This window comes from Pongo abelii, chromosome 1 (assembly GCF_028885655.2).
Source record: "Pongo abelii isolate AG06213 chromosome 1, NHGRI_mPonAbe1-v2.0_pri, whole genome shotgun sequence".
Classification (NCBI taxonomy): Eukaryota; Metazoa; Chordata; class Mammalia; order Primates; family Hominidae; genus Pongo; species Pongo abelii.
Genome location: NC_071985.2, coordinates 25,627,156 through 25,915,513, shown reverse-complemented (window position 1 = coordinate 25,915,513; position 288,358 = coordinate 25,627,156). Strand labels below are relative to the sequence as shown.

The following is a 288,358-nucleotide window of genomic DNA, read 5'->3' as shown; positions in this document are numbered from 1 at the left end:
AGAATAAATATTTACAATGTGCACACCTGGATCCCAAGACCCTGTCTACAGGATGTGTCCTCACCTGCCTTCCTGAGGGCTGTCCTCATCTCGTGGGCATCGATGGTGCCCGAGTGGTTATAATCAATTTCCTGATAGATCTCCTGAAGCAGGAAAGAAATCCCAAGTAGAAAACAACCATTCACGGCCCCTGCCAGAACCATCTCCCTCCACTGCACTACTTCCTCAAAAGGCCAGGGACACATTCAAAAAGAGACCCTATTGACTCCTCCCAAGAAGGTTTCAGAGCAAGCATAAGAGCTTGGCCAGTGCTGGCCCCTTTGCTGTCTGAACAGCAGGGCTTTCAGGGCAGTGGTTGGCATGAGAGTCTCTCATTGCCTTCTTGTTCCTTTGTGACCAATGTGCCCAGGTCTCAATAGTTTTGACCATGATTAAGGATGTGGTCAGACTACAATGGACCAGGAATGAGTGTAAGGGAGGATTAGAACAGAGGAGAGGATGCCCAGAAGGAAGAGAAGAGTTACCAGATACTTCTGAATCTTCAGCCAGAGCATCTTGAATTCCACCGCTCCCAAAGTGCCCATTCCATTGCTCTAGCCACGTTAAAGGCCAACATGATTGAGTCCAAATTCTACATGCCTTAGGGATTTCTTTCTCTTGTGAGCTTGCATGAGTGCCTTAAGGGTTTAGAGAACCTTCCATCTCTGTGGCAAGCAAAGCAGTGGGGGTGACAGTGTGTAACAGGTTCAAATAAAGATTAAAAAGTCAAACGTGCACCAAGACCCTCCTCTGAGGTCAGGCACAGAGCTAGGAACAAAGGGCAAGTCATGAGCTGGCCAATCTGCAATATCATGAATACCCTAATCATCCTGGTTTATTTACAGGGTGGAGCTATATGATCTGTAAATTCGCTTCTACATTTACATTTCTGTGATTGATCATTCAGCTAATTAGAGTTTGTTGGAATGTCAAAATGTTATGGGAAAAGACATCAGGAGCCAGGAACCATGGGACTGGGAGTCTAAGCCACAGGATCTGCTCGTAGGCCAATATACAACCAAACAGGAGGATATTATGAGGGATTTTCTGTGTCCAACTTACATTCACTCCACAACTTTTTTTTTTTTTTGAGATGGAGTCTTGCTCTGTCACCCAGGCTGGAGTACAGTGGTGTGATCTCAGCTCACTGCAACCACCGCCTCCGGGGTTCAAGTGATTCTCCACCTCAGCCTCCTGAGTAGCAGGGATTACAGGCACCTGCCACCACACCTGGCTTTTTTTTTTTTTTTTTTTTTTTTTGTATTTTTAGTAGAGACAGGGTTTCACCATGTTAGCCAGGCTGGTCTTGAACTCTTGACTTCAAATGATCTGCCCGCCTCAGCCTCCCAAAGTGCCACAACTATTTTTTTTTTTTTTAGCACTGTGCTAGTCAATAGGGATTTAGTTTTGAACCGTACTTATGCTCCTAAAGTTAAGTCTCTTAGAGACTCTACAATTTTCTCACCAATCACAACTAATCAATAAACAGTATGTATGTTACAGCACCAATGTTAAAATTTTGAAACAGCCCCAGCTACTCAGGAGGCTGAGGCAGGGGGATTGCTTGAGCCCAGGAGTTTGAGGCTGCAGTGAGCTCAGATCGTGCCTGTGAATAGCCACTGCACTCCAGCCTGGGCAACATAGCAAGACTCCATGTCTGAATAAATAATTAGAATTCTAAAACAGACTATCACTCTCACCTCCTTTAACTAGCCAAACAAACAGTCTTGTAAGCCTCATCCTTTAAGAAATTCTGTGTTCTTGGATCTATAATCCGCACTGAGTGTTGAATGCATCATAGCCTTCAAATCCTTACTAATAATTCAACCAACACATCTCAGAAGAGTAGTGTGCAAAGGAAGCTAACACTCGGGTCTAGGTACTGTACATGCTTGTATCTCATTTCATCCTAACGATAGCCACACAAGCTAGATATCATTATCCCATTTTCCAGGAGAAACTGAAGTTCAGAGCATTTAGTAACTTCCTCAAATTTATACACCTCAATAAGTGGTAGAGCCAGAATTTGGACCCCTGTCTGTTTCAAAACCTTTGTCCCAGAACACCAGTGGTCTTCAATTCCAGATAAAATTGCTTGCAGAGACCACATCTATGGAACCAGGATCTCCAGGAATCAGGGGGTTTTGTTTGGTTTGTTGTTGTTGTTGTTGTTGTTGTAGTTGTTTGAGACAGTCTCACTCTCTCACCCAGGTTGGAGTGCAGCAATGTGATCTTCACTTACTGCAACCTCTACCTCCCAGGCTCAAGCGATTCTCGTGCTTCAGCCTCCCCAGTAGCTGGGATTACAGACATGTGCCACCACACCTGGCTAATTTTTGTATTTTTAGTGGAGACAGGATTTCACTGTGTTCCAGGCTGGTCTCGAACTCCTGGCCTTAAGTGATCTGCCCGCCAATGCCACCCAAAGTGCTGGGATGACAGGCATCAGCCACTGCGCCCAGCCAATTTTTAAAAATTTTTTTCTAGCACTTTGTAGGACATGTGAAAGACTGTATTTTTAAACTGTATTTTTAACACCCCATGGGTGATAAAGTACTGATACATGCTATAGTACTTCGAACATCATGTTCAGTAAGAAAAGCCAATTACAAAGGACCACATATTGTATAATTTCATTATATGAAATGTCCACAATAGACAAATTTATAGAGACAGAAAGTAGATTAGTGGTTGCCTAGGGATGGGGATGGGGATTGGGGGAAGTGGAGAGTAACTGGTAATAGGAGTACAGGGTTTCTTTTTAGGGTGATGACAATGTTCTAAATTATGCGATGATGGTTGCACAATTCTGAATACACAAAAGCCATTGACTGATATACTTTAAATGAGTATGTTGTATGGTATGTAAATGATATCTCAATAGAGCTGTTATTTTTTTAAGGATTCCATGGGTATTTCTGCTGATTCAGAACCACTGCCCCACACCACCTAAACTGTGGAACAGAAACTCCTGAAGAGTGGCAGAGAGTCACACTCCTCTTGGAACCGTGACAGACACAAATACCATTGGGAATAACAAGTGGGTAGATTACAAGGCAACGCTCAAATCTAAACTGAAGTCAACAGACGGGGTTTGATGAGAATTATTCAGAAACCAAGGAACTATTTGCAGTAAAGTGAATCAACACTTAACAGTTCCCTGCGGTCCACGAATTAAATTGTCAAGCATGGAGAAAAGACACAAGGGCTAAAGAGCCCCAGCCTCGTGCAGAGAGTGGCCGACTGAAGCTCAGAGGCCAAAAGATAGCACTAGCCCTCCATGGCGGATCAGCCACGCAGAGGTGGGCACACACGCTCTGTCATCCGGGACCACTCTGCATGACAACCACACAAAGGAAAATCCTTCCTTCCGTCCCGCAGTTAATGAAAGAACCCACAGTAAAGACCATCACGGATGAACAGACAGAGCTCATTATGGATGAGGCCCCAAGGAACTGAGAAGAACCCTCCAAGGCTCCAATTTTTAAAGAAATCACCTTCACCATCAGCACTGTGATGAATGGCATCCTGGACCCGCTGTAGGCAAAGCTCTAAGGAAGTGATGTTACACAACTCACCCTCTGTGCCTTCACACCTAGAAGGTTCCTTCCACCTAGAATGCCCTAACCTTCTCTATTCCTCCCAAAAACTACTGCCCATTTGCTATAGACTGAGTATTTTTGCCCTCCAAAATTCATATGCTGAAACCCAATCCTCCTGTAAGGGTATTAGGAGATGGGCCTTTGGGAGGTAATTAGGTCATGAGAGTGGAACCCTCAGAAATGAAATTAGTGCCCTTACAAAAGGAACCCCAGGAAACTCCCTCTCCCCATCTACCATGTGAAGTTATAGCAAGAAGATGCCATCAATGGACTAGGAAACTGGCCCTCATCCACCACAAAATCTACCGGCACCTTGATCTTGGCCTTCTCAGCCTCCAGAACAGTAAGAAATAAATTTCTGTTGTTTATAAGCCACCCAGTTTATGGTCTCCTCTTATAGCAGCCAGAACAGCCTAACACACCATACTTCAATATCAAGTGAGGGTTAAATTAGATCAGGGAGAACAAATAGGTTTTATCTTGTGTGATAATTCTAAACTATCAGTAGTGGCTGTCCACAAGCCATGTTAAGATTCTGAAGCAAAGATCAGATAGTGATGGGGAGAGCTTGGGAAGCAGGGAGCAGTAGAGGGTGGGGGTGAGGATGGGTGGAAATGAAGGGGAAGAAGAAGACGAAGAGATGAACAGAGTGTGGAGGAAGGAGGTGCGCAAATGCCCCATGCTTGCTACCTCCAGATTACATGATTTTAAATAAGTCACCTAAACACTGCACACCTCGGTTTCTTTACCTGTGAAACAGAGATAATCCCAAGCTTTTTAAGGCACATCCATGATATGACACATTTTTCCTTTCAGGCTTCCAGTACAATCCCTGACATATGTTCCATGCCTGCTTGTTCTCCTTCTCATTTTTTACCCTTCCCTTCCTTCTAACTGGAAAAGGTGGAGGAGTCTTTAAAAACAGGATGAAAGTAAAAAAAAAATAATGCAATATTTAAAGGATACATCCAACAGACTGATCATTTCCCTGCAAGTGTTGATGTTGAATCCATCGAATTTTATGTCTGTTCCTAAAGATTTAAATAGAAAAGGGGAGTGGAAATCAGATCATTTGAAGGCGAGGGAAAGAACCTCCACTGTAGAAGACCTCCAAAGATACCATCCAAGAGTGTGGAGCTGGACTTGGTCTCTGCCAAAAGGGGAGAGCATCATGGCAGGCTTGTGGGCAGATATGCCTGAGCCTCCTGGTGCCCTGGGAGATAGGACAGACAAGCACCAGCATCCAAGTACAGCATCTGAACCTTGGCTTGGCTCCCCACAAGCCACAGCCTTCAGCAAATTAATATCTTTGAGCTTTAATTAATCTCCTCCATCAAATGGGAATAATCACGACAGTAACAATGACCATACTTGCCCCAAAGACTGGTTGGGTATTAACTGAGATAATAAAAGTGAAGTTTTAGCCCAGGCTTGATATATGGTAAGTTCTTAATAAAACAGCTAACTTTATATGGCTAGGTATTGTTATAAGCATTGCACACCTACTCTTCAAAATAACTCCGTGTGGTAGATGCTATCATTATACCCATTTTATAGATCAGGAAACTGAGTCCCAGAGAGGTTATATGATTTGCTCAAGGTCACAACCAGTAGGGGGCAAAGCTAGGAGTTAAATGCAGGCCAGCCAGCTCCACAGCCTGAGCTTTTAATCACAACACACAGCCACTCAATGACAGCTGTTATCCTTCCTTACTAAACTGCAGGCATGTCACTAGAGCTCCATCCCTGGCCTCCACCCTCACCTTCCATATACCTGGAAGCTAAGACAGGTGCCAAAGACCCTGCAACCCCCTCTCTTCCTCTCCACTCTTCAACAACTGCAGGAGCAAGAGTGGTGGGAGAGGAGATGGGCCTGTGCTCTGAGCCCTGGGGATCCATCTGCTTAGCCCTGGGTTCGTCCCTGGGAAGGGTATGACTTGGCTCCTGGGCCAAGCCCCTGCTTCCTGCATTCTCAAGCCCAGTCCTGCTGCAGTGAGTGAATGAGAGCCCATCACTCACTGGAAGACTTAACCTGGCCCATCTCTGGACCCGGAGAGAAACCAGCTCCCTGTGGCCTCGTATGGGCTGGGGCTCAGAGGGGAGATGCAAATCTTTCCTCCTGAGTGCAGTTTGACCCTCCGACAGCTCTGAGGCTTGCAAAAATCTGAAGATGGGGAACTGAGGACAGTCTAGAAGAGTCAGAATCATCCCTTCCTTCCTCCTTCCCTCAAGATGCGCTACAGAACTAGATCTTTCATCTGCAGAGGTTTCCACAGTATCCAAGTTATTAATTTTCTGAAAAAATTTCACTTAAGTCAATCCCAGCCCAGCTCTTTTTCTCCTGGGACTCAGCCTGCAATTTCATTTGACACTATGGAGCTTTGTTCCTGCAGGCGCTGGCTGGTTGCCAGCACCAACCCCGCCTTTACCTCCACCCTCGCCTCCCCGTGTCCTGCCACTCCTTTTTCCCCTCTTGTCTTGCTGGACTGAATCAGGACTCCTGGGGTCAGACACCAATGCCCTTTCTCCCACCTGTGGTGCTCCCAGCCCAATGCCTGCCTGCCCATCCCTCACCCTGCCCCAGCATCTCCTACAGACTTTCTGAAAGACCCCAGGAAGGAACTTACGCTTGGAAAACGCCTCATTCAAAAGCATCTTGAGTGCATTGGCAGTAATCTCAGAATCCTAGAAAGAGGAACCCAAATGCAAATCATGTCAGGCCCTGACAAGTTGTTTCAAGACAGTGAATTAATGCAGTGCTTCCTCACAGTCAGACACCAGGCCCACTGGCCCTGTGAGTTTTGTGTTTTGTTTTTGTTTTTGTTTTTGTTTTGAGACAGAGTCTTACTCTGTCACTCAAGCTGGAGTATAGTGCCGCAATCTCTGCTCACTGAAACCTCCATCTCCCAGGCTCAAGCAATTCTCCTGCCTCAGCCTCCTAAGTAGCTGGGACTACAGATGAGCACCACCATGCCTGGCTAATTTTTGTATTTTTAGTAGAGACGGGGTTTCACCATGTTGGCCAGGATGATCTGGAACTCCTGACATCGTGATCCACCCACCTTGGCCTACCAGAGTGCTGGGATTACAGGCATGAGCCACCGTACCCGGCTGGCCCTGTGATTTTAAAAGCAGGTGGCATCTTTAAAAACTCAAATTCTCCTCTTCTTTTGGGGATCCCAGCAGCCTGGCCAGAGGTGTGTTAGTGCCACGAGTGTGGTACGTACTGTGGCAGAAGGCTGCCACGCCAGGGTCCTGCCGCCTTTCACAGGGCTTGCTTGAACAGGGATAAAGTAACAGGAACAGCAGTGATAGGATTGAACCAGATGTGCCAGAGCCAGTGTGGAAGATCCTTAAATCCTCAGAACAATTCCACAGCCATTTTTGAGTTAAGGAAGTCGTGATTTTGTAAACTGCTGAACACCGTATACATACAACACCATTTGTCATTTTCATGTGATGTAATTGCTTGTGGTTTGTAGCTACCAAGAGGCAGAGCTGGACTTGGAAACCTAAGGTTGGTTCACCCCAAAGTGCCAGCTTTCCCCACCGCACCTACAGGAATTGGTATTTCACACAGGAGCCCATGTAAAACTAGGGACAGAGATTGAGAGAATAGGATATTCTGTGTGTATCTGGGATAAACACTGAGCCAGAGGGAAGAGTCATCCCTTAACTTTCAGATGGAGGACAGATCTCAGGCAGGATGACTGATGAAATGCAGAGAAGGGGTGCTGGGCTGATGATGTCTGGGTCCCAGTCTGAACTCAGCCCCTTATTCACTATGTGACTTTAGCCGAGTCACTTTCCATCTTCCCATCCTCCACCAGCCAGGCCCTGGCAATTCTACTGGAAATGAGAGAGGCAAGAGCTGCACAAAGCAGTGTCTCCTCTGAGGACAACTGGCCTCACCCCAGCACAGAGTGGTCAGTCCCAATAATAAGACCTGAGGACCTGGGCTGGGCATGGTGGCTCACACCTGTAATCCCAGCACTTTGGGAGGCCGAGGCGGGTGGATCACCTGAGGTCAGGAGTTCGAGACCAGCCTGGCCAACATGGTGAAACCCTGTCTCTACTAAAAATGCAAAAATTATCCAGGCGTGGTGGCTGGCATCTGCAGTCCCAGCTACTCGGGAGGCTGAGGCACAAGAATCGCTTGAACCTGGGAAGCAGAGGTTGTGGTGAGCCGAGATCACACCACTGTGCTCCAGCCTGGGTCACAGAGCAAGAGTCCATCTCAAAAAAAGACTTGAGGCCCCTTTAAAAAGGCTCTGGGGCTAGAAGACCACCCCCACTAGCCTGCCAGGAAAGAAATGGGATGTCAAGAGTCTACACTTGGACCTTGACCCCATCTCTCAAGAGGCCTTGTACCCTCAGCCAGCTCCTTAACTTCTCTGTGCAGGTCACTTTACAAGCAGAGCAAGGAGAGTGACCAGTACAGCCCCATGCAGCCAGAGAGAAAAGTAAGATAAACTGCATGAAGAACTATGCAAACATGAGCTTTTCCTTTCATCATTCTTGACGTTCTTAATAAAATATGGCCCCTTGGCAGCTAAGGAAACAAGGCTTTGTTAGCAAAAATACTGGCCTGTAAATCCATCTAAAACATAAATTGGCTCATCTTTGCAAGGGTTTTGTTCAATGGCTACGCAAAGGAACTGTTCCCAGGTTTTATTTCCTGCGAAGGATTCTGATGTCTTTTCTTCTATTTTATCCTTAAGTCTAGAAAGTCGCCCTGAGCTTCCCGGGGTGTTGGGGGGAGACCATTGGTTTTTTTCCTCTTCAAGGCCCTTTTCACACACTATTATCCTCCAAAGAGTAACACATTCGCTGTATTTATGGGGCCGGTTTTGACATTTCAAGTCCCGGTTATGCTTTGACTTATGGCCCCCACCGGGCTGCTACCAAAGTGAACGGAAGCCAGGGCAGGGGAGAAGGATCAGGGGGCGCTTCTTTCTCTGCTCCAAATGACCAAGTTGCATTCATGTCAGGCAAAGCTTGGATTCCTCAGGCTGCTGGTCTCCCAGAGGGCGGGCAGGGCTGCAGGACAGTGACAGGGAACAGGGCTAGTCCTGCACACTAATCCCAAGCCAGGTTAGCTGAGCTGCCTTCCACTTCGGCTGGGCAATCCCCACTCTGAAGGATATCGATTTGGAGAGGTTTTGCTGTCCCAGGTTTTTATTCAGAAGCCCCAATCTGACAGGGCCAATTTGCAAACAGAAAGGCTTTTGGCAGGACCTGGAGATCTGGCTTTTCTATTTTCTCAAGAGTCAGTCAACGCAGCAAGATAAGTAGCCTCAGGACCAATTCCCAAGCGATGCAGGAAGGGTCCTCGATCTTAAGACAGGATGGTGACGGGCACAGAAGCTGGGGGCCCCTGAGACCTGAGTCTCACCCTTTTTACACCTAGAGACCTCAGGGAGTAAAGACTGAAGTGACCTGAGCATTCCTGAATATTCTCCTGCCCACCTGGGAAGCCGTATTTGCCCTCCACTCACCTTCCCTGCCAGCTTCTCAAACAGGCTCTTGAACTGGCCATCTTCCTGATCCACCTCACTGGGATGTGGCTAAAAAGAAGGACATTTGCAAAGTTAAAATGGGAATCATCAAGGAGAATGAAAGACGAAGATTTAAAATTCATTCCTTCATCCGTTAGTATCTATGATGCACCTACTGTGTGCCAGGCTTTGGGCTAAGAGGGGGCGCATGGTGGTAAACCAAGAGACAGCCAAGGTCCTGGCTCCAGGGAGCTTACAGTCCAGCAGGGATGAGCACAGAGGCAGCGCTGGGGTCTAGCAGTTTTCTCTCTAAGTGATTTGGGGAAGTGAGCCCCACCAACCCTGAATTTCTGATTACAACCTGAACCACTTTCAGAAAATGACACCGACATCAGGAAATCTTGGTGTGAATCTGTGGACTCCTAAGGGAATCACTGATAATTTTCCAGGGAGTCTGAACTCCAGAAATTGTGTGAAAACATGGGGTCATATTTAAATGCATTTTTGGCTGGGCACGGTGGCTCACACCTGAAATCATAATACTTTGGGAGGCTGAGGCAGGCAGGTCACATGAGCCCAGGAGTTCGAGACTAGCCTGGGCAACACGGTGAAACCCCATTTCTACAAAAAATACAAAAATTAGCTGGGTGTAGTTGTGCACACCTGCAGTCCCATCTACTTGGGGGGCTGAGGCTGGAGGGTTGCTTGAGCCCAGGAGGCTGAGGCCGCGGTGAGTCAAGATTGTGCCACTGTACTCCAGCCTGGGTGATAGAGTGAGACCTTGTATCAGAAAAAAAACACTTTCTTAGCTTTCACCAGATTCACAAAGAGCAACATGATTTCAAAAGTGTTGAGAACACAACCTAGTAGAAAGAGTAGAACTAGAACCCAGTCTCCTGGGTTCTATATAGCAGATTGGCCCCTTATTGGACACTATCTCAGGGCTCTGAACATCCATGGCCTCCACTCTGATATTGATTTAACCAGACCATTTTCATGGGGCCATTTTAGGAATCAAATGAGAGCTAATGTGGGTCAAAGTCCTTTGGAAATTACAAACCATTATATGAATGCTTCTGTCCAGAGACTTTCTGATGTGACAATGGGCTCTGCCCAAAATAGAACAATGCCCAGCTGTCACCACAAGACAGAATGAAAAAGTGACAGCTTCCCAGATGACACGAAGTTTCTAGAAAGCTGGGTCAATTTCTTCCAAAACTATCACTAAGATGAGTACAAAAGGCCCAATATAGCTTGATGATGCTGTACTCATAAGGATAACCACTGTAGTAATAATACTTGTCTTTGTTGAGTACTTACTACCTGTCAGGTACTTTGCATGGATTATTTCATTTAATATTCACCACTGTCCTGTGAGGTTCGTCTCATTACTGTCCTCACTTCACCAATGGACAGACTGGAATTTTAAATGTTACTTCATTTTAAATGTTATGTAACAGGCCAAGATCACACAGCTAATAAACAGTGAAGCCAGGATTAAACTCCAGCCCATGCGCTTCTCCACCACCCTCTGGAATGATCATCAGAGAAGATGCTCCCTGCATCCAACTACTCTCAGCCTCTCTGGGGCTGTTTCCTCACCTGTAGAATGAGGATATTAACGCCTACCATGCTGTTTACATAGAAGATGTGCTAATCCAAAAATACGTCTAGATTTTCAGAAGAAAAAATGATAAACACATCATATCTCATCACACATCTATGATTTTAAAGTGGTTTTGTAGGAAAAAAAAAAAACATTATATCATTCATGTAATACAGTATACCAAAATCTTGGATGTCCATAAATTCCAGACATGGAGTAATATTCTATTATTCTAGGGGAAAAACATAAAATTGCATATAAAAAACTAACAACAAAACAGTATATGGATATGGACACACACAGGCGCATAGCAGGCACCCCATCACTAAGGGGTATCATTGGACACAAGGGAATTTTTGGACACTGGGAATGAGGAAAACGTGTGTACATGGTTGCAAGTGTGGTACTTTACAATTTGTTCATTCAAAGAAAAGATTTACTGAACACCTGGCACATGTTGGGAACTGTTCAGAACCTGCGTCTGAATGCAATGGTGAACAAGGCATAGTTTTTATTCTCAAGAAACTTATTATAGTGGAATTTTCTATTTCCCTGATACAATCTATATGAAAATGCTTTGCAAATAGTATGGCAACATGGCAAAAGCAAGGAATTATTTTCTTGTTATTCATTATATCACATGTTGGGAATGTCTTTACAACCCTGCTCAAAGTGAACATGGCTAAATTCCAAGAGTGTGTTTGTTCACCCTGTAATTTTTCCTTCCCTCATTCAGAGCAGGTGATTATGCTCTTTGAATGTCCAACTGTCCATGACTTGAAGATTTCTGCAGGGAATAAAACAGAAGTTCCTGAAGGCAATAGCCCTTCCTGTCTCCTGTAAAGTCCTGAGTCCCCTGAGGACATTATCTGTGTATTCTGGGGTGTGTGTGTGTGTGTGTGTGTGTGTGTGTGTGTGTGTCAGTCACAGCACAGTGGTGCCCTAAAGAGAAAAAGCAGGGTTTCCCTGAGACCAAGAAGATGTTGAAAGTTTACAGGATCTTGGGGATATGGGAACCCTTGAATGGCTCCATAGCCATGTCCTGGTACCTCAGAAGGGGAGGCTGGACCATTGGCCTGAGGACTCCCAGTTCACCAAAGACTCTAGGCCCCATGCTGAGCACAGAAGCCCAAGAGCTGTCAGTCATAAAGAAACCTGTGAGCTGACCACAGAAGTAACCAATGTGGACCCATGACCAGAAGAGACTTCCTGTTGCTTGGGGGCTTTAGAAAACCCCAATACCATGGGACATGGAGATGGGAAGCCCCAGTAATGACTAGGATTGAACTCCTGCCAACCTGGTGCAAGGGGGGCTTAGAATCAGTTTAAGTTGATTTAGCAGAACCCTGCCCTTCCCACCCAAAAAAGGAGAGAGCATAACTTTTAGCACCTGAATTCAGGCTCAGCCCCATACTCTACACTGGCAAACCGCAGCCTTTCTAATATGCCTGGGACCCATAGCAAGACATGCCACCTTGAGCGATAAGTCCTCCTGGGGGCACTGAGAAGGCTGAGCTGGCATCGGCAACTGAGGCAAGGGGAAAATTCTGCCCAGCTCAGATCACCAAGAGTCACAAGCACAGAAAAGGCCTCTGGCACCAGGTATTGCCACCAACTCGAGGCAGGGGGCGCTATTGACCACTGGCTGAATTACAGTGCATAGGGAAGCAGTCACACCAGTTCAGAAACTAACTAGAATAAGAAAAAACAGACATGTGGCATGCATTTTCTATCTGATAAACTCACAATACAAACCCCCAGGACAAGATGGATCCTTATTTGGCACCATCTCATGCATCGGCAGAAACACAAGCTTGTAAATTTGACACATGTCAAATCACAGAATATGTCTGCCCCCACCCCCATTCAGCTGAAGATGCCAAGCCCAGCAGCTGGGAGTACTCCGTGTGGCATCTGCAGCCAGAGATACGTCAGCGTTGGACGGAGGGGTAGAAGCTGGGCCTGTGCCCCCATGAAGGTGGTCCTGCCCCACCCCAGGCCAGTGCCCACTGGCCACAGACACAGCATGGCTCTCAGGGAGCAGCAGCACCCAACATACCCATCATCCGCCACACCCACCATCTGAGGACAAGGACAGTACATTGAGGACATAGTGAGGGATAAAGGAAGTGAGGTGGTAAACCCACACTTTAAACCCTACATATTTCTTCCTCCAAAGTCGGCTCAGAACTCACCTCCTCCATGGGGCCTTCCCAGACTAGGCACTCCCCAGCACCTCTCAGACTACACATACTCAAGTTTAGGTAGGTTTTCTGGTGTGTTCTTTTCTTCATCTTTCGCATATACTTTCATCATTTGTCCTCCAAAAGACTGGAGGTCAATCCAAGAGCAGGACACTGGATCTATTCTCCCAAGGACTTCTCTATCACACACAGAACAGCTTAGGCGCAGTGGGTGCTCTATCTGTGGGTCCTGCTTATCAAACGTGGAAGACAATGGCTAAGACCTCCCCCAGGGGATAGGGATATATTACAAAGCCTGGGTTCCAGGGCTACTTCTGTCTCATCTTCATCAGGAAGACACAGGGACTAGAAAATGTTGTGGCCCTAACTAATAAGAAGTTACCATCCTTAATACATAAAGATTCTGACGAATCAATAAGAAGCCTGGAATGACTGCTATGCAACAGTGTCAGAGTTTGGCATACAAAAAGATTGCATACCTCATATGGGTTTCCAGCTACCACATCCCCAATTTCTCTGAAATGCAAAGAAAGAAATAAACCAAACATGAGTAAGTAAAAAGTACAGCTAATGGCTGGGTCGTTTTAGGAAGATTCTGGCCCTCCTGAGAGATTGGCCTCGCACCCCAGACTTCATTTCCTACTAAAAACTGCATAAACAGAATCTTTAACCAGGATTCCTCTCCCTCGCCTCCTCAACCTCCACCCCACCCTGAGTTTTTCATCAGAGACAAGAGCTTCCCAGTGCCACTGGCCCTTCAAGGATTCTAGAATGTTCACCCTGATGGATCACTCCCAGGGACAAGAGTGGTAACTGGGGTAAGGTAGGGAGAGAATTCCCTAGAAGGGTGATCCCTGTAGAAATGTCCTCTAGGGGCTGAGCCAGCAAGCCCACAGCCCTTGCAAGTGTTCAGAGATGTGTGTGCTGTGGTGTGTGTGTGTGTCATATGTATGTGGTGTGTGTGAATGGTATGTATATAGTGTGTATGTGGTATGAGTGTGTGCTGTGTGATTGTGTGGAGTGTGTGCGGTATGTACGTGGTGTGTGTGAGTGGTGTACTGTGTGTGTACTGTATGATGTGTGATGTGTGCAGTGTGTACATATGGTGTGTGGTGTGTTTGGTGTGTATGGTATGTAATATGTGGTGTGCATGTGCTTGTAGTATGTGTGCTGTGTGTGTGGTATAAATGTGTGTGTGTGATATATATGTGTGGTGTGTATGTGTAGTGTGTATAGTGTGTGTAGTATGTGATGTGTGTGATATGCAATACATGATGTTCGTGTGTGTGGTGTGTGGTGTATATGTGTGCATGGTGTGTATGTGGTGTGTGTAAGTGGCATGTGTATAGTATATGTGTGGGGGACGTATGTGGTATATAGTGTGTCATGTATGACTGGTGTGTAGTGTGTGTATGTGTGTGTACATGGTGTATGTATATCATGGTATGTTGTATGTACATGGTATGTACATGTGGTGTATACCTGCTGTGTGTGTGTGTTGCGTATGTGTGGTGTGTGTGGTGTGTATGTGTGGTGTGTGTGCATGGTATGTGTGGTGTGTATGTGTTATGTGGGAGTGGAATATGTGTGTGGTATGTGGTATGTATATGTGTGTAGGTGGTACCTGTGATGTGTGTGGTATATACATGATGTGTGTGAGTGGAGCATGTGTGTGGTATATATGCATGTGTGTGGAGAGTATGTGTGTTGTGTATGTGTGTGTGGTGTCTATATGTGGCATGTGGTGTGTATGTATGTATTGCATGTGTGTGGTGTGTATATACATGGTGTGTGTGAGTGGAGTATGTGTGTGTTTTGTATGTGTGTGGTGTGTGGTGTCTGTGTGATGTATGTGTGTGGTTTGTGGTGCATGTTTGTGTGGCATGTGGTGTGTATGTGTGTGACGTGTGTGTATGTGTGTGGTATGTATGTGTGTGGTGTATGTGTGGGGTACATGGCATGTATGTGTGTGGCATGTGGTGTGTATGTGTGGTGCGTATATGGTGTGTGAGTGTGTGAGGGGAGGAGGGGTACTCTGGTCCAGGTCCCACTCTCGGGGCCTCACATGCTCCTCCTGCATGGGTGGGAGCCCCAGTCCAGGCCACTGCTGGTCTCCTGGTTCCCTTTATCTCCGTGACCTATAGAGCAAGGTGGAGAGGTAGGAGGGGGACACCCAGTGAAGGGTCCTTTGGCCTTGTAGTTTCTTAGAGGCTTCTTCTGGGAACATGTACTGGGAGCTGGGGTGGGTCCTACACCTGCATGGGGCCATTTCCCTTCATGGGCCAACAGACAACTGTTCCCCACCATGGAGGGAAGGAGACGCACAGGGCCTGGGCCTTCTTCTCTGAGAAGACTCTCAAGCAGAACTCGCCATCTTTGAAGGGCTCAAATGTGGATGGCACCACCAGGTACTCCCCAGGGGGCAGGCGGGCCCGGCCAGAGACCTCCCGCAGGTTGACATAGGTGCTGGTGCGGGCTGAGGGCTGGTAGGCCAGGAAGAAATCCCGGCCCAAGTGTGCGTCCGTGTGACTCTCCAGCTGCACAAAACAATAAGCAGAGTCAATTTCTTGTTAAATCCTGGAAGATGAGAGCCCGAGAGTTCAGCTTTATCATGCTGATTTAGGAATTATTGATTTCTACCATTGCACCAAGAATCAGGAGGCTGCAGATTCTGTTGTGAACTCACTGTATGTCAATCATCAAGTGTATTTTGAGTGCCTTCTGGGTGCAAGGCCCTGTTTGAGGCATTCATCTTGACTGTGTGACCGTGAGCTCTGGGCATCCCCAGTTAAACGAAGGTTGAGCGGCAGGGTCTCTAGTGTGCACTCAGCTTCTCTCTGGATATTTTTCCTCTCTGATCCAATAGGCTCTTTTATTCTGCAACTGTCTCTGGGAGTGTGGCACTGACCTTCCCAGTACAGGACCAAGGCTGGAGAAAAGAGCTTAAATCCTAGTCCTCAAGCAAAAGCTGCCACAAAAACTTGCTCACCTTTGACTATCTGTGAAAACTGCTCTGCAAAGAGACTAGGATGGTCAGTCTGGGAGCACAGGGAGGCAGCTCTAAAAGAGACAGGCAGAGGGGGTGGCCACAGCTAGGCCCAGTCTGGGGTCCCCCCAGACTCCCCAGGGCCTTGACTCTCCTCAACAGGCGACGATGCTCTCCAGGACCCATTTATTTGTTGTGGGGAGGTGGGAGGCTGTTGGTGCATGACACAGGCTAATTAGTGACTGCAGAGTGCTTCCAAAACACAGGTGCCAACGTTATTATTGCTGTAATTAAGCCTCTCCATAGCACTGTGTCTTTACGATCAACCTTCATCAAGATGCCTGTGACAGAGGCCAGGTGCTGATACATTCTAAGGGCTGTAACTTCTGTGTGACCCAGAGCTGAAATGTCCCCCCAGAGTGGACAGTGTTCACTCTTGGTCATCAGACCCTCTTTGGATTACAGATCTGCTAAGCAAAGAAGGAAGCAAGCCACCTGCCCACACTACCCTAGTCAGGACTCCACATACAGCCCCCAGGCAGTCCCCACTAACCTGGCCACTAGGGTGCCCACAGTCCTTGAGATTCTCCCTAAAAATGCTTACATTCTGGGCAGGAGAATGCTGGTGGTGTGGCCAGCGAGGACATGACCAAGGCCTACATGTCATGAGTGAAAGGTCATTCTTGCCATACCTGATGGTAGCAAAGGGAGGAGATGGGGCACTGGCAGGAGAAAGCACTCAGGAGAGTTGAAGTAAGGAAGCTACTCTAATTTGGCTTGGGTTGGGAAGGGGGCAAACTGAGTTCCAGCAAGAATCCAGGGGTGGAGCAGGTTAGAGAAGTCCTATTTCAGGGCCAGAGTGGGAATTGGAGGACACTGAGGCAAGATCTAGGTAAGACTCTGTCCTACTAGGGACCCCAAGTAAGCAGGTGCCACAAGGTCCCTGGCCCCCACATCTGCCCTTGACATAGCTCAGCTCAAAGTGACAGGATGGAGATTGGGCAGGTTTAACTAAGGGTGGTTCTCAGTGTGGGATCACGATCAGCAGGAGCACCCCAGGGTAACTTGTTAGAATGCAAATTCTCAGGCCCCACCCTAGACTGAAAGAACCAGAAACTCCAGGAGCAGGGCCCAAAAATCTGTGCTTCAGCAAGCCCTCTAGGGGATTCAGAAGCATATTCTAAGTTTGACAACTGTTGTCCTGAAGGCCCCCCGGCACTCGCAGAGCACAGGATCCAGGGTGACACATTGAGGGCACTGTGAGGTGCTGCTGGAGAAAGCTCCATTGTGTGTGCACATCACCTCTCTCTCATATAAATGGGGCATTTCTGATGGGAACCACCATCACCCAGACTTAAATCAGTTTTGGTTTTAATTATTTTCCAGTAGTAATGAGGTAGGAGGTAGGACTCAACTCCCAGCAGGACACTGGACCAAATGGAGCACTAGCTAAAACAGGGAAGAGGTGAAAGCACCTCTCCATGAGACATACCCACCAGTGTGCCCTATCAGTTTACTGTTGCCTTGGCAACATCCAGAAGTTACTGCCCCTTTCCATGGCAATAACCTGACAACCCAGATGTTAACATTCTTTTTCTAGAAATTTCTGCTTAATCTGCCCCTTAATTTGCATATAATTAAAAGTTGGTATAAATATGAGTGTGGAACTGCCTGTCAGCTGCTACTGTGGGCTCACTGACTAGGAGGTAGCCCTGCTCTGCAAGGACCTCTGCTGCTGCTCTACCCTGTCACTTCAATAAAAGTTGCTAACACCACTGGCTGGTCCTTGAATTTTTTGCTGGGTGAAGCCAAGAACCCTCCCAGGCTAAGCCGCAATTTGAGGGCTCACCTGCCCTGCATCAGTAAGAGGTATTTGCTCTAAACCATTCACTTCCTTGTCTGATCCCTCTGTAATCAATAACATGCACTTTGTGAGCCAAGGGCAGGTGGACCAGTAATCTGCAGCCTTGGACCAAGGCATACACTAGAGCTGATGAATTGAGCCTTGTTGGCACATGCTTCATGGCCAGCCAAGTTTGAAAACCCAGAAGAACTGGGATAAAGCTGCAGCAGGGTGGATACACCTCTACATAGTTAGTGCAACTGACTCCAGCTAGAGGAAGCCCAGATAGAACACTGGTTCTCAACCTTGACTGCCCATTGGAATCACCTTGTTCAGACCACCAGGGATATGGGGGAAAAGGTCACCACTGTTCCTTCCATGAGGGCCTGACAGATGGGACTTGCAATGGTCCTCACTCACTCTCAGAGGTAGCAGCCTACTCATATGGTTTGATTCATGACTGGATCATGTGAGAGCTGTGGAACAACCAGCTTCTATCACAGGAAACAGATGCTGCCGGCTGCCCATCCTGAAGGCAGCCAAGCTATTTCTCACCAAAGGAAGGAATCTCTGTCAGCACTCACATACCTCCTTGGGGACCTGTGGGGCAGAAGAAAAGAGCAGGTCACCTGAGAGCTCAAAGGTCCTCCTTCTGCTCCTTTTCTTCTCTCCCTATGTCTTGCAAACAGACTGTGCAATCCTGGGGCTACTGAGGAGACATTTGTGCTAAAGTGAGAAGCCAGTCAGCATTTCTGAAACTGGAACATTATTGATGAATTTCGAGGCCATCTATAAATAGGATCCTAGAAATCTGGTGGGGGCCCGCCAGATTTCTAGGTTCTACTTTCTTACTTTTCTAGTTGTAGAATCTACCAAGATCTCAAATTCTTCAGGAGTAATAGCCTTGGGGTTTCAATGAGAGCTAATCTCTTCTTCAGACCTACCGACCTGGTGTCCAAGATCAAGAGCTTGACCAGAGTGAAGGAATCTCACTCAACCTGAGCCATAGTTTATTCTGCCCTTGGCTATGGTGAAATGGTTCAAGAATAGGCACGTGACCCAAGTTGAGCCCATCAGAGACTTACTTCTCTGGGATTTCTGAATTGGAACTAACAGAAGGGGCTCCTTTCTTAATGCTAGTGATATTAGGGAATGAAGAAATCTAGACTAGCACAATGTCATCAGCACTAGAGAGGAGATGTGGAGAGAAAGAATCCTGGTAGTATCCAGGTCCTTTGTCCCAAGCCTCCATCTCCTTCCCTTGTTTTGGTTTCATGAGCTGGCACACTCCTAGCTCGAGTTAGGCTCTATTATCTGCAACTGGAAGTGTTGACTCCCACAAGACAGTAGCTCTCAGATCCAGAGTAGAAGCTTCCCCATGCCTGGGGTTCCTATGCCAGGCTAGAGAAGAGGATTCAAACCCCATAATTTGTCCCTTTCCATTCTTTGTCCCTGATACATAGGCCCTTTTGACCAGACGTCCAGCCAATATTTGTGGCTTAGATCTATGGTCAACTGCTTATAACTCTGAGAAATAACAATATTATGGAAAATGTGTATCAGCTGGCATGCTCACTTCTGGAGCCCCCATGGGTCATTGGCAGCAGAAGCAGAAGAGTCCAGGGTCACAGTCATTCCTCTAATTTTGAGTGTAAAACCAAAATCACCCATGCAGAGGCCTCACAAGTATCTTCCTCTCGGCTCCTGGCCTAATAGCCTTTACACACCCATGGCAGGGGCTTTCCCAACCACGTGGGCCATCTTTCTCCAAACAACTTGACCACCTCTGCTGCCATCAATATGCTCCAGATCCACCCTGCCAAGAATCACCCAGCAGAAACTGAGCCAGGCAGGTGGGGCCTCTTGGTGGCACAAATCCAGAGCAGCGAGGTAAGGGAGCAGGGCTTAGCCACTGCCCATGGGTGGATGGAAAGAAACAGTCATCTTTGAAATGCAGGATCCTGGATGCAAATGACAGGCTGGCCTGGCATCACTGCAGGAAGATAAAGGAGAGAGAGAGGAGGCCAGACAAGGAGGGCTCTTTAGCCTTTGGAGGCACCTGGCTGCTTCTCGGTCAGCAGCAGGTTTTCATCCTCAATCCAAACTCCAGTTAAAGCAAGAGGAGGGAGATACAGGAATAAGAATATGGCACCCACTCCCTGCAACCCCAGCTACTCCCTGTAATCCCAGCTACTCCTGATACCCTCTTAACCTGACTTTTAAACTGTTTTCACTTATGGATGTCATGCTCTAAATTATACGCCTGTGGCCAGATATAGAAGGACCACAGATCACATACACTGGAATATTTTATAAGCAGCTATAATTTGATAACTAAAAAACTGATATGCTTTATATATTATTTATGAGTGCAAATGTCATGCCACACAAAGCTATTTCAGTCCCTTTGAAAGAATGCTTTGCTGGTCTGGTTATACAAGTTAGGCCTGGCTGAGTGCAGTGGCTCACACCTGTAATCCCAGCACTTTGGGAGGCCAAAGCGGGTGGATCACCTGAGGTCAGGAATTTGAAACCAACCTGGCCAACATGAGTGAAACCCCATCTCTACTAAAAATACAAAAATTAGCCAGATGTGGTGGTGTGCACCTGTAATCCCAGCTACTCAAGAGGCTGAGGCAGGAGAATTGCTTGAACCTGGGAGATGGAGGTTGCAGTGAGCCGAGTTCACAACACTGCACTCCAGCCTGGGCGACATAGTGAGACTCCGTCTCAAAAAAAAAAAAACGTAGGCCTGATGGATGAAGAACTGAGTAGCCCACCCACCCTGCAGCCATGCCCACCTACTATCGACTCTCCAAAACCATCACTTAACTTTCAAGCTGCCAAGAAATGTCCTTCTGGCTGGAATGTTCTCCCTTGAAATCCAGCTCACCTTTCAAGGTTCTCATCAAAATCTCCTCCTCCACGAAGCTGGGGTGAACCCAGCCCATTGTGTCTGGTCCCCATCACAGCAGATCTGACCTGCTCTGTTGCCAGTGGAGTGTGCATCTCACTTTCCACTTCAGATTGTGAGCACCTTGAGGGCAGTAACTATGTGATATTCCTCCATGTCCTCAGCTTTCAGCACAGCACCCGGCACATAATAGATGCTCATTACAGTTTGTTGAATTGATGTGCATACACTAAGTGCCTAATCAGGTTTTTATCTCTTCAAACAGAGTCTGGCTTTGTGCTACTTACATTCTAGGTGGAGATGAAAGAGCCGCTGGAGTAGAATTGGAGCTTATTTATTTGCAATTCCTTTCTCCTGCCATCAATTAGCAATTACTTTCCAACTCCCATTCTTCAACTTAAAATATACTCGCATGCTCATGCGTGTGCACACATACACATATACACCCTAAACTCTAAAGCCCTAAATTCCAGAATATGAGAAATAAAGTGTGGGATGCAGATAGGATCTCAACAATTGCACTATTTCCTTACTGGTTTCTTATTACAATATTTTTTTCCATACATTAATTTATACTGAGATATTGGGCCTCCAGACAGCTCTTGGTCTTCCTGATTAGAATTGTATATTTCCCAAGAAATTCTTTTAACAAAATTGGTTTAAAAATGGCCACCATGAGCCCTGCTGGAATTTGCTATAAGGAGTCTTTGCCTGTATAAAAAAGTGGATTCCAATTTGTTTCTGGCTAGACTTGTCAAGACGCAAAGGTCTTGCTTTAACATATCTGTGAGGCTGTTACGTCTGTAGAGGGGTGGCTGCCAGGAAAACTGGCATATTAGTCAGGGACTTCAGCGTGAGCCCAAAGCCAGCTGTATTCCAGAGTTCAGAGACACCAGAACTGAAAATGGGCACGTGGTTTCCATCACCCCAGCTCATGCCCTGTGTGCTCCAAGTGTCTCAAGGACTCCCAGGGAATAGTTGTCTTTGGCTCCCATATCCAGCCTCCTTCCCTGATTCAGTGATGCCCCTCATCCTCCTTGTGCCACCTCAAGTGCCTTATGCCCCCATGTTCTTGGCTCTTGTCCCTGGGGAAGCCTGTACTTGGAAAAGAATCTAATGAACACATGTACACTGAGCCCTCAATAACAGGCAAAGGTTAACGTATCACACATCTCAATGTTAACAGCAGAGACTTAGCCATAGGAATGAATCTCTAATTGTGGAATTCAGGCCTCAGTAAGGCCACTGGGAGAGGTATATAGAGGAGCAAGGACACTTCTCGATTAGGAATACTCCAGCAATAGGAAAGATGTGCTACCATGACTGGCCAAGATATTCAGCCCCAAAACATCAAGTGTATAATGAAGGACAAACCCAGCACAGCAGTACCTCGTAGACGGCATAGCCGATGCTAAGCATGCCCTGTCCTATCCGCTTCCGTCGCCTGCGATTTTTCTGCATCAGGCCCAGCAGCACTGTACAGCAGGGTTCACCGACGCTCTCCTCCTGGTCCTCATCCACTTCATCCAAATGGATTTTGAACTGGGGATTGGTCCAGTAAGTGGCTGGAAGTCACCCAGGTGATGGTGGTTCCCCACATAGCGGGTGAGGAGATGAAGAAGAATAAAGTAAAAGGGAAGAAACTTGATCATCCTAATGAATGCACAGCTCCATCCAAACTGTGCCTAGTAAGCAGGCCTCAGAAAGTGTTCTTTACAAGGTGGTCAGGCATTTCCTCCTACCTTCCTACACATCCACACACACAGACATACCGCATTGCATTTGGAAATGTGTGCTTGTCCATTTGATCAACCAGGAGTCCAGAAGTGCTTGACTGGGAATACTCAGGATCCCATCATCTGAGAGCTACACTGGGCAGCACTGCCTCCAAGTCTTCCTGGGGAAAGACTTAACATCACCTTGCTCTCAGCACTTGACCTGTTAAGGCAAACCCACCTTCTGGAGGAAGGGAGATCTCTGGATAAAAAGCATGTCCCCGGGACGGTAGAGGAGAAAGTCCCTGAAGAGACTAGCTACCAAAAAGGTCTCTCCCTGACACTATTAAGACAACTGCTCTTGCCATCTGATTGACACCTATTCTCTCTCTGAGAGGGCCCCAGCTGCAGAGCACAGCCTGCGGCACCCCTGAGAACTAATCTGCTGTCCATCACCCCAGGAGCCTCACAGGATGGCTTCAGTGTTGCAGCCCACTGACGAGACACACTTTCTTCAAGAGAAAGTCATTTAATAATGCATGAGGAATCACAATTGGCAATTAAGAAGCAGTCCTGCCACACCACATATGGATATTGAAAAAGACTCCTTCATTTCAAAGATGACTTTTTAAAAATCTCTCAGAATAGTAAGTACACAAGCCAAGGCACGGAGAGGTTAAAAGGATCATCCAAGGATAGGCAGCAAGTCTATGACAGAGTCCAGTGGCAGAGCATAATTGCAGAAGACATGCCTGACAGGTGTCTCCACTCTAGGGCCTCAACAATTTCAATAATGATGTGCCCTGGAGGAAAAAAGAAGTGGAAGGGCATGGGATTTTTCCTTACATCCTTTAAAGAAGAGTCTAACTTGGAAAATAACAAGGCATTCACAGGTGACCAAGAGCCATTGATTATCACTTTTCTTTACAGTAGGATTACTTATTCAATTCCACCTTCCCAGAATCCCCACTTCCAGTTTTTAGGGGGTTTTTTGTTTGTTTTGTTTTGTTTTGTTTGTTGCTGTTTTTTGTTTGTTTGTTTGTTTGTTTTAGGGCTCAAGTTTATGGATTTTAAAGCCGGATATCTGTGGATCCCATAGAAGACAGAAAAAAAAATCTGTAGTCGCCTATACTTCCATCACTACCAAAGGGCAGTAACTATCCATGTCTTCCTGACAGCTAGTTGGCAACATGGATGGGATTGTGATTTGGTGCATGCAGATACCTTGGGCACCTGCTACAGTTCTGAGCTCCCAAAATGATCCATGCAAATTTCCTCCATATTTTCTAAGAGCTTGCTAATGGTGAGCGTATTTTAATTTCTCCCAAATGCAACATTACTGCAATCCATACATTTTTTGTTTACTCCTTAACAGTACTGGAGGAAGAGAATGGGCCATAAAAATAATACTCCCATTTATATAATGCTACACAGTTTACAAAGTACTTCCCTACACACTCTGTGTTCCAAGGCTCGCAGTCACCCAGTAAGGTTGGAAGGTCGAATCCCATCTGGAGGGCTAGGAAACTGAAGCTCAGAAAATGGAAATGCCCTTCCCAGGGTCTAAATCAAGCAACAAGGGCAGGATGTGGACCCCTTTCCTTCCTCTCTGTTCAGCAGTCTGGTCACAGCTGCCTGAACTGGGAGCTTTGGGTTGGATGGGCGATGAAAGAAGAGAGAACTTGTCAAGACCCAGCACTGCACCCAGGTGGGGTTTTATTCTAATGCTGCTTCCCTAGCACTGAGCACAGCCCTGCAGTGAGCTCTGTCATGAGAAGAAAGTGACTGGCCCTGCCCCATGTGCTTACAGTCTAAGTCAATCAACAGATCAACAGCAAACCAGGCAGGGAGCGTGGGGAGCAGAAGGTGAAAAGTAGAGAGAGCAGGATTTGCTTTTCTTCATTTCTCCTTAGAGATGTGGGGCTGTTTTCCTGAGTTTCTTCATCAGGTGCTGCCTCAGCTGATTCAACCTAGGAGGAGCCTACACAGGGACACATTAGTGATCTTCTGCTAGCCAGGAAAGCTTCCCACCTTTCACCAGGTGAGGACCCAGGGTTAGTGCGGACGCCATGCTTTGCACCACACTATCTCCACCAGGGACTGAGTCCCCATGACATGCATGCCCTGTGTGTGGCCATCACGGCCCACGCTGTCTTTGCCCCTCCACCTCCAACTCAGGCACAAACACACAGTGAAACAGCAGCTCTAATGGATGCAGTCTATTGAAACAGCAGATGCCGTACCCGTGTTCCCCTAGCGCACCATCAGCCACTCTGTCCCAGAGGTCAGCAGGATGACTGTTAGCCAGCTGGGTCGGGGGAGGGGAGTGGGGAGGAAGGGGCAATAGTCCAAGGGAAGAACAGGAGGCCTTAGCGTAAGGTGCCAAGAGCAGGGTTAGTGTGGAAAGCATGTCCTTTGGGGGCAGGGCAGGTGGGTGAAGCAGGGATGGTTTGAACACACGGTTCAGGCTGCAGCTGAGTGGCTGCAGAGCCACTGCCCACCCACACAAACCTGGCCTCCAAGCCCTAGGGAGAAGCAGGGCCTCCAGAGGATGCCCAGAAGTCAAAGAACAAAGTCCAAAGGCCTTATCCAAAGATTAACATATAGGGCTGGGCACGGTGGCTCACAACTGTAATCCCAGAACTTTGGGAGGCCGAGGTGGGTGGATCACTTGAGCCTAGGAGTTCGAGACCAGCCTGGGCAACATGGTGAGACCCTGTCTCTATAATAAAAGTTTTTAAAAATTAGCCAGGCATGGTGGTGCGTGCCTGTGGTCCAAGCTACTAAGAAGGCTGAGGTAAGAGGATCACTTGAGCCCGGGAGGCGGAGGTTGTGATGAGCAGAGATCGTGCCACTACACTCCAACCTGGGCAACAGAGCAAGGCCCTGTCTCAAAAAAACACACAAAATAGCAACAAAAAATTACATAAAGTGACCCAGCTCAGGGAGGATAAGCTGGAGGAGGTTGGGCCGAGGCAGCCCTTCACCTTACCTGGGTAGTTCTGGCAGCCCCCAGCTGTGGAGCCCCGGGTCCAGCGGCCGTTGAAGAGGACCAGGTTCCATTTGTGCACCTCCTCGCTACTCAGAGAGTCCGGGGACAGGTTGCAGATCTCCAATCGAGAGAATTGCCTCAAGAAATCTGAAAGTGACATCCTGGGGCAGAGGCACCAGAGGGCTCTCAGTGAAGAGGGATGGGTTGTGATTAAAGGCATGCATACCGGGCACGGGAAGGAGCCGTGGCACCAGCCCTAGAGACCGTGGGCTAGCTTGATCTTTCCTACAGCACACTGATACAAACACGCAGAGACAACAGTCCACATTCTTCACTAGCGGTAGCTTCTTGGCTCTTATAGGGAGCCCCCCACACATATCTTAACAACCAAGCAAACGATCTGAACTGTAAACTGCAAAAGACCCCAGGAGGTCATCTCAACAAAGCCTCTGCCTCTAGATTGGGTTAAGTCTAAGCTCACAAGAGTTTTCTTTTTGTTTAATTCTGAGTGATGCCCAGCTAAGCCGTACCATATTCAAGGAGTATCCTTATTATCTTCCTTAGCTCACTAGCAAAGGAAGTTCTCTCATATTGATGGTAGGTAAATCTTAGCTTAAAGAGATAGAAGCAGTGCTCTCAGTTCATTGGAAAGATAATAGAACTGAGAAAGACAGGCTGATAGCTAAGCCAGGTTGAGGGCCCAGATATCATGGTTTCAGTGCTTTAGACGTGCTGGTATAGAGGTGGAATTATACCAGGACAAAAGGAGGAGAAGAATGAATTCACCATGGTCAGGAACCATGTCGCCTTCCTGGAAGACCCAGAGACCTAGAGTTCACATCAGAACTGAAAATGGACCCATCACCAATGGGACAGTGCTTCAGCAGAAAACTCTCTCACCAGAATTCTCCATCCTCAACTTTCTTGTCCAGTTCTTCCTTCCGCCAGGGGTCTATGTGATTCCACTCTGGTGCACTGAGGGGAAAACAAGCAGAGGTGCTCACTCCTGAGAGGTTCTACACACAGGGCAAGCTGTTTACTGCAGCTAAGCTTCCCCCTAAGAGCCAGAAACAAAATACCAAAAGCACTGCAGGCAGACAGAAAGGCAGTGTGGACAGTGTGGGGCAAGCACACTGTCTGGGGAAGGGACACAGACCCAGGACACGGACTCCATGGGCACTAGCAGGGTGGCCTTGGACATGCAAGAAGAACATTATGGCTCAAACATTATGCTCTAATTTTTACTCTCTAGGGCAAATTTGACATTTCCAATTAAGACTCCCAGGCCCCTGTTCGCAGGAATGGGGAGGCCCAGGAGAGGACGTAGATGAGTTCTTGTCACTGGAAAGGCAGGCACTCCAGTACCCATTAGTCACTTATTACTCTGGCTTATCCAGCAGTCTGGAGTGAATATGCTGACAGAGTCTAACCAGCTCTGGGGACATGGACATGGTTCACTTCCTTACACCTGTGAGAATGATCATCCAGCCCAGTTTTACGGCAATTTCCCAGAAGTAACGTCACCCTGTGAGACCTCCTGCTGGTGGCCTTTCAAGGGCAGTATCTATGCACTTTGTTTGAATGCCATCTCCAGCTTCCTGACCTTTACAAAGTTAGGTTTTCCTGAAATATGTATGTGACATCTAAGTAACAGAGCAGTATCAAGATACATCTTAAAAAAAAAAAAAAATTCCTGCCTGAATACCTTCAGCAAAATCTAAGCACCTTCTCTCCCCAGCATAAGAGCTGGGGCACACTCCAGCCCAGCCTCTCCCTCCAAGCTAGGCTTTAAGACCCCGGGGGTCAGCACGACAGTTCCCAGGGCCTCTTCAATTCATTGAAACATTAATTTGATTAAAACCAAATCTCAGAATGTGCTTGCTATAAACAAAGATTAGGGCAGGAGTTGGAAAATTCTAGATCTGACCTACTGCTCCATTTTTTTTTTTTTTTTTTTACTTTTTTTTTAAGTAAAATCTCACTAATCCCCAGGCTGAGCTTAGTGATGTTGCCTTAGAGATTCGGCACCCTCCTTCTCCTACAGCTGATATACATAACTATCCCAGGTTGCATCTCCAGCTGGTAGGGCCTCCAGGACTTGAGAGTCACCACCTCCCACCTACCAGGGAGCGGGTGCTCAGGGAAAGGAGAGAAAGTCAAACAAGCCCTTTGGACAGCTCGGTAGTGGCTTTTGGTAACAATGGCCCAGAATCAGAGTTTCAATTTCACATGGCCCTGTCATCCTTTTAGGGAACTTGGCAGAACTTAGGTTTTGGGTTTTGCTCAATCTTAGGCAGTAGAATGAAAAATCCTTCCTACAGGAGGCTCATGCGTGGCCCTAGAGACACGTGTTTCTTCGTGACACAACCCTGAACGGAGTTACTGCCCCTCTGCGCGGTCATGAGCAGTCATGATGCTGTGATTAAATGTGGCGATGTCCCCTTCGAAAGCCCTGGTGGCATCACAGAGTACCAACAGCACTTGAGGATGAAGGATGTATTGGGAAGGGGCATTATTGTGACCATTTTCATTTCTGGTGGTCCTTTGTCCATGAGACTGGCTAATTTTTTTTTTTTAATAGAGTCTCGCTCTGTTGCCCAAGCTGGAATGCAGTGGCACAATCTTGGCTCACTGCAACCTCCACCTCCTGGGTTCAAGCGATTTCCAGCTAATTTTTGTACTTTTAGTAGAGACGGGGTTTCACCATGTTGGTCAGGCTGGTCTTGAACTCCTGAGCTCGAGTGATCCACCCGCCTAGGCCTCCCAAAGTGTTAGGATTACAGGCGTGAGCCACTGTACCCAGCTGAGACTGGCTAATTCTAATTCCTCCCCCACACTAACCTGCCTCCCCCAGGCCAGCTGTGCTCACTGGACAGAAACCATCCCATGCTTTCCACTCTCCTGCACCATGGGGACATGGATTCCAGGGCACAGCTGTCCTGGGACATCACCACCTCTGACCGACTTTCCCTCATCAGCAGAGAGGCCTGCCCAAGAGGAGTCTCTCCAGTCAGTGATCAAACATGCCTAGGGCAGGAGCAAGTGCCGCTGCCTCATTCATCACTGCTGCCGGGACCCGGGGCTCCTAGGGCCAAATTTCATTTTCTCAGCATCCTTGTTTCTTCTTGGTGCTGAGGGGTTTGGCCTTTGTCAGAGTGTCCAGTGTTTGTGGAGTGGAAAGAAACAGACTGTGAGTGATCGATTTGACCTTTGGACCAGCACGGTGTGTCAGGTAAAAAACACAAAAACCTTTCAGCGCAAAGCAAAAATTCCACAGAGCTGCCAAACTTTCAAATGCCAAAGCAGAAAGCCAGAATCGAAGACTACAGCCCAGTGGTTTTTATTTTGCTTTCCCAGCCTGGATCCATTTAATACTCTTTTCTGAACACACTGTGTGATCGGCAGACAGGATGTGCTGCTGAACTCACTGTGACATCGATCTCATTATTGTGTGTTTTACACGACACCCTTCCGCAGAGGGAGAGATGATTGGAGAAGTGGGGGGAAAAAACCTACTCATCGCTCCAGGCTCCTGACCACTCCACTTCACCCCATGGATTCCTGAGTCTGATCAGCTTCTCTGGATGGCCCTGGAAATTCACCTGCAAATTCCACACACAGAAAAGCGACTGAATTACTATGCTCCTGTTGCCTTGCAGACATGTCTGCACCTGAGAGGATCTGCATTAAATTTTTCAAATGTCCCTAAAGGACCACACTTTTATTTTCCTTTAATGCATCTTTTCAGGCTTGGGCCAAGTATTTTCATAATTTGTTTGAATAAATGAAGTATTTTTCATAATTTGTTTGAATAAATGAAGAGTGAGTCTAGCCCAAAAACAAGCTTATGTCTCTTTAGCTCAGATTTAGATTTTATAGTTGACTAAGATTGACTGAGCTCTTAATACATGAGGCCTCATGACAATAAACGCCCTCCAAACAAACACCAAAGCACGGCAGTTAACATTTATTGAGCAGGTATTATAGACGAGGTGTTGTGCTAAGCATTTTAGATGCTTTATTGCCTCATTTAACACTCACGACAATCCTGAGAAGATAAAGAATTATCTTCATTTCATAGCTCAAAAATCTGAGACTTAAAGAAGTTACATTATCCAAGATTATCTAGTTAGTAAGTGGTGAATGCAGGCCAGGAACCCAGGCAGTCTGTCTCCAAAGCCCATACTCCTAAATCCACATATACTGCTTTCCCCTATTTATTGAACACTCAAGCATAAGCCCCTTGGGCCCCTGCACACACACTGGCATTCACATATGCACACACCAACTGCGTAGGCTGTTAGGTCCTCATTGTCTTCATTTCCTGTGTATCCCCCAACTCACCTAGCCCAGTGTTTACTTGTATATGTTCAATTCCCATTTATGAGATTAACTTCATTAAAAAGCATATTTGGGCCGGGCGCGGTGGCTCATGCCTGTGATCCCAGCACTTTGGGAGGCCAAGGTGGGCAGATCATGAGGTCAGGAGATAGAGACCATCCTAGCCAACATGGTGAAACCCCATCTCTACTAAAAATACAAAAAATTAGCTGGGCGTGGTGGCACGTGCCTATAATCCCAGCTACTCGGGAGGCTGAGGCAGGAGAATCACTTGAACCAGGGAGTCGGAGGTTGCAGTGAGCCGAGATCGTGCCACTGCACTCCAGCCTGGCGATAGAGCAAGACTCCATCGAAAAAAAAAAAAAAAAAAAGAAAAGAAAAAAGAGAAGCATATTTATGAAACACAAACACATGTAAAGAACATCTATTTCATTTAACTCTATTTATTTATTTATTTTTGAGACAGGGCCTCTCTCTCCCACCTAGGCAGGAGTGAAGTGGTGCGATCACTGCAGGCTCAACTGCCCACCCGGGCTCAAGCGATCCTCCCACCTCAACCTCCCAAGTAGTTGGAACTACAGGCACACCCTACCATGCCTGGCCTATTTCACTTAAATAAATAACAAGAGGTGGGACATTCATTGCATTTCCCTTTCTGCCTCGGCCATTGGGAAGCCCAAAGCAAAATTAATCTCTCAATTATAGCACTGTATTCAGCCTGGATTGATGTATTTTACTGTAGTTGTGTGGTTTTATCATGTCTGTTCTTTTAATGGTAAACCACCAGCTGGGCATGGTGGCTCACACCTGTAATTTCAGCACTTTGGGAGGCCAAGGCCAGAGGATGGCTTGAACCCAGGAATTCAAGACCAGCCTGGGCAACATAGAGAGACTGTCTCTTGAAAATTTTTAAAAATTAATAATTAGCCAGGCATGATGGCACTTGCCTGTAGTCCCAGCTACTCGGGGGGCTGAAGCAGGAGGGTCACTTGAGCCCAGGAGGTCGAGGCTGCAGTGAGCCAAAATCATGCAACTGCAGTCCCACCTGGGCAATGGAGCAAGACCCTGTCTCTAAATAAATACATAAATAAATAAATAAAATCATTGTAAGCCACCTTAAATCCCTTTTGAAAGAAGACACAATGTAGGAAATAAAAATAATGAATAGCATAGCCCATGTTTTTTCCTCGGGTTGGAGAGTGAGGAATGCTTGCATGCCTTTCCATGACTCTACCCCACTCTAAACGCTGGGACTACTGCCCCTTTTCCCTTTTTAGGATTTTGTGAGTTCCCACTGTTTTGACCACACAAACATATTTTTTGGAAGGTCTGTAGAATCTAACTGACAATCTCTACAGCTTTCCTGGCCGCATCTAAGGAGAGGGCTTGCATTTAGTTAGAACCAATTGAGCAAAAGCTCAGAGAGGTTACGTTGTCCATCTTCAAGTGAGTAAGAGTCAGAAGAACGCTTCTTTTTGTGTGTGTGTTTTAGAACAAAAAATTTTAATTTTTTTGTAGCGATGAGGTCTTACTATGTTGCCCAGGAATGGTCTTGAACTCCTGGCCTCAAGTAATCTTCCCACTTCAGCCTCCCAAAGTGTTGGGATTACAGGTGTGAGCCACCGCACCTGGTCAGAAGAGCTGTTCTAATGAGCAAGAGCTAATGCTCATCTGTGGTGTCAGGGGTTCTGTGCAGGCGGAGTGCACCCCAACACGGCAGTGAAGCTCAAAAGCCAATTCCGAACCTTCCAGTAGTAATCACCTCTTTCCTCCTGTTGAGATGGCTTGGATTCATGGAAATATTATCACATGTTACCTTCCCCGCCTTCCACACAATTTTACCTCTTCGACTCCAGTGACAGAGTACGCATGACTCTTAACCAGCTTCTGGCTGGTGATGGCTTCGGCTTCAGCTGCACTGGAGACCTGCATAGAGAAGAAAGTCCACTCAGAGTGGCTGACCCTGACCTCTCAGGGGCCGGCCGTAGAATGCTTTCCAAGGACACACTACACAGCCACTGGGGGCTTCAGTGTGGGACTAGGGGTGCAGGCATGGCAATGAACCTCGGGTAAAGAGTCATCTCCATCCAGACTCCCTCTTTAATTAGGCCTGCAGTTCCGGGCCAGTGCAGGTGCCTGCCAAGCCTGGAAGACAATTTACCAGCCTTCAAAATGCCACCAAGAAACTGGGAAGTCATTTATTCTCTGAGAGTGACCCCCAGCTGCCTGAAGAGGGCTAATTCTCCATGCTGATGGCTCTGGACAGGTCCCAGTCCTCCAAGGTTCTCCCTGAGTGGACTCCTCATTACCCTTCCCATTTCCTCAGCACCCCCTCTCCCATGTCTCACACCACCCCTCCACCAGAAACCACATCTCCTGCTGGGGTTTGCAGAGAGGGGAAGTAGGGAGGATCTTCTCACTTTGTCGTTCACGTTTCTAAAATCACCAGGTAAGGACAAGAGAGGAAGACAGGGCAGCCAGAGGGCAGCTGGTCACAGGAGCCCGAGGTGGTGACAGGACCTCAGGGCTGGGGGCCTCCAGCCTCTGGTTTCCACAGCCACCTTGGAAATCCACACAGCTCAGCTTCCTGTCCAGCCACAACCTCTGGTTTCAGAACTTCTCTTTTCTTCAGGGATCTCAAGATCCATCAGGTATCATCAATCATCACATTTGTTTTCCAAAACCTCAAGATTATTTAGCAAAAAGGAGGTAGCAAATGGGGGCCTAGGATCCAGGGATCCTAGACTATGTTCTTAGGGCCATTCCAGCAGTACTGAAGGGGCTTTAACAACGAGAGGGAAACTGGGGTTCCTGCAGTGCAACTAACCCCAGTTCCTACCCACTAATTAGGTCTTCACCAGCCCCTATATGTGCAGGCCTGTGTGTCACTAGACTTGCCCACTAAGCTCCAGACTCTGCTCTGACCCAAAGCCTTCCTAGGCCTCTCTCCTGCTGTCTCATCCCTTCCCTAGCACACAAGGGGTGGCGGTGGGGGGAGGTGGGGCAGTACAGAAGCCATATGCCTCACATCAATGGAGCAGCCCAGCAGAGACCCCGCACGGAGGGCCTTCCGGATGATCTGATATAGATTGGCTGGTGGTTTCTTCAGGTCATAAAACTCAGAGATGCCACCTGTGAAATCCTCAAACCCCTCCACCGTGGAACCTCCAGCGAGAGCCTCATAACAACCATTAAGCCTATTGGAAAAGAAAGAACATATGCTCCATTAGCACCCTCAGCAAGGAGACCCGGGGATTGGGGACCAGGACAGTGCTAGGACATACTGTGGCCTGGAAGATAAAGAAGCGCTCTTTGCCAATTTTGCCTATGGGCCAGGAAGGTGCTTAGGCCAGTTTCGTGTGCCCAGCTCAGCACTTCACTAGGAACTGACCTCAGCCATCCTCTCTCCAGCCACCCCCTCCTTTACAAAGCCGAGGGCAACCCCTCCAGAGCTGGCCCCAGCTGCTTGGGTTTCTGGGGCTTGGGGCACAAATGGGGAGAAGGAGAACTTTCCCTCAAGGCTGAGAAGCATCTGCTGAGGCTTGCTGGGAAATAGGACTGGAAAGGAACTGGGGTTGCAGAAAAGGGTATCAGTAAACAAAAGTAATTTAAAGAACCCCAAAGAAGTTTCTGAACATCAAACGCTGGTGAGAAGAAGAACTCCTGAGGAAAGAGCAGACACTTTGTTGAGTTTGGTATCTAGTACATTTGTTTTATTATTCTTCATCATTCTTTTAAACATTTACGTTGCCCCAGGAACCTACCTTGGGATTTGAAAGAGGAAAAGCTCAGGCCCAGAGGGGCAGGGAGGCTGGCCCCACCACATACACATTCACCCGAGGCAGAGCTGAGATGTTAAACTCCCCGCCCAGATTTCTGTTTCTCTTAGTTACTGAAAAATGCTCTCTCTCCAGCTCATGGGGGTCTGGATGATGGGAAAGACTTGGCCATGACGCCCTGAGTTTGGGGTGGGGAGGCAGATATGGGAGGGACAGGTGAGAGCTTTCAGGGAGGCTCTGGTGTCTCCCAGCTCCTGGCTTCCCCCACTTACTTGGCATAGGCTTTCTCCAGCAGGGCACTCCAGAATTCATTGCCTTGTTCCGAGTGTAGGAAGAGCAGCTGTCCATTCTTGGTGGGCAGCCTGTCGTCAATGACCACCTCCACCCACTCTCCATACTGCCAGAACTGGGGAGGGGGGACACAGCGGCAGCTCACATGAATAAGCAGATGTGTAAAGGGAGTCCCTCCAGGGGACCTCACGTGGGGACTCTGTGCCATCAGTGTTCGCGTCTTGGCTCCGTAGGAGCAGGACATGTGTCTGCCTTATCTGTGCACATAGGAGATGCCAGATGAACCCGGGAACATCTAGTCCAGGGTCTGCGTTTGTGCATCAGAGAACTTGCCCAGCACCACCCAGTGGCAGCAGGAAGTGATTCAGACCCACACCTCCTGACCCTCAGTCCACAGTGCTTTCCTTAAGGCCATGTGGCCTGGGGGAGCTGGGAAGAGGATGGATGTGTGGGTATCTGGATGGATGCATTAAAGCAGAGGTTCTCAGACTGAAGTGTGCATCAGAGTCACCTAGAGGGATTATTAAGACATAGGTCACTGTGCCCCAAACCCAGAATTTCTGACGCAGTGGACCTGCAGTGAGCCCTAAGAGTACGGAAAGCAGCAACAAAGGGCCTGAGCAGAGCACAGTACCTGAAAGTGAAAGATTCCCGCATAGTTCTCCTGGAAGTCCTGGTCCCTAGGGACCACCCGGTAAAGCAGCTCTTCGTTCAGGGTCAGGGAGGCAATGGCGGCCAGAAGCCAGCAGTCACCTGCGCAGTGTCGCGGGGGACACAGATTGGTCAGGCCCAGCCTGCAGGGGCCCTGCTTTCTCTGACCCTGTCCCATTCAACCCAGAGTCCACGTCGCCACATTCCCTTCTAAGTCAGGTAGAGTTTCCTCCTCCGGTGCTGGAAATGCACCCGCAGCCATCACCTTCTCCTGCCTCCTTGGGATTTGTTTACTCGGGAGTCGATCTTCCGCTCCTCCCTGTGGCTGCCCCCTCCCCCACACGCTGATCATTTCCCCACTCCTACACACTCAGCCAGTGGAGTGGAAAAGAAAAGAGAAGAAAAGAAAAGAAGAGGAGAGGAGAGAAAAGAAAAGAAAATTAGTCCCTTTGGTCCCTTATTAGCAGCTCTGATTAAGTTGGTTGAGGGAAACACTGAAGCTGTTAATCCGATCTATGATGTGTACATGTAAGAGTGTGTGTGTGTGTGTGTGTGTGTGTGTGTGTGTATGTTCCTTGCCCCTCCTGACCTTGGATAATGGAGAGCTGGCTCTGCGTGGTCTGTTTACAGTATTGCCTTTTCTTGTTTCAGAGTTCACCAGGAGAGCCTTGATGCCTCATTGCTTAAAGCTCCCTTGAGATACTGCTTAGCATTAAATCATCATAATTTGAGGCAGAAGAAATAAAAGTCAAGAGAGGTTACAAATCCTGGGTTTTGGTATTGGTCACATTGGAGATTCAAGGAAATGCAGAAGAAAACAGAAAACCCCTTTCTGTGCAAGTTGGGACCCACCACACTGATGCCACTGAGTGGTGCTTCCCTGGGAGGCATCGTTGTCCCTTGCAGTGTCAACTTCAAAAGAAGCAGCATGGGCCCCAGGCACCGCTGCCTACCTTAGCATCCTATGGCGAATCTATCATCCTGGAAGCGACGTAACTTTGCTCACCTCTACTTATTTGCTTATTCCACACCAGCTGCTGAGGTCTCAGTGTCCTCAAGCGTGCTTTTCATCATGTGAAGGCTATTGCATCTTTCTGGCCCGGTACTGCTTCTTTCCACCTTCACTGTAGATCCCTAGCTCTAGGAGTCTAAGATTTGGTGAACAAGTCCCTGTTTCCCCTATTCATTCCATTCAAACAGCTCCAAAATCCTGCCTGTGCATCTTAGCCTTTATCTTTTCCATATAAAAGATCTGAGTCTTTTCAATGTGTGTTCAGATGGAAGGCCCTTCAACCTTTTAGAGACCATCTGTGGACCTTGTCTCACTCTAAGTTTTCTTTTAACACATGACCAGAGCTATATACATATTCTGGGTGTGAACACATTATGATTTTCTCAGAAAACCTGCTGCCTGAGCAAGCAGTAAGCCAGGAATCCACATCTGAGGAGCAATCATCACCATCATCACTCAGAATTGCTCCATCACCAGGTCATCCTAGAAAGCCCTGGCCTCTGTCTGCCTGGATCTTTCCCAACAAAGTCGTTCATGATCTGACCCCAAATTAATTAATTCCTCTCTCTCTCTCTCTCCCTCTCTGTCTCTCTCTCTCTCTCTCACTCGCTCGCTCGCTTTTGCTCTGTCTCTCTCTCTCACTCACTCACTCTCTCTCTCTCTCTGTCTCACACATACACATACTCATTTACTTTCTTTTTCTTTTAAGAGACAGGGTCTTGCTCTGTTACCCAGGCTGGAGTATAGTAGCACCATCATGGCTCGCTGCAGCCCCAACCTCCTAGTCTCAAGCAATTCTCCCACCTCAGCCTCCCGAGTCGCTAGAACTACAGGTGCATGCCATCACGCCCGGTTAATTTTTTTTTAATTTTTTCACAGAGACAGGATCCTACTATGTTGTCCAGGCTGGTCTTGAATTCCTGGACTCGAGTGATCCTCCCATCTTAGCCTCCCAAAATGCTGGGATTACAGGTGTAAGCCACCATGCCTGGCCATATTACTTTTCGAAGAGCTTTTCTGATCCGGGAGGCAACCTGCTTCCTGCCTCACTCTCTCACCAGGCTCTCCTTCACAGACAAACACTATCTTCCTAATGGCAACAGGACTCCTAGGTGAGACTAGACCTGGTAGTCGAGGAAAACAGAGTTGATGTGGATGGGCTGGCATGAGTTATGTTGCTTCTCACCAAAGAAGCCTCAAGCAGGGCAGTGTCTCATTAAAAGGTAACTTCCAAAGGTTGAGTAAAATAACACAGTTCCCTCCTCCCATCCAGCTCCTCTCAGCCCATTTTTCTTCTATGAACACCTGTGATCATGTCACTCCCCTGCTTGAAATCTTGCAATGGTCCTCCATTGCTCACCAATGAAATACAACCTAACAGGGCATCAACACCCTTCACAATATGACTCCAACCTACTTCTCCAGTCTTTTTCCTATTACACTCACCGCTATGAATCTAATCTCCCAGTCAAACTTGGATATGTACAAAACATACACTGGTCTTTTTCATTGATGTGATTTTTCTTGTTTGTTCCCTCTGCTTGCGAACTTCTTGCTGAATATTACCCTTTCTCCATGAAGCTTTCTCTGATCCCTCCTACCCTCCAGCCAGAAGTCACCTCTTTTTTGGTATGTGTCCTAAAGACCTTATTTATGCTTCTCTTGCAGAGTTATCACAAGCTGCCTCAGATCACGATTCGCACCCAGACTGGCCTCAAAACTCCATTTGTGCATCAACTCCTTGGCAGAGCTTTCCTTACCCCTACCCCTGGCCTGTCTTACCAGCACCAAGCCCTTCCTCCTCACACCTCCCCAGCAAGTTCTAAGGCCACTTGATTACATCTGTTTTTCTCTCTCCCCCATCCCTCTCTGACCTCTTCTTGCAAAGCAGCAATGTGGATTCACTCATCTTGGCATCCCCAGCAGGTGGCTGACACATAGAAGCAGCTCAACGGATGTTTGATGAATACAAACAAATAAGCAGATGACCACATGAATCAATGAATCATATTTTGTTCTTCTGCAAGTCTCCAACAGCATGTTACATATATTTGCACCTCAGCCTCCCAAGTCTGTGGGGAAGTGGCATTCAACAAGAATCTGCATCAAACCTGACAGATTTCACTTTCACCAGCATCAGGCAGCGGGAGATAAAAAACGTAAGGCAAGCACAAAGCCCAGTCCTCTGGGGAGTGAAGGGGCCGACTGCTCTGCAACACCTCTAAAGCAAGTGGCTTCTCAAAGAGATCAGAGCAGCCACATAGCCCTCATTACTGGGCGTGGTCCTGGTTCCCTTCCGATGTGAAGGTTCTGGCTCCCGGTCTAAGCTTCTTCTGACAGCCCACCCAGAGCACTCCCTAGATATAATTCAAGTCACGGCAACAAAATGTCCCTCCGTTGCTGACATCAAACGAGGCAGCCCAGCTGGAGGAGAGTTTAATTTTCTCATCATCTACCTCACTCCTGACATTTCACAGGGTCTACCCAGCTCTTGCAAGCAAGCACAGAGGCTCAAAGGGATGCCGTGGGTTTGTAGGCTTTTGGATCCTTGCCAGTTACTGCATAACGTGTGAATGGATTGTCATGACGAGAATGCGTTTTCAAAGCAATGTATCCAAATATGCTTCCCTTCAGAGTCCTCTGGAAGATGGACATTTACTCTGATGTTCACATTTAGAAACTTGTTTGGGGACCTGCCAGCAGAAAAACAGCTTTGATCTTGGAGCATAGGTTTTGTTTTGTTTGTTTTGTTTTGTTTTGTTTTGTTTTGAGACAAGGTCTCGCTCTGTTGCCCAGATGAATGCAGTAGTGCAACCATGGCTCACTGCAGCCTTGACCTCCTGGGCTCAAGCAGTCCTCCCACCTCGGCCTCCCAAATTGCTGGGACTACAGTCATGTGCCACCATGCCCAGCTATTTTTTTAAAATACAGAGATGGGGTCTCACTATGTTGCCCATGCTGATCCTGAACTCCTGGCCTCAAGCAGTCCTCCCACCTTCGCCTCTCTAAGTGCTGGGATTACAAGCATGAGCTACCGCACCTGACTAATTTTCAATTTTTTAATTTTCAAAAGCAGTCAGGAGGCTTTGACATACTAGTCAGGTGGTGAATAAGGCAGACAAAAACACTGGGAAATACCTTGATAGACAAGTCCCTCCTCCCGGCCACCTTCCAGCTAGGGCTGCTCAGGAGTTAGTGCTCACTCATGCGCTTTAAGCAGAGGTGCACTCCATGGGAATTTAGGGAAGGTTTCCATGTCCTGATGAAGTGGGGCAGGCTTGGCTGGCAGAGTCTTTTTTGCCCATTGCCCTTCCTCCTTCTTCCCATCTGGAAAGTCCACACTGTGCTTGGAGGTACAGAGCCAGCTTGCAAACCCAAGGCTGCAGGTGCAAGATGAAGGTCAGCACAGGAGAGTGCAGAGCAGAGCACAGTGTGAGTCTGGCTCTCCAAGGGCATTATTAAAGTTACACTAGCCCCGGGCTATCTGCCTCTAGTTTTCTTATTATAAAAGAAGAACTTGCCCCTTATTTATGCTTCTTGTAGCCAAAGGTTTTTCTAACTGATATTAGAAGCATGACTACAGAGTGATTTGGTATGCCCCATAAATTGGCTCTGAAAAAAGAATTCCACAAAAGGAATTCCAAAATAAAGTTGGGAATAGCCTTCAAATACACACATTGTCCCATGCACTGGGTTGAATCTATTCTAGGGAGACTGGAAGACCTGAATGGGAATGCCTGTGTCTGGTCCTGAAACGGAGACTATAACAAATGCTCTCTTTAAAAAAAAAAATGTATTTGAGAGGCCAAGGCAGGTGGATCACTTGAAGTCAGGAGTTCAAGACCAGCCTGGTCAACATGGTGAAACCCCGTCTCTACCAAAAATGCAAAAATTAGCCAGGCGTGGTGGCAGGCGCCTGTAGTACCAGCTACTCAGGAGGCTGAGGCAAGAGAATCACTTGAGCCCAGGAGGCGGAGGTTGCAGTGAGCCAAGATCACACCACTGCACTCCAGCCTGGGAGGCAGAGCAAGACGCCGCCTCAAAAAGAAAAAAATAAATAAAATAAAATCCACCAGGAGATAATAATCCTGAATCAGACATTGTTAAAAAAGAATCCTTTAATTCAAAAATTCCCTTTACACATTAAAATCAAAGCTTAAAGGTCTGGATGTCTAATGTTATTATAAACTGTAGGTAGCAAGAACTCGAGCTATAGCTTAATGGAATTTCTCAAACACCAAGGAAAGAAATGGAGATGCTTCTGGACTGCAGGTAGAAAGAAAGAGGAAGGAAAGAAGAAAGGTCAGACATCGGAAACCCTACAGTAGCCCCTATATTACCTTGAGGTTGAACAACGGCTGAAGTGGAAACAAGAGTAAAGCCTCAGGTAGTTTGAAGCAGAAGCCAAAGCAGGGAACGCGTGTGCCCTGCTGCCCATTCGGGAATCCAGGAGCAGAGTAAAGATGGCATCATGGAGCACTTACGCAGAAGATGAGAGACAATGGAAGTGCCCCCAGGTCTCCCTCGGGTATTATGTAAGATTGAGCTGAGGGCAGGGAGGAAAAAGTCAGCTCAATCCTATTGCAGAGGCTGTGGGGTGGGCCTCTGGGTCAGGCACTGGATGGAGGCTGTGATGTGTCATGTCTGCAGCAGTAAGGAGCACTCAGGTGGAGCTGAGTCAGCCAGAGAAGGTCCACTGGACCCTGGGGAAATCAGAAGAGACCACACAACATGCCAGTCACATCTCCAGGAGGCCAGCAAGGACCCAGAAGTCAGCACTAGGGTACATAAGGACTAGCGGGCTTCTGCCATTGGTGGGAGGACATTGTTTGGCCTTCCTTATATCCAGGTGCCATCCTAGGATGGTGGGGGAGGAACTGGACTTTACAAAGTGAGAAACCACCTGGTTTAGTCCATTCATGCTGCTATAACAAAATACCATACACTTGATGCCTTAGAAACAACAACACAACTCTGGAGGCTGAGAAGTCCAAGATCAAAGCACCAGCAGAGTTGATATGTGGCAAGAGCCCACTTCCTTGTTCATAAATGGCTGTTTTCCAGTTGTGTCCTCAAACGACAGAAGGGGTGAGGGAGCTCTCTAGGGCCTCTTTTATAAAGGCACGAATCCCATTGATGGGGGCTTCGTCCTCATGACCTAATCACCTCCCAAATGCCGTACCTCCTAATACCATCATATTGGATGTTAGGATTGCAACATATGAATGGCGGGAGGGGGGACAGACACCAACATTCAGTCTATAGCACCACTCAAATAGAGTAATTGAAAGCAATATTTATCCAAGAGAGGTAAGAATTTGAAACAGGCAGAGGCATAGTACCTTTAATCGGCTAGTTTATGTTTCCCTCCCACTCATGGTCCATGGAAACTGGGGCTCCTCAGCAAGCTGAGAATAGTTGAGCAAAATAATGAATGCTGTGCTGATTGCACATCTGAGTGTAATGTAAAGATTTTGACCCTGCTAATATATGCTTGTTTTTTAAAAATCTGTCTTCAATATTTTATCACAGCTGAGGCATCCTTAGCCTACTCTTCCACAGAAGGCTGCTCTAAATGTTTTTATACACAGGGAGCTATTTCAGCTCTGTACATTACCACGAAGCAGTCACAGAGCCTCCCTTCCCCCACTTGGTGAACACGCCTTTTGAAGCCCTTGGCATTTGATTCATGCCATTTTGACTGCCTTAAAACACGCACACACACAAACACACACATACACACACTGACTTTTTTTTTTAACCACTCCTTGTGGAGCAGGGCTAATTCATAGGCAGTGGGCCCAGAGTCGACCCACACATTGACTTTTGACTCTATTTGCTTTGTTGACAATTCCCATCTCTCTGGCTAGACTTGGAAGCTGCCTGGAGGCAGACAGTGGGCCTGGTGGTTCTCACAGACCCCAGCATAAAATGCTTACTGACTGAATTCACCTCAGTGTAATTGTATCAAAGTTATTTGAAAATTCAGACCTTAAGTAGCCTGTTACTAGTAAAGCTTTCTGGGACCCACTTTCAGCTTCCCCCACTTTTTCTCTCACTTCTGCCTTCTCTGGCTAAAAGCAAATTTTGGCATTCAAAGGAAGGTTCTGACTTGCTTCTCAAGGTTGTTCCCCATGCTTCAAGTAGAGCCTCATCTCCCCCACCTTCTGACATTCACCTCTCTGAAGACTCCGCGTATATCACGGTTAGACTCAGGTCTACCTGGATTTGAAAGACTGACTTTTTGACCTCCCGCAAGCCATATAATTATACCATTCTTCATTCCCTCCAAATGATAGATGCCAACCCATTGTGACCAGAGGTAACCTAGACTTTACTGAACCTGGCAGACACCAGCTTGACTGGGTCTCCAGTGCCCCCATCCTGCAGCCCTAGCACTATCTGTAGCCACACTCCACCTCTGCCCTTTCCCCCAGCCTAGCCCTGGAGCACAGATGCCTGCCAGCCCTGGTAACACCTGGCTGCAGCTCTGCCATGACCTCTTAGCATCCTCAGTACTCCTGTTTGCTCCTGTCACCTGCTCACCTGATTCCCATAACCATCCAGCAGCAGCACCTGGGCAGGCTGGACAGGTGGCACATGGGACTGGGGAGTGAATGAGTCAGCTATGTTCCTACTCCTGAGCATCCTCAGCAGGATCCTCTGTTTAAGTTCCCATCCTCAGAATCACTTAGTAAATCTCCCCCATCTTGCACCAGCCTCCAACTCTCCTGGAGTTCCTCTCCCTTCCGGCTTAAGGGGTAGCTCCTGTAAGCCATCATCACTCACCAGCGCTTACCAAGCATCACCGTGTGCGGGGCCATCTGCAGGACACTGGGACAAGAGAGACCTAAAGAACACTGTCTCTGCCCTTGAGAAGGCTACAAACTTAGAAGAGTAGAAATAGCACAGGTTTTGGACTCGGAAAGCCTGTGTTCAAAGCCCTGGACCCTTACTTTCCTGCTGAGTGACCGGCAGCAATCACTTGACTCCTAGGAGTCTCATTTTCTAATCAGTAAAATGAGTCTGGACCTCACAGTTTATTGTACAAGATCATCTGATACTGAGCAAAAAGGACTTACTTGTAACAAGCAAAATGTTTAGGGATTCCTGTATATATCTCCAGCTGGCCTTCTGTATCCATGGGTACCACATCCATGGGTTCAACCAACTGCAGGTTGAAAATATTTGAAAAAAATGGATGGCTTTGTCTGTACTGAACATGTACAGACTTTTTTCTTATCATGATTCCCTAAATGATACCATATAACAACTATTTACATAACATTTACACTGTATTAAGTATTATAAGTAATCCAGAGGTGATTTAAAGTATATGGGAGGATATGCATGGGCTATATGCAAATACTACATCATTCATATCAGGGACTTGAGCATCTGTGGATTTTGGTATTCACAGGGATCCTGGAACCAGTACCCCACAGATACCGAGGGAAGACTGTATGGTGTGTGTGTGTGTGTGGTCTCCAGTTGGCTAGAGAGGACATCAGGATATAAAAGATATAAAAGATACACATGAGTGTATATGTAACAGCAGGTATGATATTTTTAGAGTGCCTCTGGAGTATCTTGATTAATGTTCCCCCATGGGCAAGCCAGCTTCTCTCTCCCCAGCTGAGTACAATCTTTCCCAATAAGCAACTGCTTCTTTGCTGATAAGGAAAAATCCCTGGCCTTTCCATATTCAGGACAAAACAGGACCTTCAGTGCCTCCGGGAATCGTAGGCAGGGCCTTCTGCTGACACCCCAGGCTCTGTGGTCCCTACTCTCCCTCAAACAAACAACATAGAACCAAAGGAAATAACCTCAGGCAGAAGCTCACATGCACAATTAGAAACATGAGTCCCTGTGCTGGGGCCCTGCTCTGTCCTAATCCATTCACCCCGTTACCACCTGCCTGCTCTGAGTCAGGTTTAAAGCACTCGTTCTCTGCACCTTCTTTGAACCTGCAAATGTACTTCAGCCTAATGGATCTTGCACATCTGGAAGTTGCCCACAATAAATCCTGCTAATGTAGAATTAAAGTAGGTTAATCTGGCCAGGTGAGGTGGCTCACGCCTGTAATCCCAACACTTTGGGAGGCCAAGGAGGGTAGATCACCTGAGGTCAGGAGTTTGAGACCAGCCTGGCCAACATGGTGAAACGCTGTCTCTACTAAAAATACAAAAATTAGCTGGATGTGGTGGCCCACACCTGTAATCTCAGCTACTCGGGAGGCTGAGGCAGCAGAATTGCTTGAACCTGGGAGGCAGAGGTTGCAGTGAGCCAAGATAGTGCCCCTGCACTCCAGCCTGGGTCACAGAGCAAGACTCTGTCTCAAAAAATAATAAAATAAAGTAGATTAATAAGATGGCTTTCAGACAGGGTAAGTTCCTAGAAAATGCAGATGAGAAAAAAAATATACTATAGGCTCAGCCCTTCACCCTCCAAAAGTTGAAATCACATAAGCCACACCCTCATCAGTGTATTGCACAAGGAGAGTGCCTTCTGTTACAGTCATTTTAATTGGGAAGCCATTAGGCTAGGGAAGCTACACCACTTTAAGGTTTTACCTAAGCAAGCCAAAGCCCGATGCAAACAGTAAAATGAAACTAGAGACTTCACCAATCAGAAATCACCAACTAACCTCTAAAACCAGTCTTCCCACTGTAATCAATCAAATGTGTTTTATTTGTCTTACTTCCATATTCAGCCTCTAAAAGCCCACGCTGCTGCAGCAGAGCTCTCTGAACCTCTTCTGGTTTTGGGGGCTGCCCAAATCATGAATCCTTCTTTGCTCAAATATACTTTGTCACATTTATTTTGTCTAAAGTTTTTCCTTTAACACTTCCTGTATTTGAATCTGCCTGTGCTTTGCACAAGACAAAGTGGCTATTTAATGCCCATTTGCCAGACAAGTAAAGCTGAGGCCCTGAGCTCAATTGACCCCCAAGGCCAGGCAGTGTCAGAGCCAGGACTAGTTCTGGCAAGATGATGAGTTTTCTGCCTTCCTAAATCTTGCAGTGCCAGGTGGAAGCTGAAGTAAATACATTCACATCATTTGAAATAAATGCCCTAGATCTCTGTACAAGGGTAGCAAGAAATTTCAGGAACAGTCCCTCCTCCTGTCAACCTACACATAGCTTCTCATCAGCCCCTTTTCATCCTCACTTTCCAATTGCCACAAACCACCCTCTCTCCCCACCCCTTGCTAGCATTTGGTTCACCCTCTGACCTACCTCATAAAATAGCATCTCCTTACATTGCAATAACATAAAACAGCCTGACTTCTTAGAGTTCTTATAAAGATAAAAATGAGATAAGATACGCAAGGTGCCTAGCTTAGTGCCTGCCACGTAGAAAACCCTCAATAAACCTCCTTATTATTCACTGTTATCCCCCAACATACAATTAACCCAAACACCAGGGAACCCAAACAAGTGAATCAACAAATGTTTATTGAGCGTCTACTGCCTATAGGAAAACAAAAACTGAAATGATACCAGGAAGTTGCTGGTGTCCTTCCCTATCCAGCCCTATGATTTGTATAGGATGCAGGACTGCTATCTCACTCCCACCACCTGCCTTCCTGTCCAGGTTTCCCATCTCAGACATCAGAACCACTAGTTTGTCAGTTGCTGAAGCCCAGGAGCCATTCTGATTCCTTTTCCTCACTCCATTCATATCCAATTGCTTCCCAAGTGCTTTTGATTTTATTCCTAAATAGCTCTCAAATCCCATCCTCCTCCCTAACATTACTGCCATCGCCTCCACTCCCAGTAAGACTATAAGGGACCCTCTTTCTCCAAATAGTCATCATCCAGGAGCAGTAATTAGGAGGTTGCAAAAAGAAGCAAAATTGTCATGATGTGAAAATATTCATGAGTTTTCACCCAACCATCCCTCCCCACCTAACACTAGAAACACTAAAACCACCAACCATGCCAACCTCACATGCAGATACAATGCAAGGTGGTTGCAAAGTGACACTGAACATTTTGCTCAATTTGCTGGATTTCATGAAGTTGATGAAAGTAATACTGGAGATCTGCTTCAGTGCAACTGACCAAGAAGAAGTTGGCAGAGTTAAAGCAGTTGCAGCTGAGGAAGGAAAACTGCCGAGGTTCAAGGCAGGACTGGTCCTTGAAAACGGAATGGTTTGAGTGTCAAAGTATTGAAGGAGGGCCTTGGAGAAACTAATGAACTCTTTGAAAGTTTTCATGATTCTTCCTCAAAACTCAAGCAGGAAACAAAAAGAGTTGCATCCTGCTGTCTTGTCATCTGTTCAGCATGAGTTCTCCCCTCAAAAAGTCAACAACTGATTCATTCCTTGTTCTAAGAGCTAACGCAAAACTGCAACTGTTACATAAGTATCATGAAACACAAAGTCACATGAAAACTTTTTCATAATTTTTTTATATTATTTTTCAAAGTAAGATACTAATCAAGCCTTTTTTTAAAAAAACTGTTTACTAAGAAATGCGGACCTCCATTTTACTTTCAGTGGTCCCTTTCCAATACCAGTTATCTGCAAATAATGAGGGTTTCCTGTCTTGCAATTGTCTCTTCCTGGTGTCTGCACTCTCCACACTGCAGCAAATCTGGCTATAAACAGTCCTGCTTTAAAATCTTACATGATTCCCCATTGCCCTTAGGAATAAAGTCCAGAATTCTTCACACAGTGCCAGAGCGTGATCTGGCCACTGCCTCCCTCTCCACTCTCAGGCTTTGCACTAACTGCTCCATGTTTGCACCAGTCTTACCACTACTTTGCAAGTCCCCCGCCCCAGTGCTATGCACTTCCTAGCCGAAGGACCTTTATTCATCTGCTTCCTGCAACCTGGAACCCTCTTTCCCGGCTTCTTTCCCAGGAGAGGAAGGAGTGCCTATTTGTTCTCCGCTGTTTCCTGGCATGAAGAAGACACTTGATAAATATTTAAATGAGTAAAATAGGCTGTGAAAGTTCTTCCTGATTCTGACAAATGAGTATGTCAGATAAGCCACATGTTCCCTCACTCCTGTAAGTATCCACAACCAATGGTACTTCAATCCACCAACATTCCACACCGTGAGCCCACCTCCTACTGTACTTGTAAATTAAGAACCTGGCACACCTTACTAGAACATCGTCCTCCTTTTAGAATGGATGATAGCAAGCTACCAGTGTTCTGGATGCAAGATTATAGAGAACATCAATCCTGGGCATGACAGATACCCAGAAAACTCAAAAGGCCCCAGGCGCTGTGTTCTCAGCAGACGGTGGGGTATTGGGGTCACCCAAGGAAGAAAGTCACTAAGAGTTTCAAAGATTAGCACCAAGTCTGGTATTTTTCTGAAACAACGAGTTTCAAAGATTAGCCCCAAGCACTGGTGTTTTTCTGAACAATGGTAACGTGACTTATTTATGGCAACTATAATTTCTATAGCATCAAAATAACTCTCTGGAGTCATGCTACATATAATAAGGCACACTAATCCACTTCTGCTGCCCCCTGTAGGTTTCCCGGCACCTCCACTCCTGGTTCCCATGACGACCCAGAAGGGGCCTCTCAGACCTGATAGCAGCGTGGGGGCAGCTCCTCAGGGAGGAGCAGCTATCACACATCACTACATTTGGCCAAGGACAATTCTGGGCCAGGGGGGTCTTCGGCTTCCAGGAGCTACAGAGCACCCCAGAGAGTTAATGTACTTCAAAACAGAGGAAAGAACAGGAAAGGCTGGCGGGACATCTTCTAAGTTTTCAGTGGAGAGGAAAAGGAAAATGAAAAAGAAAAAAAAGGCAAGCAAACTCTTCACAGCTGAAGAAACTTGTTCAGATTATTTCAGAGTTCCTCCTAGTTGCTTATGAAGCCCACCAGGCCAATCCTCATCCATCTCGTTTCTGTGATTGTGAAAGGAATAAGACTCAATGGCATGAAACAGCTTCAGGACTTTCTGCCTCACCTCCAGCTTTAAATCAGACCTTTAATGCTACTTAGAGGGAAACATTTTTCTTAGTAAATTATAAAAGTGGAATTGATTCACCAGAGGGGGAAAAACCCACTGAGTAAATATATTTGAGGCTTATGTAAACACATCTCAGAGCGTGTTTCAAGGGAAAGCGGCTTGCTTACTGAGTTTAATTATAATGCTCTTTGGTTTCAAAAATAAGACAAAAATGCTAGAAGCCAGGTGTAACAGGGAAAGAAATGAAAAGATGAGCAATTTTTAGCTCCAGCCATGGCTGAAATACACGGGATGAGATACAAAAATGGCACATCGCCTTTATTGCTAGGGACAGCCCTGACACACTGTCAAATGTCTCCTCCGAAAATGATCCTAAATGGCCCGGCAGTTCCAACTCTAGGCTAGGTATCCTGAGGTTTCCAAATATACATAGATCTTCAAAGTGCATCGAATATTAAACAGAGGATAATGGCATCTCCTAGCAAGATGAGGGTGGTCTTCCAGGCTCAAATATACTGAGATGAGGTGAGCTGAACTCAAATGTTAAAATGCCAAGGAACCCAGTGGGATGTTGTGAGCAGAAAATGAGCTACTTTGAGGCCGGGAAAATATCCTGAGTACAATGCCCAAGAGCAAAAATATGTGAAAGGAGATAGAAAGGAAGCAAAACTCTTAAAGGGAGTAGTAGAGGGGACCTGGCCAGGCTGGTTGGCAGGGCAACTGCAGAGAAAGCCTTTCAATCAGAAGCCACTGACTACACAGAAGCCTGGAGCACATCTACAGAAGCACAGAGTTTCTCCAAACACCAAAGTGAGGACAGCTAGCAGTAGCTCAACGCACATCACAGGTGAAAGCCGACTGGAATGCAGAAAGTCCCCAGGGTCTGCACCATAATTCAGGCCCGGTGGGGGCTTGATGTAGACTGAAGACAGTAAACCCATCCTAACCTGCTTGCAGATCTAGTCTGTCCAGCACATACAATACTGGCCAGCGTAGTGATTTCTAGAAAATCTAGACTTCTGATTTCCTTTTTAAAAAAATTTTTTTAATACAAACAATCCCACAGTACTTATTGTCATCTTGTAATAACATAAGTGTAATCAAAACAATATGAATAAATGTTCATATTGGACAAAGGACACCTAAAAACAAACTATATCCTTCTCAACAATTTCTCACTTCATTGATCATTTCTAGTTGGAGACACTATGTACCCAAGTAATATTATCTCCTTTTAGCATGATCCAACCAAGTTGTTTTAACTTTGTTTTAGAATAAATCTCTTCTGCATCAACTAATACAAGGTTCATATACTCATCAAAACCAATGATACAGCCTTCTATCCACATATTCTCTGCTTATAGAGCCATACATGAATCTGGGATCTATTTTGTAAGAATCTGAAGATGAGGTTGATGGGCTCCATCATAGCCTTCTGCACTTTCTGGCCCTGACCACGGTACACCATGATGGAATTTCGTAGATTTCTGATTTCTTATAAAAACTGCAAAATCTGGCCAAAATTTCTCTCTCTACTTATTCTACAAATATTTACTGAGCATTCACTCTGTGCCAAGTATTCCAGGCCCTAAGGATACAACAGTGGGGAAAAATAAAATCCTTGATGTTATGGAGTATACATGCTAGTGAGAAAGACAAACAATAAATAAATGCATGTGACAGGTGGTGGTAAATCCTGTAAAGAAACCAGAGCAGGGTAGGGGAGTGAGAGTTTCTAGGGGAGCACTAGGAAACGCAAGGCAGTCTGGGAAGGTCTCCTGGCTCCTGCATAGCAACATCCAGCTCGAGCTAGGTGATGGCTTCCTCCTCACACAGGGCATACTCTCTGGTTTGCCACAGTCCCTGCTACTCTCTGTTGTTACCTCTTCCCGGCCTACTTTACTCATTTATGTGGCCTCTGTAGGCATCAGAGTTGTGGCCCCCAGAGTTAATCCTTCCCTAGATCCCTCTGTATTAGTCAGGGTTCTCTAGAGGGATAGGACTAATAGGATAGATGTATATATGAAAGGGAGTTTATTAAGGAGTATTGACTCACAAGGTCACAAGGTGAAATTCCACAATAAGCCGTCTGCAAGCTGAGGAGCAAGGAAGCCAGTCCGAGTCCCAAAACCCCAAAAGCAGGGAAGCCAACAGTGCAGCCTTCAGTCTGTGGCTGAAGGCCTGAGAGCCCCTGGCAAACCACTGGTGTAAGTCCAAGAGTCCAAAAGCTGAAGAACTTGGTGTCTGATGTTCAAGGGCAGGAAGCATCCAGCACAGGAGAAAGATGAAGGCCGGAAGACTTGGCAAGTCTAGTCCTTCCATATTCCTCAGCCTGCTTTTATCCTGGCCACACTGGCAGCTAATTAGATGGTGCCCACCCAGATTGAGGGTGGGTCTGCCTCTCCCAGCCCACTGACTCAAATGTTAATCTCCTTTGGCAACACCCACACAGACACACCCAGGAACAGTACTTTGTATCCTTCAATCCAATCAAGTTGACACTCAGTATTAACCATCACGCCCTCCAACTCTGGATACCCAGGATCCAGCAGAGAAAGGAGACACTGCTCCCAAGCAGACATGCAAAACAAGTCAGAGCAAATGGGATTTGAGGAAATACGAGCCTAAGCCAAGTCTGAAGGGGGCGGGGGGACCACTCCAGGCAATGCCCTGTTAAATGATGGAGAAACACAGTTTTTGAGTCCTGAACACGTGTACAGAAGGGGCTCCAGATGCAACTGGGGAAGGATCCCCAGATCTCTCTCCCACTATAGGGCACAAGGCTGGGGGTCGCAGGTGGCAGAGCATCAGGGACCAAGGTTGAGCAAGAATGCAGACCAAAGTAACCAAGTACTGGGTCATGAAGCCTGGGAACACATCCCAGGGCTGCTTAGCTACCCTATGGGGCCTGAGGGAGGCACAAAGAGGCCTCCTGGAGCAGAAGGGAGATGGTAAACCAAAGTGCAAAGGGAGAGGGTAAACCAAAGTGCTCCACTTTCAAGGAGCAGGTTTGGGGCAAGGTATGGAGTGGCCTCATTCCATTCCCTAAGCCAGCAAGAAATGCCATCTGTAACTTTACGAGGTGACTATAGGGGTACAGGGAGCACTGTGGGAAAAATAGACTGCACTCTGTACAAGGAAGGTCCAATCCACTTCTGCCAGCTGGTGAGGGATTGCCCAGCCGGAAGTCAGCAAGAACTGCTGAGACAACAAGAGGGAGGTGACACAGCAACCACAGGGCCAAGAGAAAGCACTAGAGAGAGAACAGTGTCTGCAAAGGACTTGTTAGATGGGACTTATTTCCATTCCTCAGGTTCACGGCCTCTTAGAAGAAGGGCATCACCTGTCCTTTCTCCCGTGAGCAGGTGGTGTGGATTTGCTTCCAGAAGGACCAGCCTTTTCTGGGAGTATCCTGCTCTATTCCTTGGATGGCAGGAGCCAGCCTACTGAAGAACTGAGGGTGTACGTCTCCCAGCCAGTCCCAGATGCTGCTGCCAGGGCTTCAAATAAATGCCCACAGCTGCCCCGAATGTGACAGAGGCCTTAACACAGCCTGTAACCTCACTCTTCCTGCTTCTGCGCCAGCTTGCCTCCACATTTTTCTCTTCAACCACATCCCCAAGAGAACATGCATAGGCTCCATTGAGCCTTGGGGACTGGGACATTGCATTACTGATGCTTGATCAACTGCATTGTCTTCAGATCTCTTTTAGTTATGCCGTTTAAGAACCATCCACATGTGCTGGAACTAATGGCTGAGGCGGGACAGCAGGGTACCCCTAGTAAGTCAGAGAGAGCTGAAGAAGCCCAAGACTCACGGCCAGTCTGTGATAGAGAAATTGTCCTTAGGCCCTGGGATGGTGTCTGCAAAACTGAAGCCACAGGCAGAGAGCAGAGCTGGTAGGTGTGAAGTCAAGTCCTAACACTGGGGTCTGTGAAAGGTGTTAAAATAATTACCCCCTAGAATGCAGAACAGATTCATTTTAACAAGCAACACTCTGAGTAGGAATCAACAACACTCTACGACTTGATCTTCAGACCCAAACCTCAGGCAGCTCAACCAAGCTGGAGCTCAGAGAGCACCCCCTGGCCTAGGACCACCTGCCACCTCTCATAAGGTTCAGGGAGTGTCTTCCTGGGGACTCAGGCTCACCGGCAATTTTGCACTTTTCTTACAAAGTGAGGAATAGTCAGGTCACCTTTGAGTAGGTGAAACCGGAGAACACTGACAAAATTCTGTTCTGGCAAAAAGAAGTCTCCCCTGGCAGAAGGAGCCCAGCATTCCCATAAGGCAGGACTCTTAACCTTTCCTGTGCATTGTGAAAGAAAAGTAGAATCTTGGGACCCCAAATTCATTATGCTAAAGGAAAAGTTAAGCTTGGGAATTGAGTCGCCCAAAAACTATCTTTCTTTTGTTCCCAAACAGATAGTTGTAATTTCACAGGCTTGCTTTATCCCATGTAAAATGCAGATTTACTAAGCACAAGAAAAATGCATAAATGATTTTTCCTCTACCCACTTCTTTTCACATGTAAAATGTAGATTCACTGAGCACTAATCAGAGCCTCACAAGAATGTAACCACTTGCCTTATTGTCTACCCTCTCCTTTTTTTCTTCCCTCCTGCTTGCTCTTTCCCCTTTAAATACTGAAGTTCCCAAAACCCTCTTTGGAAAAAGAACAGGTCACAGATTCCACTGTGACTTGTGTTTCCTTTTCCCAGATGTGTCCTCAACCCTAGCAAAATAAAACCTCGAATTGATCGAGACCTGCTGCGGTCATATTTTTGGTTTACAGGAAGGACCCCTTTGGCAAATGCTTCAGACAAAAAATAGGGCCATAAAAAAACAATTATACTGAAAGTTATCAAAATATGTTTTTCAAAAATTATAATAATGCTGTGCTTTTCTATTAATGTCTTGAACAAAAGATTTGGAGAGGGGCCTGGTAGACAACATAATTATGAAATGGCAGTGAGCAGACGTGGGTTTTTGGATATTTGTAGCAACTGTCATGTGATATGAAAATCACCCCTGATTTCCATGACTGTACTTCATCTCCTGCAATCATATGGAAAGGAGCTAAGTTAGTGAGGGTTTGTGGAACTCTCCACGCAAAGCAGAATTCTTTCGTGCTCCTGAAATAATGCACAATATGCAAATCTTCCTGTAATCCACGGCCTCAAACTCTCATTAAAGTGGAAGGGGTTGTCCTGGGGACCCTTTGTTCAGAGTAGAAAGGAGAGTGGTGTTAGTGGAACAAAACCAGAGGGCGATGAGCACCAGGACCCAAGATTGAGGGAAACGATGCGCTGATGCGCCGTGGAGAAGGGGAGCCACCACGGGTAGCAAAGTGAACTTCCCCCGAATCACAGTTAAGCCCCCTGGGCCACATGGAGCTGTCATCTGCAGTTTTTCCCACCTCGGAGGCCTGACCCTGTGCTCTCCAGAATCAATGAGTAGATTTGGCCCTTTACATTCCCTGAGGCTTCCCTGATTGCTCATTAAAAGTATCTGCTCAGTCCTAGTGAATTGATTTACTTTGCCACAGTCCTCGAAGGATGCTACAGATCAAAAGGTGTCCAGGAAAGTGATCTTAAAGATGCTGACACTACTCCCAGTTACTGACTAGCGGTGTGCACGCCAGGCCCCTGTTCCAGGAGTCCAGGCCTCGCTCCATGGGGGAGCGTGGACTCACAGAGGAAAATCAATGTGCAGTATGCAGAAGAGAAGGCAACTGGATTTAGGTTGTTGCTGTTGGTTCCTTGTTTGCCTTTAGAGACGTATGAAAAGGTCCAGTCATTCTCTTTACAAAACAGAAATACAGAATATAAAACTCAATAAATGCAACAAAAATGAAAAAGACATCCATTTATAGAGGTGAAGAGAAAAATCAGGTCAATAGAGAAAAGCAGTTAGAAGAGAAAAGCACACACAGGCACAAACACACGGAGTATAAGACAGAGTGAAAAATAGATGGGGAAGGCAGGAGACAGAGAAAGAAACCCCAGCACTTACCAAACCCTTAAGGCAAAGCTCATCTCACTCATGAATCCTGCTCCCAATGGAAAATAAGCTACCCACTAGATTCAAAGTTTGGATAAACCTAGTAGCATGTGTTATTCAAAAAGCACTCTAATTTCTTTCTACATTCTGGAAGTCTCTGGTCCTCATTTAGGAAAGAAGAAAGTCTCTTGCTCCCCATTCCTGAAAGCAGCAAGCATCAAATTTCATTTTTCAGAGACCAAGATCTTCTACTTTTATACAGTAGCATCGCTCATGCGGCCTCTGGGCCTGTTTACACATAGAGACGATTCAAGTCCTGTTGCATTTTCACAACCATAGGCACAAATGATACCACGCCTTAGTGTTTCCCTGCCTGTGGATGCACTCAGATAAGAACTGGATGGAGCTTGCATGGCAGGTAGAGTTAGGAGTTACTGCTGAGCCTGTGAGAGACAGGCCTACTCTGAGAGTCCTGCTGGGGTCCCCAGGATGCAGTGAGCACTGTGTTCCTTTATCCACAGCCACCAGCAGGGGCTGGGGACAGTCTCCTTCATGACCTGCTCCCAGGACATCCTTCCACTGTCAAGAATCAGCCAGCACCTCCAACCCCCTTAATGTACCCACCCAGCAGTGTCAGCAAGCTGGGGACAGACATGCAGACAAGCTGGTTTGCATGAAACTCTGAAATCTTTTGAAAATAAAGACACATAGGCAACCTCAGGATGGAATTTTTATTCTAAATGCCTGATCCATCCTAATTGCCAAAAGTGATACTGGAAAAGGAAAATGAAAAATACAAAAAGCCTTGGATTTAGGCTATCTGTGTTTTCAAATGATTTAATAATGATGACAGGCAGGGGTTTACACCAACAGATCAAAAGTACAACAAACATTTATGGAGCCCTGCTAGGCACCAGGCACCATGGATATATCGATGTGTAAGACAGTCTCATGGAGCACACAGTCAGGACTCCCAGAGTTATTAACATCCCCCTCCACCCATGGTAGCCCCCACTTCCTAGAGGACAAGGAACCAAGTGTCAACTCTCTATCCATCACAACCACCTGACCAGCTGGCTTTGATTATATCCCCACTTTACAGCTGTGAAAACTGAGGCGGAGAGGCCAGAGGTGCACCAAGAAGACTACCCGTGCATGCTGAATTAGGCACTGCTAGTGGTAGATCAAGAGAGAGAGAGGAGGGGCCCTTGGCAAAGGCATTTCCAGGAGCATTGCAGAGTGATGGATTTAGGAGAAGGGGAAAGATGCCAGGGCCATGGGGCTCAGAGGGCAGAGGTGGCCTTGGAGAGGGAGAGTGCAGGCTGGGCCAGACCTGGGATCCCCCTCCATTTACATGTTGGGGTGTACCTGCCTTATTCTTTCTGCCCAGAGCCATGGCCATGCCCCCTACTTTTGGATAGTTCTCCCTGTGGTTTTAGAGGAGGTTCCCAGTCACAAGAGGCTCCCAACAGCAAGAGTGGGCCCCTGATCCAGGCTGGGCCCACTGCTCTGGCTGCAGTAACTGGCTCAAGGAGTGGGAGAAGACCCAAACCATAACATCACAGTCCTTTTCTGAGATCTGTAAAACCAAAGCTGGTTTACAATTATACTGAGGGAAAGTCTGGAATCATTAGTGGTCCCGTTTGCTGCCAGATGGATCCTGTCTGCCATGGAAGAGAATGAAGCCAACCTGTAGATACCAACAGAGAAGAGAGATGGGCAGAGAGTGTGCCAGGAACATTTAGATCCCTGGAACCAGGCTCCGAGGCCAACAATGCCATTCCCCTTCCATGATCTAGTTGGATGAGCCAATAAATTCTCCTTTTCCTTAAGCTATTAATAGTTGGGTTGGACTTTGAAAGCCAGTGACCAAAGCAGTTCTGGTTGATATATGGGTATGACTTACTATAAGGGGGTGCACAAAGCCAGAAATGGGTACTATATTCATTGGACAAAGTCTATTTGAGTGGCCACAGAGACCTCAAGATGCTCTGAGATGTGCGTAGGCCAAAATGCAAGGGAGAGAGACTGTGCTGGAACGAGCAGTGGAGGAACTGGCTGGGTTCCTGCAGTTTCCTGAGTGACGTGCACCCTTGAGCGTCCACTGGAAAAAGCACCCACAGACATGACCCACAGAGGACCGCACATTATAGCTTATTCCATCACCACATGGGGCGACCCTGAGACTGCCTTCCACTCCAGTAGGACACTGAGTGTGGGTGGCCCTTGCTAGACCTGGTGAGAACGGGCTCCACTGAGAAGACAGAGCAAGGAAAGGCTATGATTGCCAGGAACAGCAACTTTGAAGAAGAACTCTCCTTCTCAGTGTGCCAGGAGGCCTGAGCGTCGTGGGAGGGCTTTCGTTTGAGGGCTGTTTCAACAAAGGATTTACTCATTTAATTACTTAAGTGGAGGTAAAATCATACTGTCCTCCTTCAGGGACTGAGCTGTCCAAAGAAAAGTCATATTCTACAGGAAAAATTACTTGAAACAATTGGATCCTTGGCATTCAGCTTCCTCAATCTTTATTTTCCTAAAATATGTCTTCAAGGAAAGCCAGCTCCTGGGCTCTAAGTAAGCATAAGCTCTGATGGTAGCCAAGAGACTCATATATTTAGGATGAAAATCCGGCTTAGCAAGGACAGTAGGGAGGAAGGGACAACACACAGCCCACCCTGACAGAAGCAGCCAGACTTTGGACCTGCTGGCAAATAGCCTCACACGCTCAATATGAAGTGCGAACAAAGAGATCCACTGCCATGTGTTTTATACGAGTGCAAGAGAGAAAATAACTCAAATGTCCATCCTTTGGAGGCAGGATAAATCCACCACAGTGCGTACAAATGACAGAGTGCAACACTTGGAATGGTTCACAGAGAACAAAGTTCTTTATAGACTGTTATGGAAAGATCTCTCAAATACTTTATTAAGTGAAATAACACCAAATAATGGCAAGGTGCCAAACAGTGTTGATAGTGTGCTGCCTTCAGTACAAGAAGGGATATTTAGAATATGTACTTAGATTTGCTTGAATTTGCACAAAGAAACACGGAGAGAATTTTTCGTATGGCTGCAAGGCAGTGAGCAATGGAGTCAGTGGAGTCAACTGGAGACAGTGGGAAACAGACTTCACCGGGTGCCTTTCAGTTGCTTTAATTTTTATACTGTGTGTATTCAAAATAATGATGAAATAATAACACAGAACTCTATGAAAAAGACATCATTTTCATTATACAAATCAACTGTTTTAAAAAAATCCCAGCCTGGACAACATGGCAAAACCCTGTCTCTACAAAAAATACAAAAAAATTAGCTGGGTGTGGTGGCGCACTCCTGCTGTCCCAGCTGCTCAAGAGGTTCAGGTGGGAGGATCACTTGAGCCCAGGAGAAGGAGGTTGCAGTGAGCTGAGATCGGGCCACTGCACTCCAGCCTGGGAGACAGAGCCAGGCCCTGTCTCAAAAGTATATATATATGAAAACATCTTTTTTAGAAACCCTTAGAGCAGATCACACTGTGCTGTGTTGTACTCTGAAAAGCCAACAGAACATTTAACAAACGTTAATCCATATCAGGCCCCAATTCAACAAGTGCTGTGTGCTGCTCCCTTGTTCTTTGGGAATACACACGGTATGTCGAGTGGGGAATCTCTCCTCTTAATCTCTCACAATTCACCCACTGTTCAGGACCAGCCCTGACTCAGATCCCTCAGGCCACAGAGGCTGTTGCAACTCAGCCCCTAGCTCCCTACCCTGACGCTCTGGGTTATAGCCTTGGCGCTGTGAATCTCCTCTTCTACTGGCAGAGGCTCAGTCTGCACCTGGCTCCTTTCAGGAGATTGGACTCCCCAGCCCCTTTCCGCTCTGTTCATTAAAAACCACCACCGCAGCGGCTGGCTCCCCGGGGCAGCCACCACAGAGGCTGCCGCATTTGTTCTGATGTGAGCTGGATTCGGAGAGCTGGTTGGGTTCATTTCCTGTGCTTCCAGCCTCCGTCTCCATTGGCAGCACGCACTCACCATGGTAACGCTCAGGCCGCTTTTTGGAAACCCTCACTTCTCCTTGCTTAAAACTATTCAAAGAAAAATCCATCCAAGCCCATCAAGGAAAAGGTACTTATTAAATACCTTTCCCAAAGTTAAAACATCTCCAACAAGGAGCTGTTTGAGTCGCCTTCCAAGTTGTGTGTCCCTGAGACACATGCATAATTAGGTTAAACATGGAGCTGGAAGTAAAAAGGCACCACACTTACCCAGAACAAGAAAAGGTCAGAACGCTACCCCTCTGTGAGCCCTCACACAAAAGCTCGGGAAATGGAGGCTGTGGTTTTCAGGGAACGGGGCACGCGCTTGTGTGCGGCACCCCGAATCGTTCCCGCTGGTTGATCGTCACGCTCTGTGAGCTCTTTCTAAGGTACATTTGCTATATTCATTAAAGGAGAGAACATTGGAAGCGTTTAAAATAAAATGTCTTGTGATTTTCAAAATCATGAACATTTCCAGCAGGCTGAAGAGAAAGGGCTTTCTTGGTTGCAATAAGAAAGAAAGAGAAAAAGAGAAAACCTCCTGAAAAAAAGGGGGGGAGTGGTGATGGGGTCCATGTGATGCTGAGGTTTGTGTTTGTTTTGCTGATTTTCAGTAAGCAGGATTTGTTTCTTTTTCGCCTTCATTTCCAGTTCTGTATTTTGCAGCTGTCACTGGATGGTGGTTTGGAAGCCCCTCAAATTCAATTCAGAGCCATGTTGTCCATGAAATGTAAGGGTTGCCCAATTCAACGCAGAAACTCCCATCTGTGAGGCCTTGGTATCAGGAGGGCTTATGAGAGCAATAAAGCTCATCTGCTACCACGGAGAACCTCAGTTTCTGACAATGGGGGCTAGAACTTACAAAACTAAATGAAATTATTTCTTAAACTCAACTGCCCCTAATTTAAAAGGAATATGATAAGTTCAGAAATGAAGGTTTTTGATTACAGGATCCCAGGCCTATGAAAGAATGCCTGGCTAGAAAAATAAGATTCCTGTTTTCTTACTAATTATAAAAGCACTTATTATGACAGCCCGTAATTACTTAGATATGGCCATTCCAAAGGACAAATTATGTCTACTTAAAGGTAACTACAACAAAAACACAGTATAGCACAGATATCTACTCTACACCTGTAATCCTGGCTCCTTGCTCTAGCATTAAAGTGGTTAAATGAACTGGCAAAATCTCTCATTAGGGGGAGCCAAGAGGTAGTTCCAGCATTTGGACCTACAGTGAAGTTCCAGCATTTGGACTCACAGTGAAGAATGCAGTCTCAAAAACACAAACCCAGACGGACACATCAGGTACCTAATTCACTCGGTGAAGTCTCACAGCTTAGTCTGATGTTTACTCATGACACATACACACCCGCCCTCTCCCAAAACAAATAAGACTCTCCCAGTTACTCACCTAGACCACCCTGACAAATGTCTGTGCGCGTGGCTCCACCAATGATAAACTGAGGGCTGGGACATAACTCCTGAAAGTAATTTGGAACAAAACACAAGTCACAAGGTGCTCAGTGACGGTGGCAATCTGGGGAAAGGAACATCAGAGTCCCAGGTTGCAGAGCTAGAAGAAACCCAGGATTGTCTACTGCCCATCACATGGTTTTATTGCTGAGGACTCTGAAGCCCAGAGAGGGGATGAGCCCTGCCCATAGTCACTCAGCCGCGGGTGAACAGAGCAGGAGCTGGAGTCCAGAACCCCTGCCAGGACTAGTGTTTTCATTTTTTATTTATTTTTTATTTTATTTTATTTTACTTTATTGAGACAGCATCTCGCTTTGTTGCCCAGCCTGGAGTGCAGTGGCATGATCTCGGCTCACTGCAACCTCCGCCTCCCGGATTCAAGTGATTCTCCTGCCTCAGCCTACCACATAGCTGGGATTACAGGCGCATGCCACCACACCCAGCTAATTTTTTTTTTTTTTTTTTTTTTTTTGTATTTTTAGTAGAGACGGGGTTTCACCATGTTGGCCAGGCTGATGTTGAACTCCTTACCTCAAGTGATCCATCTGCCTCGGCCTCCCAAAGTGCTGGGATTACAGGCATGAGCCACAGCGCCCAGACAGGACTAGTGTTTTAATACTATATGTGTGGTGTGGGTGTGTGGGTGTGAAAAGGTGGTGAGGAGCAGGGAGGTAGGAGAAAGGCAAAGGCTGAGATAATATGTGATGAAAAATGATCTCACCCATTCAGACAACACCCCTATTTACATAAAGAGAAGATTAGAAGAATATTTAGCAAAATGCTGTGCACCCTGTGGGCACTCATTAAAGTCTTGACTAAATGATAATGACCCCATGTGCTGATGGACACACCGAGGTGTCAGACGTACCATGTATCCTGAGACGAGAACTCATCTCCGATACATTCACATATCTGGCCTACACTTCCTCCACTCACCTATCTCAACTGGCATCTGCCTACAAGCAATCTCATGGCCCTGGCACTCTGTTGGGGCACAATGACACATGCTTTAGTCATCCTTTCTTTGTTTACCCAGCAAGGATTTTTTGAGTGCCCATTCTGTATCCAGTACCCTTTGAACCACGGCAGGCAGGGGAAAGAGGGAAACATGGTGAAATGAAGAAAGAAAAGAAAGAAACCACGTAGTTCTTGGCCTCAAGGTGCTTTTGGTGTATATAGCAAACCAAGATTGACATTGTGAAAAAGTCAGAGAAAAAAGGCTGGTGCATAATAATAGAATGCAGGCTATATCCACAAAGGGAGAAAAAACACAAAGAGAGAAAAATGAGAAGGGCCCAATAGGGATGATGGCTGCAAGACTTAGTGGATGGGAGATGATGCCTGTCCATTAGAAAGGTAGGATGCAGGAGCAGTCTACGTACTGGATCCTAAAGAAGAGATGGGTCTACCTGTTCACCAGGCAAACTGTGAGGGAAAAAGGGCAGGACCTCGAGGGACAAAACAGAAGTCAGCCTACATTTAATCGGAGGCATCCTGGGCTGCACTACATCAAAGACTGTCTGGCCACAGAGAGAGAGAATCATTTCGTTCTTACTTCATAGAGGTGAAGAAAGGGCAGATCAGAAAGGACCAGGAAGCAGGAGGGTGGGCTGAGGGCAGATGCATGGGGTCTGGATGAAGCTGGCAATGGGGATTCTGGGATTCTGTTGTGTGAGGTGGAGCCTTCCAGGTGGCAGCCCCATAGCCTCTATAAGGTGCTGGCTCCTGCTGAAATGGCAGAAACAGCTCCTCTGGGCTGACTTTTTTTCAAGTATTAAAAAAAATTATGCTGGGTGCAATGGCTCATGCCTGTAATCCCAGCACTTTGGGAGGCCAAGGTGGGCGGATCACCTGAGGTCAGGAGTTCGAAACCGTCCTAGCTAACATGGTGAAACCCCCTCTCTACTAAAAATACAAAAATTAGCCAAGCGTGGTGGTGCACCCCTGTAATCCCAGCTACTCGGGAGGCTGAGGCAGGAGAACCCAGGAGGCGGAGGTTGCAGTAAGCCAAGATCACGCCATTGCACTCCAGCTCGGGCAACAAGAGCGAAACTCCATCTCAAAAACAACAATAACAACAAAAATTTATTTACCTGTTTTTCATTGAAAAACTAATACATGAACATGAGAAAAAAAACCAACAGTAAATAATGGTGTAAAACACAAAATCCCTTCCGCCTCAGAGTCCGCACTGGTAACGTTTCTTAAGTGTCCCTCCAGAAACTGTCTTCTGATATGAAAGCATATTTATGTACATACACACTTTTTTTTTTTTTTTAGACACAGTCTCACTCTTTCGCCCAGGCCAGAATGCAGTGGCGCGATCTCGGCTCGCTGCAAGCTCTGCCTCCTGGGTTCACGCCATTCTCCTGCCTCAGCCTCCCGAGTAGCTGGGACCACAAGCACCTGCCACCACGCCCGGCTAATTTTTTGTATTTTTAGTAGAGACGGGGTTTCACCGTGTTAACCAGGATGGTCTCCATCTCCTGACCTCGTGATCTGCCCACCTCGGCCTCCCAAAGTGCTGGGATTACAGGCGTGAGCCACTGGGCCCAGCCACATACACACATTTTTATCACATATGTCTTGTATGTATGTCTCAGGACATAGAGAGCTTTGTAACTTCATTAAAAGTACCATAAGTTATTTAGCTCGCTTATTTTCTTGCCATTTATTTATTTGTAAATAAAGGTTCTCTAGTGATGGACCTTTAGTTTTTTGTTTATTCATTCGCTTTCAGTCTTTTGCAATCTCTGGCGGCGACTTAAAGAGAAAAGTGGCACCAGCCAATCTGGATGTTCTAACAGTGTGCAGCTGCAAATGTTCACCCCGGGTGCCCAAGAGCTCCCAGTCTCCAGGCAGTCATTTTTTGGCAAGTAAAAGGCAGAGAGATCTGATAGAGTAATAAGTAAAAAGAAAGAGAAAAAAAATTTAATTTAAATGTTGTTTAAAAAAAAAGAAGGAAAAGGTTGTATCGTTAAGAGGAAAGAAAAGACAGCACACTCAATAGGGGTTTGGAAGAATCTCTTTTCTTAAAAACTCTGTTAAAATAGGTTCTTGGCTGGGCATGGTGGCTCACACCTGTAATCCCAGCACTTTGAGAGGCCAAATTGGGTGGATCACCTGAGGTCAGGAGTTTGAGACCAGCCTGGCCAACAGGGCAAAACCCTATCTCTACTGAAAATATAAAAATTAGCCAGGCGTGGTGGTGGGTGCCTGTAGTCCCAGCTACTCAGGAGGCTGAAGCAAGAGAATCACTTGAACCCGGGAGGCAGAGGTTGCAGTGAGCTGAGATTGCACCACTGCACTTTAGACTGGGCAACAGAGTGAGACTCTGTCTCAAAAAATAAATAAATAGATGAACAGGTTCCTGTTCTTCATCCTCCATTCATCCATCAGTCTACTGAAATCTGACTTCTATACCCATAGCTTTATAAAACTCCTCTCACCCATTCACCAATAATAACTAACTTCTCTTTGCATTCGGTACCGTTGGCTATTCCCTCTCTGAAATTGACTTCCATACCCTTACTCACGCTTGATTTTCTCCTTGCTTCTCTGAGCATTTCTCCTCAGTCTCCTTCATGCATTCCTCTACTGTGCTTACCCCTAAGTATCAAGGAACCCCTGGCTCTTGGTCCTCAACCCTCTGAGATTATCCCATTTCATACAGCAGTAACACCCCTAAGTATTCTCTCTCAGTGACATCATTCAACCCCATGGCTTCAACTATTAACTGCAGAATATGCTGATGCTTCCAAAATAACTCCCTGAGCTGTATCTTCAGTTACCTGTGTCACATTGCTCATGAGACAGAATTTCATTCGATTCATATCTAATAGGCCTCCCAAGTTCTGCTAAAATGTTGAGTTTGGGTTGGAAGACAGAGTGATTGGCAAAGGCTACAGACAATTACAAGTAATATATACAGAATGGTGCTAAGTGGTTTGTAGGTAGATGGAATGTCCATTTTTCTACGTGGCACTCAGTATAATTCAAAAATGCCCCCACCCCAGAAAAACACATACACACACACCAAGAAATGTCATGACTAATATGTTGCATGAATCTTTCAGGAACCACAGAAAGTCCCCAGCTTTGGGCTGGGCATGGTGGCTCACATCTGTAATCCCAGCACTTTGGAAGGCCAAGGTGGGCTGATCACTTGAGGTCAGGAGTTTGAGACCAGCCCAGCCAACATGGTGAAATCCCATCTCTACAAATAAAAGTGCAAAAACTAGCTGGGCATGGTGATGTGCACCTGTAATCCCAGCTACCCAGGAGGCTGAGGCATAAGCATTGTTTGAAACCAGAAGGCGGAGGTTGCAGTGAGCCAAGATTGCGCCACCACACTCCAGCCTGGGTGACAGAGTGAAATTCTGTCTCAAAAAAGAAAAAGAAAAAGAAAGTCCCCAGCTTTGCAAGGAGATTCCATCTCACTACGATGCCCAAAGAACTTACCCCAAGTCTTCTCTCCATTACTAAGTTCCTGTTGAAGCACAGATCAGAGATACAAAGTAATTGGCAGTCAGAGAGGTTTTAAAGAGGCAGAATTCTGTGAAGAGGCAGCCTCCCACCTACCCACACTTGGAACCCTTTTTTTATCTTTCCTAATAACAATCGTGTCTTTTTAGTAACACTGTTTTCTATTACTCAAGCGAGGATCTCAAAACACTCCATAAATACAAATTACTCTAACCTAGGATTAGCCTCTGATGACCAGGCCTAAGGAAATACAGGTATCAGTCAAGAATCCAAGGCAGAAAGTGACTGAAACCTACACTGTCTCAGTGATGATGGCTACTTGGCCACACTGCTCTCCTAGAGCGTTAACCATGTCTGATAGCTTTGGTTTGCACTTTAGGAGCTCTGGTTTTTAGAACCCCCAGAGATGCTGCCGTCTTCATCATCATCATCTTCAAGTATAGCCATATTGCTTGACCCAGCACCTCTGTCCTTCTGTGATCTGGCCTCACTGGATGTTTCCAGCTTTGTCTGTCAGTTTCCCACAGTGAGTGATTATCACCCTCCTCCCATCACAATGGACTCCCACCTTCCTCTGAATACACTTGCTCCCGATGCACTGCCACAACCTAGTACCTCTGCCCACACCTGTGCCTTCTCTTCAGTCTCTCTCCCAATTCTCTTCCATTAACAATCCCAACTCAAATGTCTCCGGTAATTAACCTGCCCCAGTTTCGCTGTCAAATTTAACTGCTTCTTCCCCTGAACTCCCATACATTGTGTTCATATTTCTATTTATTTCACCCTCTGGATAGTCTGTCTTGTAATAATAGCTAGATTTCCTCATTCAAGCCTCCCAATAACCCAAGCCTCCCAAAAAACAGTGAAGTGGGTAATATTATTATCCCCATTTTATGGATGAGGAAACTGAGTCTTGGGGTGGTTAGTAACTTCTCCATGGTTCCCCAGCTAGCAAATGGCCAGAGGGGACCAGAAACCTGATCTCCCTGACGCACGAGCTCATGCTCTTAACCACTCTGTGGCCTGCCAGCTGTCCACTTGTCCGTATGTCTCTCCCTGATGAGCCAAAGCTCCACAAAGACTCCTCTCCAGCACCTGAACACAACCAGCGCGCAATAAATCATGGCTAAACTGAAAACTCCAGATTCACTCCAGATGTAGCAGCTGAAGAAAGAGTGGAAGCTCCAAGCTGAGGCCTGTCACCCTCATCCTTATCCTAACCTCCCAACAATTCATCCCCTTGACATTTCTCTTAAATTGGGTCCTTACTATGCAGCTGACATCACCTCATTGCTGTCTTGCTGTATTTCTCCTTAAGATCAATAAACCACTTAATTGCCAAAAAGTGGACACTTCAGGGAAGAATATCATTGACTGTGCTGTACCAGGGCCCACTCATGCTGGGCATTCCTCAAACCACAGGACCTGGGCTGGGCATTGACCAAGCTCAGAGGGGAAGCCAGAAAATAAGGAGGCAAAAATCTACCTGCTAAGAACAACCCCGATCTCGCATAGCCAACCATGCTGTTTGTGGTAAGATTGCTCTTGCCCAACCCTAAATTGTCTCAGGATTGTGAATAACCAAAAGTTCATCCTGAGAGCCCATGCTTGACCTTGAGCCCTTCCTCTGGCAAACTTGTCCTGAAACCCTTGGGACAAGAGCCCAAGCAAATCTTTGCTCAATTGCTTATGAATAGGCAGAAACACCCAGCAGGGGCAGGATGTCAAATGGCATGATTTCAGAAAACATCTAAGTACCAAGCTCTATTTTATTATTGAGAGGACAAAAACATGTATACATATATGTTCAGCCCATCTCATCTGCTTTCCCCCAAAGGCCGGTAGAAATTAACATCTGTGTGGGAACCAGGATCATATGAGTCACATTTAGGCAGTGGACTTAAAGCCCCCAACACTGAAGAAGTACAAAGTCACCCTCAAAAGCAGCAATGAAATAAAAAAGCAAACGACACAATTAAAAATGGGCAAAGGGGCTGGGCGCAGTAGCTCACACCTGTAATCCCAACATTTTGGGAGGCCAAGGCAGGTGAATCACTTGAGACCAGGAGTTTGAGACCAGCCTGGCCAACATGGCAAAACCCAATCTCTACTAAAAATACAACGTGGTGGCGGGAGCCTGTGGTCACAGCTACTTGGGAGGCTGGGACACGAGAATCACTTGAATCTGGGAGGCAGAGGTTGCAGTGAGCCAAGATCGCACCACTGCAGTCCAGCCTAGGCAACAGAGTGAGACCCTGTCTTAAAAATAAATAAATAAAAATAAAAATAAAAAAAGGCAAAGAACTTGGATAGATATTTCTCCAAAGATGATCTACAAATGGTCAATAAGCACATGAAAAGATGCTCACCATCACTGATCTTTGGGGAAACGCAAATCAAAACCACAATGAGATGTCACCTCACACCCATTAGAATGGCTACTATCAAGAAACAGAAAATGGCTGGGTGCAGTGGCTCACACCTGTAATCCTAGCACTTTGGGAGGTCAAGGTGGGCAGATCACCTGAGATCAGGAGTTCAAGACCAGCCTGGCCAACATGGCAAAACCCTGTCTCTACTAAAAATATAAAAATTCATTGGGCATCGTTACGAGTGCCAGTAATCCCAGCTACTCGGGAGTCTGAGGCAGGAGAATCACTTGAACCCGAGGGACAGAGGTTGCAGTGAGCCAAGATCACGCCATTGTACTCTGGCCTGGGTGACAAGAGTGAAACTCCATCTCAAAAAAAAAAAAAAAAAGAAAGAAAGAAAACAACAAACATTGGCAAGGATGTGGAGAAATAGGAACCCTGTGCACTGCTGGTGGAAATGCAAAATGGTGCAACCACTATATAACACAGTATAGCGGTTCCTCAAAGACTTGAACCACATGATCCAGCCATGGGTCATATCTTTTGGGTATATAACAAAAAGAACTGGAAGCAGGGTCTCAAAGAGAAGTTTGCATACACATGTTTGTAGCAGCATGATTCACAATAACCAAAATGTAGAAGCAACCCAAGACCAACAATGGACAAATGAATAAACAAAATGTGGTCTATACACACCACAGAATACTATTCAACCTTCGAAAGGAAGGAAATTCTGACATATGCCACAACATGGATGAATCTTGAGGATATTATGCTAAGTGAGTTATGCCAGTCACAAAAGGACAAATAACTGTGTAATTCCACTTATATGAGGTACACAGCATAGTCAAATTCAAAGAGACAGAAAGTAGAACAGTGGTTGTCAGAAACTGGGGGAAAGGGCCAGGTGCAGTGGCTCACACCTGTAATCCCAGCACTTCGGGAGGTCGAGGTGGGTGGATCACTTGAGGTCAGGAGTTCCAGACCATCCTGGCCAACATGGCAACACCCCATCTCTACTAAAAATACAAAAAATTAGCCGGGCTTGGTGGCAGGTGCCTGTAATCCCAGCTACTCAGGAGGCTGAGGCAGGAGAATCGTTTGAACTGGGGAGGCAGAGGTTGCAGGGAGCCGAGATCGCGCCACTGCACTCCAGCCTGGGCAACATTGAGAGACTCCATCTCAAAAAAAAAAAAAGAAAAAGAAAAAGAAAAAAGAAAAGAAAAGAAATTGGGGGAAGAATGAATGGGGAGTTTTTAAATGTGTATTTAGTTTCTGTTTTGCAAGATAAAAAAAATTCTGGTGATGGAGGGTGGTGATGGTTGCATAGCAATGGGAATGTACTTAATGCCACTGAACTGTACATTTAGAAGTGGTTAAGATGGTAAATTTTATGTTATGTGTATCAAACCACAATTTAAAAATAAATGAGTAAATGCAACAAATGAACTTACAATGCACCACATTTCTGGATACCCCGATCTCTTTGCAAACCCCTGAAAGGCCTCTTGGGAGGAAAAAATAATAATGAAGCATTTAGGAACAGGCTAATTTTCTGAGCATTCAATGCATGTTCCTCATAGAGATAGGATCAGAATCTTTACTGATTCAGGAGTCTATTCAATAACCTGTAAGATCTTAGAGGATAAGTCTGCATTCTCTAATGTACCCTTGTGGTATGTGAGCATGAGCCTGCCCAAAAGCAGCTGTGTGATAATTTTTCACTGATGATCAGGGACGGAGAAGTTAAATTTTGACACACATTTATTTACTCAACACGCACTTGAAAACTCCAAATAGGAGTCCTTCAATTGCACCTTCTGCATTACTCAGGTTCCACTGCCTCATGCTCTGAATTTTACTTCCTCCGTTGACAGCCACAAATCAGCACATCCAGTCTACAATTACCGCATTTCCACAGACCATGAGGACAGATGAAGACACGGTTTGGGGAAGAACAGGCTATGTGGTTAAGGAGATAAAATCTCTAAGGATTTCAAAGAAAGGAGAAAAACTAAGCAAAGGTTAACTGATACCTGACTTTGGTCTCTAAAGGAAAATTTTCTCTCCCTCCTTCCCCAACCCCAAGACCCTTGGGATCTGCAATGGTGCCCCTCCCTAAGGCTTTTCACCACCCAGTGGGGACAACCCAGGTTCCCATGGCCCATCATTTATGCCTCTGTACAGTTCTTACTTCATTCTGCCTTGGGCTTCAGTCCTTTATTCACACCTCTGTCTCCCCACACTTTCCATCAGAGCTGAGACCACAGCTCCTTCCTCAGTTTCTTCCTGACCACATTCCCAATCAGTGCAGAGCCCATGCCTGGCACAAAACAGAAGCTCAAAAAAACTGTCTGTTGAAATGAAATGTGGCTGTCTTGAAATTAGAATATAAAACCATTGCTCCCAATCTGGATTTTGTCAACATACCAGAGTAATCCCATAGGTTTCAGATGGGAATGGGAAGATGAATCACAGTGGGCAGGAGGGCAGCATGGCCTAGGAGTTATTCTCAGAGATGAAAACTGTTGGACAAAATCAGCAGGATCAAAGCAAAGAGGGTAGAGGTAGCTGGAGTTAAATAGTGATTTTGACCATTTTAGAAGTACTCTTCCTTTATGTTCTGTTTCAACCACTGCCAAGAAAATAGGAACCCTGACTTGATTTCCCTATCATGGTTTAGAAGACAAAAGGTGCCCAGGTCATTTCATAGCCCCTCTCCTGAGACGTTGTTATGAGCTCTGTTGAACAGAGCACTTTGTATGGATGAGCTCAATTCTCACAACCACTCTATATGGGGGAGGTTCTCATCCCTGAGGAATCACTTGACAGGGGTCACGTAGTCATAGGTCATGGGCCTAGGTTTTGGGAGGACTGTTCTTCATCCCTTGCCCTTGAGCTTTGGGTAGTATCAGTAACCGCATCCAGGAGCCCCTGCCTTCCGTCTGCATCCACAGAACCCCAGCTCCCACCTTTCCACTCACCAGCCCTGATGGAATAATGTCAATTCATGGCCTTGAGCAACCGTGCACCTTTCAGCAATGATGTTGTCACAATTTACCCACCGGCTGACTGCATCCAGCACTGAGTTGTTCCATTGTGCACTGGCCCAGGGACCGTATGCAGTAATGACAACTATGTATTCTGCATCTATTATGTTCTGGGCACTATGCTCTGAGATTTGTCTCTAATTCTCATACCAACTCTGAAAAATAAGGTGCCTGTAAATGCCATTTTACAGATGAGAAAACTAAGGCTCACAGAGTTTACCTGCCCAAAACAACACAGGCAGAGCTAGGATTCAAACCTAACTTACCTAGTTCCAAAGCTCATCCATGCTCTTCTCTCTATACCTCACAATCTCTGAACAAGAGTTCAGGCCGGGTGTAGTGGCTCACATCTGTAATCCTAACACTTTGGGTGGCTGAGGTGGGCAGATGGCTTAAGCCCAGGAGTCCAAGACCACCCTGGGCAACACAGCACAATCCTGTCTCTACAAAAATATATAAACATTAGCTGGGTGTGGTGGCACGTGCCTGTGATCCCAGCTACTTGGGAGGTTGAGTTAGGAAAATCACCTGAGCCCAGGAAGGTTGAGGCTGCAGTACACTGTGATCGCACCACTGCACTCCAGTCTGGGTGACAGAGTGAGACTCTGTCTCAAAAAAAAAGAGTTCAAAAGGTGGTGGGGGTCCAGGTGCAGTGGCTCATGCCTGCTATCCCAGCACTTTGGAAGGCCGAGGCAGGTGGATCACCTGAGGTTGGGAGTTCGAAACCAGCCTGACCAACATGGAGAAACCCCATCTCTACTAAAAATATAAAATTAGCCAGACATGGTGGCACATGCCTGTAATCCCAGCTACTCGGGAGGCTGAGGCAGGAGAATCACTCGAACCCAGGAGGTGGAGGTTGTGGTGAGCTGAGATCGTGCCATTGCACTCCAGCCTGGGTGACAGAGCAAGACTCCATCTCAAAAATAAAAAGTAAAAAAAGGTGGTGGTGGATGGGTCTGAAATATGAGATCCAGACACTTAGGATCCACAGCCTCAACTTCTCCCTCAGTTCCTCTTGATCAGATGTAAGGCCCCTCCACCTTGTATGTCACTCAACAGCAAGCCCGCTTCCTTACCGTGGGCCGCTTCCAGATGATGCCTTGAGTTTGCGGAGAGCCTGGTCCAAGATCCTTGTAGCCCAAAGCTGATGGACATGCTGGGAACTCGGGGTCCTTAAATAGGACCCCTGAGTCCAAGCACTGTTGCCTCAGGGTCTTGAAATCCTGGCCCAAGTATTTCAAAGCGTTTTGGTTGGAGCCAAGACCTTGAGTGGCTGCCCGCTGCCTAGATACACCAGCTGCCTGGGCTGCCATGGCCGTGGGCTCTGTAGGGTGGACAGAAGGGCAGGGCTGCACTGTACTCTCAGACACCCACTCCACTGGGAGGGGAGCTACAAGGCACTAAGGGAGGTGGAGCAGACAAACATTTCACCTGAGGCCCTGTTCCAGAAGGAAGTGAGTCATGGCCAGGGACAAATATGTACCCAAGGTCCAGGCCTATCTGCCCCACCTTCTTTTTCTGCCTTTTGCAAATAATTTGGGGTCTGGGAACCTTCCAGCGCCCATCCCAGGCCATTAGCCTAAGAAATCCATTAGGATCTTGACCCCACCCCGGCATTCCCTCCACACACCTCTTTGCAAGACCTGCTTGCCTTGCATAAAGCCCATTGACTGAGATGAGAAGGCTCATTGTGCAGCTTGAAGCAAATATTCATCAAGGAATTGGAGGCATGGCTCTGAGCAGGAAGAAGGCAAGTAGTTACAGGGGCCTCCTTTCCTGCCAGAAAAGTTTGGGTGCATATTTCCTAGGAAGGCAAAAAATATCAGAAGGTGGTGATTCACAGGCCAGATTTGGAATAAGCCTGACTGGAGGAGGTTCCACCTGTGAGTGAACACTTTGGCCTCTGACTGCCTCGGTTTCTATCCCAGCTTCCCCAGTAATTTGCTCTGTCATGTTGGGCAAGTTATTTAACCTCTTTTCTCCTCAGTTTTTTTTATCTATAAACTGGAAGATCATAGTAGAGCCTACCTCAAAGGGTTGTTCAGAAGAGTGATGAGATCTGCTTAGAACAGTATGGAAGTAACATTCAGTGAATGTCAGGTATCACTATTCCTTGAAGCCAGGATTCCCAGAAAGGCCTTGGAATCAAGAGCCTTGATTCCAGTCTCAGAAGTGAGTTACAAGCTGCATGACCTTGGATTAGTCACTTCTCTCTGGGCTCCAGTTTCCTACATCTGGTCTACCTGAAGGATGTTAACCACACCAATGCTTTCTGAATTTCAGTGTTTGTGGCACACTAGGAAATGGTCCCCCAAGGATACCAGGTCCTCATCTTGAGAACCTGTAAATAGTCCCTTATCTGGGAAAAGGGTTTTTGCTGTTATGACTAAGTTAAGGATCTCAAGATGAGAAGATTATCCTGACCCTAAATACACAAGTGTCTTCATAAGAGGAAGGTAGAGGAAGATTTGACAATAGACAAAAAGGAGAGGTGATGAGATGAGGAAGGCAGAGGTTAGCGAGATCCTGCCCCACTCCAGGGAACACCAGCAGCCACAGGACCTGGAAGGGGCAAGAAGGGATTCTCCCCTAGAGCCGCTGGAGGGGTGTGGGCCTGCCGACACCTCGACTTCACAGCCTTGGGACTTCTGGCCTCCAGAACGGTGAGAGAATACATGTATGTTGTTCTAAGCCACCACATTTGTGGTCATTTGTTACAGAAGAAGCAGGAAACAAATACAGTGTGCAGAAGAATCCCCCAGAGCACTCGCTCAAAATGCTGATTCCCTAATAGGTGCTACCACAAATCCTCCACCCCCATCCCTCCCAAAAGAGAGTTCTAACTCAGGAGGTCTGAAGTAAGACCCAGGAATCTGCAGTTTTTAAACCAGTACCCCAGAGATGATGCTAATACAAGGATCCAGGGATGCCCTCTGAGAAGCTCTGGACCAGCCGACCTCTGAGGTCTTCTAAGCCAACTCTGACGACCTTCTAAGCCAGTGACAGTCCGTGTGTTAAGCACTTAGCTAGGTGGGTAGGTCTGAGCAAGTAGAAAGAAGGGTTGCTCCCAGGTGTTCAGAAAAACATGTGGTTTCCCAGGTTTCATCAGAAACTCAAGGCCAGGCCAGGCATGGAGGCTCAGATCTGTAATCTCAGCATTTTGGGAGGCTGAGGCAGGAGGATCGCTTGAGCCCAGGAGTTCAAGACCAGCCTGGGCAACATAACAAGACCCAGTCTCTAAAAAAAATAATGAAAAAATTAGCTGGGCATGGTGGTGCGTGCCTGTAGTCCCAGCTACTCAAGAGGCTGAGGTAGGAGGATTGCTTGAGCCCAGGAGGTCAGGTCAAGGCTGCAGTGAGTCACCCACTCCAGCCTGGGTGACAGAGTGATGAAACTCTGTCTGAAAAAAAAAGAAAGAAATAAAGAAAAAGAAAGAAATTCAAGGTCAAAATGGCCTTCAGAGGCTAAAGCTAGCCCCAGAAAGACTATGGTCCATGCCCTCTTGGGGACCCCGTCTTCCTTCCCTCAACATCACTTTCCCCTTGATTCCACATCTGCCCACTATTAAGCTCATCTAGTGTTCACAGTTACGTTTTCACCAGCCCACACAGTTGACACTCTCTCACTTGGGTGGCCCCAACCACCCCTAAAACCAGAACCACAACTCCATTCAGTCAACACAGAATGGTCATTGCAAATCTTGGCCGTGTCACTGCCAAGCTTAAAACCCCCAGTGGCTGCCCACTGCTCCTGGGAGAAGAGTAAGGGGGGTTTCGCACAGCCCATTAGACCTTGAGCAGCTGACCCCGCCTACCTTTCCTCCTGCTCCATTCTCCCCTCCTGGCTTTCTTTCCATTCCTGGAATGTTGTGTTCTGTCCCGCTTCAGGGCTTGACACCTGCTGTGCCCTCCACCTGAAATGTTCTTCTCCCCACCCCAGCCCTGTTCATCCAGTAGACCTGGGTGCCCCAGGAAAGGTTTTCTGGACAATTCCACACTCATACTAAGTCATTTTCCCCTCTTATACGCTCTCATAGCAACCTGCAAGACCCTGCCCCGCACCGATTCCTGCAATCATTTAATTAATGCCTCTCCACCCAACAAGGCTCTGATCTCCACGAGGACAATTACCCCTGTTTGTTTTACTCATTGTTGTATTCCTGAACCCTAGAAAGCTCCTGGAACATAGTAGGGACTCAATAAATATTTGTTGCATGAATATACACCTACAGGTATGAGATGTGCTGTGGATAAATGTGCACCAGGTATAATGGACCTGACACCTTCCGGCAGGGTCATTAGTTCATTAACAAGGATCCTATGGGATTGTTTTTCTTGCCTCTTTCTCCCCTACACCTCCCAGAAACATTCCCCTTAGACTGACTAAAGTGAGCAAGCCCTTCCTCCATCCAATTGCAGAGTAAACACAGCTGGTAATTTTCCTTCTGCACAAGGGAACTCCTTTGAGGTTAGCAATCTCCTTCCTACCCCACCTGCCTGAATTACCTCACTCCCACATCCAGATGCGGTGCAAACAAACCCTTCCTCATCGAGGCTGGCAGGTCTGAGCCACTGAAAATAGAGCCTTTGTGTATCCAGGCACAAAAAGAACAACAAGTGGAATTGAGAAGTCTCTGCTCCCCAGTGCCTCATGAGCAGACAGCAAACGTCTACGTGTTCTCCAGCCAGGTACCCGGGAGCAAGCAGCCTGCACCCACTGTCTCTGTCCACCTGGACAGATGTCTCTCCAGCCTCACACTCCAGGCACCACAGGAGCCAGTGCCAGCTCCTTGCCAGGCAGCCTGAGGATCCACTAAGAGACTGATGAGGGTGTGCATACACTCCTGACACACGCCTGGCAGCACCTCCTTAATAAGAACACTTCTCGGCAAACAGCCCAGGTGAATACTGCCTCTTCTCTGTGCACACCAGCCAAGTGGGGACGCTGAGCTGTATCTACACATGGCTCCTCTCAGTCAAAAGGATCAAGGCTGTATTATCCTCTTAGAAAGGAAGATAAATCACCCTGGTTGCGCCCAGGGGTCCAAGCGTTCTTTTCAGATGATTAAAGTTTGCAAAGCTTGTTGTCTTGCATAACTATAACTTCAGGGAAAAGATGGGTGCAAGCTAACTGCAGAATTCTCTCTCCTGGGCCTGACAGTTTCAGAATGCTAAGGCAAGCCGGGGTTGAATCCAATGTCAAGAGGATTACAGAGTTCTCATACATTGCTGGTGGGAATGTAAAATGGTGCCGCTGTTTTGGAAAGCAGTCCAGCAGTCCCTCAAAATGCTAAACAAAGAATTACACAGTAACTCTGAGTGACATCTCACTTCAAGGATTGAAAGAGAATTGAAAATATATGTCTACACAAAAACGTGTACATAAATGCCCATAGGAGCATTATTCATAATAGCCAAAAAGTGGAAACAACCTAAATGCCCAGCAATGGACAAATGGATAAACAAAATGTGATGTATGCATATGATGGAATATTATTCAGCCATAAAAGGAGTCCATAAAAGGAGTGAAATACAGTTACATGCTACAGCATAGATGGACCTTAAAGACATGCAAAGTAAAAGAAGCTAACGGCAAAAGGCCATACATTGTATGATTCCAGTTTTATGAAACGCCTAGAATTGCAAAGCCACAGAAAAAGAAAGTAGAGTAGTGGTTGCCAGGGATTGGGAAGTGGGGCTGACTGCTAATAGTTACAAGGTTTCTTTTTTGGGGTGATGAAACTACTATGGAATGAGATGGTGGTGATGGTTGCACAACCAAAAGTCACACTGTAGGCCAGGCACAGTGGCTTACACCTGCAATCCCAGCACTTTGTCAAGCTGAGCTGGGAGCATCGCTTGAGCCCGGGAGGTTGAGGCTGCCATGAGTTATAATTGCACCACGGTACTCTCATCTGGATGAGCAAGCGAGACCTGTCTCAAATAAATAAATAAATATCACACTTTAAATGTACACTTTGGCGATGTTTATGTTACGTGAGTTATATCTCAATTTTAAAATTGAAAAGGAGAAAAAAGGCATTACAGAGGGGAAGGCTGGCTATGATACAAGCATTGGTAGGTGGTCTCTAAGGAAGAGATTGGCTTCCCATCTGCCCAGGATATCAAGTGCCCGGCACATGCAAACAGTTCTAGAGCTGTAAGAGCAAACCCTACCTAACCAGAAGGCTGGATGAGTTGAGATGTGTGGGCTCATTCTCTCTCCAGGTCTGCAGGATCGCTCATGGCATCTTAGGGGTCACACCTCAGGCCTTCATCCTGGCAGGAAAGGACTCAGTCAAGGCCAGTTGGGAGGCCAGCTGAGACTGCCCCCTAGAGGCCTACAGATCCTGTTGACCTGGTATGACTAAGTAATGCTGCAAAAACTCACATTTGAATAGAATGCAAGGTCTACATAGCACTTTCCTGCCATGGCTGCCTAGAGATTCACGCTAAGTCTGTAAGAAAGATCATATTGTCAGGCTACCCCAAGGTCACTCAAGTAGCAAACTTGAGCCCAAGTCTTCTGATTTTAATTCCCATGCTCTTTTTAAGGCACACTACCCACACATACCAACAGGGAGACCCGATCTGAGCAGTAGGCTGTGAGACGTGATGCCTAAAAGGAAGAAATCCAATGACTCACTCAGCCCTCCATCTGCAAACCGTCTCTGTGCCAACACTCCCCTGGGCAGGGGTCGATGCTGGTAGGAGGATAAAAGGACAAATACAGGCCAGATGCATTTTCTCAGGCCTGTAATCCCAGCACTTTGGGAGGACAAGGCAGGTAGACGACTTGAGCCCAGGAGTTCCAGACCAGCCTGAGCAAAGTGGTGAAACCCCATCTCTACAAAAAATTCAAAAAATTAGCCAGGCTTGGTGGCAGGCACCTGTGATACCAGCTACTCAAGAGGCTGAGGCAGGAGAATCGCTTGAACCCAGGAGGTGGAGGTTTCAGAGAGCTGAGATCACCCCACTACACTCCAGCCTAGGTAACAGAGCAAGACCTTGTCTCGAGAAAAATTAAAAAGAAAAGAAAAGAAAAAACCGAAAGACAAATAAACACCATGCCTGCCCACAAAGAACTTCCATGCAATGGAAAGACCAGGCAATGCTCAAAGAAAGAGTGGTTGGTTCTGAGGATGATGAGTGATAAGGAAGGCTTCATGGAGGAGGTGGCCTTCCAGTTAGATCAGTAGGATAAGGTGCTTGAAGGATGATGAGGATTTTGAAAGAAGGCAGTGTAAAAAGAGCATTGGCGGCAAGGGGAACTGCAAGAAAATGGTAAGAAGGAACAGCTCTGCACACAGTGCCAAGGGAATATTAATTATCTAGAATGAGATCATTCTAGATCACTCACTCCTGGAGTGAGGCAGGAGGCAAACAACAAAAGGAAAAGACACTGGGGGCCTTGAATGCCATCCTAAATGGGTGTGGACTTCTTCTCTATAGTTAGGGTGCAGTTGCTGTGAAACAAGCAAGAATCGATGATGGCTTAATTCAGGTAGTGGCACTGGGACTGGGCAGGTAGGGAGAGGAGTTCCCAAGTTTCCCTCCTCTGTGAGTCCCAGAGGCTGGGGAAGAGTGTGGAGGAAGGGAAGACACAGCCAGGATACCTCTTGTGATCTTGTGATATAATAAGAAATATGTATTTTGGTCTTTGTCCTCAGTTCCTGGCACAAAGCTTCTAAACTCTTGTAATTTCCTGGGTGATAAATGTGCTAGGAGCATCTTTTGTTGTAATATTTGGTCTTTGACTCTAGTCCCTGACATAGAGCTCCTAAATCCCTGGAATTTCCTGGGAATAGAAGAGTCTTTTGTTCTAATAAGGTGACTCTTGTGGGCTCCTGAATGGGGTCTAGTCATCAGAAAGACCAAGCCATGATTAGAAGCTTGGAAAAAGCCAAGCAAGATGCCTCACAACTGTAATCCCAGAACTTTGAGAGGACAAGGCAAAAGGATCACTTCAGCCCAGGAGTTCAGGGCCAGCCCGGGCAACATAGTGAGATGACATCTGTACTAAAAATAAAAAATAATAAACTAACTGGACATAGTGATACACACCTGTAGTCCCAGCTACTCAGGAAACCAAGGCAAGAGGATCGCTTGGGCCCGGGAGATTGAGGCTGTAATGGGCCATGTTCATGCCACTGTACTCGAGCCTAGGCAACAGAGAGAGACCCTGTCTCAGAAACAAGAAAGAAAGAGAAGGAAAAAAGAAACAAAGAAAGAAAGAAAGAAAGAAAGGAGGGAGGGAGGGAGGGAGGGAAGGAAGGAAGGAAGGAAGGAAGGAAAGAAGGAAGGGAGGGAGAGCTTGGAACTTTCAGCCCTGCTCCCCATCCTCCAGGCAGGGGAGAGGAGCTGGTGAGTAGGTTGATAATCCATCGTGCCTATGAGAGAAAGCCTCCATAAAAATTCCCGAGCTACAAAGAGCTAACAACAGAGCTATCATTTGATCCAGCAATCCCATTACTGGGTATATACCCAGAGGAATATAAATCATTCTGCAATAAAGATACACACATGCAAATGTTTCTTGCAGCACTATTCACAAGAGCAAAGACATGGAATCAACCAAAATGCCCATCAATGACAGATTGGATAAAGAAAACGTGGTGCATATACACCCTGAAATACTATGCAGACATAAAAAATAACAAGATTATGTCTTTTACTGAAACGTGGATGGAGCTAGAGGCTATTGTCCTTAGCAAACTAAGGCAAGAATACAAAATACCACATGTTCTCACTTGTAAGTGGGAGCTAAGTGATGAGAACTCATGAACACAAAGAAGGGAACAACAGACACTGGAGCCTACTTGCAGGTAGAGGGTGGGAAGAGGGAGAGGAACAAAAAAAAATAACTACTTGGTACTAGGCTAAGTACTTGGGTGATGAAATAATCTGTACAACAAATCCCCATGACAGGAGCTTAGCTATATAACAAACTTTCTGTATTAGTCCATTCTCACACTGCTATAAAGAAATACCTAAAACTGAGTCATTTATAAAGAAAAGTTGTTTAATTGGCTTATGGTTCTGCAGGCTATACAGGCTTCTGCTTTTAAGGAGGCCTCAGAAAACTTACAGTCATGGTGGAAGACAAAGGTGAAGCAAGCACATCTTACATGGTGGGAGCAGGAGGAAGCAGAGGGGAGGTGCTACACACTTTTAAGATAGCACTAGGGGGATGTTGCTAAACCATTAAACCACCCCCATGATCTGATCACCTCCCACCAGGCCCCTTCTCCAACACTGGGGATTACAAATTGACGTGAGATTTGGATGAAGACAAAAATCCAAACCATATTCTGTCCCTGGCCCATCCCAAATTTCGTGTCCTTCTCACATTGCAAAATACAATTATCCCATCTCAACAGTCCCCCAAGTTTTAACTATTTCAGCATTAACTCAAAAGTCCAGTCCAAAGTCTCATCTGAGACAAGGCAAGTCCCTTCCACCCATGAGCCTGTAAAATCAAAAACAAGTTAGTTACTTCCAAGATACAATGGGGATATAGGCATTGGATAATTACTCCCTTTCCAGAAGGGAGAAATTGGCCAAAACAAGGGAGCTATAGGCCCTATTCAGGTCCAAAACCCAGCAGGGCAGTCATTAAATCTTAAAGCTCTGAAATAATCTCCTTTGACTCTGTGTCTCATATCCAGGCCACACTGATGCAAGGGCTGGGCTCCCAAGGCTTTGGGCAGCTCTGTCCCTGTGGTTCTGCAGGGCTCAGCTCCTATGGCTGTTCTCAAGGGTGTTGAGTGCCTATGGCTTTTCCAGGTGCACAGTGCAAGCTGTTGGTGGATCTACCATTCTGGGGTCTGGAGGATGGTGGTCCTCATCTCACAGCTCCACTAGGCAGTGTCCCACTGGAAACTCTGCATGGGGGTTTCAACCCCACATTTCCCCTCTGCACTACCCTAGTAGAGGTTCTCCATGAGGGCTCTACTCCTGCAGCAGACTTCTGCCTAGACATCCAGTCATTTCCATACATCTTCTGAAATCTAGGCAGAGGCTCCCAAGCCTTAACTCTTGTCCTTTGCACACCTACAGGCTTAATGCCATGTGGTGGCCACCAACATTTACAGCTTGCACACTCTGGAGCAGCTGCCTGAGGCATATCTGGAGCTTGAGCCTCCAGGACACAGGGAGCACTGTCCCGAGCTTCTGCAGTGCAGTGGGGCTCTGGGTCCAGACCACAAAACCATTCTTCCATCCTAGGCCTCTGGGCCTGTGAAGGGAGAGGCTGCCATGAAGGTTGCTGAAATGCCTTCCAGGCATTTTCCCCATCGTCTCAGCTATTAACATTCAGTTCCTCTTTACTTATGCAAATTTCTGCAGCTGGCTTCAATTCCTCTTCTGAAAATGTTTTTTTCTCTACCACATGGCCAGGCTGCAAATTTTCCAAACTTTTATGCTCTGCTTCCCTTTTAAATAAAAGTTCTAGTTTTAGATCATTTATTTCCTTATGCATATGACTGTAGGTTTTTTCAAGCAGCCAAGTCACATCTTGAATGTTTTGCTGCTTAGAAATTTCTCCCACCAGATACCCTAAATCATCTCTCTCAAGTTCAAGTTCCACAGATGTCTAGAGCAGGAGCATAATGCTGCCAGTCTCTTTGCTAACACATAGCAAGAGTAACCTTACCCCAGTTTCCAAGAAGTTCCATCTGAGAGGTCTCTATCTGAGACCTCCTCAGCCTGACTTCATTGTCCATATCACTATCAGCATTTTGGTCACAACAATTCAACAAGTTTCCAGGAAGCTCCAAACTTTCCCTCATTTTCCCGTCTTCTTCTGAGCCCTCCAAACTCTTCCAACCTCTGCCAATTACCCAGTTTCAAAGTCACTTCCACATTTTCAAGTATCTTTATAGAAATGCCCCACTTCTCTGGTACCAATTTTTTTTATTAGTCCATTCTCACACTGCTATAAAGAAGTACCTGAAACTGGGCAATGTATAAAGAAAGGATGTTTCATTGGCTCACAGTTCTGCAGGCTGTATAGGCTTCTGCTTCTGTCAAGGCCTCAGGAAACTTACAATCACAGCAGAAGGCAAAGGGGAAACAAGCACATCTCACATAGTGGGAGCAAGAGGAAGTGGGGTGCTACACACTGTTAAAACAGCACTAGAGGGATAGTGCTAAACCATGAAACTGTTCCTATGATCCAGTCACCTCCCACCAGGCCCCTCCTCCAACACTGGCAATTCCAGTTCAACATGAGATTTGGGTGGGGACACAACTCCAAACCACAGCACTTGCACATGTACCCCTGAACCTAAAATAAAAGTTTAAAAAATAATAATAAAGAAAGAAATCTACACACACACACACACACACAGAGAGAGAGAGAGAGAGAGAGAGAGAGAGAGAGAAAGAGAGAGAAAGGCAAGGTCACAGCTAAAAAAAGAAAATCCCTGAGCTACAGAATTCAGAGAGCTTCCAGGTTGCTGAACTCATGGAGGTGCTGGGAGGGTGGTGTGCCCAGAGAAGGCATGGAAGTTCTGCACCCCTTTCCCCATACCTTGCCTGTATTTGTCTGTTCTCATGCTGCTGATAAAGGCATATCTGAGACTGCATAATTTGTAAAGGAAAGAGGTTTAATGGACTCATAGTTCTACATGGCTGGGGAGGCCTCACAATCATGGCAGAAGAGCAAGGAACATCTTACACGGTGGCAGGCAAGAATAGGACATGTGCAGGGGAACTCCTCATTATAAAACCATCAGATCTCATGAAACTTATTCACTATTAAGAGGATAGCATGGGAAAGACCCACCCTTATGATTCAATTACCTCCCACAATATGTGGGAATTGTGGGAGTCACAATTCAAGATGAGATTTGAGTGGGGACACAGCCAAGCCGTGTCATTGCCCTATGCATCTCTCCCATCTGGCTGTTCCTGAATTGCGTCATTTTATGATAAACCCATAACTTAGTAACTTTTCTTTTTGCTTTCTGTGAACTATTCTAGCAAATTAGTGAACATGAGGAGGAGGTCGTGGGAACCTCCAATTTGTAACCAAGTCAGACAGAAGTTGTGGGTGACCTGGGGACCCACCACTTATGATTGGACTCTGAAGTGGGGATGGTCTTGTAGGACTGAGCCATTAACTTGTTCTAACTCCAGGCAATTAGTGTCAGAACTGAGTTAAATTGTAGGACACCCAGCTGGTGTTGGAAAATTGTTCAGTGTGGGGGAAAAATCCACACATCTGGTGTCAGAAGCGAAATGTATTGTGAATAGAGGAAAACAGTGAGTGCTTCTTATATGCCTCTGAATGCTGGCATTTGACAGAGACCCTAACCTCACCTACCCCAGAAGCTGTAACAGTTCAGGACTCATATTTAGCATAAATAGGGAGATATTTTGATTTCCTCTGAAAGAAAACTACTGGCTAGAAAAGGGACAGGCTGGGTGCAGTGGCTCATGCCTATAATCCCAGCACTTTGGGAGGCCAAGGTGGGACGATAGCTTCAGCCCAGGAGTTCAAGACCAGCCATGGCAACATGGCAAAACTGCTGTCTCTACAAAAAATAAGAAATTCACTGGGTGTGGTGGTACACACCTGTAGTCCCAGCTACTTGGGAAGCTGAGTTGGGAGGACTGCTTGAGCCCAGGAGGTCAAGACTGTAGTGAGCTATGATCATGCCCATAAATAGGCACTGCATTCCAGCCTAGGTGACAGAGTGAGATCCTGTCTCAAATAAATACAATACAATACAATACAATACAATACAATGCAATGCAATGCAATGCAATGCAATGCAATGCAATGCAATACAATACAATACAATACAATACAATACAATACAATACAATACAATACAATACAAAACAATAGAAAAGAGAGGGCATAAAGGTGGAGAGTCCTCTGACCTAGTCTTAGAAAACAAGGCCATGAAGGTAGGAACTGTGTCTCTCTCAAGTTCATCGTGCAACCCTTCACAGAGCTCCACATGCAATATGGGGACTTACGAGTGTACTTTGAGGTTGTTCTTGCTGGGCATGTCACTATATCACATGCTTCCCTGACCTCAGTTCCTGCTGCCGAGTGGCCACAGATGCACCTGCATCAGTTTTCTCTGTCTCTACTGGATCACTTTCTTTCCCATACAAGTTTGCTATAGTTTCTCCTGCCTTAAAAAAAGAAAATGTTTAATCTCTCTTGACTCCATGCCCCTGTCCTGTTTCTTCTTTTCTTTCTTTTTTTTTTTTTTTTTTCTTGAGACAGAGTCTTGCTCTATCACCCAGGCTGGAGTGCAGTGGCACGATCTCGGCTCACTGCAGCCTCTGCCCCCCGGGTTCCAGCGATTCTCCCGCCTCAGCCTCTTGAGTAGCTGGGATTACAGGCCCACACCACCATGCCTGGCTAATTTTTGTATTTTTAGTAGAGATGGGGTTTTGCCATGTTGGCCAGGCTGGTCTCGAACTCCTGACCTCAGGTGATCCACCCGCCTTGGCCTCCTAAAGTCCTGGGATTACAGGTGTGAGCCACCACGCCGGGCCTCTTCCTTTCTTTTCACAACAAAATTTCATAAAAGTGGTGTGTATTCTCACTGTCCTTTCATTTCTGTCCTGCCTTTCTCTCTTACCATCCCTCTAGGCAGATGTTCAGAGTAAAACCATTGGCCAATATCCAGGTGGTCTTGATGTTGCTCAATCCAATGGTTAACTCTCAGTCCTCTTCTTAGTTGACCTGTAAGTAGCTGATTGGACTCAGGTTGATGCTCTTTCCATCTAGAAATAGAGAGGCGGATGAATTTCAGGAGGGGTGTTTTTGAGTGGCCAAGAGGAAATCAAATCTAAAGCCCAAGGGGAGAGGATGGCCTTAGGACACAGATATTTCATCCCTTCTCACAGGGGAGATGGCAGATACAGTGTGAGGATAGATGTCACAGTTGGACCTTGGGAAGTTCTGTTTTCAGCGCTTTGACCCTTCCCAAGGAAATAGGAGTGAAGGGCATTAGCTGAGAGTGAGAATGGGGCAGAGGTGTTGGAGATTTGAGAGAGAGAGAGGAGGTATAAAGTAAGTGATCTGGCCGGGCACGGTGGCTCATGCCTGTAATCCCAGGACTTTGGGAGGCCAAGGCAGGTGGATCACCTGAGGTCAAGAGTTTGAGACCAGCCTGACCAAGATGGTGAAACCCCATCTCTACTAAAAATACAAAATTAGCCAGGCATGATAGTGATGCCTGTAATCCCAGCTACTTGGAGGGCTGAGGCGGGAGAATCGCTTGAATCCGAGAGGTGGAGGTTGCAGTGAGCCAAGATCATACCATTGAACTCCAGCCTGGGCAACAAGAGCGAAACTCTGTCTCAAAAAGAATTTTAAATAAAATAAAATAAGTGATCTTGAAAATTGGATAAGAGACATGATGCTGCCAGGTGGCATTAAGGGCCAGTTGAGTTAGTGACTATCAATTTAATGTAAGACAGATCAACACATATATTATTTATTTTTTGCAGATGACAAATTTTCCCAAATTCAGTGGTCTAGAACATCAAATATTTATTATCTTACAATTTCGGTGCAAAGGCAATTTGGGAATTTAGCTGTATGGTTCTGACCTCTAAGACTTTCATGAGACACTGACTGCAGCTATAGTCAACTGATGGCTCAGCTGGTGGGAGGATCTCCTATCAGGATGGCTCACTCGCATGGCCATGGGCAGGAGGCCTCGGTTCTTCATTACGTAGGTCTCTTCTTAGGCTGTTCCAATGTTATCATGACATGGCAGCTGACTTCCTCCAGAACAAGTGATACAAAAATCAGAGAGGGAACTGCTTTTTACAATCTAGTCTCTGAAGTTGTCTACTCACTTCAGGTTTATTCTATTCATTAGAAGCAAATTGCTATGTCCAGCCCACTCTCAAAAGAGGAATTAACCTCCACCTCTTAAAGTAAGGAATACCAAATAATTTGTGAGCATTTTTTTAACTACCACACCTTGATTGTGTGCTTTACTCCAGTCACACTGAGCTGTACAGGCGCAGGTCAGGCATGGAGTAGATGGAAAGTTGGATTAAGTAAGGTTATGAATATGTGAGAGCAAGAAATCTAAGAACCAGAGCCTTGATGGTGCCAGGCCTCCCAAAATCAGCAGGTGAATTCTGCTGAATGTTGGCTGCACATGGCTCCAGCAGGCTCAGCACCGGAATGGTAGGTCCTTATGCTACTGCATCCCCATTAACAAGCTTCGGCTCTGGTCACCTGCCTAATTCAGTCCTGCTGTCCGCTGGCCTCGTTGGACCACTCATTGTTTTTTGTTTGTTTGTTTTGAATTGAAGTCTCACTCTGTCACCCAGGCTGGAGTGCAGTGGCATGATCTCAGCTCACTGCAACCTCCACCTCCAGGGTTCATGTGATTCTCCTGCCTCAGCCTCCCAAGTAGCTGGGATTATAGGCGCCCACCACCACGTCCAGCTAATTTTTCTATTTTTGGTAAAGACAAGGTTTCACAATGTTGGTCAGGCTGGTCTCGAAATCCTGACCTCAAGTGATCTGCCCACCTGGCTTCCAAAGTGCTGGGATTACAGGCATGAACCACCGCATCCAGCTGATTACTCATTGTTTTTGCTCCAGCACAACTTGGACTTCCCCATGGCCTATCATAGCCTCTCCAGCTCCAACTCTGTCTTATGACTTGCCTAATACAGCTCTCACAACTTACTAGCAAATAATCCCTTTGTGTTTCTCTGTCTAAATTGCCAAAAGAGAAAATCTAATTGGCCCTGGTACCTTCATAAGCCAGATCACACAGGTCCCATGTCACTGACCAAGCTAAGGGACTGGTTGCTGTGGCACATAACATCAACGCTCACACCCCTCGGAGCCCTGTATGTTTGCAAACTCACAAGCTCTGGTGTGCTTGCACCCCCAGCAGCCAGCCCCTGACTTCCTTGGCCAGAGGGCTGTACCTCTCTCAGCCTATCAGAGCCACCTTGCCAGAAGTGGCACTCTAACTGGGGACATATGCCCCCTGGGGTACTTGGTAATATGCTGGAGCATCAACATGACATGTTTTCTTGGACTATTCATTTTATTCAAAGTTTATTTTTTTTTTTTTGAAAGAGGAATTTTTAACTTTTTTTTTCTTTTTTCTTTTTTTTTTTTTTTGAGATGGAGTCTCACTCTGTCACCCAGGCTGGAGTGTAGTGGTGCGATCCTGGCTCACTGCATCCTCCACCTCCCAGGTTCAAGCGATTTTCCTGTCTCAGCCTCCAGAATAGCTGAGATTACAGGCACCCGCCACCTAATTTTTGTACTTTTAGTAGAGATTGGGGGGGTTCACCGTGTTGGTCAGGCTGATCTCGAACTCTTGACCTCAAGTGATCTGCTCGCCTCGGCCTCCAAAAGCGCTGGGATTATAGGTGTGAACCACTGCACTCAGCCAATTTTTAATATTTTTAATAAGAATTATATATAGGAAGCTGCCAGGCTCTATTTTCAAGGAGTACATATTAGCTCTTCTCCATGTAAAGGGTCTTTCTCTTTTCCCTGTTTAGTGGAGAAATTTTGAATGTGGAAAATATAACATATGCATACAAATATATGAAATAAAACTCATGAAAAGAAGAAAATATATACACAAAGATCAGAATAGTGGTCTCTTTCACCCTGAAGAGTGGGAAACGAAGTGAGGAAGGAGCATACAGAGAGATATAAGTTTCAGGTAATTTTTTAGTTCTCGGATGGGGTAGTGGATACATAGGAATTCATCACACTTTTTGTTTTGTTTTTGAGACAGTCTCACAGTGTTGCCTAGGCTGGAGTGCAGTGGTGTGATCGTGGCTCACTGCAGCCTTGACCTCTCGAGCTCAATTGATCCTCCCGTCTCAGCCTACCACGTAGCTGGGACCACAGGCACACACCGCCATGCCTGGCTAATTTTTTGTATTTTTTTTTACAGATGGGGCTCTCCCTATGTTGCCCAAGCTGATCTCAAACTCCTGGGCTCAAGTGACCCTCCCACCTTGGCCTCCCAGAGAGCTGGAACTACAGGCATGAGCTACTGCACCCAGTTCGTCATACTACTAATAATAACTTAAAGAAATTAAAGAAAGCCATGCTTTGGCTAGGCACGGTGGCTCACGCCTATAATCCCCATACTTTGGGAGGCCGAGGCGGGTGGATCATGAGGTCAAGAGATCGAGACCATCCTGGCTAACATGGTGAAAGCCCATCTCTACTAAAAATACAAAATTAGCCAGACGTGGTGGTGCGTGCCTGTAATCCCAGCTACTCGGGTGGCTGAGGCAGGAGAATTGCTTGAACCTGGGAGGCGGAAGTTGCAGTGAACTGAGATCGCACCACCGCACTCCAGCCTGGTGACAGAGTGAGGCTCTGTCTCAAAAAAAAAAAAAACAAAAAGAAAGAAAAGAAAAGTAAAGAAAGCCATGTGTTGACTAATAATAATGAGAGTATTATGAATCAAGGATTACAATTAATCCAATTTTGAACATGGACAGTAAAAAAAGAAATCCCCACAGCAGGTAGAGAGGGAGATATTTACGAGTTAAGAATCCTTCCCAAGGAGCCTCAAATCTAACAAGCCTGTTCCCACAGCAGGCCTGGCGGTGAAATCAGCTAGGAAGGTGGTATCCACAGCCCCTCAGTCAGTCTCCCTTGCAGTTACGGTCTAGGCTACACTTGGAAAGAGCCTCATTTCCCGTCCCCAGCTCCCCAATCACTAGTCCAAAGAGAACACTGAGTTCTCCACTGGGTTTTCAAAGGGAAGGCAAAGGAAGATAAAACGTTAACAGGTTCTTGTTAGTATAGGTTCTTGTTAGACTTTCAATTTACAAGGAATTTTAGAGAAATGCCTCAAGCTGAACCTGTAATAGCCAGGTGGGAACTCGGGCAGATGGTAGCAATTTCTCAAGGTTCGTTCCAAAACACTGCTGCAGATCCTTCCCATGGTCACTGTTTAAACACATGTCCTGTCCAATCTTTCTTGTAACCATCCCTTGAGTCATTTCTTTCCTCTCCATCCCCACAACCATGACTTAAGTACAATTCTTTAGTCCTTCTAGCCGGCAGCACAGCAATAGCCTTCCAAATTTCTCAAATCCCTCCCATCTCCACAGTCTGATCCTGTCACTTAAGGTACTTCAATGCTCCTCACCTTGCCTTAAAGATGATAGCCCAACTCCTTGGTACAGCACCATGACCCTCAGCGTCTGGCTGTCCCAGCCCTGTCACCATCACAGACCTGTCTGCCCATATCTCCTCCATGCAGAACTAACATTGGAAAAGTCCCCCAAACCCACAAGGCCTTTTCACACCTCTATACTCTTTCTGGCTGCAAGGACAGTCACTCTGGTCTCTCCCTGCTTAGGTATGACTCACCTTGCTGGGTTAAGTTCAAATATCACTCCTCCAGAACATCTCTCAAGGTAAAGGCTAGCCCGTGCATCTCACCTAATTGTAATCAGTGGTTGGCTTCTCCATTCCGTATCTTCTCCACTACTCCCATTAAAGTTGAAATTCCTTGCGTGCAGGGACTGTATTTTTCATCCTTATGTCTCTATTCCCTTTATCTCAAATTTCTTTTTTTTTTTTTTTTTTTTTTTTTTGAGATGCAGTCTCGCTCCATCTCCCAGGTTGGAGTGCAGTGGCATGGCACAATCTTGGCTCACTGCAACCTCCACCTCCCGGGTGTGAGCCATTCTCCTACCTCAGCCTCCCGCGTAGGGATTACAGGTGCACACCACCACACTCAGCTAATTTTCGTATTTTTAGTAGAAATGGGTTTTCACCATGTGGGCAAGGCTGGTCTCAAACTCCTGACCTCAGGTCATCCACCCGCCTCAGCCTCCCAAAGTGCTCGGATTATAGGCATGAGCCACAGCGCCCAGCCTATCTCAAATTTCTTTCTGTGACTTAGTAGCTGGCACATAATATGAGTTCAATACATGCTTGATGAATTAATAATTAGCTAAATATATAAGTCATATTCAAACTTTGTATTTCACACTCTTGGACTGGTAAGAGATAGAGTATAGTTAAGCCCGTGATTAGTATGATTGTATGAATTAAAGTACACATGTATACTGAGGGCTCATTTCATGTGTGAGTCCGAAAATGTTTGCGACTACAACTTAAACCAAGACAACCTAAGGATTTTGAGAAGCAATAAGAGTATCCAGAGAAAATAGTAACTTAGATGCAGCCAATACAAGCTCAAGACTGAGAGTCTGCAAATCTAGATTCCAGCCTCTGCTCTGCCACATTCTTGAGTGACCTGGAGAAGTCACTTTAACCCTGGGTCTTCCTGCGCTCATCTGACACAGAAGGCATGGGAGCCCGGAGCCCAGCCCTCCTGTGCACCATGTCTAGCTACACTTCTCTGGAGGCGAAAGGCTGCTGGGCATTGAACACAGCTATCAGCCTGGGAGCTGGGCCAGGCCTCACCAGGGAACAGTGAGGGGCTCCCTACTCCGACACCACACAAGTGCACACACACGCCTGCTCATCAGGTCCCCGGCTGACCCCTTTACACACACCGTCTCCAGCTTCTGCAACGATGCCGTGCAATAGCAACTATCACCAGCCGCATTCTACAGGTGAGAAAGCTGAGCTTCATCCACAGTTCCTCAGTAGCAGGAGTAGGATTGGAACCCAAGTGTGTTAGCTAAAAGCCCACACGTTTATCCAATATACCATATTGACACTGTTTAAAGTGACAAACGATCACTTTATGTAGAATGCACCCAGGGAGTTGAACTGATGGAGTCTGCATTCTTGTCACAGACAGAGTCCACTCTCCCCTCCACATCTCCCCCTTAGCCCCAACACAGGACTGCTGGGTTCCTCTGCTAGTCCCAGGTGAGATACTCCCTCACCTTCCAGCAGCAGGTAACAAGGACCAGGAGGCACCAGAGACAACCCCAGCTCCTCACTGCAGCCAGCAAGGGAATATGGCCTCTCAGAGCAGCTGGGATTCTAGCCAGCTGAAATTAAACTGCGCAGCGACAGCAGTCAGAGGTAACGCATGTTAAAGGTATCAATGATGGCTCCAGCAACTGGTGGTCTCTGCTGCCCCCTAGATGTCCGTTTCCTCCAATAGGCCTCAGATTAATTTAAAACCAAGGGCTTGGTGTAATGTTGCATAGTAACACTCCTTTCCTGCTTCATCAGTCATGCATTTATCCTACCTTTCCTGTGTGGACTGTAAGCAGTTGGCAAGGCAATGCTCTTCTTAAGAATTTCAGCGAATAGGAGAACAAGTGATAGAGGAGTCACTGTCTTGCAACCCTTAATGAAATAATGAGTCTAGGTAGCCATCACCAATGGATGCTAACACAATTAGATGAAAGACTAATAGAGAACTTTATAATACATGGATCTGACTGAAACACCTAAGCCCACTTATTAATCTGTGCATCTATGCATGGGACATTATTGCCTTCTCATATAATACGATGTACAATATAGGTTCATCTGTGAAGACCTCTGTCCTCCCCCCAAAAAATAAACTGAATCCAATCAAACCTCTAGATTTTACTGCCAGTTTAGAGAAAATAAGAGGTTAGTCAGGGTTTCTTAGCCTCTGCATTATTGACATTTTGGATAACCACCAAAAGGATAGTAAAAACCACTCTAATGGTGAAATGAAATAATAAAAAATAGTTAATCCAAAAGAAAGCAAAAAAAAAAAAAGGAGAGAAAGGAAAACATAGACGTGAAGGGACAAACAAAAAGCAAAAAGAAGAAAGTAGGTTTACATACAAATATATTAGTAATTCCATTAAATCTAAATGACTACATTAAAAAAAATTCTCAGCCTAGTTAAAAGCAACAAAGGGACATAGCTTAACTATAAAGATATAGAAAAGTTAAAAATAAAAGTACAGAAAGAAATGCATGCAAACACCAAAAGAAAGCTGATATAGCTATATAATATCAGAAAAAGAAGACCCTGAGGCAAGAAGCATTATTAGTGATAAAGAGAAACATTTCATAATCATGAAAGATCATTTCATTGGGAAGATGTAGTAAAACTGTATACTTATAACAACATAGCCACAAAATAAAGAGAAACATTTCATAATCAGGAAAAATCATCTCATTGGGAAGATGTAGTAAAACTGTATACTTATAACAACATAGCCACAAAATATGTACAATAAAAATTGGCAAGACAAAAAGGAAAATATGCAATCTTAATATGAGATTTTAATACAATACTCTTAGTAACAGATAGAACAAGCAGACAAAAATACCAATAAGGATATAGAAGATTTGAATAACACAATTAACAAACTTAGCCTCCTTAGTATATGTAGAATACTGCACCAAACAGCAGCAAAGTCCATGTTCTTTTCAAAACCACTTGGAGTATTTACCAAAACTGGCCACCACACACGCCACAGTCCTGGTGGCATGGGCACCTTTTGTGCATAGTTGATTGATATGGGAGACTGTACCTGACCCAACACGGGTCAATGAGTTTTTTCCCTAGATTTTTGGACTTGGATCTGATGGTTGAAGCTGTGAAAAATAAAGCTTGGGCACTTTTCCTCCCACCTTGAAAAGGGGATCCCAGTGTTATCTGAGTCTCTATTTAGGTTATTCCTGAGGCATGCGTATTCTACCTTGGTTTTACAATGACATTCCAGAATCTTTAGCATGCATTTACTCTGGACTTTTTTTACCATGATAAAATATATATAACACAAAATGTACTAGGTTTAGCATTTAAGTGTACAGTGCAGTGGCACTAAGTACCTTCACATTATTGTGCAACCATCACACCATCCATCTCCAAAACCGCAGGTTTCATCTTTTCATCTTCCAAGACTGCAGCTTTATCTCCATTGAACACCAACTCCACATTTCCCACTCCTTGTATCCTCCAGCAACCATCATTCTACTCCTAGACTATTTTGGGCCTCAGTTTTTCTGTCACTTAATGGAAGAGAGGCTCCATTGCTGACTGCAGGGATTGCTTCTGTATATACAGGCCTTCCTGCATCTATAGGATTAGGTTTACTGCAGGGAAAAACGGTAAGAGAAATATACATCATATGGGTTTTTGGAGGAAGAAAAGAGGCGACAGCACAAAATGGATGAGGTTTTTGCATTGGGTGTCCTACACACAGGACTCAGCAGCCCTGCCATGGATCTATCTGCCCAACTCTTTCCCATGGAGTTCATCTTATGGGCCACTTCCAAATTATAGATCCACAGGCAAGTTTCACAGCTCTGCTGCTGTCACCTGTGGCAAGCTTCTCATAGTGCCTCTGTGGCTTAATGTCATGAGCTCCTCCATTGTGAGCATTCTGTTTAGGGTCCTGCACCATCACAGCCTGGCAATGAGCTTCAGATGTTTTGCCATAACCTTAGATTTAAGTCATCAAGCAGCAGGACCAAGACCTATCATGCATTTACTTTTGTTTTTGGCTTAATTTGAGTTGGTTTTTTTCCTTGTACAAAAAGAATCTCTGTACACAGCCTCCTATTAATTTTTTTAATTAATAGTTTTATTTTTCAGAGCAGTTTTAGCTTTACAAAAAAATGAGAGGAAAGTAAGATGTTCACACACACACAGCTTCCCAATTATTAACGTCTCACACTAGTGAGGTACATTTGTTAAAATCAATGAACCTATGTTGACATGTCATTATCACTGTAGTTTACATCAGGGTTCCCTCTTAGTATGGTATATTTTATGGGTTTTGACAAACATATGATAATATGTATCCACCATTATAGTATCAGACAGAGTAATTTCACTGCCCTAAAAATCCTCTGTGCTTTGCCTGTTCATCTACCCCTCACCGAACACCAAGAAATCTTTTTTTTTTTTACTGTCTCCATTGTTCTGCCTTTTCCGGAATGTCATATATTTGGAATTATATGTTATGTAGCCTTTTCAGATGGACTAGTGATATGGTTTGGCTGTGTCCCCACCCAAATCTCATCTTGAATTGTAGCTCCCACAATTCCCACATGTTGTGGGAGGGACCCGGTGGGAGGTAATTGAATCATAGGGGAAAATGATTTGAGCCTATATCATCACAAACAACCCCATTCTATCTCTAATAATGATTTTTGCGGGTCTTTGCAGTGCTGTTCTCACGATAGTGAATCAGTCTCACAAGATCTAATGGTTTTAAAAACGGGAGTTTCCCTGCACAAGGTCTCTCTTTTCTGCCGCCATGTAAGACGTGCCTTTCACCTTCTGCAATGATTGTGAGGCCCCCCCAGCCATGTGAAACTGTCAGTCCATTAAACCTCTTTTTCTCTATAAATTACCCCATCTTGGACATGTCTTTTTCAGCAGCATGAAAACAGACTAATACAACTTATTTCACTTAGTAATATGCATTTAAGTTTCTTCAATGTCCTTTCATAACTTGATAGCTCCTTCCTTTCTTGCTTTCTTTTTTTTAATTTTAACTATACAATAAAGCACTAAGCTAAAGAAATTAAATTATGGAATATCTATCTGCTGGCTGGTGGGAGAAATGTGAGGAGCCTGGAGCTTCCTGGAAACACACAATTTCCTCCACAGTCTTCACTGCTCTTCCCTTGAGTCATCATCCCTCTTCCTTTTTAACATTCTTCATGATTTGAGCCTCTGTCATCACAAACAACCCCATTCTATCTCCAATAATGATTTTTGTCTTAAAGTATTATGTCTGATATTAATATAGTTATGCCAATTTCCTTCTCATCAATGTTCACATAGTATATCTTATTCCATCATTTTATTTTCAACCTTTCTATATCTGTATCTTTATGCATCATTCTGTTAATATATATCAATCCATTGGTGACTGATTCTCTGATTCCTTAATGTTAAAGCAATTTCCTTTTTTTTTTTTTTTGAGACAGGGTCTTGCTCTGTCACCCAGGCTGGAGTGCAGTGGCACGATCATGTCTCACTGCAGCCTGAACGTCCCAGGCTCAAGTGATCCTTCCACCTCAGCCTCCCAAGTAGCTGGGATTACAGGCACACATTACCATACCAGCCTAATTTTTTTCAATTTTTATATTAAAAATTAAAAAAAAACAGAGTCTCACTATATTAAAAAAAAACAGAGTCTCACTATGTTGCCCAGCTGGTCTCAAACTCCTGGCCTCAAGCGATCCTCCCACCTTCACCTCAAAGTGCTGGAATTACAGGCGTGAGTCACAACACATGGTCAATCTACTATTCTTGACCTCAGCTATTGGCTGTGATATATTATCATATATAGAGAGCCGGATTTGGTTTGCTACTATTTTCTTCAGAAGAGAAAGCAGGATGTTGCTCATCCTGGGAAGGCCATGCCCTCAGTTGAGTTAGCTCTCTGCAACTGAGACAAACTCTAAAGGATCTGAGACCTGGAAACTTTCTGTAATCCCACACCCCAAAGTTGGGGCAGTTCACCTCCAGTGACTGATAGAAGCAAGGTATAAAGACACAGACATTTTGGCTCAATATAGCACCTCTGATGGGCCATGTACGGTCTGGAACATCGCATAGGAATGTCCAAAGCTTTGTCACAATTGCATCACATTTTGACTTTTCCTCTGCCCAGGACTACGTCCTCCTCCTCTCATCCACAGAAGTTGATTCCTAACAAATACTCTGTACACCAAGCACAATCTACTCCTGGAAAACCAGCAACAAGGTCAGCAGAGCTAGCTAGCTTCATGGGCAGCAACCTATGCAGTCATAACGGCCCTGCTCCAAGAGGGGCCCCATGCTTAAGTTAATACTCTTGTCAACTAAAGAGTGGTGAGGTTCATAAATTTTGAAGTAAGAGCTTTATTTCTCATAAAGTGTTGCAATCTGCAAGGTGGCCATTCCTACAGGCTGGGAAGTGTAGCCTCTGACCGAAGTCAGAAACAGGTACTTCAAGGCAGGGATGGATAAAACAAGAATGTATAATGAATGGCTTGGCTAAGTATACATATTTAGTACATGATAGGAGGAGTCATGAATATTTATGAAAAGAGAAACATGCACATGTGCAATTGGGCTTCATGCCTCTTCATGTGTCACATGTTCAAAAAATGATGGTGCTTGCATGATCCGAGGGTGGTTTTTGGCCCTCTGACATCAAAAGGTGAAACAGAGAACACAAAAACCCTCAACGTGCATCTTCTGCAGACTGCTGAGAACCACTCTGTGGTCAGTGATCTCTTATCAGGAAGGAATGCTGGTTAGTTGCTGTGTTAAAACCACAAAAAGGCCAGGCACGGTGGCTCACACCTGTAATCCCAGCACTTTGGGAGGCTGAGGCAGGTGAATCACGAGGTCAGGAGATCTTCAAGACCATCCTGGCTAACACGGTGAAACCCCGTCTCTACTAAAAATACAAAAAATAGCCGGGCGTGGTGGCAGGCACCTGTAGTCCCAGCTACTCGGGAGGCTGAGGCAGGAGAATGGCGTGAACCCGGGAGATGGAGCTTGCAGTGAGCCGAGATCACGCCACTGCACTCCAGCCTGGGCAACAGAGCGAGACTCCGTCTCAAAAAAAAAAAAAAAAAAACACAAAAAGGAAGGGGGAGTCCAGTCACGGCCTCAGATGACTGGCTAAAGGCAATAAAGTAATGAGTCGTCTGTTTCTTGTTCCCCAGGGCTGATTTCTGTGTACTCCTTAGGAAAAATTTCTGGTTAAAGATGAATAAGGATAGGGCATATTGAGGTGTGTCTGACCTCCCATCCCCTATGGCTGGGAACTCAGTTTTTAAGGTTCCTCTGGGGTTCCCTTGGCTGAGAGGCACTCCATTCAGTCAGTTGGGAGGCTTAGGATTTTATTTTTATTTCTTACTCTACTGTCATCATCTTGAAAATATAAATTTTGGTGCTCACTTCAGCAGCACATATACTAAAATTGGAACAGTACAGAGAAGATTAGCATAGCCCCTCTTTTAAAAAAAACAGAAAATATAAATTTTGATGGCTTTAGAAATGATTTGAAGAGAAGTGAGTCAGAAAAATCTTATGACCAATCAAGATTTCACATTAATAAAGTATTATTTTCCATTGTATTATATAAATTGGTGGAACAAAAAATGGTACATTTTTGCAATTTGTAGGTTTATGTCATTACTCATATATCACTATTATCCCCATTACATTTTATAAATAAAGATTATTTTTTTAAAAAAAGCTTTATATTTTAGGGGTTTGTTCATTTGTTTGTTTTGAGACAAGAGTCTCACTCTGCTGCCCAGGATGGAGTGCAGTGGCACGATCTTGGCTCACTTCAATCCCCACCTCCCAGGTTCAAGCTTTTCTTGCCTCCCAAGTAGCTGAGATTAGAGGCGCCCCACCACCATGCCCAGCTAATTTTTGTCTTTTTAGTAGAGACAGGGTTTCACCATGTTGACCAGGCTGGTCTTGAACTCCTGACCTCAAGTGATCCGCCCACCTCAGCCTCCCAAAGTGCTGGGATTACAGGTGTGAGCCACTGCACAGGCTTTATATTTTAGTATTTTAATTACAGGTTTTTTCCTGGATTTTTAACAAGATAAGCACATTTTCATTTCGCACCCAGCCCTATAAATTATGCAAATTACATAGCCAGCAGGGAGGATAGGTTCCTGTGAAGCTGATTGTCCCTGGTTGTTCTGTAGGAGTCTAGGAGAGAAGAGTAACACTTTAAGCTATTATCTGTTTACAACTTCGTGTAACTGACTTTCAGATACTTTGATGAAAGAAGACTTTTAAATGTGTGAAAAAGATCTCCTTAGGGCACTGCATACAAGGAAAACAGGGAGACTAGCATCACGGTGGGAAAGGGTGATACAACAGGGCCAGGGGCCTGAAGATAAACTCCAGATTTCACCCAGAGTTAGGCTTTGTTAGAATCCTGTTTCTAACAGGACACAAATCACACAGCGAACTACTAAAAATCAGAGCAAAGCACACAGCACAACTATTAAAAACTAAAAATTAAGCTGTCATTTATATGAGTCATTAACAAAACTCCCTTATCACCAGAAGTATGCTAACACCACATATAAAACTGAACATGTGGGGACATCATTCAACCTCTTGTTTAAAACTGGCTTTGAATGGCCCAACTCTAGAGAATTAGAACTGCTTTTTATTATCTGGGGTCCTCTGGAGAGAGATCAACTTCTCAGAGTTCTAAATAGAGAAAAATATCTGGAGTTAATTAAAGTATGCCAATACTGTCATTTTCCATGTGGGGTGGAAAGAACTAATGTGTAGTTAGGATATCAGCAAAAGGCTAGTAGAAACACGAAGTCACTGGTAAATTGAATGCACAACTCCTGGGAAGTGATCAAAATGCAACTGTTTTGTATATTCTGCTACTTGTCCATTTGTTATTCTATTCTATGTCTAGGGCCACCTATGCAAAAAGTGAGGGCCTATTTTCATGGGAAAGGAATACCCACAGTTAAAAACACTCTAACTAACGGTAGTGGAGCAAACCAAGCCACTCCTGTTCTAAACAGATTTTAGATTCTTTTTTTTTTTTTTTTTTTTTTGTAGAGATAGGATCTAGCTATGTTGGCCAGGTTGGTCTTAAACTCCTGGCCTCAAGCAATCCTTCCTTGGGCTCCCCAAGTACTAGGATTATAGGCGTGAGCCACCACGTACCCAGCCAGATTCAAAAAGAATCGATTGACTAGGGGGGAAACTGACTAATTCAAGAGACTTTGTCTATAGCATTTTGACTATATCTTCTCAGTAAAGACAAAACAAACTATAAACAAATATTGAACCCTAGTTGGTAGTTGTAATTTTCATGGTAGTATGGGTTTGTGATTCTAAAACTACTTTCTGTGTATTCTTGAATTAAATATATTCAGAAGGATGAAAGCAATATTTCTCATTGTTGGAGAAGAGAATTACAAATATGGAAAGAGGGAAAGTTAAAATAAATCACATTGTGGTCATTTGGAATTGGAGGCCAATTTAAACTCAAGTGGCAGAGTATAATTTTTTTTTTTTTTTAGATAGTCTCACTCTGTCACCCAGGCTGGAGTGCAGTGGTGCAACCTCAGGTCACTGCAACCTCCACCTCCCAGGTTCAAGCAATTCTCCTGCCTCAGCCTTCTGAGTAGCTGGGACTACAGGCATGTGCCACCACGCCCAGCTAATTTTTTGTATTTTTAATAGAGACGGGGTTTCTCCATGTTGGCCAGGCTGGTCTCGAACTCCTGGCCTCAAATGATTCACCCACCTGGACCTCCCAAAGTGCTAGGATTACAAGTGTGAGCCACCACACCCAGCTGGGTATAATTTTTTTTTTTTTTTTTGAGACAGTTTTGCTCTTGCTGCCCAGGCTAGAGTGCAATGGCACGATCTTGGCTCACTGCAACCTCCACCTCCAGGGTTCAAGCAATTCTGCCTCAGCCTCCCAAGTAGGTGGGATTATAGGCGCCCGCCACCACACCTGGCTAATTTTTGTATTTTTAGTAGAGACAAGGTTTCACCATGCTGGTCAGGCTGGTCTCAAACTCCTGACCTCAGGTGGTCCACCCACCTTGGCCTCCCAAAGTGCTGGGATTACAGGCGTGAGCCTCTGCACCAGCGTGGGTATAATATTTTATGAGTTAAAATTGTATTTTATTTATTTACTTTTATAAAGAGAGCATTATGTTTAAGATTTATGTACCTGGTTTTTTAAAAACTCATTTACCTAATTAATGAGAGAATGAGTGGGATGGTAAAGCTGGTTTCAAGAGAACTTGAGAGATTAAGTATTATAGGCACTGAATAAAAGATGTTAAAATAGAATTTTGGGGTGGTATACAAAACTGGTTAATGTTATATAGGGTAAGAAGACTATAACCTTTGGGATTTAGGGTTTTTGTTTATTTGTTTGGTTTTTATTTTTTGTTTTAGTTTTTGTTGTTTTATTTTTTTTCCCTGAATGAAATTATTTGTAGCTATACTAGACAAAAATCTACATGTTAATATGTATTAACATTAATATGTATTATATTAATAATAAATTAATATAATATTATGTTAATATGTAACGTTGTGGTCTTGGCCCCATTCAATAGTGAATAACAAATCAAATCAAAGCACATTCTCCTGAAGAATAAGAAAATTCATCCTGGCATGGTAGCTCACACCTGTCATCTCAGCACTTTGGGAGGCCTAGGTGAGCAGATCACCTGAGGTCAGGAGTTCGAGACCTGACCTGGCCAACATGATGAAACTCCATCTCTACTAAATACAAAAATTACCTGGGCATGGTGGCAGGCACCTGTAATCCCAGCTACTTGGGAGGCTGAGGCAGGAGAATCGCTGGAACCTGGGAGGCAGAGGTTGCAGTAAGCCAAGATCGCGCCACAGCACTCCAGCCTGGAGACTCTGCCAAAAAAAAAAAAAAGAATAAGAAAATTCTTGGCTGGGCCTCTTAGCTAGAGAGTGGACAGTGTCCTCTAATATAGAGAACAGAGATCTGTCTGCCTTGAGGCACTAGAAGCAATTTCAGTGGCAATAAGCACCCAGATCTTGGTTTCTAAATACTATCCCCCACTAAAAAGATAAAGAAAAAAAAAAGGCTCCTTGAAGAAATGCTTAATTTCCCCCCACAAAAAAAGAAATGTTTAATTCCAGAACTAGGGCAGAAAAATTATAAGTGGAATCTGGAATAGCCTCATGTTCCAGGAAGTAAGGGGTTGCTCGAAGAATGATGAGGACACGTCAGAAGGGCACAGGAGCTGTCCTGAAGGGACTCTCCCTGGCAAAATCTGGGGCAATTTGAGCATCAAAATAAATAACAATAGTAATGCATTTAATCCATTGAGTAAAATAGGAATCCATCTGCCCTTATTTATGTAAATAACTTGGAGATAATGGAAAACTCTTCCTAGCAGTCTTATACCAGCCAATAAAGGAAGAGGAAATATTATAATTTTTTAAAACACTATTTTGTAATAATCATAGTAGTGGTTGGTTCAGGCAACGAATGCAAAACAATAGGTAAAAGTTTGTTGAGGAACAGAATATGTATATGGTCTCAAAGTAGTTCCCAAAAAATAATTGATTAATTTCAACGGTATTATAAAAATAGTAATTTTACAATGGAGAAAATGACAGGCACCACCTTCACTAAATGGTCGAAATTATCATCATCAGAAATGTGGCAAATCAATATCATGTGCCTCCTGATGTAATGTCCTGAGAAAGACATATCACTTTTATGATATTATTGCCAAAAATGCATAACTTCAATCTATTCATAAAGAAACATCAGACAAATCCAAATTGAGAGGCATTCTACAAACTAACTAGATTGTGTTCTTCAAAAATGTCAAGGTCACGAATGACAAAACAAGGCTGAGGAACTGCCCTAGATTAAAGAAGACTAAAGACACATAATGACTAAAGGCATTTCATGATCCTGTATTGGATCATTTACCTGAGAAAAAAATTATGAAGGTTATAAAAGATATTATTGGGACAATTGATGATATTTGAATATCAATTGGATTAAATAATAGCAATATGTCAGTGTTAAATATTCTGACTTCCATACACCCTGAAGTACTTAGGCGTAAATGGGCACAATGTCTGCAACTGATTCTCAAGTGGTTCAGAAAAAATATACATACACAGGCACACAGCACATATATGCATACGTAATGGGGATATAATGCTATGTATATGCATATAATGGTGTGTATGTAGATGGATGGATGGATGGATGGTAGAATAATAAAGCAAAAATGAAGCAAAAGGTAAATAATTGGTGAATCTGGGTAAAAAATATGCAGGAGGGGTTTGGACTAGTCTTGCAATTTTTCCACAATTTTTGATAAATCTGAAGTTTATTTTTAAAAAATCCTCCAAAAGACCCCCCAAAAGATTGGTGTCAACCTCCATCATATCAGTTCAGGGTGTGCAGTCTTAGGCAGACTGGTTTGGCCACACTTCCCAATCAACTAACAGGGAACAAGTGAGATGAGGCTCACACTTCCCAATCAACTAACAGGGAACAAGTGAGATGAGGCTAACCAGGCACCATCCTCCCCTTTGGATCATAGGCAGAAAGGACCAGAGTGGCAGGCGGCCCTCCAGCACATGAGGCTCATTTCTCAGTGGAATGGCCAGGGACAGCCCCAAGCCACAGCAGACTCACCTCCACATACACGCTAATACCTGTGGAGGAGAAGCCTGGTCTCCTCTGGCCCCTGGCACTCTCTATCCGGAGGCTCTGCTATCTAAGATGTGTTCTTAGCCACGGTGCTATGAACCTCGGACTTCTTGCAGGAGAACAGGGAGAAGAGGCCTCAGAACCTTAGTTTGCAGCTGCAGCTCCCTCTCCTGCATGTTTTCATGAAGGAAAATACCTTCAGACATTAAACACCCAACGTTCAAAATCTTAGACACAAAGTTGGGAGAAAAGGGAATTAGTACTCATCAGATTTTTTGCTGAAAAATGATAGAGATAGTTTTAGGGGCCAGGCCCAGTGGCTCACACATGTAATTCCAGCACTTTGGGAAGCCAAGGCAGGTGGATTTCTTGAGCTCAGGGGTTCAGTATCAATCTGGGCAACATGGCAAAACCTGGCCTCTACAAAAAAATACAAAAAAAAAAAAATTAGCTGGACATGGTGGTGTGTGCTTGTAGTCCCAGCTCCTCAGGAGTCTGAGGTGGAAGGTTCATTGAGCCTAGGAGGTCAAGGCTGCAGTGAGATATAATCAAGCTATGATTGTGCCACTGCACTCCAGCCTGGGTAACAGAGTAAGACCATGTCTCAAAAAGAGAGAGAGAGAGAAAGGGAGAGTTTTAGGCTAATTTAAACAGAAAAACATTTTTTGAAAGATTATTTTATTGTTACAAGATGGACTGTGATTGATGTAAAAATACCAATAGACACAGTAAAAAGATATAATTCCTCTAAATGTAACTAGAAGACACAAGAATTTAACAGCATGACCACAGCTGTACAATACAGGATGTTAGCCGTGTTGTCCCCAGTGGAGAGTCAAGTTCCTCCTGCCTTCGAGTGCCCAGGAAGCTGCCCTCCTGCCAACAGTACCCAGCCATAGGAATGAGAATCCTACTAGGTCCTCTGATAAGCTCATTTTGTCATTGTTGCCTTTAATTCCCCAAGTGGCAATCCCCATCCTAAACGCTCTAGAAGGCTGGTTTCCATCCTGGCTAAAATATCCTGATGGGCTGACATGATCCAACCAACTGCAAACTGAGAAATAATGTCTCCAACCTGCCCTGCGCACATTTTCTCCCTCCTCTCAGGAGCCAATGTGAGCCAGCCCCGCACATTCCAGAGCAAATAGTGTCCGGACTGAATCGATGGCTACTTGTAGGCCTCTCCAGGATCCAACCATCCCACGTAAGTCTTCTCGAAGTGCTGTCCACTCAGAGAAGATCTGGCTGAGGAAACAGACACAGAGAGGCCACGCAGCCAGAACCACAGACTAAATCAGCCCATAGGAACAAGGTGGGGAGACCACCACTACTTGCCCCCTGCTGGAAACTGGGCAAACTCCTTCGCGGAACTCACAAGCCCTGTGTGTCCCAGCACCTGCTCTCTTCTCTGGCCCAATCTCCCATCACCATCTTCATCTGACAGTCCACACTACAGCCACCGAAACTTCTCTCAGTTCCCAGCCAATTACTCAGTCATTTTGGAGCCCTCTCCCCTTCCTATCCTCTCTCCATCTATCCATCCACCCTTACACGAATTGAACTCAGCTCTCAGCCCCAGTTGATGACTTCCTCCCTTAGGGCCAGGCACGGTGGCTTACACCTGTAATCCCAGCACTTGGGGAGGCCAAGGCAGGTGGATCACTTAAGCTCAAGAGTTAAAGACCAGCCTGGGCAACATAGTGAAACCCCGTTTCTATGAAAAATACACAAAGTAGCCAGGTGTGGTGCTGCACACCTGTAGTCCCAGCTACTCAGGAGGCTGAGGTGGGAGGATCACTTGAGCCCAGGAGGTCGAGGCCACAGTAAGCCATGATCACACCACTGCACTCCAGCTTGGGTAACAGAGAGTGACCCTGTCTCAAAAAAAAGACTTCCTGGCCATGCGTGGTGGCTCGTGCCTGTAATCCCAGCACTTTGGGAGGCCGAGGCGGGTGGGTCACTTGAGGTCAGGAGTTTGAAACCACCCTGGCCAACATGGCGAAACCCCATCTCGACTAAAAATACAAAACAAAAAACAAAAAAAGTCGTCCGTGTTTGCATGCACCTGTAATCCCAGCTACTCAGGAGGCTGAGGCAGGAGAATTGCTTGAAACCGGGAGGTGGAGGTGGCGGTGAGCCAAGATTGCACCCTTGCACTCCAGCCTGGGCAACAAGAGTGAAACTCTATCTCAAAAAAAAAAAAAAAGAAAGAAAGGAAGGAAGGAAGGAAATCCTGTCACATGCTACAACATGGATGAAACTTGAGGATATTATGCTAAGTGAAATAACCCAAGACTCCCCAAATCTGGGTGAGGATCCTCAGTAATTTGTCTCCATAGTGCTTACCACAGTGAATTGCAATGGCCTGTTGCCCATTGTCTATGTCCTCTGTAAGGACAATACAGTATCCTGTTCACGGTTGAAGCCTCAGTACCCAGCATTATGCCTGGCACATATGTGGTCACAAATAATGATAGACAGATACATACATAAATAGATGGATCAGTTCATGAGGAACTCAGTATCAGACTCCAGAGGGCTTTGGGATCTGGAGTCATGACTGCCTGAGATCCAAAACAAGACATTTTGCCAGTTTTACTTGTTTATGCTGAAAAGCATCAAAGGCCTTTTGAGATAGAGGTTTCCTTTTCCATGGCTAAATTAGGGGTTTTCTTGCTTTGAAATAACAATACTGCATTTTGCCACGTGGTGGAGCCAATACAACATCAAAGGGGCCCTTGGCGGCGCCATTTTACTGTCATCACCTGCCTGGGCAGGGCCACCCGCTATAGCTCACAGTGAAGAGCATGATTGTGGCGTAATAATTTTATTACTACAGGCTTATTTTTGTTGTTCAGGAAATCTTGGTGACCTTTAAAACTTCCCAAGACACACAAATCATTCCAGTTGCACAAAAGGATGGAGTGGGTTATTTTCTCTCCAATGAGAGCCTGTCAGCCTGTTGGTGCAGAAATACATGTGCAGGCTGTGTTTAATTATGAGTGGGGGTCGGGCGCGGTGGCTAACACCTGTAATCCCAGCACTTTGGGAGGCCAAGGCAGGTGGATCACCTAAGGTCAAGAGTTTGAGACCAGCATCACCATTATGGTGAAACCCCGTCTCTACTAAAAATACAAAATTAGCCGGGCGTGATGGCAGGCATCTGTAGTCCCAACTACTCGAGAGGCTGAGACAGGAGAATTGCTTGAATCCAGGAGGCAGAGGTTGTAGTGAGCTGAGATCGCACCACTGCACTCCAGCCTGGGTGACAGAGCAAAACTCCTTCTCAAAAAACATAAAAAGTGAAAATAAAAATAAAAATTGTGAGTGGGAATAGACTGGGAGAAGCCCCCAAATTATTGTATCTTCATAAAGCCAAGCTCACACTTGGGAGGCTGAGGCAGGAGGATTATTGAGGCCAGGAGTTCCAGACTAGCCTGGGCAATATAACGAGACCCCAACTCTACACACACACACAAACACACACATATACACACACAAGTTAGCTTGGCATGGTGGTAAATGCCTGTAGTCCTAACTACTCAGGAGGCTGAGATGGGAGGATCACTTGAGCCCAGGAAACGGAGGCTGCAGTGAGCTATGATCATGCCTCTTACTCCAGCCTGGGTGACAGAGCAAGGTCTTGTCTCTTAAAAAAAATAAAAAATAAAAAGCCAAGTTCTTCTCTGTCAGGGCCTGCTTCTGAAGAGTGGGCAAGCAGGACCATGGGGCTGCAGTCCTGCTATCAGAAGAAGCTCTGATGGACCCTGGAACACCTGTGATGGGGCTCAGGAGCCTCTCCACCAGAGCTGCCCAGATCCCTACTCCTTCCCCACCAGCCTGACCACCACACTCACCTCTTTCACCCTCCAGTTCCAACCCCTCCAATTGCCCTTACAAGGTCCTATAGCAGCTAGTCCCTCCGCACCTCTCGGCCTCACCTCTGGCCTCCTCTGGCCCTTGACAAAGATTCTTTGCTTGACCAAACTTTAGTGAGCTTCCTGATCCTTTCCTAGACCCATCTGTGCATTTCCTTGAAAAATTCAGTTTTAATGAGGACCCTGCTAAGTCAGTTTAGCCAGAACCCCTCCACACCTTGCTATCTGATCATCCCCAATATCTAACTGTGCTCCTCATCCTCCACCATCTAGGTGATGTTCAATGACCCTGTCCTGTCTTCAGCAAGACTCGGTTAGGGGGTTTAGCCAGAATCCCCCTTATTCTTTATGTTTCCTCTTAGTAATTATCTGTCACTGACCCCAACTCTGCTCCTTAGCTATGCATTCCCACCTGGCCGTGCCATATTCAGAGTTGAGCCCAATCTCTATCCACCTCTGCAAAACCCCATTGCAGTGGCCCCTATGCCTATTGCAACGGTCCCGAATAAAACCTTCCTAATCATACCTAAACAAGTGCCATCAAATAATTTTTTCTTTTCTTTGACATCAATCTCACATTACCCCCACCACCCTCCCCCAGGACCCCACTCCCAGAACACACCCAACCACCCCCATCCCCACATAGAATGCTCAGGGGGCCAAGGGGGCGTCCAGGGACTCCGTGGTTTCTAGCACTTTGTAGTCCACCGAAATGCCCCCAGGAGTGGCAATGAAGTGGAGAGGCTGGGCTGTGTGTTGATGGCCAGTCTGGTCCCAGGTAGACCCCATAGAGATGTCCTGGGTCCTTCATCCCCTCTCCACACCAGCACCAGCACCCACAACTTAGGGATAGACCAGTCAGCCCCAGAGAGAGAGAAAGAGAAAGAGAGAGGGGGAGGAGGAAGCAAGAAGAAATGCTTGCACAGCTTTGTCCTGCAACATTCTTATCTTTCTCCTAGAGGAATTCAAGCATTAAACTCTGGGGGAGGAATCTTCTGGTTCTCCTGTAAAGGAGGGTACACTCCACCCCACCCTAAACTCAGACATTTGAAGCAATCCTAGTGGAGAGTAAATCTGGGCTCCTCAAAGCTCTCAATTCAGGGAATCCTTTAGCATGACACAGGGCCCAGGGAGCATTTCCCTCACCCTAAATCAATGATTCTGAATCAAAGATGTCAACAATTTTTTCCTGGGATCGTTTTGTGCCTATGACCCTTCGTTCAACAAACCTTTACTAAGCACCCACCAGGTGCCAGGCACTATGCCAGGATCACAAAGGTGAACAAGAAAGACATGGTATCTCTTTCGGAAATGGATGGGCTAGCGGGCAAATGGACACTAAATATCTGTAACACCAGGTGATACGCGCTCTCACAGAAGTTATATAAAACGTGCTAAGATGACAGCTCTAATTATTCACTATTGTGCTTTTCAGTTTATATTCAAGTCCACATTGCAGAATACATGTTAGAGAGCACTTATGTCTTGACATGACTTGCACTTTTGATCAGTCCATAGACTGCTTGAGTGGAAAGAAATTTCTCTAAGACACTCCCTTCTGAGTATGAGTCAGAAAGCTGAGGTCTCCCCAGCATAGCCGGGTCAGGGGCAGGGTGACAGGGCCTCCCGACAGACCAGCAGCGTCCAAGCAGACTGAGCAGAGCCTGCAGAGTGCACGGCAGGATGGGACCTCTCCCGAGAGTCTGGAAGCCCCAGCTGGCTCCGGCCCTCTCTAAGGCTGCGGGACCCTCCCTTCTCTGGCCTCAGCTTCTTAGCTGCCTGGGTTAGACTGGACAGGAAGAGACAGCTCTGCCCTCCTTTCCACCTCTGAGCTTATGCTCTTGTGAGTCTCATTCTTGCCATGAAGAATTGAAGAATCTTTGTGCTCTGAGTCAGAAGCTATGTGGCCGCTTTGCTAAAATGTGACTCAGACACAGACTCAGCCCTGAGGCCCCTTTCATTATATTCCCTTATTTGGTCCCAGGCAGCATTTCCATATTCTCTCTGGGGAGCTGGTGGGCAGAGCCTTTCTGTGGGCCAAGGAGGAGCTCAGGTGCCAGACACTCAGATTCTGATGGCTCTGTAGCTAACCGGCCCATCCTCAGAGACTAATGCAAAGGAATGAATTTCCAGGATGTTCAACTATGTGGAGAAAACAAAAGCAAAGAAAAAAATATTTTTAAAGAAAGAAGGCCAGGTGCAGTGGCTCATGCCTGTAATCCCAACACTTTGGGAGGCCGAGGCAGGCAGATCACCTGAGGTCAGGAGTTCAAGACCAGCCTGGCCAACATGGTGAGTCAATACTAAAAATACAAAAATTAGCCAGGTGTGGTGGTGCACACCTGTAATCCCAGCTACTCAGGAGGTAGAGACAGGAGAATCACTTGAACCCGGGAGGTGGAGGTTGCAGTGAGCTGAGATCGTGTCACTGCACTCCATTCTGGGCAACAGAATCCGTCTCAAAAAAAAAAAAAAAAAGAGAGAGGGAAGGAAGGGAGGGAGGGAGGAAGGAAGGAAGGAAAGAAGGAGGCTGGGCGCCGTGGCTCACGCCTGTAATCCCAGCACTTTGGGAGGCCGAGGTGGGTGGATCTTTTGAGGTCGGGAGTTCAAGACCAGCCTGGCCAACACGGTAAAACCCTGTCTCTACTAAAAATACAAAAATTAGCTGGGCCGTAATGGTGCACGCCTGTAATCCCAGCTACTAGGGAGGCTAAGGCAGGAGAATTGCTTGAGCCTGGGAGGTGGAGGTTGCAGTAAGCTGAGATCGCACCACTGTACTCCAGCCTGGGTGACAGAGTGAGACCCTGTCTCAAAAAAAAAAAAAAAAGAATAGGAAAGGAAAAGAAAGAAAAAGACAGGAAGAAAGAAAGGAAGGAAAATAAACTAAATTATATGGAAAATGACTTGGACACCATCAAACTTCCACTAGCTGTCCCTGAAAACCGAAATTAATATGCTAAAAAATTACTATCTCTAAGTCCATAGAAAAGTCTCCTTTGTATATATATCAAGAAGAGAGCAAAACAGGGAGGATAGGACATAACCCACCTCCCAGAGGGAGAAGCAGCCCGGCCAGTGGAAGTGTCCTGGTGATATTCCCCCAAGCACTGCTATATTTCCAAGTGGCCCCTGTGACTGGAAATTAGAAGCACAGGAGTTGTTGACCTAGGTAGGTTTTGAGGCAAAAAATCCACAAAGGTACAAGAAGACGAAGGAGAGGAAGGAGCTGGTGAAGGAGATTGAGAAAGAACAGCCAGGAAGGTGGAAGAAAAACCAGGAGAAGGAGATGTCCATGGAAGCAGAGGGAAGAAAGGGAATGGCAACAGTGTCAGTGGCAGCTGCTGGACACAGAGGGTAAGAACTGAGAAGGTTTCCCTGGATTTCGAATCAAGGAAGTCACTGGGGACTGTGACCACTGCACTTCGCAGGGTGCTGACAAGGCTCAGAATGTTCATTTTCTCCCCCGTTTGCTCTGCAAACCACATTGCCCTTGTCTAGGACAGAGGTTCCCAAAAGCAGTTTTGTATTCAAATGCCGACTCCACTACCCACTGACTGTATAACCCTGGGTGAGTCATTGAGTATCTTGGTGTCTCAGTTTTCTTACCTGTAAACATGGAAACAATGACAAGACCTATCGTATAGGGCTATTCTGAGGATTAAATGAGTAAATATGTGCAAAGCATTTGATTTTTTTTTTTTAGATGGGGTCTATGTTGTCCAGGCTGGTCTCAAACTCCTGGGCTCAAGTAGTCCTCTCACCTCTGCCTTCCAATGTGCTGTGCCTGGCTGTGTGCAAAGCACCTGAGATGAGGATGTGTTCTCTCCACACTGTTCCAGCCAATGACAACACAGTAGAGGTACTGGGCTGGCCATGTCTGCCCAATGCAGACTTCTACTGGCCCAGCTTTGCCCCAGAATCCCCACTGGGTTGGCCAAGGCTTTCTCAGAGTGGTCCTGCAGTCCATGGACCCTCCTACCACACCGCCTTTCCTTCTCCGTCTCTTTTCATAGGTGTAAGGCTTATGTTACGGTCTGAAGGCTTTTCCGGACTCCTCCTGTTCTCTCTCCCCTCCAGTTACACAGGACTTACCTCCAATAAGTCTCTTGCATGTCTAACTTCGTTTTGGCATTTGCTTCCCAGAGGACTCAAGTTGACACACTCGGTTAAACAGAATTCTCTGCTACAGGACTTGTCGGAGCCTTTGATATTAAAATATACACATTATAACTCATCAAGAGGGAAAAGTATAAAGCATTTCCCAAATTCATTTGATCACTAAAAACCACACACTCACATCCACACACACCACAGACCCTCTCATTAACATCTCATGAAACATGTTTTGCTGAGTAAAGTTTGTTAAACGTTGAACTAGGCCAGCCGTGGTGGCTTACACCTGTAATCCCAGCACTTTGTGAGGCCAGGGCAGGCAGATCACTTCAGGTCAGGAGTTGGAGACCAGCCTGGCCAACATGGTGAAACCCAGTCTCTACTAAAAATACAAAAATTAGCAGAGCATGGTGGCGCATGCCTGTAATCCCAGCTACTCAGGAGGCTAAGACACAAGAATCACTGGAATCCAGTGGGTAGAGTTTGCAGTGAGTCGAGATCACGCCACTGCACTCCAGCCTGGGCAACAGAGCAAGACTCTATCTCAAAACAACACCAAAAAACATTGAACTGAAGACCCCTAAAGTTCCATCCAACCCTGAGATTCTTTCATATGAATCTCAAACTGTGAAACGCCTCAGTCGCCCAGGGCCTTATTCTACAGAAGGAAAGCCCAAAGGCTCATTTGAATTGCATTAGCAACTTGAGCTATATTTGTAAGTCTCCTCCCATCTGAGAATTTCTTTGTCAGCACCATTTTCCCTATTCTACAGATGGAGAAATTGAGGTCTAGGAAGACCAAGACACTTGTCTCAGACCCACAGTTGAGGTCTTAGTTTGCCACTGAGTCACGGTCCGTGTGACACAAGGATGGAAAACCAAAGGGAGCCACAGCTGAGGGAAGGGAAATGAGAAGGGTATCTGAAATCTCGGCCCTGCAATAAGGTGGGCCACAGCAATAATGAGACGTCACTGGGCTCAGCCCTGTGCCTGGAAGGAGGGAGGTGGTCTAGGATATCAACAAAAAAAAGTTGCTGATCCCAGGAGAAATACAACGTTGAATTGAGGGGAAAACATAGAAACACATCTAGACTGTCATAAAACAAATGTAACCGAGGCAGGGGAAATGTGGAGCGCCAACATGAGTAGGTGATGGAGTTGGGTGGCTGTCATATGTCACAGCAGGATGGGTAGTTGGCTGCCCCCAGCCCCCTCCTGCCCCTCCCTGTTCCAGCACCCTGGCCCACCAGCCCCTTCCTGGCCACTCCCATACTCCCCCAGCTCATCCACTAAAGGATTAATGGCTAACTCAGGGGAGGCTTCCTGCCCCTTGGCCAACACCAACTTCCCTTTCAGCAAGCCAGTGTCGGCACTACAGTGGTTTGGAATACTTTCAATATCACTCCCTGTGAACAAGCCTATCCATGGGACTGGCTGAGAAAAGAAATGGAACGGGGCAAAGTAACAAAACAAAGAGGGAAGATAGAGCCAAATATCTCCTATGGTTACCTAAATCACAATTTAGACAAGCACTGGTGATTCTTGCACGTAGAGAACCACCACTGAACCGTACAGGGGAAACTGGTTTCTGCCCCAGCGGATGTGTTGAGGAAATGACATACTGACCACCACGACTACATCCTCGGAAGACTGAGTGGCAGAGTGCTACTTTGGCTTTCTTACCAGGTGAACTTGAGCATATATCTGGGCAGTTCTAGAATGTCGATGTGGAAGGGACTTAGGGATGAAAAAAATAAAATGTGGATGGTAGATGGAGTTTGGGGCAGGGGACTGGAGGCTTGTCTTATAGCTGTTTTTGCTTAGTAAGCTCCCTGTTCTGGCTTAGAGACATATTTATTAGGGAGCTTGCTGATGGGAATTATGGATGGGGCCAACTCCTCTCCCAGCACCCTGTGGTGCTGACATCTGAGGTGATCACTTCCCATGGAGTGGAGAAAAGCATGCTGCTCTATATTTGTTCCCTACATCAGGAAGCGTGAAAACAGGATTTGCTGCCACATGTCAAGTACTCACGTGCTTGTAGAAGAAAGGGGCCATTGCTGCTGATGATAACAATGATAGCATCTAAGGTTTTATAGTTCCCCAAATAATTTCATATACACTGTGATTTGACGCTTATAACAACCATGTGAACTATGCAAAGTAGATATTATTTCCCCATTTTAAGAGATGACAGAAAGGATAGTTCGTATTTTGAAAATTGCCAGACCCCACACATATAAGACTTCATGTATTATTAGTAAAGTTACTACTAGGGGACCCCAGCTATGAAAACCTCTCTGGGAGACAGCACTGGTGGGTGAGGGGCAGCAGCTTCAGCTCTAGCCTCCTGGCAAGGGTGGGATGTAATACTCTAAGCTCCAACAGACTGGGAAAAGAGAAGGGGCTTAGAAAACTGTCTGGGCTGCAGGATTTCTTTCCGGAGTTTCCCTCTCTCCTTCTACTGTCAGCACGTCCCATCTTTTGCAACACCAGGGAGAAGCCTTTCCATGCCTCTTCAGCTCTTGGAATCCCTCCAGAAGCCCCCTCCCTGCTAAGTGGCATCTAACAGGCCTGTCCAATACCCATGCTACAGCTATGAGGAAAGAATAAACCCTGCAGCTGCTTCAGAAGAGAAAGAAATCTCTTTTCAAATGCAACCATTTTTTGCAACCCTGTGGAATTCATATTCTCTCTGATCTCCTTTGGATTCAGATCGCGGACCTGAAAGAAGGAGGGGAAGAAAACAGGGTCTTTTCCTATACCTGGGCCTGCCGTTCCCTCTGCCCTCCTACACTGGGCATGGACAGACCCCAGGGGACCGTGGTCTAGGTGTTGGCAGCCAGGCTGGCTCTACAACACAACATGTCAGCTGTTCCGCTTGGCCTCTGTTTACTCATCCATAAAATGAGGAGATAAGATCTCCCTTGAATGGCTGTGAAGATTAAGTGCACAAATACATGTAAATATGTGTAAAGTGCACAAATATGTCAGATAAAAACTGAGACTGACACGTGGAGGTGCAAAATTAAAAAGGAAGCTTTGGTTAGTATCTCCAGAACCTGGCTAGGCATGGTGGCTCACATCTGTAATCTCAGCGCTTTGGGAGGCCAAGATGGGTTGATCACCTGAGGTCAGGAGTTCAAGACCAGCCTGGACAACATGGTGAAACCCCATCTCTATTAAAAATACAAAAATTAGCCGGGCATGGCAGCGAGCCCCTGTAATCCCAGCTACTCAAGAGGCTGAGGCAGGAGAATTGCTTGAACCCGGGAGGCGGAGGTTGCAGTGAGCCGAGATCACACCACTGCACTCCAGCCCGGGTGACGGAGTGAGACTCCACCTCAAAAAAAAAAAAAAAAAAAAAATTCCAGAACCTGCAGATTGTGCCTCTGATGCATCTCAAACATCCAGGGCCAGGGAGAAAATAATCTAAAGAAAAATGCTACTGAAAAAGATTCCATTGCCATGACCCTCTGAGACACACACATTCTTATTCTCTTATTTTCTCTTTCTCTCTCTCTCTTTCTCTCTCTCTCCTTCTCTCTCTCTCTCTCTCTCTCTCACTCCCTCTCATTTACGCACAAGGTCAGTGGCCCAGACCCAGGCAGTTTTGGATAATCTCAGCTGTTTCTGACTCACCACCATCCTCAGGGCTGGCTGACTCACTCCAGGAAGGTTTTCCACCGTGAAGTGTTTGTCTGTGTCCTTGTGTTCCTGTGAAAAGGATTGTGTGGTCAGAGGAAGAAGACTTTGCTGGGTCCAGTGAGATAGCATAGTGTGAGAGGCTTTGGGAAGTAGAAAAAGCGACATTAACTCAGGTTTAAAAAGTAGACTTTGTCCAAATGGTTGGGGAAAGTAGTCATTGTATGTGTTTGCAATTAAATTTGGGTGGCAGAGGACAGCCTAAAGCCCTTTGTAAGCAGAGCCCTATGTGCACAGCGATCCCTAGAAGGCTGGCAAGGGGAGCTGCCAGAGCTGCACCAAAGAGGGTGTTGCCTAGCTGGGGAAGAGGAACTTCAGGTGAGCCAGGAGGCTCTTCTGCTTCCAGGCTGTGCAAACCTTCTGAGTTGACTGGAATGATAGGTCTGATTGCCCATTTGTTGCTAAAATGACTTAGGAGGGAAATAACCTCCACCTGCCTGGGAGGAATCACTTCCTCCAGAGATGAGCTGTCCTTGAGGAGATCAGTGGGAGGAGAAGCCTGCGCTCTGCCCCACTGGGTAGGAGGACAAGCTTTCTCCCAAGAGCCTCGAGCCCAGAAGAAGTCGGGGTGGGGCCAATGGAAATCAGACAGTGGAACAAATGAATAGCTTCCAGGACAGGGCTGTCTCTTTCCTCTGTTTTCAATTGTGATGGCTTCATAAAACCCTTGCACCAGAAACCCATGAGCTAGAAGTGAATGCTTGTATCCCCATCTCTGGACTCAGAGTCCAGAGTGCCAACCATTACACAATGGAACCTGTGTCCCCATCTTATTCAAGAGTACAGAAAGCAAAGCCTGGTGGTGGACGGTGGTACCTGCCCATCAGGCAGCATGCCCAGACTTGCAAACCAGAGATGGAAGATGTCAAATAAAAACAAAACCATGGGAGACTGAGGCAGGAGAATCACTTGAACCAGGAGGTGGAGGTTGCAATGAGCCAAGATCGCACCATTGCACTCCAGCCTGGGTGACAAGAGTGAAATTCTGTCTAAAAAAAAAAAAAAAAATCCAGACTTTTATAAAGGGACACTTCAATAGAAAGAAAGACTATTGCAGGCCAGGCACGGTGGCTCACACCTGTAATCTTAGCACTTTGGGAGGCCAAAGCAGGTGGATCACTTGAGGTCAGGAGTTCAAGACCAGCCTGGCCAACATGATGAAACCCCGTCTCTACTAAAAATACAAAAAAATTGGCTGGGCATGGTGGCTGGCGCCTGTAATCCCAGCTACTCAGGAGGCTGAGGCAGGAGAATCACTTGCACCCGGGAGGCAAAGGTTGCAGTGAGTGGAGATTGCGCCACTGCACTCCAGCCTGGGCAACAAGAGTGAAACAAGAAAGAAAGAGCGAAAGAGAGAGAGAGAGAAAGAGAGAGAGAGAGAGAAGGAGAGAAGGAGAGGAAGGGAGGAAGGGAGGGAGAAAGAAAGAAAAAAGAGAGAAAAAGAGAAGGAAGGAAAGAAGGAAAGAAGGAAGGAAGGAAAAGAAAGAAAAGAGAAGAGAAAAGAAAAGAGAGAAAGACAATTCCAATTCAGAGAATCTGCAAGCAGCTCAAAATCAAACAGAAAAAGATTCTTCTTTTCTAGGGTAAAGGAGGAGCAAGTGGAGATACAGACTTTTTGGAGGGGAAGCTGGACAAGTGAGGAGAAATGACCAGTGGGAGCTGACAGGAAAAGGGTCTTGCTGTGTTCAGTCGATTCCCAGGAGAAGCTGGGCAGGGAGGTGACTTGGCGGGGACACTCCACTTTGTCTGTGCTTTTTCAGGCTTGGGGGCAAGCAGCATTCAGGGATCTGTAGGAAAGAGAGAAGTCTGACCAAAGTTTTGTCAAGCAAAGGGGGTAAGTAATGGGTGTCAGAGACAAGAATAGATGGGGGCAGAGGAATAATAGTGACAAAAATACTTGTTTTAAGAAAAGGTAACATCATGGCTCTCATATTAGTATAAAATAAACACATTTTAAAGATTCCACTTCGGCGGGGTGCAGTGGCTCACACCTGTAATCCCAGAACTTTGGGAGGCAGAGGTGGGCGGATCACCTGAGATCAGTAGTTCGAGACCAGCCTAGCCAATGTGGAGAAACCCTGTCTCTATTAAAAATACAAAATTAGCCAGGCATGGTGGCAGGCACCTGTAATCCCAGCTACTCGGGAGGCTGAGATAGAAGAATCGCTTGAACCTGGGAGTCAGAGGTTGTGGTGAGCCGAAATTGTGCCATTGCACTCCAGCCTGGGCCAACAAGAGCGAAACTCCATCTCAAAAAAAAAAAAAAGTCCATTTAACTTGATTAAACGAGGCAATCTGGTGGATGTTATAACTGGCTCAAAGGAGAAGCCAAAGCAGCACAATTTACATGATGTGAAGAGTACTGAAACGGAATATGCAACTAGACAAAAAACTGGTCTCTCTACAGGGGGAATGTAGTGCCTCTACTGGACAGAATGCATTTGCATATCTATAGGAAAAATTATTTTCCATTGCTACAGTTATCTATAACTTAGATTACTTACTTAGACTTACTTAGATAACTATACATTGCTACAGTTATATACAACTTAGAGTTATAAAATAACTCAAAAACAATGAAAGAGGCTTGTGTGGTGGCTCACACCTGTAATCCCAGCACTTTGGGAGGCTGAGGCAGGCGGATCACCTGAGGTCAGGAATTTGAGACCAGCCTGGCCAACATAGTGAAACCCCATCTCTACAAAAAATATAAAAAATTAGCCAGATGTGGTGGTGTGCACCTGTAATTCCAGCTACTTGGGAGGCTGAGGCAGGAGAATCGCTGGAACCCAGGAGGCAGAGGTTGCAGTTAGCTGAGATCGTCAAGATCACGTCACTGCACTCCAGCCTGGGTGACAGGGTGCTACATCTCAAGAAAAACAAAAACAAAAACAAAAACAAAAACAAAAACAAAAAACAATGAAAGGCTAGACCCAGATCTTCTGGAAACAGATGCTCTAAACCAGGGTTTCTCAGCCTCTGCATGACTGATGTCTTGGACTAGATCGTGTTCTGGGTGGAGAATGTAAACCAAAAATAAAATTCTAAGCCTCCCCGTCCCCTGCCCCCGCCAGCCATCTAAATGGATGGTTCCTCCTTAGCCGAGGCTCTTAAAATTTTAATCTGAAATTTCCAGGCCATGAAGGAAAGGGGAGGTTGGACATGCCTCATTATACCTCTCCAGTGTGAACATCAACCAGACTTTAGGTCTGATAAGAACATTTTACAGCCTGTTCACTCTGAAGCCTGCTAGCTAAAAGCTTCATCTATGTGATAAAACTTTTGTCTCCACAACCTCTTAACACAACCCAAACATTCCTTTCTATTGATCCCGGGCCTTTAGACAAACTCAACCAATTGTCAACCAGAAAATGTTTAAATATTTACCTATAACCTGGAAGCCACCCCCACTACCCACCACCCCCCGCCCCCCACACATTGAGTTGTCCCGCCTTTCTGAACCAAACCAATGTATTTCTTAAATGTACTGACTGATGACTCTTGCCTTCCTAACATGTGTAAAACCAAGCTGCACCCCAACCACCTTGGGCACATGTCCTCAGGACTTCCTGTGTCACAAGTGTGCATCTTCAACCATGGCAAAAGAAACTTTCTACATTAAATGAGACCTGTTTCAGATTTTCTGGGTTCACAAGAGCTATCCTGGACATTGGAAGATGTTTAGCGGCATCCCTGGCTTCTACTTAGTAAAGGCCAGTAGCACCTCATCTCCTAGCTGCGACCATAAAAACTATCTCCAGACATTCCCAAATGTCTCCTGGGGTGGGATAGGGGACAAAACTGCCCCCAGTTGAGAACCACTGCTGTAGACCATGCACAGTTTTCCAGTGAAACCCAAATTCTTCCCTACTACTGTAGAGAAGGAGAGGAGGTAATTTCTTCCCGTCTGCATTTCTTGGCACGCACCCATGTCTCTGTGTGTGAGCTGAGAATCACACCCTAGCTCCACAACAGAGTGGTCACAGTAGCCAACACAGGCAGTATTCTAAACGCTCTCCCAATAGTAACCCAACTAATCCTGCCGGTTAAATATGAGTTTCAGATAAACAATGAATCATATTTTTAGTATAAGTATGTATGCCCATGCAATATTTGGGCCCTACATATACTTTAAAAGTATCTGTTGTTTATCTGAAATTCAAATTAAACATTTGGGAGGATTGTTGTTTTATGAGCCAAATCATTTTATTTTATTTTATTTTATTTTTGATATGGAGTTTCGCTTTGTCACCCAGGCTGGAGCGCAGTGGTGCGATCTCGTCTCACTGCAACTTCTGCCTCCTGGGTTCAAGCGATTCTCCTGTCTCAGCCTCCTGAGTAACTGAGATCACAGGTGCCTGCCACAACGTATTTTTAGTAGAGACGGAATTTCACCATGTTGACGAGGCTGGTCTCTAACCCCTGACCCCAGGTGATCCTCCTGCCTCTGGCCTCCCAAAGTGTTGGGATTACAGGTGTGAGCTACCGCACCCAGCCTTATTGGCCAAATCTGACAACCCTATCTGTAATCAAATAAATAGCTGAGCAGTAGTAATTGCAGCATTGTGATTGCAACAGGCCTCTGTGGCTTAGGGTCCCTGTTCTGCCTGTGACTGTTGTGCCACATTGGGGACGTCATTTAGCGTCTCCGAGGCTCAGTTTTCTCATCTGTAAGATGGGGACAATATCAGCGCCTTCTTCAGAGTTGCTAGAAGGATTAAATGAGATGATGTATGCAGAGCCGTTAAGATGGTGTTTGGCACAAAATTCAGGGCAGCTGGTTTAGTTTCCTCGACTTCACTATCTGATCCTCTGCTAACTCCCGGGGTGTTTTCTGGACGGCCACAACTACCCTAGCCTTCTTCCCCATGGGCTGCAAAGGTGGCCTCGGGTTCCGGTAGGAGCCCCAACTCTGGACCGCGATTCGAGAGCGTCCCCGGCGCCGGGCCGCGCCATCCCGGGAGCTGTCCGCAGATGGCAGCACCAGCCCCGGGTCGCGGCGGTCCCGGCGCTCCGCAGGCCGCAGGCTGCAGGCTGGCCTGGTCCCGGGCCGGGAGCCCAGCAGGCCGGGAGCGGCTGAGGCCACACCCCGCGGGCCGGGCCGCTTCCCTCCGGTGAATCATCGCTCGCAGCTGCGGCTCCCGCAGTGTCCGCAGCAGCGCGCCGGGCCCTGGCCGAGCCCCAGCCGAGCGCAGCGCGGAGTCTCCCCGACCTTTCTCTGCGCAGTACGGCCGCCGGGACCGCAGCATGGCGGGCATCGCGGCCAAGCTGGCGAAGGACCGGGAGGCGGCCGAGGGGCTGGGCTCCCACGAGAGGGCCATCAAGTACCTCAACCAGGACTACGAGGCGCTGCGGAACGAGTGCCTGGAGGCCGGGACACTCTTCCAGGACCCCTCCTTCCCGGCCATCCCCTCGGCCCTGGGCTTCAAGGAGTTGGGGCCCTACTCCAGCAAAACCCGGGGCATCGAGTGGAAGCGACCCACGGTAGGAAGCGCGCGGCAGGACGCGGGCAGGGCGGGGTGCCGGGCAGGGCGAGGTACAGGCCGGCCCGCGGCGCGCTGGGGCGGGGGCAGCCTGGGTGCTGCAGTGGGGAAGCCGCAAGCCAGGACCCCGCATTCCTGCGACACCTCCGCGCCGCCAGAGCCCAGGACTCTGTTGGAGCGTGAGGGAACTCCCAGGGCCTTCTCTCTCTTCCACCCACCGCGCTTTCCTGGGCGGGTCGGGGCGAATCACTGCCCTCAGATGCCACTAGCAGGCCACTTTAGGACTTCACAAAAACTCAGGGTGATACAGGAGGCCGGGGTGAAACTTTGATTGGACTCTAGCGGGGAGCTGGAAGGGAAGGGGAATCGGGTCTGCAGGGAAGGGACGGTGAGAGGCAACATCTACCAGACAAAGTCCGTCTTCAACTGGGGTTCTGTCTGTTCATGGAGGGGGACAGGCCACAGCCTGGTCATTTTGTGACTAAGGATAGTCTTCTGCAGCCCTGGGGTTAGATTTATTTTTCCAAAGGGGAGCCAGCGATACCTCCTCATAACATTGACACTGGTAATTAACCCAGGACACGGAGGTGTCTCATGGTTTCCCTGGCGGGAATCACTGGGGAAACCTCCGGGAGCCCTCCAGACCCCCTTATCCCGTCCCCCAGGGTCTCTGACCTCCCGGCCCTGGGACAACTTGTGCTCCCCAATCTACTTGTCCATTCCGTTTTTTGGGGAACCCCTGAGGCTCCTCCTCCTTTGGGACACTTCCCCAGGCTTCCCCTACCACGCCTAGGAAAGCCTGCCCTGAAGTCCAACTTCTAGATTCCTGTTGTGAGAACAAGGCTTCCAGCTCTGCTTCCACACCCAGCAGCCTCCCAGGTCACCTTCTGTTACCCTAAATCCAGCCCATAGGTAGCGAGGGCTGCAGGAAGCGCCCTAGCCCAGACCCAGCACTTGGGTTCTCCTTCTTGCTAATCTGCTGGGTGACCTTGAACGAGCCATTTAACCTCTCTGTGCCTCCATGTCTTCATCTAAAAGAAAACATGCTGCCTAAATATTTTCTCTCTTTTGTGGCCCACCAGGCCCTGCCATCATGGCCTCCTTTCAGTCTCTCAAAGAGCCAGTTCTTTCCTACGCGAGGCCTTCTCACCAGCAAGGCACGCTCTTACCTGGAGTGTGGCTCACTCTCAATTCTTCCCAACTTAGTCACCTGTTCCCTCCTGAAGAGGTCTTTTCTGACCCTTCTTAGCAGCCACCTCCCCACCTTATTTTTCTCTCTCACCCCACTCATTTCCTTCATAGCACTGTCACAGTTTAGAAATATAATCACATGTATTTGTTCTTCCTACTGAACTGCAGGAATCATGTGTATATTATTTACCAGTATATCCCCAGTGCCTGGCACATAACCATGCCTTTCACAGTATTCATTCATTTATTCATTTACTCACTCATTCGACAACACTGATTGAGCACCTATTACATGCCAGGCACTGTCCTGAGAGCTCAGGAGATACACCAGAGAACACAAAAGAAGTGACTGTTTGTAGAATGTATGGATGCAGGATTGTAATGAGCCTCAGATGAAATTATGGTTGTGAAAGTGATACACTGACCTGACTCGGTGCCTCACGCCTGTAATCCCAGCACTATGGGAGGCCAAGATGGGAGGATCGCTTGAGCCAGGAGTTCAAGACCAGCCTGGGCAACACAGTAAGACTTGTCTCTATAAAAAAGTAAAAAAAAAAAAAAAAAAAAAAAGTGAAACACAAACCAAGAGAATGTGTTCACTTTACATTTGCATGGCACTTTACAGTTTACATAGTGAGTTCACACACTCATTCACTTATTCTTTCATTCATTCAGTAAGCATTTCTCGAATACCTACTATATGCTGGGCACAATGCATATGGTTTCTGCTTCTGAAGACTTACTTCTGAGGCTAGTGAGGGGACAGAGACAGGTCCCCCAATAGTGAGAAATGCCTGTGGGACTTCCAGATGAGGACATAGAGGTCTAGAGATGATCTAGGGCCACTGCTTAGGGCAGGCGGGCTGTGCACTGCACAACCAAGGAAGAGTGTGACTATTACGATCCCCATTTGCCAGTTGAAGAAATTGAGGCTTGGGAAGGTTAAATACTTGCTCAGAGTCAAGTGGATATAGGGCATAGATCCAGGACTGTGTGTAGTCTGTGCATGTTGAGCCTACCTCTTATGGCTGCGCTCTCTGCCTCCTTCCTACCTTCTCAAATGCTGCTGAGGTCAGGCAAGGGGAGCACAATTGTTTCTGCTGGATTTGAACACTAGCAAGCCATTGGTGAGTTTAGCAGAGCAATTTCAATGGAAAGGTGAGGGTAGAAGCCAGATTGTTGTAGACTCCAGAGTAAAGAAGAACATGATCAACTCATTTAAGAAGGGGCCCCTGGGAAGAGAGGAGAACTGATAGGTAGAGCAGGACCTGGACTTTGAGAGCCTGTTTTTTTGTTTTTTTTTTCATATGAGAACAACTTGAATGTGTCATATGTTGAATCACCAGGAAGAAGGGATTAAAGATAAAGGCAGGGAGGGGGCAGTGAAACAGGGTACCTGAGGAAGTGAGAATACGGGTTGTGGGCAGGGGAGGGGAGCAGGTTAGCCTTGCAGCAGGAGGAGCTGCTCTTCTTCGGAGAGAGGATTTCACAACACTGGCAAGAGTGGCTCCAGCGCCTGGAAGGGGTATTAAAGCAGTAAGTCCAGTGGGGTCCAAGGGCCATGCAGGGGAACAGTGAGGAGAAAGCAGGTGTGATCCGAGTGGCACATCAGATCCTTCCAGCAACCAGTCCGTTAGGAGCAAGGGCAGGTGTTGTGAGCCCCTATGTTTCCCCCAAGAAAATCAAACCTCTGAGAGGTTTCTCACTTGCTTATCTTCAGCTGGCTGAACTCAGCCTCAAACCCACATGTCCTGTCTCCAAGTTCAGTGACTGTTATCATCAACTTCTTCAACAGTAATAATAATAGGTCACATTTATGGATTGCTTGCCAGGGCATGTTTACATCATTATCTCATTTAACACTCAGAACAATTCTCTGTGGTGGGTATTTTCATTGTTCCCATTTTGCAGGTGAAAAAACTGAGGCTTCAAAAGGTTAAGTGACTTCCCAGGGTCCTAGGACCTATATAATAAGTGGCAGAGCCAGGATTCAAACCTAGGTTTTCAGAATAATGCAGCAAAGCCCAAACCCTCAACCCCTTTTCACTGACTGGTAAGACCCGTGTTTAATTCGATGCCCTACATGCTGTGCACAAGTTTCAGTTTTCTGAAGCATCACTCAGATGCTTAGGTGTTTAGTACCACTCTGAACTCTGACTTTAGAGAGGCTGCTAAAGGCATTAGAAAGTTTCTTACCCTGTAAGGGTAAGCAGGGTAGAAAGCACTTACCCTGCTGGGGTAAGTGCCTGGCACACTCAGGATTATCAGTGTGATTCTTTATAATAAACAGGCTCCCAGCACCGAGCCCAATCTATTCCATCAGCTGGATAAGAGCTCGCTGGCAGGCCTTGGGCCAAGCTGGCTTCCTTTGCCTCAGCAGAAGAGCATTCTGATTCTCTCTGCCATCCCCAAAACCAACAGGAGCAGAGAGAAACAAGGCAGAGGCATGAAGGGAATGTCCTCTGCGGCAGATGGTGCTTCCGGAAGAGCTCCCACAATCTGAGCTAGAATGAACAGGGGCTAGATCCGAGTCTCGTATGGGCAGACTTCTGCTTGACAGAGTGGGCATGCCGAGGGCCATTGGTTGGAGGCAGGCGTGTGCAACCCAAGCGGACATGAGACGCAGGAGCAGCTCCTTCAAGGCAAGGTTGCCTGAGCCCAGAGAGGCCCAAATTTGTGCCCCAACTTCCTCTGTGGCTTTTGGGTGGGGCTCTGCAGAATCGAAACACGCTCACAGGGCTGCTGAAAGGGCTAAGAAGTGTTCAAGGTTGGCTTCCATCAAGCTGCTCATGACAGTGGCCCCCGAGGTTTTAACACCCTTGAACGCTTGGTACTAAATCAATTACAGGCAGGGCAGCAGCAGAAAGAGTTGGCACATTTGATCAGTAAGTTCCAATGCCAATGCTGTCTATTATCTGTGAGCTGTGTTAACTTTGGACATGTCACTTCACCTTTTTGAGCTGTTTCCTCGTCTGTAAAAGGGGGATAATACCCATTCCATGAGATAAAGCTTTGAGTGCAGTCTCTGATGTAAGCAGGTACAGAATATATAGACGCTGTTAAGTTTCATGGCCCCATGGAAGAATTCAAAAGGGTTAGATCCCCCCTGCCCTCAAAAGGGTATGTGTTAGGAAATCAGAGTAATACCTAAGTAGTAAATTGCAGAGTCCAGAGACTCTGGGACTCAGACTTGAAGGGATGAGTGAGGATTGGACTAGAAAGGACGACTTCACGGAGGAGGTGACAATGAGCCTCAGGGTATGATGCAATATGGAAAAGGGAAGAGAGTGGGAAAGGAAGGAGTTTCATACAAGCAAAACAACTTGCATGCAGTAACAGAGGAGAGAGGGTGCTAACCCAGTGGATAGGGTGGCTCTGGAGTGTGGATGGTCTCCACGTCTGGCAGAAAAGGCTGGACTTGCTGTTGTGGCCCCCGGAAAACAGCACAATGAAGGAGGCTCCAGGCAGTCCAGAGTGTGTAGGGTCCAATGCCTGCCCTTCTCAGACAGGACCACCCATCCACCCATCAGGGTCCAGGGAGCAGGGGTCAGAAGGACCTCATGACACAGAGCTCTGACTGTGATGACACACTTCCCCCAGAGGGGAGGGGAAGGGGAGAAGGGATTAGAAGACCCCACTGAGAATGGAGGCATCCTAGCTTCAGAAGCACCTGGCTGGTGGGCTAACAGCACTTTGTGGGTCTCGTTTCCAGGAGATCTGCGCTGACCCCCAGTTTATCATTGGAGGAGCCACCCGCACAGACATCTGCCAAGGAGCCCTGGGTAAGTGATAGATTCAGAGCAAGCTGGGGGATCTTGTCTGTAAGGCTGTGGGTGGAGGAGATGAGGGACAACCTGTGGCTTCTCTCCCTTCCCAAGCAGCTTGACAATTTCTATTTGCAGAAGCTCCATGGAATTTCTTGGCCCTAGCGGGCAATGTTTCTACCCTCAGCCCCATGCTGGGGCACACAAATGAGGCCTCCTGTGTCCGCTGCACAGGGCTAGTTGCTGAGGTTACAGAGATGCTGCCACTAGGAGGACCAGGGGGCTTCTGGATGTCAGCCACCCCTTGGTATGCACCTCCTGGAGCCAGCATTACCAGTGGTTCACGAAACAGGCTCTGGGCAGAGGACTAGGTGGGAGGACTCCCCCAGACCAATGACAGCACTGAGACATCAGTTCTCTGAGGTTCAGGAACCAGGGAAGGTGACTCAGTGTAAAGAAAGAGGAAACTCTAATGCTCGCTGCTGAAGGAAGTTATAGTACCAGGGCATTCTCAGTGTTTGCAAGACAAGCTCACCATGGTATCACAGTTGTAACGCTCATTTAAGTAAAATTAACTGGAGTAGCTGCATTGTCCGAAACCTTGCTTTCTGGAGCCAAGTTCAGATTTGTTTCTGGAGATAGTCCTTGTTGAAGGTTTGAACCCACAGGGTTCTCCACCTTTAGTCTGAAAATTCCCAAAGCTTCTAGGAAGTCCCAGCAATGGGGCCTGGGGCTATTATCTAAGATTCTCCTAGAATCTGCCCTCAATGTTCTTTTACTCATAATAAATGCAGGCCTATAATTACTGGAGCAGATTATTTGCTCTGATAAACCAAAAATCTATTTTCTGCCATCAGCCTCAGCTGGCTGGCTCCCCAGGCAAGTTCATCAGTAACAAAATCAATCAACTAGAGTTGTACCTCCTGTCCTCACCCACCTAGCAGAGGTTCTGTTACTCATATACTCCTAATACCAGCTGATAACAGCTAATATTTATCTCTAAGGCACCGTGATTATTCCCATTTTATAGATGAGGATGCAGAGGTCCTCCTACAGCTAAAGTGGGGGCTGGTACCCCTGACCCCAGGGTATGTTTAAATCCTGAGCTAGGCTTCCTAAGAGTGGACCTGGAAAATTTTCTAGCCCTGAGGAATGTCAGAGCATCGTGTGAATCATTAGGACAGACAGACAGACTGTGAGGGAGAACGTGACCTGGGCGGGAAAGCTTGTGTGACCTGAGCGGGAAAACTTGTCTGAGCTCAGGCTCTGCAGATTCCTGAGATGCCAGAGCACATTCTTACCTGCAGAAAACACTCCTTTCATTTCTTTTCTTCTCGCCCCACAAAAGACAGAAGATAGAGGTCCTTGAGCACCCCAGGCGGATCCTCCAGGAAAATCTATTCATTAGAGAAAATGAAATTGATGGAAACTTTGACCAACCCCAGGGGCTTTAGAGAATCTAGAAACAGCCGGTGCGGTGGCTCACATCTGTAATCCCAGTACTTTGGGAGGCCAAGGCAGGCGGATCACCTGAGGTCAGGAGTTAGAGACCAGCCTGGCCAACATGGTGAAACCCTGTCTCTACTAAAAATACAAAAAAATTAGCTGGACGTGGTGTAATCCCAGCTACTCAGGAGGCTGAGGCAGGAGAATTGCTTGAACCCAGGAGGCGGAGGTTGCAGTGAGTGGAGATCGCACCACTGCACTCCAGCTGGGGTGACAGAGAGAGACCCCATCTCAAAAAAAAAAAAAAAAAAAAAAAAAAAAAGAGAGAGAGAGAGAGAAGCCAGAAACAAACAGAGCAACTGCTTAACATCTGCTTCAAAGTTTAACAACACCTTAAGGGCCAAAGCGTAAGTAATAAATACATGATTTAGGTCCTGTGTAAATACCACTGGGCCAACTGGAGAGGAGACAGCAAAGGTTAACATTCCTGGTAGAAATTTCCCTCCCAGGGGAATTATAAACCAGGTGAAATGTAAACCTTTTAAAAATTTCTTAGTACCTAGTCTGTAATTTCTCAGGGGTGTGTGTGTGTGTGTGTGTGTAATTCAGTATTAGTCATTTTGTTCTTTCGGCCTTTTATTTTGGAGGACTCTAGTTAGATCACAGTCTGTGAAATGTGGTATACTGTACTCGCACCCTGATTCTGGCACCTGGCCAGCGAGTGCTGATGGGGCCTTGACCTTCACCAAATCCCAACAGCCTCACAAGCACCAGGAACAGAGGCCATGGCAGTGACACTCTGCGACATGGCCAGAGATATGAGCCTAGACTCAGCTTTGTTGGTAGTCCGAAGACTGGGCAAGTAACTACCTGGAACTTCCATCTGGAACCTCCGTCTCTTCCAAAAACGGAGAAGGAAGGAGGGTGAATGAAGTGACCTCAGACACCCTCTGTGATGTTGTATTCAGCTATTCTAAAGCCATTCCCTGGTTTCTAACCAGCTATTCCTCATTCCTTGTGCTAGAGGGTTAGAGCACTACAAGATCTTCCTTTTTTTCTTTCTTTCTTTCTTTTTTTTTTTTTTTTTTTTTTTGACAGGGTCTCACTCTGTTCCCCAAGGGCTGGAGTACACTGGCAGGATCTTGGCTTACTGCAGCCTTGGCCTCCTGGGATCGAGTGATCCTCCCACTTCAGCCTTCTGAGTACCTGGGACTACAGGCACACGCCACCACACCTGGCTAATTTTTGTATTTTTTGTAGAGACCGGGTCTTGCCATGTTGCGCAGGCTGGTCTTGAACTTCTGAGCTCAAGTGATCCACCCACCTCAGCCTCCCAAAGTGCTGGGATTACAGGCGTGAGCCACTGCGCCCAGCCAAGATCATTCTTTTATTACACACATAAGGAGTAATAACAGTACCCTTCACCTGCTAACAGTATGCAATTCATGGAGCATTTTTTCACTACAGTATTTCATGTACTCATCCCAAATCTAAAGTAAATATTTTCACGTCACTGTACAGATAAAAAAAACAGCCACAGAGAGGGGAGAGTAAGTGTAAAGCCATACAGCTAGTAATTGCCAAAGGATTGAACCCTGGTCTGATTTTAAATCCTACACTCTTCCTAACCCATGCTCCCTCCAATTTGCCATAGTGCTGTGCTGAGGAACCATTCTCAGCAAAATTCATCTTCTCTACCTGTGCTTTCTACCCTGAGCCTTACTCAGTTCCCCCAGGGAACTTGGGCAGGTGACATTCTTAGACTTGTGCACTTTGCAACGCCCTGCCCTGTGTACTGTGCTGCCCAGCAATGTTTAATCCACAAACACCCACACTCCTTCCCAGAAGGCTCAGCTTCCAAGCTTCACCAAAGTCATTTAAACCATGTTTACAGAGCTGCTCTCACCAAGAGCCATCTCCATTGCAGAACATAGTTGTGTAAGAATTGATTCAGCAGAGAAAAATCTGCCCTTCTGGAGGAAGGGCTGGAGACCCAGCTGGAGCCTCCACTGGCTGACCCTGCAGCTAAATATGGCTCTGAAATTGTGGGGTAGCAACCACATTCTTACAGGTGCTTGCCACTTGAAATGGCTCCCAAGGACCCAGGAAACTCCAAGGCTGAGCTGCTCCTACCTCTGATGCTTTACTTTGCACTGGGTCACCACTGAGCTTTCCCCACAGCCTCACAGCTCACAGATGAAGGCAGCTACCCCAGTCAGGAAGGCATAGGTCACCTTTCAGGCCTCTGGTTTTCTGGGGTAGAGCCCAAGGCTGCTAAGGCTGTTGAAACAGCACACCCCCATTTCATTGTAACCCAGCAAATGTTCCCTGGGCCCCTCAGAGGTGGGTCAACCTGCCTCCTTCTCAAGATGTCACATGGACCCCCAGAGCACCCACTGGGAGGTGTTTAGCTACAGGGTGCCCCACCCCACAGCCTAGCTCAGCAGAGAGTGGGGAAGGGACAAGACCAATGGGAAAGGCAAGCCAGATGGAGAATTTTCCAGTCCTGTTCCTTCTGCCACTCATTAGCCACTTATGTGGACCCAACCCCTCTGAGCCTCAGTTTCCTCTTCTGTGAAATGGGAATAATGATAAGGATCCCTTCCCAGGGCTGTGGAAAAAAGTGAGATTTATACAGGCAAACACACTTGGCACACTATAGAATCCCAGACAAATTCAAAGGACTGAGATTATCATTACTGATTCCAGTTATGTGAAAAGTCCTTTTGCCAAATTGCCAAAGAAAAAGAGGATGGTGGAGGAAGAGAATAGGAGGAGAAGAAAATAAGTTGGGTTGGAAACCAGATCCTTGTCCTAGAAAATTTCATAATCTAAGGGTGGAAATGCCAAAACAAGGAGAGACAAACTTGTGGCCTGTGTTTGGGTAACACACAGATTGAAACTCAGAAGAAGGAGAAACATATGGGGAGAAAATGAACACAAAGGGGTCAGATGTGCGTTCCTCAATTTTAAAAATTGAATATTTAAGTGTTTTAAATAATTTTTATTTGTTTTCCTTTCTTTCTTTTTCTTTCTTTTTTTTTTTTTTTTTTTGAGACAGGGTCTTGCTCTGTTGCCCAGACTAGGGTGCAGTAACACAACCATAGCTCACTGCAGCCTTGACCTCCTGGGCTCAAGCAATCCTCCCACCTCAGCCTTCCAAGTAGCCAGGACTACAGGCATGCGCCACCTCACCCGGCTAATTTTTGTGTGTGTCTGTGTGGAGATGGGGTCTCACTGTGTTGCCCAAGCTGGTCCAAATTCCTGGGCTCAAGCAATCCTCCTGCCTTGCACCTGGGATTACAGGTGCAAGTCACCACACCTGGCAAATAATTTTTAAATTATAAATTTAAAAATGCATTTTTATAATAGGTACCTTTAAAAATTTTAATAGACTTTTTTTTAAGAACAGTGTTAGGTTCATAGAAAAGCTGAGATGACAATACAGGAAGTTCCAGATACCTCATACCCAGTTTCCCCTATTATTAACATGTTACATCAGTGTGGTACACGTGTTATAATGAATCAGCATTGATGCAGTATTATTAAAATCCATGCTTTACACAGATTCTCTTAGTTTTCCCCTAAGGTTCTTTCTCTATTCCGGGATCCCATCCAGGACCCCACGTTTCATTTAGTTGCCAAGTCTCCTTCGGCTCCTCTGGGCTGTGACAGTCTCTCAGTCTTTCCTTGATTTTGATGACCTTGAAAGTTTTGGGGAATATTGGTCAGAGATTTTGTAGGATGCCTGTCTATTGGAATTTGTGGTTTCTTTTTAATAAGTATGCAGTGGCTCACACCTGTAATCCCAGCACTTTGGGAGGCTGAGGCAAGAGGATTGCTTGAACCCAAGAGTTTGGGACCAGCTTGGGCAACGTAGCAAAACTCTGTCTCTACAAAAAAATTACCTGGGCTTGGTGGCACACACCTGTAGTCCCAGCTACTCAGGAGGCTGAAGCAGGAGGATCACCTGAGCCCAGCATGTAGAAGCTGCTATGAGCCGTGCACTCCAGCCTGGTTCTGGAGCCACTGCACTCCAGCCTGGGCGACAGAGGGAAAACTTATCTCAAAAAATAAGTAAGTACCCATGTGGTTAAAATTTTTAAAGACTAGCAAATAGATGTTGGCTGGTTTGATGGAGAAAGTAAATCCATTCTTTTTCTTAAAAATGATCTCTTCACCACCAGTCCCAGCATCCCCCTTACCAGCCTCCCAGGGCACTGTCCATGGCTACATTGTCCATGGGCCATCGTGTCCCCTTGGCTTCTCTTCTGGTGGTAAATGCTCTTGCACTTTTCTCCCTTGTGGCTGCCGTCCACGCTCCCAGCTGCCTTCCCTCTGCACTTAAGAAGATCTAAGATCTTAGAGACGAGATGAGACATCTCTTGCCTTAGTGCATCTAAGACAGCTCATCAACAGGTCCAGGTGAACCGCTAACACTGCTGTGATGCTTGGAGGCCCCTGTCCCACCCTGGCTGCCCCAGCTTTGGCCATGGTACCTGCGGTCTCCAGCTACATCAGATGCCTGAAGAACAAATCTCTCCTTAGCTCTCCCTGCCCCCTCTCCAGGAGTAGGAGCAGTGGGACCCCCTTCAAGAATCCCCCATTTCCCATATACTTTCCTGCAAAGCCTCAGGGCGGGCAGAGCGGGATTCCAGGGCTCCAGCCTGCTCCCCATAGGCCTCTGGATCCAGGGGTGACTCTTTTCTGTTTGGGTGCCTCTTTAGATTTTCCACCAGCTTCCTGTGGCCAGGAGCCAGACCACGCCCCTATACGGCCATAGTTGTCCTATCTTGTCTCTGAGATTAGAAGGTTGGAACAGATTTTCCTGATGCCCCACTATTTCTGACATTCTGTGACTTTAGAATGTTACCTTCCTCGACAGCCCCCCGCACCCTCACACATCTGGCTTTAGCTGGACTGGTGTTTGTGAGGAATTATGTCTCCACCTTGTTCAGCACCAGTCCCCAAGAAGACCAGCCAAGGGCCACTCATCTGGGGATCTGAGAAATGAAGGACCGTGTGTTCCATGTGGGGTCGTGGCTAGCAACACTGTCTGGATCATTGAGCCCCAGGAGGAGGTGGCCTGGCCAGCAGGTGTGCAGTGAGGTCACCTCTAGACCACCCCTGTCCCATAGAGCTTCTAGTGATGATGGAAACAGTATATATCTGCACTGTCCCAAACAGCAGCACTAGCCCTGTGTGGCTGTGCAGCACTTGAAATATGACTCATGCAACTGAGAAACTGAATTTGTAATTTTATTTAATTTAAATGTAAATAGCCACATGTTCCTTGTGGCTGCTGCATTGCACAGCAGCAGACTGTTGAGCTCTGGAATCCAGCCTCTCAGCCTTTACTCTCCATAGTGGGATAGTATTCACATCAGAGCCAAGCAATGCACAGACGTCAATAAACAGGCAGGGCACAGTGGCGCATGCCTGTAATTCCAACACTTTGGGAGGCTGAGGTGGGAGGATCCCTTGAGCCCAGGAGTTCAAGACCAGCCAAGCAACATAATGAGAACCCATTTCCACAAAAAAAAAAAATTTTTTAATTAGCTGGGCATGGTGGTGTGCACCTGTAATTCCAGCTACTTGGGAGGCTGAGGTGGGAGGATCACTTTGAGCCCAGGAGGTCAAGGCTGCAGTGAGTCGTGATTGCACCACGACATTCTAGCCTGGGTGATGGAGTGAGACCTTGTCTCAAAACAAACAGCTAAACCTACATCAATGAACATCTGTAAATATCAGGGTAGAGAATGAGGACTTGGTGTCTGGCAGTTAGGGATTGGCCCCTTACTCTGCCACGTACTGGCTCTGTCATTTTGAGTGGATCACTATCCTCTTCACACCTCAGTTTCCTCAGCCAAGAAATGAAGATAATAATAGTGTCTACTATCAAGACCATCCTGGCTGACACAGTGAAACCCCGTCTCTACAAAAATGCAATACAAAATACAAAAAATTAGCCAGGCGTGGTGGCACGTGCCTGTAGTCCCAGCTACTCGGGAGGCTGAGGCAGGAGAATCGCTTGAACCTGAGAGGTGGAGGTTGCAGTGAGCCATGATCACACCACTGCACTCCATCCTGGGCAATAGAGTGAGACTTTATCTCAAAAAAAAAAAAAAATTGTGTCTACCTCAGAGGACTGTAAAGATGAAATGAAATAATAGACATAAAGCTCAGAGCTCCAGAGGCTGGTACATAGTAAAGGTTTAATCCATGCAGATTGCACTTTCTCTTTGGGGACAGTACAGCTGGAGGGGAGTACTGTCAAATGAGGGCGGGTCGCTGAGGTGGAGACACTTTGTGGCACGTCTTGAATACCCGACTGGGTCCCGGCTTTAGCACTTGACATTGGCGGCCACCTAAGTTTTGGAGAGGGGTGTGACAGAGGAGGTGGTGTCCCAGGGGGAAGCTCCGGAAACTCAGAGGAGTTTCCTGATGTAATTTTCTTGGGTCACACAATGGTCATGGCCTCCTGATGTTTCCCACAAAGGGCCAGAGGCCCTTCAGTGCCAAGGAACGTGGACTGTCTCCTCTCCCAGCACATACACGTGCTTCCAGTACCTTGTGATCTTTAGCCATAAGTTTCCACTCACCCATCTGCGAAATGGGTACAATGACGATGTTGGCGTCCTTTCTTTTTCTTTTCCTACAAGGCAGAGAACTTTAAGACTATGTGACAGAAAGGTATCACTGGAACCCAGGGCCTCGTGGGGTTCCTCCATCTCTCGGGGGACCAGGAGCAGAGTGAGAAAGTTTCCCACGTTCACTCTTGTTGGGCCCATTCTCAGGATGATGTTTCTCCTGTATTTTGCTACCCCAGCCCAAGTGAGACTTTAGTAGTTCAGCTCTGTGAATCCCCCCAGGAACTCAGGAAAATAGATACTATCTTTGTGGTTCCTCCAGGAGCTAAGAAAGGAGAGTTCCTGAAGAACAGGAATTTAAGATAGGAATTGGCAGCCGAGGGCAAGGTGCCACCTCCTCCTCCCTTCTTCTGCGGGGTCTGTGATGACAGCAGGGTTGGAGAGGAAGAGGGTAGGTTTGCCTGCACCTGGGGGGAGGGCAGCCATCAGGAAGGAGCAGCCACCTCTGCTGGGGTACTGGAGATAAAAACTCTGATATCGGCTAGTGACCGTGGGGGCGATGGCCCAGGAGGGTCAGTGTTGCAGGGAACAGGGACACAAAAACGACAAAACATGCAACAGATCACGTCCTCCCGGTCCAGGGCACGGCTGAGACAGGCAAGGGACTCGAGAGAGGGAGAGTGAACGTCAAGCCCCAGCACCCTCACCTCCCTCCCATCCTCCCTTTAAGGGCCTCCCTTCCGGCAGATAGGGCAGGGAGAAGGGAAAGGAAAGGCCTGGGACACGTGGTTTGGATCACTGGCTGTGGCTCACAGTTCTGATGTTTGTGCAGTTTAGGGAAGGAGGCTGAAGACTTCTTGTTAATAAGGGTGGGGCACGAGTAAAATGGAGGATCTGCCCCCTCCCCTCCCAGCCCCTGTTACAAATGAAGGATGATTGTACATGCATGGGGAATTCCACTTTCGGGGTATCCTTTTCTGGGCCGCTGCCAGACTGTGAAATGAGTAACAAAGGGATGGCCCAGTGTGACTCATCAGCTACCCTCTCGCAGGCCTAGCACGCTGGCGGGGTGTGCATTTCCTCTAGAGAAGCCCCTCCCTGCCAGTTTCAGAGGAGTGGCCCTGAATTGGCTTTTCAGAGGTTCCTTCTCCTCCCTTCCAAAGCGAAGACTCACGGCTGCCTGAAAATGTGGCTCTCTGCCTTCTTGGGCTGCCTAGGACCTTGAGAGATGTGTCTCTCTGGGACAAGGTGTCAGGTCTGCTGGAGATTGTTAAAATGCTGTTGTCTCAGGAAGGGTGAAATTTAGCCAGGAGCAGTCTTCAGTATCTTTGTCTGTTTATCGTGTATCTAGCTGTCAGCGTGCAAAGCAAAGGAACAAAAGGTCTAAAGAAATACAACACAAAACAAGTACCATTTGAGATCCATCGGGGTTTCTCAACCTTGGCACAACTGACTGGATAATAGTTCATTGTAGGGGGCTGTCCTGTGAATTATAGGATGTTTAGCTGCATCCTTGGCCTCTATCCACACACCCCCGTCTGCCACTCAAAAATGTCTGCACACCTTGCCAAATGTCCCCTGGGGGCTTGGCGGAGTTGGGGGCGCGGCGGAGTTGGGGGCGCGGCGGAGTTGGGGGTGCAGCAGAATTGGGGGCGCAAGTAATGCCCCCAACTGAGAACCACTGGCAGAGCAGGAGTGACGGGGGGGGTACTGTGGGGGCCACTGGGCACACAGAATGCCATTTGGGGAGCCTGGTGCAAGGGAGTGGCCAGATGGGAGGTAGGAATAGCAGTGGTAATCAGTAGGTGAGTTGCTGAAGACAAACTAAATATACTTTCCAGCATTGCTTCAATCTAATCCAGCCACAAGTATGAGTAAATACTGTAGGAAAGGAGAAAACATTGCATGTACGGGGTCAGGGCAGCATTGCTGGGATATTTGAGCCTGTGGGAGGGGAGCTCCAAGCTTCCCACTAGCACTGGGAGGAACACAGCAAAGGAGGAGAAGGGCCCTCCCTGCTTCTTGGAGAATGGTTCCCCTGGCAGGCCATTCTCTCTGCTCAGCTTCCCAGCTCAGGTGCCTTTCCAAACCACACATCAGCAGGAAGACAGTGGGAACATCTCAGGTCCAGTGTACCTTGGGAACTGCAGAGCAGCTGGGTGGCCTGACACTGGCATTTCTCAGTGTTGGCTCTATTCTCTTGCTGGCACCCCCAGGTGGGAGACTCTGTTAGCAGGTGTATCTTACTATCCCTGGCTCCCTGGTATGCATTACAGTTCAGACTCCCAAGCACAAGCTCCCTGTTTTGTCACACCTGTATCTAGTGTGTAACAATCCACCCCAAAACAAATGGCTTGAAACACAAGGCATTTTGTTCTCTCTCACGGTTCTGAAGGATGATGGGGCTGAGCTGGGCAACTCTCTCCCGGTCTCTCAGGTGGTTGCAATCACATGGGGATGGGGACAGAGTCATCTGTAGGCCCCCTCAACCACATGTCTGGTGCCAGGGCTGAAGGGTGGATCAGCTGGGGCTCCAGGGATCTCTGTCTCTTTTGTGGTCTCCCCATCACAGGGACTTGAAGGTAGCTGAACATCTTACAGCAGCTCATGTCCCAAGAGAAAGCCCTGGGAGCTGTCTCATCCTTACGACCTAGGCTTGGAAGTCACATAGCATCACTTCTGCCATATCCTATTCATTGAGATCCATGAAGCCTCACCCAGGATCAAAGGGAAGGGACATGGAGCCCACTTCTAGATGGAGAGTGGCAGGGTTCTGGAAGAACATGTGAAACCTGAAACATTGTTGCCACCATTTTTGGAAGACAATTCCTCCCCTTTGAATAATGGCCTTCTTGTCCTCTACCAGTAATAACCCAAGCTGCTTGGACATTAGCTCTTCATGGTTTGCAGGGTGGGGAGGATGTGTTTTCTGGGACTTCCCAAGGTACACAGTAGTGACGGACTTAACAAGCTGGGCTGATGTGCCAGCTTCAGGACTCTGCTCACCCCTAAGCGTTCTGAGATGCCCATGGGGCTCAGGAGCCCTGACTTGCACAAGCCAGCAACTGCCTTTCTGCTTCCATTCAGCCAGCTTTACTGGGCATCTGTTATAGGAAGAGCAGTGGGCTGAGACTTCAGCAAAAAAGACAAAAGCAAAACACAATCCCTTCTCTATACAAGGTTCTTCCCTCTCTGTGTCCAACCAGTCCCTCCATTCTAGGTCCTTAACTCATCACCAAGCCGCCATTTTCTTCTATTCCCCCATTACTCCAAGGCAGGCCTCAGTTCTCACCTGGAGTCTGGGTCAGGATGCCTAAGGTGGCCCCAGAATTGTAATGGCTTGACATGCAATTTTTCAGCTTTACAATGGCATGAAAGCAATACACATTTAGTAGAAACTGTACTTGAAGTACCCATACAACCATTCTGTTTTTCAGTACAGTATTCAATAAATTACATTGAGTTGTTCAGAATTTTATTTTAAAAGAGACTTTGCTTCCTTAGATAATTTTGCCCAACTGTAGGCTACTGTAAGTGTTCTGAGCACAATTAAGGTAGGCTAGGCTAAGCTATGGTGTTAGGTAATGTCAACAAAATTGTCAAATTCTGTGAAATATTTAAAGAGTTTATTCTGAGCCAAATATGAGTGACCAAGGCCTGTGACAAAGCCCAAGGAGGTCCTGAGAACCTGTGCCCAAGGTGGTTGGTTTACAGCTTGGTTTTATACATTTTAGGAGGACAGAAGTTACAGGCAGACATCAATCCAGAAAGGCAGGACAACTTGAAGTGGATGGGGAAGGCACAGGGGCTGGAGGGGCTCCAAGTCACAGGTGGATTCAAAGATTTTCTGATTGGCAGTTAGTTGAAAGCATTAAGTTATTATCTAAAGACCTGGAATGAAGGCCGGGTATGGTGACTCACACCTGTAATTCCAGCACTTTGGGAGGCCAAGGCGGGTGGATCACTTGAGGTCAGGAGTTTGAGCCTGGCCTAGCCAACATGGTGAAACCTCGCCTCTACTAAAAATGCAAAAATTAACTGGGCATGGTGGTGTATGCCTGTAGTCCCAGCTACTCAGAGGCTGAGGCAGGAGAATTGCTTGAACCCAGGAGGTGAAGGTTACAGTGAGCCAGGATTGCACTGCTGCACTCCAGCCTGGGCGACAAGAGCAAGACTCTCTCCCAAAAAAAAAAAAATCCTGAAATCAGTTGAAAAGTGTGTCTGGGTTGAGATAAGAGGTTGTAGAGACCAAGGTTTTTATTGTGTAGATGAAGTCTCACAGATGGCCACCCTCAAAGGCAATAGATGGCAAATGTTTTCTATTCAGACCTTTAAAAGGTGCTACTAGATGCTCAGCTAATCTCTTCAGGATCAGAAAAAGACCTGAAGGGAAGGTGATTCTCTACATCAAGCTTGTCCAACCCTCGTGCTGCCCAGGATGGCTTTGAATGTGGCCCAACACAAATTTGTAAACTTTCTCAAAACATTATGAGATTTTATTTTTTTTTTAGCTCATCATCTATCGTTAGTGTTAGTGTATTTTATGTGTGACCCAAGACAATTCTTCTTCTTCCAGTGTGGCCCAGGGAAGCCAAAAGATTGGACACCCCTGCTATAGAATGTAGATTTTCCCACAAGAGACAGCTTTGCAGAGACATTTCAAAATCTGTCAGAAAAATATATTTTGGGCTAAAATATTTTGATTTCTTTCAGGGCCTGCTATCTGTCATGTGATGTTCTACTAGAGTCTGGTTGGAATTTGGTATCTTATTGCTAGGAAGAGTCTGTTTTGTGAGTCTTAAGATCTCTGTTTTCAGTAAATGCTGGTCAGCTGTGCCTGATTCCTAAAGGAGAAGGATATAATGAGGCATGACGGACCTCCCTTCCCATCGTGGCCTGAACTTGTTTTTCAGGTTTACCTTGGAATCCCCTTGGCTAAGGGGGCACTCATTCACCCATTCAGTCAGTTAAGGGGCTTAGACTTTGATTTTTAGTTTACAGTAGGCTGAGGTGTATTAAATGCATTTTCGACTTACAATATTTTCAACTTCTGATGGATTTGTTCAGATGTAACCCCGTTGTAAGTTAAGGAGCATGTATACTTGTATCTAATCCACTTTGGGCATTGCTGCCAGAAAACCTGTCCTCAGGGAGCTATGGAAGTAGTGGAGGCAAATGATTAAACGGATGGATTAATTCCAAGTTCAGATCATGTTAGGAGTCAGCTGGGAGTCAGTGTGAGGATCTGGGAGGGGAACAGTAAGGGGTTAAGAGAGATACCCCAAAGGATGATTAAGGAGGGAGAGTTGGAAGGAAGGTTCCCCACAAAGAGGAAGCAGGGAGTGATTCATTCTGAAAAAGGCAAATATTTTATTATACTTGGAGGGTCTGGTGCAGAAGGGGAAAGGAAGAGAAGGAAGTTTGGCTTAAATTCCCTCAGGAGCCAGTGCAGATTCCTAAGCTGGCCTGGACGTCCAACCCAATCCGCCTAGCCCCAGCCCTCTCCACTTCCCAACACCCAACCCCACAATGCCTGTCCTGCTGCCTGCCTATTCTGGACTCTGCACTTGACTTTCCCTCTCCCTTAAAGTGCCCCTGCTCTTCCTCACCCAGCTCCCCTCTCTAAGCCTTCCTCGCCCACCCCAGCCCTCCTACAGTCCCAGTCTGCCCTGTTCAGACTCAAAGCCTCATGCTCACCACCATCATCCACAACCACTGTTTCCACATCTGTCTCCTGCCGGCTGTGAGCTCACTGCCTGAGAACCAGCACCAGTCTCCTCTAGACCAAGTACAGGCCTGGCGCGGAGACAGGAATGCACCAACAAGGAGCCTGAGACTAGATTGGAGGGGAAAGAGACATATCCTCCAGAGTTGACTTACGCGAGGACAGAGGTGTGCAGAGGCACAGGCAAGCTGGGCCCCAGGCGAGAAGCATGGAGTGAGGGATGTGGAGGCCACGGAGGGCATCCGGGAGTCTGGGCTGCCCCTTGGCAGCTCTGTGTTCTGCCTGCTCTTCCTCCAAGATGAGCTCCCTCGGCCAGTGTGTGAAACATGTGTGTGTGAGTGTGTCACCAGTAAACTGAGTTCTTTCCCTACTTGGTATCAGTTGCAAAGAAAGAACACTCAGCTGGAAAAAAAGGCAAGAGGGTTTTATTCCTGACCAGGAGAAAGAGAAGGAGGGGGCTCTTGCTCTAAAGACACCTTCACCCCGAGCCATGGAAACTGGGGAGTTGTAAGGAGATAGGTGTGGGGCAGGGAGGTGTGTGAGCAGGTGCGGGGTCAAGGTGTGTGGTGGAGACCTCTAGACGCTCAGGCGCAGGTCATAAACGTGCTTCTCCATACAATGCATGATATGCTACCAGAAAGGGGTCCTGATCTAGAACTAAGCAAGGGTTCTTGGCTCTTGCTCAATAAAGAATTCAGGGTGAGTCCATACAGTAAAGTGAAAGCAAGTTTATTATGAAAATAAAGGAATAAAAGAACGTCTACTTCACAGAGCAGCCCTGAGGGCTGCTGGTTGCCCATTTTTATGGTTATTTCTTGATTATATGCTAAACAAGGGGTGGATTATTCATGCCTCCCCTTTTTAGATCACTTAGGGTAACTTCCTGACATTGCCATGGCATCTGTAAACTGTCATGGCGCTGGTGGGAGTGTAGCAGTGAGGACGACCAGAGGTCACTCTTGTCGCCATCTTGGTTTTGGTGGGTTTTGGCTGGCTTCTTTACTGCAACTGTTTTATCAGCAAGGTTTTTATGACCTGTATCTCGTGCCAACTTCCTGTCTCATCCTGTGACTTAGAATGCCTTAACCATCTGGGAATGCCGCCCAGTAGATCTCAGCCTCATTTTACTCAGCTCTTATTCAAGATGGAGTTGCTCTAGTTCACACGCCTCTGACACATGTTCAGAAATAATGGTGATTTTCTTCTACGGGTGGGGACGTTAGCATTATAATGACATGGTAAAGTTCTGAAGGTAACAAGGGGTTGACTGTTCAGTTTCTGCCAGTTTTGGGGCTCTTATCTCCCTCTGGTATCTGGGCAGAAGTCAAGAAACTCTGGCACCATCAGGGTCCAGCTTGTTTCTTTAAGCAGCTGTGCCTACAAATAAAGGGACTAAAGAAAACAGTAAGAAAACCCAGTTTTTCCTGGGGGCTGCTCTGGTATCCAGCGTGTTTTACTTCACCAAGCGCACATTCTTCCCAGTGCAGGCACTGGGTGTGACTGTGACAGCCAGCACCAACCTGCCCACACACCTCCTGTCCTGCAGGGCTGTCAGCAGCCGCTGCACTCTAGTGTGACAGAGCCACAGGTAGCTCAGGTGTGCCTCAGCCCAGCCTCTCCTGCGCTCCCCCTCCCCTGGCTTCCCAACTCTGCCTCACTTCTGTTTGTGAAGGAAAGACAGCAGTAGCGGAAGGGAAAGAAGGAGAAAATGCAGAGCAAATATTATGCTTTCCTCTTGGAAAACCTCCAGGAGCCGCAAATATTAGTAACCCAGCTGCATCCCACCCCCCAGGATGGGCTGGGCCTGTCACACAGCCCACCTTCAGGACGCGGACACCCAGGCCGGGGAGCACAGCTCTGGAAATTTACTGACATGGCCCTGAATGAATTAATCTTTTCAGTAGAAGGCCCTGGAGTTTAAAGGAGTCATTCATAAGTTCTGTCTGGGAGTGCCTTGTCCTCAGAGGAGGGTCTGGGCGGGCTGGAGTGGAAGGAAAGGCTGGGTACCTGGTGTGCTCTCTGTGGGTCCCCAAGAAAGGCAGCCCTGCTGGGGGCAGTGAAGCCCTTATCCAAGTTACGTGAGTCTCGGAAGGGGAAGGCCGCTGTGCTTAACCATTCAAAAACATAAATCAAACCTCCTTTCCCAAACACATTAGAAGGGGTGGAGGAAGCTTGAATTTGGAGAGGATTTCCCAGAGACCCACAGGCAAAAGTGGCTTAACTGAGCTCAGTGGGTGCCCCAGAATGGGCCAGAGAGAATGACACTAAAAAGTCTTTGAACAAATGAGCGAATGAATACAGGAATGCTCATCTGCCGTAGGCGCAAACGTGGTAAACGTTCCCTGAGAGAACTGACAGCCCAGGGGTGCAGGGAGAGAAACGGTCCCAACTGCAGACTGGGGAGGAGGGATGCTGTTAAGGGGCCGTCTTTCCTTCTGTTATGTGAGGAGAAAAGCAGGGAAGGGACTGCAAGGCCAGCCTCTCCCAGGAGCTGCCGTTCTCAGCCCCGGGATCCAGCGCTACAGGGAATTGCAGGGGAGGCTCCACAGTCCCGGCTGGAGACCCGGTCAGGCCTGGGCGGTCACTCCTCTTTGTAGTGGCCACACTCGTGTCTCCAGCAAATGCTTTTGTATCTACACCCTTCTCAGTGCTCATCCCTCTTTTAAAAAATGTACTTTCTTTTTTTTAAAAAGAGTTGGGTCTTGCCTTGTCACCTATGCTGGAGTACAGTGGTGCTGTCACAGCTCGCTGCAGACTCCACCTCCTGGGCTCAACCCATCCTCCCACTTCAGCCTCCCAAGTAGCTGGGACCACAGGCACACACCAGGACACCTCGCCCAGTGCTCACTATTTACCTTTATTTCTTCCTTATTCGGACACACCTTGCTTCGAAAGAAGAGTTTCGGAAGGCTCAAGACGGTGAGACAGACACCATATGCACTCCTTCACTCTCCCCTGGTAGCTCCCCTCCCTCTTCACTGCCCCCCGGCCACAACCCTCTCTCCTTGCCCCTCACCAGCCGGCACCCTTGGCAACCCTGGCACCCTTTCCAGGACAATACTGCCAAATGTGGCCAAGGTCTGGCACACCATGTACCAATCGAAACTCCACTTCCCTTGAGTTTCAGTTTCCACGCCTATAAAATTAGCAAATGAAAAGAGCAAACACTTGGAGACACTGTTCTCAATGCTTTGCATATTTTTTTCCATTTAATTCTCAGCACCATGAGACAGTCTATTGTTATTAAACCTACGTTATATATGAGGAAACTGAGGCACAGAGGGAGTAGTTTCCCCAGGTCACAGTCAGGATTTGAACTCCATGTTCTGGCTCTAGTGTTTCCCAAACATTCGGGGTGGGAGTGGGAGAGAAACCAGACTGCTCTCCCTAGAAAATAGCATGTGTTTGCATGTGTGCCAAATTTGCACAAAACATTTGGGGTTCCAGGTCTCTAAAGCCCATCCATGGAACCCCGGTTTCCCTTCTCTCACATGATCCTAACAACCTGCCGAGGATACACCTCATCACTATCCTCCTTTCACAGCTGAGAACACACAGGCTCAGAGAAATTAAGAAGTGTATCCAAGCTCACACAACCTTAAGTGGCCAGATCAGGACCAAAATCCAGGTCCTCTGGCTGGGCACGGTGGCTCATGCATGTAATCCCAGCTCTTTGGGTGGCCAAGGTGGGTGGATCACCTGACGTCAGGAGTTCAAGACCAGCTTGGCCAACATGGTGAAACCCCATCTCTACTAAAAATACAAAAATTAGCTGGGCATGGTGGTGGGCACCTGTAATCTCAGCTACTGGGGAGGCTGAGGCAGGAGAATTGCTTGAACCCAGGAGGTGGAGGTTGCAGTGAGCTAAGATGGCGCCATCACACTCCAGCCTGGGCAACAAAGTGAGACTCCATCTAAAAAAAAAAAAAAAAATTGTGGTCTTCTAACCACAAATCCAGTGCCCCTCCCTCCCCAACCACCTCTGTTCCGGCCTCTTAGATCTATCTAGGACGTCTTCCCATCATACTCCTTTCTGGTTTGAGAACCACCTGAAGGCACAACGTGGCTGTGGGGTGCTCCATGGAGCCATTTGGCCTGTGCGCAGCAGCGAGGGGGATAGCCAGCAAAGGTTCTCCTGCCCCTGCCAGCCTGCCACCTACTTGAGACCTTTCTTTTCTTTACTTTTTTTTTTTTTTTTTTTGAGACGGAGTCTCGATCTGTTGCCCAGGCTGGAGTGAAGTGACGTAATCTCAGCTCACTGCAACCTCCACCTCCTGGATTCAAGTGATTCTCCTGCCTCAGCTTCCCTAGTAGCTGGGACTACAGGTGCATGCCACCATGCCCAGCTAATTTTTGTATCTTTAGTAGAGACAGGGTTTCACTATGTTGGCCAGGCTGGTCTTGAACTCCTGACCTCGTGATCTGCCCACCTCGGTCTCCCAAAGTGCTGAGATTACAGGTTAGCCACTGCACCCGGCCTACTCAGGACCTTTCACCACCCAGGTGACCAGCACCCCTGCCCAGGGTGCCCCGGTTCTGTCCACCAGGCCAGCAGGGACCCCGCCTCTGGGATTGTTTGCTGGCGGGGTCCTGGACAATGTAGAAAGGGCAGCGCACAGCCCTGGGCAGGAAGGGAGGCAGGAAGAGAGATCCTCAGGGGCTGGGCTGGAGGAACAAAGCCAGCAAAAGAGGAGTGAGAGGGCAGCCAAGCGCCTAGAAGCCGAGGAACCCCAGGAGGATGGCATTGCGCAGGTGCCTCCTGGTGCCCAGAGACAAAAAGATGTGTGGGAAGGTGAGAGAATCAAGCAGTGAGGTCAGTGCTTTGAGGGAGCAGGCAACCACCAGCCTCCAGTGACACATGCCTTTCACAGGGATCCTGGACGTCCCCATCTGGGAAGGTGGAAAATCTCAGTTCCAACCTAACCAAAAGATACAGGGGCAAGTTTGGCCTTGAAACTCTGGACCATCTGCCCTGGGTGATTTCCTTACAACAGTGCTGGCTCCAGACTCCCAGAACCCTGCCTCTCCCATCTTCCCCCATAAGCCTGCTTTCAGTCCTTTTCACACGAGAGCATTTAAATCCAAGGGTTCCCTTTCCCCTGGGTATTTGCAGCCCATCTGATCTCTAAATGTAGAGTGAGAGCCACTTGTAGAAATTAAGTCTAGGCTGGTCACAGTGGCTCACGCCTGTAATCCCAATACTTCGGGAGGCTGAGTCAGGAGGATCACTTGAGACCAGGAGTTTGAGACTAGCCTGGGCAACATAGCAAGACACCTCTACAAAAAAAAGTTTTTTAATTAGCTGGGCATGGTGGTATGTGCTTGTAATCCCAGCTACAAGGTGAGGTGGGAGGATCACTTGAGCCCGGGAGGTCAAGGCTGCAGTGAGCTATGATTGCACCACTGCACTCTAGCCTGGGTGACAGAGTGAGAACCTGTCTCAAAAAAAAAAATAAAAATAAGAATAAAGAAATTAAGACCAGATGTAGGGGAGATTTGTGGAGGAAGGGACAGGAGGCCCCTGAAATCCCATCCTGTAGGCAGCCCCTGCTTGGCTAAGCATAAGGCTCATGGGGCACCCAGGTGGGCTTTTTCTGGAGAGGAAGCAAGGCAGAAAACCCCTCCATTTTCCATCCCCAGCCTCTCAGGTCTGTGCCAGCTGAGTGTCTTCCAGGACAGAAGCATGGCTGGGTGTGGGGGCAGCCTGGATATAGGGATGGCCGGTCTGTCAAGCCCATGATCAGGACCTTCACGGGGCAGCTTAGGAACTTCTGGGCAGGGCCTCATCTGCTGCCTTTAGTAATAAACATGGCCAGCAACAGCCACGGCCCTGCTAGCAGGAGATGTCGTTGGTAGCCAGCTTCCTTCTCTGCAGAGACACCATCTGTCCCATGGATGAGCAGAGTTCCCTGGGGACCCAGCTCTGACACTTGTCCTTCCTCATGTCCAGGGTGCTGGACAAACTGAGGCAGGTTTTAGGCTCCTGGGATGAGAAAGGCAGATGAGAGATGGGAGTAGGAGCTTTACAGTGACTTAGGCAAGAATTGCTTAGTATTTACATATGCCTTACCTCATTCCACAGAGAATTTAAGGCCTGACCAAAAGAGACAGAGAGAGAGAGAGAGAGAGAGAGAATACAATAACACCATGTACTGTAAAGAAAAACAGTCAGTTCTAAAAGAAAAACAACCCAGAAAGAAGGGAATGTCAAAACCTGGCAAGGGGAGAGGGGGAAAAAAAGCTATACATGCTGTCAAAAGCACCTTAGGGGCTGCAGATGGGCCCTATACTTAGTGTTGACACCCAACAGCCATAAAAGAATCTCACTGTGCCCCCAGGGGAGCACAGGGAAGGTCTGATTCTAGATTTTTTCTGTGCCATTTATTTATCTGTATCCTCATGCACAAGTTCTATACTGTTTTAATTGCTGTAGCTTTATATGTGTTTAAACATCTAATAGAGGTAGACTTCCTTCTCTTAGGTTTTTTTCTAGCTATGCTTCATATTTAATTTTTAAATAAACTTATCAGAATCAGCTAAGTTCAAAAACAATTTTTAATCTTATCACCTTTTTTTTTTTTTTTTTGAGACGGGGTCTTGTTCTGTCACCCAGGCTGGAGTACAGTGGTACAATCTTAGCTCACTGCAGCCTTGAACTCCCAGATTCAAAGTGATTCTCCTGCTTCAGCCTCCCAAGTTGCTGGGACTATAGGATCATGACAACACACCTGGCTAATTTTTTAAAAATAATTTTTATAGAGACAGGGTCTCACAATATAGTGAGATTTCAGGGTGGTCTTGAAATCCTGAGGGCTCAAGAAATCCTCCAGCCCTGGCCTCCCAAGTGCTAGAATTACAGGCATGAGCCACCGTACCTAGCCCTATTGCTATTTTTATTAGCATTACATTAAGTTTATAGGCTAACTTAAGAGGACATGGCATTTTTATGATAATGAGTTTTGGCAGTCAAGAACGCAGGCCAGTTTTTTTAAATGGGGTAAATGATTGTCCAAGCGCCTCCAGGCAGGCTCACGTGCACACCCTGGAGTCAGTGAAGAAACTGAACAGCTGACAGGAACAGCCTCCCAGTCAGAGAAGCCCTGCACACTGTTGGAAACAGACAGCTTGTGTCTGGAGTTTTCTGTGATCCGAGGAGGAAGCGTGGCTGAGTCCATCCCAGAAGAGGGTCTGGAGCTATGAGTTGGGGACAATTGTCAGGATTCTAGCACTGGAAGTGGTTCGTGTACAGGTGCAACCTGCCCCGCAGTCACCGGACACAGCCACACGGAGCCGAGCCACGCTCTCAGAGAAGGGGCCAGGGAAGAAACACCCTAACTGCACTCCTCCCTTCTTCTGGCCCCCAGCAGCCATAGGCCCTGGACCCCCGGTGAGATCCCCATAGAGGTCAGCTCCCAGGCAGCAGGATGGAGGGTGTAGACTGGACATGAAGAGGCAGCTGGAATGTATCGGGCACTCAGCTCCAGCTCACCACGATCCAGGCACTCAAGTTCCCAAGACAATAGTTTCTGCTCTCAGATAAATGGAATAATTAAGGATCAAAAGGTTATCGACAGGTAACCAAGCATAAACAGATTTTTTTTTTTTTTTTTTTTTTTTTTAGACAGAGTCTCACTCTTTGCCCCAGGCTGGAATGCAGTGGTGCAATCCGGGCTCACTGCAACCTCCACCTCCCAGGTTCAAGTGATTCTCATGCCTCAGCCTCTCGAGTAGCTGGGACTACAGGCGCGTGCCAACATGCCTGGCTAATTTTTGTATTTTTAGTAAAGATGGGGTTTCACCATGTTGGCCAGGCTAGTCTTGAACTCCTGACCTCATGTGATCTGCCCACCTCGGCCTCCCAAAGTGATGGGATTACAGGTGTGAGTCACCATGCCTGGCCCATAAGCAGATTTTGTACCTGAGCAGGAAGGCTAAGAGCTTGTCACAACTGAACATTCCCCCAGGAAAGGAAGGCAGGAGTTTTGCTTGTGCCAAGTGCACTGTTCAAACAGTCCTCTGAGGTACACCAAGGTCTAAGTAGCCATACCACCCTCCTCTCTGCCAAAATTTTTGTGTGACTGGAGAGCAGAGCCCTCCTCCAAAAAAAAAAAATGAGCACAAGGAAAATACTATTTGCAGATACATAATGTTAAAACCTATAGATCTTTCTTTTTCTAGTCCCATCCATATGGCAACATTCCAGGAGAGGCCTCCGTCACTGGAAGGCACCCTCAGGGGCTTTCCTGGAGCTAAAAACAGTTTAAGCCAAAAGTTATTTGCAGCATCTGAGTTAAACTCTTCATCCCACCCTTCTCAAGCTAGCTGGCTTATTTTATCCGGACCAGGATATAACGGCTCTAAACAGGCTTTGCCAGGAAGAGACATCATGGACGTCAACCAGGGCACCTGACCAGGAACAAATCACTGCAGGATGATCCGAAAGAGAAGAGTTTTCATAAACTGTCTTACGTAAGGTAGATTCTGACCTTGATGGGGACAGCCAAGGATCTGGAGCCTCAGCTGGGAAAGATGGGACTAAGTCTACAACTGCTGAGGTTGTAGAACGGATTTCTTGTGGGGAGGAACCCTCTTGTGGACACGGGCCATCCAGGTGGAGTGAGAGAACACCGTGCCGCCTGGACGCCGAAACACCATTGAGTCACCTCTGTTTGAAATGCTTGTTCCCTCGTGCCGTAAAGAAATAGCACTTGAACATAAATTTAATTTACTTAGCAAGGCCATTTTTATACTTTCTCCAGAAAGGGTACACTCTCCAGGAGTTTTGCCACGAGAGTACACTGAACAAAGGAGACAGGGTCATTTATAACCTGCCACATCCACCCTACTGCTGTGTACAGTTTCCATTGGCTGGAACAGGACCTCACATTCTGTATTTGTCCCGACTGGCTAACAACTTAGAACTTTTTAAAAGAGGCAAAGGCAGAGGAGAACAAAGGAAGGAGGAAGTAACTTGTGGAATGCTGAGAAAGGTAGAAACACCTTTAAATAAGGAAGAGTAACAGGCTATGACCTAATGCTTGCTTGGACCAGTATAAGCATGCCAGGGAAAATACTTAGGCTAAATTGTGGGAGCTAAGAACATAAAGTACATTGATTTCTTTATCACGGCTAGCAGATATTTAAGATGTTAGCACAGGTCTTTGAATAAATTTTGCTTCTAAGAGAAGTTACTATTTATTCCTAATTAAATGGGGAGGAAGGTCTTTGAAGAGGAACGTTTACACCTCTCAAGAGGTTTTACACTTCTTAAGAACAAAAGTCCCCAAGACAACGTCCAATTTTGAATTCAATTAGGTGAATTCAAAATTGACATCAGCCTCTTTGCAGAGGAAACTGTTTTGGTTATACATCAAAAGCCTGTGCTTTGCAGATAGACCTGACAGCCACTAATTAGCTAGGACCTTTGGGTGATCCACTCCACCCCCTTAAACCTCAGTTTTCTCAACTATGAAATAGAATGAAAAATAGTACCTACCTCGGAACTGTTCTGTGACAAGGAAATGAGTCACATGATAATGCGCATAAGGCTTTTAGCTCGGGGCCTGGCACATCTAAGCCTTTGTGGAATCATTGTGTAGATCCTGTCACTGAGAACGCTTACACGAGCAGATATGAAAATAAAGGAAAGAAGTCAGCTGGGTAAGGGAGCTTCCCAGCTTGGTTCAAGATATTTTGCTGATTGGGGTGAGGGAAACAGTGAAGGAACCAGAAGTAAAAAAGTAGGACTTCAAATGCTTCCCACCTTTTTAGAAATCAAGACATTCTTTAGTGGCCTCTACGTCTCCTTCAACTCCAGAATTTGGAAAACTGATGAAAAACTTTTTGAATCTTTGGCTGCAAAATGTATGTATATATATATGTGTATTTGAGATGGAGTCTCACTCTTGTTGCCCAGGCTGGAATGCAATGGCACGATCTTGGCTCACTGCAACCTCCGCTTCCTGGGTTCAAGCAATTCTCCTGCCTCAGCCTACTGAATAGCTGGGATTATAGGCGCATGCCACTATACCCGGCTAATTTTTGTATTTTTAGTAGAGACGGGGTTTCACCATGTTGGCCAGGCTAGTCTCGAACTCCTGACCGCAGGCTATCTGCCCTCCTTGGCCTCCCAAAGTGCTGGGATTAGAAGTGTGAGCCACCATGCCTGGCCTCTTTTTTCTTTTTCTTTTCTTATTCTGGGGCACAGAGTCTCACTCTGTTGCCCAGGCCTCCACCTCCTGGGTTTAAGCAGTTCTCCTGCCTCAGCCTCCCAAGTAGCTGCGATTGCAGGCGTGAGCCACAAGGCTACCAACTGACTGACTGAGGGGATGTGCCTCCGCTTACCATAGATCTGTCATTAGCGTATATAGGCCTCAAAGAGCTGTAAGCAACCGTGTCTAAGTGCTAACAGGACAGGCTAGGTCAGGAACTCTCAGGATGCTAAGTCATCGACTAGAATTCAAAGAATTCAGTGAGCTTCAGCTGGTCCTGGCGGCTCACACCTGTAATCCCAGCACTTTGGGAGGCTGAGGCAGGTGATCACCTGAGGTCAGGAGTTAAAGATCAGCCTGGCCAACATGGGGAAACCCTGTCTCTACTGAAAATACAAAAAATTAGCTGGGCACGGTGGCAGATGCCTATAATCCCAGCTACTTGGGAGGCTGAGGCAGGAGAATCACTTGAACCCAGGAGGCGGAGGTTGCAGTGAGCCAAGATGACACCATTGCACTCCAGCCTGGGTGACAAGAGCGAGACTGTCTCAAAAAAACAAAACAAAACCAAAGAATTCAGTGAACTTCAATAACATATATATATGTTACTGATATATATAACTAACATATTACATATATTACATATTTTATATATATGTGTGTGTATATATATGTATATATTTTTTTTTTTTTTTTTTTTGAGACAGGGTCTTGCTCTTCTGTCACCCAGGCTGAGTGCAGTGGCATGATCACATCTCACTGCAGCCTCCACCTCCTGAGCTCAAATGATCCTCCCACCTCAGCCTCCCAAGTAGCTGGGACCACAGGTGTCCACCACCACACCTGGCAAATGTTTGTATTTTTTGTCGAGACAAAGTTTTACCATGTTGCCAAGGCCAGTCTCGAACTCCTGTGCTCAAACAATCCACTGACCTTGGCCTCCCAAAGTGTTGGGATTACAGGTGTGAGCCACTGCACCTAATCTTCAATAACATTTTTAATAAACCTGTCAATTGGTGAAAATAAATCCAACAGTGAATTAAACTCCTTTGAGGCTACGTCCCATTATTGTCATGGGAAATTGTAGGAAAGTGCACATTCCTTAAGAATGGAGTAAACTTCCTCATCCTCTTCCCAGGCCCCCTCCCCTTTGTTTGTGTTTTGTGGTGAAGATGACCCCTCCCTGCAAACCATCTGGGTGCTGTTGCTGGCATCAGCTTGCTTCTGACTGCATGAAATGATTGTGGTGCCTGCTGTGCTGAGAACCTAGCGCTGGCACCAAATGGGCACCGAGTGCTTACACACCTGCTCTCATTATGCCTCACACTTATTCATGTCATGGGGGAGGGTCCTGAGGCTCAGAGAGGGACCAGGCTGCCTGGCCAGCTCCCCACCTCATTGTGCCCATCGTTGTCTACCCCTTGAAGTGACCTCTGCCCCTCCACACAGAAACCCTTGGGGACAGTCCAGCCTTCTGCCTCTGACTCAGGGCTTTTCCATCTGCACTGCTCCCTACTTACTTCCTGCGATTGTACTCCCTGCCGGAGCCTCTTTTCCTGGCTCGGACCTTCCTCCTAGGAGGCGTGCAACGTTTGTCCCCTTCCCATCTAGCACTACGTTTTCTTTCTCTCACTCAAACTCCCCTTTATATATTTGTTTGTTTGTTTATTTAGAGATGAGGGTCTCCCTCTGTTGCCCAGGCTGGAGTGCAATGGTGCAATCATGGCTCACTGCAGCCTTGAAATCCTGGGCTCAAGGGATCCTCCTGCCACAGCCTCCCAAGTATTCATATTATAGCTGGGACATATTATAGCTGGGTGTGGGTGCACGCCACCACACCCAGCCCAAACTCCCATTCAAAGCCTGTGTGCTCAGAAGCCTCTGCAACTGCGCTGGTTTCATTCTCTCACTGTGGAGCATCTGCAGCGAATCAGATGCAAGGCTGGGCTCTGAGGGCACAGTTCAGCCACCAGAGTTCTGGGTCTTTCAGGGAATGAAATTTCCCATCTCTGCCCAACCACAACACAGCAAAAACATTTCTCCCTTTGCATTTCCCTCAAAATACTAGGTTGGTGCAAAAATCGCAATTACTTTTACACCAACCTAATAGCACCCAACCCTCTGACCCAACCCTCAGATGGGAGACTGCCTGAAACTTCACTCTGTCTATTCACAGGTTGTCTTAGGCTTTAAGCCCCTGGAGGTGGGGACCAGATTTTTAACATCCTCCTGGTTCTGAGACCCTCTGATAAGAGCTCCTTGTGCTGTGTTCACAGGTGACTGCTGGCTGCTGGCAGCCATTGCCTCCCTCACCTTGAATGAAGAAATCCTGGCTCGAGTCGTCCCCCTGAACCAGAGCTTCCAGGAAAACTATGCAGGGATCTTTCACTTCCAGGTAACTTAATGGTTGGCTCAAGTGGTTCCTCAACAGGTCCAGGGGGCTAGGAACAGTCTTCTGGCTTGGCTGGGTTTATCAGTCCCTGGTGTTTGCAGACTCCCAAGACCAATGCTGTTCTACAAAGAACATTGGGCGAGAGCAGGAAGCTTCCTGGCTTACCCGTGGCCAGGATGTGGGACCCGGCTGGGATAGCCCTGGGGGGTTTCTTGGGACATGCAAAAGGGAGGTAGAGCAAGGTGTTCAGGAACTAATTCCCAAGTTAAAAAAAAAAAAATGTATTATTTGATGTTTGAGACAAAAACGTTAAAGTTCTCCTCCTTTTATGCTGGTAAATGAGAAATCATACTTGAAAAAGCTGGCTGGGCACGGTGGCTCATGCCTGTAATCTCAGCACTTTGGGAAGCTGAGGTGGGTGGATCATTTGAGGTCAGGAGTTCAAGACCAGCCTGGCCAATGTGATGAAACCCCGTCTCTACTAAAAATACAAAAATCAGTTGGGTGTAGTAGTGCAGGCCTGTAATCCCAGCTACTTGGGAGGCTGAGGTAGGAGAATCACTTTAACCTGGGAGGCAGAGGTTGGGAGGCCAAGGTGGGTGGATCGCTTGAGCCCAGGAGTTCGAGACCAGCTGCGGCAACATGGTGAAACTCTGTCTCTACTAAAAACACTAAAAAAATTAGCCGGGTGTGGTGGCACGTGCCCTTAATCCCAGCTACTCAGGAGGCTGAGGCAAGAGAATCACTTGCATCCAGGAGGCAGAAGTTGCAGTGAGCCGAGATCGTGCCACTGCACTCCAGCCTGGGCAGAGCGAGACTTGGTCTCAAAAAAAAAAACACAGCCTAAGGTACAGGGCAGAATGCTAAAGAGGCGGGTGTGGATTCGAAGGGATGGACATGCGCCTCTGTCTTCGCTTTTTTAGTGAGGACTTGGCCTGCATAGGAGATTTAAGGGAGCACCTCCTCCCAGGACGGACTCATGGAAACTATCCCAGGGGATCAGGGCAGGGGGAGCCAGAGGCAGCTGAGGCTCAGAGTCCCAGTGCTGCCACCAGCTCCTCCTGCAGCCCACCTCTCTTGTTCTGCAGTTCTGGCAATACGGCGAGTGGGTGGAGGTGGTGGTGGATGACAGGCTGCCCACCAAGGACGGGGAGCTGCTCTTTGTGCATTCAGCCGAGGGGAGCGAGTTCTGGAGCGCCCTGCTGGAGAAGGCGTACGCCAAGTAAGTTGCCATCCTCTCCTGGCCCCATGGCCTTCCCCCAATGCCCTGGATTCCAAAAAATTCACTAATGCCTGTAATCTCAGCACTTCGGGAGGCCGAGGTGGGTGGATCATTTGAGGTCAGGAGTTCAAGACCAGCCTGGCCAACATGATGAAACCCCGTCTCTACTAAAAATACAAAAATCAGTTGGGCATAGTAGAACTATTCCAGGACTACTTTGAGTGGAAGTCCTTTTCTGTAGAAGGACTTCTTCGGCCAAAATTGGCTCTAAATGCAAGGAGATAGTGCGTGCAGGGTGCCTGGCCGCACTGTACGCTGATAAATGACGGCTATCACCATCTTTAACCAAATGCACAGAAACAAGTTATGGTACTGATTGTGCTGGCCTTGAGAAGGAGCTCTACTTCCTTGACAGGACACATTTGTATCAACTTTAAAAAGCAGAGTTTTTGCCAATGGGCAGAACTATTCATTGCAGAGGTAGGAAACTTGCCCAGAATAGATGATGTCACTGATTAGCAATGGCTTCCCCATCTCCCCACAGCTGCTTCCCACCCAGGTTGCCCACAGTTGAGTTTGTCCAGTGCTCAGGGCTGCCCACTCTCAGTAGGAAGCCCCACGCCAGCCCCTCTCCACAAAAGTGGGGTCTAAAGTGACCCCACTTTAGAGCAGCAAGTGGATTTCTGTTTCTTACAGTCCCAATCCAGGAAGGAGGAGTCAGCTGTGAGAACCTGGGGCCTGAGGGATGCTTCTAAGTCCCACTGCTCAATACTAGAGTCACGGAAGCCACCGGACTCCAGCATCAGTATTCAGGAGCACTAAGCCCTTGCCAACACCATGCCTGTTTCTCAGGGAAACTGCTTTCATTATTGAATTGTTGTCCTTTTTTAAGCTATCAATGCCAAACGACCCATTAGTAGACCTCCCCTTTCTTGTCAGGATGTAGAAGGAATCAATACAGGAGGTTCATCTAGAAAATCACTAAGGTCCTTCCGACTCTAAGATTCTATGAGAATCTATTTTTTTTTTTTTTTTTTTTTTAAATATGGAGCCTCATTCTGTCGCCCAGGCTGGAGTGCAGTGGCACGATCTTGGCTGACTGCAATTTCCACCTTCTGAGTTTCAGCAATTCTCTTGCCTCAGCCTCCCAAGTAGCTGGGACTATAGGCCTGTACCACCATGCCTGGCTGATTTTTTTGTATTTTTAGTATAGATGGGGTTTCACCATGTTGGCCAGGCTGGTCTTGAACTCCTGACCTCAAGTGATTCACCCACCTTGGCCTCCCAGAGTGCTGGGATTACAGGCATGAGCTACCGCGCCCGGCCTGAGATTTTCTTTAAAACACAAAATACCAGGGAAATGGTAACTGTGGACACAATACCTTGCCTTCCTGAGCACCCCGAGCTGGGAACAAGGCCAAAGAGAATGTGAGCAAGGGGTCCCTGGAGCATCAAATCTAGAGGGTACTAGGGGGTGGGTATTTGAGAGATTATAGCATCAGTAGTGTCAAGGGTAGCGGCAGCATCTAACCCCCTCTTGTAGGATCAATGGATGCTATGAAGCGCTATCAGGGGGTGCCACCACTGAGGGCTTCGAAGACTTCACCGGAGGCATTGCTGAGTGGTATGAGTTGAAGAAGCCCCCTCCCAACCTGTTCAAGATCATCCAGAAAGCTCTGCAAAAAGGCTCTCTCCTTGGCTGCTCCATTGACGTAAGTCCAGGCTGCCTTCCCTAGCCTCACCCCATCTGCTCTTGCTGAAGGGAGGCTCCCACAGTGCCCAAGGGAACCCACTGCTCCTGTGTACAACGTAATGCAGCCCTCGTCCACGTAGGGGCCAAAGGAAAACCTCCCTCCACCCTCTGAAGGTCCGCTGAAAATCAACTGGCAAAAGGAAGACTAATACAAGAAATGGCATACAAATGTATGAATGTGCACGGGGGAGAATCACAAGAGATTTCCCTACCATGCATTGGGATACAGAGGGTTATATTCCCTTCCTCTTAGGGGAAGGGAGATGGGGAGATGTGGATGATTTTAGGGATATCGTAAATGATTTTTAGGGGAATTCATTGGGCTTAAAGAACATAAATGGTCTGGGATAAGGTCTGTTGGGCCTGCAGAGCACACAGTGGTTTGTGACAAGTCTGTCTAGCCGTGTTGACAGACTTGTCTTTCTTCCTGCAATATGAGTTCAGTTCATAATAACTCATGGAAAGGACCAGACATCATTGTTTTCGTCTTTGGAAGGTCCAGACTTTAGGCAGGTGAGGGAACTTCAGAGAATAGCTTCCTCCTGTGCTTTGGGGGAGAGTGGATCGAGAGACAGAAGGAAAGGGGAGGTCAGAGAGATCTTGAGGCTTCTTCAGTTTAGCATTTCAAAGTGCCATCTCTTGGAGGTATTGGTTTCTGAGCACCCCAGTGTCTACCATTATTGCTCATCACCTGGAAGCCAAGGGTTGCTAGACAAAAGTCAAGCTGTCTGGGGTGTAATGGATGGGGTGATGGTGCCTCCAGCCCTTCTGTCTTCAGTCCACTTCCCACTCTTAGCCTGCTCTGAATCACCCCCATCCCTCTGACCACAGGTTCCCTGGGAGCTCCTGCCACCTGCTGCTCCTGCCACCTTCCCCTCCATCTGCAGTGCTGTGCAGCCTTCCCCTGCACTCTTGCAGAGCTAATAGGCCTGTGGGAGACTTCAGAAGGAAGAGGAGGAACGATTTCCTTATAATAGCCTTGCTGGCAACGCTCACCAGGGGATGGGAGGTGGGCACTGTGCCCAGGAGCCTTGGAGCAAAAGCTGTGCCCAACCTCTGAGCCCTGTCCCATCCAGGTTCTGGTCTCTGCGGGGGACAGAGATAAGAAGCCCTGGCTTTTGGAGCCAAAATCTAGGTCAGACTCCCTAGGCAGGAATTCTCAAAGTTTATCAGCAGAACACGTTGAGGCAGAAGACCCTTTCTGCTCCAGCCCTTCTTCCCAGGCTCAACCTTCATCAGAATAGATAGGGGAAAGGAGAGGCTGTGAGGCGTTCTTAAAACAGAAGCAAATTCTGACTCAGACCGGAATAAACAACCGTCCTAGTATAAACCCTACAGCTGGGCTGGGCCAGACCACGGAGCATGGGCTGGTGGTGGGGCAAGGGTGTGCTCAGTGTCCCTGGGCCACTCAAGGCTGTCTGGGTATCAGCCCTGCGCCATCGAGGACCCCCTCTGGCCCTCTCTCGGCGGTGCGCCCTTTCCCGCCCTTCCCAGCCTGCAGAAATCCGTGGATGCGCTATTCACACGGGAATGCGTGTGCTCGTTCCGCGAGAGGGTTGCATTCCGCCTTTTCTCTGGTATTCTCGGCGTTCAAGCATTTGAACGCGATAGGAAAGGTTCTCCAAGTGCAAGAAAGCGCAGCCCTGAGCCTGCGACCCCAGGCCTCGGCCGCTGCGCTAGTGCGTCCCGCGGTCCCGCCCGGCAGTAGGACAGGAGCGAGGGAGTCCAGGAGGAAGGGAGAGCGGGTGCGGCCAGTCTGACGGTTGCCGTGTTTGCAGATCACCAGCGCCGCGGACTCGGAGGCCATCACGTTTCAGAAGCTGGTGAAGGGGCACGCGTACTCGGTCACCGGAGCCGAGGAGGTAACGGCCGGCGCGGATGTGCAGGGGTCCTACTGTCCTAACATGATAGCCACAGGCACAGTTTGTGGTGATGCCCAGGGGCCCGCGCGGCCCCACGGTGATCCAGTTTGCACTCGGGCCCCGCACTCCTGAAGTTCCGCGCGGGAGGAGAAGCGCGTCCCTTTCGCAGCTCGGGCGCCGGGTGCGCCGCGCTGCCACCTGGTGGCCGCAGTGGCCGGCGCCAGGGGCCCTGGTTTTACTTGTTTTAGATTTTACCCTATTTTACAGTTACAACCTTACTATTTTGATAAGCTAAAAATAATAAAACAATGCATCTGCATAGTGTTTTATACTCTATAAGGTGCTTTCTCATTTGATCTCGTAAAAGTATTCGTGCCCATGTTCAAATCTGACTGCCTCTTACCAGCTGTGCGGCCTGGGCCAATTCCTGGAACTCTCTGTCCCTTAGTTTCCTCATTTAAAAAATGGAATTAATGATAATATCCATTGGGAGGTCGTGGCGATTCAATCAAGTTAATATATGTAAAGTGCCCAGAGGTGCCTCACACATCGTATATAAGGAGGTAGCTGTCCTTGCTGTTGTTATCACTATTGCTATTGAAAATATGGGCTGACATGGTGGCTCACACCTGAAATCCCAACACTTTGGGAGACCGAGGTGGGAGGATCGCTTGAGCCTAGGAGTTCAAGACCAGCCTGGGCAACGTAGCAAGAACCTGTCTCTACAAAAAAAAGTTAGCTGGGCATGGTGGCCTGCAACTGTCGTCCCAGCTACTCGGGAGGCTGAGGTGGGAGGATCACTTGAGCCCAGGAGGTCGAGGCTGTAGTGAGCTGTGATCATGCCATTGCACCCCAGCCTCAGCGACAAAGTAAGACCCTGTCTCAAAAAAAAAATTATCAAGCAGCTCAAGTTCACTGTTAATTACAGAACCCAGTCTAGACCCCAGATCTTCTGCATGTCCAGTGTTCTTTTTTACCTTGATTTTTTTAACTACCCCCTCACACACACACGTCTTTTTATTTGAAAATTTTCACATATACAGAAAAGTTGAAAAACTAACATAATAACTATCCAATTGCCACTCCCCTAGATTCACCGATTGCTAACATTTGCCATGTCTGCTTTATCTATGTGTGCACTTTTTTTGAGCCATATGAAAGTAAGTTGCAGACGTTATGACATTTCCCTCCTCAGTACTTCAGCATTTATTCCCTATGAATAAGGACATTCTCTTACATAATTCCTCTACTGTTGCCACACCTAAGAAAATAAACATTAATTCAGTAGTGTCATCTATTATAAAGTCCATATTAATATTTTCCCAAATAGTTGCCCAAAATGTCCTTTCTGGCGACCCACCCCTACCCCATCCAGGACTCTATCCAGATTCACTCACTGCATGTGCCTGTTGTCACCAATGATCTTTCAACAAATGGTAAAGCTTCCCTGAGCTCCTTTACCAAAAGCGCATCCTGTCAGTTAAGCTGAAGTTCAGAGGTGAAGCACCAACAGCCCCATCCTCAAGAGCCAGATCTTGGGAGCTTTAAATCTCATTTTCCAAAGCTAGGCAGCAGTGAGAGATCTGGGTGCCAAGCCCCTTCTAGCTTTTGTGATCCTCCCTCATACATGGACTCAACCCCCAAATCCTCCCCACCGTCCTCAGCCCCATACCTCCTGGCTCATGCGGAAGGGGGTTGGAGGCCCAAGCCTTCATAGCCCTGACTTGAACTCAACCTCTTCCTCCTCCCTTTTATCTAATCCTGCAGGTTGAAAGTAATGGAAGCCTACAGAAACTGATCCGCATCCGAAATCCCTGGGGAGAAGTGGAGTGGACAGGGCGGTGGAATGACAAGTGAGGAGGGCGCAGGCCTCGGGGCCCCAGGCAGGGGTGCATTGTGCTGGGAGGCTCTGGGAAGAGGGTGAGAGAAGAAGACATGTACATTATGCTGAGAAATACAGCCGGGAGAGCCCAGGCCCCGTGGACAGGGGCCCCTCAAAGGGTCTTTTAACCAGGACACTCCTCCAGCAGCCTGAGTGCCTTCTTCCAGACCCCAAGCTGCTCCTGTGAAGTTCATTCCTGCCACTGCCTCCAGGTTCACCCCTTCCCCAGCTCAAATCCACCCTTCTATGGGGCTTTCAGGGAAAAAAATACATCCCACCTTCCCCCAGGCATTTCTATTACAGGGATATGAACTTTGTACCAAAGACCGGAGAAACATCCCTCTGTTGATTTCCAGGGCTTACTGGTAGGCATGTTGAACCCTCAGCTATTTGGGGTAAACACTTGTTTGTGCATCTGCTGTGGCAACCTCAGCCTACTTGCTCTGCCTCAGGTTGGAGAGGTGGGCAGTACAGAGGCCTGTGTGTAATTCCAGCCAAAGCTCAGGCAGTGGTTAGTTTACCCTGTGCACTGCCCCTGTGTACAGGGCCAGGTCCTTCTGCTCCGTGGACAGACAGACACCTGCTGAGGCTTCCCAGGCCAGCTGCAGAGGCCAAGGCCGGACGATCCTCATCAGATCTTCAGTTGTCCCTAAAAGAGCTGCCAGGCCCATCTCAACTGGGCATCTGATCTGAGCTACTCCATCTCCCTCTAATGAACTGTGTTCATTTTCTGGACTCTTCCTTGCCACTGTCTTCCAGCACAACTCACCCACTCACTTTGCTCCCTGGTTTGCATCTGTATAGTGTTCTATACTCTTTAAAGTGCTGTAAGAGTATTTAAATGCAGCTGTTAGCCAGATGTGGGCTACTTTTCCCCTTTCTGGAGCCTGAGCCCTCAGAGGTGAGAGCAGATGTCCCTCTTCCTCAACTCTGGGGACCTTTAGGGAGAAATCATTGTACACTAACGCCTCTCTCTTTACTTTGTTTTCCAGCTGCCCAAGCTGGAACACTATAGACCCAGAGGAGAGGGAAAGGCTGACCAGACGGCATGAAGATGGAGAATTCTGGTAAGATTAGTGGAGGCTTCAGGGAAAGCTCTGTCCGCCCCAATGTTCTTTACTAGAAAACTGCTAATAAGAAAGAGTGTCGGCCAAAGTGAGTTTACCATGTCGAGGACACAAGGGTGTGGGATCCTGGTTTTGTTATTTTAAGTTCACTATAAGAGCCTGAATAAAGAAATTCTTAAGCCCTTTCAACGGTCCATCTTGACAATGGGGTTTATAAGCTGAGCAGCTTCAGAAAAAGGCTAAGAGGAATTCCTTTGGTAATGTTCAGATCCCAGGAAACAAGGGAAAGATGGGGCATTTCTCCCCCAGGTTCCAGAGACTCATCCCAGCCCCTTAAGAAACTGGTCCCTTAGTGAGCAGCAATGGACCCACATGTCTGTGTGTCTGTGCCACTCTATAACCACCTGCACCTGGACACAACGTGCTCTTTATCAAATGGGGCCCATATATTGTCACATTTGATGGGCACGGCTCCCACTTTTGCAGATGAGAGTTCTGAGCCTCAGAGAAGTTTAAATAACCTGCTCAAAGTCACCCAGCTAGAAAGTTGCAGCGCCAGGACTGGAATCTGGGCCTTCTGATTCTGAACCTGGTGCCCACCCACTCAGCTCTAATGAGCTGCTCTGCCTGGCTTTGGGTGGCTCCTGGTCTGGCGTTGGTGGAAAGTCAAGGCTTACCAGTGTGTCCTCTTATCACCCACGATGACTGTGTCTCTGCTTTTGCCAGGATGTCTTTCAGTGACTTCCTGAGGCACTATTCCCGCCTGGAGATCTGCAACCTGACCCCAGACACCCTCACCAGCGATACCTACAAGAAGTGGAAACTCACCAAAATGGATGGGAACTGGAGGCGGGGCTCCACTGCGGGAGGCTGCAGGAACTACCCGAGTAAGGGCTGTTGCAATGCGGGGCCACCAAAGGCCAAAGCTCCCCTTACCCCACCCTGTGTACCACACCCCAGCCTAGCAGCCCCAGGAGGCAGCTCCTGCTCACTGGAACCCTCTCTGTCTTCCTTCTCCCTGAGGCTTGCTCTCTTTCTCAATCCCTTACCTCCTGCCCTACCCAGGACAGACCCAAGAGCCGCTATTTCTGTGATGTCCTCTCCAGGCCCTAGATTCCCCGGCACCCATCATGACCTTCAGCCAGACCTTCCGCCATGTTCACGGAAGCAGTGTGCAATCCCACTTCACGGCCATGAGCTGCTCTATGCACCCCACACCCAGGCAGCCGAGCCTGCCAGGGAACCTTGCCCCTGCACCCAGGGAGGCCTCCACATATCAGGCCCTGTTTGTTGCCCCATACTCACTTCGATCAGCAAATGTTGACTGGGCCCTGCCCAGATAGGGTGAGATTTCTCCTCTGGTCCAGCCTTTGTTGAGCCCCTTGATTCTTCTGCCTTCATTGCTTGGTCCATCAGCAGTTGTCTGAACATGGTGACATCTGCCATTTATGGGGCACACCTTCAGTGCTTGGAACTATCCTAAGTGTTTTGTACATGGGGTGAGGATCCATAATCTGAAAATGTGAAATCTGAAATGCTCCAAAATCCAAAACTTTTTGAGCCCCAACATGATGCCACAGGTGGAAAATTCCACACTTGACCTCAGGTGACAGGTCGCAGTCAAAACGCAGTCAAAACTTTGTTTCATGCACAAAATTATTTTAAATATGCTATAGAATTACCTTCAGCCTATGTGTATAAATTATATGTGAAACAGAAATGAGTTTTGTCTTTAGACTTGAGTTCCATCCGTAAGATATGTTATGTATATAGAAATATTCCAAAATCCAAAAAAATCCAAAATAGGAAACACTTCTGGCCCCAAGAATTTCAGATAAGGGATATTCAGCCTGCATAACATTCTGTCTAATCTTCCCAACAAACTTCTGAGGCAGGCACTTTCTTATCACCACCATCTCTAAGATGAGGAAACCGAGGCTTGGAGAGGCTAGTGACTTGCCGAAGGCCACAGAGCGTGCTGGGATTTGAACCCAGGCCCCCTGACTGAGGAGTCACTCTGTAAGTACAATGGCAGCAAGTCATGGTCACAGACTGATTCTCTGTGACAGATGAGGAAGCTGAGCCTCTAAGTAGCATACCAGGGCCACAGAGCAAGTAGTCAGATTGGAACTAGCTGGCCTACAGCTCTGGGGCTCTGACTCCTTCACCTCAAGTATGCAGCCACCAAGTGGCAGTCCCAGAGGCGCTGGGAAGGCCCTCTGCCCCCCACAAAGGACCCCTCCTACCCACTAGATCAGGAGTCGGAAAACTCCCTCTAAAGGGTCAGATAGTAAATAATTTTGGTTTTGTGGGCCACTCAGTCTCTTTAACAACTCTATTGCTATAACCCAAAGGCAGCCATACTTAAGCGAATGGCCGCAGCTGCGTTCCAATAAAACGTTATTTACAAAAACAGGCGGCAGCCTGCGGGGCCATAGCTGCCAACCCCTACACAAGATGGTGCCTTTAATTTCACAGTTAGGGTTTTATCCCATTAGGTATGGAAAGGCAATTAGCATGATTCCCCTTAAACATGAATGAATCTTAGATTTTTTAAATAAATAGGTTTTGGAAGTAAAGAGGGCAGAGACATCAGGAGCAGGGCAAGGGAATAGGCCTGAGAGGACAAGGGACGCAGAACAAGAAAGAGTCTGGAATTATACACAGGATGTTCTTGGCCTCCGGGCTCACCGAGGGAGTGGAGACTGGCAAGTGCAGGGAGCAGATCCCGGAGTCCCCCAGGCCAGCCGAGCCCCACCCCAGGTCCCCCATTAGAGCCCAGTGAAGAGAAGGTACCATGAGGGGAAGCCACAGCTCTAACCACCCTGTGTTCCAGAGTGACAGACCAGTCCCCAAGACAAGCCAGCCTGGAGCCAGAGAGAGAACTGCAAGGGAAAGTTGCTAATTTAGGTTCCTGTTAGATTCAGACAAGTGCAGGTCATCCTCTCTCCACAGCTACCATCACCCGTCCCCAGCCTAACAAAGCCTGCAGTCCACACCCTGACCCTGGTGTCTTCCACCTCCTAGCCTCTCCCAACATCTCCTGCCATCTCTGACCATCCTCTGCTATCCTCTGCCATCTCCCACCATCTCCCACTGTCTCCCACAGCCTCCCACCGCCTCTTGCCAACTCCCACCATCTCCCACCATCTTCTGCCATTTTCTGCCATCTCCCGCTGTCTCCCACCATCTTCTGCCATCCTCTGCCATCTCCCACCATCCCCCGCCACCTCTTACCATCTCCCGCCACCTCCCACCATCTCCCTTTATCTCCATCCCTCTCAGAAGCCTCCAAGCCTGAGACCAGGGCCACCCCCCACCCCCATGCATTCCTGCTCAGGGCTGGGCTCCTCTGCCCCCTTCTGGCTGCAGACACATTCTGGATGAACCCTCAGTACCTGATCAAGCTGGAGGAGGAGGATGAGGACGAGGAGGACGGGGAGAGCGGCTGCACCTTCCTGGTGGGGCTCATTCAGAAGCACCGACGGCGGCAGAGGAAGATGGGCGAGGACATGCACACCATCGGCTTCGGCATCTACGAGGTGCAGAGCACGGGGGCTCCTGCCCTCCCTTCCCCCGTGCTCAACTCAGCCCCTGTATGGAAAGCTGACCCCAGAGGCAGAACTGAGGATGGGATCCCAGACAGGGAGCTTGGCCAAGGAAAAGCAAAACTACCAGCCTGGCCAGGCTCAGGAGTAGCCCCTGTAGGGAGGCCCCTGCAGTGGGTCTGGGTTGTGGGGCCTTCTAAGCCCTTCACGGGCCCCCCACAGCCAGCCTCCAGGGAGTTCCACTCTCAAATGGCCTCCACATCCCTTCTCACATCCTCCAGGCCTGGCATGCTGGTCAGCACACCCATCTCCAAAGAACAGAATATACTGGGCCACATCAGGCAATACTGTAAGGGCAGGACTGAGTCCATGGGTGCAGCTGCTCAGAGCTGGGCAAAGGCATTGGCCTGGATGGTGGAGAGCCTGGGGACAGGGGAACATTGGTCATGATACTCCCTGCAGGGCTCTGCTGGCTGGAGCCCAGATCCCTACACAGACTCCTGCTGTCTGGTGTTTTCCTTTCACTCTGAGCCGCAGCCAGAGGGCAGCCACATTGCAGCCTCCTCTCCGGCCTTAGGCTGGGGCTGGGGCACTGAGAACTCACCCAACACACTGGGCCCCTGGGCTCTCCCCACTCCCTTCTGCAGAATAAGAAAGAGCTTTTGTGGGCTGCAGGTAGCTGTGGGAGGAGAGGGATGCAAGGAAGGCTTTAGGGCACTGACTGGGGATGCATTTCGGTTCGATGGGCTGGAGCTGGCTCCTCCCGGCTCCCAAAGCCCATCTCTTTTCTCTGACCCATATCTGCTGAGGTCACCTCAGCAGCCTGAAAAATGGCCCTGGCGGGGACCTGTTTACACCATGGAAAGTGGCAAATACTACAGATCAGAGCTTCCACCCTCTCCCAAGAGCCAGTTTCCCGGCACACCCCTGGGAGAATCCAGACGAGGTGTCAGGAGAGGAGGCTCTGTGCTCACCACTGGCAACGTTGCCACCCATAGAACACTGACTTCTGCCTGCTCACCCACCTGAGAAAGGCAGCTGGGCAAACACCATCAGTTGTAAAAATGCACATAGGCCCAAAACCCTCGGTCTCTGAAACAGGAGCTGAGGACTTCAGATCCGAGACAGAATCGCTCCAAGGAGAATGCAAATGGAATTGTGATACACAGCTTCCCTCCCACCGGCGTATGGGCTTGGAAATGCAGCCATGGGCTTTCAGAGTTGGGAAGGACCTTGGGGATCACTGGTTCCTATTTTTGAGATAAGAAAACTGAGGCCAGAGAAGGGAGGGGACTTGCTCAAGGAAATGCAGACCGGACCACTGGATCTGGCTGACAGAGGCCGGCACTGCTGGCTCCTAGCCCCGAGTGTATTTCCCCTCGCCTGCTGCCTCCTCCAACAGGGCCCACCTGGCCCTCTTTCCCTGCGTGGGAGGCAGATATGGGCTTTGCCACCTTAGACAAGTCTCTTCACATCTCCGTGCCTCAGATTTATGCTCTGTAAGTTAGGAACGGAGGTGAGGGCTTATCAACAAGGTAAGAGGATTTTCTTCAGTGTTGGAGAGGCTTTGAGTTCCTTGGAAAACAGTTACTCAGTTGAATTAGTTGATATTGCTAATGCTACAGAGAAAACGGGGCAGCAAAAGAGAAGAGCACAGTGATGCATTTTCTTACGCTGCTTTTCCGGCATCTGAATTGTGTCTCCTTTATTTTGCAGGTTCCGGAGGAGGTACGTCTGGCCCATGTCCTGGGGTGCTCAGGTCACCAAAAAAGCGAGAGGCTTAGACTGCCACAGCTCAGGGAGCATCGTGAAGCCCGGGCAGGGGCTGGTGATCATGAAGGATGAGTCCTGGCTACCCCTGGGGCCCTGCTGAAGTTGCCCAGGCTCTAGAACCCACTGGTCTAAGCTCTGGGCAAGGTTTCTGGAAAGTCCTTGTGGGACCCGCTGCCTTCCTGTGACCTGGCAGAGCCCATATAGGGTTTGGTTCTGGGCAGAAAATCCATGATCCTTTTCACAGAGTCCTGTGTCACTCTTAGGAGAAGACTGAGTCAGAGAAAAGGTGAACCCTGCAGACTCTCCTAGAAGACAACGTGGGAGCGCAGAGGAGACCAGGACCCAGTTCCCAGGCTGTGTGACCTTGGACACATTACAGCTCCTCTCTGCATTTCAGGGTTTTTTTTGTTTTGTTTTTTGGTTTTGGGATTTTTTTTTTTCTTTTTTTTGTCTCACTCTTTCACCCAGGATGAAGTACAGTGGCATGATCTCGGCTCACTACAACCTCTACCTCCTAGGTTCAAGTGATTCTTCTGCCTCAGCCTCCCAAGTAGCTGGGACTACAGGCATGCACCAGGACGCCGGGTTAATTTTTGTATTTTTAGTAGAGATGGGGTTTCACCATGTTGGCCAGGCTGGTCTTGAACTCCTAACTTCAGGTGATCCACCCCCTTCAGCCTCCCAGAATGCTGGGATTACAGGCGTGAGCCACCGTGCCTGGCTGCATTTCAGTTTATTTTTCAGTAAAACTGGTCAACCATCCACCTCACTGCACTACCGTGGAATGACTTAGATTTTGTGAGAGCGTTTGGGCCCACAGTCACCACTGGCTAAAGCAGATGGGATGCCTGGTAGCTGTTTGACTTCCAAGGTCACGATTATTAAAGTAGACACATGGGGCACTTTGACCCACCTGTAGTACATTTCTTTCACAGCAAGGCAGTGCAACCGGTAGCACATCGGGCTCTTTTGGATGCTGCTCCAGCCTTGGTCCGGTGGATCATGCTTGGTTTAGAAGCTGGGTTGTCTTTCCCTGCCCCCAGTCCTGTCTTTGCTTTTATTAGTGCATCATACACCACGTAGAACCGAGCCAGGTTCCTGCCATGTGGACGCTGTTCCTGCCTGAGAGTCTCTTAGAGGAAGGCTGGGAGCACTGTGTGGAAAGACTGGGCATCTCTGCAGGCAGAGCTGAATGGATGTGAAACTCCCTGTGGGCATGTGCTTCCGAGTTCCTCAGCAGGCATTTATGTTTTTTGGTAGGAAGTTTGCCTTTTTTTTTTTTTTTTTTTTTTTAAGACAAGGTCTCATTCTGTCACCCAGGCTAGAGTACAGTGGTGTGATCATAGCTCACTGCCGTCCTTGAACTCTCAGACTCACGTGAGCCTCCTACCTCAGCCTGCTGAGTAGCTGAGACTACAGGCACATGCTGCCACCCCTGGCTAATATTTTTATTTTTTGCAGAGACAGGGTTCCCACTATATTGCCCAGGCTGGTCTCAAACTCCTGGCCTCAAGCAATCCTCTCACAGCCTCCCAAAGTGCTGGGATTACAGGCGTGAGCCACTGCGCCTAACAAAAGTTTGCTTTTTATCTAAAATGACCTAGGCATTGTCACTGTACTGCTATTTTTTTTAAAAAAATTTTGTTGTTGTTGTTGTTGTTGTTATATAGATGAGGGCTTCCTGTGTGGCCCAGGCTGGTCTCGGACGCCTGGCCTCCCCTCCTTATACACCAGGACAGCAGGACTGAGCCACCACACCACCCAACTGCTTTTATCTCAGTGAATGAAAATGACATTTGCCTGGAGCCTTCCCTTCATCTACCCCCATGTTTCTCTATTTATTCCTCAGTTAAGTGGGCAGACCAACATCCACCTCAGCAAAAACTTCTTCCTGACGAATCGCGCCAGGGAGCGCTCAGACACCTTCATCAACCTCCGGGAGGTGCTCAACCGCTTCAAGCTGCCGCCAGGAGAGTACATTCTCGTGCCTTCCACCTTCGAACCCAACAAGGATGGGGATTTCTGCATCCGGGTCTTTTCTGAAAAGAAAGCTGACTACCAGTAGGTGGTTTGGTCCCTTCCCCTCCCCACCCTTCCGTGTCCCTACCCACTGGTCTGTTCCTCGGCCCCTAGAGAGCTCTTTCATCCTCTGAATGTCAGTTACTTTTTCTGTAGCACCTGCCCACCTCGAAGGACTAGTGTGGGGATTTGATGGATTGAGGAAGTCTTAGTGTTATAGTAAGGTAAACAATGGAAAAAGCCACTGTGGATATTTTTGGTTGGAAAGGGGTGGCTGTACAGTGAATTGCAGGGTCTAATTTCATAAGTATGTCTCTGAATTCTCAAGTTGGTACTTGAATGTTAAACTACGAATCCAGTCTCGTCATTTGAAGAAAGCTGAGCAGTGCTGGTGTAATCCTTGCTTTTCCAGGCCACCTGGCCTAGCAGAGCCACCATTTCAACGGTTCCCACCTCCAGAACCTCTCCCTGTTATAGTCGTCATGTCACCAGCTCCCTCTCCCCTTCCTCATGGGATCCCACATGTTTGGGAACCCTTTGTGGCTGACGTCACCATTTCCTGCCACTGTCCAGGTGGCCTCAGTTCACAATGGCTTCTGCCACTTTGACTTCTGCCTCAACCATGTATGTTCAGCTGGGCACTTGATTGGCAAAAGCGGAATCTACCTTGGGTGATTTAAGCTAAAGGGAATTCATCGAAAGGCCATTGGAGACTCCAGAACTGATGGGAGGTAGGGGGTCAAGCTAGGAAGAACAGGAGCCAAGGATGTGTTGGAGAACCAGGGTGTGAGATGACCCCTCGGACCCTGGGTCATGCGCTCAGGTCTAAAGATCTCGTGGAATGTGTCTGAGGTGCTGGGCTTGGGTCAGCCACCTGGCCTGCTGGTTCCTGTAGAGGAAGAGCCAATGGGAGGTAGAGGCAGGGAACTGCCCTTGCCCCAAGATAATGCATGATGCAGAAATAATTTCCCATGGCGAAGGGAGACAAAGCAATGCCAGGCAGCTGCAAACCAATAAATGCCACTAAAGTGCGGCTGTAAGCCCCCTGCCACTGCCAGGCTGTCTTCATTTGCTAAAGCCTACCACGGGGGAAGGGACCTTTCCTCTCAGCTCTGAGGATCCTTAGAGGAAACCCGGTGTGTTCAGCTTAGTCCTCACTGACAAAAAAATAGGAGGATGACCTGGTGGCATTAGAATAACACTGTCTTTTGTCAAACCCACTACTCTCCCTGCCAGCCACAAGTCACTCTCCCAGGGAAGCCTCAGCCCCTCAACTCTCTCCAGGGTGAGCTCCCTACCCCAACAGGACACCCCACCTCTCAAAGATTTCTGACTTCTTTGTCCCAAGATATTAATCCTTCTGCTCCAGATTCCAATGATCAGCACCAAGAGGTCCCCTTTTCCTTCTGCCAGGCATTGGCCCTGCAGATAGGACTGTTGGTCACCTAGTTAAAATCGCAGTGGCCCAAGGAAGACCCTCCTGAGCTTGATTACCCTCACTATGGAGCAGAAGGACCTGGCCTTGGACACAGGGGTGGTGCACAGGATAAACTAACCACTGCCTGACCTGAGCTTTGACTGAAATGACACACAGGCCTCCGCACTGCCCACCTCTCCAACCTGAGGCAGAACAATAGGCGATGATTTGCACTGCATGATTCTCAGTGTGAAAGTCTATGTTGGCAAAGGATGTTTCAAGTGGAACTTAGAAGCTATTCCTTAAGGCTAGGACGAACACCACACTACACGCAAAGGCTGTCCTATTTGATAAAGATCAAAAACTAGCAAACAAAAATCTCCAGCTCTCCCACGTCGCTTTGGTCATGACCCTTCCTTCAGATCACTTCTGCCTTTATTTTTGCTGTTTAGGGGAATGTGTTATCACAGAAACTTGGAATGCAGAGAAATGTTATCACAGAAACTTGGAATGCAGAAAGATTTTTGCTCTTTAGGGGAGGTGTTATCACAGAAACTTGGAATACAAAGACCTCCCCCCACCGCAGCCCTGCCCCACCCCACCTACCCCCTGCTGGATTTAGCACTGCACTTCCATTTTAGCAGTGATTTCTGCAACACTTCCTTTTTGCCCTCACCTGCCTTCCAGTAACACATAATTTCCTTCTTTTTCCAGAGCTGTCGATGATGAAATCGAGGCCAATCTTGAAGAGGTATTTGTAACTCTTTGAATTTCACCCACTCTGTCCTGGACAATCCAGAGAGCAGAGGAGCAAAAAAACTCCAAGAGTTTTTGGACTTCACAAACAAAGCCTGAAACTAAGGATAAAGCCGGGTACTGGGAATCCAAGAGTCGACTACCTGCATCAGCTCTGGCCTCTGTGCTAGGGGCATGGGCCAGTCCCTTGCCTACTGGGCTGTGCTAGCCACTGTCAAAATCCATCCAGAACATTCCAGCTAGTCTTTATGCTTCCGAGTCCCCACTAGAATAGATCCTAAAAGGCCATTTTAATTGGATGCTAGAGAAGATACCTCTGTGAGAAATTAGAATATTACTCCTTCCCACATAATTTACATTCCCTCTTGTGTTTTAATTAGAAAAAAAAAAGCCTTTATATTAATTCTTCACACTATACCTGATCTTAACCCAAATCACCGTAGAATTCGGGCCCCAGGGAGGGGTAGAGAAGGGGAGTGGGAGGCGGCTGCCATGGAAGGGCGGGCAGACACTTGCTGTCATGCCTCGCTCTGATGCATTCTTATGTCTCTGCCTCACCTTCCAGTTCGACATCAGCAAGGATGACATTGATGATGGATTCAGGAGACTGTTTGCCCAGTTGGCAGGAGAGGTAAATGTTCCCAAAAACGATGTTATACACTCTGGTTGATGCAAAGGAAGAGACAGTGTGTGTCCCCAAGGGGACTTTAGTTTAAAGGGGAGAGGAAACAAACTGAACAAAAGCAAAGAGAAATTGCAAATGGCGCTCGGGTTCCAGCTCAGCCCTCTTGCGTATGTCCTCCCTGAGACCTCCGCGTGCTGCCGGGGGCTTCCATTTGCATGGTCAGCCCTGACTCTGTGTTCTCCCTTCCTTAGGATTCCTGGGCTCATGTTGTGACTGTTTTATTTTCTCTGTTCTATGCCAATTGAGGCATGAAACTTGGCCCCTTATCCTTGATTTCCACAAAGGATTTGGGGAGGTGGAAGGGTTTCAAGTCTCAAGAATGTAGGCAACCTGCAACAGAGTATTTGAATTAGGCTTCTCTGTTCTCTTTCCTTTTTTTTTTTTTTCTTTTTAGAGACAAGGTCTCTCTCTGTCACTCAGGCTGGAGTGCAGTGGTGTGATCATAGCTCACTGCAGCCTCCACTTCCTGGGCTCAAGAGATCCTGCCACCTTAGTCTCCCAAGTAGCTGGGGCTATAGGAGCACACCACGTCTAGCTAATTTTTATTTTATTTTTATTTTTGTAGAGACGGGGTCTTGCCATGTTGCCCAGGCTGCTCTGGAACTCCTGGGCTCAACAATCCTCCAACCTTGGCCTGCCAAAGTGTTGGGATTACAGACGCATACCACCATGCCCAGCTAATTTTTTAATTTTTTAAGAGACAGGGTCTCACTGTGTTGTCCAGGCTGGTCCTAAACCCCTGAGCTCAAGCAGTCCTCCCACCTCAGCCTCCCAAAGTGCTGGAATTACGGGTGTGAGCCACCATACCTGGCCGCTTCCCTGTTCTTAAAAAAATCCCTCAGCCATTTAGTCCCATCACAAAGTTATTTAGCCCTCTTTTTTCCCAACAACTCCAAAAAAAAAGTCCTGTTTCTTCACTGTGTGGAGGAACTTTGCAATCATTGAGCTCATCTGGGCCTCCCTTCGCTGACCTAAAGACCCATCAAAGTACTAAGCCAGGCATCATCTGCTCTGCGCCTCCACCGGCCTCTCACCCTCTGCTCCCTCCTAGATTCCCAAGGAAAGGGGCCATGAGAGTCTTCTTTCCCCACTGATTGAATCCCACACATACACACCCCAAAAGGCAAAAATGACTGCAATCAATCTTGGTTTTAAACAAAGGAGTTTATCCATGAGTTACACAAATATGTATAAGTGGATAGAGACATCTGGGCCCATGAGGGGCCCTGGCATTATGGGCATAGAGGAGGGCCGGCTGGGTCTTGGAGGCAGCTGGTTTTCACCAGTTTTACAGGAAGTCTGAGCTTTGAGTTTTAAAGAATGAAGAAGACATGCCAGATAAGAGGAATGGTATAAGAGAATTAAGTTAAGAAAGACCACAAACATGGGTAGAGTGGAGTATTTATTATTTATATTCTCTACAGCAAAGAAATTGTGAGTGAACTCTCCCTACTGCATCTGTACATTAAAACACCCTATCTAGGCTGGGTGCAGTGGCTCACACCTGTAATCCCAGCACTTTGGGAGGCTGAGGCTGGAGGATGGTTTGAGCCTAGGAGTTTGAGGTTTCAATGAGCTAGGAACATACCACTGCAGTCCACCCCAGCCTGGGTGTTCTAAAAAGAACCAAACCAAAAACACTGTATCTAAAACCAGAATGGGGCAATACTACTCAAAGTGTGGTCTGGGGATAGCAGCCCCAACATGGCCTGGGGGCTTGTTAGAAATGCACATTCATAGACCCCACCGAGGCCTACCTAATGCACTGGTGTCCTGCCCTGTGCTCGTCCAGCTCCCACGGGGGGCCAATAACTATGCTCTGGTTACGTGTCCACAGGATGCGGAGATCTCTGCCTTTGAGCTGCAGACCATCCTGAGAAGGGTTCTAGCAAAGCGTGAGTATCTCCTCATTGCAAAACCTCATCCTGCTCTTTCCCCTGTGGATGGGAGGGAACATGGAAATCTTTCCCCCTCCACGTCTGGCTGCTGTGACTAAACCACCACCCTCCATCCCCTCCAAGAAGTGGATGAAGGATTTGTATGATGTGATTAAAAAAGAACAAGTGTTTGTAGCATCCACAGATCAAAGATCAAATCCAGGTTTCCACTACATACTAGCTTTGTGTGATCTATTTTTTTAATTTATTTTATTTTATTTTTGAGACAGAGTCTCACTCTGTCGCCCAGGCTGGAGTAAAGTGGCGCAATCTCAGCTCACTGCAATCTCTACCTCCCAAATTCAAGCGATTCTCCTGCCTCAGCCTCCCAAGTAGCTGGAATCACAGGCAAGTGCCACCACAGCCAGCTGACTTTTGTATTTTTAGTAAAGACAGGCTTTCACCATGTTGGCCAGGCTGGTCTTGAACTCCTGACCTCAAGTGATCCACCTGCCTTGGCCTCCCAAAGTGCTGGGATTACAGGCATGCACTACCACACCCGGCTAATTTTTGTATTTTCCTAGAGACGGGGTTCTCCATGTTGGCCAGGCTGGTCTTGAACTCCTGGCCTCAAGTGATCTGCCCACCTCGGCCTCCCAAAGTGCTGGGATTACAGGTGTGAGCCATCGCGCCCAGCCACATCTTGTAACTAACGATTTCTTAAGCAAAAAAATGTCAGAGGATTGATTGTTCAACCCCTTACTGTGGATCACCAGCAGGGAGGAGCAGGAAACATAGCACAGAGACATTTTTTCCACTCAAATTATCAAAAGAATCACACTGCATTTGATAAGAGAGCAACTGGCAATCCAGGAAGCAGAGTTTTGAACATATCAGAAGTTAGGAATCTGCATCAGAGACAAATGCAGTCATGGTCGTTTGCTGCATACCAGCCCTAGGGATCATCTCGAGAAGCCTCAGGGACTTCAAGGGACATCATTCCCTCTGACAAGATGGCCTCTAGCCTAACTCCATGAGATAAAATAAATCTGCCTTTCAGAGCCAAAGAAGAGTCCCGGGCCAGCTGGGTCTTCCCTCCCAGTGTGAACCAAGAGGGCTGGGCCGGCCAGGTTACGGTCAGTCCAGTGCGGGGCCTCCCCAGAGGAGACCCAGTCTGCACCCGCCCTCCTCTAACTTTCAGGGAAGGCAAGAAGATTGTGTTTACCCTGGAGGCCACCAGGCACAAGTGAGGTCACAGAGCTCTTCAGATATGCAGTCCTCATGAGCTGAGGAGACTAAAGCCTCATTGTTTCTGCACAGATGGAGGGTGGGGCTGGGAGGTGGGGAAGAAGCGGGCCTTGCCTGGATTCAGCCCGCTCCTTGCTGGGGGAGCAGCATTCGCTCCGCAAGTGCCTCTGAGCTTAGTACCCTACCCCTAGCTGCCTGCTGACTCCAGCCTTCTGGAGGGCTCCACACCAGAGTCTGCGTGCAGAGCTGCTGGGCCAGAGCCTCATGACCATCTAAGAAGGGGTTGGTGCCCAGAGTGGCAGCTTTGAGGCAGGTCAGGCTCTAACCTCTTTCAAGGACATAACAAAAAGGGTTGGCTTTTCGCGAAGTCTGTGGGGAGCCAGATTCACATTGGTGACTAGGGTCTCATGCCACCTGCCAAACACCAAGTGGGTAGGACTCACTTAGTGCAGCACAATAGCTCATGGATAGATCCCAGGTCTTCAGGTTTCTCAGTCAGCTGGGGACACAGTCCATAAATGTCTGCAGATGGACAGTTCAAGTAAACCTCTTTCTCTCACAGGTCATAGCCTAGAATTAGGCTCTCTGTTTTCTTTTTCCCTGCCCGACAACTACAGGTGACTTTATATCCTGTGGGCACCTAAGGACCAACCATTGATCATTCTGTGATTTGTTTGTTCAAAAAGCACTTTTTAAAGCCCTGTTTGCCCATGGCAAATATACAGAGACATCAGGCAATGTGGACATCGTCTGCACTGTCCCCGTCTGGCAGTCACTAGCCACGTGTGGCTATTTAACATAATGGAAGTGGCTTCTGTATGTGAAGGGCACAGATAAAGAATATCTCCATGATTGTGGAAAGTTCAATTGGACATCACCGCTCAGAGATTTTTCCTGTCACACTGATTTTGTCTTTTAGGCCAAGATATCAAGTCAGATGGCTTCAGCATCGAGACATGCAAAATTATGGTTGACATGCTGGATGTATCCTTTAATGTGCTCCAGGGAATAGAGACTGGGGGAGTTTAAAATCTCACTCCAGAAAGATTCAAACACATGGCCTTCTCCCCTTTCAAAATGGCCAGTTGTTCCCAACTTGCTGAGTTGCTGTTGGACAGTCAGCAGCACTGACCTCCCTTACTAGGGAAATGTGAGAATCCTCTGATGAGGGAAAACAAATGCTACACCCCCCTCCCACCTACCCTGAAAGGCTTAGAATGCAGGCCCATGGCCGGGGGCAGTGGCTCACGCCTGTAATCCCAGCACTTTGGGAGGCCAAGGTGGGCCTCCTGACTCACAAGGTCAGGAGTTCAAGACCAGCCTGACCAACATGGTGAAACCTCATCTCTACTAAAAATACAAAAATTAGCTGGGCATGGTGGTGGGCACCTGTAATCCCAGCTACTCAGGAGGCTGAGGCAGGAGAATCGCTTGAACCTGGGAGGCGGAGTTTGCAGTGAGCCGAGATCGCGCCACTGCACTCCAGCCTGGGCGACAGAGCGTGACTCATCTCCAAAAAAAAAAGAAAAAGAAAAAGAATGTAGGCCCACCAGTCCATTCCTGGGGCTGGTGCAGGAAATTCCTGACAATATGCCTAACACTTCTTTGCACAAAACAGCTCGAATTTGTTTCCTCAGTGATGTGTTTCCATTACTTCTTCTAGGAAAATATTCCCTAACCACAGTATTTCTGATGTGAATCTGTTTTGTCTGATCAAGATCGTCTTCTTGATTTAGATAAGGGCTACTTTCGTGAGCATCCTACTTCCCTTTTGCTCTAGCTCCTTCTCAGGCAACCCACCTGTCCCCAAGGCAAACTAGTCATCCATTTCCCCATTGTTTCCAATGCTTAGTAAGAAGTGGTGGTAAGGGGCAGCCTAAGCTTCTGTGAAGTTTTTTCTGTTGGTTTGTTTAGTTGGTTGGTTTTTTTGAGACAGGGTCTCACTCTGTTACCCAGGCTGGAGTGCAGTAGCACAATGTCAGCCCACTCCAACCTCCGCCTCCCAGGTTCAGGTGATTCTCCCCCCTCAGCCTCCCCAGTAGCTAGGACTACAGGTACGCGCCACCACACCCAGCTAATTTTTCTATTTTTAGTAGAGACAGGGTTTCACCGTGTTGGCCAGGCTAGTCTCGAATTCCTGACCACAGGTGATCTGCCCACCTTGGCCTCCCAAAGTGCTGGGATTAGAGGTGTGAGCCACCATGCCTGGCCACTTCTGTGAAGTTTTATCTAGTGGATTCACGGTGTACACCTGCTAGCTCCCTTCACCAAAGGCCTCTTAGATATAATCCACATACTTTAAAAAAAACAGCAAGGGCCTAGCCACTAGAAGCCATCCAAAGCCCTCTGCATGTCATCTAATAGCTCATTTTTAGTAGTATCTGGGGCCTCCACAGCACCCCTAGATCAAAACAGCAACCAGAATCGGCAGGGAGCCAGCAGGTCTTTCTCGCCCTTCCTCCAATCCTTTAAAAGGAGCTTTAGCCAGTGGGAAAAGCAGGAAAAGGATCCTTCTGCAAACCCTCCTTGCGCATGTGCTACGATATTCAAAAGATCCCGTTGAGAAGTCAAACTAGGTGACACTATGCCCAAATGGACCCACACTCAAGGGCTTTCCTTGACTGAAGGCAGTCGGACGGGAGTGGCAAACTGGGGCTGAAAGAGTTCTACATTCTCTGGACGAAGATTCAAAAATACCAAGTAAGATCCCAGAGGTGCGGGTGGATCTGTGTTGGGGAGCATTCCGTGCGTATGCTTTAAGATGCAGCAACTCCTCCACAGAGCGGAGAAACATTTCCAAGGGGATTGGGATTTTACCCATAAAGAAGCTCAGAGTGAGTAAAGATGGGGCTGAGGAAATGCAAACAAAAAACCAACCAGGACTTTGCAGGTGAAGTGGCCTATTCCCTTCCTCCTGATTATGGGGATCATCTAAAGGCCGCCATCAAGGGTTTCCTGAAAAGGGTTTTTGACAGCTAAAGTACAAAAATTATATAAGACAAGAACATGGACCTATGGGCGTTGGCTGGCTGGTTTGATGGGCATATTTACAAATCAGCTCACAGACAGAAGCAAAATACTATTAGTTATTTAAGGCAGAAACATGGGTGATTCTTCCAAGGCCAAACTAGAGGCACAGAGCTGGAAAAACTTCATCCCCACTCAGCACATACTAGGGAGGTAACTTGCCAGCTTTGCTTTGGGTCATAGTTCTTACAACTAATTTATGTGTTCCAGAAAATTTACCGAGAAATCGACGTTGACAGGTCTGGTACCATGAATTCCTATGAAATGCGGAAGGCGTTAGAAGAAGCAGGTAACCCTTTAAAACTGCATTTTTGTTCCTAGTTTAATCTGTCTGTAGAATATGTGAACACTCATCCTATACCATGTAACACAAGATTTGGTAAAGCTATAAAATAAAGTAGGTGCTGGTTTAATACAGACACCTCCTTTTCATTCCCCTTTCAAAAACTAATTGGTAAAATTAAATGCAGTAGGATGCTCTGCCCTCTGTGCCTTCTTGAATCCAAGTTTCCTTTGGAGCCGCCTGGCACAGCAAGCAGGCAAAGCCAGCTCTCAACAGACTCCTCCAGGTGCTTCCTTTCTGGTGCAGGGTTGATTAGGCAGAAATGGAATGTCTCAGCTCAGCCCTTAGGGTAAGACCCTAGCAGAATTGGATATCAAGAAAAGGACACAAGCGAGTGGTAGACCAGCAAAGTGGGAGACTGCTGGGCTTTGGGAGCAAATGTGTCAGCATGAGGCTGTTCATTCTATTTGCTGGAATATAATGCTGCCACAGAGACCCCACACAACAGTGGTTTATATGAGGTATGTCTTTCTGTCGCATAACAATCCCAGCTCCAGCAGTCCATGGCTAGGACGGTGCCTCCTACTATCCTACCATGTCACTATCTGATCACGCTTCCCCCAGCCTGCCCCCATCCATGATGCCCACCGGACCTTCGAGGGTTGCCCTCATCCAAGGGACCTGGGACAGCCTGCCACCACAAACACATGCCGCCAGCAGGTTGACAGAAGAAGGGCTCCTTGCCTTTAAGGGCACACAGGCCATTTCTGCTCACACATCCCACCAGCCAGACTGTGATCACAAGGCCTCTGCTGGCTGCAAGGAAGCTGGGACATGCAGTCTTGATGCTATGTGGCCACAGGCTCAATAAAAATTATTTTACTCTGGAAGGAGGGAGAACTACTATGAGTTTACCAGGAACAGCTTCTGCTCACATATATCCAGGAAGAATCTGGTCTCCAAGACGATTCAGAGCTAAACAAAAAAATCAAACAGCAGCAGCGTGGTTAACAACACGAAGCAACCGTGACCATGAGAACAGAAGCAGGCAAGAAAAGACTTATGTGTCAGCAAGGACACAGGCAGGGTGAAGGTGGACAGTTCAGAAACAAAAGAAACAGCAGAAGGTACTGGCTTTGCAAAATCAAACCAGTCTCATAGAAGAGCAGCCAAAGGACAAAAGCAATTATACCTCATTTAAATCACCACATTAGTTCCATAGCCTGTGAGCGCAGCTAAATGGTACAATCTAATGCTTAGCAATGAGTTAGTTTGTTCATGTAACTTCAGGTTTCAAGATGCCCTGTCAACTCCACCAAGTCATCGTTGCTCGGTTTGCAGATGACCAGCTCATCATCGATTTTGATAATTTTGTTCGGTGTTTGGTTCGGCTGGAAACGCTATTCAGTAAGTGGATATTTGGGGAATGACTAATTTCAGTTCTCTTGGTATTAAAGTGGCCTGCCTTTCACCTCGGTGAAATCATCTAAACTAGAGACATGTCTTCCAGGAGTTGAGAATGAAATTCCCTCTTTACTAATTTGAGGGTGAGGAAGAAAGCGTGTATGGCGGTCAGTGAAGTCAGTTGCTGAACTGAAAAGAGGATAATGTGATCTCTGTTTCAGGTCACTCACTTGTGACATCCTCTTTTTCTCCCTCCACAGAGATATTTAAGCAGCTGGATCCCGAGAACACTGGAACAATAGAGCTCGACCTTATCTCTGTGAGTCAGCAGCTTGTGCCCCCATCTTGCTTCTAAGGGGATGGGGGAGGCATGGGGCGGAAAGGGCTGTTACTTGAGTGACCTGCTTTTTCAAGTTTTGCTTTAAAGAGCTCTTGGTCTGTCGGGGCCAGGCCTGTACCCGGTTGTAAGATCCCACAATGCACTTTTACTTGCAGTTGTTTTCCAACCACCTATTCTCAAGTCCAAAATGCACACCTGGCTCCCTCTTCCCATGAGCTTTGACTTGAGTGTAGCTCAAGATTAAACTAAGGAGTGGCTGCAGGATCATGCTTAGAAAAATGAACTCCTGATTAGCATGCAAGGGAGAACATGCTTATATAAAGAAATCCTTCAGCTGAAATTCAAGTTGGGTTTTGGGAAGATCCATCATTCTTAGAATGGGTCTACTTAAAATACTTTGAGCAAATTAGTTTTCTCTACTCCCTCCCCATTTAAGATAAAACCAACACTAGTAAATACGTTTGCCATTTATTATTATTATTGCACTCATGTGTCTGGAACCCTAGCAATACACATCTCTGAAATGATCATCAATCTGAATTAAGTGGGTATGCTAATTTCACAAAAAGCAAAGCGTAAAATGTTCTCGTGTCATCCCAATGACAGGAAGTTCTCTCACTGAAAGAAAGAAGCCAGGTGGGATGTATTTCCATTATCACCTGGCTCCAGTCAGCATTTCCTGTATACTCAGGGAAGGCCACAGAGGGCCGGGCGAAGTGGCTGACACTGGGTGACAATGGTAGTTGTCAGTCCTGTCCGTGTAACAGAGGAGCGAAGTGGTGAGGAGGGCAGGTCTAAGGCACTGGCAGCTCTTTTCCGTGGATTTTGAACTCTGGAGGAAGGCAGCAACTAAATAACTGTCTCATTCTGCTATTATGCATTGTATTAGCAAAGTGAAAATACAGTCTATCTGGTTACAAATAACACACTAACTTGCTTAAAACTTTACATATCCTAGGAAATATCTCTACCCCTAGATTGCAATGTAGTCAACCCCGTTTCTAAAAAAATAAAAAATTAGGCTGGGCGCAGTGGTTCATGCCTGTAATCCCATCACTTTGGGAGGCCAAGGCGGGTGGATCACCTGAGGTCAAGAGTTCGAGACCAGCCTGGCCAACATGGTGAAACCGCATCTCTACTGAAAATCCAAAAATTAGGACTGGGCGCGGTGGCTCACATCTATAATCCTAGCACTTTGGGAGGCCAAGGCGGACGAATCACCTGAGGTTGGGAGTTCGAGACCAGCCTGAACAACATGGAGAAACCCCATCTCTACTAAAAATACAAAATTAGCCAGGCATGGTGACACATGCCTGCAGTCCCAGCTACTCGGGAGGCTGAAGCAGAAGGATTGCTTGAACCCGGGAGGCGGAGGTTGCGGCGAGCTGAGATTGCACCATTGCACTCCAGCCTGGGCAACAAGAGCAAAACTGCATCTAAAAAAAAAAATTAGCTGGGCGTGGTGGCAGGTGCCTGTAAATACGTTACTCCAGAGGCTGAGGCAGGAGAATCGCATGAACCTAGGAGGTGGAGGTTGCAGTGAACTGAGATGGCACCACTGCACTCCAGCCTAGGCAACAAGAGCAAAACTCTGTCTCAGAAAAAAATAAAAAATAAAAAATGAGCCAGGCAAGATGGTGCGTGCCTGTAGACCCAGCTACCCAGGAGGCTAAAGTGGGAGGAACACCTGAGCCCAGGAAGTCAAGGCCGGAGTAAGCCATGATCACCCCACTGCATTCCATCCTGGGCGACAGAGCGAGGCCCTGTCTCAAAAAATTTAAAATAAAATAAATAGTAGAGTCAACACAACTGTGACATGAAACATGCCACATGTTAAGTTCTGGAAATCCTAGCCTGTCATTCTTGCTAGATATCCTGTTCTACCCCAGCCACCCACCCCCACCCTAGGGTCCACCTGGCCTGCCTGCTCAGTCCACTCCCTCCGCATCTCCTCTGAGAAGCATCTTCTTACCCACTGGCTTTTCCTGTCACTCCTAAGCCTCACCTTTTGCAGGTTCCTGGAGATCCTCGCTTCTCGTAGTCTTTGCTAAGGATGAGCCATGTTCAGAAGCTCTCCCTTCAGTCTGCAGGGATTTCAACCTTGGCTGCAGATTCCATCACATGGGGAGCTTTGCCAAAGTGCTGGTGTCCTGGCTGTATCCCAGACTAGTTGAATCAATCTGATTTAAAGTTTCCGTATCACTACAACTTAGAACCAATGCTGAACAGCATTGGTTGCAGGGATATCCACATCCCAAACTAACTTCTGATGTGATACTCTGAGGCAGAGATGTGAAAATGCTAATTTCTGTTGTGTGAATTTCACTTTTCATGTGTGCAGTCAACCCTGTAATATGATTCATGACCACTTAATGCAAATCACACAGACTACTGACCTGTTAAAATCTAGACTCTAGAAATCAGGTAAGAAAAATATGAGTTAGTACACTGATATCATAGCCCTCGATCAGCTTTTCTAGTACAAGTTTTTTGGAACAATCTACAGGTACTTAAATAGCCTTTAATTTTAAAAGTGGTCACTGAGCTGACTTGGTTTTTTTTCCTTCCTCACAGTGGCTCTGTTTCTCCGTACTTTGAAGTTACAACTAATCTGCCTGAAGACTTCTCATGATGGAAAATCAGCCAAGGATTAAGCTTCCATAGAAAAACACTTTGTATCTGGACCTCAAAATTATGGGAACATTTACTTAAACGGATGATCATAGCTGAAAATAATGATACTGTCAATTTGAGATAGCAGAAGTTTCACACATCAAAGTAAAAGATTTGCATATCATTATACTAAATGCAAATGAGTCGCTTAACCCTTGACAAGCTCAAAGAAAGCTTTAAATCTGTAAATAGTATACACTTTTTACTTTTACACACTTTCCTGTTCATAGCAATATTAAATCAGGAAAAAAAAAATGCAGGGAGTTATTTAACAGCTGAGCAAAAACATTGAGTCACTCTCAAGGGACACGAGGCCCTTGCAGGGAATATTTAAAGCAACTTCAAGTTTGAAATGCAGCTGTTGATTCTACCAAACAACAGTCCAAGATTACCATTTCCCATGAGCAAACTGGGAAACATGGTATATCATGAAGTAATCTTGTCAAGGCATCTAGAGAGTCCAGGTGAGAAGACTCACCTCTGTCGCTTGGGTTAAACAAGAGACAGGTTTTATAGAATACTGATTGGTAATAGTAAATCGTTCTCCTTACACTCAAGTTCTTGACCCTATTCGGCCTTATACATCTGGTCTTACAAAGACCAAAGGGATCCTGTGCTTGATCAACTGAACCAGTATGCCAAAACCAGGCATCCAATTTGCAAACCAATTATGATAAAGGACAAAATAAGCTGTTTGCCACCTCAAAACGTTATGAACTTCATCACCACTAGTGTCTGTCCATGGAGTTAGAGGGGACATTGCTTAGAAGTTCTTATAGAAAGGACACAAGTTTGTTTCCTGGCTTTACCTTGGGAAAATGCTAGCAACATTATAGAAATTTTGCCTTGTTGCCTTATCTTCTTCCAAATGTACTGTTAAATAAAAATAAAGGGTTACCCCATGCAATCACACCATGCCATGTTTTCCTTCCTGGAGGGCAGCCCCACAGGACGGTTTATGAGCACACATGATTATAGCTTGTTTCTACTTTAACAAGGTGTGCTCCCTCTAAATTCATGTATTCAAAGGAAATCTTGCCTATAATTAAAATGCGGAACTATAAAATTTTTTTAAAATCCAATTCAGAAACTTTAATAATCTGACCATAACATAAGGGAAGCCCTAATTTCTACTACTTGTTGATCTGCTGTTAGGCAGCACAGAGACGTATGTGCCTCTCAGGAAGTTCCCTGCTCGACCTTGGCCAGCTCCACCTGGGGTAGGGACAAGCAAGGGAGCTGAGAAAACATACAGATGAGGTCACTGGTCTTGTGCTGGTGGTTCTTGAGGAATCATTTCCTCAAGATGACTTGAGATAGGCAAATGCCATCCTAATATTTCCTGAACAAGGTGAGACGATGGATTTCCCAAACTCGGCTCAAATGAGTTGTTGAAGTTCTCTTGGTTGCCGAGTGGATTTTGAGGGCAAAGGGGAGGCTGGTGGCCATGAGAGTGCAGGAGTCCCAACCTCCTCGCATCGGTGATTTCTCTGTCCAGCTCACAGGTGGCAGGATAGAGGTGGGAGATGTTTGGACTGACTCAAGATTGGAGGTGGGCAAGGGAAGGGCGGCTGAAGGATCAGGGGACAAGGGAATGGACAGTGGGGACTGGAGGGGTTGCAACACAGGACCCCAGGGTCCAGGCTGGGAGGGGGTGGAAGTGAAGGGCAGGAGGGATCAGCTTTCGATTCTGAGGAAGAGAGTGGTCTCCAGAGACGAGGTACACAGTGGAGCAGGAAGGAGGCCCCTCCCATCCGCAGAGGCCATTCCAAACCTGGACTACTGTGCTGAGGGCCCTGCGTCTCCTGGTGCACTTTCATCTGTGGGACTGACCTAGTCTCTGAGATAACATTAAATAAATAAGGTATATGCTTATCAGAGCAAATTTAGAAAAGACTGAACAAAAAAAGGGAATAGAGATTACCAAGTATCCTAAGTTTTCCCACCTAGTATAACGTTTGCTAATGCCTGTTTTACAGGGGGCAAAAATAGATAAGCAAATAAATGATAAGCAAAGTAAACCTCAACTTTCTGAGCCTGTAGGAACTCACCACCCACCGCCCCCCGCAACCCTCACTACTTCCCGCCTGAGTCTCTGCTCTGAATTGCAGTCTCAGGCCCATCAGTCAGTCAGCCCTCTATCAATTAACTCTCTCTGTCTTTCCCTCTCCTGTTTTTCTTTCCACAGCTCTTCCCTCACAGCATGTAAACATATATAAATACCTACCACATCCTAAAGTATACTTAATACTCTTACCTCCCCTGCTGTGGCCTCTCCTTCCTCCAGAGCCGAGCTTCTGCTTCCGGAGAAGCTGTCCACACTGGATCTCAATTCATTTTCCACGCACTACAGCCTGGCTAGTCACCTACCTCTCTTTGCTGCTGCTTTTTATGATCACCAGTTACCTCCTAATGCCAAATCCTATAAACATCTACTAGCCATCTCCCTGGACCTTTCTGCTGCCTTTAACACCATTTATGATTCTCCTGAGAACCCACATTCCTTTGGTTTCCTTCAGGTCTGCTTCTCTGTCTCCTTTTATGTGACACTCCCCACATCCCCAGTGGCTCCACTGCCATTAGAATGTGCACAGCTGGTTTGCATACTCTCCCCTTAAGCATGGTCTGTTCCCCACCTGCTTTCTTCCCTTTTATTTTGTAAAGACCTAAAAACCGTGCTACCATAAAAACATGACTATAGCATCAATACACAAGAATTGTTCAACATTAGACAAATGATTCAATATTGATTCAATATTGATTCAAATGATTCAATTAGGCCATGCCTGGCCTAATATGATGGAATATTAGGAAGCCATTAAAATTCATGTTAATAGGCCAGGCATGGTGGCTCACGCCTGTAATCCCAGCACTTTAGGAGGCTGAGGCAAGTGAATCACTTGTCAGGAGTTAAAGGCCAGCCTGGCCAATATGGCAAAACCCCGTCTCTAATAAAAATACAAAAATTAGCCGGGTGTGGTGGCGCGGGCCTGTAATCCCAGCTACTCAGGAGGCTGAAATGAGAATCACTTGAACCCGGGAGGTGGAGGTTGCCATGAGCCGACATCGTGCCACTACACTCCAGCCTAGGTGACAGAATGAGACTCTGGCTCAAAAAAAAAAAAAATTCATGTTAATATTTATGATACAATATCAAGTATAATACAAGAGAATGCAGAATTGCTTAAACAATAAGCTCTCAACTATATAAAGAGAAAAAAATCATAGACAAGACTACAAAGAAATAGGCCCAAGTGTGAATGGTACCTCCAGAGTGGTCTTTTTCCCTCCCTCCTTCATAAACTTTTTCTGTACTATTTCTATAAGGAGCTTTGATATAAGGATACTTACTTTAATAATAAAACAAATTAAAGAACAGAAAGACTAACAACAATGATGTTCTCAGTTTAGAATTAAGGAATATAAAACTGGGATCACAGTTCCCTAATTTTCACATCTTCTCTGTTCATACATCTGTGTAATTCTTTAGTTTGCCAAGTACCTTCATGCACAGAACTTAGTTAGGTTTTCCTCAACAACTCGCAAGCATGCCAAGGCAATGGCATTAAACTCCACAGATGAGGGACAAGGCTCAGGGAGGTCGAGTGTCCTTGGCAAGGTCACCTGATGGGTAAGTACGACCGTCCAGGACTAGAATCCATGTTGTTTCCTGTAGTTGTAACATATTAACACAAATTTAGTAGCCTAAAAAAATAGCCATTATCTCACAATTCTGTAGATGAGAAGTCCAACGCTGGTCTTATTGGACTAATGCATTCCTTCTGGAGACCTGGGGAGGATTCATTTCCAGCCAGGCCCACTCAGGTTAGCAGAGTTCAGTTCCATGTGGCCATAAGGACTGAAGTCCCCATCTCCTGGCTGGGCCAGCTGGGGGTCCTTCTCAGCTTCCATGTTCCCTGACCCCCACATTCCACGACCCCCTTCATCTTTAAAGCCAATGACAGCAGGTCAAGTCTTCACACTCCAAGTCTTACCGCCCACCCACCCCGTCCCACCTACCCTCCTGCCTCAGCCCTCCTGCCTTCCTCTCCCGCCGTGAAGGGACCTTGTGATTACAGTGGACCACCAGGACAATCTAGGCTAAATTACACCCTATTTTAAGGTCAACTGATTTGTAAACTTAATTAAATCTTAAAAGTCCTTCAAAGCAGTACAGTAAGTCATCAAAACCTAGCATCATGGATAGGTTCTTGGTAACTGCAAATTAGAGCAAAATAATGTAAAACAAACCAACAAGAAACAGCAGGTCCTCGAATAACATCACTTCATGTTGTACCATTAGAACACTGATGAGAAAAAGAAATGGTTTTGTTACACACCTTTTCACTTTAAGTGAGTTTTGGCCAGGTGCGGTGGCTCACACCTGTAATCCCAACGCTTTGGGAGGAATAGGTAGGAGGACCGCTGGAAGCCAGGCATCAGGGACCAGCCCGGGCAGCATGGTGAGACCCTGTCTCCTGTCTCCCAAAAAAAAAAAAAAAAAGAAAAAAAAAAGAAAAGAGAAAAATAAAGTCACAGTTTCCAAGAACCTAATGATGATGTTAAGTAAGGACTTATTGTACCTAGATTAGTGATACAAGGAATAACCAGGAGATAGGGATGGGGGTGCGGGGCATCTTTAGAATTCTGCCTACCACACGTCTTCTGATGTTTCGCTTATGTTGTCACTCCTTCTCCGTTACTCTCAAAAGTGTTATTCTCAAAGTTATGTTATGTTCTTTCATCTACTTTCCTTGCTAGAATTTAGCTACTCATAAAAATGTGTAAGGAAGAGTGACCATGGTTTTTCATTTGTATCTTCTATTAAAGTAGTTCCACTAAGCAAATGGGTTTGGAAACAATTCACAAACCTATTAACATATAATAAAATGATGTGGAGATTTTGCCTATATAAGTTTTCACCCCATAAATCAATGAGGACACTAAAACAGTCTATTAGAGGCTCTAGGTAAAATGTAAAGTAGGCTTCTATCACCATGATCTCTACAGTACTTTATTTTAAAAACCACTTACATTGAATCACTTGGCTGGTAAAAAAAAAAAAAAACCTCTTATTTCAATACATATACTTACGTTAAGCAGTTTGTTCTTTTTCAGCTGGGTATGATATCCCAATGGCTTGTGACTATTAAACAAGGTCTATTTATGACATCAAAAACAAAAACCAGTAAACAGCTTAGCATCAAAAAGTTTATTACAACTTTTTAAAGTCAGCTATGATCTTGACAAATATTACGGGTAAGTCCATAGCAAGTTTCTAATTTCTGAGATACAAAAGACAATAAATACAGATTAAAATTCAGCCTACAAACAAGATGCTACATCTAATTACTGGTACTGTAGCTTAGTTTCAATATTTCAAACATATGTATAATTCTTAAGATGCTACAAGAACTCATATAATAAAGTTATTGTTCACTGACGACCAACTAACAGTTCTTCACTGACAATATACAAGTGTACAGTGCCTTCGAGCCTTCAGGTGAGCCCCCCAAGGGCCTGCTGGTGCCGGGGACAATCAGAGACAGCGATGTGATGGCACTGGTCCTTTCTGGCAGGAGGATTGGTTTAGGAACAGCTGCTGAAAACACTCACTAAACAGGACGGAGAGCTGATTTCCCAACTGCCCAATAAATGGTCCTATTTACTAGACAGGATTCTTGTAGAAAACAGGATTGTCGCTGTATACGTCTCTGAGTGCTACACGGGACACCTCTGCCCCAACACGGTATGGCCTGCTGACGTAGATGCTTTATTCATCATGCTAAACGTCCTCTAATGGTGCATTCTTCAATCCTTCATTTTCTTCTAGAGACATTCTTCATCGCTTTCAAGCTACATTATCATTAAAATAAGTCCTGTGAAATTTTTGCCAAAAATAATCGTATTACTTCTTCTTAACAGAGATTAATTCTTCATTGACTAAAATTCTGCGTGAAGTTTCAGGCCAAGCTCCTTTGTCTTGGTTTAATTCTTGGGTACAGCTGCAAGACAGTTTAAAAAATATTTACATACTATAATAGATGTGTGGGAATATAACAAAATTTCAAGAAATAATGAGGTTAGGGGACAGATGTCATGGGAAGGAAATCAAAGTGAGAAAAGCACTCTTTGTGGGGTGTGTGGCACCTAGAGCTTTACATTTAGCAATGTGCTCATCAGCTAGACTGCACAGGACGTTCAAAGATCACAAGGGCCCGTCAACTGTGACAACTCTACAAAGCAGCAATATAAAAACCCATGACAGTTCTAGGTATTAACTCAATCTGCACAGCTTGTTGAGCTGTAAATCGGCTCTAACAAGGAAGGCAAACTGCTGTATGCTCTATGCTCCAGCATTTGGAGCTTCTATTAGGAAGGAAGAAAGAGACTGAATTCTTTTACCTTTATTCACAATGGACATGACATTGTGTCATGGGACTTCAGACTGTCAGAAATGAAATGCCACAGATTAAAAGTCTATAAATTTAAGGAAGATTGGGTGGAGTTTTTTGCTTTAGAATTCTGTGGTTTTGTGTTTCCACAAGAGCTGTAAAGGTGAGTCCTAGTGAAGGTTGCAAGGCCTCTAGGCCTGAGCCAGGACCAAGTCAAACTGGTAAATTCAACTGACACACCAAACAAAAGCAGCCCCTCTTGACAAAAGAAGAGGTAGAAAAAGGATTACTCAAAGAAAGTAGAAGCATAGGCTTTAATTACATCCCAATTAAAAAATTTAAAAATAATAAATAATTTAAAAAAGAAAAAGAGTCAGACTTCCAGTTAAAATTTAAAAACTGGTGGATCCATGTTACAGAAAATATTACTTTTCTATCTGAAAAAAAAAGACATTTAGCTAATACAATTTTCTAGACTTCTATCTGAGCCCTAACTACATATATGCACTTTCCTTTAAAAAAAAAAAAAATCAGGAAAACAAACCAAAAAAGTGGTGTAGAGGATACTTCTAACAAGAAAAGATTTTCAAAGTACTAAGAAAATCTAAATTTAGGACTAAAATGAAAATATTCAGTCCAGTCTGTTAATTTCAGAATCTTCTAAGCACCACACACACGAGAGAGAACTCACTCTTTGATGCACTACTCCCACACTTGGGAACATGCAATGTTCCTCGTGTCATTAAGCACAGGACCTCTGTGTTAGAAAATTTAAATAATTCAAAAGATCTATTGCACAACTTGGTGACTATGATTAATAATGTATTATACACTTGAAAATCACTAATAGATGTTGTCACCAAAAAAATGATGACCATGTGAGATGATGCATGTATTATTTAGCTCAATTTAGCCATTCTACAAGTATACATATTTCAAATCATGTTATACACCATAAATATATACAATTTTTGCCAATTTAAAAAAAGAAAATACAAGACTCAAGTAAGCAACTAGTTCTAAGGAGGTAAAGTCTTTCCCAGATAAGAAACTATACAAAACAAAAGGGCTTATTTACCATTGATGTTTATCAGAGAAGGAAGTGGCTGTAGGCAAGAGACTGTACTTCTCTAGTGCTAGACACTCTGGAGAAGCAACTGAGGGTGCTTGAAAGAGAACAACCTTTATATTTCTACTTTCCTCTGGTAATCGGAAAGCTTTTTTTTTTTTTAAGACAGGGTCCACTCCGTCACTCAGGCCGGAGTGCAGTGGCACGATCTCGGCTCACCACAACCTCTGCCTCCCAGGCTCAACCGATTCTCCTGCCTCAACCTCCTGAGTAGCTGGGATTACAGTATTTTTAGTAGAGACAGGGTTTCACACCATGTTGGCCAGGCTGGTCTCAAACTCCTGACCTCAAGTGATCCTCCTGCCTCGGCCTCCCAAAGTGCTGGGATTACAGGCGTGAGCCTGAAAGTTTTTTTAAGGGCCGCATAGTCTAATTTTATTTGTTTTTCACTTTCATTATTCTTTAAAGTTACATTATGATCACCCAAATGAATACTGTCTAATCATCTATTCAAAACTTATTATGAAATGTTTATTTCATAATAAATTTTGCTGTCAGGACAGCAGCAGTCAAGGTGTATAAGTCATTTACACTGCACGTTAGACAAACAACAATGTGGAAGGGAGAGTCAGGGAGAGATGCTGGTCAGAATCCAGGCAGTCAGGTCCCAACACTGAAGTCATTTCAAGGAATCCCATTGAAAGTAATGCCTAGGCAGTGGATCACTCACAGACAGAATCCTGTTCATAGCCTAGATGCCAGAGTAGAAGCTCCATGTGGGTGGAGGCCATGTCCATCCGACACTTGATGAAAAGACCAAGAATAGCATCTACCATTTGCTATTAGACCTCTGAGTTATCCCCACACCAATCTTGGGAGGCAGGATTCTCCAGCCCTCCCCACGTTCCTTCTGCAGCCTGGATATCCAGATAACAGGTGCTGCAGATGGAGCTGAAGCAATGTGGAGGTCAGTGCTCACAACCTACACACCATCTTCTGTGTATCACAACTGGCTCTCCTTTCCTCAACCCTTTCCTTACTTCCTCACCAAGAGCAGATTCTGCAAGCACTTTAAACCTTTATCTCAATCTCTCAATTACCCTGATCATTTCTCTCACTCTTTCATACACCCTCCATGCCCCTCGCACACACACAACAGCTATAAGAGAACAGCTGAATCTATAAAGAGCTTAATGCAAAGCCCTGGAATCTGTTATTCTCACTTTCTCTCCTCTGTCTGACCATACGCCAGCCTTCCCCTGAAAATACTCCAGGAGAATCTTTACATGATGACAGCAGTCCCATTGTACTACACTATAGAAGTGGTACATATGTGCTGGCATGATATTATTTTCTTGCTTTTTATGAAATATAAATCAAATAGTACAGAAAAACAAAGAATCTTGTCCTTAATGCCCTGCTGAAGCTCTCTACCAGATTTGCAAATCCTGATTTAGACAGATTAAAAATTGATTTCAGATGTCACAGGCTCAATTCCAATCACATTATCCAGTTATCTTTAGTCTGTTTATAAATGTAGGGAAGACCCCTGACCTCCAGGGCTGGCAAACATATGTTATTGATCATAATAAGAATCACTGAAAATGTGGCTTTAAGTCTAAGACTATCAAAATGTTTAAATTCCATGTCTTATTAGCAACGGGCAGTTGGGTGCACTGTATCCATAACATACAGCAGTTTTTACAAAGCCCCTCTCTGGCACACATGAAAACACCGTAAGCGTCAGAATAACTTACTCCCAGCAAGTTGCGTGGAACATATCCCTCCTTATCATTAAGGCGCGCCCACCACCATTCAATTTCATCTTCGTCCTCCCTGTGGATGATTGTCATGCAGTCTCCTTCTTTCATGGGCAGCTCATCATCATTCTGAGGTTCATAATCCCAAAGTGCATAAATGACTCCTTTATTCATTATGCCCATCTTCTCCTGAACTCCTAAAATCATGACAGTAAGATAAAGCACAGAATATGCAACTTGGAGTATACCACTCTATAACGTTTAGCTATATGAAACAAAATGGGAAGAAACAGGTACAGGCTGGAATGTTAGTACTACATTAAATATACAATAAAATGTCATGAGGTGGGGGGTAGGGTGTAGTGGAAGGCAACAGTGTATAGGGAACATACGAAGGACACATTACTATATGCTATCATCTCTAAAACAGCTCTAAAACCTAGCACTTTATAAGCATCTCTTAAAGGAGCTACTCAGAGTACAAAAACTTTCGCAACCTTAGGAACTAAAAAAGAAATGTTCAAGTCTAGGATACTAAAAAAGTGAACGATATGCCTGTCCAACTTCAGCCTACTCCCAAATTTAATGACTAAGGAAATCTGAAACATTACTTAATTCTTTACCCAAAATTCAGAGCAGACAGAGAAAAAAAGATGGAGGCACAATGGTCTTTATGAATTTCCGAATGGGGAAAGACAGAGGAAAAAATATATATAGAATATGTTAGAATGCAAAAATATGGCATTTTAGACATGATCAAAGTCTTCATATAATCAACTCTAATATAGTAAGAATCCAAATCTTAAAAGATGTTGAAATCCTCAAAGTAGGAAGGGAAAAATCCTCAGAAGTCCACCTTTCACCAGAGTTAGTAACAGATTTGCAAATTAACTACACATTTAAGTTTTGCCCTTCTTCACTTATATCTTCCTATCCTAAAGGGCAATGCTAGTAAGAAATACAATCATCAACTGGCAGGCAATAGGAAAAAAGCAGAGGAGAAGAAAAATAATTAAGGTAATAAAGTTCTCAGCAATTCAGAATTATTATTTTCACTTTTATAATTTTTTAAAAACCAGGAAAATACTTGCTAGCTTTTGAATAGTTAGCTTTTTCAGCTTATGTGAGCACTACACTATTGATTATGAAATTATTCCTATATCAACTAATGATATAGCACACAGTATATTTCTCTCATTCTGGGAAAAATGAAACAAGAAATTGTTCTTTTCTAAAACTCTGCCAATCTAAAGAGACAATTTCCAACTTTTCTTGTTTAAAGACGACATGCAAAGCATGACAGACTCACATGGTGATCAAACTTTATATAACTGTAATTTCACAAAGTTTTTAAAATGGCCACAGTGTCTGAGATGGGAATGAAGAAAGACGTAGGAGATTCTGGATATTTTAGTATACTCAAAATAACAGCTCAATTCCCAATTTGCAATAAATTAGGGACCAGGGTCTTGCCCAGGCTGGTCTAGAATTCCTGGGCTCAGGAGATCCTCCCACTTCAGCCTCCAAAGTGCTGGGATTATAGGCGTGAGCCACTGCACCCAGCCTCCAATAAATCATTAGGAATGGAGAAAAATTCTCATTACTTTGCTATTTATCAGATTAAGAGTTGTAAATCACTTTTTAAAAAATTTTTTGAGGGGACAAAAACATGCTCAATGTTACCAGTAACTTGGGAAATGTAAACTAAAGCTACAATGAGGTATCATTCCAAATCCACCAAGAGTCAAAGAGAACGTGAAATAAAAGGAACCCTCTGCTAGATGTGTATCACTGTGACCTGGCAAGTCCACTTGTAGATAAACACCAGAAGACAAGTACCAAAATGTTCACCGGGATGTTTATAGTGGAAAGAAAGGAAGGAGGGAGGGAAAGAGAAAAGGAGGGAAACAGCACACATGTCCTTCGAAAGTAGAATAAAAAGATAAATTGTACAGTGAAAATAAACTATAGCTACAGGCAACACGAGTGAATCTCAAAAACCATGTTGAATGAGAAAAGCAGGCCACAGAATCACCAGTATGATTTTATATAAAGGGCAAAAACAAGCAAAACTGAAAATATTAGTTATAGGATTCATATACAAATGATATAATTATTTTACAAAACAAGGAATGCTAAACATGAAAGCAGTGGTCACTACAGACGTGAGAAGGGGCCACATCAGGGAGGGGCGTCCAAACGATGTCAGAGACAGTGGTTATGTTCTGTTTCCTAAGTTGGGTACACAATTACTCACTGTGTGTAATCTACTATCATTATTACTTAAACAGCACATCCTGGTATCTATGACATACTTTATAAATTTTAAGAATCTGACCAAATATCCCTAATGTTTAAAAAAATCATATTCCATATCTAAATATAGGTTAGATGGTCAATAAATTTAATACAGCAAAATACATATTTACACATTATATATATGTGTGTGTGCGTGCATGTGTGTGTGTGTGTGTGTGTATATATATATATTTTTTTTTTCCGAGACAGAGTCTCGCTCTGTCGCCCGGGCTGGAGTGCAGTGACGCAATCTCAGCTCACTGCAAGTTCCTTCTCCGGGGTTCACGCCATTCTCCTGCCTCAGCCTCCCGAATAGCTGGGACTACAGGCACCCGCCACCACGCCTGTCTAATTTTTTGTATTTTTAGTAGAGACGAAGTTTCACCATGTTAGCCAGGATGGTCTCGATCTCCTGACCTCGTGATCTGCCCGCCTCGGCCTCCCAAAGTGCTGGGATTATAGGCGTGAGCTGCCGCGCCCAGCTTTTTTTGTGAGACAAAGTTTCACTCTTGTTGCCCAGGCTGGAGTGCAATGGCATGGTCTCAGCTCACTGCAACCTCCGCCTCCAGGTTCAAACAGTTCTCCTGCCTCAGCCTCCCAAGTAGCTGGGATTACAGGTGCCTGCCATCACAGCAGGCTAATTTTTGTATTTTTAGTACAGATGGAGTTTCACCATGTTGGCCAGGCTGGTCTCGAACTTTTGACCTCAAGAGATCCACCTGCCTCGGCCTCCCAAAGTGCTGGGATTACAGGCATGAGCCACCACACCCGGCCAACACATTATGTTAACGCCCATAACTTCAGCACTTTGGAAGGCCAAGGTGGGAGGACTGCTTGAGCCTAGGAGTTCAGGATTGTAGTGAGCTATGATCACACCACTGCATTCCAACCTAAGTAACAGAGCAAGATTGTCTCAAAAACAAAATACATTACATAAATATATAAAATTTATATTTATATATATAAATTTTTAAATATGTTACTATATCAAAATATTCCATGGTCCAGAGTTCAAAACATAAACAAAGGCTGGGCATGTGGCTCACACCTGTAATCTCAGCTCTGGGAGGCTGAGACAAGAGGATTCTTTGAAGCCAGGAGTTTGAGACTAGCCTGGGCAACAGAGTGAGGCCCCAACTCCAAACGAAATTTAAAAAGTCAGGCATGGTGGCTCACACCTGTAATGCCACCACTTTGGGAGGCCAAGACAGGCAGATTGCCTAAGCTCAGGAGTTTGAGACCAGCCTGGACAACATGGCAAAATCCCATCTCTACTAAAAATACAAAAACTAGCTGGGTGTGGTGGTACATGCCTGTAGTCCCAATTACTCTGGAGGCTGAGGTGGAAGGATCACCTGAGCCCTGGCAGTCAAGGCTGCAGTGAGCTGTGATTGTGCCACTGCACTCCAACCTGAGTGACAGGGCAAGACCCAACCTCAAAAATTAATAAATAAATAAATAAATAATAATAATAATAAATTAGCCAGGTGAGGTGGCAGGTGCCTGTGGTCCCAGCTATTTGAAAGGCTGAGGCAGAAGGGTCACATGAGCCTGGGAGTTTGAGGCTACAGTGGGCGATGACCATGCCACTGCACTCCAGCCTGGGTGACAGAGTGAGATCTCGCCTCTAAAAAAATAAAATAAAATAATCACAAATATCAACAATAAAAACTACCAGCTGAGAGAGATGAAGAAGGGAACTCCAGGTTTGTGGTTCTCTGACCCCTCTCTCTTCATATCTAGGGCCTGAAACAAGGCCTAGAGACAGAGGAAAAAGTGTTCAGCAGAGAGGGCAGAGGCATCTGTTTTACCCTTAGGGGTCTTCCAATCAACTGGGAAAGGAGTTACTGAAAACTTGAGCAGTATGGAGTTCTGGGACCTCCTCATTTGTCTCTGTCTTCCCTCCTTCTTTAATTCCTCTCAAGCCCAACTAAAGAGGAAAATCTACCTCAACTTCTAAGCCTTGTAAACAAAAAAAATTTTCCTTATAAATACAAATGCCAATCAACATATATCTATCTAAAACTTCAAGTCCATTTTCCTCTAGGTACAGATCTGATGTTAGCAATCAGAATCATAAACTCAAAATCAAGAAAACAAAAGAGAAAAAAATAAAAGACAGCTCCAAAATATATGTTGCCTTTATTTTACTTTATGACAAGTTTGATTTTTAGGAAAACATGGACCATTTGGGTTCTTAAACTGATCCTTCACTTCTCTTGATCATGTTGTTAGGAGAGGGGGGTCTGTTTACTTATTTGCAAGGATACAACATCAATCTATTAAGTACTAAAGCCTTAATAGAGGGTCTTTTGATGGTCAAAGTCATTAACACCACTAGGTCAGATGCTGCAGCACCGTCTTTTGTAACTGAAGAAGTCCCTGACAATAGCTGTTTCTAAGCATACAAACAGAAGCTGTATTATCTGTGACCAAGGCTGTTGTATTTTCAAGGCCCAATTTCTAAGGATAACACAAGATTTTTTCCAAACAAAAATACTTATTGAATCATACCCTGGAGATACAGATAAATGAATGCAGTAATCAATACATTTAGTTCTACTTGTCACATACCATAAAGAAATTGAGAGCACTGAGTGTAGCCTTCCTCCATTTCCTCGCACTTATCTGCAGCAGTCTGCATGTCACTGTAGGTCATGGCAAACACAGCGGCTCCCGACTCCACCAAAAACTTACACACTTGGACGTTGTTACATGAGGCAGCACAATGTAATGGAGTCCTGTGAAGCAAGATACAAGGGCTAGAACTGTTTTCCTAAACTGAATGACACCTGCTGATAAGATATCTGGAAAGTTCTTGAGTCTCTCACCTACCAAGTTTTCTTCTGAAAACCTCTTAAACAGTTTTTTAAAAACCAGTTCAACACAGATTATTGAACCCATCAAAGAATTACAGCCACAAATGAAAATTTCAGAGAGTCATGGACCTCACTGGGGCTGGGAGCTTGGCAAAGGGTGAGAAGAATCAAGGACGTGAATAAACAGAAATGAAATGTGTATAAACATTTAAGAAAAACAATATTAACATGGATTTAGTTCTATGTCCTGGAGCACCCAGCCTAATTCTGTCAGAGTAGAAGGCCTAACAGTCCTTAAGTTATTTAAGTTATTTAAGTTATACACCTTCACTCAAAACACGGGCCTTTAAATATCTATTTATCGTCATCAATTTTGAAGGAATTAAGTTGCATATATGAACTACTTTTATATTTTTTAAATCCCAAGTTAAAATAAATTTTAATTGAAAAAATTTGTCAAATCAATTGAGACCAGAAAAGTGACTGTAAAATACACATATTTCAACTATAGGTAACTGGTCAGCAGGAATTTATTAATACCATTAAAGAGAACTCTCTCCAGCATCTCAAATGTTTCCTAATAGATTATAAATGACCCTAGACTAATAGTAAAGGTATAAGAGCCAGTACCACTGTCCAAACTCAGAAGTTGAGTGTGAAAATGTTAATCAGGCTCTAAAGTACATAAGATTTAGTTTCTTTACTCTTTCCTCTCCTCTTTATTCTCCTTGGGTATACAGACTTGAAAAAAAAAAAAAATTTAGACCAGGCGCAGTGGCTCCCAGCACTTTGGGAGGCCGAGGCGGGCAGATCACCTGAGGTCAGGAGTTTGAGACCAGCCTGGCCAACGTGGTAAAACCCCAACTCTACTAAAAATACAAAAATTAGCCGGGCGTGTAATCCCAGCTACTGGGGAGGCTGAGGCATGAGAATCACCTGAACAGGAGGAGGAGGTTGCAGTGAGCCAAGATCACACCAGTGCACTCCAGGGTGATACAGCAAGACTCTGTCTCAAAAAAAAATGTTATTCTTTTTTTGGCCAGGCACAGTGACTCACACCTGTAATCCTGGCACTCTGAGAGGCCAAGGAGGGCAGATCACTTGAGTTCAAGGGTTCAAGACCAGCCTGGGCAACACAGCAAAACCCCGTCTCTACTAAAAATACAAAAAAATAGCCAGGTGTGGTGGCACACACCTGTGGTCCTAGCTACTTGGGAGGCTGAGATGGGAGGTTGCTTCAGCCCAGAGGGCAGAAGTTACAGTGAGCCAAGATTGTGCCACTGCACTCCAGCCTGGGTGACAGAATAAGACCCTGACTCAAAAAAAAAAACAAAAAAAGAAAAAAAAATTTTTTTAATTCCCCATTCCAGATCACTTTTTTCTTTTTTCTTTTTTTTTTTTTTTTTTTTTTTTTTGAGGATCTTGCTCTGTCACCCAGACTGGAGTACAGCGATGCAATCTCGGCTCACTGCAGTCGTGACCTCCAGGCTCTAGTGATCCTCCCACCTCAGCCTCCCCGGTAGCTGGGACTACAGGCACACACCAGCACACCTAGCTAATTTTTAAAAATTTTTTGTAGAGACAGGGTCTCTCTCTGTTGCCCAGGCTGATCTCAAACTCCTGGGCTCAAGTGATCTTCTGCTTCAGCATCCCAAAGTGCTAGGATTACAGGTATTAGCCACCATGCCTGGCCAGAACACTATTATTAATAGTTTGGCAAATATTACTATAGATTTTTTCATTGCATGCTTTTTAATAATGAAAAATTATACACAACATAAACTCCCAACATTAGGAAAACAAGGGCATTATGACACAGTAAGAATTTGTTTTGTTTATGCTATAATGTTAAACTAAAAATACAGGCTTAAAACATTATATATATATTAGGAGCTTAACTACATTTGTGAAAAGCATATGAAAAAGAGCTTAGGCCAAGTACGGTGGCTCATACCTATAAACCCAGCACTTTGAAAGGCTCGGGCAGGAGGATCACTTGAGTCCAGGAGTTCGAGACCAACCTGGGCAACATGGTGAGACCCTGTCTCTACAAAAATAAAAATAAAAAATAAATTTTTTTTAAAAAGAGCCTGGAGAAAATATATTAAAATATGAATGGTATTTACCTGTACACTGTGGGGATACAGATGGCTTGTTTTCCCCTTATTTCTATTTTGCATGTTTCCCACAGTAGACACACATTAAAATATAAATGTTTAAAAATTGTAACCAAAGTGCTTCTCCAAGCATTAAAACAAAAATTGGAAAACAATCTGAATGTCTAATAAAAGGGAGACTGTCACAATAAATGAGTACACAGTCATGTGGTAGAGTAATATGAGGCTAACTGAAATGTATATGTGTGTATGCAATTTATATATGCATACACGAGAAATCGTAACTATTTTCCATATTATGAGAGAAACAAGTTGTGAAACTAAAATACTGGAGTAAATATAGTGTGATTACAACTTTTTAAAATCCTATAAAGAAAAAAGTCAATTGTTTGTATTCTTCCACAAAGTAACACAATATAACTTAAAACTTTCTTTTTTAAAAATAAAATACAAAATTTGCTATCTATTCTGTTAGTTTTGGGGGTGACAGGACCTTATTAGGACCTTTATTATTATTATTTAATGTTGACTAACATTTCCCCTATCCTGCAAACAATACTCGTCACTTGCAGTACCGCTTGTGTTTTACGTACACCCTGGTTCCACGAAAAATGGATTCCATGGTCAAATATATTTGGGATATGTTGCAAGTTATAATCCCCTCTTGGAGATATAGAATGGACATTAATATATTGAAGACTGAACCATTTCAGGGGCTTAGGGATACCTTGCCTAAATCAGCACTTCTCTCTTAAGCATTGCTTAAGGATGCTAATTAACTGTGTACTACTTTGTTACACTTATTTTTATCATTAACTACTCAACTTTTTAAAACTCCACCTACTTCCAGGACGGGAATGAGATGACTATTACATGAATACATGTTGATTCCTCAAAAATAGATACCACATTTCTCCAGCTAGATTACAAGCAGCTCAAGGACATAACTGACATACTTCTTTGTCTTCCAATAGCACTATGACACTGCTTATAAACTGATTCCCACAACTGAAGTTTGACTGGAGTTTAAAAGAAAATCTTACCATCCATCACTATCAGCAGCATTTACATTTACACCAAACTGTACCAGGAACTTAACGATTTCTGTGTGGCCTGCACACACAGCATTGTGAAGAGCCGTGATGCCTTCATCATTGGGCAGGCTTGGGTCATCAACCTATATCAATAAGAAGGGTGAGCATCACTCTAGTTTCTTGTCACCTGAACTGTCACTACTAACTGGCTCCTTTAGGGTCAAGAGGACAGAAATGGACTCTTGTGACACTTTTAAAAATCATAATTAAAACCTATAGGAGCCAAGAAAACTATACCAAGAACAATTCTAGAAATAAGACAGACAGAATAACCACATTAAGTAGGCAGTCACTATAAAAAGGTTTTTTTAAAAAAAGAAGTACCAGAAACTATATCCTTATAGTCATTTTTGTTTATTTATCCTCCCAACTTCTCACCACAAATTAGTTTCTAAGTAGAAGTTGCATTTGCTAAGGTAAGCAAAAAAAAAAAAAGGTCAACTAAAAATATTTTAAATAGTAGGCTTCTAAAAGTAGAGACCGCATCTCTAACCTAATACAGTATAGTACAAATCCATACATGAACAATTTCTAAAAGGGAGTAATGATCTCTCTTAAGAAAGAAAAGTACTCTAGAGGACTCCAAGTGAAAACTGAACTTCCAAATGATGACAATTCCATAGTCATACCTTTAAAATAGCATAGCCTATTCTAAAGTGTGCCCAAGAGTTCCTGAACACAACTCCACAATGCCTAAAAGGAAAACAATTTTAAAATACAATTTCTCTATAGTAGCTTTCTAATTAGGGCTTTAAAACAAAATACAAGGTCATATTTTAAAAATTTACTAATTATACTCTAGCCTGGGTGACAGAGCGAGACTCCATCTCAAAAAAAAAATTTTTACTGATTATAATCATACCTCATAAATAATTCTCTGTACAAGGTCAAATTCTCCCTCCAAAGACGAATCTAGCAGTAAAGCAAGGGGGTTGAATTTCACCCTCATTCCATGAGCAATACGCTCTGAGCCGGTTTTACGCAAGTTTGTCCTTTTACCCTGCAAAGAAAATGGGTGGACAATTTAGGATCCTGGTCTATGCAAGACAACAGCAGCAGCAAATGGGAAGGAATGACTTCTCAGCTAAATTAGTGAGAGGAACTTTAACAATACAGATTTGGCACATTTTATTGAAGTATAACATTATTCAGAAAAGTATACGAATCTGATATGCAGCGTAATGAATTTTCACAAAGTGAACAAATACCACGGAGCAAAGTTGGAGGAACATAACTTTATAAAATCTAACATAATTACATTTGGGTTATATGTTATAGTATGAATTAAACTAAGAGTATAACCAGAAGTGGCAAATAGGCTAGCGTTCTGTCAAGTATCAGAATTAGCCAAGACTGGTCTTTAGATTGCCTATCTAATATAGTACAGCAAACTCCACTCTCTTAAAGTAGGCGACAGCACAGCCCACAACTACAACAGCTAACCTATATTGAATGATTATTCATTAACCCTCACAAAAACCCTACGATCCCTAGTTTACAGATAAGGAAACCAAGGCACACAGCCGGCAAATGGCAGAGCTGGAACGCAAATCCAGGTAAGCCAGCTTCTTTAAAGTCTTCCATCTTAACCATTTCACACCAGAATGCCTCCTCGGGGGAAAGCATATAATTAGGGTAAATAATACAGATTATTAGTCTGTCTTAGTTATAACAAGGAGAAATCCTACCAGCTTAAACTTTCAATGAATCGGGCTTAAAAAAAAAAAAAGGCAAAATTTTAAAGACTAGATCCAGTATCCTGTAAAACAGGTTTCTTAAACACACCCAACAAAGTAGAGACGTTTACTGTCGCGAGGTGTGATATATGTACTCCACATACTTCTTTCATTTTATCTCAGATGTGGAAAATTGCCAAGTTTTACAAAACATTAAGTGACAATATAGTTCACAATGTGCAATGGCTAAAATGTTGCTCTTTGAATGTTATCTGACTGTGATTAATACAAGTCATAAGCAGTACAGTGTAATGACACTTGCCAATCCCACTGTTAAAGAATGTACGAGATAGATGCTTCTATTTTACTTAAAACGAGAAGGAAAAGGTAAGACACCTTCCTAGGAAGAGAACAGCAGAATCTTAAAAACAAAGTATAATACTTTTACCAATTCTAGTTTTCCTTTTTTCTCCTTGAAAATGTGGATTATTTTGACACAGCAACAAAAAGGCCAGAAAACAACAAGTGGCTGTAACATGGATTGGTTTTGGCCAATGTGGCATAAAAATTCCTTCTTTTCTTATGTTTAAAACTCAAAGAGAATCAAGCCTCAGAACTTAGGAGGCACATGGTTGTTTAAAAACTGTTAAGCTCTATTTTAAAACTTTTTTTTCTAGCTTCAAATGTTTAGTACATAAAACTTTTAAGCAAACATTTACCGTAACCAATTGTTAAAAATAACTCTGGACAATCATTATCTTTGAATACTACCATATCTAAAAGATAATAAAGAATCAGACATGCAAAGTACATTTAAAAAAATTCTTTTAATGCTATTTTGCTTTTCACAGGTTTTAAATTCATAGTTCAGCATCCTACTTCCTTCCGTGCTTACTGAAGCAAAGTGGCTTCAAATTAAACTATGAAAAACCAGACTTCATTCAGACATTCTGGGATTTTTATTTTCTCTCACCTATTTCAAAGTGAGAGGATGGAAGCTTAACTTTCAAACAAAAGCTTACTATTTGGAAGGAGTGTAGAAGGTGCACTCAAGCCAAAACATACAAAATTTTAGAATAACTTTCGTATATTAAAGTACAAAGAAATCTTAGGGATCACCACGTTAGCCAGAGATTTTCAGACTTCGTTGAAGGGGAGGAAGAGGCTGAAGAGGGGCCCCTCAGCCCAGTTACCCCTCCCTGCCCTCACTTCATCCAGAACCCTTCCAATTTTACCACTGTTATAAGTTTGAGGTTTCACCTAACATTTCATTTTTTTAAATTTCACTGCTAGAAATTTTTGAAAAAGACTGACTTCATCAATGAGAGAAGTTATACCATCTGCCTGATTTCATACAGCTAAGCTAGTAATCAAAAGTTTCAAACCCAGGTCTTTTGAGTCCCAGTCGGGTGCTGCTTCTCTAATATGCGACATCAGCTAGAGAAGAAACAGCAAATGCAGTGTTTACAGGGATAAGAACAAAAACTCTGTTTCTTTCACAAATAAATGGGTTCTCTCTAAAACAGAAAAATGTTCTTTATATTGAATAAACTGCATTATGAAAACATTTATAAGATCCACTCTGTGCCAAGGGAATCGTAAAATAAAAATGCAAACTGGAGAAAATGAATGTGACCACCAAGAAAATCATAACAAAGTAAAGGACTCCGGAAAAGGCTATGAGATAGTACATTACTTACAGGAGGCAGAGAGACCTGCCCGGTGATTTCAGGCGGGCGCATGCTCACCGAGTCTTCTCCAGGCCCTTCAGGCTCCCCGGATGGGTATGGTGGAGGTGGGTATGGAGGGTACTCCTCCAGGTACACATCAAGCAGATGGGGAGCCTCTGGATTTGGTTCTTCTGGGTTATTCTGGAGATTTGGGCTGTTGTCTGGGACTCCCTCAGGCTCATAATCAAGGCCTGGAGAAGGAGCTGGCATGTCACTGTTCTCTGTACTGGCACTCCCCACATCCTCTGGGGACAATGATTCAGGAACCAGAGAGACCACTTCCTTCTCGGGCTCCACATGTAAATATGGATTCTGGATTTCTACTGGACTTTCTGAGCTGGCAGTCACAGAAGCTGACTTGGATGGGTATGATGGGACAGAGATGGTCTCCATGGCCGCTATGGTGGTCCTCTGATATAAAAGCTTCTGAATATTTGGCCCATTAGGACCCTCTGGCTCTGTAATAGAACTACGTTTCTTTAGAGGCCTTGGTGCATTAGACAGTTTCTTTCGTAGGGCTTCTAGGTCAGCATCACTCTGGTTTCGGTAAGGATTAGATAAGAAAGGCAGTAATTTAGTTGGGCTGAGTGGCCGAGGAATTCTTTCGTTTTCATGGTTCTCCTGAACTGAAGAAACAGGCTCTGTTTCAGGTTCTGGACTGCCAGGCTTGCCCTGGCTATTGGAATAAATGTTCTCTGGGTGCTGCTGTTGATTCTGGGCAGCAGCAATTACAGGCTTACCATATACTAATTGGAAAAGGAAAAAAAAAAAAGCCCTGATTAGCATTAATTAAACAAAACTGGCAAGAAACAGAAACAGCTAACAATAACTAAAGCCTCTTTTAATTTCATGGTTGTTACTACATAATCCCCTTCAAATACAATTAATTTTTAAAAATAAATGACAAAGCAGGGAATCCATCTTTGCATAATAAACTTATTACAGAATCAAAACCCCCACTGATTGTAACATGCACCATATCTCATGAAACAATAAGAAAATGCTGCCGATTTTAAGAAATCACTGACCGTAGCATCCAAATTTAAAATAACAAAATGTGAAAAACGTTTAGAAGCAATGAAAACAGATAATCCTCATGTGTCCAGATTAAAACTAAACATGTACTATCCCATCTTTCACTTTTCAAAAGTGAATCAACGTGAGAAATTCTATTTGGCTTATAAAATTATTAAGAGCCACTTATAGTAACCAAAGATATTCCCTGTTAACATTCTGATTATATTAAAATTATCTAATTCCCAAATTATTCCATTTTCACTAAAGACCCATAAAAAGAAAAGAGTAAGAGGCAGCATATATACTGATTCTTTGCTAATTTTAATTATGGCATCTTAGGGCACAATTACATGGTTATTTCATGACTACAAAGCTATTTTCATTCAATTAAAACATGGTAAGTTTTATTCTAGCCCTATGAAGTAATAATTTAGAAAGAACCCAACAAATTTCCAAACTGTGTATGTTTAATACAAACTAACCTTCTGTTTTTACATTTAGCTAGCGGCTATGTCCCCATTACAATGACTTAAAATACAGTAGAGAATATATATATATATATATATATATGTATTTTTTTTTTTTAGATAGAGTTTCACTCTTGTTGCCCAGGCTGGAGTGCACCATCTCGGCTCACTGCAACCTCCGCCTCCCAGGTTCAAGCAATTCTCCTGCCTCAACCTCCTGAGTAGCTGGGATTACAGGCATGTACCACCACGCCCAGCTAATTTTGTATTTTGGTAGAGACAGGGCTTCTCCATGTTGGTCAGGCTGGTCTGGAACTCCCAACCTCAGGTGACCCGCCCACCTTGGCCTCCCAAAGTGCTGGGATTACAGGCGTAAGCCACTGCGCCCAGCCACAGTAGAGAATATTTTTAATGATAATAATATATATAAAGACATATAGACACAGACACACACATACAGAGACACACACACATATATATATGTGTGTGATGTGTGTGTGTATATATGTATCTATATATACATGTCTACGTATATATGTCTCTCTCTCTCTATATATACACACACACACAGACAGGGGCAGTGGTCCTGTCCTCTATGTGACAAGAACATCTGGTCAACCTACAGTGAAGACACACACCTTCCTTCTGCACTGTAATGACCCATGTATATTTGGTTCCCCCTCACCAATAAGCCCCTCCAGACTTGAACCATGCTTTATTCATCTATTATCTTTAGTGCCTACTACTGTAGGAGCAGACATTTAGCAAGCACTCTTTTAAACTTCCAGTAAAGAACAGAAGCCACAGTTAAAAACCCTTAGCGTCAGTCAAAATAGGGATAAGTTATTTTGCTGTCTGCTGAGGGATGGCTTAAGTTCTGGTATAGAACTTAAGCACGTCACCTACGAACATGAAGAACCTTACCACTTGAAAAGTGTGGCCCTCTGGTATGAGTCTTGGTCAACGCGCTCTGCACAGCCTGCTGGAAGTTTTTTCCTGGAGCCTGCTGTTGCGTATACATGGAATATATTGAACTTGCTGCCACGGTCTGGGGTTTTCTGAAGGGTGGAAGTAAGGTGTCTTTGGAAGGCTGGGGAGTAAAGGGCCGGACGGCAGCAGCAGGTGGACTTTCTTGCTTAGAACCTGGAGAAAGGGTCTGGTCTTGGCCAACTGAAGGTATGCTGGGAGACAGCAGCACTCTCGGCTGCTGCCCTGCTGGTTTTGGTTTAGGTCCCATGGACGGAACAACTGTTGACAAGTGCTGAGAACTTCCGTCTGGCTTAATGTCTGAAGGTGGCTGATTAGTTTGTCCAAAATAAGGCAAATTAATCTGTTTTGGTTTTGTAGGAACAGGAGGTGGTACTTTAGCCACATTTTTATTTGCAGCCTATAACACACACATAAAAAGCCAGTTAAAATACTATACAACTGGGTACACAGGATGTTCTAGATAACCTAATTTCACAAATTTAAGTATACACTATAAAAATATTAGCTCTGGCTGGGTGCAGTGGCTCACACCTGTAATCCCAGCACTTTGGGAGGCCGAAGCAGGCGGATCACGAGGTCAGGAGTTCGAGACCAGCCTGGCCAATATGGTGAAACCCCGTCTCTACTAAAAAAAATACAAAAATCAGCCAGGCATGGTGGTGGTCGCCTGTAGTCCCAACTACTCGGGAGGCTGAGGCAGAAGAATCTCTTGAATCCGGGAGGTGGAGGTTGTAGCGAGCTAAGATTGCACCGCTGCGTTCCAGCCTGGGCGACAGAACAAGACTCCATCTCGGAAAATATATCTATATAAGCTCATATTTTTTAATTGTTAATTAGCTTTTGTTTTGTTTTATGTACTTATTTATTTTTATATAGACAGGGTCTCGTTTTGTTGCCCAGGCTGGTCTCAAACTCCTAGTCTCAAGTGATCCTCCCACCTCAGCTTCCCAAAGTGCTGGGATTACAGGTGTGAACCACCACACCTGGCTGTTAACTAGTTTTAAATTTCTGTATTTACTCACATTTAATAATGGATTTCATTAATGCAATACAATCTCTCCCCGTTATGACTCCCTCCTTGTTTCCACTTCCTATCTGGGCAATTTTAATACATTTAAGTGCCCACTTGAAAACTTTTACTGTCATCTTTCATATTCAGATGGCATCAATAATGGGAAACCATTCTTGTTCACTGGAATTTCATGCAATCTAGACAACTGTAATAAAACACACCTAACCTGGAGCACTCACACATAACCTGGTTATCAAGGCCTGACAGTAACAGTTACAGAAAATTCACCACACAAGCATTCTGTAACTTTGAAGAAATAAGATACTTGAACAATACAAATACAGTGTTCTTCGATGCACTTATACTTTTTAGAGAATCACATGAAGTATGACCCAAAACAAGAATGTCAGCCATTCTCCCACCGGGTGTGAGAGCACAAACAGACTCACGCAAGAGAAATTAAAATAACAGAATGCTAATGTATTTTCTAATCTCCTAGGTACATCCTGTTTCTTCTGCTCTCCCTCATATAATACTTTATCCCTTCTAAAAACTGCATTATAGAATTACTATTAAATTTTAAAAACCAGGATATTTGTAGGTACCTGAGCATCCCGCAAGATATCTTCACTGCTCTGGTTCTTCCTCAGAGTACCAAAGGAAGGTGGGGCAGTGGACTGGTCTACTGCGTCAAACATTGAGAACGGACGCACTTTCTTCTCTTTCTCCCTCAGCGGAACCTCTCCATCATCAACTAAAGACAAAAAAATCACAATGACATTCAAACTGTTTAGAATAAAGTATCTCATTCACTCGTAAGTTTCTCTCCCCTAAATCTCCCTGAAAATCTGTGTCCACAAAGCACGTTCCTATTTTTTAATTAAATTAATAAAAGGATAACCCAAGCACTATAATGATCGTACCTGAGTTCTCCAGCTAAATTAAGGTGTTCTGGAAATAAATATTGTTAAATATTGTCCCTAGTGTTAACACACTAGAAAATGATTTATCAGCCGGGTGCAGTGGCTCACGCCTGTAATCCAAGCACTTTGGGAAGTGGAAGCGGGTAGATCACTTGAGCCCAGGAGTCCAGTCTGGGCAACGTGGTGAAACCCCATCTCTACAAAAAATACAGAAATTAGTCAGGCATGGTGGCATGCACCTGTAGTACCAGCTACTAGGGAGGCTGAGGTAGGAGAATCACTTGAGCCCAGGAGGTGGAGGCTGCACCAGCGAGCCATGAGCGCACCACTGCACTCCAGCCTGGATGACGAGAGTGAGATCCTGTCTTTAAAAAAAAAAAAAAAAAAGAAAGAAAGAAAGAAAAGAAAAAATGGACTATCTAAAAAGAATACACAGCACCTTTCAGATGACCAAAATTTAATGTTCAAGAGTAGCACAAATAAATCTCACCTTGATCCAGAGCATTCCCAGTGCTTTGAGGTGCAGAAGCAGAGCCTTGGCTCGGGAAAAGATCTGCATTTGAAGGACTCCAATCAGGGCCAACTGGATGGATTTTAGAGCCTAAAATACAGAAAAGCAGCTACAAATACCTCAGCATTCTAAAGAGATTTTTAATGATTTTTACTGCTAAGACTTTTAATCTCTAAAAACAGCTTTAAATTCCAGACTCACAACACCCCAATAAATTTACTTAGAAAATACTGTATTATATTTTATATTTCTAATTTAAGATGCCTCCACTTTACTCAAGCAATTTAAAATTAGTCACAGCAAGTCTGCTTGAACCAGCAAAGACACATTATTCTTCACTGTGTTAGAAAACATCACCATCACACCCAGAAAATACTTTCCAATTCAAGAGACCTAAGGATCTAAGGTGTATTTTATAAATGATATTTTAAGTGATACATGCACAAAACAAAAGTAAATATGTAGATCCTTAATCCAGGACTTCAACTGCAGTCTTTCACAAATCAGTATATTCAGGTTTTTTTCTACACTGATACTTAAATTTCAAAAGCCACTGCTTTCATTTTTCCTTACAGAAACAAAGCAAATATAACTCTTTCCACAATAAAATCCAGACTGCATGGTACTATTGCTTCACAGTAGTAGTTATGGTAAAATAACAAATAATTTGAAAATCAGCTATTTTTTTGCATATGATAATTGTAAGAGAACAGAGACAATACTGGCTATTACTTCTTCTGTCCAGGGGTCTGAATGGTAAGGTCATTAAAGGATGCTTTACCCCAGTTTTTCTACAATTCTCCCCACACTTTCTCCTCCCATTACAAAACTATGGCTTGTACCTCTCCATGTATCTGAGAAGTACACAGAATGCAAAGATCACTAACACAAAAAGCCTCTGCTATTTTCACTTTTAATCTCCCGATATGTTTAATGTTATTCTAAAAATTATCAGCAAATTCTCACATGTAAGCAGATATGAATATTTAACACCACTCAACATAATAGATTCAGAACCTCACATTCTATACAGATGACACCACAAACACGTATGTTTTTACCCAAAAAGAAAAGTTCTCAAGTTATTAATATCAGATCAAAATTTCCTTAGTAACAAGAAGGAACTTTTTAAAACAATTTTCAGGTTTATAAATATATTATATTTTATTTCATTTCCTGAATAGAATTGTATTATTTAGGGTTAAGAAAAATCATCCTTGTACAACCACGGTATCAATTTTAATTTTTTAAACGTATCATTACACTAGCAAAGAATACAAAAGGATTTTTAGAATTCAAAATGAATAATGAATACAAAGAGAGATTTTTTTTAAACTCAAACTTGGGAGAAAGAATAGTGGGGACAGGGAAGAACTAGGCTGTGCAGGACTTTTTACCTTTAGTTTGTGAAGCAGCCCCAGATCTCATGTTGGGCAGTGTCTGTATTTTCATCGGCCCCTCTGAAGCCTGCATGACCAAGGAACCATCCGGCAGGGCTGGCTTCACCAGCAATTCAGGCCTTGAGGGCATCCGAGGCATAGTAGATGACTGGATATAGGGACCTACTGCAGCCACACGGCTTGGGGCTGACGCGGCTTGCTGGGGAAGATTTCCATCAGATGAAACCTTAGGAAAGAAGCACAGGTCCTTTAGTATTAAAAATCATCTCAGGTGATCAGACTTAGAAACTAAGATGTGACATTTTCTTACTTTTTAAAATGAGCAGTTTCAGAATCTAGCCATAGAGTCTACAAAAAACATTCCAAAATAAACACTCCCCAATGAACTCTCACCCACACTCTATTACAAGTATTAGAAAGACAAACAGAGCTACACAGGTAATAACATTAAAAAGTAAAAAAGCAGCGGATTGTCTTTTAAGGATCCATAAACAGCATCTGTTTTCTGAGGGCACACTGAGTAATGATTCTGAAGACGGTGCCTATGAGTAACCTCACTGGGCTGGTCATCTTTTTCCCTCCTTCCCAAAACCATTACAAAACGGCCCACTTACTGGTAGATTTTCTTTTTGCTGTAGAGCTGCCTTCTTCTTCCACAGCCGGTCCCTCAGCTCATTAACACGCTTATCCATGACTGCCACTTCTGAATTACGCTTATTCAAACACTCCCTCTGTTGTTGTAGCTTGGCATTCTGCTCTTGATTCAATTTGTTTCTTAGCTGAATAAAAGAGAGGGGAAAAAAGGTAGCCAAGGAGTAGGAAGAAAATGTCTCAAACAGTTAATCACATGGTTAACTATTATGTAATTTCTAAAAATATGAGGTCCCTCCACCCCTCCACACTTCTCATCTCATGGTTTAAAATTAAGTGACACCTGTGCAAGACCACCAGCTGTGGTTATGAGGAATGTCTCAAATTTCCTGTCTAGGGTACTATAAAGTTTACTCTGGATTCTCTGGAGTTTGGGTTCCCCCCACAACCTGCCTTCTCTTTAAGGAAAGGCAACTGAAATCTAGCACCTCTTGCTACTTATATGAGCAACTCTGTTTCTGGAAAGGAGGTTGTACAGCTCTTAGCAAACAGCTGTGGTCTACCTGCAGCTCCTTATAGAGGCGATCAAGCTCAGCCACCGCAGACTGATTGTCATGGTGGCCATCGATCCTGCCGTTCTTGAGCATCTCTAGCTGCCTGGTCAGTTCTTCTACTTTTGACACAGCCAGGACGAGCTCCCTCTGTTTTTGCTGGAACAAATTATTCATCTGTTCAATTTCCTCCACTAGATGAGACAGAGAACAGCAACAACAGTTGAAAAGAAAAATAAGAATGGACTACTTCCCAAGCAACTGGGCTTTATAATAAACTTTCTAATAAACAGTAGAAAAATTTTTCAGAATGTCCTAGAAGCAACCGACTTCTTTTAGAAGCAACTGAAATCAACAGAGACATCTCTAAATCTCTGTGCTTCAATATCAATGTATCTTTATCAGAATTTGCATTAAAAATATTATTAAACTCCAAATTTTAGAAACAATGAAAATTTCTTTAGAACTTTCAATTTTATAACATTAGGTGGAGCTATTAAATCACTAACATTCTCATTAAAATGGTATTGTAATAGATGGAGCTATTATATGAATAAAAATCTTGCCTTCATCAAATTCTCAGTCAAAAAATATTAAGGGGAAAAAATGCTACATTTTCCAAAGGTATCTTAGAAATCCTGTATAAAACATTTGACAGCTGAATTCAATTCAGAGGAACCTGCAGCATCAAAACTGCAGTAAATTATATTTTTTCAAAAGATTCCCTTTAAAGTTATCTACAGATCAACCATGGTGGCTTGCACCTGTAACCCCAGCTACTCAGGAGGCTGAGGTGGGAGGATCACTTGAAGCCACGGTTCAAAAGACCAGCCTGGGCAACACAGTAAGACCCTGTCTCAAAAAAACCAGACAAAAAAATGTATGAAAAAGTAAATCTATGACGAACAACTCACCAAGTTTCCCATTGCTTAGTCTCTTCTGTTCCACGTGGCCTTTAAGTGCTCTCACTTTTTTTAGCTTAGCTTCCTGATTCTCAGCTATTTCTTTTAGCCTTTTAAGCTTCTCCTGCTCAGCAACTTGTTGCTGTTGTCGCTGATCTTGTTGTTTCAAAAACTTTAAGCGCTGTTCCTAAAAATAAAAGTAATCATTAGGTATGTCATTTTAGGTAAGTACACCACTAAGCTCAAAATAGCCTAACCGCAACACTTAGATGTTGAGATTGAGGTACACTTGTAACCCTGGTCTGGTCTCACCTTCTTCCTAAACACTGCCATCAGAATCACACTGGGAGTCTGTTCAAAACAGATACTCCTGAGCCCACCCTAGAATCTTCCGGGGATAAGATCCAGGAATCAGTGTTTTTAACCCAAGTGGTCATTATGCAGCAAGGATGCAGTAATTCTTGAACTAGTTTTCATAAACTGTTGCAACAATTTTAAAAAGTAGCTCATGTAGAAATGGGAAGCATTATAAGAAAGTATTTAAATGCACAAGATTTGGAGTACATTTAGATTCAAACCCAAGCTCTGCCACTTATTAGCTATGAGACCTTGAACAAATTGCATAATGTCACCAAGTATACAAGTCTATGTTTCTTCATCTATAAAACAGGGATGATCAATAGTAACTACCAATGTTACTATAGTGAAGATTAAATGAAATGTGAAATGTAAATGTCTTTGAATGATATTTTATGTAGTATATACTCAATAAATGGTCACTGAAAAGAGCTAAAGAAATATCTGACACCTTTAGAAAGCTGCAGTCATGGAATCTGAAATTGTTTCTTTCCCCTACCCCAAGGTACTTTTGTTACAGTAGAAATTTTGTTTTTACTACATTAAAATTTTTTAACTAAAACTGAGTAAGAGAGCCACACAATTTATAATCACAGGTAAACTATTTCTTGGATTAGTATGCCTAGAACATATAAGTAACATGGAAATAATCAAAACAAAAACCCTGTCTAAGGCAGAAGGATCACTTGAACCCAAGAATTGAAGTCCAGCCTGGGCAACACAGTGAGAACCCATCTCAAAAGAAAAAAAAACCCACAAGGACTTGTTTTTAAGTCCTTGAAGACTAAAAAGCTTAGAGATTCGTTCTTCAACAACCAATCTTTTTATTTGACTATATATCCTTGCTACTCAATGTAATGTGCATCAGCATCACCTGGAAGCTTGTGAGAAATGCAGAAGCTCAAACCTCAACTCATACCTACTGAATCAGAATATGCATTTTCAACACGATCCCTAGGTGATTTGTATGTATCTTAAGGTTTGAGAAGCAATGATATACATGATTTTGGAAAAACTGGGGTCTGGTATTACAAACAGAAATGGATGCACAGGAACCCTAGGAAGTATGACATGGAAGTCCACACTGCATGTTTGAGAACTGCCTTGAAGAATTCCTGGCCATTATTTCAAAGCCCTATTGGGTAACTTTGCCCATGACAAACCAACAATTGTCTACCCCAGCTTCAGTGACCTGATAATCACTAAAGGACTGTTAGTTGTGGATCCTGGGTGTTTAGACCAGGGGTTGACAAACTATAGCCTGCAGGCCAAATCCAGCTTGCTATCTTGTTTTTGTAAGTAAAGTTTTATTGGGACACAGCCACACCATCTGTTTACCTATTATCCATGACTGCTTATAACAGCAGAGTTGAGTAGCTGCAACAGAGGCAGCAAAGTTTGCAAAGCCCAAAATATTTACTATGTAGCCCTTTACAGAGAAAGGTCTGTGGGCCTTTGGGTCAGATTGGAAGCCTATAGCTGGCAGGAGAAGCAGCAGTTCTGATGGTAATGGAGTGACTTCTTATATTTTCCTTGTTCAAGGGCAGGACTAGGGTTAGTTTGTGGATGAAGAATGTTCCCCAAATAAAGGCAAGCAGCCCATTATTGGTGCCAAGCTCCAGAAGGGGACAGTATGAGATTAATCTGATCCAAGATTAATCTATGGTATGGTTACACTATGTTAGAACTTTAATATTCCTCTTGCTATGGCCCAGAATAGTTCCTAGGAGCAAAGATGGAGGGCTCTTTCCGCCTTTCCTGTCTGACTGATACCCAACATAGCATGGTTAATCTTGATCAGAATTGGGAGTCAGAAAGATCTTGAACAATTAGGATGATATAAGGATTTCTACAAAATGCTGTAGTAAGGACTTAAAGAGAGCACAAAGAGAGCACCAAACCGCAGGTGGCTTTTGGGTTGATAATGTCACCTCATATCTGCGAGACAATTGGCTTAATGGGGGTAGAATGTAAATAGCCTTACACATACATTAACAATAGTGGCCTGTTAGGTCTTCTGAAAGAAGATACTACCAGCCGGGCATGGGGGCTCACGCCTGTAATCCCAGCACTTTGGGAGGCCGAAGTGGGCAGATCACATGAGGTCAGGAGTTTGAGACCAGCCTGGCCAACATGGTGAAACCCCATCTCTACAAACCATACAAAATTTAGCCAGGTGTGGTGGCGTTTGCCTGTAATCCCAGCTACTTGGGAGGCTGAGACAGGAGAATCACTTGAACTGGGGAGGCGGAGGTTGCAGTGAGCTGAGATCGTGCCACTGCACTCCAGCCTAGGCGACACAGTGAGACTTCATCTCCAAAAAAAAAAAGACGATACTACCTTAGTTGCCAGCAATTGTTGCTGGGCTTCAATCTGTTGCTGCTGGCGAGATGCCATTTCCTGAAGTTCAGCAAGAGTCAGATCCATCCTAGGACTATTAACCTACAAGTAAAAACACAAATAAACACAATCCCAGCTTACTATAAAACTACCACAGAGATTCCGCCCTCAAAGGTCTATGTAAAAGCTTCATCTGAACCAACTATGACAAAATTATTTAGCGATTTTTCTTTCATAATATCAAGCAGACCATTAATTCTTATATTAATACTCACCACATTGACTTTTTAAGATGTAAAACATACTAATATACAATAATCTTTTATTTTAAGTTGTAAGTTTAAAATTAAATAGTTTCGACAGTCGGACATAAATGGAACAATTCAGAACTACCTCGTTCTGTAATTTATATTACAACAGAAGTGTTTGATCATATTAAACATGGTATTGAGGCACTGGCAGCAAACCTAGAATTTAGTCATTGGAATATCATTTAAAAATACATTAGCACTAAAAAATTCAAGACACACTGGGTCATCAGAAACAAAGCAAGGACATCCACTCTCACAACATCTATTCAACATTGTCCTAGAGGTTCTAGCCAATGCAATAAAACAAGAAAGAGAAATAAACAGCATCCAGATTGGTAAGAAAGAAGTTCAACTGCCTTCACAGACAATAGAATCATCTATGAAGAAAATGCTATGGAATCTACAAAAAAGCTACCAGATAAATAGGTTACATAGCAAGACTGCACGATTAAAAAAAAAAAAAATCAATATGCAAAAGTCAAGTGCATTTCAATATATTAGAAACAATTAGAAATTTAAAATTTTTACATTTAAATACCATTTATAGTATCACAAATATGAAATACTTAGGGATAAATTTAATAAATAGGTAAGATGTATATACTAAAATCTCAAAAACTGCTGAAAGAAAATGCAAATAAATGGAGAGTTACACCATGTTCATGAATTGGAGGCTCAATACTGTCAAGACAGCAATTATTCTCAAATTGATTCAACAAAATCTCAACTGAAATCCAAACAGGTATTTTTGTAAAAATTGATGTTGATTCTAAAATTCATATGGAAGTACAAGGCATCTAGAATAGCCAAAATAACTCTGAAAAGAATCAAGCTGGAAAACTTACACTACGTGACTTCAAGACTTATAAAAGTTCCAGTGACCAATGCATATGGTATTGACATCAAAATAGACAAGTAGATCAATCAAACAGAATAGAGAGTATAAAAATAGCCCCACATACATAAGGCAACTGATTTTAGACAAAGGTGCAAAAGCAACTGAGTGGAAAAAGAATAATCTTTCCAATAAATACTGCTTATACAATTAGATATTCATATTAAAAAGATAAACTTCAGGGCCGGGCACAGTGGCTCACGCCTGTAATCCCAGCACTTTGGGAGGCCGAGGCGGGTGGATCACCTGAGGTCAAGAGTTCGAGACCAGCCTGACCAATATGGTGAAACCCCATCTCTACTAAAAATACAAAAACTAGCTGGGCATGGTGGCGGGCGCCTATAATCCCAGCTTCTCAGGAGGCTGAGGCAGGAGAATCACTTGAACCTAGGAGGTGGAGGTTGCAGTGAGCCGAGATCGTGCCATTGCACTCCAGCCTAGGCGACAGAGTGAGACTCTGTATCCAAAAAAAAAAAAAATGAACTTTGATTCTCACACCATATGCAAACATTAACTCAATAGGGATCACAGATTTAGAGATAAAACTGCAAACTACAAAACTTCCAAAAGAAAACAAAGGAAAAAAAAATCTCTATGACCCTGGGTTGGGCAAAGAGTTCTTAGATACAACACTAAAAGTATGCTCCATTAAAAAAAAAAAAAAATTGGATCCAGACTATTAGAACTTTCAAACTTGGTAAGAGAGCAAAAAACTGGGCAAAAGATTTGAACAAATAATTTCACCAAAGAAGAAACACAGAGAGCAAATAAGCACATGAAAAGATGTCCAAAATCATTAGTCATTAGAGAAATACAAATTAAAACCACAATGCAATACCACCACACACATATTTTAATGGCTAAAACGAAAAAGACTGACCATACCAAACTTTGGCAAGGATGTGGAAACAGTAAAACTCTGGTGGGCAAGTAAAATATGATCGCTTTGGAAACACTTGGCAGCTTTTTAAAAATATATATATAAAGATATAATATATCTCTTTAATAGAGACACAGTCTCACTTTGTTGCCCAGGCTAGCCTCAAACTTCTGGCTTCAAGTCATCCTCGTGCCTCAGCCTCTAGTTGGTGGAGGAGGAGATACATTGTGTCCATATGCACTAAAACAATGGCTAAGATCATTTTCATCATCTGCATATCATCCTTTCATCACTGTAAGATAATTATTAAATCAAAGAAAAGCCCAGGCGCCATGGCTAACGTCTGTAACTCCAGCACTTTGGGAGGCAGAGGTGGGTGGATCACTTGAGGTCAGGAGTTCGAAACCAACCTGGCCAACATGGTGAAACCCCGACTCTACTAAAAATACAAAAATTAGCTGGGTGTGGTCGCAGGCACCTGTAATCCCAGCTACTCGGGAGGCTGAGGCAGGAGAAATCGCTTGAACCCAGGAGGTGAAGGTTGCAGTGAGCCGAGATCACGCCACTGCACTCCAGCCTGGGCAACAGAATGTGACTTCATCCCAGAAAACAATAAAATAAAATAAAAATAAAAATAAGTAAATCAAAGAAAAGAAAAAGAAGAATCTGAAGAAAGACATAGTAGGAGAAAATGGTCCTTAAGATCATCTGAATTCTACTATAAATGTACTGATGATTGGAGAAAGGTAATTTAGCTAATCCCTAATGGCACTAAAAATAGTGACCGCTGAAAAGAAATGTCTTCAAAATATACCAAAGATGCATGCTCAAATTCATATGCAATAGCAAGAGTATAAATATATAATTTTCCTTTTTTTTGAGACAGAGTGTCACTCTTGTTGCCCAGGCTGGAGTGCCATGGCACAACCTAGGCTCACTGTAATCTCTGCCTCCCGGGTTCAAGAGATTCTCCTGCCTAAGCCTCCTGAGTAGCTGGGATTACAGGCATGTACTACTACACCCGGCTAATTCTGTATTTTTAGTGGGGATGGGGTTTCTCCATGTTGGTCAGGCTGGTCTTGAACTGACCTCAGGTGAGTCACCCACCTCAGCCTCCCAAAGTGCTGGGATAACAGGCGTGAGCCACCGCACCCGGCCAATTTTGCATTTTTAATAAAGTGATGATTGCAACAAATAAAATCACCAAATAAGAAATACTTCCTCAAACTTGCTCAGCATTTATTTTGTCTGAATTTGTGTCACATTAAACATACAACTTCTTCCAATAGTCAGCCATATACAGATCATTAAAACTAATAGTTTCTATGAAACAAATTTAAAATAACCTTTAAAAACCAGCCATCCTTAGCCCATTGAATAACAAAGTAATAATGAATAAGATTTAAAGTTAAAAAATATGTTTCACTGTGGTATATATGCAATGGATAAAAACAACAACTTACACCATTCTCCTTTCTTCGATATTCACCAGGAACTTTTACACCATTTCTTTTTAAACTTGGATCCTGAGATCTTGGTCCACTCACTAAGGACAAAATTCAAAAACTATGCATTAACACTAGAGTTGACAGATATTTTAAGAACCAGTTCATTTCTGAGTTCTGTCATTACTGTTGTTTGATATTTTAAGTTGAATGTATTCTTAAAACAAAATATTTTCTAATAGCAATGGACCTAAGGTCTCATAACTCAGTGTGTTTTGCAAAATTAATTTCATGGAACAGTGAATACTCAGCACTACTAAATATCACATGCCACCTATTCATTAGGAAAGCTGTCTGATTCACATACCAAAGGAGGAAAAATTAACAAACGTAATGTACTTCTGACTATGAGTAATTCATACCATTTGCTTATAGTTGCTCTTCCTAGTCATCTATTTAGCTACTCAGTAGTTAAATAAAGAAAAGCTTCACTGAAATAGTTGAAAATTACATCAATGCATCCTTGTACTCGCTAACAATATTTTTAACTTATTATGAGAAGAAAGCACTTAAAAAAAAGGAACAAGTAGTATCTTAATTATTTGGTTTATTGCAGACATTTTGTGGTAATTTGTAAGTACTATGAAGTACTTCCACATTTATTTAAGCAAAATATTTGTTTAAGTTGGTGAAGGTACTATCCAGAAACACTATATATTCTGCTTTTTTGGGTAAAAAGAATTTTTAAAGCCAAAATACATGGGTCTTTCAGTACCACTTAATGTATCATAAAAGAAAACGTCTTAATTTAAACTAATACATTATAAGAAGCAAATAATACCAACAGAAAATTTTAAAAATACATTAAATTAAGCTCATACCTGTACTTCCCAGAAATTAAAAAATTATCAAATTACCTCCCAAGAAACTTAAGTTAAATGTCTATTATAACTGTCAGGAATCTTAGCACAAATTCCCATTGCTAATAAAAAAATAAATAAACATGTCTACTCAGAGCCAAGTATCACACTTGCACCTAATTCTAATACAATCAGCTTTTATTTTTAAAATGCAGCTCAATTATCTGACAAAATAGCTCAGGTAATCTGCCACAATATTTCTGTAAGAAAAAAAACTTCTATAATTTCAGAATAATTGCTTTCTTTGCTGTCTTAAAGAGAGAGCACTTAACTAGTTCCTCCTTTGTATAATCAGTTACCTAATTAAAGTAAGAAGCAAGAGCCTTAAACATAATTTCATATACATTCAGGGTCACAGGTCCTAATTGAATTGGAAAAAGAATATGGTGACAGTCTCCTAATCCTTAAGCGAGAGGTCTAGACCAAAAACAGTAAGTTAACACCTTAATAAAGGAGACTGAAAAACAATCCTGTTTTATCCCAATTTCAACACTATGTGGCACTGGTGTTTTGTCACAACGTGAAAACAGCTCCTTTATCTTCAGATTATATTTCTCACATTACTGACACTGAAACTGCATATTGCACTATTGAGAGACTATTTAATAATTTATCCGGTACTATACAGCAAGATATTTGAACAGGTAGATGAATGGGTAAAATTCAACTAATTAGAAGAGTGCATGTGATGTAAATAGAGAACAACAACAAAAAAATAAGATGCAAATGCCAATATAAAACTACAAAAGAAAAAAAGCCTACAGAAAAAAATCCATGTTTACTTAAAATAAAATTACAGACATCAGTGATACTGAAAGGCAACCAGGTAGCTTGGCTGAGGTGATTCAGGTTCCACTCCTGGCTCTGCCTCTAGGTGTGTGGCCTCTGACAAGTCACTTAACCCCTAAGTATCAGCATTTCTCATCTGTAGGGTAGAAGGGGCCAAACTAAGTCAATTCTGCCCCTCAGCTAACCCATACTCTAAATTTAATCATTCCTAATGGTCAGGTACCATATAGACACTTGCATTAATGTAACAGTTAGTTAATAAAACTGAACTTTTTTTTTGGAGACGGAGTCTCGCTCTGTCGCCCAGGCTGGAGTGCAAATGGTGTGATCTCGGCTCACTGCAACATCCGCCTCCCGGGTTCAAGCAATTCTTCCACTTCAGCCTCCCAAGTAGCTGGGATTACAGACGCCCAGCTAATTTTTGTTTTTTGTTGTTGTTGTTGTTTTCGTTTTTTCAGATAAGTCTTGCTCTGTCGCCAGGCTGGAGTGCAGTGGCGCCATCTCGGCTCACTGCAACCTCCAACTCCCTGATTCAAGCGATTCTCCCGCCTCAGCCTCCCGAGTAGCTGGGATCACAGGCACGTGCCACCACACCCAGCTAATTTTTGTATTTTTAGTAGAGACGGGGTTTCACCATGTTGGCCAGGATGGTCTGTCTCCATCTCCTGACCTCGTGATCCTCCCGCCTTGGCCTCCCAAAGTGCTGGGATTACAGGCATGAGCCACCATACCCGGCCTAATTTTTGTATTTTTAGTAGAGACAGAGTTTCATCATGTTGGCCAGGCTGGTCTCAAACTCCTGATCTAAGGTGATCCACCCACCTCAGCCTCCCAAAGTGCTGGGATTACAGGCATGAGCCACCACACTCAGCCAAAATTGAGCTTTTATAATGTCCAATAATCCTGCTCGTTCTCCCACATCCTACAAGACTGCTGGGTCACAGGGATGGCTGTGTCCCCAGTGTCTACTGCTGCTTCCCACCCACACTCTCTCTCCACCCTCCCCCTACAGTCATCTATAAACTCTGGTCACAATCCCTGGTCACTAACGATGTGACCAATTGACTCCCTTGTTCTCTCCACCTCCACATCCTGCCTTCATTCTGGATGACGTTACCGCCCAAATGCTAGCCTCTCAGTTCTAGCTTTCTCGTCTCCACTCTAATTCAGCCTCATTTCAGGGCCCCACCTGGGACCACAACACTAGAAGCCCTCTACCTCCAAAATTTTCAATTCAAACCTTCTGTTTTTTGACCACTATTTCCTTTCAATCTCAGGCGTCTCACTCATTTCCTCTCACACCTGTTCTTTCATCTAACTGAGACTCACAGCCTCTTAACTCTGTCTACTCTTTCACCACAGCCCCTCCTGTCTTCACTTCTTCCCCACCCAGCTGAGGTATCACCTTGCCAATACCCTCTTCTCCCCTGTCCCACTGACCTCCCATTGAATTTGTCTAGAAACCTTGGGTTTTCTAGATAATTGCCTAGAAAGAATTTGTCTGGACACCTTTGTTTTCTTCTCTTCTTACAACCCACCTGGGCTGTAGACCACCACTGGAGAAAAATCATGTATGGTCTCATGGTCTCTAATCTCAACTGGCCTCAATGGTTCCCAGCAGTCTGGCTTCCCTAGTAAGCCCTCTCTCCTAATCTCCAAAACAGCTCCAGCTTCCCACCCACCTCCATCATCACTCCTACCTCAGAGAAAACAAATGTTTTTAGATGAGAAATCCCTCAATTTACTCCCACAAAATGCACAAATTTAGCCACATCTGCCACAGTTTTATTTCTGTCCTGTTATTATGGAAGAGGGATCCTTCCTCTTGTCTAAGAGGACTTTCTGCCTCAGGGCTGTGGAAGGACCTATCAGGCACCCTGCCTAACAAGTATTTCCTTTCTTATAGTTTCAACCCCCTGCTCTAATGACTCCTTCCCACCTGCATTAAACAACTATAGTCAAACTTCTCCCCTCGACAGCCTATCTCCACTGTTTCCACTTCCTAACCTCTCCTTCACCTCTCAAATTACCTGGCTTCTCATCATGTGCCACCTACTACTCCCAGCACAAAATAAAAGCTTAAATATCTGTCACAATTCACAGAGCACTACCTACCAATGTCCCTGCCAGGGGGGCGTTCATGACGAAGGAAGAAGCGAACTTCGTTCCTCTGACTTCCAAATCGTTGAAGAACATCAAACATTCGCTCATTATCCGCAACTGGACGTTCTAAAGCAAATGAGTAGAAACCACATTATTTTCAGGTAAAAGAAAGATAAACATATGATTCACCATCTATCCTTCATGCAAATTATACATTATGGATACAGCAAATGCTTAGTATCTCAGGTAAATTTTTTTCATTAAAACATGTCTTAGAAAATGAAGTAACACAGATTTTCCACACCCACAGAGTCAAGCCAGGATGGAATACTACAAAGGGCAATGCATCTCGGCCAGCTGTCGGGGAGCTCAGCAGTCTAAATCCAGTGGGCTCCGCGCTGGCCACAGGCGCACCATTTAACTTCTGTGGTTCCAAAAGTTTCTGTAAAATCTATATTAGATCAGATAGTCCCTTCTAACACTAATGTTCATGATTCTCCGAATATACAAAGAAAATATTAAAAAGCAACTTTCTAAATAGCCTAGTCTTTTTTTTTAAATTGTAGTTTTCAATACAGGCTATTTTTAAATTATAATTTTACAAACAATATTTTAAAAAATCAGACCCATCCATTTCCAAATAAAAGTCTATTTACTGTTGTAAAATGTATCTATATTTGCCCCTCTTCCAGTGAGAATACCAGTGTCAGAATTTTTCTGGAAACAAAAAGAAGGGCACACCTAAATACCTAGTAAAAATAGAAGCTTCAGGAGAAACAATATATCTCAAGCAGTCCTAAAAAAATCTTCCAATCTCAAGGGATCTGGATATAAAAACGAGACACACTGTTTGAGGAGGCAATTGCTTAAAATCAATGAAACTCCAGTAATGTCAACATAATTTTTAAATATAAGAATGTTGAAATACCCTAAGAAAACTCAACACATTTATCAGTAATCAAGGACAATATCTCAACACCTTAAATAAACATGGGCAGAGAACAGAGCAGGCAAGCATTCACCAGCCAATTTGGTGAACCAACCCTGAACTTAATCTGCTTGGCTGCAACAAAACGCAGTTCTGGTTCTACTTCCAGTAACATAACATACTGAGTTGACATAGATAATCCCCTTTTATAAACCACACATATTCTAAGCCCTCCCCCAAAAAGGATACACCATAGTTAGAGAGAAACACCTCCAAAAGAAATTCTGAGTAGCCCTTCCACCCACCCCTACAAAATACACACACACAAGCTGTACTCAAAACAAGTAAAATCTCCAGGTTCCAGGAGCAAAGAGAGAACTCAAAGGAAGTAAAGTAGCTTGCTGTCCACGCTGGACTGCCCCAGAAGGATATGGACTTTCTCACAAGCTCTAGGCTAACATCCCGATGGCCCTGTGATGGCAGAAGATCAGGCATAGGCCTGCATAAGCTGAAACAGACACTTCAAAGGCTCTCAAAGCTCCCTACTAACACTCGTGTGCCAACCACACCTACGGTCATGCACTGCATGTTGACAGTGGTCCCATAAGATTGTAAGGCCATATTTTTACTGTACCTTTTCCTATGTTTAAATATGTTTAGATACACAAATACGTACCACTGTGTTACAACTGCCTACAGTATTCAATACAGTAACATGCTGTACAGGTTTGTAGCCTAGGAGCAAAAGGCTGTATACCATATAGCCTAGGTGTGTAGTAGGCTATACCATCTAAATTTGTGTAAGTACGCTCTATGATGTTCACACAACAACAAAATCACCTAATGACAAATTTCTCGGCACATATCACCATTATTGACACATGACTGCATCTCCTTGACAGGGCATTCCTGCCTATGTGACTCTGAACATGCCATTCCTATCATTCATCATCCCCCCCAGCACCCTTTTCTCCTGCAAATGAAACACATCTATTACTGCAACTATCACATTGTATTATAAATGTCTGTGGATACTTGTTTCTCTTTGTGCCCCATAAGATACCTGAAGGCAACTTTCATCTCTGTATCACTCTCAATCAAGTGCAGTCCCTAGCATATAACAGGCATCCGAGAAATATTCACTAAGCAAATACACGAGTGGGTAGTGAGGAAATGCAAAAGGAAAGAAGACAGGAGAGGAGACGAAAGGCTTAACACTTAGAGAATAAAGTAATAGGGGAATACATTTACACCTTTGGAATAAGAAATTATTTTTTTTAATAACACACAAATAGGCCTGAGATCCTGAATGGTTTTTAAATGCCTACAAATCAAAAGTGAAGGGAAAAAGTCAGAGTAGACATGAGCAAAGGATATAAAGAAACAATTTCAAAAACCAAAAAGCCAAATGGCCAATGAACAAATGAAAAAACAGGCAACCACATCTGAAATCAGAAATATGCAAATTTAAACAAAAGTCAGGTTTTCAGCTATCAGTTTAGTAAAAGTTAAAATATTATAACTTGATGAGGAATACATCTAGAAATAACTGGAAAGGGTATGAACTGATATAACCTTTGCAGAAGAAAATCTGACAATATATATTACATTTTCAAACGTGTGAACCTTTATGTTAATGTGGTTCATGATAGTATAACCTTTTTACTACCTATGGGTATCCCATAACATCATGTTCTATATCTTAAATATACACATTAAAAAAAAAAAAAAAGCGTGGCCTGGCCAGGCACAGTGGCTCACGCCTGTAATCCCAACACTTTGGAAGGATGAGGCTGGAGGATCACTTAAGCCCAGGAGTTCAAGACCAGCCTAGGCAACATAGCAAAACCCCATCTTTACAAAAAATACAAAAATTAGCTGGGTGTGGTGGCACATTCCTGTAGTCCCAACTACTCAGGAGGCTGAGGTGGGAGGATTACTTGAGCCTAGAAGGTCAAGGCTGCAGCAAGCCAAGACTGCATCACACTGCACTCCAGCCTGGGCGACACAGCAAGACTTTGTCTCAATAAAAAAATAAAATATTTCACATCAATTACTGCATGAGGAGGAGGGGGAGGGAAAGAAAGAAAAAGAAAAACAAAATTTTTTTTGAAAATTTAAAAAATGTATGAACTTTTAATCAAAGAATTCCATTTTTGGCATCCACCCCTAGAGAAATGCTTGCATAGGATCAGAAGAGGTTCCTAAAAGGATTTTTACTGCAGCACTTATTAAAACAAGATAATTTATTTAAATGTTTGTAAATAAAGCAATTGTTAGCTCAACTATAGTTTATGCATACTGGGGGAAATTATGTCATCATTTAAAAATAACGTGGTGACTCACGTCTGTAATCCCAGCACTTTGGGAGGCTGAGGCAGGCGGATCACTTGAGGTCAGGAGTTCAAAACCAGCCTGGCCAACATGGTGAAACTCCATCTCTACTAAAAATATAAAAATTAGCTGGGCGTGGTGGTGGGTGCCTGTAGTTCCAGCTACTCAGGGGGCTGAGGCAGCAGAATCACTTGAAGGAGGCAGAGATGGCAGTGAGCCGAGATGGTGCCACTGCACTCCAGCCTGGGCAACAGAGTGAGACTCTGTCTCAAAAAAAAGACATAGATTTACACATACTAATCTGAAAAGAAAAGATCTACAAGCTATGTTGTAAGGTAAAATAGTAAACTGGAGGACACTGATATGTATGCACTGTTTACATAAAGGAAAAATAGAGAAACAACACAAAAATATTTCTACAGTTACTTATAAATGCAGAGAAAAGGTCTGAGAAATTATCTGGCTAAAATCATAAGTGATTACATCAAGAGATCAGGGGAATCGCTTAGGACAGAGACATCCATTCTGTTTATATTATTACCTTTTTTAAAAACTAGAGGCTGAGCGTGGTGGCTCACACCTGTAATCCCAGCACTTTGGGAGGCCGAGGCAGGCGGATCACAAGGTCAGGAGATCAAGACCATCCTGGCCAACATGATGAAACTCTATCTCTACTAAAAATACAAAAAAAATTAGCTGGTGTGGTGGCGCATGCCTGTAATCCCAACTACTCGGAAGGCTGAGGCACGAGAATCACTTGAATCCAGGAGGCGGAAGTTGCAGTGGGCTGAGATCGCGCCACTGCACTTCAGCCTGGTGACACAGCGAGACTCCATCTCAAAAAAAAAAAAAAAGAAAAGAAAAAGAAAAAAATCTAGAACACATATCGGTGTTATCATTAAAAAAAAATTTTCTTTTTTTTGACACAGAATCTTGCTGTCACCCAGGCTGGAGTGGAGTGGAGTTGCACGATCTCGGCTCATGGCAACCTCTGCCTCCTGAGTTCAAGGGATTCTCCTGCCTCAGCCTCCCCAGTAGATGGGATTACAGGTGCCCCCCATCATGCCTGGCTAATTTTTGTATTTTACTTTAGTAGAGGTGGGGTTTCACCATGTTGGCCAGGCTGGTCTCAAACTCCTAAACTCAGGTGATCAACCCTCCTTGGCCTCCCAAAGTGCTGGGATTATAGGAGTGAGCCACCGTGTCCGGCCAAAAATTTTTTTAATTAAAAAGTTGTGCCGGGCGCAGTGGCTCACACCTGTAATCCCAGCACTTTGGGAGGCCGAGGTGGTGGATCACCTGAGGTAGGGAGATCAAGACCAGCCTGACCAACATGGAGAAAGCCCGTCTCTACTAAAAATACAAAATTAGCTGGGCATGGTGGTGTATGCCTGTAATCCCCAGCTACTCGGGAGGCTGAAGCAGGAGAATTGCTTGAACCCAGGAGGTGGAGGTTGCAGTGAGCCAAGATCGCGCCATTGCACTCCAGCCTGGGCAACAAGACCGAAACTCCGTCTCAAAAAAAAAAAAAAGTTGTAAGAAAAAAAATCCTTTACATGTCATCATCACATAGTAAAGGTTATTAAATTCAAGTGAGCAAGAGGAATAAGTGGGATCAAAAGTGTCAAGGAATAGAGTACAGCCCTGGCAAAGATAGAACAGTTCTTCCTCTATGAAAATGAGAAGAAAATGGAGACACACAGAGGGAATCTGAGGTACAGAGTAAGAAAACTGAGGGGCCGGGCGCAGTGGCTCACACCTGTAATCCCAGCACTTTGGGAGGCCGAGGCGGGTGGATCACGAGGTCAGGAGATCGAGACCATCCTGGCTAACATGGTGAAACCCCGTCTCTACTAAAAATCAAAAAATTAGCCGGGCATGGTGGCAGGTGCCTGTAGTACCAGCTACTCAGGAGGCTGAGGCAGGAGAATGGCGTGAACCTCGGAGGCAGAGCTTTCAGTGAGCCAAGATCGTGCCACTGCACTCCAGCCTGCGCGACAGAGAGAGACTCTGTCTCAAAAAAAAAAAAAAAAAAGAAAACTGAGGAAGCACACAATGGATGGTTTCAATTATCTCAGTAAAGAATAAAGCAAGGTAATTTGCTGAATGCAAGGAGGTTACCAGGAGCAGCTAGAAGTTCATTTCCTCATTCTGTAAATATTTCTACAGCATCTACTAGGTACAAGGCACTCCCCTTGAGCTGGGGATACAGCAGTGAACAAGATAAACAAGGTCTCTACCCTTAAATAGTTTACATTCTAGTGCATATGTTTGGGGCTATCAGGATAAAAGGAGCAATAAACTAATAAACACACACAAAGTCAGGATGACGGGCCTTCTGCAGAGGATTACATCAGGATGATGTAACTGAGAACTAACTTCATGGCTACTTTTGGCAGGGTGCTCAGCAAAAGCCTCTCCAAGGAGATTAACATTTTAGCTGCAATCCAGAAGGAACCAGCAATGACAATATCTGGAGACAGAGCAATACAAACAGTGGGAATGGCTATCACCAATGACTCTAAGGTGGGAATGAGCTTAGCATATTTGAGAAATATTTTAAAAGCTGCAGGAAGAAGCAGAGAAGAAAATGGTACCAGATAAGAGCAAAGACAAAGAATCTACAGAACTTCACAACCTAATATTAAAAGTTTGGATTTTATTCTAAGTGGAGGAGAAGTCGCTAGTTTTAAGCAGGAAAGTGAAATTATCTAATTTTCATTTTCAAAAGATCCCTTGGGCTTCTTCATGTGATTGTTCTAATCTGGTTCCTATGTAAACAGAAAAGAAAGTAATTCGGAGACTGCAGAAGACCTTCTAGAACATCCAACTGTAGAAAAGTCAACCAAAGATGAATAAAAGGACTTGCCTGAAAAGAAGTGGGGGCTCAGCTGAAGTTAGCTATCATGAATGGCATGCACTCATTTAACACAGTGTGTGACTTGCTCTGGGGATATCTGGCATCCCCAGAGGTGAAAAAGGAAACCAGCAGGAGTTCACCCAGCCTGTGTAAGAACAAGGCAGAAATGATGAAAAATTACTCCCACATCTACCAACTCCTATGGAGCCAAAAAGAAACCAGGCTATCCCATTTTAGAGCTCCAAAGAACCATACAGAGGGATTGATTTCAAGGCTTACAATAATGCCCACGAGTTCACCACTGCTGTCTGCCACTACAGTTCCTCAACACTGAGTAGCTTCCTCTAAAAACCTACAGAAATTGAGAGAGGGCAAACCAGTTAGGATGCCTCAAATTTCTAATTAAGTAAAGCTTACACATACAAAGACACTGCTGAGCACCATCCACTGGACCACAACATCCCAGATGACCTTTTATATTTTATATTGTAGTGTCGCCATTTTATTGGAGCAAAAGAAAACAGAAAAAGACTTCATGTATCATACCAAAGCTGGATCAGGAACACTATTTCTGCCGGACGTGCTATTCTCCAGTTTCTCCCCGGAGAAACATGAGCATTCACATAGTGCCACGTCTACAAACCAACATTAATAGAAGACAGAAGAACTAAAGCACGAGGCTGTCAGCGTCTCTCACCAGAGCCACACCACACTTCAGCCAAATGGCAATCACTCTCGCCGGGTTCTTTGCACAGATCCACCACGTCTCTGCATATTGTTTCTGGAGTAACTGGAACTTCTGTGAAGTGCTGCTCATTGTTACTGAGATACACGGTAAGAAACATCTAAAAATTTAAGAGAGAAACACACGGTTACTGGTACTGTCTGCCTAATGTGGTATTCACCTTAAATTCCTTTCTCCAAACAAAATCTCAGTTGGAAGTGCAAATGTACAACAGAACAGTCTGGCTGTCACCCGGCCAAAGGTGAGGTGTGGACTGGGTGTTGAGGGAGACCTGGAGCCCAGCCCCTACCATGGGCAGTAGTTGTAGAACCCTTGGTGACCCTGGAATACAGTCACATCAGTTCAAATTAAATCTGTTTTTGCCAGTTTCATTCATGTTGTTTGCCAAATATTTATATATGCTGGACCCATACTACAAATATATCTTCCTGTCAATCGTGTAAAGGTTGATGCGACCACCTCATCCATATATACTTATTTATGCACAGTCTCTTTTTTGGAAGGACACGTAAGAATGTAACATGCTGCTTCTGAAGTGGAAGGGGGATGGGAACAGAGCTTGTGGGGCGGCTCTGTATAAACCTAATCTTTATATAATGTACATATATTACCTATTCAAAAAAATTGTACTTTTTTTTTTTTTTTGGAGACAGAGTCTCACTCCATCTCCCAGGCTGGAGCACAGTGGCATGATCTCGGCTCACTGCAACATCCGCCTCCCGAATTCAAGTGATTTTCCTGTCTCAGCCTCCCAAGTAGCTGGGATTACAGGTGCATGCCATACCACACCACACCACGCCATGCCACATCCGGCTAATTTTTGTGTTTTTAGTAGAGACGGGGTTTCATTATGTTGGCCAGGCTGGTTTCAAACTCCTGACTTCAGGTGATCCACCCACCTCGGCCTCCCAAAGTGCTGGGATTACAGGCGTGAGCCACTGCGCCCGGCCAAAAAATTGTATTTCTAAAATGTTTTAAGCAAATTAAATACCTACTTTGAAGTATAAGATTTCATTAACAAAGTATAAGTAGAAATGAGTAGCTGTTATGTTAACACCTACCTGACCTTGTATATAAACACTGAGACCAACAGAAGGTTTACATTTAAAACTCACTAATAGGCTGGGTGTAGTGGCCTACACCTGTAATCCTAACACTTTGGGAGGCCAAGGCGGGAAGATCATGTGAGTCCAGGAGTTTAAGACCAGTCTGGGCAACGAAGCAACACTCCATTTCTACCAAAAATTAAAGGAAAATCAGCCAGGCATGGTGGCACATGCCTGTGGTCCCTGCTACTTGGAAGGCTGAGTGGGGAAGACTGCTCGAGCCCAGGAGGTCGCAGCTGTAGTGAGAAGTGACTGCACCACTGCACTCCAGCCTGGGTAAGACCCTGACTCAAAAAAAAAAACCTAACAATCTTGACAATCTTTCTCCTAGTAAAAAAAGACACTGTATCTTAGAAACACTGCTACTAAAGAATTAAATTTTTCACACCTATTAAATTACAAAAAAAAAAAAATCTTGTTAATTTCCAATGCTGAAGAAACTAAGTGAAACAGGAAACAAGTTTTTGACAGTGATGCAAATTAGTAAGGCTCTATGTTTATTCAATTCAGTGAGTAACTCCATGCAAGTCAGTATGTATCAGGATTAAAAAATAATAATTTGAAAGCATTACCTCACAGTGAGAATACATCCTGTGAAAATAATTCCAATCAAAGAAAGAGAATGCATAACCTATGGAACATAAACTTGAGGGACAAGTTTAGTCTTTTAAAATCATTAATGAAACTATGCTGAGCATTGGGAAAAGTTTGGGTTTTAAGACTGCAAAAAAGCAAAATAAGTAGGATATACCCTATGACCACAATGACATGAGGACATCACACAGCAATTGGAGGGCCTACCAACGGTCACACAACTCCCCTTCCACCTTAAATGTCTCTGCCCATTACCCCCAAATGGAGAAAGCTGCATTAAGACGTTGTTTGCGAAAAGGCAGCACCTGATTAGGGATGATGATGGAAACTGGCTAAGACATCAGACTCGGTGCGTCAAGATTTGGTCAGAGAAAGAGGAGATATACATGAGAGAAAGAGTGGACCCTTGCACTCAAGCCAGTCCAAGCCTCCACATTCTGCAACCAAAGCTGTTAACTCACATGAACAGGTATAACAGAGGGTGATCCAGAAAAATTAAAATAGTGAACACTGTTGAAACAATTTTTTAATGGAAAAAAAAAGTCTACCACTGTAGACTTTCCCAGTATGAGCTCAGAAGCTTTCAAGCTAACTATCTCAGGTTTTTCACATTTTGACTACATAAAGGTACATAGTTCTAGAGTTCAACTTAGCCAACAAGGCAGCACTCAAAATCATTACACAAAAATCATAAAGGCTTGACTAAATCATTGAAAAAATAACAAAGATTAACAAAGCACAGAATTACACTCGTCTGCTGCTCCCAAAGTATACAGCATATTCAGTGATGGAGACAAATAATGTACACTTTAGCATTAAATACTCCCTCTCCATACTCCCTACCGATGCAAAAACTTGCTTTGAAGTTTATCACTTCGAAAATAGTAACTTTTCACTGTAAATATGAGGCGTAGAGGTGTTAAGTTACAGAAATACTGGAAATACAGAGTATATGCTAAACACACACCTTATCAACAAATAAAAGCCTATTATGTAAGATAGCACCTTACCTCTGTAAACTTCATCTTTCAGACACATTATCTCAGAAACTTACATCAACTCTCAGATAAACAGCAGGTGTTATTTTCTCTTTATAAATGAAGAAAAAGACTCAGATAAGTGATCTATTTGCCTACTGAAATGAGAAGGGTACAATTCTGTTTTTCTGATCTATCCTCTATTCTTTAACCTGTCCTTTATAGAAAGAAAATATTAGGAAATGCTCCATTTAACCACAGTTACCCACACTTTAACAGAGATCTGATCTTTTACTTTCTGGAAAACCAACAGCTTCATTTATTTAAAAGTATAATTAAAAATAAGAATGATGACAGATGTGTTCTATTTATGGTTACTTTTCCCACAGGTTTAACACTGGTATGAACAGTAAGTGTAAGAGTTGACCCCATTTCTACCTGTCATGTATGGAGATTAGCTCTGCGGTGATTTTAGTAATTGTACTGCAGTCCGCGATGCTGGGCCAGGAACACGCTATTTTTGTCGATTCCCAGGCAGGAGATCTAGTTCAAACTCCAGATTTCTTCACAATTAGTTAGACTACCTTAGGCAAGTAATGTCACCTCTCTGAAACTCAGCATCCTCATCTTCAAAATGAGTCTTTAAGTTCCCCAATAGCTACACATTTACCTATGTAACAAACCTGCACATCCTGCACCTGTATCCCGGAACTTAAAATTAATTTTTTTTTTAAAAAGTTCCCTAAGAGCTACTATTTATTTAGTAAATGTTTACTAGGTACCAGAGTAAGAGTCAACATTTTTACAGCAGCCTACAAGGTCTGCTGTAGTCATGATCTGGCCCCTATTTCCTTCTAATCCCCCCTCACTCTGTGCTCTATCAGCGTCCTCTTTGCTGTTCATCAAACACACCAGGCATGTTCCCATGTGAGAGCCTCTGTACTTGCTGTTCCTCTATTTGGAATGACCTTCTTTGTATGCCAGCGTAACTCTCCCTTCCTCATCTCCGTCACGCCTTTACTCACATGTCATCCTCTCAGTGAAGCCTTACCTAGGAACCCTACCTAGAATTCCAACACCAAACACACACACACACACACACACACACACACACACACACCCTAGCCCATTCTTCTGCTTTATTTCCCTCCTTAGCACAGTCACTAACATGTCATATGTTATATTTATTTAACTCATTTTTATTATCTGCCTTTCCTACTAGAAAGTAAACTCCATATAGTCAAAGGTTTTGTCTTTCTTCAGTGTTGTATACTCAGCGCCTAGAACTGTGCCTGGTATGTAACAAGTACACACTAAGTATTAAATCCTGCAAAGTGATTGCATTTTACAGATGAAAACACTGAAGCACAGAGGGATTTAAGTAACTCACCCAGGTCACACAGCTATTAAGTGGCAAAACCAAGATTGAGCCCCTTCCTCGAGAGCACACAGGTAAAGACTCTCCTGAATCTGGACCACACAGTGCCAAGTGTGTCACTGCCTCTAGTTCTGTCTTTTAGAGCAACATTTTGCCCACAATCCATCATCTCACCTCTGATTTATTTTCATGGTCAGTTTTGTTTCAGGTACTGCTAAACGGTATGGCATGTAGCATGTAGCACAGCTATATACTCTCAAATGAGAGAGTATGTTGTCCTCTCATATCTTCAGCTTACATCCTGCTACCATCATTCTACTTCTGTTTCAACATTATTTTCATTCATTATTTACAGATCATCTGCCATATGATCTCTGTTCTAATGTAGAAATAATCTTTACTAAACAGCTAATACTACAGACAGTACAAACTTCAAAGAGAGAGAAAGAAAGCTGTGAGAAGGACACAGCCAGCCCATAGGAAGGAAGTCAAAAAAATAAACACCACAACCTGGCTCCTTCCCTCTCATGTCCACCCACTACTCCCCACTGGACAAACCCAACTACCTACCAGATGGCAAGGGAAGCGGTTGATGCAGTTTAGAGAAGTCAACTTCCTAAGGCACAAAGCAGGGTGGAGGAAGGTGAAAAGTCAATGCAGAGGGGCAAAAAAAAAGACACTCAGCACAGGAGCCCTCCTCTCCGTACTATGCAGTCAAGAGGACCCTTGAGCAACCGAGCAACTATCTAAAGGAAGTGAGGACACAGCCCAGCTAAGGTCTGGGAGAAGAATGTGCCAACCAGAGGCAACACATTTAAAGCCCTCGAGAAGGAAACAAGTTTGTCACACTTGCACAAGAGTAAGGTCACCGCAGAGGGAGCAAGAGGAAAGGGTTAATTCAAGGAGGCAAGCAAAAGCCAGATCATGCATGTCTTTATAGGCTGGAGGTTCCCAAACTTTGGTGTGGACAGAGGGTTGTTATTAAACACAGATTGCTGGGCTCCACCCCCAAGAATTCCTAAATCAATAGATCTAGGTTGGAGACTGAAAATTCTGCATTTCTAACAAGCCCTCAGGTGATGTTGATACTGCTGGTCTAGAAACCACGTCCTGAGAATCACTATCTAAGGCGAGGGCAAGGACTGTGGATTTTAATCTAAAAGCCCACTGGAGGCAATCGTTAAAGTCAGAAAGTAGATCAGTGGGTGTCAGGAGCTGTGGGAAGGGCAAATGGGAAGTGACTGCTAATAGGTACAGGGCTACTTTTTGGGGTGATGAAAATATTCTGGAATTAGTGGTGATAATTACACAACATTGTGAATACATTAAATACCACTGAATTGCGTATTTCAAAATGATTAGTTTTATGGTATGTGAAGTATATCTCAATTTTTAAAAGTAAGAGGTTACTGGAGGATTTTGAACGGGGTAGCTATTTATGCCCTTAAAAAAAATCACTGTGTGAACAAACTACAGGAGGACAGGCATGTCCAATTAAGAGGTAAATGCCACACACGAAATGAGATACGATGGTAGCACAGACTGCAAATTAATAGCAAAGGTGGTGAAAATGGCTGGATTTGGGTTATTATTTGAAGATAGAGCCAGTAAGACTCGCTTGGTGGACAGAATGTGGGATTTGAAAGTAGAGAGAAATTAAGAGTGACTCTGGATCTGCTACCTAAGCACTAGGTACAAAGTGAGGAAGGAGGAACAGGTTGGGAAAGGCCTGCAGGATGAGGCCTCTATATTAAATATGAGACACCTATGGAACATTCAAACAGAGGCATGAGGAGGCCGTCTAATATGCAAGTTTGACTGAGATGAGAAAGCAAGAGATGAGCATGCAGAGGCATTTAAAGCCTAAGCCTGGATGAGAGCAGCTAGGGCCAGCTAGAGAGGAAAGAACGCTGAGGACTGTGTCCTAAGCTAATCAAGCAACCTCCAGAGGTCCCACGGAGGACAAGGATCCAGCAGAGAAGCCTGAGAAAGAGCCACCAAAAAAAAGACAGGAAGAAGTTCAGAAGAGTGCGGGACACCAGAAACCAAGCAAAGAAAGTGTGTGAGGGAGGAAGATGAAAAGTGTACAATCAGATTTGGCAAGATGGAGGCTGCTGACTGCCTTGACCAGCACTGAGTCATGGGGATAAGGGCCTGGCTGGAAGAGGCTCTATAGAGAACCTGAGGGAAGGAAGCAGAGGCACAGTACAGACAACTAGTTCTTCCAGTGTGTTCTGCCCTAACCCAAGACAGAGAAAACGGAGCCATCTAGGGAAGGAGACACAGGGTAAAAGGACTGTTTTGTTTTTATCTCAAGATGAGAGTTTTTATAGATCATTTTAATTGATGGGAATGACCTAGTTGAGAGGGAAAATGGTGTTGATAGGAAACTAACTATAGACCTAAGTATATCCTCAAGTTATAAAGTTATAAAAGTTTATATCCTCAAGTTATAAAGTTATAAAGGTTATTTTTTTCCAATATGTATCAATTCCCTTTTCCTTCCTTTACCTGGAAGAGGAACAAAAAAATAAGAAAAATAATCGAAAGAGAGGCTGGTTTCACTAACCTATCATGTTAACATGAGAAAATGCAGGCAGGCACACATGTTCTTTTTATTGCTACCGTCCTTTTATCTTTGTTTTACAAATTTATTGTATTACAAAATGATAAAAGAATTATTCAAGAAGTAATTGAATTTTCTGTCTAACAAAAAACCAAAATGAATTCACTTCTGTTTCATTTTGGTGAAGCAGTTTTTATCAGCATGTTGAAAATTTTACTTAGAAAAGAAATTTTAGGCTACTCTATCAACTAAGTCCTTCAGAAAACAATTCTGGCCTAGAATCCACCATTTTTAAAGATAAAAAATAAAATTGTTAAATCTAAGAAGTTTCCTGCATCTGATACCAAAATATGTTTGAAGGCAATAAACAAAAAATGAAACTTTTTATTAAAAATATTTCAGTTATACATGTTTGTTTTGTTATAAAACAGTGCTCACTGTACCCTATTATGCATACACATCTACAGAAAAAAGGCACAGAAAAAAGCCTGAAACTATATTCACCAAATTAACAGTAGTTATGCCCTGGTGGTGGGATGACTAAGTGAATTTTTAGGAACTTATCTACGCTTCAATTTTCTAGAATGTACCACGTGCACAATAAAACTGATTTTTTAAGCAATCAATGATGAAAATAACCATATACCATTTTTATTCATACACACTGTGCCTTCCCTGGATCCTTACTGTGAGATATGGAAGGCAAATATCTGTTGAGAGTGTTTTTCTTGGGTCACTATCTTGCCTCAAATTTAGTCAGGAATGATTAAAAACAAGCAATTAAGAAACACATCTTAAAAGTCCACTATATTAGAATGGAATATTATTCAGCCATCAAAAGGAATGAGGTACTGATACACGCTACCGCACGGATAAACCTTGAAACATTACGCTAAGTGATAGAAGCCAGACATGAAAGACCACATAGCATATAATTCCACTTATATGAAATGTCTAGAATATGCAAATCCATAAAGACAAAAAGTTGATGAATAATTGCCACGGGCTGAGGAAGGCGGAATAGGGAGTAACTGATAAAGGCATGGGGTTTCTTTCTCGGGTGATGAAAATGTTCTGTAATTAGTGGTGATAGCAGCACAACCTTGTGAATATACTAAAAGCCACTGAATTGTACATTTTATATGGGTGAATTTTATGGTATGTGAATATATCACTTTAAAAAAAAAAAAGAGCCCACTGTATACTTAGTATGTGAGAGATACAAAAATCTCAGGCCGGGCATGGTGGCTCACACCTATAATCCCAGCACTTTGGCAGGCAGAGGCAGGGGAATCACTTGAGCCCAGGAATTTGAGAGCAGACCATCCGGGGCAACACGGCAAAACCCTGTCTCTACAAAAAATACAAAAAATTAGCCAAGAGTGGTAGGTATACCTATAGTCCAAGCTACCCAGGAAGCTGAGGTGGGGGGGATCACCTGAGTCCAGGAGATCACTGCATGCCAGTCTGGGCATCAGAGTGAGACCCTGTCTCAAAAGCTATACATATATATAAAAGAGAACAATTCAGTACTCTATTACATGAATGAGAATGTGGGTAAAATGGAAATTCAGAAATGAAAAGGATGATTATGAACTGAGGTAGATGAGGTTTCAGCAAACAGGCATAAATAGTAAGCATAAAGAAATAATGTTTTTAAATTATCTGTCATAACTTTACTTCCAAAATGCCTTCTCCTGACACTATAGGTTCTTTAAATACCATATTCTCAAGAATGCAAGATGACTTCATTAGCTCCTTTCCCATAAGGAACCAAGCAAAATAGGGTTCCCTAGAGTTAAGGCCTCTGGGAAGCTGTTGTGAGAAATCTGACTATTCTCATTGAATCAAGTTATAAATGTGTTCCTACCAACTTTTGAGGTAAATTGTTTTTATCATAAAGAGTGCAGCAATAATCAGGTCAAAAAAAAAAAAAAAAAAACAGCTGTTACCGATTTACCCATACTACAAGGACAGCAAATTGCTGGGACATCTGAAAAGGCTCGTGACATCTTGCTTACTTGGTAACAGAGTACAGTTTTTCTTCCCCAGGTAGAAAAAGTGTGTATTAGATCAGCCCTTCTTGGTGACCACATACACATTAAAATGTTAACTTCCTTTGAACTTAGAAATCAGGAACATCATTTTTTATAGCAGGAACCACAAAGAGAAGACATTAATCAATAAACAATAAACTCTAAAGCATATTTAAGAGCAGAAGATATAAATGGCAGATCCCACAAGACAATACAAATATGAAGACATGCAGGGAAATAAATATTAATTAAAACAATGAGGTACCACTTAACAGCTACAGGTTGAGTATCCCCTACCTGAAACGCTTGGGACCAGAAGTGTCTCATATTTCAGAATTTTTTCAGATTTTAGAATATATGGATAAGCAGTTGAGCACCCCTAATCCAAATATCCAAAATCCAAAACGCACCAATGTGCATTTCCTTTGAGCATCACGTAGGCACTCAGAAAGTTTTCAATTTTGGAGCATTTCAGATTTCAGATTTTTGGATTAAGGATGCTCAACCTGTATTAAATTGTCTTCAATTAAAAGATCCAACATAGATGAGGTTGTACAAAAGTTATTTACTCAAAGATACGATGGTAGTACTATAAATTACTAAAAATCCTATTTGGAAAGTAAAATAAACCATGTATCAAAAGCCACAGAATTATGTATGTCTCATGACCTTACTCCTGGAAATTTATCCTAAAAAAAAAATTGAAATGAAGAAAAACTCTAAATGCCTGAAGATTTTCACTACAGTGTGAGGTCTATATATAGTAAGATGGAAAACTAAATATCCAAAAACATGGAAAAGTCTTTAAACAGGGAAAAAGTTAAGTAAATTAAAATCATTTGCCAGAAGGACTATGTCCAGCCACCAACTCCTGTAAGTATAAATAGAGTGTTAGGAAAATGTTAAGAAAAAGTTATAAAACAGAACAATACTAAGTTTTTTTAACTTTAAAAATATATGTACCATCGGCCAGGCACAGTGGCTCACGCCTGTAATCCCAGCACTTCAGGAGGCCAAGGCAGGAGGATCACAAGGTCAGGAGATCGAGACCATCCTGGCTAACACGGTGAAACCCCATCTCTACTAAAAATACAAAAAATTAGCCGGGCATGGTGGCGGGTGCCTGTAGTCCCAGCTACTCAGGAGGCTGGGGCAGGAGAACGGCGTGAACCCGGGAGGCGGAGCCTGCAGTGAGCCGAGATTGCGCCACTGCACTCCAGCCTGGGGGAGAGAGTTAGACTCCGTCTCAAAAAAAGAAAAAAATAATTACATATATATATATATATATATATATACCATCTTGGCCAGGCAGGGTGGCTCCTGCCTGTAATCTCAGTACTTTGGGAGGCTGAGGCAGGAGGATCACTTCAGGCCAGCAGCTAGAGGCCAGCCTGGGCAACACAGTAAGACCCCATTTCCCCATTTATATTAAAAGAAAAAAAATAGCTGGGTGTGGCAGCATGTACCTACAGTCCGTCCTAGCTACTCAAGAGGCTGAGGTGGGAGGATCGCTTGACCCCAGGAATTCAAGGTTGTAGTGAGCTATGATCGTGCCACTGCACTCCAGCTTGGGTGACAGCGCAAGACGCTGTCTCCCAAAAAAAAAAAAAGTAAAAATATGTGTGTGTATCTGCATGTACACGTGCACACACATATGTACCATCTTAAAAAAAAAAAAATATATATATATATATATACATATATACCGACCTGTATGAAATACACAGAAAATCAGCGACACCAGGGGCAAGTATAACCATCACTTTTAAATTTTTTAAATCTCAACAGTAAAATATTTTTATAATAATTTACAATGTAAAAGTATACTTAATACAAACTGGGATAAAAGAACATGAAAATATTTCATTAAAAATGGTAAATGTGATTACAACTTGTTTCTACCTCCTATAGTCATCTATCTCAAGAGAAGGAAAGCTGAAGGAAAGGTTAAAAAAAAAAAAAAAAAAAAAAAACACTGTGTTAAGTTGTGCCAGGCCACCTACAGGCACACTGCATAGTAATTCACGTCAGTCATATCCAAATGAAGATTTGCCCTTCCAAAAATTCAAAGTCACAGATAATTTTCATTTAAAAACAATGGGTCACAGATTTATTTTAAGAGTCCTGTGTTTATAGAGCATGTATGCACTGTAACTATGATGTTATGCTATCAACATAAGAATGACTCATTTTAAAGAGGAATTATTTCAGATCAAAATCTGAAAGACTTTTCTAAGAGGAAATACAAAAAAACTGATTAGGGCATTTACAAGGTGAGTCATAGGCTAACGTTTATTCATTTGATTCAGAAAATCATGTGAAGTTCTACAGAAAGAAGAAAGGAACCAAGAGTATAAGATGTTCCCTGTCACCAAAGGGAAATTAAGCTCTACAACAGCACCTTCAGAGTTTTCATTTATAAAAACTCAAATCCTTCAAGTTTACCTAAGAGGAAGAAAGAGAAAATTATGAAATGAACAATCTATAAAAAGAGTGACACAAATCCTCCTCAAATTTTGCAACTCACAAGAAATACCACAGGAACAGTCAGGCAATTATGCTTGTAGAGAGATTAGGGGAAAATCTGAATGGTTTCTGTGTTTCACAATTCCTCTGCAGAAAGATAAATGTAAAACTATTACTTCAGTTTCTATATTTTGTTGTACCCCTTATGGAGGCAGGCCCGAAAATATTTCTTGTAAGAGGAGGATGCCACTAGGCTTCCTATAACCCAGTCAAGCAAAAACACCTCTCCCAACACTGTGATACAGGGTGGGGATTAAATTAAGATATAACCAAAGTTTCTTTCAAACTCATACACAGCCATTTAGCCCAACTATGGCTTCTAACACTGGGCGGGGTTTAGGAAGGAGATGCAGACCCTTCCAGTCCTCAAGAGTACTCTGCCTGTCTCTGCACAGACCTGGAGCTCTGCTCCCGTGCTCACTCTGCCAGCTGGGACTGCACACCAAGGGCACTCATGAGCTTGGCTGCCTAATTCAGACATGCTGCACCCTAGCTGTGAGCTAGGCTGCCAGTCTTCTGCAAGAAGTGTGCTGCTCAACTACCCCAGCTTGAGCTTGAGCTGTCTCCCCAATATCTGAGTAGGCAACCCACAGGGGTCTCTGTGGAACCTTCCTCAGGAGCCACAGGGACACTACATATTTGAGTCCTTTTCCTCAAAGAGACACTCTCTACCTCCCTGACGATGGGTCCCAACCTTATTAAAGTTATCAGAGAATCACTGCTTACAAAGGCCTATCATGATTTCTTAGCTGTTTCTCTAGAGTTTACTCTTGGAGCCATTAAACTTCTTTTAAAAATATTCACCAATTACCATGAGTTATGTATACCAATGTTCTATTAAGGCTCAATGATATTAAACCTACTTCTACACTAAGTGTACCACTTTTTATGATGGCATATTTTTAACATTAACCCTTCAGTTCCTATCAGTTACATCTGAGTTTATTTAAAGCAAAATCATAAAATCATACTCAAAGGATTTTTTTTACTTCATAAACTATTCCTTTGCTCACTTACAGCAAGTTAGTAGAATTCAGAAATCAATAACGTGAAGTCTCAATATCAATTTGAACAATATTCTGTTAAAAACGTTAGTCACGCATGGACTATCCTGACCATCCATTCAATATCATCTGGAGCACACAATCATATTCTGAAATAGTCAACATTCTGGAAGAAATGATAGAGCAAATATGAAGTGGTTACTTTAATTAAGGAAAAATTCATAAAGTAGCCTGCTGGTCATAGATGTCTGGTAAAAGAACCACTTCATATACATAAACAGGCAACAGGCACCTCTACATAGAAACTTATAGGAGTCATATCCTATCAAAGCCAGCCATGCCAAAGAAGCTCCTGGTTCTATGCCTTCCCCTCAATCTTAACTTCTTGCTGACTTCAACAAGAATTTTCATTCATTCACCCATTAGTACTTACTAAATACCTACTAAGAAAAGACAGTTAAAGCAAAAGGAACACAGTGATGAAAAAGCTTGCCTTCTTTAGGGCAGAGAAGAGAGGCTGGTAGTACTCAAATGAGCACGGTATATAAAGTGATATGATAAAGAATTATGGAAGTGATGAGGGGAGGATGGCTGATCATGATTAGGAAAGACACCTCAGGGTGAAAGGGACTTTTGAGCTGAGACTGAAGAAGCCATAGCCACTGGAAACATCTGAAGGAAGACATTTCATCAAAGGCCCAGAGGTGGTAATGAACTTGGACTATTCCACGACCAGAAAAAAACGCCACATCAGGAATACAGACTTGTGCCAACGAGGGCAGAGGGAGAACAGGGGCTAGCTCAGGCAGGGCCTTGCAGGTCAAGAATAAGGAGTACGGACTTTATTGCAAGGGAAAAGTCACAGTAGTGATTTGCAACATGCAATTCTCAGACAAACAGCATCAGCATCACCTGGGAACCTGTCAGAAATACAAAGTTCCAGGCCCTGCTCCACATCTCCTGATTCAGAAACCCCAGAGGAGAGGCCCAGTAATCACACTTAACTTTAAGAACCACTGCATTAGAGGGTTTTGAGCAGGGAAGTAACATAAAGCTAGGTTTCTGAGTAATTTGCTGTAAATAATGTAGAGTATTAGTTTCACTAGCAGATAACAACAGTGTATATTAATCTATGTAGTATATATTAATTATAATACCAGTAGTTAACCCAACAATAGCAATACATTATGACCCATATACACTGGTATTTATACTTGCATATTTTGAATTTCAGGGAGTTCCATTTCAATTACAAGAAATATTAAGACCTAAAACTTATTTTAAATTATCTACTCCACAGTTACAGCCTCGAGTCACCAAATGAGAAATCTAAAAATAGCCACTTTTCCTCACTTCTCTCCCCAGAGTAGCTCACCTGATTCCTACACCGTCCTGTAGTGTCAGTTCATCCCCATCCTTCCAGAATAACTCAAAGACCATAAAACTTCCTCCAATCCATCCGTCCCTACCCACACACCCACCTCCAGCCAGAGGTAAATGTTCTCTTTGCTTCTCTGACAACCATTCACACTGTAGTTGTTTGTATCCCTGTCTTATCTGTCCTACTGGTCTATACATTCTTTAGGACACAGGTTTTGGTTCTTAAATGCTTCCTCCCTGGTTTTTCTACTCCTACATTATAACTCATTCCCCAAAAAACTCTGTCAGATCTCATACAAAGCAAATATGCAATACATGTTTGTTGGACTGAACTGAAACTGTGACGCAGGGATTCAAAGTCCCACAAAGAGGAGAAAGTTAACAGGCAACAAGAACATGACAAAGAGTATGTTCACATCCTGAAGCATCAAGAAATGTTTATCTATAAATGGTATTACTTCACAGTGAATGTTTGCAAAGCCAGACAATGTCTCAAAGAATTCTGCTTTAAGTAAAATTAAGAAACCTTTTATTTTCTTTCAACTATTCCTGAAGCTGAATTTAGATAGGTTTCAAATTCTGAACGTATCCTCTAAAGCAACTCATCTTAGGTTACTCTGCTTCAATATCTGTCATAAACAATCAATGTATAAAGCAAAAGAACAAATACATTTAGTTAATTCCCCCCCCCGCTCCAACTATTGATAAGTTTAGTGTTGGTGTGCTTCCTTCTAAACTGAGCCTTGTTGTTTGCCAGGCATTCGTCTTATTTTATGTAAAGGTACTGTTACAGATTTCATTCTATTTTTTACTTTTACTCACTAAGCACTACATTTTTTAAGATCTATCCGTGATGATCTAACTACAACCGATCCATTGCTTCTAGTTATTTCCTTCCCACTTTGCTATGGAAGTAGAGGCAAGAACTACACTCACCAAAGAAAATCCAAAATAAGAATATTCATTCATCCATTAACTCAAACAATATTTATTAAATCCCTACAGTGTGCCAAACACTGTGCTAAGTGCTAGAAACACAAAGATGAAAAAGTATGCTCCACGTCCTCACAGAGCTTATGGAACCATGAAGAAGCACTACAAACCATGAAAAGGGTGCAATGTTGAGAAATGAGAACTTCCTGGTGAAAGTACATTTAAAGCATTTGAAATCCAGTGAGAACAGAAAAAAACAATCCCCTCCAAGCAGTGGAAGAAGGCTTAACGTAAAAGAAGTACTATTAAGCTGAAACTGTAGGATGAATAAGACAAGCAGGAAGAGGACCATCTAGGGAGAGAAACACTGTGCATAAAGACACAGGAAACCGTGGCATGCCCTCACAACTATAGTCCTGGAACTGTTGACGCATAGAGGTGGGACGCAAGGCAGGACAAATAAGAAGAGATGGGTCAATTCCCAACCCACAAGTCATGAATGTGCTGCAAAAACTTTCAATGCACAAAATTTGTTTTATACACATGCTGTTATGGCAAAGTCCGATGGAGTGGAGCAAGTCATGGAGGGCAATATGCAAGAGTGGACAGCAATATGCAACAGAGTACAACTTGCTGTGAGCAAGAGGAAACACAATTCCGAAGGAAGGCCGAATGAACCACGAGGTGACCAGATGCTCTTCTGCACAGCACAAGGCATTCCCACTACTGTGCCATAGCTGGTGCTATGTTTTAATAGCTGACTTGGTGTTTCGAGTTTTTCAATCATTTCCATTATGCAGCTAAAAATTCTGAAATAGAAATGTATCAATGATACAAAAAGGCTGAAATCCACTGGGCTACACAATAAAGAAACTTTCTATCTCACTGAAGAGTTTATATATTTTACGCTGTAAGGAACAGAGGTCAGACTTGAAGAATTCTGGAGAGGGAAGAGACACATTGCTGTTTCAAAAGACCATCAGGGAAGCAGTGCGTTAAATAGCCTGATGGGGCAGAGAACAGAAAAGGTAAGAAAATAGATAAGGAGAGCATTACAACAGTCCAGGCAGGAGAAGGGTGAGGCCAAACAGGCGCCCCACAAAATGGAGAAGAGGGACCTGTGTGCCCTGGTGACTCAACAGCTCCAGGAGAAGACAGAAAAGAGGAAAGGAAGCAGGATGAAAGCCCAGGTCCCTGGCTACTAAAAGCAACAAGCAAAACCTACCAGAGAAAGATCCTATCTACCTTTAAAATAAATGCATTATCCAAAATAGATGCCCCCCAAACTTTTCAGGAAATTAACAAAATTTTTGAAAATTACCTACATATCACAAACTAAGCAGTTATTATCTAGATTTTGTTGTGATGCAGAAAACACTGCCACAAAGAGACCGTTCTAGAATTAAAGTTAACTCTGACTTGATTTTCCTAGGTCACTCGCTACTTTATGTCAGGAAAATGAAGATACTATTGTTTTAAAATTTTAAAAAAAAAGGGGGGCGGGGGGTCAAGGAACTTTTAGGTTGAAGCATCAGAAGCTTCCAGAGCACTCTGGTCATGTGGTCAAAAGTAAAGCTGTCCTAAAGTATTTTAGGACAGACTACGGCTTCTTTGAGAAACCTGATACACCCTACTCAGTTGTAAAGAAACATGGTGACAGAAGGCTTTTTCTCAAGCCTAAATTTAAACTGCTCTGTGTAGCTGTCAGAGCTCTCTGGTGATATAAAAAGTATAGTTTCTCTTTAGTCCCACAGGAAGGAGCTTGTGGATACAGGAGTGATCTTCCACCATTCCTGTCTTGTCTTACTTCCAACTCTGGGTAAGTGCTACTGTTTCTCCTCTCACCCCTGGGGCTTCTGAGGGTCACTAAAACAATTTATTAGAGCAAGTGACAAACTCTTGAGTGCCTTCACAACCAATTCTTACTATCAGCTGGGCCTTAGGTGTGGAAAAAAATAAAAAAATAAAATTAAAACCCTTTATTTTTGGCAGCTTTCTGTAGACTTTCCTACTCTTCCCACCTTGCCCAAGTTTTACATTCCGGCACCTCTAAGATCCACTGTCCACAGAGCAACAGACTGAGATTTCCTAACCAATCAGGTTGTCACTTTTGCTAACTAAAACTCTTCTGTGGCTCCCACGTCCCTTCCCATGCCACCTCCACCCTTCCCTCTGGCCCGCGAAAACCTATATGCTGACAGGTCTTTTGCTTCGACTCTTGTCATTCTGCCCTCTGCCCCGCCCCCGCCGCCCCCTGTCCCCCTGCCCCAGCCTCCAGTGCTTCCTCCAAGCCTCTGCATCAGTCCCTAGGAATTGTGCCCACCTGAAATGCTCCACCTGCAAATCTTCACAGGACCAGCTCCTTCTTGTCATTCAGATCTCAGCTGAAATGTCACTTCCTGACCATCCAATCCAAAGGAGCCATCGCAGTCACATTACCCTTCTTAAATCCCATTTAACTCTTGTGTTTTTCTTCTTTGTTTGTTTTCTCTCTCTCCCACCCAAATCTCCCATTATGCACTATGAAAGAAAGCCAAGCTCCCGGAAAACTTCCTTTCCTGTCTCCATGGCATTTACAGCAGTGCCTGGAATACAGAAGATGTTAACTAAATATTTGTTGAGCAGATGTTATCCCCCAAAGGCCATCCAAAAACAATTAAATGGTTAATGAGGGAGAATGAAAAGCAATGATTTAACGTGATTTCATTCAAAATCAGCCCCTAATTTATTTCCAACGAAGGTATCTGACTACATTGAATTACTGCTCCCTACTACACGGACAGCCCTGAGGCTGCAAGTGGAGACACTCACTCCACTCCCATCTGGACACTTCAAAGTCATTGCTGCACCATTCGAGCAACTGGAAATGGCTGAATGACACTGGTCATCTCACAGCAGACATTCTACGTGTCGCTGTCCTCCACTTCTCCCAACATGCCCATCCTACTCTGCTCCTTTCCTATTAGGGTGATCCAAAAGTAATTGTGGTTTTGCCATTAAAGGTGATAGTAAGAACCGCAATTACTTTTGCACCAACCTAATACATCATCACCTTCAAGCCGTATTTACAGATATCATCTCAAGAAAGACTATTCAACACCCCTCATACAAAAGCTAATTATAACACCCCTTCTCCTTCCCTGCAGATGTGGAAGATCTGAGATCTCTACGGTAGTATTAGATAGAGGTGGGAAGAAATCGCTATTGAGATGTTTCCTTTGCCCAGGGGGAGGTAACCACCTCCACATCATTTGAAAGTTGATAAGAGAACTATTTGCCAATCTTCTCATCAGTATGGATTTAAATAAGGGAAGATGTGTCCATTTTTTTCTTTTTTTTTTTTTTCCATTTTTCCTTTCTACTTTAAAACTACAGTAAGGTTATGCTTTGAAAAGCAATTTTTGAAGTTACCATTAGCCAGAAGAACATCATTACCATTGTTTGTCCTGTCAAACATATAAAAATATTCTAACCCAAGCATTTGCCATCTTGAACAGAGTATGTGTTTGCAGGCAGACAGTTCAAATCTCATTTCTACTAGTGACCAGAAACAAATTACTTAAGCCCTTTGAGCTTCAAATTCCTTATCTGTTGAATGAGAGTGGGAAGATCAACTTCAGAGTGTAATAAGGGAATTAGACAGGATGACCAACCTAAATCACCAGGCACAGTGTTAGGCACAGAAAGGGGGCTCCTCTTCATCCCTGGGAGGGAAATTAGAGTGAAGCTTCCACTCCCCCTGCTTTTACATATAAATTGTTCATACCCCTGTGGAAGAACAGTAAATTGCCTTAATCATGTTTTGTTACCACAAGTAGTTTAAAGTGGTAATCTATAATAGTTTATTCATTATGGTTTTCTACCATTTTTCTATGCTTGTGCCTTAAGGAATTTTGGGTTGATAAGTTTGAAATTTAAATAAAGTAGTATTAAGTTATAAATCTGTATCCAGAAAAACAATTGAGGTGAAAGTTCGGCCAAGTGCAGTGGCTCACGCCTGTAATCCCAGCACTCTGGGAGGCAGATCACTTGAGGTCAGGAGTTCGAGACCAGCCTGGCCAACATGGTGAAACCCCGTCTCTACTAAAAATAGAAAAAAAAATTTAGCTGAGTGTGGTGGCGCACTCCTGTAATCCCAACTACTTGGGAAGCTGCTGCTAGAGAATCGCTTGAGCCCAGGAGGCGGAGGATGCAGTGAGCTGAGATGGCGCCACACCACTGCACTCCAGCCTGGGTGACAGAGCAAGACTCTGTCTAAAAAAAAAAAAACAACAAGTGAAAGTTCAGTACTTACTGGTCAAATGAACATATTCATAGAAAATCTGGTTCGATTATCATCCAAATAAATAATTTGTTTTCGAGTATATTTTATGTAGAAAAAAAGTTTCTAAATCTGTAAAACTACTTTTCCTGCCCATTATCTAATAATGTTTAAAATTTGCATTTCTTTAATAAGACACATTTATTTTGGTTAAGATGGTATGCAAAGTGTTTTAAGAAATCACTGACTACTTAAAACTTAATGCTCCTAAAGGATCCCCGAATGACCAAACTTCTTGGCTTGCCCCAATAAGACATAGAATTTTAATGTCTCACCTACCACTGCAATATAACTATACATTTCATACATAGTCACATCATCTGTGTTTTCTTTTTTCAATTACATCTGATTAAACAGAATGTTCTGTTCAGTACCTAGCACACCATCAAAAACAAGTATTTAAATAATGTGTGGCTTAAGTGGCATGAGCTGAAAAGAACACTCTGGATTCCTAAACTCTTAATTCCTATTCTTCTTATTCTGTGAGATCCTTGTGGAGAAAGCTGGTGAGAGGTATGGTATGCAGTTATCCTATTTAAGCTAAGGAGAGGCTAGATAACATGAGCTTCAAGAATACTCAGTGTTAACTTAACTTCGGAAAGACTTTTTAAAGAGTGCCACACACTATGGTAGATCACCAAAAGAGATAAAGGTCTATAGTATTCTTTAAAAGCTCCAGAAAAGAAAGTTTTGTTTTACTGTCTGCTGGGGCAGTGGGGATAAAGACGGAGGGAACACAGTTCTTCCTAGAAGCAGTGTATGCGAATAAATGACCCTCCATGTGTCTTCCAGATAAATACATTCTCCTTAATTGTTAAATATAAGCAGGTGTATGCTTGTGTAAATTTCTTTAAAAAAGTCTAAATCTGGTTTCCCTGAAACAGGTAAAAATACAGAAATTTTCAAACGTCTTTCAGCTTTTAAGAGCTGAAGTCACAAGGCAACAAAACTAATGCACATGAAATGTGAGATACTGCTGGGTGTGGTGGCTCATGCCTGTAATCCCAGCACTTTGGGAGGCCGAGGCTAGTGGATCACGAGGTCAGGAGTTCAAGACCAGCCTGGCCAATATGGGGAAACCCCGTCTCTACTAAAAAATACAAAAATTAGCCGAGCGTGGCCTGTAATCCCAGCTACTCGGGAGGCTGAGGCAGAGAACTGCTTGAACCCAGGAGGCAGAGGCTGCAGTGAGCCGAGATCACGCCACTGCACTCCAGCCTGGACTACAGAGTGGTGAGACTCTGTCTCAATAAATAAATAAATAAACAAACAAACAAATGAAATGTGAAATATTTTGTGCATTTCTAAAAACAGATTATTTGTTTAACAGCCTTTGATAACTGTAATTCTATAAAGATAGGAACCTCTCTTTAGGGACCTAATCTAAACTTTATTCTGGCATAAAGCCTGATCTAAGCTAATTTGCTACACTATTACTCAAGCAAAAAGAATTCTTTCAGAACATGATATAATCATACAAATAAAATGTACCAAATACATAACCTGAAGTCATACAAATATAATGTTCCAAATACATAACTTGAAAGATTTTTAGTTTCAAAACACAATTTCAGTTGTGTTTCGTGCAAATCTGTGCAAATAAAACCAGACCTTTGTAAATAATAATACAAGTATTTAAGCAAAAGTTAAGCTACTGGTCTGTGGAGCTGCACACTTTGCAGTTATGCTCAGAAATATACAAATCCTACTGATCAGGTGGTCAAACTGCTATAGGAGATACTGTGATATCTCATTTTTTTCCTAGACCCTCAAAATTAGAAGCTCAAATTTTATTTTGCAGCATCATGAAATAACTAGAAATAATTACGCCTCTGCAGCACTGAAAGATAAAATGCCATAAACTTAGAAATTAAACTATGATCACTCCAACTGAGCTTTTTAAAATAAGCTATTATTTTCTCTCTCTTTTTTTTTTTTTTTTTTTTGAGACAGTCTCACTCTGTCCCCCAGGCTGGAATGCAATGGCGCGATCTCAGCTCACTGCAACCTCCGCCTCAAGGGTTCAAGCGATTCTCCTGCCTCAGCCTCCTGAGTAGCTGGGATTACAGGCACACGCCACCACACCCAGCTAATTTTTGTATTTTTGGTAGAGATGGGGTTTCACCATGTTGGTCAGGCTGGTCTCGAACTCCTGACCTCGTGATCCACCCACCTCAGCCTCCCAAAGTGCTGGGATTACAGGCGTAGCCACCGCGCCCGGCCCAGCTGTTATTTTCTTAAAAATATCTGTATAAGGGCTATATGATGACATGGGTTTGACTGCATTGTCATACAGTAGCCACCAGGCATGTGGCTATTTAAATACAATTAAAATCAACTCTTAAGTTCAGTTCTTCAGTTCCCTTGGCCACATTTGAAGTGCAGTAGCCACATGTGGCTGGTGACTGCCACGCTGGACAGCACAGATACAGAGCATTTCCATTACAGCTGGACATTCATGCCAAATATACAGCATCTCCAACGACCACGTGACAGGCAAATTCAAGCCTTCTGGTCTTCCACGTTGCACTACCAAATACTGTGTAGTTTTGTAAATAGTTTTTTAAATTTTATTATTTCAACAGCAGATACAAACAAAAATTTTTATGAAACTATTAGCTGAAAAGAGCAGAGAGTAGCTTTTAGAGTTAGCCAAGCTCTTTCTTAAGAACATATTTTTGTTTTGAGCATAACACTTCACAAAATCAAAGTAGTGAATAAAAGATATCTAATGTAATTTCCAAATGACTAAGAATTTTTGTTTTTGATAACTCCCTTTATTTGAAAATCAAATACAACATGCGGATCACTAAAAAGCCAAACTCTCAAAGTGCAAATAATCTCTTCTTTCATCAGGAAAAAGAAGATGTCAAGTATGCAAGTATAACCAGTTTCTCCTCAGCAAGTTGTGGAAATATCATAGAACTAGAGATACTAACAATGGCAGGTATCTGAAAGTGAGAGTAATTATCACTCCCATTTCTGCAGTACCCTATCATTATCTCTACTGTGATTTGCAAAGCTTGCTATTTATTTTTAGTTAGCCTTCTAAAATACATCTTCCACTTTTGGTTTTGGATCCAATTATCACTTTATGTCCCACATAAAAGAAAACCACTTGATCCTGTACCATTTGGTGAGAAAACACATGAACACAATTTATTTGCACTTTTTTTTTTTTTTTTTTATGGAGTCACTCTTAGTTACCAGGCTGGGGTACAGTGGCGCCATCTCGGCTCACTGCAACCTCCACCTCCGGGGTTCAAGCAATTCTGCCTCAGCCTCCCGAGTAGCTGGGACTACAGGCGCACGCCACCTCGCCCAGCTAATTTTTGTATTTTTAGTAGAGACGAGGTTTCACCATGTTGGCCAGGAGGGTCTCAATCTCCTGACCTCGTGATCCGCCCGCCTCGGCCTCCAAAGTGCTGAGATTACAGGCATGAGCCACCGCGCCTGGCCTTCTTGCACATTTTTAATATAATGCAGTCTAAATAGTCAACCATTATCTTCAGAATGCCTTTAAAAGCAAATCAAGGGTTGTACCTAATGCCACAGAACTGTACACTTAAATACAGTTAAAATAGTAAATTTTATTTTATGTATATTTTACCACAATATAAGTACATCAAGGCAATTGTCCACATTCTGAGACTATCCATTTTTTTACATTAAATGGCTTTTCCTGATAAATTGGTTAGAATTTTTCAAAGTAATGTAACAAAATTACATTTATGTTGGAATAAAAATCCAAGCATATTAAAAGCCAAAGATGAGAAATATACTTGATAGTTTTATTTTCAAATATCCAAAATATTACAGTATAAAGACACATATAACATGAGTCTACTAAATGAAAAATTATTTTATATTTTTATATATCACAAATCTGAGAATCTCCACTTTAACCAGCATTGGAAATTCAGAGGCTTTTATCTACCGCCGATTGCAAGCTAGACACTGTACTAATCACACTTCCTTCATAAACATAACTCTAATCCTCAAACCACCCTAAGAGCTGAGTACTATTATCCCCATTTTACAGATGATGAAACTGAGGGACAAGTTTTTTTTTAAGTGGCTACGTCACTAAAGGTAGTAGCTGAGCAATACCGAAGTGTTAGTCTGACTTCAAAGCTGGTGTAAGTGCCATCATACCACACTGAGTCTGTGTTAGGATTCTATTCTGACGTCAGAAAGGCAATCAGAAGAACCATATTGCTAAATTGAATGTAGTCTCAAGAGCCACATAACGTTTTATGAATTCGGCTACACAACGAGGATACCTTGACAAAAAACAAGGAAAAAACCATATAGCAACAACTGATACGTGTTTCTCTTGCTCCTACTGTTAGGAAAAATTCACAGACAATCCGTACAAGTTATTTCAACACAAAGAAATGTAAATCCAGGAAATAAAAATCTTAACAGCAAAATCCATCACCCTTATCTATGGTCCATTATTTCAATATTGGGTACTCACACTACAAACCTGATTTCAAAACCAGGCACTAAACTAAAATAAGATGCATAATGCTATTAATACTTTCAAATTCCTTGAATCCTGGCAGGACAAAATATCCCAAACCATCTAAACCCAATTACTAATTCTAGTGAATTGTTAAGTCGGCCCAGTGAGAGTTTAGGACGCCTTCCATGACACAAGTAGGGGGCCAGGGAACAGCATATTATATTCTGTATGTGTGACTGCAAACTTTGTCATCACTCCATTCCACAGACTTCATAAAAGTAAAAGCTTTTTGTTTCTTTGTCTGAACAAATGGAGCCACAAGCATAGGATGCCTGCAAGATGTCCCCACTTCAGTGGGAGAGGTGCAAGTACAACTTCCACGAAGAAACTCGCTACTGAAGTCTGCAGAAGCCACCGCAACCCACCACAAACCTCCATCCATTCCGCGATCCCTGAATGACAGAGACATTTCAGAAATGTCTCAAACCTACTGTTCACCTGTGGCCTGGTGGCCGTGTCAAAAGCCTGCGGAGCTCCTAAAGAACGCACTAATCCTCTCCGGAGGTCTTGCTAAATAAGCTGTGGGAAACGAAGGGAGCCAGGCACTTACACTTTCCTGCAAACTAAAACTTCTGAGATTGCATTTACCAAAACCAGTTTCCACAAAGAGGTAAGGGTGACTTAGCTGCTACCGCGGATATCAAGATCGAAATTCAATTAAAAACAAAGCAAAGGTACCCGTTCCAGTAACGTGTGTTTCACTCCAGTAAAAAGTAAAAAGACACAGCAAAGAACAAGGTCCCCGGTTCCCGTATTCTTGACCTTCAAGAACTGCAAAAAAGTCAAGACCCAGTGAAAGACGAAAAGTTTGAGTGGCTGCTGGGCTCGCGGGCGGCTCGCCTGACTCCGGAGCAGCTGGGGGAATCCGCCTCGAGGTCAGGGTCTCGCCGCGCCCCTACGACGGCTGTGGGCGCAGAGCCCAGAGGATGGAGCCTCCCCTTCCTGAAACCCGCTCGAAGCTCGGAAAGCCCCGGCCCCTCCGCGCGGGCTGCGGCCCCCAGGCTCCTTCCCCGACGCGCCCGAGGGCGCGGACCAGCCCCTGGCACGCGACCCCGCACACTTCCGGGCCCGACGCCCCGGCCGCTCACCCACTTACCGGCATCATCTTGGACCCGAACCGCATGGAAGCGGGTGGCCAGACTGCGGCCCCGGCCGAGCGGAGGCGCCTCGGGGGTCGCGGATGCGGGGGAGGGGAGCGGAGAGCGAGGCCGCCCGGACCTGTTGCGAGGCGGCGGCGGCGCGCGGGTCCGAAGGGCCCTCCGCGCGGGCTGGGGCACCAACAAGCCCCGGGCCCACCCGCCCCGGCCGGGCCCCCTGACGCGGCTTTGTCTCTTCGACGCTCGCGACGGTCGGGGCTCCCTCCTCCGCTCCGAAACCAACTAATCCCGGGCCGGGCCCCAGCCGAGCCCGCGCCGGCTCCGCCCCCCGCGCCGACCCCGCCCGCGGCGCGCCTGGCGGCCTGGGGGAGGGGCGGCCGCGGGAACGGGAGCCGCGCGCGCCTGCGCGGGCCCGGCTGGGTGGACGGGGAGCGGCGGGAGCCGGTCGCCTTTCCTTTCTTCGCCTCGGACTGAAGTGCGGTCGGGGCCGCGCGGCGGAGTGGCTGGAGCGCGCGCCTCCTAGCGGAGCCGGGGCAATTGGAAGGTGGCGCCTCAGGAAAACAGAATGGTAGTGAATGGCACCGAGCCGCCCCAGGGCTGCCGCCGTCACCTCCTCGGCGGCTCTGAGTCGTGCGAGGCAGGGGACCGCTTGCCTTCAGAACAGGGCGCCCGAGATTGGGCGCGTGGACAGAGTCCTCCGGCGGCCGCGCCGCTGGGCCAGGCGGAGAGAGGCGGGCGGACTTCGGGGGAGGCCCGGGCCACGCCGCGGAAACGACCCGACTCCCTGGAGGCGGCCAGGACCGACCCCGTCCCGACAAAATGGAGTTCCCTGTGTGGCTTCAGCTCGCGGCGCGTTCCCAGAGCTTCTCAGTGACCCGGCTCTCGGATTGTTCGCCTTTCATCTCATTTGCCGTTGTCCAAATTCTAATTTAAAACTCATGTGTTACTTGCTGTGAGGTTAACAAACGTACACCGCAAACTGGATAAAGGGATAACTTTTATGTTGTGTATGTTTTACCACAATAAAAATAAATTTAAAAAAAAAAGCGTAAAAATGTGTCAGGCAGCATTCTGAGGAGCTTCCCTGGGGGGTGCCGGGAACACCCTGCAAGTAGCCTCCGATACGGGGAACCGGTGGATACCATCCTTTTCCAGGGAGGGAGGCCAAGGCCTAGGGAAATGGCAGGGCTGCTTTCCAAAGAGTAGCAGAGCAGGTTCAGGCTCTTATTCCACCTTCAGGGAGACACATACTCCGGGAACCCTAACTCCAGGAAGCTTTTTTCTAGTAAGTTGTCAGTGCAAGTTCACTCAGAATCACTTTTCTCTGCCTTTATACATGATTCCAGAACCTGAAGTGGGGTAAAGCCCCTGGGTTTATCTAATATCAAGAACAGACAATTCTTTCTTAGCCCACCATATCCCTTACCAGAATCTCCATCGAACTCCCTATTGCACCATCCCAGCTACTGTATCTGGAAATACTAAATTACGGTTAATTCAACTAGAATTTAACGTTCTTGGTCAGGCGCAGTGGCTCACGCCTGTAATCCCAGCACTTTGGGAGGCCGAGGCGGGCAGATCACCTGAGGTCAGGAGTTCGAGACCAGCCTGGCCAATGTGGTGAAACCCTTGTCTCTACTAAAAATATAAAAATTAGCCCGGCATGGTGGCGCATGCCTGTAATCCCAGCTACTCGGGAGGCTGAGGCAAGAGAATCTCTTGAACCTGGGAGGCGGAGGTTGTGGTGAGCAGAGATCGCCCCACTGCACTTCAGCCTGGGCAACGAGAGCGAAACTCCATCTGAGAAAAAAAAAAAAAAAAAAGAATTTAACGTTCTCAAAAAATCTGGTTTATAGTCTTGTTTTCTTAAGAGGGTTATACTAAGTTAAGCAAAATAAATTCATCCCTCATTCAGTAAATATTTATTAAATACCTACCACATGATGTATATTCTTCTAAGTCCCAGGGATACATTAATGAACAAAAAGTTCAAAAGACAAGTGTAGTTATTGTGAAAAAAATCGAATAAGGTAAGGGAAGGGTATAAGGTATACAGGTGCAACTTTAAATAGAGTTGTCAAGGTAAGCCTCACTAAAAAGGCGGTGCGTGAGCACAGTCTTGAAGGAAATGAGGGTGTGAACCCCACAAATATGAAGGAAGATTTCAAGGCAGAGGGAACAGCCAACGCCAAGGCCTGATATGGGAGCCTGCCTGGCAAATTCTGGGACCTTCAAGGAGGCTAAGATAGCTGGAGCAGACAATGAGGGGAGAGTAGTAGGAGATGAGATGGAGTGATATGAAGGGCCAGACAAGGAGGGCCTTGTAGGCTATTCTAAGGACTTTACCTTTGCTCTGAGTGAAACGGGGAGTTATGGAAAGGTTTTGAACAGAAGAGTGATGTCAGCTGACATATTTTAAGAGCTGCTGTGAAAAACTGAAAATCAACAGAGAATGGTAAGAAACTCTTGTAATAAGCCAAGCAAAAGATGTAAGTGGCTTGCACAAAGGCGATAACAGCGGCTATGGCAAACAGTGGTCAGGTTTTGGATATATTTTCAAGTCCAAACCCACAGAATTTCCTGACAGATTAGATGTGGAATATGAGAGAAAGAAGCCCAAAGTTTTTGTCCCAAAGGATGGAAGTTGCCACAAACCAAAATGGAGAAGACCATGAGTAGACCAAGTTACAGAAAAGAGGAGATCAATTGGGAACATGTTAACTTTCAGAATCTTAATAATAAAAGATACCCTAATACTGAAATTTAGCACGTTTGTGGGAAGCAATAATTCTTTTTTTTTTTTTTTTTAACTTTTAGGTTTGGGGCTACATGTGCAGGTTTGTTACATAGGCAAACTTGTGTCACAGGGGTTTGTTGTACAGATTATTTCATCACCCAGGTATTAAGCCCAGTACCAAATAGTTATCTTTTCTGCTCCACTCCTTCCTCTCACCCTCCACCCTCAAGTAGGCCCTAGTGTCTGTTGTTCCCTTCTTTGCATTCATGAGTTCTCATCATTTAGCTCCCTCTTCTAAGTGAGAACATGCAGTATTGGGTTTTCTATTCCTACGTTAGTTTGCTAAGGATAATAGCCTCCAGTTCTATTCGTGTTCCCGCAAAAGACATGATCTTGATATTTTTTATGGCTGCATAGTATTCCATGGTGTGTATGTAGCACATTTTCTTTATCCAATCTGTCACTGATGGATATTTAGGTTGACTCAATGTCTTTGCTATTGTGAATAATGCTGCAATGAACATTCACATGCATGTGTCTTTATGGTAGAATGATTTATATTACTCTGGGTGTGCACTCAATAACGGGATTCCTGGGTTGAATGGTAGTTCTGGGAAGCAACAATTCTTTTTGGTAAACTGCAGTTCATAAAGGGACTATTTTACTCCAAAAAACCTGCTTCATATTCCACTGTTTTTTTTTTTTTAATTTTTTTGCAGACAAAGAAGCCCCCAAAACAGCCGAAGATATTATGATCCAACAGTCATCCAGAAAAAGAATTCTGGATATTGGTCACTAACCTTCCAGTTCTCACCAAAAAACTGTATCTCATTACCACCCTAAAACAGGTTGTACACAATAGTAAATTATACTTAGTATGAGCGTTGGCAGCCCTAGCTTATTAATAAAATAATTACAATAGAAATGGAAGCAAGGAGAGAAGAATTGGAATAAGACAGTCCAGTTCTATTTCTTTACTGTCTGTTTACACAAATGCCCTGCCCAAGGGAAGGGAGGAGAAAAGGGACAGCGATTGGCAATATGTCCCGAAACTCACTTCTAGCCAATTGAGAATTCCCAGCTGCCAAACAGCAGGTATGTTGAGGACTTTTTTTTTTTTAAATCATAGAAGCGTGAAACCAAAGAACCCTTGTCTTTGCTTTGGTTTCATTCTCTCAGACTCTGTACCACTCAAACATGGCTCTCAGATGGGTTGTTTTCTACCAAGTTTCACTTTCTCTCCACTCCCACCCTCACCTGCTTATTCTTTCAAGAGCCTCTGTTTGGTTCTCCCCACCCTATAATTCTCTATTCAACTCCAAGAAAGATAAGTCAAATTGCCACATTCTGAGTGGGGAGGAGCTATCTTCTCTTTTGGCTGTCACCCCACCCCTTGGCACAGTACAATTAATTATCTGTTCGGCTTGAATTCAAATGTTTAAGTTCCCAACTTTCTCCTTGTGTTACTCTTTCTCATCTTCCACAGATGTTCCAAACTTTGAGTCCCTCTCTCCTCTCAGAAGTTGAATTCCCATCTTACTCAGCCATCGAAACAGAGACTATTGAGCTTGCACTCCTGCAATACCTATTCCCTTCACCTCCAACTCATCTGGGTTCTTCTCTACCCTCTCCCCACTCCTTTTGTTTATCTATTTTACTAATACTCGTGTGGCTGTATTTTGCCAGGCACTGTTCTAGACTCTAGAGGTAACAGAGAAGAGACGTGCCTTCATGGAGCTTATATTCTAGTTGGGAGGAGCTAGACAACAAACACATGAATAAGGTAATAATAAATGCTATGAAAAAAAAAAGCGACTAGGTAACTAAGAGAATAGCACCTGTTTTAGATAGGCTGGCCAGAGAAGGCCTCTGAGGAATGAGGGGAGGGAGGGAATCAGACTCTAGGCAGTGGGAACAGCAAGGACAAAGAGCTTGAGGCAGCCTTGTGCTTAGCATCTCAAAGACATGGCAAAAAGACCAGTGTGCCCAGGGCAGAGTGAACAAGGAGAGGAGTGGTAAGAGAGGTGGAAGATGTAGACAGTGCCCAGGTCATGTAGGATCATTTAGTATTCCACCAATTATCCTCCCTCTTGAAACCGGAGATACTCCATTTTTACAGTTTCCTTAACCTACAGATTTATTCAGTTACCTCCTACATTCCCCTCAAGTTAGCAGTAATCTGAAAGAAAAATGGGGCAGATGCTTGTGTATCAAGCCTCTTTGCATCCATTTATACTTTTCCCTCTACCTTAAAAACCTTCCCCTCCCTCCACCTTACCCTATATGGTAAACTTTTATTCACCTTTCAAGTCCCTACCTAAATGCCTAAATGTCTTTTTTTTTTTTTTTTTTAAGAAACAAGGTCTTATACTGTTACTGAGGTTGGAGTGCAGTGGCATGATTATAGCTCACTGTAACCTCAAACTGCTGAGATCAAGCCATCCTCCCACCTCAGCCTCCCAAGTAGCTGTGATTACAAGCATGCATCACCTTGCCTGGCTAATTTTTAAATGTTTTGTAAAGATGGTGTCTCACTGTGTTGCCCAGGCTGGTCTAGAACTCCTGGCCTGAAGCAATCCTCCTGCCTCAGCCTCCCAAAGTGTTGGGCTTACAGGCATGAGCCACTACACTGGCTAAATGTCACTCTTAAGGCTATGTTTGATGTTTCTCACACAGAATTAATCAATATTTCGTGTATATTCTATAGTACCATGTTGTGGTATTTACAACATGACAGAAAAAAAAAACACATCTGTCTCCCTAACTAGCTGCAAGGCAAAAACTATTTCTTACTCATTTATTTGTATATCTTTAGCCCTAACATTGTGCCTAGGGAATAATAGATACTCAATGGTATAGTACCTAATAAATGCTTACCATGCTGTCTTTTCTCTTTACTAGGTACAGGAATAGCGAGATTTTTGTCTTGATTCCTGCAATAGCCTTGGGCAAGTCTTCCCACAACTTCTCTTGCCTGCTGCAATTCATTCTCTACCCTAGAGCTTAGCAAACTACAGCCCAAATTTGGCCTTCTGCCTGTTTTTGTATTGCCTATGAACAAAAATCATTTTAACATTTTTAAAATGTAAGGGGGAAAATCAAAACAAGATGAAGAATATTTTGTGACATGCAAAAACTATATGAAATTCAAATTTCAGTGTCCATAAATAAGGTTTTATTGGAACACAACCACACTTATTTATTTACATATTGTCTAGTGCAGCTTTCAAGCTACGACAAGAGTTAAATAGTTGCAACAGAGCCTGTACGGCCAGCAAAGCCTAAAATATTTACTACCTGGAAATGTGCTGACTTTTGCTCTACCCAGCAGCAAGAATGGTCTTTTTAACACAAGTGTAATCATGTCACTCCCGTGGTTAAAACTTCTCGTCTAAGTAGATGGAGTATGGATGGGCCAGGACTAAAGGCTGAAGGGTGTTGGGGTCAGGTGATGAATAATACCCGGGAGTGATGAGTTACATTTTTCTCTCTTCTTCTGTGTGCTCTAAATTTTAGATAATAAAATGACTTAAAAAAGAAAAGCCTTCAGTTGCTTTTTATTGTTGTTAGGATAAAGAATACTTCAACATGGCCTCTAAGCCTTCACATGGTCTATTTCATACCCACCCTCCAAGGTAGTTGGAGTAGGAAGAAAGCCCAGCAGACATATATCTCCTCATATTCATGACAAAAGATTCAAAATTGGTAACTTTGTAGGATAAACTCAGTGTTTGAAGACATATATCTATGATATATGACTCTAGCTTGATTTGGCTAAAGTAATTCCCTGTTTTATTGGTAGCCCATGGAAAAAGGAGCTCATGATTTCTTTTCTTCTATTGTCAGTTCTCTCTCCATTACCTCACCCCCTCCTCACTCATTTAGTCTGCCTTTCAGCCTCATCCCTCCTCTGAAACAGCTCTTGCCAAAGTCACCAATGGCCTCTGTTTCACTGTTCCAATAAACATCTTCAGTCTCATCTTCCTCAACCTTCTAGAACAACTTAGCTGTTGCTCATTCCTTTCAAAACACCCTTTTCTCTTGACTTATATGACAAAGCTCTTACAGTTTTTCTCCTACCTCCCTGATTACTTCTTGGTATCATTTGACGGCTCATTTTTCTTTACCAGCCTTTACAAGTTGAAGGCCCTTTAGTCTCAGTCCTAGCCATTTCCTCTTTTCACTGACTACCTTCACTTCTTCCTTAGAAAGTTGTCTTCACAGTCTTAAACCTCATCTACACACATCTCTCTCTTTTTTTTTTTTTTTTTTAAGAGATGGAGTCTTGCTCTGTTCCCGGGCTGGAGTGCAGTGGTGCTTTCATAGTTCACTGCAGCCCCAAACTCCTGGAATCAAGCAAGACTTCTACCTCAGCCTCCTGAGTAGCTGGAACTACAGGTGCACACCATCATGTATGGCTAAATTTAATTTTTTTTAATTTTTTAATTGTTGTGTATTTATTTTTTTTAGATGGAGTTTCGCTCTTGTTGCCCAGGCTGGAGTACAATGGCAAGATCTCAGCTCACTGCAACCTCCGCCTCCTGGGTTCAAGCAATTCTCCTGCCTCAGCCTCCCAAGTAGCTGGGATTACAGGCATGTGCCACTACGCCAGGCTAATTTTGTATTTTTAGTAGAGATGGGGTTTCTCCATGCTGGTCAGGCTGGTCTCAAACTCCCGACCTCAGGTGATCTGCCCCCCTCGGCCTCCCAAAGTGCTGGGATTACAGGCGTGAGCCACTGCGCCCAGACTATTTTCATTTTTTTTTTTTTATAGCTGCAGGATCTCACTGTGTTGTCCAAGCTGGTCTCAAATTCCTGGCCTCAAGCAATTCTTCTGGATTGGCCTCTCAAAGTGCTGAGATTACAGGCATAAGCCACCATGCCTGGCTAATTTTTTATATTTTCAACCTAGGCTGCTTCTCTAGGCTCTAGAACTGCACTGTCAAATGCAAAAATCACTAGCCACATATACCTGTTGGGCATTTGAAATGTGGCTAGTGCAACTGAGAAACTAAATCTTTTATTTTAGTTTAAATGTAAATAGCCACATGTGAGTAATGGCTAAAATACTCAGCAGTGTAGATACAGACCACTTCCATCATCACAGAAAGCTCTATTGAATAGTGCTGGTTTTCCATATCAACATGTCTCAACTCAGCATGTCTAAAACCAAGAGATAGTTTTTATTCCCAATTCTGGTTCTCATCTAGTACTTCCTGTCTCAGTGTATGCCACGAGTGTTCTTCCATTTTCTCAAGCCACAAACCTGAGAATCATGTTTGACCTTATTTCTCCCTCATCTCTAAGATCTATTCAATCATCAAGTTCTATTCATTCCGTCTCCTAAATATCTCATCAAGCTCCCTTTCTTCCTTGACTACAGCCATGCTATTCAAGCTACCATCACTTCTCATAAATCTGATCACAAGATAGCACTGCTTGATGTCCTTCCTTAACTCTGCTTCCAAGCCCTTGAATGCCTGTCTCTGCCCATCCTTCAGTGGTACTAGGTACCATGGTCCTCTCCTTCTGTGAGACTCAGCCACACCACCTTTTTCAGTTTCCCTTTTGCCCTTCATGCTTCCTCTAGCACATGCTGTAGCATAGCTCCAAGGACCGCACCTTCACACCATGTGTCACCACTGTATTCACTGTATTCATTACACTGGTTTGTGTTATTCAATTAATGTCAGTCTCTCCCACAATACTGTAACCCACAGGTAGGGACTCTACTTATCCTTGTTTAGCATGGATTCTTCAGCACTTAAAACAGTGCTCAGTCCATAATAGTAGAATTAATTAATTAATTAATTAAAGAGTGACTAAATCAATGAATTATTCATTAGTCTGTAGCTTACATGATTTGAGTCAGTGTTTTGTACATTTCCCAGTTCTATGGCCATAGATTATATCTGTCACCCCACATAGCCATCTCATAAATGCCTACAAAAAGTTCTGATTGAATGAGAGTGAAAGGATCTATGGAATGTAAACCTCTTGCTGAAATACAGACCTAAAGTGCTTCCCTTCTGATGACTGGCCAATGGTGGTGTCTTTCGTAAACAACTATATTTATGAGGCCAGGCAGTGGCTCGCACCTGTAATACCAGTAATTTGGGAGGCTGAGGCAGATGGATTGAGGTTAGGAGTTCGAGACCAGCCTGGCCAACATGGTGAAACCCCATATCTACTAAAAATACACTGGCTGGGCGCGGTGGCTCACTCCTGTAATCCCAGCACTTTGAAAGACCAAGGCGGGTGGATCACCTGAGATCAAGAGTTCAAGACAAGTGTGGCCAACGTGGCAAAACCTTGTCTCTAGTAAAAATACAAAAATAAGCCAGGCGTGGTAGTGGCTGCCTATAATCCTAGCTACTCAGGAGGCTGAGGAAGGAGAATTGTTTGAACCCAGGAGGCAGAGGTTGCAGTGAGTAGAGATCGCACCACTGCACTCCAGTCTGGGCAACAGAGTGAGACTCTGTCTTAAAATAAATAAATAAAATACAAATACAAATACAAAAATTAGCTGGGCATGGTGGTGAGCACCTGTTAACTCAGCTACTTGGGTGGCTGAGACAGGAGAATCGCTTAAACCCAGAAGGTGGAGACTGCAGTGACCCGAGATGGTGCCACTATACTCCAGCCTGGGCAACAGACTGAGACTGTCTCAGAAAAAAAAAAAAAAAAGAACTATATTTATAACTACCATGTTACCATGAGCATTTGAAGAAAAGAAAATCTATGTGATGAGACTTTAGAAAGAAAAATTAAGGCTTCTCTATTGACAAGCAAGAGAATTTTAGCCTGAAATACTGAAAATAGGTTTCCAAGTGCCAAGAACTCACAAAGGCCCATTGGCCACCAACGAAGTCTGTCGCAGCTTCCATTCTCCCCCTTGCAAAGGGGCTTTATTCTACTGTAAGGAAGGTACATGTATTTCTTCCTGGTCATCTCTTAAACACACAATGTTAGATGAAAATGAACTGAATGAACTGCATCCTAACCATTTTAAATCATTTTTAAATTTGGGATTTATTCAAGTATTTTTCAAGAATACCTATGAAAAGCACACTGATTTTACAGCTACGTGGCCTAAGTTCCTTTGAGGAAAGGACCAGTTCTTAAAGTTCTTGGTATTCCCTTTAGCCTAGCACACAATGTTTGACTCTCAATTACTAAATGAATGTAATTGTGTTGCTGCCACAAAAGTTTTTCTCCGAATAGCTAAAGATAAATAATTAGAAAAGGAAAAACTAGACCGGGCATGGTAGCTCACGCCTGTAATCCAAGCACTTTGAGAGGCTGAGGTGGGCAGATTGCCTGAGGTCAGGAGTTCAAGACCAGTCTGGCCAACATGGTGAAACCCCGTCTCTACTAAAAATACAAAAAAAAAAAAAAAAAAAATTGCCAGGCATGGTGGTGTGCGCCTGTAATCCCAACTATTCAGGAGGCTGAGGCAGGGTAATTGCTTGAATCAGGGAGGTGGAGGTTGCAGTGAGCCGAGATCACGCCACTGTGTCCAGCCTGGGCGACAGAGTGAGACTCATCTCAAAAAAAAAAAAAAAAGGAGAGAAAAGGAAAAACTAACTCGATGATTTTATATCATCATTTAAATCCCACTTATGAGGAATCCATACCTCACTTCTAATAACTGTTATGTATGACATTTAAGTTGGTTATTGACAGTTGAGAATATTTCACCCCACCCGCTATTGTTGCCCAATGTACATTAATTGAGAAAGAGTAACTTTTTTTGTATTTTGTTAGGCAGCCCCTGAACCCCAGAACAGGTTCAGAGAGACTCCCAAGAGTAACATTTGTAAAAGTCTTGGCCAAATTCAATTTTTATTGCTCTAGTTAAGGCCCAGAAGAAGCTTTTAAAAGGTCAGCAGAGAAGGTAAATTTAGGAGACTACAAAACTGAAAAAGGAGAGTAGTATCTGCTTAGAGAGAATTTTCACTTCAAACCGATGAGTCCTCAAACTGTAACCACTGAAGATATTTTTTCCTAAAGTAATTGTTTTCTGCAATCTATTTTCTTTCTTTTTTTTTTTTTTTTGAGATCTGAAGTGATTTTACCTTTATTTCCTTCACTTTAAGTCAATCATGAAATTTCACAGTGATTTCTGGGGTGGGGGCAGAAGGGAGGCGGTGTTAAGAATCACCGGGGCTGTGGCCCGGTCAGCCCGCGGAAGTGGAGGCAGTGTGGGCCCTCACTGGGGCAGCTGGAGGAGCACTGACTGCCCCGCCGCCAGATAGGTGATGTGCCAAGAGCGTGAGAGCAGGTACGCGATGTCTTCCGCAGCGTCCTGCTCGATCAGACCGTCCCCTGCGGTGGCCAGTGAGTTGGCAATCAGCTCAGCTGCCTTGGAGTCGCCCTCAGCAGAGATGATGGCCACCTTTTTCTGCTGCTCAGCCTTTTCCACCACAAATCTGGTCCTCTCTACTTCCTGCTGAGCCACCTGTTTGGCTTCCACCGCTTCTGTGAACTCCTTCCCGAAGGTCAGATGTGTCAAGGACACGTCGTCCAGGATGAGCCCAAAGGTGGCTGCTCGCTCCGTAAGGTCACCTACCTGGAGACCAGCTCTCTCTGGGTGATTAGTTCTCCAGCATCAAAGCGAGCCACCGCTGACTTGAGGATGTTGGTCGTGATGGACAGCAGCACACGCTCATCATAGTCCTCTCCAATGCTGGTGAAGATGCCAGGAAGCTGGCTAGCAATGGCCCAGAAGAGGATACGCAGTGTGATGTTGACATTGTGTAAATCTTTGCTACCAGTGATGACTGGCTTTTTACGTGGTCGAGAACGGCAGTCAAAGATAATTGGTTTCTGTGTCCAGGGGATGAGACAGTGAGTCCCTTCCCCTACCACAATGTCCTGTACACCATGGAATCGGTCAAAGATGACAGCTGTGTGCCCAGCATCCACATTATATAAAGCAGAGTTCACCACGCCTCCTGCAACAGCTAAGGCCAGGCCAAACTTGCCGATGGACTCAAACACTTTGGCAGCCATGTTTTCTTTTGCTGGACCCTCTCACATCTGCTTCCACTCTGACCTCCACATGAATTCCCCAACCACACATACCCTGAAATCTATTTTCAAACATACATCACATTTACTACATCTAATAGAATAAATATGAACTTGAAAAAAGTAATCAAAGTATGCTTATACAAAAGAACCGACTATGGCAAGTTCTCCCTGTCCACTTAAATATGCATTTAGCCCAGCATGGTGGCATGCTCCTATAGCCCCAGCTACAAAAATAAATAAATAAACATGCTTTTCTTTACCCCTGAATATCAATTTACATTAAAGTTTTCAATTTAATTCAATAAACACGACTGAATGTCTATCATGATCCAGTCACTGTCTGGGGCCCATCTATGTGAAATGAAGTACACATAAAATCGAAGGCATTAGGCCAGGCGTGGTGGCTCACGCCTGTAATCCCAGTACTTTGTGAAGCCACAGTGGGTGGATCCCGTGAGGTCAGGAGTTCAAGACCAGCCTGGCCAACATGGTGAAACTCCATCTTACTAAAAATGCAAAAATTAGCCAGGTATGGTGGTGCAAACCTGTAGTGTCAGCTACTTGGGAGGCTGAGGCAGGAGAATTGCTTGAACCTGGGAGGTGGAGGTTGCAGTGAGCCGAGATCACCTGGGCGACAGGGCAAGACTCTGTCTCAAAAAAAAAAAAAAAAAAAAAAGCATTATTATAAGAACCCTATAGGCAGAAAATCTTTTCATTGCCATATTCATGAAATTGGTACTTTTTTTCCTCCTCAGTTTATGAATGAGGAACTTGAGGCACACAAAGAAGTAACTTGTCTGAAGCCTCCCAGTTGGTAAGTGGCAGAAGCTAGAAGCTAGGATTTGAACCTAGATGCTTTGAGTCCAAAGTCTACATTCTTAATCCCTGTACTATTGTCCCTTTACCACTGTTCTATTCTTCAATACTTCTATACTGAGTACGAGAGAAGGCAAGGGGCCAGCCAGTGGGGATACAAAGGTAAGTAATTCAAAGCACATGCAATCTAGCAGAGGAAAACGTACCTACGAGCACATGAGTGAAATCAAATGCACTGATGCTCTGGCTGAAGTCCATACAAGGGATAGTCACCTTATCCCCTGACCCTCCCAGGATGAGACAGTCATGAAAGCCCTCACTGGGAGGAGGGCTGATTAACTGAGTCCAAAAGATGAGCTCACCATCTTTGGTTGGTTCAGTTAGTGTATTTTTCTATTTCACTTATTCAAAGCCTTGATTTACTAGGAAAAATTTTTATTTCATTGAAACTAAGTTTTATTGTCGACTATATCCATAGCAATATGAAATATACAAATAAGGCATTGTCTATGCTCTAGAGGAGCTTATATACTCAGAAGAGGGGAAATGAAGGCAGAAAGAATAATAACTATGTCTACCATTTATAGCACAATTACTATATGTCAGGCATCATGCTCAGCCCTTTACGAACATTTCCTCATATTACATTAACCCTATGGGAAAGTACTATTATCTCTATTTTACAGATAAACTAAAGCTTAGAGATGCTAACTTACTGACTGATTGAATAGATAACTTTCTAAAAACCTGCTATGTATGTGCTGGGTACAATTCTAAACTTTAGGGATACCGTGGTGAAAAAGACAGATAAGTTCCTCCTGCCCTGCCCTGCTCTCTAGATGTTTTTATTCTTTTTTTTTTTTTTTTTTTTTTTTTTTTTTTTTTTTTTTTTCTGTAGACGGGCTCTCACTCTGTCATCCAGGCTGGAGTGCAGTGGCATGATCACAGTTCACTGCAGCCTCAGCCTCCCCTGGTTTATGTGATCCTCCCACCTCAGCCTCTGGAGTAGCTGGGACTACAAGTGCATGGCACTGTGCCCAGCTAATATTTTGGTATTTTTTTGTAGAGATAAGATATGGCAACGTTGCCCAGGTGGGTCTCAAACTCCAGAGCTCAAGCTATCCGCCTACCTCAGCCTCCCCAAGTGCTAGGATTACAGGCGTGAGCCACTGTGCCCAGCTTAGAAGTTTTTATTCTAATTGGGGAAGAGAGATGATAAACAAGTAAATAAGATAAATGCTATGAAGACACTAAAATAAGATGGTGCAATAGTGACCGAGGTGGGGCATTTTAGAAATAATGGTGAGGAAAGTTCTATCTGAAGAGATGACATTTGAACAGAGATCTGAGTGACAAGAACAAACTATCCTCAGAAGTCCTGGATGAAAAGGGTCTCAGGCAGAGAGACGAGCAAATGCAAAAACCCTGGAAAAGTGAGGTTGGCATGCTGGAGAGGCAGAAGAAAGGCCAGAATGGCTAGAGCAGAGGGCCTCACCCCAAATCACACAACTCATAAATAGCAGAGATGATTCAAATCTATGCCTGCCTAAGGTGAAAACCACTATGTAATATTGCCTAAAGAAACAAATAGAATGTTTTACACGTTGTCATCACTGTGTGTGTTTTTAGGTTAACCTGAGCAATATCCAAAGGCAAGGGAACATATGGAATGAAAAGTCGAAAGAGAGGAAGCTCTTGCAAACAGAAAGGCTTTCTCTAAAACAGGAGATACAAAGACACATAAGGCATTGCATGCACGAGCTGTATCAAACCCCGCTTCATTAAACTCTGGTCTTAATCTCCACCCATTATGCATCCTCAATTCTTATCTTAGACTGAAATCCCTTGCAGGGGTGATGGAATGCAGCTTTGATACTTCAGATTAGAAATTCAGATAAGCGTAATCTAAAAATTTCTTCCTGCTTCTCCCAGGTGCCAGCAGAGAGCTATTCAGTCTGAAGGGTTCACTCTTCTGGTGGCTCCCAGAGAAGAGCCATCTGGGCAAGAAGGCAGCAGCCATCTGGGCAAGAAGTTCTGCAGGAGGTGGTGCAGAGCTGGCTAGTCAGGCTGTGATTAAACTGGTGTGTGAGTGGTAAATTCAGACAGGAGCTGTTACTGAGATAGTAATCATAAGGTAAGTGGCAGAGAACCAAATTGTGGGCAGAGCAGGCTCAAGTTGCTAAGCAAGCTGTCATAGACAAGGAGGGCAGAAAACCTTAGCGAAACATAACACCACAGATGAATCTAAGACAGACCTGTTGTTCTGACACCTAGCTGGGTCAGATGAGCCCATTTTTACTCGAGTCAGCCTGGAGTAGCTCCAGGCTAACTGGGTAGCTCTGCTCCAAAGAAATCTCAATTCATAATAAAAGATTGGGCCTCTCCCTGTATCCAGGCACACAGATTGTCATACTCTAGCTCAACTGGGAGAGGAAGTTTAGCCCAATTTCCCTGCTGATAGTAGGCATTAAAGAAGGTGCTTTTCCAGAGTATGGTCTGTATGTTCTGCCTGCCTGATCTGTGGGTGGTAGGCAAAGGTGCACATCTACTCTGAGATCTATAAAGGCAGCTCTTCTGAAAAATGGGCTGAATTATCAACTGCATTCTTTCATGATGTGATCAGAAAAAACCATGTGTAGTAGTAATAGGAACTACCTTTGATTTTTAAATTCCATGACAGATCTTGGAAGTATACAACATATAATATCTTATTAAATCTCACAACAACCCTATGAAATTGATACTATTAATATTCCCAGTTTACAGATAAAGAAATTTGAACTTAGATAAGTAACTTATACAAGGGGTACAAGTGAGAAATAGTAACAGGTCACTGTAATGCAAAAGCCTGTGTTCTTCATTTTTTAAATCAACTTTATTGAGGTATAATTTACATACAAAGTAATGCACATATCTTAAATGTATAGTTATTTGAGTTTTGCCAATGTATACACCCTTGCAAACACAAACAGATCAAGCTATATAACATTTCCTTCATCCTCATACACCTTTGTATTAGTCTTCCCTACACTGGCAACCATAGATCCGCTTTCTGATGCCAGAGAGTAGTTTTCCATGTTCCAGAATGTCATATGAATAAAATGAAATAGTATGTACTCTTTCGTGTTGCTCTTCTTTTGTTCAGCATAACGTTTTTGTTGTTATTGTTGTATTTTGGGGGGAATTATAATTTGAAATTCCTGTACCCTACACAGTTAAGTGTCTGTTTCTCAAAGAGAGATTTCAATTTTCAGTCTCTCTCTCTTTTTTTTTTTTTTTTTTGTGAGACGGAGTTTCGCTCTTGTTGCCCAGGCTGGAGTGCAATGGCACAATCCTGGCTCACCACAACCTCCGCCTCCTGGGTTCAAGCAATTCTCCTGCCTCAGCCTCCCGAGTAGCTGGGATTACAGGCATGCACCACCACGCCTGGCTAATTTTGTATTTGCAGTAGAGATGGGGTTTCTCTATGTTGGCTAGGCTGGTGTCGAACTCCTGACCTCAGGTGATCTGCCCACCTCAGCCTCCCAAAGTGCTGGGATTACAGGCATGAGCCACCACACCCGGCCTCAGTCTCATTTTTATATACAATTTTAAAAGTCATATGAATAAGATCAAACCTTGCTTGTATTGTACAAAGCAGAATTGCCATCTGTTTACCTCTTAATGGTGTTACATTTTTTAAGCGTGTAAGGGTCTTCCCAAGCTTTATTGAGGAATAGCTGACAAATACAATTATATATGTTTAAGGAATACAACATGATGCTTTGATATACATATAGATGTTAAGCTGATTACTATGATCAAGTTAGTTAACACAACCATTACCTCACATAATTACCATTTGTGTATGTGTGGTGAAAACATTTAAGACTTACTCTCTTAGCAAATTTCACTAGTCAGCATAATCTTTTGAGATTCATTCATGTTATTGCATATATCAGTAATTTATTTCTATTATTGCTACATAACTTTCCACTATTTATATGTACCACGATTTTTGTACCCATTCACCTACAGAGAGATATTTGGGTTATTTCCTATTTCTCTGGCTATTGTGAATAAATAAACCTGCTACGAACATTTATGTACAAGCCTTTCTGTGAACACGTTTTCACTTTTTTTTTTTTTTTTTTTTTTGAGACAGGGTCTCACTCTGTCGCCCATGCTGGACTGCAGTGGCATGATCTCAGCTCACTGCAGCCTCCGCCTCCCGGGTTCAAGCTATTCTCCCACCTCAGCCTCCCCAGTAGCTGGGACTACAGGCACCTACCAGCGTGGGCCCAGCTAATTTTGTATTTTTTGGTAGAGTCAGGGGTTTCACCATGTTGGCCAGGCTGGTTTCAAACTGCTGACATCAGGAGTTTGATCCACCCACCTTGGCCTCCCAAAGTGCTGGGAGCCACTGCACCCAACCTGTTTTCACTTTTCTTTGATACATATCTAGTAATAGAATTGGTGGGTGTATGTTTACCTTTATTTTAAAAATTGGCAGACTTTTCCAAGACGGTTGTACTGTTTCACATTCCCACTAGCAATGTACAAAAGAGTTCCGGTGCTCCACATATTTGAGAACACTTGATATTGTCTGATAACTTGTGATAAGCATCTTTTCATATGCTTATTGGCCATCTGTATTTTTTCGTGAAGTATCCGTTCAAGTGTAAGCCCATCTTTAACTGAATTATTTATTATGGAGTTGTAAGAATTTTTTATAGATTCTGGGAAAATGTCCTTTAACAGAAATGTGTATTGGGAACATTTTCTCCCAAAGGTGCATTGCTTTCGTTTTCTTTTTTTTAATTAATTTATTTATTTTTCAATTTTTTAAATTTTACTTTAAGTTTTTGGATACATGTGCAGAACATGCAGGTTTGTTACACAGGGATACATTTGCCATGGTGGTTTGCTGCACCAATCAACCCGTCATCTAGGTTTTTTTTTTTTAAGGTGTGCATTTTTACTCAACTGGTCTCAAGTCAGTGTACAGGTAAGCCCTGGCTGCCTCCATCCACTCCCAGGGAGACCAAAAGCCTTCATACATCTCAAGTTGGGGGACAAAAAAGGGGGCCACAAAGGCTGATCATTCAAAACAAAACAAAATAAAAAAGTGTTAAGGCGAAGATTTTTTAAAATTTGCATTACATAATTTACACGAGAGCAATGCTATCACCTCCCCTGTGTGGATGTGGGAGAGGACTGGGCCATTCTCCTTAGAGAGAAGTGGGGTGGCTTTTAGGAGGGCAAGGAACTTCTTGTAACAATGCATCTCATGATATTTGGAATGACTATTTTTAAAAAAAGAACAACGTACAATCAATGTCCTTGGCCACATTGTAGAACTCTGGGGGATGCTCGCTCCAACAGACTGCTGTCACCTTCACCGTTCCAGTTTTTAAATCCTGAGTCCAGCCAAAAAAACAAAAAAAACAAATAAAGCCATGTGAATCTCATATTGTTTTCTGCTCAAGTTAGGTTTTGACAAGAAAGGGTGTAATGTAATTAAGTCACAGTCCGCCTAGAAGCATTTGCAGTGGACAATGGAGGGGCCGGACTCGTCATACTCCTGCTTGCTGATCCATATCTGCTGGAAGGTGGACAGAGAGGCCAGGATAGAGGTGCCGATCCACACGGAGTACTTGCGCTCGGGAGGAGCAATGATCTTGGTCTTCATCGTGCTGGGGGCCGGGGCAGTGATCTCTTTCTGCATCCTGTCCACGATGCAGGCCAGGGTACATGGTGGTGCCACCAGACAGCACTGTGTTGGCGTGCAGGTCTTTGCAGATGTCCACATCACACTTCATGATGGAGTTGAAGGTAGTTTCATGGATGCCACATGATTACATGCCCAGGAAGGAAGGCTGGAAGAATGCCTCAGGGCAGCAGAACCGCTCATTGCCGTTGATGATGACCTGGCCATCAGGCACCTCGTAGCTCTTCTCCAGGGAGGAGATGGAGGCCGCCGTGGCCATCTCCTGCTCGAAGTCCAGGGCAATGTAGCACAGCTTCTCCTTGATGTCACGCATGATTTCCTGCTCAGCCGTGGTGGTGAAGCTGTAGCCGCGCTTGGTGAGGATCTTCATGAGGTAGTCAGTCAGGTCCCAGCCAGCCAGGTCTAGACACAGGATGCCGTGGGGGAGGGCATACTCCCCATAGAAGGGTACAGTGTGGGTGACCCCATCACCGGAGTCCATCACTATGCCAGTGGTACGGCCAGAGGCGAACAGGGACAGCACAGCCTGGATGGCCACGTACATGGCTGGGGTGTTAAAGGTCTCAAACATGATCTGGGTCATCTTCTCGCAGTTGGCCTTGGGGTTCAGGGGGCCTTGGTCAGCAGCACGGGGTGCTGCTCAGGGGCCACACACAGCTCATTGTAGAAGGTGTGGTGCCAGATCTTCTCCATGTCGTCCCAGTTGGTGATGACACCATGCTCGATGGGGTACTTCAGGGTCAGGATGCCTCTCTTGCTCTGGGCCTCGTCACCCACATAGGAATCCTCTGACCCATGCTCACCATCATGCCCTGGTGCCTGGGGCGCCCCACCATGGAAGAGAAGACGGCCCGGGGGGCATCATCACCTGTGAAGCCAGCCTTGCACATGCCGGAGCTGTTGTCAATGACAAGCGCCGCGATATCATCATCCATGGTGAGCTGGCAGCGGGTGTGGACAGGCGGCAGAGCAGCGAGGGCAAGGCTCTGTGCTCACCAGGCAGACATGGTCTTGGCGGTCCATCATCTAGGTTTTAAGCCCCGCATGCATTAGGTATTTGTCCTAATGCTCTCCCTCCCCTTCACCCCCGCCCTGGAAAGGCCCCGGGATGTGATGTTCCCCTCTCTGTGTCCATGTGTTGTCATTATTCAACTCCCACTTATGAGTGAGAACATATGGTGTTTAGTTTTCTGTTCCTGTGTTAGTTTGCTGAGAATGATGGTTTCCAGCTTCATCCATGTCCCTGCAAAGGACATGAACTCATTCTTTTTTAAGGCTGCATAGTATTCCATGGTGTATATGTGCCACATTTTCTTTATCCAGTCTGACATTGCTGGGCATTTGGGTTGGTTCCAAGTCTTTGCTTTAGTAAATAGTGCTGCAGTAAACATACATGTGCATGTGACGTTACAGTAGAATGTTATAATGCTTTGGGTATATACCCAATAATGGGATTGCTGGGTCAAATGGTATTTCTGGTTCTAGATCCTTGAGGAATTGCCACACTGTCTTCCACAATGGTTGAACTAATTTACATTTCCACCAACAGTGTAAAAGTGTTCCTATTTCTCCACAGCCTTGCCAACATCTGTTGTTTCCTGACGTAGAATTGCCATTCTAACTGGCATGAGATGGTATCTCATTGTGGTTTTGACTGGCATTTCTCTAATGATCAGTGATGATGAGCTTTTTTTCATATGTTTGCTGGCTGCATAAATGTCTTCTTTTGAGAAGTGTCTGTTCATATTCTTCACCCACTTTTCGATGTGGTTGTTTGTTTTTTTCTTGTAAATTTGTTTAAGTTCCTTGTAGATTCTGGATATTAGACCTTTGTCAGATAGGTAGATTGCAAAAATTTTCTCCCACTCTGTAGGTTGCCTGTTCACTCTGATGATACTTTCTTTTGCTGTCCAGAGGCTCTTTAGTTCAATTAGATCCCATTTGTCAATTTTGGCTTTTGTTGCAATTGCTTTTGGTGTTTTAGTCATGAAGTCTTTGCCCGTGCCTATGTCCTGAATGGTATTGCCTAGGTTTTCTTCTAGGGTTTTTTATGGTTTCGGGTTTTACATTTAAGTCTTTAATCCATCTTGAGTTAATTTTTGTATAAGGTGTAAGGAAGGGGTCCAGTTTCTGTTTTCTGCATATGGCTAGCCAGTTTTCCCAGTACCATTTATGAAATAGTGAATCTTTTCCCCATTGCTTGTTTTTGCCAGGTTTATCAAAGAGCAGATGGTTATAGATGTGTGGTGTTATTTCTGGCGTCTTGGTTCTGTTCCATTAGTCCATATATCTGTTTTGGTACTAGTACCATGCTGTTTTGGTTACTGTAGCCTTGTAGTATAGTTTGAAGTCAGGTAGCATGATGCCTCCAGCTTTGCTCTTTTTGCTTAGGATTGTCTTGGCTATATGGGCCCTTTTTTTGTTCCATATGAAATTTAAAGTCGTTTCTTTTCTAATTCTGTGAAGAAAGTCAATGGTGGCTTGATAGGAATAGCATTGAATCTATAAATTACTTTGGGTAGTATGACCATTTTCACAATATTGATTCTTCCTATCCATGAGCATGGAATTTTTTTTCCATTTGTTTTTGTCCTCTCTTATTTCCTTGAGCAGTGGTTTGTAGTTCTCCTTGAAGAGGTCCTTCACATCCCTTGTAAGTTGTATTCCTAGGTATTTTATTCCTTTGTAGCAATTGTGAATGGGAGTTCACTCGTGATTTGGCTCTCTGCTTGTCTATTATTAGTATATAGGAATGCTTGTGATTTTTGCACATTGATTTTGTATCCTAAGACTTTGCCGAAGTTGCTTATCAGCTTAAGGAGTTTTTGGACTGAGACAATGGGGTTTCTAAATATACAATTATGCCATCTGCAAACAGAGACAATTTGACTTCGTTTCTTCCTATTTGAATACCCCTTATTTATTTATCTTGCCTGATTGCCCTGGCCAGAACTTCTAATACTATGCTGAATAGGTGTGGTGAGAGAGGGCATCTTTGTCTTGTGCCAGTTTTCAAAGGGAAAGCTTCCAGCTTTTGCCCACTCAGTATGATATTGGCTATGGGTTTGTTATAAATAGCTCTTATTATTTTGAGATATGTTCCATCAATACCTAGTTTATTGAGAGTTTTTTGCATGAAGGCATGTTGAATTTTATTGAAGGCCTTTTCTGCATCTATTGAGATAATCATGTGGTTTTTGTCATTGGTTCTGTTTATATGATGGATTACGTTTATTGATTTGCATATGTTGAACCAGCCTTGCATCCCAGGGATGAAGCCGACTTGATCATGGTGGATAAGCTCTGGATGTGCTGCTGGATTTGGTTTGCCAGTATTTCATTGAGGGTTTGCGCATTGATGTTCATCAGGGATATTGGCCTGAAATTTTGTGGAGTTTTTTTGGTGTGTCTCTGCCAGGTTTTGGTATCAGGATTATGCTGGCCTCATAAAGTGAATCAGGGAGGAGTCCTTCTTTTTCTATTGTTTGGAATAGTTTCAGAAGGAATGGTACCAGCTCCTCTTTGTACCTCTGGTAGAATTCGGCTATGAATCCTTCTGGTCCTGGGCTTTTTTTGGTTGGTAGGCTATTAATTTCTTTCTCAATTTCAGAACTTGTTATTGGTCTATTCAGGGATTCAGCTTCTTCCTGGTTTAGTCTTGGAAGGGTGTATGTGTTCAGCAATTTATCTATTTCTTCTAGATTTTCTAGTTTATTTGCATAGAGGTGTTTATAGTATTCTCTGATGGTGGTTTGTATTTCTGTGGGATCAGTGGTGATATGCCCTTTATCATTTTTTGTTATGTCTATTTGATTCTTCTCTCTTTTCTTCTTTACTAGTGTAGCTAGCGGTCTATCTATTTTGTTAATTTTTTCAAAAAACCAGCTCCTGGATTCATTGATTTTTTGAAGGGTTTTTCGTGTCTCTATCTCCTTCAGTTCTGCTCTGATCTTAGTTATTTCTTGTCTCCTGCTATCTTTTGAATTTGTTTGCTCTTGCTTCTCTAGTTCTTTTTTTTTTTTTTTTTTTTTTAGACAAAGTATCACTCTGTCCTAGGCTGGAGTGCAATGGTGGGATCTCGGCTCACTGCAACCTCCGCCTCCCAGGTTCAAGCTATTCTCCTGCCTCAGCCTCCCGAATAGCTGGGACTGCAGTCACCCACCATCACATCCAACTAATTTTTATATTTTTAGTAGAGACAGGATTTCACCATGTTGGCCAGGCTGGCCTTGAACTCCTGACATCGTGATCCACCCGCCTCAGCCTCCCAAAGTGCTGGGATTACAGGTGTGAGCCACAGCGCCTGGCCGCTTCTCTAGTTCTTTTAATTGTGATGTTAGGGTGTCAATTTCAGATCTTTCCAGCTTCCCAATGTGGGCATTTAGTGCTGTAAATTTCCCTCTAAACTCTGCTTTAGCTGTGTCCCAGAGATTCTGGTACATTGTCTCTTTGTTCTCATTGGTCTCAAAGAACTTCTTTATTTCTTCCTTCATTTCGTTATTTACCCAGAAGCCATTCAGAAGCACGTTGTTCAATTTCCATGTAGTTGTGCGGTTTTGAGTGAGTTTCTTAATCCTAAATTCGAATTTGATTGCACTACGGTCTGGCAAACTGCTATGACTTCCATTCTTTTGCATTTGCTGAGGAGTCTTTTACTTCCAAGTATGTGGCCAGTTTAAGAATAAGTGCCATGTGGCACTGAGTAGAATGTTTATTCTGTTGATTTGGGGTGGAGAGTTCTGTAGATATCTATTGGGTCTGCAGCTGAGTTCAAGTCCTGAATATCCTTGTAATTTTCTGTCTCATTGATCTGTCTAATATTGACAGCAAGGTGTTAAAATCCCCCACTATTATTGTGTGGGAGCCTAAGTCTCTTTGTAGGTCTCTAAGAACTCGTTTTACAAATCTGGGTGCTCCTGTATTGGATGCATATATATTTAGGATGGTTAGCTCTTCTTGTGGCATTGATCCCTTTACCATTATGTGATGTCCTTCTTTGTCTTTTTTGATCTTTGTTGGTTTAAAGTCTGTTTTATCAGAGACTAGGATTGCAACCTACTTGCAAGCAAAAAAAAAAAAAAGTGCTTTTTTTTTGCTTTGCATTTGCTTGGTAAATATTCCTTCATCCCTTTATTTTGAGCCTATGTGTGTCTTTGAACATAACATGGGTCTCTTGAATATAGCACACTGATGGGTCTTGACTTTTTATCCAATTTGCCAGTCTGTGTCTTTTAATTGGGGCATTTAGCCCATTTACATTTAAGGTCAATATTGTTATGTGTGAATTTGATGCTGTCATAATGATGCTAGCTGGTTATTTTGCACATTAGTAGATGCAGTTCCTTCATAGTGTCAATAGTCTCATATTTTGGTGTGTTTTTGCAGTGGCTATTACCAGTTTTTCCTTTCCATATTTAGTGCTTCCTTCAGCAGCTCTTGTAAGGCAGGCCTGGTGGTGACAAAATCCCTCAGCATTTGCTTGTCTGGAAAGAGTTTTATTTCTCCTTTGCTTTTGAAGCTTAGTTTGGCTGGATATAAAATTCTGGGTTGAAAAATTCTTTTCTTTAAGAACATTGAATTTTGGCCCCTACTCTCTTCTGGCTTGTAGGGTTTCTGCAGAGAGATCCACTGTTAGTCTGATGGGCTTCCCTTTGTAGGTGACCTGACCTTTCTCTCTGGCTGCCCTTAACACTTTTTCCTTCATTTCAACCTTGGAGAATCTGATGATTATGTGCCTTGGGGTTGATCTTCTTGAGGAGTACTTTAGTGGTGTTCTCTGTATTTCCTGAATTTCAATGTTGGCACATCTCACTAGGTTGGGGAAGCTCTCCTGGATAATATCACAATTGATTCCATTCTCCCTGTCGCTTTCAGGTACACCAATCAATCATAGGTTTGGTCTTTTCACATAGTCCCATATTTCTTGAAGGCTTTGTTCATTCTTTTTCATTCTTTTTTCTCTAATTTTGTCTTCACACTTTTTTTCAGCATGGTGATCTTCAATCTCTGATATCTTTTCTTCCGCTTGACTGATTCAGCTATTGATAGTTCTGTATGCTTCCTGAAGTTATTGTGCTGTTTTTTTGTTTTTTTTTTTTTTCCAGCTCCATCATGTCATTTATGTTCCTGTCTAAACTGGTTATTCTAGTTAGCAGTTCCTGTAACCTTTTATTAAGGTTCTTAGCTTCCTTGCATTGGGTTAGAACATGCTCCTTTAGCTCAGAGAAGTCTGTTATCACCCACCTTCTGAAGCCTGCCTCTGTCAGTTTGTCAATCTTATTCTCCATCCAGTTTTGTGTCCTTGCTGGAGAGGCATTCTGGTTTTTGGAATTTTCAGCATTTTTGCACTGATTTTTCCTCATCTTCATGGATTTATCTACCTTCGATCTTTGAGGCTGATGACCTTTGGATGGGGTTTTTGTGTGGGGGTCCTTTTTGTTGATGTTTTTGTTGCTTTCTGTTAGCCTTTCTTCTAATAGTCAGGCCTCTCTTCTGCAGGTCTGCTGCAGTTTGCTGGAGGTCCACTCCAGACCCTGTTTGCCTGGATATCACCAGTGAAGGCTGCAGAATAGCAAAGATTGCTGCCTTCTCCTTCCTCTGAAAGCTTTGTCCCAGAGGGGCACCGGCCTGATGCCAGCCAGAGCTCTCCTGTATGAGGTGTCTGTTGACCCCTGTTGGGAGGTTTAATGTGTAGCTTCAGCACATCTTTAACTCTCTAGTCAGCATTGGGGTCAGGGGCCCACTTGAGGGGTCAGTCTGTCCCTTAGCAGAGCTGGTGTGCTGTGCTGGGACAATCCCCCTTGTCAGGATCAGCTGCTGTCTTCAGAGCCAGCAGGCAGGAAAGATTAAGTCTGCTGAAGCTGTGCCCACAGCAGCCCCTCCCCCCAGGTGCTCTGTCCCAGGGAGATGAGCATTTTATCTGTAAGCCCCTGACTAGGGCTGCTGCATTTCCTTCAGAAATGCCCTGCCCAGTGAGGAGAAATCTAGATAAGCACTCTGGCCACAGCCGCTATGCCGCACTGTGGCGAATTCCGCCCAGTCCATACCTCTCAGTCTCCTTAGCACTGTCAGGGGAGAACCGCCTGCTAAAGCCTCAGTAATGGCAGATGCCCCTCCTCCCCCGAAGCGCAATCGTCCTAGATCGACCAGACTGCTGTGCTGGCAGCAAGAATTTCAAGCCAGTGGTTCTTAGCTTGCTGGGCTCTGTGGGAGTGGGACCTGCTGAGTGAAACCACTTGGCTCCCTGGCTTCAGCTCGCTTTCCAGGGGAGTGAATGGTTCGGTCTCGCTGGGGTTCCAGGTGCCACTAGGGTACGAAAAAACTCCTGCAGCTAGCTGGGTGCCTGCCCAAACAGCCACCTAGTTTTGTGCTTGAAACTCAGGGCCCTGGTGGTGTAGGCTCACCAGGAAATCTCCTGATCTGCCGATTGCAAAATCCATGAGAAAAGTATAGTACCCGGGCAGGTAGCACAGTCCCTCATGGCTTCCCTTGGCTGAGGAAGGGAGGTCCCCTGGCTCCTTGCACTTCCTGGGTAAAGCAATGCCCCACCCTGCTTCTGCTCGCTCTCCATGGGTTGCACCCACTACCTAACCAGTCCCAGTGAGATGAACTGGGTACCTCAGTTGGAAATGCAGAAATCACCCACTTCTGCATTGGTCTCACTGGGAGCTGCGGACCGGAGCTCTTTCTGTTTGGCCTTCTTGGCCCCTCCCCTTTATTTTCTTAAGAGTGTCATTCAAAGAGGAGACATTCTAATTTTGATGAAGTTAAATTTACCATTTTTTTCTTTTATATGTTGTGCTTTTTGCATCCTAAGAAATCTTGCTTAACCCAAGGTTTCATTTTCTCCCATGTTTGCTTCTAGCACTTTTATATTATAATTTTAGGTCCATGATCCATTTTTAGTTATTTTGTGTATGTCTGGTATGGTTGACTGTGTCCCCACCCAAATCTCATCTTGAATTATAGTTCCCTTAATCCCCACGTGTCACGGAAGGGACCCGGTGGAGATAACTGAATCATGGGGCAGGTTTTTCCTATGCTGTTCTCATAACAGTGAATACATCTCACGAGATCTGATGGTTTTATAAAGGGCAATTCCCCCGCACATGTTCTCTTGCCTGTCGCCAGGACTTTGCTCCTCATTCGCCTTCAGCCATGATTGTGAGGCCTCCCCAGTCACATGAAACTGTGAGTCAATTAAACTTCTTTCCTTTGTAAATTACGCAGTCTTGGGTATGTCCTTATTAGCAGTGTGAGAACAGACTAATACAATGTTGTGAAGTAAGAGCCAAGTTCTTTTTTTTTTCTATATGGATGTCAGTTTTCCCAAGACAATTTGTGGCATAGATGATCCTTTCCCTGTTTAATTATCTTGGCCGTTTTGTCAAAAACCAATTGACTATATATATGCAGGTTTGTTCCTTGGCTCTCCACCCTGTCCCACTGATTTATATGTCTCACGATATCCATGCCCCCTTTTCACTACAAAGCGTTCTCTCTTCTTCCCACAGGTTTAAACCTTATCAGCAGCCCTAATCTCTAATCTCTGCCTCTTCAGGTCACAGGAGTCTCCTCATGCTCTTTTCTTTCTCTACCTAGTGATGTCATAGTCTAGCAATTGCTCCCAGATAGAGAGCCAGGGCAAATGGGGCTTACCCCAGGCATTTTCTTTTCCTCAAGGATCACAATCCTGGACTGTCTTGTTTAATGCCTGAAAACAGTTGCCTCATATGTTTCATCTAGTTTTATGTTTGTTTATGGCAGGAAGGCGAGTCCATTGCCAGTTATTGCATCTTGACCAGAGTTAGAAGTTACAGCTTTGGCTCCTAACCATAAGTTGTAGTGCCTCCTAAAGCTGAATGAAACCTTGCAGGAACTCTGAGCAGCAGCAGCAGCAGCAGCAGCAAGAGCAGCAGCTACAGCTTGTGAGTTCTCCAGCAGAGGCTGAAGCGTGTCACTTTTGTTAGTATGCTTAAGGCTGCAAAAATTGAAGTGGCATAGGGTATGCATTAAAAATTCTCAAGAAGGATTTAATCATCTCTTAGAATTCCATGAAGACTGGAAGAGGTTTCTTTTGGTCAGTTTATCTGCTTCTTTATATGAACACAAATGCGTAGGTGTTTACTAACTATCCGATTACTTCCCCAAATTCAAGGCTACCAAAAGTTCTAGGTAACCATAAAAAGGGCTGTAAATCACAGCCCTTGTGATTTTGAGGTAGGGCCCAAAAGCATGACGCAGGTCTAAACATCCTAGCAAGGACATACATGAAACCATACATAGTATTTTCTTGGGCTTCAGGTTTACTGACAGAACTCGTTGAACCAGATAATAGCTGGCTACTCCCGGAAGGCAAGGTTGAGATGAACTGAGGCTTCATAGCTACAAGTTGGTACAGTCATTTCCGGTGAGTATGTATGTAGGTTTAGATAAGACAATGTTGACTATAGAGTTAAAGATGTGCTGAAGCTGCACATTAAATCAGGGGGTAAGTTAGCCTATGAACCCAAAACTGATTGAACCTAAAAATGGTGAGCGGTTTTTGCAGATCTTGGTGGACAATGGTAAGGTAAGTGGTCCCTTTCAGATAATGCCAGCAGCCTAAATCATTTTTTTTTAAAATTTAAGCTTGAGAATAAGTTTCCAAAAACAAAGAAGGTACAGGGCAATAAACAAAAGGATTTTTCAACAGACTAAAATAAAACCTCTACCAAGTATGTTAGTTCTTGGGCAGCACGACCTTCAGGACAGCAACAGATTGGTCCATCAAGAGGGCACGGTGGTTCAAGAGGGCACGGTGGTTCATGCTTGTAATCCCAATACTTTGGGGGCCCAAGGCAGGAATATCACTTGAGGCCAGGAGTTCAAGACCAGCCCAGGCAATATAGCAAGACTCCATCTCTACAAAAAAATTTTAAAACTTAGCCAGGCATGGTGGTGCATGCCTATTGTCTCAGCTGCTTGAGAAACTGAGTCAAGAGGATCACTCAAGTCCAGGAGTTCAAGGCTGCAGTAAGCTATAATCATTCCACTGCACTCCAGCCTGGGTGACAGACAAAGACCCCGTCTCAAAAAAAAAAAAAAAAAAAAAAAAAGAGAGAGAGAGAGATACCAAAGACCTACTGAGTCTCTGTTAACAAATGTTTCTTAGACACAAGCAGGGGAAAATTAGCTCCTTTAGGGACAACATAAGTCCACCTAGCTATGCCCTGAAATAAAGCCCACTTGGTGTTCAAGAATGTCAGTCCCTGAAAAGAAACAGAGTGGCTAAAATTATGGGTGCAGTGTCAAACAGAATCCTACTGGAAGCCACCTCTGCCACTTAATAGCCATGTGGTATTGGACAATATATTTACTCTCTGGAAGCCTCTATTTCCTCATTTGTAAAATGAGGAAAACATTTACTGTGAGAACTAAAGGAGATGGTATATTTAAAATATTTGGCCAAGACCCTGGACCGTAGTAAGCATTCCATAAGGGGTAGCTGCGATTATTTTTACACAGTATTAGAGTCAGACCCCTCCCCACTCAGGACTACTTGCTGTTGGTGTTGATTAGTAAAGCAAAGTCTTTGGGAAAGTCTGAATCTCTCTGTCTAGAGTCCTCGTCTCCCTTGGCTCTGAAGCCCAGGTCTCCATGGTATTCTTTAGATTCTTCATTCCCCAAGCAAAGTAGCTGTCCAGTCTTACCCCAAACAGTCTGCTATGGTGTGGATGTTCCCCAAAAATTTATGTTGAAACTTAATTGCCAATGTGATACTATTAAGTGAGGCCCTGGCTGGGTGTGGTGGCTCACACCTGTAATCCCAGCAATTTGGGAGGCTGAGGCAGGTGGATCACCTGAGGTCAGGAGTTCAAGACCAGTCTGGCCAACATGGTGAGACCCTATCTCTACAAAAATACAAAAATTATCTGGGCATGAGGTGGATGCCTGTAATCCCAGCTACACAGGAGGCTGAGGCCGGAGAATTGCTTGAACCCAGGAGGCGGAGGTTGCAGTGAGCCAAGATGGCGCCATTGCACTCCAGCCTCAGTGACAAGAGCAAAACTCCATCTCAAAAAAAAAAAGAAAGAAAAGAAGTGAGGCCTTTAAGAGATGACTAAGTCATGAATGGGATCAGTGACCTTATGTAAGGGATAGTGGGAACTAGCGTTTGCCCCTTTTGCCCTTCTGCTTTCTACCATGTGAGGACACAGTGCTTCTCCTCTCCAGAGGATGCGGCAGCAACACAGCATCTTGGAAGCAGACAGACTGGGTCCTCACCAGACAGTGAATCTGCCGGTGCCTTGATCTTGGACTTCCCAGCCTCTAGAACTATGAGAAATAAATTTCTGTTGTTTATAAACTACTCAGTCTCAGTCTCAGTCTCAGGTATTTTGTTATAGCAGCACAGACTAAGAATCTTTTTTTTTTCTTTACAAGATGGAGTCTTGCTCTGTCGCCCAGGCTGGAGTGCAGAGATGTGATCTCAACTTACTACAATGTCTGCCTCCCAGGTTCAAGTGATTCTTGTGCCTCAGCCTTCCAAGTAGCTGGGATTACAGGCACACACTACCATGCCCAGCTAATTTTTGTATTTTTAATAGAGATGGGGTTTCATCATGTTGGCCAGGCTGGTTTCAAACCCCTGACCTCAGGTGATCCACCTGCCTCAGCCTCCCAAAGTGCCGGGATTACAAGAATGAGCCACAGCGCCCGGTCAGAATTTTTAATTCAAGTCATTCCCTCACAGGTCTATGCCTTCTCAAAACCCTACATGACTCTTTCTAAGCCTCAGTTTTTTCTTTAAGTGGGGATAATAATGCCTGTTTTTCCTACTTCACAGGATTGCTATGGGGATCAGATATTATTATATAGGTGAAGTGAAACTTCACAGAGAAATGGGAGACTTAAGTCAAAATGATTGACTCAACTCAAGAAGCAACATCTGAAGAGATGCCGGTGCCTTGACCTTGGGCTTCCCAGCCTCTAGAACTATGAGAAATTAATTTCTGTTGTTTGTAAACTATTCAGTCTCAGTCTCAGCTATTTTGTTATAGCAGCGCAAACAAACTAAGAATCTTTACCCCTTTTGAATCTGGGGAGATGCTGGTTCTTGAGTTGAGTCAACCATTTTGGAAAATAAGAAAAGCATATCTTTCAGGAAAGAGCAAGCAAGTGAGCACAATTCAGGCCACCCACCACAGCACTGGAAGAGGAGAAGAAAAGACAACCTAGCTACCAACTACCAAAATGGTCCAAGACCAAGATAGGGTGCATAGCATGTGGTCAACTCTGTATCTAGAACCCAAGCAGTTAACTAGAAGGCTGGGAAATGAGATCATCCAGCTGTTCACTCAGTGTGCTTCAGAGAAGAGGTGCTTTCCACAACAGAAGGGCTGCAAAGAGGGCAGGTAGAATCTCTTGGTGTAGGTGTTCTAACTGCAAACAAAATGCCACCCAGATGCCTCAAGCAGCAGTAGCAGCATGATGTACTGAAATAATCTAGGGGCAACTAGAGCACCCACGGAGTGGCTGCTAAGAAGCATGTCAGGATGTGTAGGAACTGGAGGTTTGTAAGACAGCCCCAGGGAATAGCAGACTTATTATTTCATCTCAGGTATTACATATGTGAAATAAGTATATGTTTTTGCATATGCTACATATGCAGATATGTTTTGCGTATGCTACATATGCAGATATGTTTTGCGTATGCTACATATGCAGATATGTTTTGCGTATGCAAATATGCAGATATGTTTTGCGTATGCAAATATGCAAACAAGGCAAAATGTATACATTTATACATATAGTTGCAATAAGGTTATGAAAAATTGAATTAACAATTAAGTTGTAACAAAACATTTGCAAAAATAAACTTTCAGTGGATTAAAAAATGACGTTTTTATATAATTGTAAATTCTATAAAGACATTACTTTTTACATTTTAACATCATTGTTTTGTAAATCTGAATAAAGTTTTTGCCAATGACAAAGTATACATGGTTACTCAACTTCCCCAGTGAGCCTGTTTCTATCATTATCATGTGCACAAAAATTGTCACCATGTGTAACTTGGAGGTGAAATTATTTACCCCTCTTCTGAGTGTCTGAATTTTTTTTTTAAGTCAGAAAGATCTCTTCATGAGAATTGTTTCAAAAAAAAGATCATATGAGGCTGGGTGTGGTAGCTCAAGCCTGTAATCCCAGCACTTTGGGAGGCCACAGCGGGTGTATCGCTTGAGCCCAGGAGTTTGAGACCAGCCTGGGTAACATGGTAAAACCTCGTCTCTACAAAAAATACAAAAATTAGCCAGGCGTGGTGGTGGGTGCCTGTAGTCCCAGGTACTCAGGGGGCTGAAGTGGGAGGATCACTTGAGCCTGGGAGGTCAAGGCTGCAGTGGGCTGAGATGGCACCACTACACTCCCGCCTGAGACTCTGTCTCAAAAATAAATAAACAAATAAATAAAGATTATATGCTTAACCAATAGGAGTAAGTCATTGAATAGTTATTGATATTATGAGATTATTGTAAATGTAAGAGTAATAATAATATTGTGGTTATTTTTTAAGTTCTCTTCTAGTTATACATACAGAACTATATATGGGTAAAATTATATGAGATCTGGGATTTGCTTCAAAATAATAAAGGATGGAAGAAGTAAATGAGGGTGTAAATGAAATGAGATTGGTCTGGAGTTGATAATTGTCGAAGATGAGAAATGGGCATAAAGGGGTTCATGATATTATTCTATTTTTGTATAGTGTTTCCATTTTTTCATAATAAAATGATTTTTAAAAGTAAGGACATGTCTTCAAATATTTAAGGAGCCACAGCATAGAAAAGGGCTTAGATTCAATGAGTAGAAATCTCAGGAGGAAGTTTGGTTCAGTTAACCAAGAAGGAAATGTCGTGCGCCTTGAGAGGTCATCACTAGGAAGTGATAACGACTTGATGGTTCTAGGCAATAATCTAGACAATTGATGGCAGCTAACATCACAGATAGGTAACCAGACTTTATATGCCTCCTGACAGAAGTATGCAACACGGTCTATGAAGTGCTATTTTAAAAATAGATTCATTGTAAAAAAAAAAAATAGCTTTATTGAGTATATTAGTTTGCTGCTGTAACAAACGTCCATAAACTTAATGGCTTCAGACAACACGAACTTATTATTTTGCAGTTTTGTGGATCAGAAGTCCAATATGGGTTTCACTGGACTAAAATTAAGGTGTCAGCACGCTATACCCTTTTCTGGAAGTTCTAGGGGAGAATCCACTTCCTTGCTGCTGGCAGAATTCAATTCCTTGTAGATGCAGAGCCAACATCCCCATTTTCTTGCTGACTGTAACATGAGGGCTGTTCCCAGCTTCTAGAAGCTGTTGTTTTCCTTCACTCACAGCTTCTACCTTCAAAGTCAACTCAAATCCCTCTCCAGTGGCATCCTTATGGTCAACTTTTCTGCCTCCTCTTCCACTTTTAAGGGCACTTGTGATTACATTGAGCCCACCCAGATAGTCCAAGATAATCTCTCTATTTTAAGGTTAGCTGATTAACAAACTTAATTCCATCTGTAACCTTAATTCCTTTTTTGCCATACAGGGAACATATTCATTCACAGGTTCTGGGGATTAAGACTTGAATATCTTTTAGGGTCATTATTCTGCCAACCACATTGAGGTACGATTGACACATAAAAAATTGCAATATTTAAAGTGACAATTTTGACACATGTACAAGCCTGTGAAAAGATGTCACAACAATCAACATAATGAACATGTCCATCACACCCCAAAGTTTCCTGGTGCCCATTTGTCTTAATTTATTCAGGCTGCTATAATAAAATACCTCAGATAGGATGATTTATAAACAATAGAAATGTATTACTTACAGTTCTGGAGGCTGGGAAGTCCAAAATCAAGACACCGGCAGATTTGGTATCTGGTGGGGACTCTCTGCTTCATAGATGGCACCTTTTTGCTGTGTCCTTACACGCCAGAAGGAGTGAACAAGCTCCCTTGGGCCTCTTTTATAAGGGCACTAATCCCTTAATGAGGACAGAGCCCTCATTACCTAATCCCCTCCCAAAGACCACACCTCTTCATATTATTGCATTGGGAATTAGGTTTCAACCTAACATTCAGCACCCTTTGAAATCCCTACCTCTTTTTCCTTCCTCCCCGACTCCATCCCCCAGGTAGCCAGCCACCATCTGATTTCTCTCATTATAGATTACCTTGCATATTCTAGAATTTTATGTAAGTGGAATCACACAGTATATACTTACGGGACCTGGCTTTTTTCACTTAATAATTATTTTGAGATTTATCTATATTTTTATGTATCTCAATATTTCATTTCTTCTTTGTTGTTATCGTGATTGTTAAGTAGTATTTCATTGTCTGGATGTACCACAATTTGTTTGTCCATTAATCTCTTGATGAACCATTGAGTTGTTCTCAGGTTTGAGCTATTTCAAATAAAGCTGTTAGGACAGGCACGGGGGTTCACGCCCATAATCTCAGCACTTTGGGAGTCTGAGGCAAGCAGATCACTTGAGGTCAGGAGTTCAAGACCAGCCTGCCCAACATGGTGAAACCCTGTCTCTACTAAAAATACAAAAATCAGCCAGGTACGGTAGCATACACCTGTAATCCCAGCTACTTGAGAGGCTGAAGTGGGAGGATTGCTTGAACCCAGGAGGCGGAGGTTCCAGTGAGCCAAGATCACACCATTGCACTCTAGCCTGGGTAACAAGAGTGAAACTCTGTCTCAGAAAAACAAACAAACAAACAAAAACAAAAACAAAAAGAATAAAGCTGTTATGAACACATTCATGTATAGGTCTGCCTAGACACATCATGTTCTCATTTCTTTTGGGTAGATAACTAGGAATGGTCATATAGTAGCTATATATTTAACTTTTTTAAAAGCTTTCAAACTATTTTCCAAAGTATTTGCACCATCTTATGTTCCACCAGCAGTGTATGAGAATTCCAGTTACTCCACATTCTTGCCAACACTTGGTATGGTCAGTCTTTTTTCATTATAGCCATTCTAATTAGATTACTAATTAGACAGTGATGTTTCATTGTGCTGTTAATTTGTTTTTAACATAAAAATTTAAATACATTAATGCAAGTAATTTTCATGATTAATTTCATAATTTTTTACTAATGTAATCATCATTAGTTGATTTTTATTAATTAATTAGTTTAAATAATTAAAATCAGATCATTTACTAATGACTAATGATGAGGATCTTTTCAGGTATTTACTTGCCACCTATATATCTTCTTTGGTGAAACATATCTGTTCATATCTTTTATGCATTTTTAAAGTTGGGTTGTTTGTTTCTGTATTATTGACTTTTGAGAGTTATTTATACATTCTGGATATAAACCCTTGCCAAAAGCAATCAAACCTGAAGGATTAAGCCTCTGATCTAACTACTGGCTTACAGGAAATATAGGGGACCAAACAACAGGTTAGATCAGTGGTCCCCAAACTTTGCAGCATGAGGGACCAGTTTTATGGAAGACAATTTTTCCACAGATGCAGGCAGGGAGGAGGGATGGTTTCAGGATGAAACTATTCCACGTCAGATCATCAAGCATTAGATTCTCATACAGAGCATGCAATCTGATCCCTCACATGTGAAGTTCACAATAGGGTTCATGCTCCTATAAGAATCTAATGCTGCCACTGATCTGACAGGAGGCAGAGCTCAGGCAGTCATGCTCATTTGCCCGCCACTCACCTCTTGCTGTGCGGTCCCATTCCCAATAGGCCATGGACCCGTGGGTTAGATGACACCCAGGAGACACAATTAGAAAAATCCAAAAGATGAGAAACTCTATAGGTCACATGGTCCCATTTCTTCAAAAGCACCTTGCAAAGGAAAGAGGGAGTGAGAGAAGGACATAGGAAGAGCACACAGATCAAGAGACTGTGTCTGCACTTTATTTGAATCCTGATTTAAATATTAAACTATGGGGAGAGGGAGAGAGACGAGAACTGAATTGGGGAAATGCAAACACTGACTGGATATTTGATGATAGTAAGGAATTATTGTTTTTTGTCACTGCAAGGATAATGTGAAATTTCTTCAAAATAATCAATAGCCAGTGGGAGCGAGTACAAGTAAGGATATAGATGAAATGATGTCCATGCACTAGTAGTTGAAGCTGTGATGGATACGTGAAAGATCATGATGCATTTACTTTTGAATATATTTGAATTTTATGTTATTAAAAAATTTTTAAACAAAACAAATCAAAAAAAGTAATTATTTCATTTCACTCCAGCAGACTAGCATAGACAAGCTGAAAATAATGAGCCAATGAGAATCCATCTAAGAAAGTTATATAAAAATAGCAAAATAAACTCAAAGAAAGCAGAAGGAAGGAAATAATTTAAAAAAATACAAATCGTAAACAAGTACACAAGACAGAAGAACAACAGAGTCAAACTTGGCCCCTTTGGAAACCCCAGTCAAATGATGAACCTCTGATGATAATGATCAAGAATAAAAAAAGAATGTTCAAATAATCAACATTGTAAATGAAGACGGAAACATCTTAATAGAAACTGAAGACATGAAAGATATTTTAAAAGGATGCTTTGAACAAGTTTACGCCAATGAATTTTCCAATTTAGGTGAACTTGGCTAATTCCTAGTACAGTACAATTTACCAAGCTAATTGATGAATAATTAGAAAACCAATAGGATTCTAAGATGTACAACACCCCTACTAAGAAAAGTATAAGCCATTATTGAGAAAAATTAAGAATGATGTAATAAATGAAAGGATAAAATTGTAAGACTGAATATTTGAAATATAGTCATTTCCCCAAAATTGATCTATATATTCAATATTATCTCAACCAAAATCCTAACAAGTATTTGTGCATGTGTATGTGCATGCACAAGTGTGTGTGTGAACTGACAAATTGGTTCTAAAATATATCTGGAAATACGAAGTGACACAAATAGCCAAAACAATATTTTAAAAGAAGTACAACTTGAAAATGCATATTACTAAGTGAAAAAAGTCAATATGAAAAGGCTACATACTGTATGATTCCAACTATATGACATTCTGGAAAAGGCAAAACTATGGAGACGGTAAAAAAATCAGAGGTTGCCAGGGGTTAGGGAGGAGGGATGAATAGGTAGGGGGAAAAAGTAAATTATTTTAAAATAAACAATGACTTAGAACGTTTACTGCCCAAATACACTCACTGAAAAATTACCAAAGGACAGAAATGAATAAGGAAGCTGGGCATGGTGGCTCAATGTCTGTAACCCCAGCACTTTGGGAGCCCAAGGCCGGTGGATCACTGGAGGCCCAGGTGTTCGAGACCAGCCTGGCCAATATGGCAAAACCTCATCTCTACAAAAAATACAAAAATTAGCCAGGTGTGGTGGCTCACGCCTGTCATCCCAGCTACTCGGGAAGCTGAGGTGGGAGCATTGCTTGAGCCCAGGAGGTCAAGGCTGCAATGAGCCATGATCACACCAGTGCACTCCAGCCTGGGTGACATAGTAAGACTCAGTTTCAAAAAAAAAAAAAAAAAAGGAAAGAAAGAAGGAAGGAAGATAGAGAATACAAAAAATAAGAATGAACAGAAATATTGGTAATAGATGATAACACAGTAATGTGACACATAATGACATTTCAATCAACAATGGACTGCAATACAACAGTGGTCCCATAAAATTGTAATGAAGCATATATAGAAATCTGACATGTGGCATTTGATATTGGCATTGCAGATCAAGTGGGGGAAATGATCAATATTCAGTAATAGCGCTGGGACATTTGATTTTCCATATTTAAAACTACAAATAAATTTAAAAATACCATCTAGGTTTTTGTAAGTACACTCTTTGATATTTGCACAATGACGAAATCACCTAACAACTAATTTCTTGGAACATATCCCTGTCATTAAGTGATGCATGACCATATAGCTAAATATAAAAATGTATTGACCACTAGTAGTCAATTAACAATAATAATAATGGGGCTGGGCGCGGTGGCTCACACCTGTAATCCCAACACTTTGGGAGGCCAAGGCGGGTGGATCACTTGAGGTCAGGAGTTTGAGACCAGCATGGGCAACATGGTGAAACCCTGTCTCTACTAAAAATACAAAAAAAATTAGCTGGGCGAGGTGGCGCACACCTGTAGTCTCAGCTGCTTGAGAGGCTGAGATATAGGAATCACTTGAACCCGGGAGGCAGAGGTTGCAGTGAGCCGAGATCATACCACTGCACTCCGGCCTGGGTGACACACTGAGACTCTGTCTCAAAAAAAAAAAAAAAAAAAAAGTAATAATAATAATGGGCTTTGTAGGTTTAAAAACAAACTGAACCAAATACCAATATCAGACTAAGTATGGGAGTGCAGTTTGGAAGGAAGTTAAAATGCACTAAATTCTTGCCTCATTCAGGAAGAGGATATAAATACTGATTAACTTTAAACTTTGTTAGGAAAAAAGTGTATGGATGTTAAAAATTTAAGGAAACCACCAAAATATTGCACCTAGAATTATAATAAGAAAACAATTTCTATTAAATAAGACAGAAAAAAAAGCATGAGAAAAAGAAAACACAAAATTAGATAGTAGTGACAAGTCTAAATACATTAATAATCACTATAAATGTAAATGGTAAATATGCTAATTAAAAGATAGACTCTTAGATTGGATTTTAAAGTTCCAGTTAAATGATCTTTTTGTTTGTTTGTTTTTTGAGACAGAGTCTCGCTCTGTCACTAGGCTGGAGTGCAGTGGCGCAATCTCGGCTCACTGCAATCTCTGCCTCCCGGATTCAAGCGATTCTCCTGCCTCAGCCAGGTAGCTGGACTAGAGGCGCGCACCACCACGCCCAGCTAATTTTTGTATTTTTAGTAGAGATGGGGTTTCACCATGTTGGCCAGGATGGTCTTGATCTCTTGACCTCGTGATCCTCCCGCCTCGGCCTCCCAAAGTGCTGGGATCATAGGCATGAGCCACCGCGCCCAGCCTAAATGATCTTTGTAAAACATACACCTTACCACTTATAAAAAGAGAATTGATATCACAATTTTAAAAAATCACATAATTTAAAGAAATAGCAATAAAAGAAATAAAGAAGGATATTTCATATTTAACCCACCAAGAAGACACAACAAAAAATGTCATGGAAAACATTTATAAAAATTAGATTAAAGAACTTTCTCTTCCCTCGAACTTCGCTTATTTCATTGCTCTGTACATTTCTTTGAACAGTTTGAGATTTTTGTCCTTCATATGTCTCTCTATATTTAAATATAGTAGAGTACTAAAATACATTTTGGCATAAAAATGATTCAGGAACTTTGAGGAATCAATACTAAGAAAGACAATGAAAGATAAGCAAAGCCAGGGGCCTCTTACTCCCTGTAGAGAGAGGAGGCTAGATCACGGCAACTCCCATGCACGCACAATGCGTTCATTAGCGTATAGTGCTATGGGGTGCAGGGGAAGGAGCTAGCTCTCACTAGAAGGGATCAGAACGCTGGGCGCGGTGGCTCACGCCTGTAATCCCAGCACTTTGGGAGGCCGAGTTGGGTGGATCACGAGGTCAGGAGATCGAGACCATCCTGGCTAAACAGTGAAACCCCGTCTCTACTAAAAATACAAAAAATTAGCCGGGCGTGGTGGTGGGCGCCTGTAGTCCCAGCTACTCCGAAGGCTGAGGCAGGAGAATGGCGTAAACCCGGGAGGCGGAGCTTGCACTGAGTGGAGATGGTGCCACTGCACTCCAGCCTGGGTGACAGAGCGAGACTCTGTCTCGAAAAGAAAAGAAGGGGGTCAGAAAAGGGCTTTCTGGAAGAAGTGGTATGGTAGGCAGAATTCTAAGAATGACCTCCCCTCTCCCTCCGCCCCGCCAATGTCCCCTCACCCTCGTGTAATCGCTTCCCCTTTGAGTACGGACAGACTCTGTGGATATGAAGAGATATCACTTCCAGGATAATGTTGTCTTACATGGCAAAGTGAGGGCTTGTCCAGGTGGGCCCAATCTAATCACATGAATCATTTTAAAAGCAGAGTTTTCTTCAGCTGGTGGTAGAAGTCAAGGAAATTCAGTGTGAGGGGGGATTTGACTTGAGGAAGGTCCTCTGTTGCTGAGATGGAAAAGGCCCCTGGAAAGACCTGGAGCAACTCCTGCCCAACAGCGGGCAAGGAGACAGGGACCTCATTTCTACTGAATCTGGCCAACAACCTGGAGGAGCTTGGAAGCAGATTCTTGCCCAGAGTCTCCAGGTAATAGCACAACCCAACTGACACCTTGATTTCTACCTCGTGAGACCCTAAGCAGAGAACCCAGTTGAGCCTGCTATGACTTCTGACCTCTGGAACTAAAAGGTAATAAAAGGCTGTTGGTTTAAGCCACTGTCCTAGTCCACTTGTGCTACAATAAACAGAATACCTGATACTGGGCATTTTATAATGAACAGAAGCTTTTTGGCTTACAGTTCTGAAGGCTGGGGAGCCTAAGGTCAAGGCACCAGCAGGCTTGGCATCTGGTGAGGCCACTCTTCTTCCAAGATGGTGCCTTTCCCGCTGTGTCCTCTGGAGGGGAGGAAGGCTGGATCACGTGGCAGAAAGTGGAAAGGCCAGGAGAGCCAGCCCACTCCTGAAAACTCTTTCATTAAGACATTAAACCCACCTATATGTGTGAAGCCCTCGTGGCCTAATCACCTTTTAAGGCCTTACCTCCCAATACCATTACAATGGCCATTAAATTTCAACAGGCATTTTGGAGGGGACAAACATTCAAACCACAGCAGCCACTACATTTATGGTAATTTGTTACACAGCAATAGAAACGAGTACAGGTTACATTTGAACTGTCCCTTGAGGGATGGATTGCATTTCAAAGTATAGAGAAGAAGAGGAAGAAGCTCTTTAGACAGAATTCCAATTGGGCATTTTTCAGTCTCCTAGATAATGAAGCCTTCATTTATTGAGTGCTTGCAATTTATAGAGCATATCTATGATATCATTTTACTAACTTCTCACAACTCTGTGAAATAGTTATTTATTCTATCTCCACTTTACAGAGGAAAAAAACAACAGTCAAAAAGGTAAAGTAACCTGA

At 44.7% G+C, this 288,358-nt stretch overlaps 3 protein-coding genes, 1 long non-coding RNA gene and 4 pseudogenes across 5 annotated transcripts in view; 2 read left to right on the top strand and 6 right to left on the bottom strand.

The window, feature by feature from the left end:
* Nucleotides 1–70,143, bottom strand: part of CAPN8 (calpain 8) — a 73,256-nt gene extending 3,113 nt beyond the window's left edge. The window contains exons 1-18 of the mRNA XM_024256071.2: nucleotides 69,907–70,143; nucleotides 58,859–58,928; nucleotides 34,445–34,563; nucleotides 33,792–33,925; nucleotides 32,769–32,937; nucleotides 31,583–31,666; nucleotides 28,916–29,001; nucleotides 26,300–26,374; nucleotides 25,400–25,560; nucleotides 22,082–22,257; nucleotides 18,367–18,378; nucleotides 15,275–15,486; nucleotides 13,429–13,465; nucleotides 9,140–9,208; nucleotides 6,269–6,326; nucleotides 4,608–4,672; nucleotides 525–593; nucleotides 65–143 (exon numbers count right to left, since the gene is read on the bottom strand). Coding sequence (XP_024111839.1) covers nucleotides 65–143; nucleotides 525–593; nucleotides 4,608–4,672; nucleotides 6,269–6,326; nucleotides 9,140–9,208; nucleotides 13,429–13,465; nucleotides 15,275–15,486; nucleotides 18,367–18,378; nucleotides 22,082–22,257; nucleotides 25,400–25,560; nucleotides 26,300–26,374; nucleotides 28,916–29,001; nucleotides 31,583–31,666; nucleotides 32,769–32,937; nucleotides 33,792–33,925; nucleotides 34,445–34,563; nucleotides 58,859–58,928; nucleotides 69,907–70,143 — 1,912 coding nt within the window. The remainder of the gene's footprint in view (nucleotides 1–64; nucleotides 144–524; nucleotides 594–4,607; nucleotides 4,673–6,268; nucleotides 6,327–9,139; nucleotides 9,209–13,428; nucleotides 13,466–15,274; nucleotides 15,487–18,366; nucleotides 18,379–22,081; nucleotides 22,258–25,399; nucleotides 25,561–26,299; nucleotides 26,375–28,915; nucleotides 29,002–31,582; nucleotides 31,667–32,768; nucleotides 32,938–33,791; nucleotides 33,926–34,444; nucleotides 34,564–58,858; nucleotides 58,929–69,906) is intronic.
* LOC112135720 (small nuclear ribonucleoprotein E-like) lies at nucleotides 48,466–48,998 on the bottom strand (annotated as a pseudogene).
* On the bottom strand, nucleotides 67,526–68,726 carry LOC129047836 (uncharacterized). Its single transcript, XR_008509623.1, has 3 exons — nucleotides 68,208–68,726; nucleotides 67,972–68,100; nucleotides 67,526–67,764 (listed from the first exon to the last, which is right to left on the bottom strand). It is a non-coding gene; the product is annotated as an uncharacterized LOC129047836 (long non-coding RNA).
* Nucleotides 70,144–94,647: 24,504 nt separating the features above from the next.
* LOC112131060 (U6 spliceosomal RNA) lies at nucleotides 94,648–94,742 on the top strand (annotated as a pseudogene).
* Nucleotides 94,743–116,686: 21,944 nt separating this feature from the next.
* On the top strand, nucleotides 116,687–178,179 carry CAPN2 (calpain 2). The gene is made up of 21 exons (XM_024245993.3): nucleotides 116,687–117,113; nucleotides 122,016–122,085; nucleotides 148,316–148,434; nucleotides 149,520–149,653; nucleotides 151,197–151,365; nucleotides 153,185–153,268; nucleotides 155,036–155,121; nucleotides 156,143–156,217; nucleotides 156,944–157,104; nucleotides 159,590–159,759; nucleotides 161,482–161,493; nucleotides 163,388–163,599; nucleotides 165,689–165,725; nucleotides 166,296–166,361; nucleotides 168,253–168,310; nucleotides 170,460–170,524; nucleotides 172,172–172,240; nucleotides 172,778–172,856; nucleotides 174,141–174,257; nucleotides 174,515–174,573; nucleotides 177,169–178,179. The coding sequence occupies exons 1-21, from the start codon at nucleotides 116,877–116,879 to the stop codon at nucleotides 177,190–177,192; spliced, it is 2,103 nt and encodes a 700-aa protein (XP_024101761.2). The 5' UTR covers nucleotides 116,687–116,876; the 3' UTR covers nucleotides 177,193–178,179.
* A 4,285-nt stretch (nucleotides 178,180–182,464) lies between these two features.
* TP53BP2 (tumor protein p53 binding protein 2) lies at nucleotides 182,465–248,278 on the bottom strand. Of its 2 annotated transcripts, XM_009237347.4 has the most exons (18): nucleotides 247,942–248,278; nucleotides 223,449–223,596; nucleotides 216,642–216,755; nucleotides 212,836–212,918; nucleotides 209,287–209,388; nucleotides 206,602–206,776; nucleotides 205,700–205,881; nucleotides 205,160–205,324; nucleotides 204,543–204,771; nucleotides 203,125–203,235; nucleotides 202,317–202,465; nucleotides 200,634–201,096; nucleotides 198,196–198,971; nucleotides 195,682–195,819; nucleotides 194,769–194,902; nucleotides 191,364–191,530; nucleotides 186,489–186,688; nucleotides 182,465–183,272 (listed from the first exon to the last, which is right to left on the bottom strand). In XM_009237347.4, exons 1-18 carry the CDS (start codon nucleotides 247,966–247,968, stop codon nucleotides 183,231–183,233), a joined length of 3,405 nt encoding a protein of 1,134 aa, XP_009235622.1. In that variant the 5' UTR covers nucleotides 247,969–248,278; the 3' UTR covers nucleotides 182,465–183,230. The 2 variants fall into 2 exon arrangements, with proteins under 2 accessions (XP_009235622.1, XP_054401937.1); XM_054545962.2 differs by lacking the exon at nucleotides 223,449–223,596 and having other exon boundaries at nucleotides 247,942–248,216.
* A 10,598-nt stretch (nucleotides 248,279–258,876) lies between these two features.
* Nucleotides 258,877–259,760, bottom strand: LOC100459641 (prohibitin 1-like; annotated as a pseudogene).
* Nucleotides 259,761–265,855: 6,095 nt separating this feature from the next.
* On the bottom strand, nucleotides 265,856–267,179 carry LOC100453330 (actin, cytoplasmic 1-like; annotated as a pseudogene).
* Nucleotides 267,180–288,358: the final 21,179 nt, after the last annotated feature.

What these genes read in the sequence shown, in the direction of transcription:
- CAPN2 (XM_024245993.3), top strand. Translation starts at nt 116,877, where the DNA reads ATGGCGGGCATCGCGGCCAAGCTGGCGAAGGACCGGGAGGCGGCCGAG. An exon ending in CTGGAGAAGGCGTACGCCAA is followed by an intron (nt 149,654 to 151,196) that starts GTAAGTTGCCAT and finishes CCCCTCTTGTAG; the next exon opens with GATCAATGGATGCTATGAAG. An exon ending in TTATGGTTGACATGCTGGAT is followed by an intron (nt 170,525 to 172,171) that starts GTATCCTTTAAT and finishes GACTGAAGGCAG; the next exon opens with TCGGACGGGAGTGGCAAACT.
- TP53BP2 (XM_009237347.4), bottom strand. Translation starts at nt 247,968, where the DNA reads ATGCGGTTCGGGTCCAAGATGATGCCG. An exon ending in ACTAAGCAATGGGAAACTTG is followed by an intron (nt 205,882 to 206,601) that starts GTGAGTTGTTCG and finishes TGTCTCATCTAG; the next exon opens with TGGAGGAAATTGAACAGATG. An exon ending in TACAGAGAATTATTTATGAG is followed by an intron (nt 194,903 to 195,681) that starts GTATGATTATAA and finishes TTATTGATATAG; the next exon opens with GTTGATGACCCAAGCCTGCC.